General features: G+C 47.5%; 3 protein-coding genes across 4 annotated transcripts; all 3 read right to left on the bottom strand.

Annotated features, from left to right (window-relative positions):
* Positions 1–18,521: 18,521 nt before the first annotated feature.
* On the bottom strand, positions 18,522–39,536 carry LOC119971704. The gene is made up of 4 exons (XM_038807613.1): positions 38,643–39,536; positions 35,938–36,030; positions 30,456–30,548; positions 18,522–21,488 (listed from the first exon to the last, which is right to left on the bottom strand). The coding sequence occupies exons 1-4, from the start codon at positions 39,058–39,060 to the stop codon at positions 21,196–21,198; spliced, it is 897 nt and encodes a 298-aa protein (XP_038663541.1). The 5' UTR covers positions 39,061–39,536; the 3' UTR covers positions 18,522–21,195.
* A 16,323-nt stretch (positions 39,537–55,859) lies between these two features.
* Positions 55,860–213,109, bottom strand: LOC119971703. Of its 2 annotated transcripts, XM_038807611.1 has the most exons (24): positions 213,047–213,109; positions 200,004–200,083; positions 199,138–199,236; positions 176,887–176,978; positions 171,814–171,927; positions 171,016–171,070; positions 166,555–166,719; positions 140,828–140,890; positions 139,550–139,617; positions 139,361–139,454; positions 128,409–128,552; positions 119,113–119,228; positions 118,125–118,291; positions 114,591–114,687; positions 111,243–111,366; positions 92,675–92,867; positions 91,033–91,148; positions 90,601–90,680; positions 85,158–85,234; positions 67,175–67,325; positions 66,322–66,391; positions 64,521–64,683; positions 57,848–58,005; positions 55,860–56,314 (listed from the first exon to the last, which is right to left on the bottom strand). In XM_038807611.1, the coding sequence occupies exons 1-24, from the start codon at positions 213,060–213,062 to the stop codon at positions 56,138–56,140; spliced, it is 2,679 nt and encodes an 892-aa protein (XP_038663539.1). In that variant the 5' UTR covers positions 213,063–213,109; the 3' UTR covers positions 55,860–56,137. The 2 variants fall into 2 exon arrangements, with proteins under 2 accessions (XP_038663539.1, XP_038663540.1); XM_038807612.1 differs by lacking the exon at positions 166,555–166,719.
* Positions 213,110–217,820: 4,711 nt separating this feature from the next.
* On the bottom strand, positions 217,821–286,460 carry LOC119971702 (fascin-like). Its single transcript, XM_038807610.1, has 6 exons — positions 285,898–286,460; positions 272,444–272,725; positions 254,887–255,005; positions 238,617–238,773; positions 225,022–225,195; positions 217,821–218,116 (listed from the first exon to the last, which is right to left on the bottom strand). Exons 1-6 carry the CDS (start codon positions 286,421–286,423, stop codon positions 217,911–217,913), a joined length of 1,464 nt encoding a protein of 487 aa, XP_038663538.1. The 5' UTR covers positions 286,424–286,460; the 3' UTR covers positions 217,821–217,910.
* Positions 286,461–288,358: the final 1,898 nt, after the last annotated feature.

Raw genomic sequence — 288,358 nt, 5'->3', positions numbered from 1 at the left:
ACTGTGGATGTAGGTGGGGAAACCAAACAAGGTGAAGATGCTGTGTAGGGCCTTCATGACAGTGGCAGAAGTCATGTCCGGGCATGGAATGGCGAAAGGGAAACGGGAGTACTCATCAATGATGTTGAGGAAGTACACGTTGCGGTCCGTGGAGGGGAGGGGACCGTTGAAATTGATGCTGAGGTGTTCAAAGGGGCGGGAGCCTTCACCAGATGCGCTCTGTCTGGCCGGTAGAAGTGCGGTTTGCACTCCACGCAGACCTAGCAGTCCCTGGTCATGGTCCTGACCTCCTCGATGGAGTAAGGCAGGTAGCGGGCCTTGATGAAGTGGAAGAACCGGGTGACCCCCGGGTGACAGAGATCGTTGTGGAGAGCCCAATGTCAGTCTACTTGTGCGCTGGCACAAGTACCATGGTACAGGGCATCTGGGGGCTCATTGAACTTCCCAGGACGATACAAGATCTCGTAGTTATAGGTGGAGAGTTCGATCCTCCACCTCAAGATCATGTCGTTCTTGATCTTGCCCCGCTGTGTGTTACTAAACATGAAGGCAACCGACCGTTGGTCAGTGCGGAGAGTGAATCGCCTGCCGGCCAGGTAATGCCTCCAATGTTGCACAGCTTCCACAATGGCTTGGGCTTCCTTTTCGACAGAGGAGTGCTGAATTACGGAGGCATGGAGGGTACAGGAGAAGAAAGCCACGGGTCTGCCCGCCTGGTTGAGGGTGGCGGTCAGAGGGTGCATCGCTCTCCACCTGAAATGGGAGGGACTCTTTGACTGTGTGCATCGTGGGTTTGGCAATGTCCGCCTTGATGTGGTTGAAGGCCCTGCGGGCCTCAGCCGTCAGGGGGAAAGTGGTGGACATAATGAGTGGGCGGGCCTTGTTTGCATAATTAGGGACCCACTGGGCGTAATATGAGAAGAATCCCCGGTATCGCTTCAGAGCCTTGGGATAGTGAGGGAGGGGACATTCCAGGAGTCGGGGTTGGGCCCTAGGACTCCATTTTCCACAAGGTAGCCATGGATGGCTCAGCGGATTGTGCGAAAAACACATTTCTCCTTGTTATAGGAAAGGTTAAGGAGTTTAGCGGTGTGGAGGAATTTCTGGAGATTCGCGTCATGGTCCTGCTGGTCGTGGCCGCAGATGGTGACGTTATCCAGATACGGGAACATGGCCCGCAGCCCATACTGGTCAACCATTCGGTCCATCTCTTGCTGGAAGACCGAGACCCCATTGGTGACGCCGAAGGGAACCCTAACAAAATGGTCGAGGCGGCCATCTACCTCGAAGGCAGTGTATTGGCGGTCCTCCAGGCGGATGGGGAGCTGGTGATAAGCGGATTTCAAGTCGACGGTGGAGAAGACTCGATACTGCGCAATCTGGTTGACTATGTCAGATATGCGGGGAAGGGGGTACGCATCGAGCTGCATGCACCGGTTGATTGTCTGGATGTAGTCGATGACCATCCGGTGCTTCACCCAGTTTTAGCTACCACCACTTGAGCTCTCCAGGGGCTGTTACTGGCCTCAATGACCCCCTCCCGCAGAAGTCGTTGGACCTCCGACCTGATAAAGGTCCTGTCCTGGGCACTGTACTGTCTGCTCCTCGTGGCAACGGGCTTACAGTCCGAGGTGAGGTTTGCGAAGAGTGAGGGTGGATCGACCTTAAGGGTCGTGAGGCCACAGACGGTGATGTGGGGCAGGAGTCCGCTGAACTTTAGGGTGAGGCTCTGGAGATGACACTGGAAATCGAGACCCAGTAACAAGGCAACGTAGAGATGGGGGAGGACGTAGTGTCTGAAGTTACTGTACTCTACACCCTGTACCGAGAGGGTCGTGACGCAGTACCCCCGGATCTGTATGGAACGGGATCCGGAGATCAGGGAGATTTTCTGGGTCACTGGGAGAACCGGGATGGAGCAGCGCCTTACCGTAGCTGGGTGGATGAAACTCTCCGTGCTCCCGGAATCGAAGAGGCAGGTCGTCTCGTGCCCGTTGATCCGTACGGTCGTTGTAGTGGTTGCGAGGCCGAGACTGGTCGAGGGTGATAGAGGCGAGCTGCGGAAGGTGATGGGAGGGCTGGTCGGCGGTGGCGGAGGTATCAGCGGCCAGCGTACGGCCAGGTGAGCAGGGGTCCTGGGGTGAGTTCCAAGATGGCCCCGAAGGTGACAGCGCCCACAGGGCGCACATGGCGGGCGACATCCAAGATGGCGGCGCCCATGCGGCGCACGTGGTGGGCGGCGACGAAGATGGCGGTGCCCCTGGATCGCACATGGGGGGTATTGCGGTAGCGATGCTGGGCCGAGAAATGGCAGCGACCGATCGAGCCTGGCAAACAGTGACGAAATGGCCCTTCTTGCCACACCCGTTACAGGTCGCGCTCTGTGCTGGGCAGCATTGTCTGGGGTGCTTGTTCTGGCCAGAAAAGTAGCAATTGGGGCCTCCGGAGTTAGCTGGCTGCCGCGCGGCATAGGCATGCGGTGCACTCAGGTCGGATGATGGCAGGGCCCATGACTCCCACGAGGGTGCCGCACGGTCGGAAGTGTAGGACTCCAGGTTGCGGGAGGCCACTTCTAAGAAGTTCGCGAGCTGTACCGTTTCTGTGAGGCCGAGTGTACCCCCTTCTACTAAGCGCTGGCGGATGTAGTGGGACTTAATGCCCGTGACATAGGCATCCCTTATCAGCAGCTCCATGTGTTGGACTGCCGACACCGCCTGGCTACCACAGTTTCTGGCAAGTAGCCGCAAGGCACGCAGGAAATCGTCCTGAGACTCCCCGGGGAGTTGCCGTCTTGTGGCCAGGAGGTGCCTGGTGAACACCTGATTTACAGTCCTGATATACTGTCCTTTGAGTAGGTCTATCGCCTCCGTGTAGGTGGGAGTGTCCCGAATGAGGAGGGAGACTTGTGGGTTTACTCGTGCGAAGAGTAGTTGGAGCTTCTGTGGGTCTGAGATGACTTCAGTGGATGCTCCGAGATATCCTTCAAAGCAGGCTAGCCAGTGCTCGAAAGTCGCTGTGGCGTCAGCTGCGGGGGGTTTAGCTCTAGGCGATCCGGCTTGAGTAAGATGTTCATCTTCAAACTTCTAGCCCCTACGGCCACCTCTCTCGTCATCTAAGGGGCTGCCTTAGCACAGCTGGTTTGTAATGCAGAACAATGCTAGCAGCGCGGGTTCAATTCCTCCCCAAACAGGTGCCGGAATGTGGCGACTAGGGGCTTTTCACAGTAACTTAATTGAAACCTACTTGTGACAATAAGTGATTATTATTATTGTTATTATTATTCTCCCCATCTCACTTCCATTCAACAGCATTACTTGCAAGCGGGCAGCCCCTGCCAAAAGGCCTCTCCCACTGACCCCCCTACGCACTCTCTGCGCAGCGAAGGAGGCTCCCTGCTGACCTTACACTCACCCATCCAAAGAAAGACTCATCTTGAATCACAGGTCATTTTCCCCAAGAACAAACAAATAAGGAAAAAAACACACAGCCCCAGGCAACAGGAGTGGGATGGGAACAGCCATCTTTGTAAACTTTTCACCCCTGCTACACTTTGTCAACCCAACAGTAATTAAACAAGAAAAAAATCCCTCCATATCGGAGGGAAAGAAAACCTCCCACTCCCTACTCCCACTCTACCCATATTCCCAATTATTTCAAAGTGCCAGCACCTCAGTCTCCCAGAATTGTTCAATTCAGTTCTCCACCAGTTTTAGATCCTTGATAAAGTCACCGGTCACTTCTGGGCTCAAAATAGTATTGCCAGCCGTCGTAAGTCACCCATAGTTTCGCCGGATAGAGCACTCCAAACCTGATCTGTCATCGATACAGCACCGACTTGGCCCTGTTGAACCCAGCACGCCATTTTGGCAGCTCGGTTCCAATGTCCTGATATATTCGAACCTTGTTCCCCTCCCATTCACAGTTCCACTTCTCCCTGGCCCACTGCAAAATCTTCACTTTCTCCACAAACTTATGAAGTCTCACGATCACCACCCTCAGCGGCTTCCCCGCTCATGGCTTCTGCCTCAGAGACCTGTGTGCTCTGTCTACTTCAGGGGTCTTAACCAGCACCCCCTCCACCACCAGCCCCACCAGCATCCCCAAAATGTACCTCGTGGCTCTTGCACCTTCCATTCCTTCAAGCAGGCCCACTATCCGCAGATTATGCCTTCTCAAACTATTTTCCTGCTCCTTCACCTTTCCTTTGAACGTCTTGCAAAGTCTCCTAAGAGCCCCACCTCCGCCTCCAATTAATTGCTGTGATCCGACATCGCCCTCTCAATCTCTCGGATCTGCGACCCCTGCGCCTCCAAACATTTCTCCATCGAGCCCTTCAGGGGTGCCACAGCCTTCGAAGGCCTTCAAGCGATCCTCTTGCATCTCCTTCCTCTGCTGGCGGAACTCTTCCTTGATGAAGGCCATCAACTGTTCCATCTGTGGCTTTGCTATCACACGAGCCTTTCCCCCTCAGCCATCCTTCCATTGGCTGCTCCATCACAGGTCCCTCCCAACTCCTTGGCCAGGTCTTTCACCTTCTGCCGGGTTTGGTAACCAGCGGAAATACCACTCCTGGGAGGAACTACTCCCACCTTCAACTACACCTTTCTGTTGAAGTTGCACCCAATTTTGGGTAAAAAGAGCTCTTTTCTATGGCTTCAAGCAGGAGCTGCCCTGTGTGCGACCACTCACACCATGGCCGCCACCGGAAGTTCCAAAACAAACAGAAACTTAAGCAGGAGAATCCGGTTAAGAAGGTTGTGCAGTGCTGGTCCGAGGCAACAGACGAGCTCCTTTTTAAAAATGAATTTAGAATACACAATTTTTTTTTCCAATTAAGGGGCAATTTAGCGTGGCCAATCCACCTAAGCTGCACATCTTTGGGTTGTGGGGTGAAACCCACGCAAACACGGGTAGAAGGTGCAAACTCCACACGGACAGTGACCCGGGGCCGAGATCTAATCCGGGTCCTCAGCGAAAGTAGGCAGCAGCACTAACCACTGCTCCACCGTGCCGCCCTAAGAGAAGAGCTCCTACGTGGGCAGCACTGTGGCACAGTGGTTTAGCCCTGCAGCCTCACAGCGCTGAGTTCCCAGGTTCGATCCTGGCTCTGGGTCACTGTCCGTGTGAAGTTTGCACATTCTACCTGTGTTTGCTTGGGTTTCGCTCCCACAACCCAAAAATGTGCAGGCGAGGTGGAGGGCCATGCTAAATTGCCCCTTAATTGGAAAAAATGAATTGGGTACTCTAAAAAATTTTTTAAAAGAGCTCCTATGTGACTGCTTGGAGTCAGTGGATTAGTCCATATTCAAGAGCTCAGCGGCCAACCTTAACAAGTATGCCACCATCGTCACAGTCTTTATCAGCAAGTGTGTAGAAGACTGCGTGCCAAAGAAGGTTTTATGTGCGTTCCCCAACCGGACAGCATGGCTTAATCGGAAGATTGACTCACTACTGAAGGCGAGGTCTGAGGTGTTCAAGATAGGCAACCCTGACCTATACAAAAATCCAGCTATGACCTCCGCAAAGTCATCAGGGATGCAGTATCAGACCAAGAAAAAGTCACAGATTAACATCATGGACTTTCATCGGTTGTGGCAAGGCTTAAACATAACGGGCTACAAAGCAAAGCCGAGTAGAATCTCTGGCAGCAGTGTACCTCTCCCCGATTAACTCAATGCATTCTGGGCAGCACGGTGGCACAGTGGTTAGCATTGCAGCCTACGGCGCTGAGGACCCGGGTTCGAATCCCGGCCCTGGGTCACTGTCCGTGAGGAGTTTGCACATTCTCCCCGTGTCTGCGTGGGTTTCACCCCCACAACCCAAAAGATGTGCAGAGTAGATGGATTGGCCGCGCTAAATTGCCCTTTAATTGGAAAAAATAATTGGGTACTCTAAATTTTAAAAAAACTCAATGCATTCTATGGTCAGTTCGAGCAGGAAACCATCAAACTGTTGTCAATTGCCCCAGCAGCGGTGACACACCCATACCTATTGTCACAGCTTCCGAAGTCAGATCAGCCTTCTTGAAAGTGAACCCTCGGAAAGCAACGTGTCCTGACGGGGTCCCTAGTCGTGCACTCACCCCTGTCTGCATCATCGGTGCCTAGGTGGAGATGGTTGACAGCTTCAAATTCCTAGGTGTGCACATCTCCAACAATCTCTCCTGGTCCACCCATGTTAACACTACGACCAAGAAAGCACAACAGCGCCTATACTTTCTCAGGAAACTAAGAAAATTTGGCACATTGACTCTTACCAACCTTTACAGATGCACCATAGAAAGCAGCCTATCTGGCTGCATCACAGCCTGGTATGGCAACTGTTTGGCCCAAGACCATAAGAAACGACAGAGTCATGAACACAGCCCAGTCTATCACGAGAACCCGCCTTCTATCCATTGACTCTGTCTACACATCCCGCTGCGTTGGGAAAGTGGGCAGCATAATCAAAGACCCCTCCAACCCAGCTTATTCACTCTTCCAACTTTTTCCATCAGGCAGGAGATACAAAACAGATTCAAAAACAGCTACTTTCCCGCTGTTACCAGACTCCTAAATGGCCCTCTTAAGGGCTGATCTGATTTCTTCACACATCTTCTCGACTGAGTAATACTGCACTCCTGTATGCTTCACCTGATGCCTATGTCTATGTATTTACATTGTGTATTTATGTAGACCCTATGTTTTTTTCATGTATGGAATGATCTGTCTGGACTGTACGCAGAACAATACATTTCACTGTACCTCAGTACACGTGATAATAAATAAATCCAATCCAATCCAATCCAAATGTTTGCCAATTCACTGAACCCAGCTATTGTCCTTTCCAGACTCCTATAATAATCTTTATTATTATTGTCACAAGTAGACTTACATTAACACTACAATGAAGTTACTGTGAAAATCCCCTCGTCGTCACATTCTGGTGCCTGTTCTGGTACACAGAGGGAGAATTCAGAATATCCAATTCACCTAATAAGCATGTCTTTCAGGACTTGTGAGAGGAAACCGGAGCACCTGCAGGAAACCCACACAGACATGAGGAGAACGTGCAGACTCCTTATGTCCTCTTTACAACTTACTTTCCTACCTATCTTTGTGTCATCAGCAAATGTTCAGCAACAATACGTTCATCCAAGACACTGATAAAAATTGTTAATAGTTGAGACCCCAGCACTGATCACTGTGACACTCCCATTTGTCATATCATTCCAATCTGAAGCGCAGATCAACCAGGTCTCGCGCCTTTTCCTGATTTACTTTGTGATTACTTTGACTTTGATTACGTTTAATGTTGGGGATGGGGTATTGTGGCTCAGTAGGTATGCCCTGTCTCTGAGTCAGAAGCTTTGTGTTCAAGCCCGACTCCAGTACTTGTTGATGACAGAAGGACCACTCACGATTGTCTTGATATTCACTAAAATAAAAGCAAAATACTCTGGATTCTGGAGATGTGAAATAAAAACAGAAAGTGCTGGATAAATTCAGCATGTCCGGCAGCATCTGTGGAGACAGAAACTAAGTGAATATTTTGAGTCGAATATGACTAATTTTCAGCGCTGGGGCAAGCTCAGAGGGTGATAGGTTAGAGTAGGTGAGGGGAGCAGAGAAATTAAGGTGGCTGATGTCACACTGACAATTCTCAATGAAAAAATCAAGAACAGATAAGAGGCCAGAGGGAGAGGTGCAGGTAGAGAGAGAATAATGGGGGGGGGGGGGGGGGGGTGTGTGTGTGTGTGTGAAAGGGTCCACAGGATGGGGGGGGGGGGGTTATTCAAAGAAGTGAGCACGGATGCAAAGTGGATGGAAGAGCAGAACATCATGCTGAGCTTGAAACTCACCGAGGTGGGGATGTAAAGGTCTTTCTTTAAGCACAGACAGTGGCGGACTGGCCAGGGTGTCAGCTTGCCCGATGGCAAGTGGGCCTCTGATGAAGTGGGCCCCCTATATCAAATAAAAATGAAATAAAGAAACAAACACAGACAACTGATTTAGTAATAAAAAGCAATAAGAAAAAAAAGAGAACAGGACACAAATAAGCAGTGCATGAAAAGGAACGAAGCAGGGGAGGTAGTGGAAGGATGTGGAATAGGGGGGCCCGGGTCAGGCATAATTAAGGAAATTCCATGTTTTCAGCAAGAGTGTGTGAATTTAAAGATAAAGTTACAATTCGTGATTTGAGATGGTCGGCAACTTCAAAGGATATCAAGCAATAGTCTTGGTTCAGCCGGTACATCGGTCCGGGGCCCGGAGAGCCAAGAAGGGGCCCGTGAATCTCTGAAGGGCCCTTAAAAATTATAATTAATTAGATAAATAAATCTCCAACTTCTTTCCTGAGATTTGTATTCTAACTTAATAAAATATAATTGTTTTTAAAAAGAGCAATACCAAATAAAAATGCAATAAAGAAACAAACAAATAATCACTCAGTGTATGAAGGAACGAAGCAGTGTTAAACGGATGTGAAAAGGAGTGGGGGCTGGTTCACCCGGGTCGGACATAGTTGGAAATCCACATTTTCAGTAAGAGTGTGTGAATTTAAAGATAAAGTTACAGTTCGTGATTTGAGATGGTCGGCAACTTGAAAGGATATCAAGCAGTACATAGGGTCGTGAGGTCACCAAAAAGGAGAAGCGGTACCTTTGACCGTGAATCATGAGGTCAAAGATATTGAAGTGATGAGCCATGATCGGTAAACTCAAAGGGTTGTGACTTGTAACACTACACTGGTATGAAACTGGACATGTTAACTTTGGTCGTGGGACCATTCTTAATGTCTTACTATAGTCGGACCAAACTTCTAAGTTTCAACAGTTGTCTCAGTTGCTTGCTGGTGTGAACACTGGACAGTGGATTGTCTCCTCTTCTGAAGCTGCATAGGCCACAGTAGTATTGACTAATGAACATAGCCTGTTGAAGTGTAAGTAAGTTATTTTATATTTTTTATCAAGTAGGGGTTTATCTGGCATTCCTTCAAGTTATTCTTGCAATCATCAATATTCATTTTTCCCAATGTGGGCTATTTTTAATTAAGTTTTTATTTCAGGAATATTACCCGTACCAGCATGGAAAAGAAAAAGCAAAAATCTGGGTCACTAAAACGCAAAGAACAAAAAGAAGCAGAAAGGAAGGAATCAGCCAAGCGATGCAGGCCTATTACAGAGTTTATAATACCACGAGCACAATCCACATCAATATCCAGTTCTGCAACAAATAATCAAGAAGCAAGAAACAATGCTCATGGTGATGATGCAATGACATGCGAGTTACAAGAACAGAGAAGAGCTACTTTGAATGTAGAGACAAATACAAGTGCATCCATTACTAATCAACCCAGGACCAATATTTCTTCTGGCTTCCTTGTTCCAGTATCTGTACTGCCTGTAGTTGCAACATCTGAACACATAGCTTCAACTAGTGACAGGGAATCAGATATTCCTTCAAGCATAAATGACTTGGTTTCTGAAGCACACCCTGTAAATGAACCTACGCAAGAAAATGAAAGATCAATTACTGGAATCTTCCAATATCCATCACGAGCAAAGCTAAAACAGTTTTTTGCTGAACATCCACTTCAGCCACTTGATGATCTGCCATTTGATGCTCATTTGTATGAGAGGAAAATTATGAATGACTCAGTCCCAAGAAAATGGCTAACATATAACAAAGAAAATAGATGCTTATATTGTTCATACTGCTTAGCCTTTGAGTTTCCCAACACTTGTAATCCATCACCCTTTGTACGTGGCTTTAGTGACTACAGGCGTATTAGCCAGAGCTTGACTTTACATGAATCGACAACAACACATGTCAGAAATGCTCAGCAATATATCAGTGTGGTTAATGATGGCAACTTAGATTAAATTTTTGCAGCATCACTAATTAAAAGGAAAGAAGAAGTATTGAAGCAGAGAAGTATTGTCATGGGGATTATAGACATCATAAAGATGTTAGGCAAGCAAGCACTTCCTTTTCGAGGTCACAGAAATGAATCGGCCTACACTCTAGATAATGAGGTTCTGAATCATGGCAATTTTTTAGCTACAGTGCAGTTGATGGCAAAATATGACCCCATTATGGCAGCTCACGTTTCTGCAGTGCAAAACAAGTCTAAACAAAGAATCAAACGATTAGAGCAACAAGGACAGTCTCAAAGTAAAGGCCGTGGTGGACTTGTTACATACCTGAGTAAAACAACTATAAACATGTTAATCAAAATTATGAAGAATATGATACAAGAAAGAATTAGTCATGAAGTTTCTCAAGCAAAATATTATTCCATTCAGGTTCATTCAACACAAGATAATTCATCCATCGATCAGTTTAGCATTATTATTTGGTATGTGCTTAAAAGTATTATCTGTGAGCGACTACTTTCAGTTGTGCCAAGTAATGATGGTACAGGACAGGGACTTTTTGATCTATTGATTGAAACATTACAGCATCTTAAAATTGACCCCCAAAAATGTTTGTCTGATAGCACAGATGGTGCTGCAAGCTACCATGTCCAGTATAATGGTTTACAAAGTAAAATTGCTGATGTGGTTGATCAACATGTTCATATATGGTGCTATGCCCATGTCTTGAATCTGGTGATAACTGAAACAACAAAATGTTGTGTGCCTGCAGTTTCTTTTTTCAATTTGCTCCAGAATATAGCAACTTTTGTGAAAGCATCATACAAGAGAATGGCTGTATGGATAGAAGTTGTTGGAAAACATCTAGGACAAGAAAAAATGAAACGATTAAAGCTAATTGGTGAGACCAGATGGTCAGGAAAATCCAATGCAGCAACAACTATATTTGGACATTTTGATGATGCCGCTGCCAGTACTTTCGTAAATCCATTGACGTGCTTATCAATGATACAAGATTCAGAAAAATTTGATGCAAAAACAAAACATGAAGCAAATGTTTTACTTCAAAGTCTTCTAAAGTTTGAAACCATATTGACAGCATTTACTTACTTGTATATATTTGAAACTACAACCCCGTTATCAAGTTATCTACAGACAAGTGGTTTAGATATGTTTACTGCATGGAGTTTGGTAGATTCAGCTACAACAAAGTCGAAGGAACAGACAAGAACATTTGACAATGTTTACAGCAAGGCTTTGGAATTTGTAAATAAATGTAATGACAGGATTTCACAGATGAATTGGATGAAAATCAAACATTGGAAATTGATGCGTTGGAAACAGCATTGCCAGTTAAGAGGCAGAGGAAGAAGAAAAGAATGGCAGATGAGCTTATTGATGATGAAAGAAATTCCTCAGATTCTCTAGCTGATTTTTGAGTAAATGTGTTTAACCTAATAATGGATTGCATTGTCCAGTCACTAGACTCACGCTTTGTACAACACAAACAGTTGTATAAAGATTTGTCCTGCTTGGACCCAGCAAAGTTTAAAACTATTGCAGAGAAGGGCCTTGAAGATGAAGCATTGGAAGGTATTATTAAGCTGTTTCCACAAATCAGCAAAGATCAAGTAATATTGGAATTGTTTTCTTTTGCTTCAAACTTTGATGTATTAAAGCTATTGCTTAATGATGGTGAGAATATGGATTCCAGATGCAACAATTGTAAAATTTGCAGGACTTGCCCATCGTGTGTACTAAAAATTCTGGCATCCAACAGACTTCATGACAAGGCATATGATAACCTTTATGAACTTTATAAAGTCATCTGCACACTATCAGTTACTCAAGTCCATTGTGAGAGGACATTTTCAAAGCTAAAGATCATAAAGACAAGGTTAAGAAATTCGCTGTCTGAGGAGAATTTGGAATCATACATGTTGCTATCCATTGAAAAGGAATTGTTAGATGAATTGGATGCAGAAGCAATTATTGGCAGATTTGCACAATCATCTAGCATAAATGGTTAGCATAAATGCTTCACAGCTCCAGGGTCCCAGGTTCGATTCCCGGCTGGGTCACTGTCTGCACGTCCTCCCCGTGTGTGCGTGGGTTTCCTCCGGGTGCTCCGGTTTCCTCCCACACTCCAAAGATGTGCGGGTTAGGTGGATTGGCCATGCTAAATTACCCGTAGTGTCCTTAAAAAGTAAGGTTAAGGGGGGGGGGGGGTTGTTGGGTTACGAGTATAGGGTGGATATGTGGGTTTGAGTAGGGTGATCATTGCTCGGCACAACATCGAGGGCCGAAGGGCCTGTTCTGTGCTGTACTGTTCTATGTTCTATGTTCTAGCGAACACAAACAATTGCTCTTACTATAGTGGACTGCATGCAATGCTCTACTGTGCTTATGAACTATGTGTAAATTGTGCAGTAAACTATTTAAAAATATCAACCAATTACTTTAAAAAAGATTTTAAATAAAAAATTAAATTATAATATTCTGTATTTACATTTGGTATCTATTGCCAGTAATATGTACAGTACATGTACACTGTAATTACTAAGAAATACACATTTTTTCCACAAAAATTTTAATTGTACCCTTTTTTCCATATGTATTTTTTGAAAATTTTATTTATTTGTTATGAAAATTAAATGATAGCATTGTAGTTGTGGGTGGTCCCCCTTTGTCTCCTGGCAACCAATATTTTTAGACCCAGTCCGCCACTGAGCACAGATAGTTCAGTGTCAGGGAGGGGAAGTCAGAGGATATAATGAATACACATTAAGAGGTGGGGTTGGAAGAAGGGATAGGGTCAGAGGGAAGGGAAGGGGAGGAAGGATCTGGAGGGGTGTCAGTACCCATATGTTATTGGAGCTTGTGTTCCTTAACACCTGAAAGGAAGAGAGAGTTTTTCGTTAAGGAGTCGGATGAGGCAAAGAGTCATATTTGACATGAAATGTTAACTGTGTTTCTCTCCACCGATTCTGCCAGACCTGCTCAATTTTTCTGGCACTTTTAGTTAAGTTGATATTCAGCTTGCTACTCCTTCCAACGTACAGTCAGTAAGAGTGGGAACGATTCTTGGTCAGCCATCCTTGTTGCAGATGGTACTTGTAAAGCCATAACTATTTGTTTCTCTCTTCTCAAGACCATGACCTATGGCCAAGAATAGAAAAATGCTTGAGTGATGTGGCAGAATGTTGAAAAAAGGGTTTGAAGTTAAAACTCACCACTATTCTTAGAATTCCCCCTATACCAAAAAAGGGTCGATATTCTAAATGGTGAACAGGGATTCTCACTCCCTGACTCCGATGCAGGCTTCGGTGGGTGCTATTCAGGTCAAACTATATTTTCAAGTTATCCCCCGGTATAACCCATACCTTCACCGAAGAATTTTACCTACTTACCCCTTAGTAGCATCGATGTCCTGGGCCCTGCATTGCTAAGTAAGTAAAGTAGACTTTAGGAAAAAACCACTTTTTCAGGTTAAGTAAGTTATTTTATTATTATTTTTTTTTTTTAAGCTGCAAACACTTTCTTTACAGAAAGGTAAAAAGATCTTGCTTCTGGATCCTTCCTGTTGGTTGAAGGGACCTTCAGGCCCACCTTGACAATCAATCTTCTTTAAATTCTGGTCTTCTTGAGATGTATTCGCTGGTGAACTCGGTTGCTGTGTTCTATCCTTCCCACGTATCGAGCTGTGAGAGCTGGCTCTGGCTCTGCTGGCTGTCCCTTTTCTTCGGGTTTATATTCTCTTTCGAAGAGTTATTAAGTTTTAACGACTTTATTGTAAATCAGCTTGTTTCACTTTGATAGTTAAAAAGTATCTTTGATGTAAACATTTTAATACAACTAATTATTCATTTTGGGCATATCATCTCCTCTCAGATCTGATAAAAAAATGCTTTGGTTTCAATAGGTGTTACTTTTATTTCTGTGATTTCGAATCGTTTAATTTTCCAATTGTCCCCAGCTCATAACTTTGCCTTTGATTTTGACTTTAAATTATTTCTCTCGTAGACAGGTCGTCTCCAATTTTCTTTAAATTGACTTGATGTTCGTAGAATTTTACACTTAGAATTGACACCAAATTCGACTGAGCATCATCCATCCTTTCCAGCTGTTTACTAAGAGAGTTTATTTCAAGAAGAGAAATACAGCACAGAACAGGCCCTTCGGCCCACGATGTTGTGCCAAACTTTTGTCCTAGGTTAATCATAGAATTTTGGACAATTTTTCACGGCAAATCCACCCAACCTGCACATCTTTGGACTGTGGGAGGAAACCGGAGTACCCGGAGGAAACCCACGCACACACGTGGAGGATGTGCAGACTCCACACAGACAGTGACCCAAGTCGAAATCGAACTTGGGACCCTCGAGCTGTGAAGCAATTGTGCTATCCACAATGCTACCGTGCTGCCCTTAAGATGTTAACCGACACTCCATTATTCTACCCTAATCCATGTACCTATCCAATAGCCGCTTGAAGGTCCCTAACGTTTCCGACTCAACTACTTCCACAGGCAGTGCATTCCATGCCCCCACTACTCTCTGGGTAAAGAACCTACCTCTGACATCCCCTCTATATCTTCCACCATTTATCTTAAATTTATGTCCCCTTGTAATGGTGTGTTCCACCCGGGGAAAAAGTCTCTGACTGTCTACTCTATCTATTCCCCTAATCATCTTATAAACCTCTATCAAGTCGCCCCTCATACTTCTCCGTTCTAATGAGAAAAGGCCTAGCACCCTCAACCTTTCCTCGTATGACCTACTCTCCATTCCAGGCAACATCCTGGTAAATCTCCTTTGCACCTTTTCCAAAGCTTCCACATCCTTCCTAAAATGAGGCGACCAGAACTGCACACAGTACTCCAAATGTGGCCTGACCAAGGTTTTGTACAGCTGCATCATCACCTCACGGCTCTTAAATTCAATCCCTCTGCTAATGAACGCTAGCACACCATAGGCCTTCTTCACAGCTCTATCGACTTGAGTGGCAACTTTCAAAGATCTATGAACATAGACCCCAAGATCTCTCTGCTCCTCCACATTGCCAAGAACCCTACCGTTAACCCTGTATTCTGCATTCATATTTGTCCTTCCAAAATGGACAACCTCACACTTGTCAGGGTTAAACTCCATCTGCCACTTCTCAGCCCAGCTCTGCATTCTATCTATGTCTCTTTGAAGCCGACAACAGCCCTCCTCACTATCCACAACTCCACCAATCTTCGTATCATCTTCAAATTTACTGACCCACCCTTCAACTCCCTCATCCAAGTCGTTAATGAAAATCACAAACAGCAGAGGACCCAGAACTGATCCCTGCGGTACGCCACTGATAACTGGGCTCCAGGCTGAATATTTGCCATCCACCACCACTCTCTGTCTTCTATCGGTTAGCCAGTTTGTTATCCAATTGGCCAAATTTCCCACTATCCCATGCCTCCTTACTTTCTGCACAAGCCTACAATGGGGAACCTTATCAAATGCCTTACTAAAATCCATGTACACTACATCCACGGCTTTACCTTCATCCACATGCTTGGTCACCTCCTCAAAGAAGTCAATAAGACTTGTAAGGCAAGACCTACCCCTCACAAATCCGTGCTGACTATCCCTAATCAAGCACTGCCTTTCCAGATGCTCAGAAATCCTATCCCTCAGTACACTTTCCATTACTTTGCCTACCACCGAAGTAAGACTAACTGGCCTGTAATTCCCAGGGTTATCCCTATTCCCTTTTTTGAACAGGGGCACGACATTCGCCATCTCCAATCCTCTGGTACCACCCCTGTTGACAGCGAGGACGAAAAGATCATTGCCAACGGCTCTGCAATTTCATTTCTTGCTTCCCATAGAATCCTTAGATATATCCCGTCAGGCCCGGGGGACTTGTCTATCCTCAAGTTTTTCAAAACGCGCAACACATCTTCCTTCCTGACAAGTATCTCCTCGAGCTTATCAGTCTGTTTCACACTGTCCTCTCCAACAATATGGCCCCCCTCGTTTGTAAATACTGAAGAAAAATACTTGTTCAAGACCTCTCCTATCTCTTCAGACTCAATACACAATCTCCCGCTACTGTCCTTGATCGGACCTACCCTCGCTCTAGTCATTCTCATATTTCTCACATATGTGTAAAAGGCCTTGGGGTTTTCCTTGATCCTACCTGCCAAAGATTTTTTATGCCCTCTCTTAGCTCTCCTAATCCCTTTCTTCAGTTCCCTCCTGGCTATCTTGTATCCCTCCAGCGCCCTGTCTGAACCTTGTTTCTTCAGTCTTACATAAGTCTCCTTCTTCCTCTTAACAAGACATTCAACCTCTCTTGTCAACCATGGTTCCCTCACTCAACCATCTCTTCCATGCCTGTTAGGGACATACATATCGAAGACACGCAGTACCTGTTCCTTGAGCAAGTTCCACATTTCACTTGTGTCCTTCCCTGACAGCCTATGTTCCCAACTTCTGCACTTCAATTCTTGTCTGATAGCATTGTATTTACCCTTCCCCCAATTATAAACCTTGCCCTGTTGCACGCACCTATCCCTCTCCATAACTAAAGTGCAAGTCACAGAATTGTGGTCACTACCTCCAAAATGCTCCCCCACTAACAAATCTATCACCTGCCCTGGTTCATTACCAAGTACTAAATCCAATATAGCCTCCCCTCTGGTCGGACAATCTACATACTGTGTTATAAAAGCTTCCTGGACACACTGCACAAACACTACCCCATCCAAACTATTTGACCTAAAGAGTTTCCACTCAATGTTTGGGAAGTTGAAGTCACCCATGACTACTACCCTGTGACTTCTGCACCTTTCCAAAATCTGTTCCTCCACATCTCTGCTGCTATTGGGGGGCCTACAGAAAACTCCCAAGGTGACTGCTGCTTTCCTATTTCTGACTTCAACCCATATTACCTCAGTAGGCAGATCCCCCTCGAGCTGCCTTTCTGCAGCTGTTATACTATCTCTAATTAACAATGCCAACCCCCCCCCCCCCTCTTTTACCATCCTCCCTAATCTTGTTGAAACATCTATAACCAGGGACCTCCAACAACCATTTCTGCCCCTCTTCTATCCAAGTTTCCGTGATGGCCACCACATCGTAGTCCCAAGTACCGATCCATGCCTTAAGTTCACCCACCTTATTCCTGATGCTTCTTGCATTAAAGTATACACACTTCAACCCATCTCCTTGCCTGCAAGTACTCTCCTTTGTCAGTGTTACCTTCCCCACTGCATCACAACATGCTTTGGCGTCCTGAATATTGGCTTCCTTTGCTGGACTACAGATCCGGTTCCCATTCCATTTAAGGTGTGAAACTTTGCTTTTAGCTGTATGCTAAAATTTAACTTGGTTATGACTTGAAAGACCTGCCTGCTTTAAACATTCATCACTTAATTCAATTGAAACTCTCATCCATGCTTTTCCAAATGCTTCCTGAGATAGTTACTTTCAATGAAGGTGTGAGCCATTTGTTTTAGCTTACCACATGAAACCTATGTGTTTGCCAAACCTGCTTGTGAGAAAGAATCTGCATTTTATAATCCTGCTCTTTGCAGCTGCTATTAACCTTTTGTGGGATCTTTCCCTGTATCCTCTCAGACCAGATATTGCCAGACTTCCATGTTTCAAATGACACATTTTTCTGTATTTTCAATTACAGTTTATTATATTAGAAAAGCCATTTTTAATTGACATATAAGGGTGTCACCTGGAAAACAAATTTACAAATGACTGCTCATAAGTAAACACAACAAATGTAATGATTGAAACATAAAATCTAATTAAAAAATTTTAAAAACGTACCTAAATCACAATGTTGTTATTTCTTTTTTTATATAAATTTAAAGTACCCAATTCATTTTTCCAATTAAGGGGCAATTTTTAGCGTGGCCAATCTACCTACACATGTGAGCAGAACGCACAGGGCAGTTAATCAAAAAGATTCTTTAACGAGTTAGTTTGTTTGATAAAGAATTTTTAAAAATCTCTGCACATCTTTGGGTTGTGGGGGCGAAACCCACGCAAACACAGGGAGAATGTGCAAACTCCACACGGACAGTGATCCAGAGCCGGGTTTGAACCTGGGACCTCGGTACCGTGAGGCTGCAGTGCTAACTCACTGTGCTGCCCCCTTGTTATTTCTATCTACCAGATACTCTATTCTTTGCAGCATCCACCAGACAGGGAAGGTCCCAAATATACTGGTGGAAACCGCATGCTTCTTCTCCACTGCCACCCAGATACAGACATTATTTTATAACATCTAAGAATCAGTTTTTGGTAGAGATTGTTCTCACTCCTCCTCACCCATAGGAGAACATGGATCTGTTCTCCAGCTGAATGAAACAATGTCCAGAGACACAGTCAAAATTGTGCAGCATACTATTGGAACACCCAAGAAATGTCACATATCCTGGATGATGGACAGTACAACAAAATATCAAAGTGTTAGTAGTCTTAAAAGTTCAGGGCCGGGATTCTCCAATAATGGGGCTATGTCCCCACGCCCTCCAGAAAACGGGCGCGAGTCACTCCGGCCCAGTTTATTATTAATGACCATTTTATTAATGGTTCACTTATGATTTAACTGGATTAAAATAAATCTAGCATACAAGACTGGTTGAAGATTAAGGAATCATGCATAAATTTAAAAATATCTTTAACAACTTGCTCAAAGACCATTCTACTAACCAACCGTAAAAGAACTCCGTGTTTTTATTTTCCTTTATTAAAACATTCGCTGTCTCTGAATCTCTGCTCAAATTTCCAGAGCTACTGAACTACGAAAGCAGAGATTGGAATAGCAATTTGACGGACGGAGCCATGTTATGAGTACTGGTGCATCAAACAAATGTGTATGGGTTAATCAAGGAGGCTTGGCAAAGTGTCTGGCACCCTCTGGCTCAGGGAATGTTGTATTCAACCCCAGTAGGATTTGTGTGCATAATCTATGCAAACAACCCGATACTGCATTATTTATTGAAAGTTCTGTCTTTTGCATGAGCTGCAAGTACAAGAACCTGCCTGTGTGTCCAGTGGTTCAGATAAGCAGGGAATTCTTCTTGGTGTTCTGGCCAATATTGTTCTCTCATCTAATACTTCCAAAAATAGAATAATCCAATTCATTTTACTGCTATTAGTGGGATGCAGAGTGCTGCAGTAGTTTTCTACATTTTCCTAAATCACTCTACTTCATGCACAATGAGCCGCTTTGATTCAATAAATGCAAGGATTAATATTATAACTTAAATATATTTAAGTAAATCAGTGCTGTGTAAACAAGGGAAGTGACTATGTCATAAAGTAAATTGACTGAAGAAATCTATCAGCCAGCAATCATGTGAATCTGCTTACAGGTAACAAACATTTGATTAATTTTTCAGTGAAACGCAAGACTGTTGCTTTTGCTGTTTTCATTACTTGAGTCACAGGAAAAAAGAGTGATACAAGCATTCTGACGAAGAAAACTCACTGACACAGCATCAAATGACAGATATAATTTTACAAGGCTGGATCCTGTATTGCATTGTTAGGATAGTTACTGTATCATAGCGTGCCATTATACAAGATTTCAGTACAGTGTCCTGTAATTTTCATGTTTTTTCATCAGACTTTGGAAGTTGTTTCCTCCTAATATAAGGGAACATGTTCAAGCTTTATCCGAAAATACAAGTGAAAGAGAGCTTCGCCCACTCATGACACTTTTCATCCATTACCAGTGTTTGGAGACATGGTCAAATGATGCTATTATAATACAGTGAACAATTTTATTTGATCCATTAAAAAAAATCTTGAACACTTTTTTTTCCTCATTCAGCTTTCCTCCCTCCATTGACTCTTGTAGGAGGATGGTTCTGTGGTGTCAGTATTGTACTTCATACAACAGACTATACTAACCCGCATGGGCAGGTGATTCAACTCGAGAACCATCAAAGTTAAACTCGATCCTGTTCTCTCCGAACACATATATACTATCCAGTGATCTCTGGTAAGCAAATGAAAGGGTCTGGGATGATTGTTTTCTCCTAACCCAGTGACAGTGAGGCTAACTGTCCCCTAACTGCCACAGGTGAATTAGGTGTACTCAGTACACAGCAGCAAATCAAAACTGGGACACTCACAATCCGCATCTTTTCTGAAGAGTACCGCAGAGGAGTTCTGAAGAGGACTGCAGTGGCCGTCCTGGTGGAGGCTGGGGATCAGTCTCCAGGGTGGGGCCTCCAAGACGGCCAGGCGAGCGGAGACTTGATCGGGGGCCACCGATCGGCGGGCGTGCATGATCTGGGGGGGGCCTACCTTCTTCCACGCCGGCCCGCTGTGTGGCTCCGCCATGTTGTGTGGCACCGGCACGGAAGCGGCCGCCGCGCGCACGGACGGACCCACGGCCAGCAGTGGAGGGCCGTGTACGGCAGCTGGAACAGTGCGGAGCACTCTGGCACCGTGCTGGCCCCCCTGTGGGCCACGGAATCGCCGAGCCAAGAGGCCCGTTGATGCCGGCGTGAAACACTCCGGTGTTTACTCCGGCGTCAACACTTAGCCGGATTTTTGGAGAAACCTGGCCAAGAACTTTGTAAAGAATAACGGGAAATAGTGGGAGTGTATAAACAGTCAATCAGCATCTAAGAAGACAAGCATTCCAAGTGAGACTTTTCATCACGGGAGCAGATCCTGAGAAAAATGTACCCAAAATGTATCCCAAACCTTGCTCTTTCAGATGCTGTCAACCTAACTATCCATTGTTTGTTTCCTCAATAAATATCCCCTCCTCTCTGGATTTGCTGGGATACAGTTCCACGGTGCTTGGAGCTTCTGGTACTGAGAAAAGTGGTTCACCTGTGAGGCTAAGCAACAAATGGCAACAAGCTTTTCAAATCTAAGGGGAGGGACATTACATTCAAGCCCAATCTTGTCCTTGTCCAACACATACACGCACACACAGCTAGGCAGCATCATGATATGGAGAGAGAACTATGGCTGATTTCTGGTTGCTAGTCAAGCCTGGAAAGGTCAATTATAACACCCCTACACTGAAATCAGCTAACACAGCACTGCTTATGAATGAAACTTGGGATCTATGAGGTTTGTTTTAGGCAGCAGGTAGTGCAACTGAATCACTGGGGAGCTTTTCTTTCAATTAACCCATTCACCATCCTTCCACTTTCTCTTCCTGTTTAAACTTGGATCCTGAAGAAGCTGGCAATGCGGGTGGGGGTAAATCTGGGAAACAGCAATTTAACTGCTCCTGGCTAACATAGCATGTCACAATAGAGCACCATTAACAGCAAGTAATTTACACAATTAAAAAGATCCTAACTATTAATTGTTTGAGGGAGGAGGTGTAAACATGTGGGTGTTCTGGCTGTGCAGTGATCTCAGGTAATCTGGTGTCTGAGGTGTTTGAATCATTGAGGATCTGGAATGATCGAGCAACAACTGGATAATCCGCAGCTCATGCTCACGCTCCTCTCTCCGCCTCTCTTCCTCCCATTTGTAGAACCTTTCTTCAGCTTTCCTCTGATAGTCCATGAAGGTGTTGATAATGGTGTCAATGTGTCTCTGAAACACGGTTCCTTTCTTCAACTTCATCCTTTTCTTTGGCACCGAGCATTCTAGATGTTTTCAAAAGAGGATAGTTAAGTGAGATATGATTAAATGATTTGGGATTACAAAAAAAAGACGATTACATAGTGCCTTTCAAAATCAAGGGCATTTCAAAGTGCTTTACAGCCAATTGAATGTACTCGAAGCCTAGTCAGTTATAATGTAGGGGTTGCATGGTGATGCAGTGGTTACAGTGTTGCCTGATGGCGCTGAGGACCCAGGTTCGATCCCGGCCCCGGGTCACTGTCCGGGTGGAGTTTGCACATTCTCCCAGTGTCTGCATGGGTCTCACCCCCACAGCCCAAAGATGTGCAGAGTAGGTGGATTGGCCACACTGAATTGCACCTTAATTGGAAAAAAATAATTGGGTACTCTAAATTTACAACAAAAAAAATGTAGAATGTGAGACAGCCAATTTGCACACAGGAAACTTCCATAAGCAATATGATTATTACCAGATAATCTGTTTTTGTAAAGTTGGTTGCAGATTAAAATTGGCCAGAACAGTGGGGCCCCTGCTCATCTTCAGATAGTGTCATGGGATATGTTAAGTTCACCTGTGAGGTAAGCTGGTATTTCTGTTTAACTTGTCACCCAAAATACTCCCTCAGGTCTGTACTGGACTATCAGCCCAGGACCTGTGCTCAGATCTCTGGAGTGAGTCGTGAACCCAGAAAATGGTTGACTGACAGGCAAGAGTGCTTTCACAGAACTACAGGCAACACTTGATGTACCAGTGCAAGCCTATGTTTTGCCCAGTGCTCTTGTTAGTTACTCTCTTCTGTTATTTTTTAAACAGCTTTTACTCCTGTATAAAAGAAAATTGGGAGAGTGGCAGAAGGGGAGTTGCTCCTGCAAGGGAACAGCATGGAAACTAAGGACCAAATGGCCTTCTTCAGTGCTAGAACTATTCTAAAATTCTATATGCGCCATTTCCTTGTAGTAAAATAAGGTATCAGCTATTCACCAAAGCAGCTATTCTTTTTTTAAAAAATATTTTTATTCTCCTTTTTCACATTTTCTCCCGAATTTACACCCACCAACAATAAACAATAATCAGCAACAGATATGTCAATCCGCATATCAATAACAACGATCCCATCCTCCCACCAAACCCCAAACATCAGCCCGCATGTTTACATAAACAAATGACAAAAAGGAATCAGGGATTACCCATAGTCATTCTTAATATACACAGCCCCCCTCCCCCCAACCCTCCCACCCACCCCCCAACTAATGTTCGATGTTATCCAGTTCTTGAAAGTGCACAATAAATAATGCCCATGACTTGTAGAACCCCTCTGAGCTTCCCCTCAGTTCAAACTTAACCTTCTCAAATGTCAAGAATTCCAACAGGTCCCCCCGCCATGCAAGGGCACAGGGTGTAGAGGCTGCTCTCCATCCCAGCAGGATCCGCCTTCAGGCGATCACGAGGCGAAGGCAACGATATCTGCCTCCGCACCTGTTTCCAACGCTGGCTGGTTCGACACCCCGAATATGGCCTCCCGGAGACCCAGGTCCAGTTTCACATGCACCACCTTGGAAATTACCCTAAAAACCTCCTTCCAGTAATCCTCTAGCTTTGGACAGGACCAAAACATATGAACGTGATTAGCCCCCACCCCGCAACGCTCACACACATCTTCTACTCCTTCAAAGAATCGGCTCATCCTCGCCCTCGTGAGGTGTGCTCTATATACCACCTTCAGCTGTATCAGCCCCCGCACAAGATGGAGGCATTCACTCTCCAGAGCACCTCACACCAGCCCCCCTCCTCTATAACCTCTCCCAACTCTTGCTCCCACTTTGCTTTGATCCCTTCCAGTGGTGCCTTATCCTCGTCTAAAATAGCTCCATACACCGCTGACACTACCAGCTTCTCCAGCCCCCTTGTCATCAGCACCTCCTCCAGCAATGTGGAGGCCGGTTCCTCGGGGAAGCTCTGTATCTCCTTGCTGGCAAAATCTCGAACCTGCACGTATCTAAACATTTCTCCCTGCTCCAGCCCACACTACGCTTCCAGCTCGTTCAATCCTGCAGCTATTCTTAATGTGAGCCTTAACAGTTACTGTCAACAGGTTATTAAATTAGTACCAACAGTTAACATTTTCTTTATCCTTTCACAGGATGTGAACATTACTGGCTAGGCCAGCATTATTACCCATGCCTAATTGTCCATGAAAAGGTAGAGGTGAGCAGCCTTCTTGAACTGCTGAAGTTCACAGTACTGCTTGGAAGGAAGTTCCAGGATTTTGACCCAGCGACAATGAAGGAAGGGGAACAAAGCTCCAAGTCAGGGTTGTGTTGCTTGGAAGGCAATTTGCAGTCTTCCCATGTATCTGCTGCCCTTGTCCTTCTAGGTGGCAGGGGTCACAGGTTTGGAAGGGGCTGATGAAGGAGCCTTGATGAGTTTCTGCATTGCATCTTGTACATAGTACACACTGCTGCCACTGTGCAACAGTAGGGAAGAGAGTGAATATTGAATGTGGTGGGTGGGATGCCAATCAAGGAGATTGCTTTGTTCTGGATGATATTGAGCTTCTTGAGTGTTGTTGGAGCTGCACTCATCCAGGCAAGTAGAGAATATTCCATCACACTCCTGACTTTTGCTTTCTAGATACTGTACAGGCTTTGGGGAGTCAGGAGGTGATATACTCAGCACAGTCTCTGGCCCGCTTTTGTAGCCACAGTATTTAAATGGCAGGTCTAGTCCAGTTTCTGGTCAATGGTAACCCCCAGGATACTGATAGTGGTGGATTCAGCCATGGTAATGCCATTGAATATCAAAGGGATATGGTTAGAATGTCCTTCGTTGGGACTTCCGGTTGCGGCTATGACCAGCTAAGTCGCACGTTTGGCTGCTCCTGCTACAAAGGTGTTTTCGGGCCGATTGGAGGGCCCCAACGGCGCTGTAAGGACAAATCCCGGTGGGGGAAGGCTCCCTGAAGAGAACCAGACCAACTTTATGGTCGGTACCCGGAGTGGGGTGGTAAAGAAAGCAACAGCAGCTCCCAAAAAAAAGCGGGGGAAGAAGACCAAAATGGCGGCCGGTGGCGCACCCGAGGAATGGAGGAAATGGGCGGAGGAGCAGCAGGCCGCTCTCCTGCGCTTCTTTACGGAGCTGAAAATGGAGCTCTTGGAGTCAATGAATGCGACGACCACCAGGCTGATGGGAGCCCAGGCGACCCAAGAGGCGTCGATTCGGGAGCTGCAACAGGAGATGACTGTGAGGGAGGAGGAGGCCACGGTCCTCGTGGGAAAGGTAGAGGTGCACGAGGCACTCCACCTGAAATGGCAGAGCCGTTTTGAGGAGCTGGATACCCGAATGAGGCGGAAGAACCTGAGGATCTTGGGCCTGGCAGAAGGCCTGGAGGGGTCAGACCTCCCGGGATATGTAGCAGAAATGCTGAGCTCCCTGATGGGGGCAGGGGCCGTCCCTTCGCCCCTGGAGCTGGAAGAGGCCTACAGGGTCATGGCTAGGAGGCCAAGAGCAAATGAGCCCCCGAGGGCGGTGCTGGTGCGGTTCCAGCGACTCAGCGAACGTGAGAGAGTGCTGGAGTGGGCCAAGAGGGAAAGGAGCAGCAAGTGGGAGAATTCGACGGTGAGGGTCTACCAGGACTGGAGTGCGGAGGTGGCAAAGCGGCGGGCCCGGTACAACCGGACGAAGGCGGTGCTACATGCAAAACGGATCAGGTTCGGAATGCTGCAGCCAGCGCGCTTGTGGGTCACCTACAGGAACCAACACCACTATTTTGAGTCCCCAGAGGAGGCGTGGGCCTTTGTACAGGAAGAGAAACTGGACTCGAATTAGACCCAGGGGATACTTGGCGGCCGTAGCCGCTCGGGTACTTTCAGCTGAATTCTTTGTTTGGATTTTGAACTCTTGCTGTGGTTTTTCTTCTGATGTTTTTTCCCCCTTTGCCAACTTCCCTTAGTTATTGTTATTGTGGTTATTCATGGTTATTTATGGTTATTTATGCTGTTTGGTAGAGGGCGACTGTTAAGTACATTGTTATTTGTTATTTATCTGTTATTTATAATGTTAAGTTGGGGAGGTGGGACGGGGGGGAGAGCAGATCGGGGATATGGGCTCCTAGGGGGGGTTCTTTTACAGGCATGGACGGGGACGGGGGTGGAACTGAAGATGGTGGGGTGGGGTGTGGCAGGGCGAAAGCGCGGGCTTTCCTCTGTTTTCCCCGGGCGGGGGGCAGAGGAGGGGGGAGGGGAGGGGTGCGGGGCGTGGCTAGCAATGGCGACCTTTCCCGCGCTGGAGCGGGGCCAGGGAGGAGTGGCAAGGGGGGGGAGGCCCCCCCCCCGAGCCGGGGGGAGTCGGAGTGTGGCAGGAGCAGCCGGGTCAGCGTGAACCAGCTGACTTACGGGAGTACGATGGAGGGTACATCGCGGCTAGGAGGGGTCCTAGCCTGGGGGGGGGGGAGGGGGGTTAGGGAGGGACACCGGGTTGCTGCTGAAAAGACCAGAAACGGGAAGTGGAGGACTGGAGAGGTGGGGGGAGGGGGACATCGTCATGGGGAGCGGGTCAGAAGGGGAGGGTCGACCCGGGGCGAGCAGGGAACAGGACATGGCTAATCGGCAGGGGAAGGGGGCGGGTCGTCCCGCGACCCGGCTGATCACTTGGAACGTGAGGGGGTTGAATGGGCCGGTCAAGAGATCAAGGGTATTCTCACACCTGAAGGGACTGAAGGCTGATGTAGCAATGTTACAGGAGACCCATTTGAAGGTAGTGGACCAGGTTCGCCTGAGAAGGGGGTGGGTGGGACAGGTGTTCCACTCTGGATTGGACGCAAAGAACCGGGGGGTGGCGATTCTGGTGGGAAAGAGGGTGTCGTTCGTGGCGGAGGAGGTGGTGGCGGATAAGGAGGGTAGGTATGTGATGGTGAAGGGTAAGCTGCAGGGGGAGAAAGTGGTGATGGTCAACGTATATGCCCCGAACTGGGATGACGCGGGTTTTATGAGGCGCCTATTGGGCCTCATTCCGGGACTGGAGGCAGGGGGCTTGATCATGGGGGGGGACTTTAACACAGTGCTGGACCCCGGGCTAGACAGATCGAGCTCCAGGACCAATAGGAGGCCGGCAGCGGCAGAAGTGCTGAGGGGGTACATGGAGCAGATGGGAGGAGTAGACCCATGGAGGTTTGGTAGGCCGAGGGCGAGGGAGTATTCCTTTTTCTCCCACGTCCATAGAGTGTACTCCAGAATCGATTTCTTCGTGTTGAGCAGGGGGCTGATCCCGAGGGTACGGGAAGCTGAGTACTCGGCCATTGCGATCTCTGATCATGCACCGCATTGGGTGGATGTGGAAATGGGGGAGGCGCGGGACCAGCGCCCGCTGTGGCGGCTGGATGTGGGGCTGTTAGCGGACGACGAGGTGTGTAAAAGGGTCCGGAAGAGCATTGAGAGCTATCTGGACTTGAATGACACGGGTGAGGTGCAGGTGGGGATGGTCTGGGAGGCCCTGAAGGCAGTGATCAGGGGAGAGCTGATCTCCATAAGGGCGCACAGAGAAAGAAAGGAGAGGCAGGAGAGGGAGAGGCTGGTGGGGGAGCTATTGGAAGTGGATAGGAGATATGCGGAGGCACCAGGGGAGGGGCTGCTGGGAGAACGGCGCAGCCTGCAGGTCAAGTTCGACCTGCTGACCACCAGGAAGGCAGAGACGCAGTGGAGAAGGGCACAGGGCGCGGTCTATGAGTATGGGGAAAAGGCGAGCAGGATGCTGGCACACCAGCTTCGCAAACGAGATGCGGCTAGGGAGATTGGGGGAGTGAAGGAGAGGGGCGGGAAGGTAGTGCAGAAGGGGCAAGAAGTGAACGGGGTCTTCAGGGATTTTTACAAGGAGTTGTATCGGTCTGAGCCGCCGACGAGGAGAGGGGGAATGGAGGACTTCCTAAACAAATTGAGGTTCCCAAGGGTCCAGGAGGGGCTGGTAGAAGGGCTGGGGGCGCCAATAGGGCTAGAGGAGCTAGTCAAGGGAATAGGTCAGATGCAAGCGGGGAAGGCGCCGGGGCCAGATGGGTTCCCGGTGGAATTCTATAAGAAAAATGTGGACTTGGTGGGACCGGTACTGGTACGAGCCTTTAATGAGGCGCGAGAGGGGGGGGTTCTGCCCCCGACAATGTCGCAGGCTCTGATCTCCCTGATATTGAAGCGGGATAAAGACCCCGTGCAGTGCGGGTCCTACAGGCCTATCTCGCTTCTGAACGTGGATGCCAAGTTGCTGGCAAAGATCCTGGCAGCTAGAATAGAGGATTGTGTGCCAGGGGTAATCCATGAGGACCAGACGGGGTTCGTGAAGGGGCGGCAGCTCAACACGAACGTGCGGAGACTGCTGAATGTAATTATGATGCCGGCAGTGGAGGGGGAGGCTGAGATAGTGGTAGCGCTGGACGCGGAGAAGGCATTCGATAGGGTGGAGTGGGAGTACCTGTGGGAGACGTTGGAACGGTTTGGGTTTGGGGAAGGGTTTATTAAGTGGGTGAAGTTGCTCTACTCGGCCCCGACGGCGAGTGTAGTGACAAACGGGAGGAGGTCGGAGTATTTCGGGCTCCACCGAGGGACCAGGCAGGGATGTCCCCTATCCCCCCTACTTTTCGCACTGGCGATTGAACCGTTGGCGATGGCACTGAGGGGTTCAGGGGGGTGGAGAGGACTGACTAGGGGAGGGGAGGAACATCGAGTATCGCTGTATGCGGATGATCTACTGCTGTACGTGGCAGACCCAGAAGGGGGAATGCCGGAGATAATGGAACTATTAGCAGAGTTTGGGGACTTTTCGGGGTACAAACTAAATTTGGGCAAAAGCGAGGTTTTTGTGATATACCCGGGGGACCAGGGAGAGGGTATTGGGAGACTCCCCTTCAAGCGAGCAGGAAAGAGCTTTAGGTACTTAGGGGTGCAGGTGGCAAGGAACTGGGGGACCCTCCACAAGTTGAACTTTTCCAGGCTGGTGGAACAGATGGAGGAGGAATTTAAGAGGTGGGACATGGTACCGTTGTCGCTGGCGGGGAGGGTGCAGTCAATCAAAATGACGGTCCTCCCAAGGTTCTTGTTTTTATTTCAGTGCTTGCCCATCTTCCTCCCTAGGGCCTTCTTCAAAAAGGTGACGAGTAGCATCATGAGCTACGTGTGGGCGCATGGCACCCCAAGGGTGAGGAGGGTCTTTTTGGAGCGGAGTAGGGACAGTGGAGGGCTGGCACTGCCCAATCTCTCGGGGTACTACTGGGCGGCAAATGTGTCAATGGTGCGCAAGTGGATGATGGAAGGGGAGGGGGCAGCTTGGAAACGAATGGAGAGGGCGTCCTGTGGCAACACAAGCCTGGGGGCCCTAGTAACGGCACCATGGCCGCTCCCCCCCACGAGGTACACCACGAGCCCAGTGGTGGCGGCCACCCTCAAGATATGGGGGCAGTGGAGGCGACATAGGGGGGAAATGGGAGGTCTGTTGGCGGCGCCAATAAGAGGGAACCATAGATTCATCCCGGGGAACATCGACGGGGGATTTCAGAGCTGGTACAGGGTGGGCATACGGCAGCTGAAGGACCTGTTTATCGAGGGGAGGTTTGCGAGCCTGGGAGGGCTGGAGGAGAAGTTTGAGCTCCCCCCGGGAAACATGTTCAGATATTTACAAGTGAAGGCATTTGCTAGGCGGCAGGTGGAGGGGTTTCCCCTGCTCCCCAGTAAGGGGGCGAGTGATAGGGTGCTCTCGGGGGTCTGGGTCGGAGGGGGGAAGATATCAGACATCTACAAGATAATGCAGGAGGCGGAAGCAGCATCAGGGGAGGAGCTGAAAGCCAAGTGGGAAGGGGAGCTGGGAGAGCAGATAGAAGACGGGACGTGGGCGGATGCACTGGAGAAGGTCAACTCTTCCTCCTCGTGTGCGAGACTGAGCCTCATTCAATTTAAGGTGCTGCATAGAGCTCACATGACGGGGACAAGGATGAGCCGGTTCTTTGGGGGTGAGGACAGGTGTGTCAGATGTCTGGGAAGCCCAGCGAACCATGTGCATATGTTCTGGGCATGTCCGGTGCTGGAAGGGTTCTGGAGGGGGGTGGCAAGGACGGTGTCGAAGGTGGTGGGGTCCAGGGTCAAACCAGGATGGGGGCTTGCGATCTTTGGGGTCGGGGTAGAACCGGGGGTACAGGAGGCTAGGGAGGCCGGAATACTGGCCTTTGCGTCCCTAGTGGCTCGACGAAGGATATTAATTCAATGGAAGGACGCGAGGCCTCCAAGCGTTGAAACTTGGATTAACGATATGGCTAGCTATATTCAGCTAGAAAGGATCAAATTTGCCCTGAGAGGGTCGGTACAGGATTCGCCAGGCGGTGGCAACCTTTCCTTGACTTTTTAGATCAGAGATAGACGTTCGGGGTCGTGGCAGCAGCAACCCGGGGGGGGGGGGGGAGGGGGGGGGAGGGAGGGAGGGGGAGGGAGGGGGGGAGGGAGGGGGGGAGGGGAGGGGGGGGGAGGGAGGGGGGGAGGGGAGGGGGGGGGAGGGAGGGGGGGAGGGAGGGGGGGAGGGAGGGGGGGAGGGGAGGGGGGGGGAGGGAGGGGGGGGGAGGGGAGGGGGGGGCAGCAAGGGTCGTGGGGGGACATGCACGACTGTAACGCGGGCAAGTCTGCTCGCTGCTCATGTCTGAAACTGTAGGCTGCCTTGTTTGTTAAGGTTGCCTGGGGGGGGGGGGGGGGGGGGGGAGGACTGGTGCGTGCGAGAGGGCGGGCGAGGGAGGGACATTTGCCTAGAGGGATTGTGTTGTAAATAATTTAAAAATTAGTAGGGGTAAATGTTTGTATGGAAAAACTCTTTCAATAAAAATTATTTAAAAAAAAAAGAATGTCCTTCGTTGGGGATGGTCATTGCCTGGCATTTGTATGGCATAAATGTAATGGATTTGTAAACAATAATTATTTAATTATCTAGCTCATACTTAACATAATTATGGCATCTTTGCTCAGATACACACCATGTTCATCTTCAGTCCTTTTTCTGCTTGTTGCAGCAGGGGCCTCCGAGGCTGTGCTAATCATCTCCTCTTCTACTGGGCCTTCTGTTTCTGCTACATTAGGAATCAAGAAAATAAGTAAATAACAACAATAATTTGTATCAGTCCCATTTGAACGCAACGGACTCAACCAAATGTTTCCCATTCGGCCTCAATAACGTTCAGATGAACCAGTTTCATTATAAATCACACCATACAATGAGTTCCATTAGATGTCAACACATTCAACAACACTTCACCTAAAAGTGCCTCATGGGAAATTACAAACGGTTCTTAACCCTTTATCGAATTTGTGTTACACCACATCCTGAGCCTCTGGTACAAATGGCAATTTCTAATCTGCTCCCAATAAGGATTACATTTCATATTCTGAGCCTCAATTTCATGTTCCAAGCCCAAAATAAGACAATAAGAAATAGGTGCTAGAGTAGGCCATTCGGCCCCTTGAGCCTGCTCCATCATCTAATTAGAAAATGGCTGATCAGATTGTGATGTCAACTCCTGCCTGCCCCCATAACCTCGACTCCCATGTAGTTCAAAAATCTATCAAATTTGGTCTTGACTATATCAATGACCCAACCATCTTGACTTGGAAATATATCACTGTTCCTTCACTGTCGCTGGGTCAATATCTGGAACTCTCTGCCTAACAGCACTGAGCATACTTACACCACAGGGAACTGCTTGAAGCAGTTCAAGAAGGCAGCTCACCACCACATTCTCAAGGGAATGAAGGTTGATGGATAAATATTGGGCTAGACAGAGATGCCCACATGCTGGGGTGATTTTTCCAAAAAGAAACAAAGTCCCCTAGCGAGCATGTATAGCCGCCTGTTTCCCGGCACTCAGTGCCGAGAAACACATGACTATTCAACGTGATTCGCTTTGACTAAGGGGTCTGAACAGGGAACGTGCGGCTGAGGCCCCATATTGCCCCGTTTTGTACAGTGGGGAGCTCCACTCGCCGGAACTCCCCATTGTAGTGAGAGATCCTGATATCTGAGGCCCCAAAACAATTTCCAACCTCCTCCTCCCCCACCCACCCCAGCCAGAACGCAATATGGGAGGGCCCAATTGCGCCCCCAAATCTCCCCAACACCCACGCCAAGCAACCCGGCCCGTTCGCATGCATAAAATGGCAGCTTGACACCTTTTCAGTTTCCATGCTAGCTGGCACTGCCACCTGGGTCCCATAGCAGTGCCAGAGTGGCACCCATGTGGCAGTGCCAGGGTGCCAGAATGGTGCTGACAGTGCCAGGGCACCACCCTGCCCAAAGGGCATGCAGCGGGGGACCTCAGATCCCCTTGGGGAACCCCACAAGTGCCGTTCCGTCTGGTCCCCATTTGTGGAGATCTGTACGAACTGGGGAGAAGGCAGGAGAATGGGGATGAGAAAATATCAGCCATGATTGAATGGTGGAGCACACTCGGTGGGCCAAGTGGCCTAATTCTGCTCCTATGTCTTATGGCCTTATGATGTTCGCCAAGGCCTCTGAGGCAAAGGGATTGAGTCCCAAAGACTCAGGTACCTTAGGAATCTGCACATAAGAGTGAGACTAACTGTCTCTGTCTAATATGTAGATTTGCTATAAAATAATCCCATCCACATTGCAACATCTCACGAGATTATGTTGAATCCCATGAGGCACAGCAAGCCGGGTAGATCCTGGGAGCGGGGTCTCCGACTATGAACTGCCATGCTGCGTGCGCTGAGCTGCTTTTCCGGCACAGTGTGGCCATTCGATCGCACCCCCTGTGAATGAATATAGAAATTTTGAAATCACTCTCAACACCTTGAGCTCTGATTTTATGTGACACCTTATCAAATGCCTTTTGGAAATCCGAATACATTACATCCACTGGTTCTCCTCTATTAAACCTGCTTGCTCCATCCTCACATAACTCCAATAAATCTGTCAAATATAATTTCTCTTTCACAAAACCATGTTGATTTTGCCTGATTGTATTATGGTTTTTTTAATGTCCTGCTCTTACCTCCTTAATAAGGGATTCTAGCAATTTCCCAATAACAAATGCCAACTGGCATACCTTTCCCTGCTTTCTGTCTCCCTCCTTTCTTTTTTAGAGATGTTAGATTTTTAGTTTTCAAATCCCCTGGGCGTTTTCCAAAATTTAGGAAACTTGTGGGAGATTACAACAATGCATTCACTATCTCTACAGCCACTTCCTCCAAGACCCTAGAATGTAGGCCACCAGATCCAGGGGCTGGTCAGCCTTTAGTCCCATTAGCTTTCCCTTAGCTTTTCTTATGGTCATGATTGCTTTGAGTTCCTCCCTCCCTTTTACCTTTTGATTTTCCACTATTCTTGGAAAACCCTTTGTGTCTTCTATTGTGAAGACAGATACAAAGGGGGTGATTTTTCAATTGCCCCTATCCAGAGACCGGAAATTCCCGCCAGCAGTCATTGACTTTCAAATAGTCTGTCAGATTTTTCACCCCGCCGGTTACCATTTCCACGGTGGGCCTGGTCGGATAATTTACCACAAAATACTTGTTCAAAGTCTGTGCCATTTCCTTGTTTCCCATGATTAATTCCCCAGTCTCAATCTCTCAGGCATCAATGCTCACTTAGCCATTATTTTTATTTTTGTATATTTGTCAAAGGTTTTACTGTCTGTTTTTCTGTTCTTGCTAGTTTTCCCTCATACTCTAATTTCTGACCCTTTTTTTTTAAGTCATCCTATGTTGGTTTCTAAAATTTTCCCAACCTTCTGGCTTACCACAAATCTGTGCAACATTACAAGCCTTTTCTTTCAATCTGACACCATCCATAACTTCCTTAGCTCATGGATGGTGCATTGCATCCTTCTCATAGATATTAAATAATATTAAGTCTTTTCTCTTTTGGATTTCAATTTCATATTTTGCTTGCATGTTCAACCTTATTTTATATGGCAAAAATCAATTTATATATCTAACAAACGTAAACATTTTGGGACTGTAATGAATGTAAAGTTTCTCTGAGCCTTTTGATAGGCCCAATAAAGCAATAAACAATTAAATTAAATTAGTTTAGAATCCATGTCCTTGGCTCATTACTCTTTCAGAACTGAAGTGCTGGCTAATTGGCAAATTCTGAGGAGAAAGATTGGCCTGGGGAAGACAAGAGGGCTGGCTGGAACAGCTGAACAGCAAGAACAACATTATGAGTTGTCTTTTTTTTAAATTTCAAGTTCCCAATTCATTTTTTTTCCAATTAAGGGGTAATTTAGCGTGGCCAATCCACCTACTCTGCACATCTTTGGGTCGTGGGGGTGAGACCCACGCAGACACGGGGAGAATGTGCAAACTCCACACGGACAGTGACCCAAGGCCAAGATTGAACCCGCATCTTCGGCGCCATAAAACAGCAGTGCTAACCACAGTGCCACCGAGCCACCTCACCATTATGGATTGTCAACGAGTGGAGAAAATGCATAAATAATACTTAAAAGAGGTAAGATAGTCTTAGGCCCTTCCATCGCCAGGTCACAGTCTAGTGCTTGTGATATTATTCATACCGTGCTTTGTCGGAACAATCACAATCCAACTAGAAATGAAGGAGCCATGAAGATCAGATCAATAATTATCTCTCTAAGCCAGCCCTCTCACAAACTGTGAGCAATGCTATTACAGATCTAGTATGCAGATACAATTGGTGATCGTCAAGACTATCACAAGCAAAAAGCAATCAAGCACAGGCCAAAGATGTGCAGGTTAGGTGTATTAGCCATGCTAAATTGCCCCTTGATGGGATTACGGGGATGGGATGGGGATTTGGGCCTAGGTTGGGTGCTCTTTCAAAGGGTAGGTGCAGAGTCAATGGGCTAAATAGCTTCCTTCTGCACCGTAGGGATTCAATGAAAAACACTCCTGTTAGAAAGTGCTTGCGATTTGTCAGTGGGAATTGGTTTTGGCTCGGCTATTGGGTCTCCATTGGGCAACCACCCCACCAGAATGCTTTCTCTCAGTTCCCAAATCATTCGAGGTCATTTTCATGAGGTAACAGTGGCGGAGCCACTCCAGCATAAGTCAGCATCTTAAGAAGACACCAAAAGAAAAATGGAAAGAAGGATTTATCTGCAGTGGAGACACTAAGACTAGTGAAGATAACAAGCGACACTTGTCTATGCTTTGACCATTTCCTCAACAAAGATGTGAAAACAGGGAATCAAGAACTAAATTTAATGAATCCCATCATTCTTCCTTTTTCACTCACCCACCTATCACACAGATGCAGAAACCCATTGCCAGATTTGAGTCTCCAAAACTATCAATAAATTTTCACAAGTAGAGATTCTGCTTTCCTGATATGGTATGCACACCCTATCCCTATTGGGGCACTAACCCTTGTGATTTGTGTGTGGGAAACAATCACAGTTCAGGAACAAGTTTACAACAGCCAAAGCAAAGGGACCTCTAAGGACTTGTCATGGTTACAAGAGTTTAACCACCTAAAACCATGCAGCTCTCCAGAACATAGGAAGCTTTCCACTTCCGTTCAGCTAGGCTCACTACCCAATGAAGCATTGGCCTGCAATTGAATGGAAAAACCCTAGCCACGAGGGGCTGGTTTAGCACAGGGCTAAATAGCTGGCTTTTAATGCAGACCGTTGCAGGCCAGCAGCGTGGGTTCAATTCCCATTCCAGCCTCCCCGAACAGGCGCCGGAATGTGGCGACGAGGGGCTGTTTTTACAGTAACTTCATTTGAAGCCTACTTGTGACAATAAGCGATTTTCATTTCATTTCAATTCTGTCCCTCTACATTCCAGCAATTAGAAAGGTTGGCTGGTATTGCTTCTCGGCCTTCTGGCTAAGATTAAGCGTGAGGTCAGGTGTAATGCCTTGATCTGGTATGTCTCTCTTGTGGGGACCATGAATTGTATTCAATTTGAATTGAATTGTTTTTTGGAGCAGGAAATGAAATGAAATGAAAAATGAAAATTGCTTATTGTCACGAGTAGGCTTCAATAAAGTTACTGTGAAAAGCCCCTAGTCGCCACATTTCAGCACCTGTCCGGGGAGGCTGGGAATTGAACCGTGCTGCTGGCCTGCTTGGTCTGCTTTAAAAGCCAGCGATTTAGCCTGGTGAGCTAAACCAGGACCTGGATTAGAGGTTTGCCCCTGTCCGCTCTGAGCTTTAGCTTTGTAACTCTGATAAAGGAATACAAAAAAAGAAAAGGTTGGCTGGTCAATCAGCAATTAATCCCAAGAGAATTGCTGACCTTTCTAGCTGATGTATCAGATTATGCATTCTGTCACAGGGAAGAGTAAATTTCAATTTTCCATTGTTGATTCCAATTTTCAATTGTATGAAAACAATCACAGAAATCCTACTTATTGCTGTTCTCTCTGCTCACAATATTACTTGCATTAACCACTAGTTTAGGTACATGTTGCTATATATTCCTTGCCTTTCTATCATTATTGTTTATGCATACCTGTAACACTGTCTGCTCCAGACTGTGGTTCAGGAGGAATTTCATCTTCTTCCTTATCTCTGCTGGTGGCAACAGCTGGTTGGACATAGCATGCTGTGGGAGTCAAGATTTACAATGTGTCAGTGTTCAGCCAGTTTTAACGGCAAGATGTATCCTCCTCATCATTATAAACAAGGGTATAGAGATCAGTAGTTTGAGCATGGAGCATACATATTATACTGTTCTCATGAAGATTCATAACGTGAAACCTGCTTTTTTCCTAGTTTTCCCCCACATCTCTCTCCAAGTTATTTATTGGGGCTCTACTTCACAGGAACGTAGTAAGCTTTAAGTCAAGCAGAAGTGAGGAACTCGGGGGCAGCACGGTGGTGCAGTGGTTAGCACTGCTTCCTCACGACGCCGAGGCCTCAGGTTCAATCCGGGCCCTGGGTCACTGCCCGTGTGGAGTTTGCACATTCTCCCCGTGTTTGCATGTGTTTCGCCCTCACAACCCAAAGATATGCAGGGTAGGTGGATTGGCCACACTAAATTGCCCCTTAATTGGAAAAATTGAATTGGGCACTCTAAATTTAAAAAAAAGTGAGGAACTCAAAAGTTGCAAAATAGTACACTTGCTAGAAAGATTTAGATTTTGAGCAGAATAACTCAGACTTTATGGTACCTGAGAGATCGGAGAGATTTGGTTTTATTGGTTGGCTGGTGGCCAATGATTTGGCCAAAGACATATTCTGTCTGGCAACAGACAGTGATTGGGTTCAGCCAGATGGGGGTTTTCAGGGGACCCAGAAAGAAGAGAGAAGGTCCTGGATGCTGAGAAGAAGAAACTGAGTTGCGCTCTCGCTCTCTCTCCAAAAACGCTTCTTGCCTGCCTGTTATGAATCTGTAGAGAAGTCTTGAGATCCTGATGAATCTACAATGAAAACTATTATAGACTGAAAGCCAAGACCTGATCCGACTGAAGGCCTAGACTAAAGGATTCCAACTGTAGATGTACATCTGAAACTTTAATCCTTTCAGTGTTCGTATTTTATTTTTACACGTTTGCATGTTCTCCCTGTGTCTGTATGGGTTTCCTCTGGGTGCTCCAGTTTCCTCCCACAGTCCAAAGATATAAAAGTTAGGTGGATTGGCCATGTTAAATTGCACTTTAGTGTCCAACGGTTAGGTGGAGTTACGGGGATAGAGCAGGGAAGTTGACCTGGGTAGAGTACTCTTTCAGAGGATCAGTGCAGAATTAATGTGCAGGAATGGCCTCCTTCTGCACTGTAGGGATGCTATGAAGCCAGGATGGTGCATGATATGAAACATAGGAGGCTGAGGGGAGACCTGATTGAAGTGCATTAAATTATAAGATGTCTGGATGCCAAGGTCCTACTCCTTTGGCCGAGGAGTCCAAAACCAGGAAGCATGGATTTAGGGTATGAGGTGGAGATCTAGGGTGGATGCAAGGGGAATTTCTTTTCACCCAAGGATAGTGCGGATTTGGAAATCACTGCCTAGCATTGAGGCAGAAACTTTAATAACAGTTAAGTAGTGCTTGGATATACACTTGGAGTAGTTACAGACCAAGAGCTCGGAACAGGGATTAGGCTGAATATCTACTTGTTGGAATAGCCTCCTTAATGTTGTAGATTTCTAGGATTATATATTCCCCAAACACTATACAGCAATGCATAAATTTAAATAATATATTTCCAAGTAGATCAGTAGCAGTCACTGGATTACAAAGTCATTATATGAGATTTTTTGTGCGATGTAACTAAGGGCACTTTTTTTTAATGCAGTAATTTTCATCATTCTTAATGAGTGTCAAGAGGCACAATTATAATCAAAGGAATAGAAGGCGCATGCAGATCAAAAACTAACCAACAGACATTTATTTGGCTGGAGGGAGATAAAGGCTGATTAGTTTACACCTGGGACTTCTAAAACCTGATGTGAATGTTAAAGATGATGACGACTGCTGGAGTCGGTGCTGTGAATGTTAAAGGAAACCAAAAACATGGGGTGCTCATGGCATGGAGCTGTACTGTTGGGGAGCATGGGGACGCCAGAGCTTCAGCAGTCCTCAATTTTCTGTTCATTTAAACTAACAACTTGGATTATGCGGCGACTTTCACACAGTAAAATTCCCCGGCTCAGTAAATGGGAAACCAGGTAATGGCCTGCAATTGCTTCCTGTAAACACCATTCCTCAACGGGAACACGTGATCAGAAAACCAACTCATCCATTCTGGAAGCTGTGCTCTGGATGTTAAAGAGTTGATGAGTTTATGGATAAGTGCAATGAATATTAAAGGACACGATCCTGTATCTGAAATATTAAACATATAAACTATAACGTTATTTCAACGATTATGGTAATTTCTTTATTATGACAATCTTCCATTTATTTTAATATCATAAATTCAAAGCTCCGCAGTTTTGTTGACAGCTTTGTTATCTGGTATTTAAGCTGTTGCAGTGTGTACTGATTGTGGAGTGGTGTATTTCAAAGAGAAAGAGAGCAGCAAAAGCTTCGACATCTAAAGCGAACCCACAGAAAAACATATTCAATATTTTGAGTTCTCGGACATTACGCTCTGTACATTTTATAAATCATTTGATTTTCATTCCGCTCACGTTGAAGAAGTGTTATTTCTCATTTATCAAAGCACTCCGTTATTTCTGATTTCCTTGTGGCAGACACTGAATTAAAGGTTTACCTGTGACGTTTTGCGAGGCTGGAGAGGCCTGTGGTGGGCCATTTTCCAATTTCTCTTCCTCTTCTTGTTTGATCGCCACACTGAGGTCTGTTCCGTCCGGACCTCCTTTGGCCTGCAGAGGTCGGCAGCCCAGCACCGCGTCTATTTCATTGTAGAAGCGCATAGATTTGCACCTCCTGCCGGATTTCCTCTGGTTAACCATGGTCCTGTACTCGTACTTCAGGTTCTTCACTTTAGCTCGACATTGCTTCCAGTCCCGGTTGACCCCAAAGGCGTTAAGGCTGTTGGAGATCCTCACGAATACATCCTTGTTCCTCACCGCCCCGGCCAGCTGATTCTGGATGGACTTATCTTTCCAGATGGACAACAGGCCTTTGATCTCCTCGTCCGCCCAATTTTTACTTGCCCTCCTTGCCATTGTTGAGGCTGCCGGTGATCATCTGCTTCGCTCACGATTTTCCAGGAAATGTGGATCACTGGAGAAGGACGTGAGGCGCAGAGAGAGGCAGCTTGCAGATGGTGGCGGGTGAAGGGAGGATGATTGGCGCTTGGAGCTCAGGCTCGTCTCCACCCACAAAAGGCACCTCGGAGAATGCGTCAGTGTGTAACTCGACACTGCAGCGTAAAGGCGATTAGCGGCGCATCCGCTCAGCACAAAACACTTGCCGGAGCAAGAGGCTGCAAGCTGAAATCTCAAGAACCGTCTGTTTAATGAGAAGAATGAGACTGGGCCTCTGCAGCCAGTGTAAGAACGCTAAATGCCAGTCCAGGGGCCTGTGTAGAAGCCTCATCCACAATGACATTTTCAAAAAAAATACTCTAGGCTAGACATCTTTAAATCGAAACAGAAACACACCACGATAATTTTTCTGTTAGGCTTAGTTCAGACTAAACCGATTTATGGCAGCTGGTTGATGAATTACATGAGACAGGAATTGCCCCCACTGGAAAATGAAAGTGACATTCCATTAGCAGGCTGTCCATAACATAAATTGCAAACACTAAATATGTGGCGTGCTTATTTTTTATGTGAGCCCCTCCTAGTTTTCTCTTCACCCACCCCAATGGGGTGGAACTCTGTTGGTATTCATATCAATGCAGTGCCGCAACTATTCCTGGCACAGAGGTGTTATTTACTCACACATTTTTACAACATTTGACTGGCTTACGGTGGCACAGTGGTTATCACTGCTGCCTCACAGCTCCAGGGACCCGGGTTCAATTCCGGCCTCGGGTGACTGTGGAGTTTGCACTTTCTCCCCGTGTCTGCGTGGGTTTCCTCCGGATGCTCTGGTTTCTTCCCACAATCCAAAGATGTTAGGTAGATTGGCCATACCAAATTGCCCCTTAGTGTCCGTCGGGCTGTGGGGATAGGGTGGAGGCATGGGCTTGGATAGGGTGCTCTTTCCACAGGCCGGTGCAGATTCGGGATGGGCTGAATGGCCTCCTTCTGTACTGTAAATTCTATGAATCTATTGCCTAATAGACTGTCTCATAACTTCCCTTCCCAGTATTTAGGAACTGTACAACCAACTGCACAACTAACTCCTTCTAGTCCTCAATCACCTTTCCTATCTTATCACAGAAACTCTAATCTGCCAACAACCCCACAACCATCCTCCACCTCTGGACTGCCCCCTTCTCCAGTACCATATCCATCCAATGCAGACCGTGGCCCAAGATCACAATTGCCGAACACTCTGCCCTCTTAACTCCAGCCAACAGCACCTTCCCCACCATGAAAAAAAATCAATCCTAGAGAATACCTTGTGCAACAGGGGAAAAATTGAATACTCCCAGTCCCTCAAATGTAAAAATCTCCACGGGTTAACCCCCCCATTCCCTCATGAGCCTAGCCAATCCCATCTCCCGTCCATCCTCCCGACGGGGTCAGCGAGTGTGGCTGGGACCTGTCCACCCTTGGCTCCAACACTGTGTTCCAATCCCCCAAAATGAACGCATCCGTATCCAGATTCAGAATGGCAGCCAATGTTCTCTTCACAAACAATGCATCATTCAGTTTGGGGTATGTACGTTTACCAACTCCACCAACCTCCCCTCCAGTGCACCCATTATGATCACGTACCTGCCCCCCTGATCCGTGCCACCAGCCTCTCCATCTAGAACCTCACCCGCTTACCCATCAAGATTGCCACCCTTCACGCCCTACTACCAAACCTTGAATGAAACACTTGGCTCACCCAATCCTTCCTAAGCCTCATCTGGTCTTTCACCCCCTGATGGGTCTCTTGCAACATCACCATATCGGCCTTTAAACTCTTCAAATGAGCAAAAACTTTTGCTCTCATTACCGGTTCCTCTAACCCCTTCATGTTCACATCACCATTCTGATCATGGGTCTCTCATTTCCCGCCCCTCCCGCCCCTCCTATCCGCCACCAGCATTACCCCAGGTCCGGCCCGACCCCCTCTTTGTCCGTTGTCCTCCTCTCAGAATCCCCCCATCCACTTCCTCTTGCAAACAGCCAAAATTCCTCAGTAGCTTCTTTATCTCATCCATAGTGGATACTGGGTCTGTAATATAAAGAAGATCATCTGCATACAAGGGCACCCTGTGCTCCCTCCCTCCCCGATTTATCCCTTTCCACTAACTGGAAGACCTTAATGATACAGCCAGCGGTTCAATTGCTAAAACAAATAGAAGCGGACACAATGAACATTCCTGCCTTGTACCCCGATTTAGCGGAAAATAGCCACAGTTCAAGGCATTTGTGCGAGCACTAGCAGTGGGAGCCCTATACAGTAAACAAAACCAAGAAGTGAACTTTTGCCCAAAACCAAATCTCCCAAGAACCTCAATGAGATACCCCACTCTATCCTATCAAACACTTTTTCAGCATCCATGGAAACAATCGCCTCTGATCCAGGCACAGGAGAGGGGGAAAAGGACAATGTTTAATAACCAACATATATTGGCTGACAATTGCCGACCCTTGACGAAGCCTGTCTGATCTTCCGAATTCACCTCTGGGAGGCAGGGCTCCAACCGCAGCGCCAGCACTTGTGCGAGTAATCTAGCATCTGCATTCAAAAGCAAAAAAGGTCGAAATGACCCACATTCTGTAGGATCCTTGTCCTTCTTTAGGATCAGGGAAATAAAGGCCTGCACAAGTGTAATGGGCAACGAATCCAGTACATAGAGTCATTAAACATATCTAAGATTTGACGGATCAATTGTCCTGCAAACTTCTTATAAAACTCAATGGAGAATCCACCATGGCCGGGAACTTCACCCGTCTGCATTAACCAAATGCATTTCATAATTTCTTGGGGCCCAACGGGGATTCCAACTCCTCCTGCCTCTCTCTCTCTCTCTCTCTCTCTCTCTCCCCCCCCCCCCCCCCCCCCCCCCCCAAACATAAAAAGTCAAGATGTAAGTATACCTGGTGGACATGGGAGAAAAAAGAAAAGTATTTATCCCTCGGGTGCAAAATAACACCACGGATCTGCCCACCAACCCCCCCCCCCCCCCCCCCCCCCCCCGCCACCCCCTGCAATCTGCTCCATGAAAGCCAATAACCCCCCCCATTGCCACTCCTGATGGAGTCAGAGATTTAGGCCTGGATCGATCTATCCTGGGATCCAGAGCACATTTAAGTTACCCCTCCAAGATTTGCTGATGCCAGTCCAAATCAGGAATGAAGGCTAGCAGTATGTTAATAAAACCAATGTCATCCCAATTTGGAGTATAAACATTAACCAGGATCACCGAGGTACCTGCCAAGGATCCACTAATAATCACCTGTCTACAATTAGGGTGCACCAAGATTTTGGCAAATGAAAATTGAACCCTTTTTTTAAACTAAAACTGTCGGGCCCTGGATCCTACCATCAAAACCTGAATGAGAAATTTGACCCACCCACCCCTTCCGCAACTGTGTCTGGTCTCTGACCCGCAAATGATTCTCCTGCAAAAAGCACCACATCAGCTCAGCAAATACCCTCGACCTTTTTACTGAACCATTCAACCCCCTTACATTCCAGGTAACAAAACAAATTGGGGGCCTCCACCACAACCTTGATCCTGAGTCAGCCATTTCCAAGAGGGGTTATCCACAATTATTCAGAGAGTACAGGCAGCAGGCCCACCCAAGATGGCCCACCAGCAAGACAGAACAAATACAAATCTGTAGTCACTGTCAGCAAACTATCCCTGCCCCATACCTTCTTCCCTCCCACTTTCCCGCCCTCAAAACATTCCACATCCAAACATATATACAAAGAACAGTAAAGCAAACAAAACCCACTAAAGCCTGCTTCCACAAACTCTAACCCCAAACAAAGCAAAAACACAAAGCTCATTATCTAAAACAAAATGAGTATAATGAGCTGCAGTCATCCCCATCGCTCCGATTCCATTAGCTTACTCTTCAGCTAGTAGGGTGGCTCCTGCTCAGAGTGAAGAAAAATGCTAACCGAAAGAAAGACAAAATATTAAAAAACCCTTAAAACATGGTTCTACCAACAGATAATTATATGTTTCTCATAACTGTTATAGCACACAGAGTAAAACCCACCATAAAATTAAACACCCAACTCCAACTCAACTTTTAAACACTCAACCCACACAAGAACAAGGAAATGCAAACATGAACAAGGAACCCCAACAACTCCCCATATCCACATGCCCACCTGCAAATCCAAAACCTCACAAATCTCAATCAACCCACAACGGCCCATGCTTTTTTACAAAAGAATCCGCCTCCTGACAGATCAAAAAAAATAGTCTTTCCCCTCAAAAGTCACTCTGAGCCCTGTCGGGGACATCACCCCAAATCAGACTCCACTTGTATACAGGGTGGCTTTGGCCTTGTTAAATGCTGCCCGCTTCTTTGCCAGCTCTGCACCAACATCTTGATATAGCATGATGGCATGGCCTTCCCATTTATAATCACGATGATTCTCAGGATCGGTTCTTTTTCTGGAAGCAGCGGAACTTCACAATAAATGCTCATGGTGGTTCTTTGGAATGGGACATCTGTTGGAGTGTCCGGTGGGCTCAATCCAGCTCGGGAGGCGACATGAATCCATCATCCCTCACCATCTTCCCAAACATCTTCAAAAACTATTCTGTGGGAGTTGGCCCTTCCACTCCCTCTGGCAACCCGACAACTCGAATATTCCGCCTCCTGGAAAGTTTCTCCATATATTTCACTTTGGCCTTCAGTGCTTTATTCACACCCGCCATCAGAGACATCTCCACCTCCAGAGAGGCAATCTGGTCGCCATGCCTCGGGAGTCACCTCCATGTCTTGTATCGCAGCGCCATGCACCTTTACTGTCTGGCACCAATGCCAACCGAATGAGGGGCTCTTTTATCGACTTGCGGATGTCCCCTGATACAACCTGCCATTGCTTCTCAAATTCTGCCTGTAAGCATCTCGGCCGTTAGTAGAGTGGCTGAAGTAACAGAAGGTGTCTCCGCCATTTTCCCCAGTGAAAAGCCCTCAGAAGCCTCTGATGCTGTCGCCAAAGTTCTGCTTTCAACGTTCTTTGCCCTGGTCCTTCTGGGCATTTCCCTTATATGGGCACCTTATTCCATCGATCAAGTGGGTTTTTACACTAAAATACCCCCTGAAACTCAGCGAAAAGAGCTAAAAGTACAGTGCCCTAGCAGGAGCCAACTAAGTGTTCATTCTCCCCTACATATGGCCACTGCAAGTCCCCTATCATCTGCAAACCTAGCAACAATTCCTTCCGTTGCTTCCAGTTGCAGCATGTAGGTGGAGGTCACATGTTTGCTGGCTCCTGCCAGAGCAATCCTTTTTGCCCCTTTTAGCCAAGTTTTTGGTGAAGATTTTTCCATGAGGAGAGGTGGAAAGGTTTGGGGTATTTATAGAATGTCAAAAACTGGAAAGAAGAATCCAGGGAAGAAGGCAGTGAGCGAATGTCCACTGCCAAGCATGGCGGGGGGTGCAGCAGGGGGAACAATAGCGGGAGAGAGCCCGTTGGGTGGGGCCACACTCATCACGGTGGAGAAGATGGTGGAGGTGATGACTGGAGAGTTCAAATGGCTGTTTTTGAAACATTTTGAAAAGTATCAGATGGTTTAAGGGGTGAGACCATGTCCCAGTGAGAGAGGAGTTGATGAGAACTTCAACAGGAGCAGGAGGAGAAAATGAAAGGGATTGAGGAGGCCAATATGCTAGTGAGGTTGATGGGGGAGGGGTAGGATCCCTCCCAGTATGAATTGGACTTGGCCCACCAGTCACTCCGGCTGAAACCGAGGACGAATGAACCACCTAGTGCAGAGATTGTCTGTTTCCATCAAGTGAAGGAGAAAGTGCTGAGGTGGGAGAAGCAGAAGTGTGAGGTGGAGTGGGAAGGCAAGGGTATACGCATATGCAAGGGAATTGACGGTGGAGCTGGCAAGAAGGCGAAGCTTTTGGGCAAGTCAAGGCAGCTCTGTACAAGCGCAACGTGTGGTTTGGAGTGGACTACCCAGCGAAGCTGCGGGTTACGCACAACAGCCGAGACTATTACTTTGAGACGACAGCGAAGGCAGAGGCATTTGTGAAGGCAGAAGGCCTGGGGCTGAACTATATTAGACTTTTGACGGTGTTTGACTGAATTTTTCTTTGTTTCTCTTTTGTTGGGTTCTTTTTCTTGTCTGGGTGTTCTGGATAACTGTTTTTTTAATGTAAAGGGGGTTTGGATCGGGGTGGTTTGAAACTTAGGGTTGTTGGGGATACTGGTGTGCTTGACTGGATGTAGGTTATGGGGAGTTTGATGGGGAGAGGGGAACATTGGGGTGGTGTGGTTTCATTTTCAATGTGGGGATGGGGGCTCTGGCAGGCACTGCCGCACGAGCAAATGTATTGTTGGCTAGTGAATGGGAGCGAGGGAGGGGGAGAGGCTACTGCCGTTAACCTGTATGGGCAGGTTTCAATGAACCTGGGACGTTTGAATGGTGGGGGGATAGGGACGATATTGGGTGAGGTGTTTTCAAGTGAAGTGGTAGAGGAGTTGCCGGGAAAAGGGGGGGGGTGGCGACAGTGACTAGGGCAGGAGCTTTTCTGGCATTTAAAGGGCATGAAAGCGGGCGTGGTGCTGTTATAGGAGACCCATCTGAGTTTAAAGGACCAGATGAGGCTGAGTAAGGGTTGGGTGAGTCAGGTGGTCTATTTGGGCTTTAGACAGTAGGGCGCGGGGGTGGCGATACTGGTGGGTAAACAGGTAAGGTTACAGGCGGAGAAGGTGGTGGTAGACCAGGGGGACAGGTATGTGATAGTAACGGGTGCATTGGAGGGGAGGTTAGTGGTGTTAGTCAGCGTGTATGCCCTGAACTGGGACAATGCTGGGTTTTTAGAAGATTTTAGTAGCCATACCTGGCCACACCAGTTGATACTGGGAGTGGGGATTGGAATATAGTGCTGGACCTGAAGATGGATTGGTCTTGGTCGTGCTTGCTGTTCCCTTTGGGGGGACAAAGGTGTTATCCGGGCTTATGAAGGAGATGAGAGGGGCGGACAGTGGAGGTATTTGCAACCACAGGATTGGGAGTATTCGTTCTTCTCACCGGTACATAAGGTGAACTCGAGGATCGACTTTTTTGTTATAGGGAAGGAGCTGCTGGCTGGGGTAAAGAAGGCAGAGTATTCGGCAATCGTGATATCGGATCATGCGCTGCACTGGGTGGATGTGGTCTTGGAGCAGGGTCCAGTCCAGAGGCCAGTGTGAAGGCTGGATGTGGGCTTGGGCAGACCTGAATTTTTGCATAAAGATGGGGATAGTGATGGAGGAATATGTGGAGTTCAACCAAAATGGGGAGGTCTCGTCATGAGTGGTTTGGGAGGCATTGAAGGCGTAATGAAGAGGGAGTTCATCACGTTCAAGGAGGTGGATAGGGAGGTGCAGGACGAGCAGCAACGGCTGATGGAGGAGATTTTGGAGGTGGATCAAAGATATGCGGACGATCCGGAGGTATTGGCGAAGAGGAAGGAATTGCAGGCAAAGTTTGACCTCCTGTCTACAGGGAGGGCGGTTCAGCAGTTGAGGTGAGCATGGGAGGTTGTGTATGAGTATGGTGAGAAGGCCAGTCGATTGATGGCGGGCCAGCTCTGTTGGCAGGCACTGGTGAGGGGGAAGCGTGTGGATTAGGGATGGAATGGGAGGGGTGGCGGTGCCTCCGGAGCAGGTGAATAGGGTGTTTGAGGACTTTAACCAGGGTTTATATAAGTTGGAGCTGCTGGAGAATGAGCCAGAGATGAGGGAGTTTCTGGTGTGACTGGAGTGGGCAGAGATGGGAGGGGAGAAGAGGGCCAGGTTAGAAGAGACATTAGGAGGGGAGGAATGGAAGGCAATGAATAGGGAAGATGCAGTCAGGTGAGACACCGGGGCCGGATGGGTTCCCAGTGGAGTTCTGTAAGAAGTTTAAGGACATGTTGGCGCCAGTGATGGTGGAAATATTTGAGGATTCGATGGTAAAGGAGACAATGAGGCAGGTATTCATTTCCTTGTTACTGAAAATGGAGACGGATCCAGTAGAATGTCAGTCATAGAGGCCCATTTTTCTACTGAATGTGGTTGCCAAGAAAATGGCGAAGGTGTTGGCGGTGAGGCTGGAGGATTGTCTCCCAAAGGTGGTGGGGGAGGATCAGATGGGTTTGTTAAGGGCAGGCAGTTATCATCAAACGTATGGCAGCTGGGGGCAGCATGGTGGCGCAGTGGTTAGCGCTGCTGCCTCACGGCAGCAAGGTCCCAGGTTCGATCTCCTCACTGTCCGTGTGGAGTTTACATATTCTCCCGTGTCTGCCTGGGTTTCACCCCACCACAGCCCAAAGATGTGCAGGGTAGGTGGATTGACCAGACTAAATTGCTTCTTAATTTGAAAAAATGAATTGGGTACTCTAAATTTAAAAGAAAACGTGCAGAGCTGCTGAATGTGATGCTTTCTCTGGCAGGGGGCAGGGAGTTACAGGTGGTGATGGCATTAGATGTGGAGAATGCATTTGACAGAATGGAGTTTATTTTTGCGGTACTGGAGAAGTTTGGGATTGGGTCTAAGTTTGTGGCTTGTTATAAAATTGTTATACATGGATCCGATAACTTGAATGAGTAGTCAGAGTACTTTCCACTAATCTAGGGAACAAGGGAGGGGTGTCCTATGCCCCCACTCTTGTTCGCGCGTTGAGCTGAGGGGATTGGGCTTATGGAGAGGGATAGTGAGGGGGGTTGGAGCACAGGATGTCTCTGTATGCAAATAATTTGCTGTTGTACATTTCGGCCCCGGTTCATCAGTGAGGGACATAATGGGGTTTCTAGGGACATTTGGGGCGTTTCTGTGGTATAAATTGAACTTAGGGAAGAGTAAGTATTTTGTTGTGTCGTGTTCAGGTAGAGGGGCAGGAGCTGGAGGGTTGCAATTTAGGGTAGCAACAACTCACTTTAGGTACTTGGAGGTGCAGGTAGTGTGGGATTGGGCTCAACTCCGTAAGCTAAATTTGACAAGCCTAGTGGCGAAGGTGAAGGAGAATTTGGGAAGGTGGGATAGTCTCCCTTTGTCATTGGCTGTCCAGGCGCAGGCAGTCAAAACAAATATTTTGCTGCGGTTTCTGTTTTGTTCCAGTGTCTAGCGGTCTTCTTGCCTAAGGCATTTTTCTAAGCGGTGGATAGGTTGGTCTCGTCGTTGGAAGGTTGCGAGGACAAGGAAGGCGGTGCTCCTAAGAGGGCGGCAATCGGGGGGGGGGGGGGTTGGCTCTTCTAAATTTGTTGCACTATTACTACTGGGCGGTGAATACGGAGAAGGTGCAGGGCTGGAGTAAGGAGACAGAGACTTTGTGGGTGTGGATGGAGGCAAGGTCCTGTAAGGGGTCGGGGCTGCGGGCGCTAGCAATGGCGCTGCTGCCGCTCATCCTGGGTAGTATTCCGGGTATCCGGTTGTGGTAGCCACACTGAAAATTTGGGGATAATTTCAACAGCACTTCGGGTTGAGGGCAGGGTCAAGGGTGATGCCAATAAGAGGGAATCATGGGTTTGAGCTGCGGGGGCAGATGTATTAGCTTTTGCCTTATTGATTGCTTGTAGGCAGGTTTTGTTGGGGTGTACCTATTCAGTTCCTCTGACATATGTTTGTTCCCCATTTTCCAGTGGTCCAATATCCATTCTTACCTTTCATATTAAACAAAAAAAACCTCTTGTAATCTTTTATATTACTAGCTAGCTTACATTCATATTTCACCTTCTCCCGCTTATTGCTTTTTTAGTGCCCTCTGCTTGTTTTTAAAGTATTCACAATCCTCTGGTTTCCCACTAATCCTCACCACATTGTATGCTTTTTCTTTTCTGCTGTCCTAGACATTCCTTGTCAGCCATACTTGCCTAGTCCTCCCCTTAGTATGCTTCTTCCTCCTTGGGATGAATTTCTGTTGTGCCTCCCAAATAACCTCCCAAAATCCCTGCCATTGCTGTTCCACTGTCTTTCCTTCCAATCAACACAGCCCTCCAAGATGTCTGTGCTCCTCTAATTCTTTTTTTTATAAACATTTTATTGAGGTATTTTTGGTATAGTAACAAAACAAAATAAACAATATACATGAAACCATAAACATAGTGCAAAAGCCATTTACCTCTCGTACAGGTCCCACCCTCATTGACCCCCTACTCTAATCTAAACTACTACCCCCCCCCCCCCCCACCGTCTGCTGACAATTAATTTCCCACAAAGAAGTCGACGAACGGTTGCCACCTCCAGGTGAACCCTAACAATGAACCTCTCAAGGCGAACTTGATTTTCTCCAAACAGAAAAAACTAGCCATGTCCGATAGCCAGGTCTCCGACTTCAGGGGCTTTGAGTCCCTCTATGCTAATAGTATCTGTCTCTGGGCTACCAAAGGCCAGAACGTCTGCCTCTTTCTCCTCCTGGATTCCCGGGTCTTCTGACATCCCGAAAATCACCACCTCTGGACTCAGCGCCACCCTTGTTTTTAACACCGTGGACATGACGTCCACAAACCCCTGCCAAAATCTCCTAAGCTTTGGACATGTACAAAACATGTGGACATGGTTCGCCGGCCCTCCCGCACATTTTGCGCACCTGTCCTCCACCCCAATCTGCTCATCCAGGCCACTGTCATGTGAGCCCGGTGAACAACCTTAAATTGTGCCAGGATGTGTTGCAGATGTGTTGACTCTACTCAACGCGTCTGCCCATAGACCATCCTCTATCTCACCTCCTAGCTCCTCCTTAAACTTGCGCTTCAGCTCTTCAGTCTGCGTCTCCTCCGACCCCATAAGCTCCTTATAAATATCTGAGACGTTCCCTTCTCCTACCCACCCTCTGGAAACTACCCTGTCCTGAATCCCCCTTAGCGGGAAGGTTGACACCTGTTTACGTAGGAAGTCCCGCACCTGCAGATACCTAAATTCGTTTCCCCTCGCCAAATCAAACTTCTCCTCCAATGCCCTCATACTCTGAAAGCTCCACTCTATAAACATATCCCCCATCCTCTCAATCCCCGCTCTCCACCATAACCGGAACTCCCCGTCCATGCTCCCCGGGGCAACCGGTGATTATCACAGATTGGGGCCCAGAACGATGCTCCTACTACTCCCACATGCCATCTCTACTGGCCCCAAACTCTCAGGGCCGCTACCACCACTGGACTGGTGGAGTATCGTGCTGGTGGGAACGGCAGAGGTGCAGTTACCAACGCCCCCAAACTGGTGCCCTTACATGAAGCCGCCTTCATCCACACCCAAGCCGACCCGTCCCCCACCCACCACTGATCATGGCTATATTAGTCGCCCAGTAATAGTTGCTACTATTTGGCAGCGCCAGCCCACCCTCTGCCCGACTCCACTCAAGCATTACCTTCCTTACTCGCGGGGTCTTGCCCGCCCAGACGAAGCCCGTGATCACTTTGTTGACCCGCTTAAAAAAGGACCACGGAATAAAGATGGGGAGACACTGAAATACAAATAGGAATTTCGGGAGGACCGTCATCTTCACCGTTTGCACTTTCCCAGCCAGAGACAACAGAAGCGCATCTCATCTCCGAAAATCGTCCTTCATTTGGTCCACCAGCCGGGCCAGATTCAATTTATGCAGCCGATCCCATTCCCACGCCACCTGGATGCCTAGGTACCTAAAGCTTCCCTCTACTAACTTAAACGGCAGGTCTCCCAGTCACCTGTCTTGTTCCCTCGCCTGGACAACAAACATCTCACTCTTTCCCATATTAAGCTTGTACCCCGAAAACCGACCAAATTCCCCTCGAGTCCTCATGTTTCTTCCATCCCCTCTATTGGATCCGAAACGTACAGAAGCAGGTCATCCGCAAAGAGCGAAACCCTGTGCTCCACCCCCCGGCCCAGTCCTCTTCAGCCCCTCGAGGTTCTCAGAGCAATTGCCAACGGCCTGACACAGTAACCTGACCCAGTCAATAAAGCCCAGCCCGAATCCGAACCGTCCCAGTATCTCCCATTGATAATCCCATTCTACCCAATCAAAAGCCTTTTCTGCATCCATTGCGATCACTACCTCCACCTCCCTACCTACCTTACATTGGCCACCAACTGCCTGCGCTTAACAAACCCCGTCTGGTCCTCCCCAATAACATCCGGAACACAATCCTCGATCCTGGAGGTTAAGATTTTGGCCAGCAACTTGGCATCTACATTCAACAGGGAGATCGGCCTGTAGGACCCACACAGCTCCGGGTTCTTGTCCCGCTTAAGAATCAGCGAAATTGTTGCCTGTGACATCGTCGTGGGCAGCACCCCTCTTTCCCTTGCCTCATTGAACATCCTCAACAACACCAGCTCCAATATCCCCGATAACGTTTTATAAAACTCCACTGGGTACCCGTCCGGACCCGGGGCCTTACCCGCCTGCATGGCTTCAAGCCCTCCACTATCTCTTCCAGCCCAATTGGGACCCCCAGTCCTTCTACCCACTCCCCGTCCCCCTTTGGGAAATTCAGTCCCTCCAAGAAGTGCCTCATCCCCTCCGGCCCCATAGGGGGTTCTGACTTGTACATCCGTAAACGCATTATTCACCCCTACTAAATCACCAGCCAGGTTCCCATCTCCGTCCTTTACTTTCCCTATCTCCCTAGCTGCCTCCCTCTTCCTAAGCTGCTGTGCAAGCATTCTGCTGGCCTTCTCTCCATGTTCATAGATCGCCCCCCTCGCCTTTCTCAGCTGCTCCACCGCCCTCCCTGTGGTCAGCAAGCTAAACTCCGCCTGTAACCTCCGCCATTCCCTTAAAAGCCCTGCCCGCTCCTCTAATTCTGACCTCCTGTATTACCCTGGTTTTAATTGCTCCACCAAGAGTTGCTTTGCTTTCAGCTGTCTGGGCCCTGAGCTCTGAAATGTAATCACTAAACCTCTCTTTCCTCAAATAGTTCTTAATATCTACCTCTTTAATTGAGCTTAAATCAAGAATAAGTCATCCGTCCTACGTCTCCTTAATGTGGCTGTGTAATATTTTACTTTATAATGATCTGATGAAGTTCCTTGGTGCATTTATCATGTTAAACAGATGTTATAAGAGGAAGAGGACGGGAATGCATCCCCTCTCTACACACAAGCCGCCCAAATGCAGGATTCTGAAAGGGCAAAAGGATAGTACAAGGCCCAGCAGATTGCTCATAGTATACTTATTCATCCTTTGGTCTTAATTCTGCTAGATGCCCTATCTGACACTGGAACAAGCATTAAACAGAAGACCTACACCAGTGCTGTAAGTCAATGGCTGCTGAGGGCATTTTTTAAACCACCTTTTGTTGTGCTTCTATAGGTATGGCAGAAAAAGTGGTAATCTCAGGATTGTTCAAGCCAGAAACATAGGGCGAGATTCTCCCAAAACGGGCCCGCTGCCCGCGATCGGGCCCGCTGCCCGCGATCGGTGCCCACCGATCGCGGGCCCATGGCACGGCCGTGCCAATCAGTGCCATGGTTATTAATAGCGAGTTTGTGACGCTGTTTTTACGAACGGCAAGACCAGGTGTGTTTGCCGTTCGTAAAAACGGCGGAAAGGGCTGGGACTTCGGCCCATCTAACAGCTGTGAATCGCTGCCGGCCGTAAAAAAAACGGCGGCAGCGATTCGGGTCGGGACTTCGGCGGGGAGGGGGGAGAATAGCGGGAGGGCGGCAAAAATGTCGGGAAGGCCCTCCCGCTATTCTCCCACCCGTCGTGGGGGGCGGAGAATTTCGCCCATAGAAATAGCAGGACCACCTGGGTTTGATTATTGGGATGGTTATATGAAACAGGACCTCATAATCTGGGGACACAGGAATCAGCTGTTGACTACTTATCGCAAAGTAGCATGAATAACTGCTGATCCAGTGGAGCTTTATTGAGCCAATTAATATACTGTAGATCAAATGTTCTGTACTCAACATTAATCAATAAGGCTAAAGACATCGACAAACTCTACCTTTCTGCTACCAAACTGAATTAACAGATAAAAGTTATTAGATTAAATGAATGCATTCCTGGTCTGACCCATATCACCTTCCCCCCCCGCCCCCCCAACCAATGTAATGGTATATATCATAATCTGATCTCCATACTGATATGTAACTGCAAAATGCATTCACCTGATGGTTTGCTCCATGTGGTGGTGTACTGTGGCATTTAGACTAATTTGACTACTGAATTAACTGACCATGTTGATATGAAAATGAAAATCACTTATTGTCACGAGTAGGCTTCAATGAAGTTACTGTGAAAAGCCCCTTATATGTGCTACAAATGGCCGTTGTACACTTAGGTATGCCAGAAATCCATGTTTTGTTCTGCTCAGGGCCGCTCTCTACTGACAGATGCTAGAAAGTATTTTTGAAAACTTTTTAGTGATTTTTGTCCACAATGTTCTTCATGGCTGAATGACCTGCTGACATTCTCTTGACAAAAATATTTAGAATGGCTGGGTGGAAAAATGATGTCCTGGAAACCATCATTCACATTTGAAATCTTGATGAGCTGAAGGAGCAAAATACTGAACAAGACACAAAAAAAAAGAACACTATTACTCTGAAAAATCAATGGAAAACTGTCCAAAGGTAATCAAAGAAAATTCTTCTGCCATACCTCTGATAGAAATAACATTTATAATATTCTGAACTGTCACAGTTCTCAATCATTAAATAACATTTTATTTTCATCTGACAAGTGCTAATGACCTTAGTATATCTGCAACTGGTAGAAAGCAACATAGAAATGAGGATTAAAATGGAAGCAGAAATGGAGTATAAATTAATAGTCACAAGAACAGATAGGCTCATTACAAACATATCATTTTGATAATCACAAGATAAGGACATGATGGAAATACTAAATGAATAGTCATACCCAATAGAGAACAATGATGCAATGCTCGAGGTACACAGAAGACTAGACATCAGTTAAAGGGAGAAGCCTAAATCTTAATTCAAAGTGGAGAAATTGAAATGGATAAAATAATGTGATTGAAGCTAGATGGTTTCCACCCGAGGGTATTAAAGTTGAAAACACAGAGATGGGAAGATAATAAGGCAAGTCAATTATGGGCAAGCGAGTTTAACATCAGTAGCGGCACGATAGCACAGTGGTTAGCACTGTTGCTTCACAGCACCAGGGATCAGGGTTTCATTCCCGCTTGGGTCACTGTCTGTGCAGAGTCTACACATTCTCCCAGTGTCTGCGTGGATTTCCTCTGGGTGCTCCGGTTTCCTCCCATAAGTCCTGAAGGACGTGTTTGTTAGGTGAACTGAACATCCTGAATTCTCCCTCCGTGTTCCCGAACAGGCGCTGTAGTGTGGCAACTAGGGGATTTTCACAGTAACTTCATTGCAGTGTCAGTGTAAGCCTACTTGTGACACTAATAAAGATTATTATTAGTTTGAAGATACCTGGAAATTTATCAGTCAACATAGGGGAGCATGCACGCACAAACCTAGGAAAGTTAAACTGACTAGGGTGAGTTGGTATGATTTGTGAAAGGTAGGTTATATCTAACCAACAGAGTCAATCGATTTTGAGAAGGCATTTGGTAAGATTCTGCAGAAGAGACTGACAGCAAGAATTAAGGCATCTGAAATTAGAGTTGGCCTTGTGGCAAAGGCAGGGAAGTCAATTGGAAGAAAGCAGAGTTTTAAAAAATAAATTTAGAGTACCCAATTCATTTCCAATTAAGGGGCAATTTAGCGTGGGCAATCCACCTACCCTGCACATATTTGGGTTGTGGGGGTGAAAACCATGCAAACAAGGGGAGAATGTGCAAACTGTACACGGACAGCGATCCAGGGCCAGGATCGAACCTGGGACCTCGGCGATGCGAGACAGCAGTGCTAACCACTGCACCACCCTACTGCTCGAAAGCAGACATAGTTGAGACAAAAAGGATCGATCAATTGGTTAGCACTGTAAAGTGCTTAAGAATTGGTGCTGTGGCTTTTCACAGAATCATTGGGAATAGACCAATTTTTGGGATTACTTTAATAAAGAAGGGTACATAATGAATTGTAAAGGGACCTGAAAATTGCAAAGAATTTAGATAAATAAATGATAAAGTTGGCAGATTTAATTTAATGTAATCAAATATGAGCTAGTACACTTCAGGCAAAGCAATGGCATGTAAGGGTATATGTGATTGATTAGAAGTAAGACATCTAGGCCAAAAACAAAATCTGGAAATCTCTGGTCAGGCAGTATGTACAGAGGGAATAATAATTAGCATTAAAGTTTGGTGAATCTTAATTATCGATGAGAAGCCATCAATCTTGGGCATTAAAACTATCTCTCTTGGTTGACAGGTGACCTGCTGAGCATTTTCTGTTTTTGTTTTAGATTTCCCGCACCCAGAGCATTTTGTTTTTGTTAAAGGTGCCAGGCACATAAGACACTAAAAATGAATTCATAAATGCAATGGGCAATCAAAAATGTTAATGGTTGCCAGGTTTCATCACTAGGTTCAGAACACTAAAGTAATTCTTACTTTATTACCCTGGATAGTGAGAAAACAAACCAGCCATTGTTACCTCTCAGGATTGATTCATCAACCACGGCGCTGAGGACCCGGGTTCGAATCCCGGCCCTGGGTCACTGTCCGTGTGGAGTTTGCACATTCTCCCCATGTCTGTGTGGGTTTCATCCCCACAACCCAAAGATGTGCTGGTTAGGTGGATTGGCCATGATAAAATTGCCCCTTAATTGGAAATAAAATAATTAGGTACTCTAAATTTATTTTAAAAAAGGATTGAGTCATCAAATAACATTAATAACCTTTATTAGTGTCACAAGTAGGTGTATATGTCTGACCGCAAGGTAAAAAAACAGGATGAGGTTTGACTGTAATGTTTTCCACAGGCAAACAGCCTGCTGTCACTCACTATTTAGGCTTCCACATTAATAATAACCAATTGTATAAGGTGTCAGATAATTATAGGTATGCATGGACTCTGTATCCCAGCAAGAGTCAGCATCTTTGAGCAAGAGGCAAAAGATGGGGTTGAATGAAGGTCTTCATAGCTTCAGAATCTTGGTTCAATCAATATTTCTCCTCTGGCCTGCCCTCACTACCTGTCCATGTCAGATTTATGGTGCATGGATCAGGTATCAGTTCATTGACCATTGTTTCATCCTCTCTGGAGGTGGGGTTACCCTCAACAGCTGGAGTAATTGGCAAGGTGACTCTTGGGTTCAGGAGATTCAGAACAGACACCCTCTGAATAGCATAGTTAAGGTTAGTAGACTGAAAAGAATGAATTAGGGGTAAGAATGAATTTAAATTTTATTCAGCATCCTTTCAATACATCAAACTTTTCATAACCCATTACTTGGAGGTAGCATTGTTGCTATTTGGCAAAAAAACAAAGTCACTTTTGCACAAAGTCCCATAAACATCAAATTAATATTTTTATTGGAGTTGGTGGAGTTAGAATGTTGGCCAGGATGGCAGAAGATTTCTGATAATATGATGAAAACTTTTACATCCATTTGAACTACCAGAAAACAAAAATGTGGGGTGCAATTCCCCCCCCCCCCCCCCCCCCCCCCACGCCGGGTGGAAGAATCGCTGGGGCGCCGGGCGAGTCCTGCCATGCCGCCCCGGCCACCGCAGGCAATTCTCCCACCCCCCCACCAAACCGGCGCGGCGAGATTTACGGCAGGCCGCTTGGAGAATCGCCGCTTGCCGTTTGTAACGGGCGAGTGGCGATTTTCCGGCCCGGATGGGCCAAGCAGCCTGCCCAACACGACAGGTTCCCGCCGGCGTCGTCCACACCTGGTCAGTGCCGGCGGGAACAGCGCGGGAACGCTGGGGGGGGGGGGATCCAGCACTAGGGGGCGCTCAAAAGGGGTCTGGCCCGCGATCGGTGCCCACCGATCGGCGGGCCTCTCTGAAGGAGGCACTCCTTTCCTCCGCCGCCCCGCAAGATCAATCCGAGATTTCTTGCGGGGAGGATGGCAACCGCGCATGCGCGGGTTGCCGCCGGCCAACCTGAGCATGCGCGGGTGATGTCATTTACGCGGCGCCGCTTTCATGCGGCGCCAAGGCCCAGCGCGCGTAATTGACGCGGTGCCGCTCCTAGTCCCCCGGGGGTGGGAGAATAAGGGGCGAGGAGCGGCCTCCGACGCCGGAATGAAACACTCCGGTTTGCACTCCGGCGTCGGGACTTAGTCTCCCGATGGGAGAATCTCGCCCGTGGTTTTTGTTTAACCGAATCATCCGAAAAGACAACACCTCTAATAATGTAGTACACTAAGTACGATAGGTAAAAGTCAGCCTTGATTGTTTCGGAGTGATGTTTGAAATTACAACTTTCTGAATGATTGCTGTCAACTAAACCAAGATGCAGCCTGTGACAATTTTACACTTCAGATAATGAAGAGATTGGCATGCTTCTCATGCTATGTCGGAAGTTAATACATTTTGTTTTCATCTCAGATGCTCAGCCTGAAGTCAGTGGTGTTAAAAATTATGGAAAATGTAAAAGAATCTGCTGATTCAGTGTCACCCATTTTACATGACAGCACAAAATGTAGCCCCATTAACCTGTCGTCGAAACTGAAATTCCTGATATCTGGGATTATCTTCATTATTACGCTCTGTCCCTCTCAAGGACAATAATATTGTGTGACCAGCACTGCACACTATAACCCTGACCAGTAACGTGACCTTCAACAGCAACAATTCAACCTTTTTAGATGTTTCACTCTATCATTTTAACACTAATCAGCAACGTTCTGTGAAGGATACAGTGCTGCTGCCCAGAGGCGGGAGGCTGATGACTGATGGTGCCTGTGTTAGACGGAAGAAGCCTGTTGATCCTGATGGATGAAAGTACAGACGAGCCTTTGGAGTAAATACCTGTCCCATCCTCATTGGCATGAACAGTGCTGGGAAACATATTTCATCTACCAGAGTCAGAGAAAGATATGAATAAATTAAAATTTGCATTTTAATGGTCTTTTTAAGGTAATTTCCCTCCTCTTCTGAAATCAGCCTGTTAGAATGAGATGCCCTTTTAATAAGTTTTTACTCATCCTGGCTGAGGTAGAATGTTGGCCAGGACAGCAGAAGAGTTGAAGTAATAACCTTTAACTCAGCAGATGATCTTAGAAATATTATAACTTTTACGAGTGTAGGCGGGTGGCACAGCGGCACTGCTGCCTCACAGCGTCAGGGACCCAGGTTCGATTCTGATCTTGGGTGGACTATCTGTGTGGAGTTTGCACGTTTGCTCCATGTTCGCATGGGTTTCCTCCTGGTGCTCCAGTTTCTACCCACAGTCCAAAGATGTGCAGGTTAGGTGGATTGGCGATGCTAAATTGCCCCTTGGTGTCCAAGGATGTGCAGGCTAGGTTACAGGCAGGTCGGATGGGGGAGTGGACCTGGATAGAGTGCTCTTTCAGAAGGTCAGTGCAGACCCGACAGGCCTCCTTCTGCACTCTAGGGATTCTATGGTAAAAGATATGATGGAACATTTACATCCATTTGAATCAGCAATTGACTCTTAACTACCCTCTGAAATGACCTGGTTCATGGAGAATTAGGGATGGGTAACAAATACTAGCCATGTAGCAATGACCACATCCCAAAGAATGTTTGGGCAGCACGGTAGCACAAGTGGATAGCACTGTGGCTTCACAGTCCCAGGTTTGATTCCCCGCTGGGTCACTGTCTATGCAGAGTCTGCACGTTCTCCCCGTGTCTTTGTGGGTTTCCTCCGAGTGCTCTGGTTACCTCCCACAGTCCAAAGACGTGCAAGGTAGGTGGATTGGCCATGATAAATTCCCCTTAGTGACCAAAAAAAAAGGTTAGGAGGGGTTATTGGGTTACGGGGATAGGGTGGAAGCGAGGGCTTAAGTGGGTCGGTGCAGACTCGATGGGCCGAATGGCCTCCTTCTGCATTGTATGTTCTATGTTCTATAATTAAAGAAAAATCCTCCTGAAATTATACTAAAATATATTGCACCTTTATTTTCACTCCCATTCAGATGCAACTCTGACTTTAAGTTGTCTCAGCTCTGGCCCTATGCGGTTGTGGTAGTCTGTGTAGAGGTATTACGGTACCTAGTAATGCTGGGACACCGTTGGTAGATAATGTATGCTTTCCATTGGTCGAGCCTGTATGGTAGCTCCGCCCTGCAAGGCGGGGGATAAGAGCCTGTGCCGCCCCAGCAGCTTCCTTTCTGTACCTGAGCTGCTGGGGGAAACATCTAGCTTATTAAAGCCTTCAGTTGGACTACAACCTCGCTTTAGTAGTCATTGATCGTGCATCAATTTAATAAGCTAGATTTAAAGATTGGAGCGCCGAATCAAGCCGGAGTGTCTGCAACTCAGCCCCCACGCAGTAAACTCGGCGGCGACTTTCAAGCAGTGGCTGGAGTGCTTCAACGCTACCTCGGAACAGCAGAAAACTCACCCACAAGAGAACAGAAACTGCAGATCCTGCACTCAAGGGTGAGCCCAGAAGTCTACACCCTCATCGAGGACGCGGATGACTTCGATACTGCGATGAAGTTGCTGAAAGGACATTACATTCGCCCTGTAAATCAGGTCTACACCCGGCATCTACTGGCGACAAGGCAACAAATTCCTGGTGAGTCACTGGAAGAATTCTACCGTGCGCTCCTAGAGTTGGGGAGAAACTGCAGCTGCTCACAAGTTTCAGCAAACGACCATACTGAACTGTTGATTCGAGAGGCTTTCGTTGCGGGTATGCTGTCCTCTCAAATCCGCCAGCATTTGCTGGAGAAAGAAACTCTAGGCCTCAAGGAGGCACGGGCCCTTGCCGGCTCCCTGGATATGGCCTCCCGAAACGCCCGGGCCTACGCCCCCGACCGCATGGCAGCCCCCTGGGCAGCGTGGAATCCTTCTGCAGCCGACTCCGACACGATGCCCCACATTCCCCCCACAAGACAGCCCGGCAACCCCGGGGGGCCCCGCTGCTATTTTTGGGGGCAAGCCAAACACCCCGACAGCGCTGCCCAGCCCGTTCGTCCACCTGTAAAGGGTGCGGCAAAAAGGGCCACTTTGTGGCGGTATGCCAGGCCCGGGCGGTCGCTGCGGTCTCCGGAAGCGAATGCGGACCGTCACTACAACCCTCTCCACGGGCCCCGTGCGGTGCGGACAGCGACCGCCGCCATCTTCCTCCTCCAGGGCCACGTGTGGCCTCCGGGTGCCGCCATCTTGTTCCGCTGACGCCGCGTGTGATGGATGGGCGCCGCCATTTTGTGCACCCACAGCCACGTGCGACCAGTGGGCGCTGCCATCTTGGATGGACCCCCAGGACCTCGGTGCAGATGACCATACACTGCCCGACGAGAACACCCAGCTGCAGCCACGATTAGCCTCGGTGACCCTGGACCAATCTCGGCCTCGAACAGTCTCAACTGCTACTACAATGGTGCTAATCAAAGGACACGAGACGTCCTACTTAATCGACTCTGGGAGCACGGAGAGCTTCATACACCCCGACACGGTAAGGCGCTGTTCTCTCCCCGTCCATCCTGTTAATCAAAAAATCTCCCTGGCCTCCGGTTCCCACTCAGTAGAGATAAAGGGGTTCTGTGTAGCAAACCTCACGGTCCAGGGAAGGGAGTTCAAAAATTACCGGCTCTACGTCCTTCCCCACCTCTGCGCGGCCACACTCCTAGGGTTAGACTTCCAGTGCAACCTCCAAAGTCTAATTTTCAAATTCGGTGGCCCTATACCCCCTCTCACTGTCTGCAGCCTCGCGACCCTCAAGGTCGATCCGCCTTCCCTGTTTGCGAACCTCACCCCAGATTGCAAACCCGTCGCCACCAGGAGCAGACGGTACAGTGTCCAGGACCGGATCTTTATTAGGTCAGAGGTCCAACGGCTACTGAGGGAAGGAGTCATTGAAGCTAGCAACAGTCCCTGGAGAGCTCAAGTAGTGGTGGTAAAGACCGGGGAGAAGCATAGGATGGTCATTGACTACAGTCAGACCATCAACAGGTTTACGCAGCTGGACGCGTACCCTCTCCCCCCCATATCCAACCTAGTAAACAGGATCGCGCAATACAAGGTCTTCTCCACGGTGGACCTTAAGTCCGCCTATCACCAGCTCCCCATCCACACAAGTGACCGCACGTACACTGCCTTCGAGGCAGATGGGCGGTTCTACCACTTTTTAAGGGTTCCCTTCGGTGTCACTAACGGGGTCTCGGTCTTCCAGCGAGAGATGGACCGAATGGTTGACCAATATGGTTTCCGGGCAATATTCCCGTATCTCGATAATGTCACCATCTGCGGCCACGACCAGCAGGACCACAACACCAACCTCCGAAAATTCCTCCGGGCCGCGAAAATCCTTAACCTTGCGTATAACAAGGATAAATGCGTGTTTAGTACCGACCGCCTAGCCACCCTCGGCTACGTAGTGCGAAATGGAGTTATAGTCCCCGACCCTGAATGCATGCGCACCCTTATAGAGTTCCCCCTCCCTCACTGCTCCAAGGCCCTGAAGCGCTGCCTAGGTTTTTTTTCTTACTATGCCCAGTGGGTCCCCAACTCTGCAGACAAGGCCCGTCCTCTGATCCAATCCACAGTTTTTCCCCTGTCGACAGAGGCCCGCCAGGCCTCCAGCCGCACCAAAGCAGACATTGCAAAGGCCACGATGCACGCCATCGACGAGTCCCTCCCCTTCCAGATCGAGAGCGACGCGTCTGACGTAGTTTTGCGGCCACCCTCAACCAAGCGGGCAGACCCGTGGCTTTCTTCTCACGTACCCTCCATGCTTCCGAAATCCGCCACTCCTCAGTCGAAAAGGAGGCCCATAGTAGAAGCTGTACGACATTGGAGGCATTACCTGGCCGGCAGGAGATTCACTCTCCTCACTGACCAACGGTCGGTCGCCTTCATGTTCGATAATGCACAACGGGGCAAGATTAAAAAACGATAAGATCTTGCAGTGGAGGATCAAACGCTCCACCTATAACTACGAGATCTTGTATCATCCCTTGGAAGCTAAACCAGCCTCCTGATGCCCTGTCCCACGGCACATGTGCCAACGCACAAGTGGACCACCTCCGAGCCCTCCATGAGGACCTCTGCCACCCAGGGGTCACTCGCTTCTTCCATTTTGTCAAGACCCGCAACCTGCCCTACTCCATTGAGGAGGTCAGGACAGCCACCAGGAATTGCCAAATATGCGCGGAGTGCAATCCGCACTTCTACCGGCCAGAGAAAGCGCACCTGATAAAGGCTTCCCATCCGTTTGAACGCCTCAGCATCGACTTCAAAGGTCCCCTCCCCTCCACCGTCCACAACACGTACTTCCTGAACGTGATTGACGAATGCTCCCGATTCCCGTTCGCCAACCCCTGCCCCGACATGACCGCAACCACTGTCATCAAAGCCCTCCTTGGCATCTTTACACTGTTCGGGTTCCCCGCTCACATACATGGCGATAGGGGGTCCTCCTTTATGAGCGACGAACTGCGTCAATTCCTGCTCAGCAAGACCAGTTACAACCCCCGGGGTAACGGGAGATTTACGGTACCTGAGAACCATGCTGCCATTGGTGCAGAAGACTTGCTGCCCATTGGCTCAGGCAAGTCATGTGCCTCTCTGCCAATTGGCTGAGGCTAGTCATGTGACTAGCTGCCGATTGGCTGAGAGGTTGGTAGCTCCGCCTACGAGGCGGGGTATAAGAACCCGTACCGGCTGGCAGTCGGCCTTTCTCTGTACGTCTACTGCCGGGCACACATCTAGTATATTCAAGCCTGTTGTTTGGAACTACTCCAATTGATGGTGCATTACTGGTAGAGAGGGAGAACGGAACGGTCTGAAAGACCATCCTACTGGCCCTACGGTCCAGAAATCTCCCAGCCTCCCGCTGGCAGGAAGTCCTCCCGGATGCCCTCCACTCCATCCGGTCACTGCTCTGCACCACGACCAACCAAACACCTCACGAACGTCTCCTGTCCTCCACTGGGACCTCGCTCACGACCTGGCTGGCAGCCCCCGGACCCATCCTGCTCCAAAAACACGTGCGGGTGCATAAGTCGGACCCGTTGGTCAAGAGGGTCCATCTTCTCCACGCTAACCCCTAGTACCCCGACGTGGCGTACCCCGACGGCCGACAAGACACGGTCTCCCTACAAGACCTGACGCCCGCGGGATCCCCGCGCACACCCCCGCCACCAGTCCCACCCCCCATCCCACCGGTGCACCTTCCCAGGAGAATTAGTTCTTCTGCCGGCCCCGTCTAGGGCCCCCCCGCCCACCGACGCACCCCGCAGACGATCCCTTCCCAGGTCAATCAGCTTCCCCAGCAGCGCCATCTAGGGGTGTTGAAGCTGCCACAGAGATGGAAACCACGCTCCCGGAGTCACAGATGCCCGAACCTCCACTGACGTCACCACCAAAGCTTCGAAGATCACAGAGGATGACCAGGGCCCCCGATCAACTGATTGCTTCATTTTAACGTGTACATAGTTAATTGTAAAATTGTAAATAGTTACGATAATAAGGCAAAACGCTGTACGGAGGTATTACAGTACCTCCATAACCATAACTTCTACCACGTTACCATGTTGTAATACCAAGCCACCACCCCCGCCGGACTCTTTTTTTAACAGGGGGTGAATGTGGTAGTCTGTGTAGAGGTATTACGGTACCTAGTAATGCTGGAACACCATTGGTAGATAATGTATGCTTTCCATTGGTCGAGCCTGTATGGTAGCTCCGCCCTACAAGGCAGGGTATAAGAGCCCGTGCCGCCCCAGCTGCTTCCTTTCTGTACCTGAGCTGCTGGGGGAAACATCTAGCTTATTAAAGCCTTCAGTTGGACTACAACCTCGCTTTAGTAGTCATTGATCGTGCATCAGCGGTAAAATATCTTATTCCTGAGGTTAAGGACAGAGCCTGCAAGGGAGTTCCTCCTCCTTCCCATTATCACCTCTCTTGGCTTCTATCCCCTCCATCTGCAGTGGGTAATTGAATGCCATTGTACTTTGGGTGGAAGTTCCTGATCTCTTAAGAATTTCAAATCACAGTTACTCCTTTAAGAGGTGGGTGCGGTGCAGGGAAAGAGGGAGGCAAAAGCCAGCACTGACATCAAGAGATGGAAAGACGAGCAGTGCTGAGGAAGAGAGTTATGGGTAGTATTGATTTTCTTCGACAAATGTACACACTTCCTGAAAACACTGACACAGTCCCTGTAAAAGATGGATATTTCACATGAATGTTAATATCAGGATTTTAAGTGAGGGCTCCAGCTGAGATTAAGATTTTTAATGTTGAAATAGCCAAGCCATTTGTGTTTGAAATTGACCCAGTGTCTATGTACCGCAGTATTAATTGCCTTCAGGACAGATGGGAAGAACGTCGACAGTAAAATAATAATCAAAAGCTTGACTGTAATTCAACTTGTGTGAAGTGTTTTAGCCACATCACAAACCTTTACTTCTGTTGCCATTTTTGATGTTTGAATGCAGATGAAGTCTCTTCTGGACTGAAAGTTGTTTCTCAATCTTCCGACGAGCCTCAGACTGAAGATTTTCAATTGCACTCTGTTTGCTTCTCCACATGTTCTCCTCCAGCACTTTCATTCTCTCCCAAACCTAAAATACAACATCACACTCCTCACTGAAGTGCAGAGGGCTTTACCTTATATTTTCACTGTGGAATCTTGGGTCTGAAAGCGGTCCAGAATGATGGGGTGGAGTTTGCTTCTATGTACTGCCTGTAAGAGGCCTGGTGATGTGAACTTGTACAATTTAAAACTAAAATAATGGGAATATGCCTTATCCAGCTTTAATTTGAGAATCTGATTCAGAGGGTTCACAAACATGGGAAATGCAAACATGTTGCAGGAAGTTGGGTCAGAATAGAGGGAGCTTTAGAACAAAATTTAATTAGAAAATGTTTTTGGTTGTATTTCTTTCTCTCTTGACTGACTCCTGCTCAGAGCAGCCCTGCTACCATTCTCCACCTCCTTTACTCTAACAATGCACTGGAGAATGGTCAACCTACCAGCTTTTCACCCCTTTCAAACAGAATTATCAAATTATGGAGGTCATCACAGATGAGAAAGTACCCCGATTTAATAGTGGCGCAATTCTGAGACAAAGGAACAAAAAAAATCCCTGCTTTAATCTCTGTGCTGTTAGGGATGTATGAAATAAGTGCCAGAGTAGAGTGTTCAGCCCTTCTGTCATTCAACTGGATCATAGCTGATCTTCTACCTCAATGCCATTTTCCCAGCAGCTTCTATATGCCTTGCTTCTCTCAAAGATTGAAAATCTGTCAATCTCAGCCTTAAATACACTATGAATTATGAATTGATAAAACTAACGATAAAAATAGTGATTCTGCCAGGGAATAAAGTTTTCCCTTCCTCCTACATCCCAAAGATTTTAAAACCCCATTTGAGCACTGACTTTTGGATATATTTTGACATTTCATCTATTGTTTTCAACATTGGTGGCATCCTAAACTGTAGGCCTTGACAAATTCAAACTATAAAGGAAACTTCACAGCAATATAGTCTGCTACACCCAAGACAATTATTTTACTTAACCAATTGAAAGTAAAATTATATTGGCAGCCTGGTTAGGGACAGCACGAGTGGATAGCGCTGTGGCTTCACAACGCCAGGGTCCCAGGCTCGATTCCCCGCTGGGTCACTGTCTATGTGGAGTCTGCACGTTCTCCCAGTGTCTGCGTGGGTTTCCTCCGGTTTCCTCCCACAGTCCAAAGACGTGCAGGTTAGGTGGATTGGCCATGATAAATTCCCCTTAGTGATCAAAAAGGATAGGAGGGGTTACTGGGTTACGGGAATGGGGTGGAAGTGAGGGCTTAAGTGGGTCGGTGGAGACTCGATGGGAGGAATGGCCTTCTTCTGCACTATATATGTTCTATGGTGGCGCCGCGGTTAGCACTGCTGCCTCATGGCGCTGAGGACCCAGGTTCAGTCCCGGCTCTGGGTCACTGTCCATGTGGAGTTTGCACATTCTCCCCATGTTTGCATGGGTTTTGCCCCCACAAACCAAAGATGTGCAGGGTAGGTGAATTAGCCATGCTAAATCGCCCCTTTAATTGGAAAAATTAATTGGGTACTCTAAGTTTATTTTTAAAAAGTAAAATTATAGTTGTTGATCTACATCTACAACTGATATAAGAAAGAAGACCACCTTGTGTTAAAATCTAAAATCAAAATGGTAAATGGTTCAAACTAACTTTATTTACCCCCCACTTACATCCTGTGGAAGTTTCCTCTTCAACAGCAGGCTCGTACTCACACTCATCTTCTGTTGTTTTTTAGCAGCACTGTGGGAAAATGAGACAGACAAACACAGCGTGGGTGGAACAACCAGAGCCAAATCGTTCCCCAATCATTGCAATGGGATGGATCAGTCAGCCATGAGAATGTGACTTCAATGGATCTCCAGACAGATTAGCAAGACAAATTTACAGATGAGACATCAGGGTTGTACAATCCTTGTTAACTTGGTTGATAAATATGCAACCCAATATATTATTGCATTCTGAAGTCAGTGACTCTGTGCTGAATTGGCTCTTAGTTGGAGTAACAGTTGGAGGCACTAAAATTATCCACCGTATTCCTCGGCCAGGAGGGATTAAATCAGCCAGGGTTCCCATTCCAGATCAAATATCTACCAATGTCATCCATCTGCAGGATATGGGGCCTCCCCAAGTGCAAACCCAGTGTGTCCCAAGCTTCCCTCACTCTCACCAGGTTATGCCTCTTCACAGTGGGAGCAGTAATGGGCAGCATCTCTGGGCAGCTACTACTTCATGCCATACCTAGAGGTGAGAACCTTCCTCCCCAAAATGTTCTCTTTAAATCTCTTCCCCAACCCCTCTAAAAATTTCAATCTCATTCTGGTTCAGCTACGTGACCAAATTACCATTTTCTATGTGTCAGCCTAGTCTTCGTAGCACTGAAAACCCAGGTACTACAGAACTGTATTTTGAAGTCCAAATTTACCACCTTTTAAAGAATTTAAAATAAACTTTATTCTCACTTTAATAATCTGATTCCTATCTCTTTATTTCTCACAATTAAGTGGTTTAGGCAGCCTTCCTCACCTTTTCTGTGGTGGTTTTGGGCTGGTTTGTGAAGACCTGATGTCTCGAGCTGAGAGATTAAATGTCCTTCCTTCCTTCATCTGTGTTTCACAATTCTTGGTTTCAGCTGCTGATTGTGCATTCTCTGATCTCAGCACCCTCTCTGGCACATCTGTTTAAAAATACAAACTCTGATTTCTTTACATTACCATTTCAGTCTTGGAAAAATAAACTTAAAATAAAATTAATCAGAATTAGTAAAAGCACATGCTTCAAAGGTACTGTAATACCTGAGTCTTTTAACCTAAATGATGAACTCTGTCAGGTCAGGATAGAGCAGGAAAGTCGGTGAGGTCCATTTCAAAGAACAAATTAAATTACATCTCAAGACAGGAACAGATGTCAAAGGCACTTCAATGATTGTTAACTCATGCATCCGGAAAAGAAAGAACTATTGCAACATCCAACTGTACCTTGACCAAAAGATTTTCATTTCCAGCCATTTCACACGTTGATCATACTTTGTGCAAAGAAATTCTATCAGATATTATTCCAAAAATCTACCTATTGACTGTTTGAATTTAAGCTTCATCTTGTTTTGTTATGGTCTTGATGTAGCATAAGCTGCTTCCTTGATGTGCACTCTGACAAAGGAAGGTTCAGACTTGGAGATAGCTTTAACACATTTAGTAAACTGTTAACGATTCTCCTACTTGGATTCGACTCTCCTGTTAATCCTGCTATAGCTACTCAGACTGATTAACCAGTCTGCTACAATCCACGTGGTGGGTATGATGTATTCCAAATAAACCCTGTCTACTCACTAAGTGTCTCCACTGGAAAGAGGAAGATCATGTGTGCTGTGTCCTTTTATATGGGTTGGTGTAATGCCCTCCTGTGGTAGTGTCACCTGTGTGTGTGTCATGAATGCCCATTGGTCGTGTCCTATCTTACTGGCCTATTGGTTGAATGTCTGTGTGTCATTTCTCTGGTGCTCCCTCTAGTGTTTATCTAGTCTACGTGTATTTACATTAACCCCTTGTGTATTTACAGTGATGCATTTCACCACATCCCCCCTTTTTTGTGTTCCATATTTTCTGTACAGTGTTAAAGAAAATTGAACAAAAATAGGTAGATAAGTGATGCTATGTACAAGTTGTGATAACAGTGATCATTAAACAATAAGTCCAAATCATATGCATGAGTCCAAAATTCATTCATTATTATGGTCGAGTGTCTTTCTTGTTTGGTTGGTGAGGTGGTGATGTTGAGGTGGCATTGCTTTGTAAACGCCGTCAGTGTCCCTGTGCGTAAGGAACCAAGAAGTGGTCAAATCACTTTGTTGTCTGATTTGGAGTCTTTTTTTCTTCCGATGCTTGTGGTAGCGATGTATGCAATCTGTGTCGTCCTGCCATGGTATGTCATTGTACTGAGCTGAGCAGTAGCAGTGTCCCCATTTGCAGAGTTGTACCATGTCGTACCAGTCGTCGTTCCATTGGTGTTGTTTTTGTCGCGCTTGTCGTCGACGTTGTTGCCTCTGGTATGCTTCTCGTTATTGACTTTGATGTTGTTATTGTGTTGGTTGGTTTTGCTGTCGTGTTTGCTGCGCTCAAGGACCACACTCTGTGGATAATAAGAGTCCTTCACACAGTTACTCGTGTCAGCGTGCTTTGTGGCATCTTCTGTTTCCTTGAGCGTGCCGTCGCTGAGTTTGCGGTGCTCCCCGTCTGGAGTCATGTCCAACTTACTGGAATCAGCTTTGGCTTGTCCATTCTCCCCGTCTGGAGTCTGGTCTGTTTCACCTGAGTCAGTTTTGGCTTGTCGATGCTCCCGGTCTGGAGACATTTCAGGTTCACCTGAATCAGCTTTGGTTTCTTAATGCTCCATGTGCGGAGTCATTTCAGGTTCACTTGAATCTTCTGAGGTTTCTTGATGCTCCACGTCTGGAGTCAAAACATTCAGGAATGCATTTGCTTGTGGAGAGGCTCGAGCGGACGAGGATTGAATGAACGTGGTGTCACCGGAGTCACCAGTAGTCTCACTGTGATTGACGAGTGCCTCTGTACAGTCTAGCTGAGGTCTGTAACGTTACGCATCAGGTATGGGAAGTGGGATGCCGTCGTCACTTGTCGAACATACAGTGGGTAGAGCCTCAGTGTCTTCTTGTCGTTCACTTGAGCTGGGTAGACTGTCACAGTCTTCTTGCTGTGCACTTGAGCGTGGCAGACCGTCATAGTCTTCTTGCTGTGCACTTGAGCGTGGCAGACCGTCATAGTCTTCTTGCTGTGCACTTGAGCGTGGCAGACCGTCATAGTCTTCTTGCTGTGCACTTGAGCGTGGCAGACCTGCATCGTCTGCTGCTGGTTGCTTAGAGGAGGTTGCTAGACCCTCATGGTCTTGCTCATGCAAGGACTGTGCTCTGGAGTCTTGCGTTCCTTCCATCGTGGAGTCTGTCCACGAGCTCGCTGTGGAGGCTTGTGTCACTCCCTCTGTGGAGTCTTGCAGTGTTCCCTGTGTGCAATTGTGCATTGGTCTCACTGTGGAGTTTTTCATCGCTTTCTGTGTGGAGGCTGGGACCCTTCATGATGCGTGGACCATTCTCTGTGTGGCAGCACGCCACTCTCTGTGGGCTTGTACTTCTCTCTGTCTCTTGGCGTCAGGCCGCAGCATAATCCTGCACTCACGAGTCGGGATGTCATATGTGCTGGGCTGAATATTCCCCAATCCGAAGAACTCGTCGTCGGGGACTTCAATGTACAACACTTCTAGCTGCGGTTCGGATTTGGTACTGGGGTAGCCACCTCCCGAGATGAAATCATCGTCGGAGTCTTCAAGGACCATATCATCACGTTTTGTGTCGGAACTGCCATTGGGCTCGCGATGTCCAAAGAAGAATTCAAGGTCTGAGTCATAGTCTTCAAGGTCTGTATCATCTCTTTGGGCGGTGCTAACTGCTTGTTGCAGGGTTCTGCGGAGATTACCTTCAGCTACTGGTCGAATTTCAGGCATTGTGCTGTCGTTCCAGGTGAAAGAATCTGGTTTTGAGGCTTTAAATTTTTTTTGTGTGTTTTGGGACATTTCCCCTTTAAGTGGGCGTGATCCGGGGCCTCTGACGTCATGAAGCGTGTGACATAGATCGAAGGAAGCGATTGCGCATGCGCAGATTGCTGTTCCTTTACTTGGTGCCTTTTTCGCAATTGGGAATGCGTGGCTTCTCGCGCATGCGCAAACGGACCTTCCCGTTCTGTGCGCTCTTCGCGCAACTGCGCATGTGCTGCTCCTTTTTCAAGATGGCTGCAAATCAAAACTGCCGTTTGTTGCTGCAAACCTACCTCGTGGTGAGTTTTGGCACCTCTTTTACCTTTTCTTCTTGTATCTTCCTCGCAGAATTCTTGGAATTTGTCCAGGACTGCCCGGAAGCCGCTCTTGTTTTGCCCCTTTGAGTATTTGAAGGTCTGGAAGATTTCAGCTGCTCTTGGACCCGCGATGGTGAGTAGCAGCTTTATTTTCTCTGCATCCGCCATGCCACCTAGGTCGGACGCTACCAGGTAGATCTTGAATCTCTGCCTGAACGCACGCCAGTTTTCACTGAGATTGCCTTGGTACCTGAGCTGCTGTGGAAACGGAATCTCGAACATCATCTTGCCTGGCTGCTGTTGCTGGTTGTCACTGTTTGCTGAGTTGTAACTATATGGATTTAAACAGTTCACTCACTGGTGCCATGTTTTGTTATGCTCTTGATGTAGCATAAGCTGTTTCCTTGATGTGCACTCTGACAAAGGAAGGTTCAGACTTGGAGATAGCTTTAACACATTTATTAAACTGTTAACGATTCTCCTACTTGGATTTGGCTCTCCTGTTAACCCTGCTATAGCTACTCAGACTGACGAACCAGTCTGCTACAATCCACGTGGTGGGTGTGATGTGTACCAAATCAACCCTGTCTACTCACTAAGTGTCACCACTGGAAAGAGGAAGATCATGTGTGCTGTGTCCTTTTATATGGGTTGATGTAATGCCCTCCTGTGGTAGTGTCACCTCTGTGTGTGTCGTGAATGCCCAATGGTCGTGTCATATCTTACTGGCCTATTGGTTGAATGTCTGTGTGTCATGTCTCTGGTGCTCCCTCTAGTGTTTATCTAGTGTACGTGTATTTACATTAACCTCTTGTATATTTACAGTGATGCATATCACCACACATGTCATTGGAATGATATGCATTCATGTATTGCTGATGTTTCAAGTGTTCTGTATTATTTAATATCGCAAAGTACAGTCGCCACTTGGACCAAAGAATCCTTATTTTTCCTGTCTTATCCCATATTCTTTGATTTCTAGAATCAGGGGTGTGAGCGTGCTCTGCTCCATCTCCAGGTTTTGAATTTTTACTTTTTACCTTAAGCAATGGAAACTGGACATAATACTCAGGTGCAGTCTAACTCAAAAACACTCGGTATAAGCATTTCAAAAATTGGCATGTTTATTCAACAATACTGTTCAGCATTCTGCACTTTGATATGGTTTGTTGTTCATTGCAAATCTCCAAACAAGTTTTAACTTCATTTTTAGTTGGTCTTATGGTGGAGGTTGGTGGGGCAAAGTCGCACACGAGGTGGCTCCCACCAGGATACTTAATTTTTAGCCCTTTTCTTCCAATTTCTGGGGATATTTTGCGTAAAATCCCATCTGATCAATGGTATAAGGTGCCTATATAAAGGAAATGCCCATTAGGACCAGGGCAAAGAAAACTGCAGATAGAAATTCGTCGAAGGGAGGGGCTTCTGGTGGTGGCATATTGGAGGAGGTCATGCACAATGTAGCTCCCACCAGGGGACTTTTTTATTTTGGCTTTTTTTGTCCAGTTCCTGGGATTTTTGATGGACAAACTCTTCCCATAAGAAAGGAGAGGGGTCCAAATGTGGAAGCATGTCAAAAGGCTACAACTAAGAAGTCTGTGGGTGGAAATTCTTCAATTGAATCGGAGGCTTTGCATCGAGCCTCCGCAGGGAAGGTGGCGGCAGAGGCTCCAGAGGTTGTGGCCGCCCCGATCACGGCAGATGAATTTAAAAAACATTTTAAAAGGCAATGGAGAGTGATGTTTGATACTCTCTGAAAATCAATTAAGGAGGCACTAGGTCCTGTTCATGAAATGTTGGAGAGAATTTTGGAAGCTGTGAAGGAGCATGGCGAGACGTTGAATGGGATGGAGGCTTTGTCGAGGTAAAGCGACCAAATTGCCTTGCTGGAGGCTGAGATCTCGGTGGCGGCGCAGAAGAATAAGAATCTGAGGGCAAAGTCGAGGAGACAAAACCTCAGGGTCATGGGGTTGGTGGAAGGTGTACTTTTCACATATGTTCAGTAAGATGGTGGGGGAGGGCATCCCCTCCAGAGTTGGACAGGGCCCATCGAACACTCTGGCAGAAGCCTCTGACAAATGATCCACCACGAGCGGTTTTAGTCAGATTTTGCAGCTTCCAGGAGAAGGAGCTGGTCCTGAAGTGGGCCAAGGAGAATTGTAATCTGAGTTGGGAAGGAAGTCACATTAGAATATGCCAGAGTGTTGGTGTGGCTCTAGCGAAGAAGCGGGTAGCCTTTAACAAGGCCAAGGCGACTTTGTACAAGAGTGGAGTGAAGTTTAGAGTTTTGTACTCTGAGAGGCTGCATGTTACCTTCAGGTCAAGGGACCATTACTTTGATACTTCAGAGGAGGCTGAAGCTTTTGTTACAGAGAATGGACCGGGATTGAGTTAAACGGGCTCCAGGTGGACTTACATAGAACATAGAACAGTACAGCACAGAACAGGCCCTTCGGCCCTCGATGTTGTGCCGAGCAATGATCACCCTACTTAAACCCACGTAACCCGTAACCCAACAATCCCCCCATTAACCTTACACTACGGGCAATTTAGCCTGGCCAATCCACCTAACCCGCACATCTTTGGACTGTGGGAGGAAACCGGAGCACCCGGAGGAAACCCACGCACACACTGGGAGGACGTGCAGACTCCACACAGACAGTGACCCAGCCGGGAATCGAACCTGGGACCCTGGAGCTGTGAAGCATTGATGCTAACCACCATGCTACCGTGAAGCCCCTATTGCGGTTGTTTATGGGAAGAGTTTTTGGGGTATTTTGTATATATTTGTTATTATTTCTTTGTTTTGGGGTTGGGATCGGAGTGTTTTACCTAAGTTGTGTGGTGGGTGAGGGAAAGCTAACTGTTTTGTGGGTATCGTTTAAGGCAGTATTTCTCTTCTCTTTGGAAATATATGGCTCCCGGTGGGATCTTGCTCTTGGTCGGGGTGTTAAATTTTGTTGTATTCTTGTAGCCGGTATGGGTTGTGATGTTTTATCTCTTTTTTCAGCCCTGGGTAGTGGCTACCTCATGAGCAATAACTTTTTATCTAACGAACAGAAGCGAGTTGGGGGGGGGGGGGGGGGGGGGGGGGTGCTGCAGCCTGTTGAACCTGTTTTTTATGGTTCAATTAGCCTAACATTTTTGTTTGGTTTGTTCGGAGGGAGTGTTGTTCTTTGGAATGTCATCAACATGGATGTTTGGGTGGGGCTTGGTTGAGGAGGAGGAGAAGGGGCAGGGAGAGGGTTAGCATTTCTGACAGTCATCATGTGGTTTTCTTTGTTTCATTTTTTGGGCTGGTTTGTTTGCCATCTTGGGTGGGCCTTGGGCCTACATCCTTTGGGCAGATACCGGGGTTGAGGGGGAGGTGGGAGGCCCCCGATTTGGTTGGTCACCTGGAACACAAGAGGATTAGAGGGCTCAGTAAAAAGGTTGAGAGACTTCTCTCACCTGAAGGATTTGAAGGCTAATGTGGTGTTTTTGCAGGAGACTCATCTGCGGGTGAGGTACCAGACCAAATTGTGGAAGGGGTGGGTGAGCTAGGTCTTTCACTCGGGCTTCGATATTAGGGCTCGCAGGGCGGCACTTTTAATCAACAAACGGATTAATTTTTAGACCAACAAAGTGGTGGTGGGCCCATGCGGTAAATACGTGATGGTTACAGGGTCTTTGGCAGGTATGTTGGTGATATTAGTAAGTGTACATGCCCTGAACTGGGACAATGCAGCATGTATTAGGAAGCTGATGCCTTCCATTCTGGAATTGGATACACACCAACTGATTTTTGGAGGTGATTTAAATTGGATACTAGATCTGAAGCTGGACCGTGCTAGGCTGAAATCGTTGACGCTCTTGGGGGTAGCAAAGACGTTGTTAGTGTTTATGGAGCAGGTGGGGGCAGATCCATGGAGGTTTATGCACCTGGAGGGTATAAACCTCCATTCTTCTCCCCAGTACAGAAGATGTATTCAATGATCAACTTTTTTCTGGTGGGTAGCTCTCTTCTCCCTTGTGTGTGGAAGGCAGAATACTAGCACATTGTCACCTTGGACCATGCCTCACATCTGGAGGGCTGGAATGGGGGGAGCGGTATGGTTGGAGCCAAAGGATCAGACAGGCTGGCGCTTGTCAGCCATTGTTCAGAGGCTGTTGAATGTTGTTCTCTCCCCATCCGAGGAGCCCGATTGTATCTTTCGATGTCGAGAAGGCATTTGACAGGGTGGAGCAGAGATACCTTTTTGAAGTTCTGGAGACGTTCGGTCTCGGGCCAAAATTGATTTAATGGGTAAGGCTGTTGTATGGGGTCCCTTGGCTAGTATTCGTACTAATTCCTTGAGGTTCTTCCATTTGAATAGGGGGACTGGACAGAGGTGTCCGATGTCTCCCCTCCTATTTGCATTAGTGATTGAGCCCTTACCCATAAGCTTGAGGGCTTTGGGTAAGCGAAGGAGATAAAAAAATAATAATAAAATATCGCTTATTGTCACGAGTAGGCTTCAATGAAGTTACTGTGAAAAGCCCCTAGTCGCCACATTCCGGCGCCTGTCCGGGGAGGCTGGTACGGGGAGGTGTGGAGCAGGGTGTCCCTATATGTCGACCATCTGCTGCTTCATGTTACGGACCTGGTCCCCACTGTGGGTGATATAATGGAGCTATTGAGGAGCTTTGGTTCATTTTCGGGTTGCAAGTTGAAACTGGAAAAGAGCGAATGCTTTCCGGTTAACCCCCACCACCGAGGGAGGGGAGCCATCTCAGGGATGTTGCCTTTTTGCTTGGCCAGGTCTAGCTTCAAGTATCTGGGAGTCTGGGTGACCCATGATTTCGTCCGGCTTCAGAAATAGAACTTTGCAAGTCTGGTGGACAAGGTTAAAAAAAAAACTAGAACCAGAGGACACCATCTCAGATTAAAGGGATGATCCTTTAAAACAGAGATGAGGAGGAATTTCTTTAGCCAGAGGGTGGTGAATCTGTGGAACTCTTTGCTGCAGAAGGCTGTGGAGGCCAAATCACTGAGTGTCTTTGACAGGGATAGATAGATTCTTGATTAATAAGGGGATCAGGGGTTATGGGGAGAAGGCAGGAGAATGGGAATGAGAAAATATCAGCCATGATTGAATGGCGGAGCAGATTCGATGGGCCAAATGGCCTAATTCTGCTCCTATGTCTTATGATCTTATGGTCTAAGTCCGATCTGCAAAAATGGGACAACTTTCCCATGTCCCTGGCAGGCAAAGTCCATTCTATTTGTTTTTGTTTCAATGTCTTCCTATCTTCCTCACTAAATCTTTGTTTGCGAAGGTTAATAGACTGTTCTCATCCTTTATATGGGCGGGTCAGATTCCGAGAGTCCATAGGGTAGTTCTCCAAAGGGATAGACAGTCGGGGGGGCCAAGTATTGCCGAATTTGCTTTATTATTGGACGGCTAATGCGGAGAAGGTGCTGGGGTGCGCAGTGACCCAGGTTCCGTATGGGAGCAGATCGAGGCTAGATCGTGTCGGGGATCTAGTCTGGGTGTGTTGATGACGGCCTTGTTTCCGTTTTCTCCTGCTAGGTGCTCCTTGAACCCGGTGGTCGTGTCTCCTTTAAGGATGTAGAGATGATTCAGACAGCATTTTAAGCTTGGATCTGTGTTGGGATGGCCACTATCTATGCCAGTCATTTATTTGAGCCGTTGAGATTGGACGCCACGTTTGGGGTGTGGGAAGGGGCTTGAGAGATTTGGGGATTTGTTTGTGGAGGGACAGTTTACCAGGTTGGAGGAATTGTCAGCAAAGTTGGGCTTGTGGTGTCGATCTCATTCAGTTACCTCCAGATAAGGAATTTTGTATAGGTGGCCTTCCCAACATTTCCCGAGGCACCGTGGACGTCTCTGTTGGAAAGGATCTTTTCGCTGGTGGGGCAGGAGGATAGCATGATTGGTATTTATGAGCGAATTCTGTCTGAGGATTCGGACTTGGCGAATGGGGTGAAGACAAAATGGGAGAAGTAACTGGGACCTAGTGGATGATGAGGTGTGGAGTGAGGCTCTTCACAGGGGGAACTCCATATCTTCATGGGCGCTACTTGGTTTAATTCACCTGAGGAAGGAGCTGTGCTCCAAAAACTAGTGATTCGAAACAAACCTGTTGGACTTTAATCTGGTGTTTTAAGATGCATGGCGTTAAGAATAAAGTAGTAGCATGGATAGAGGATTGGTTAATTAATAGAAAGCAAACAGTGCGGATTAATGGGTGGTTCTCTGGTTGGCAATCAGTAGCTAGTGGTGTCCCTCAGGGATCAGTGTTGGGCTCACAATTGTTCACAATTTACACAGATGATTTGGAGTTGGGGACCAAGGGCAATGTTTCCAAGTTTACAGACGACACTAATATGAATGGTAAAGCGAAAAGTGCAGAGGGATTTGGATCAGTTAAGTGAATGGGCTAGGGTCTGGCAGATGGAATACAATGTTGACAAATGTGAGGTTATCCATTTTGGTAGGAATAACAGCAAAAGGGATTATTTAAATGATAAAATATTAAAACATGCTGCCATGCAGAGGGACCTGGGTGTCCTAGTGCATGAGTCGCAAAAAAGTTGGTTTACAAGTGCAACAGGTGATTAAGAAGGCAACTGAAATTTTGTCCTTCATTGCTAGAGGGATGGAGTTTAAGACTAGGGAGGTTATGCTGCAACTGTGTAAGGAGTTAATGAGGCCCTACCTGGAGTATTGTGTTGAGTTTTGGTCTCCTTATCCGAGAAAGGACGTACTGGGGCTGGAGGGTGTGCAGAAGAGATTCACTAGGTTAATCCCAGAGTTGAGGGGGCTAGGTTGCGAGGAGAGGTTGAGTAGACAGGGACTGTACTCATTGGAATTTAGAAGGATGTGGGGGGATCTTCTGGAAGCATATAAAATTATGAAGGGAATAGATAGGATAGATGTGGGCAGGTTGTTTCCACTGGCAGGTGAAAGTAGAACGAGGGGGCATAGCCTCAAAATAAGGGGAAGTAGATTTCGGACTGAGTTTAGGAGGAACCTCTTTACCCAAAGGGTTGTGAATCTATGGAATTCCCTGCCCAGTGAAGCAGTTGAGGCTCCTTCATTAAATGTTTTTAAGATAATGATAGATAGTTTTTTAAAGAGTAAAGGAATAAAGGGTTATGGTGTTCAGGCGGGAAAGTGGAGCTAAGTCCACAAAAGATCAGCCATGATCTCATTGAATGGAGGAGCAGGCTTGAAGGGCCAGATGGCCTACTCCTGCTCCTAGTTCTTATGTTCTTCCTGTGCCCACCCCAGTCCAACGCTGGCATCTCCAAGTTATGGTTTAATCCAGTTTAAGGTGGTGCACATGGAGAACCTGACCAAAACTAGGATGTGTGTTTTTTTTCTGGAGGTAGAAGACGGGTGCGAACAGTGTTCTCGGAAGCTGGCCAATCAAACACATATACTCTCTGGTAAGTATGGCCTTTTTGATACTGATGAGGGGGATGGTCCATCAGGTGACAGCAGTAGCCAGAGCGGTGGCACCATGACTGGCCCTACTGTACAGAGGAGGGGGGCAAAGCATAATAGAGCAAAACTAATTGGGGATTCGATAGTCAGGGGCACAGAGAGGCGCTTCTGTGGTTGTGAAAGAGACTCCAAGATGGTGTGTTGCCTCCCTGGTACCAGGGTCATGGATGTCTCTGAGTGGGTACAGCGCATCTTGAAATGGGAGGACAAAACAGACAGATGTCATTGTCCACATTGGTACAAATGACATTGGCAGGAAGAGCAGCAAGGTCCTTCAAAGACATTAGAGAGAGTTAGGTAGCAAGTTAAAAAGCAGGACCTCTAGGGTAGTAATTAGAAGGATTCCTCCCTGTGCCATGTGCTAGTGAGGCTAGGAACAGGGAGATATTACAGTTGAATACGTGGCTAAAGAGCTGGTGTAGGAGGGAGGACTTCAGATATGGGAATCATTGGGTTGTCTTCCAGGGAAGGTGGCACCTGTACAAGGAGGACAGGTTGCACCTAACCTGGAGGGCCACCAATATCCTGGCTGGGAGGTTTGCTAATGTGTTTCAAGAGGGTTTAAACTAGTATAGCAAGGGGGTGTGGAATTGGAGCAGCAGGCTAGCAAGTGTAGAGACTGGATGAGCTTGAGACTAAGACAAATATAGCAAAGAAGGAGAGTAGGCAGAGGGACGTCGCTGGTCTCAGTGGGTCTGGAGGTCTGGAGTCCATTTGCTTCAACCCAAGAAGTTTAACAGGTAAGAGGAATGAAAGTAGAGCTTGGATTAATATGGAGATGCCGGCATTGGACTGGGGTGAGCACAGTAAGAAGTCTTACAACACCAGGTTAAAGTCCAACAGGTTTGTTTCAAACACGAGCTACGGACCACAGCTCCGAAAGCTCGTGTTTGAAACAAACCTGTTGAACTTTAACCTGGTGTTGTAAGACTTCTTACTTGGATTAATATGGGGAATTATGATATTGGTGCTATTAGAGAGACTTGGTTAAAGGAGGGTCAGGAATTGCAGTTTAACGTTCCGGGATATTGATGTTTCAGATGAGACAGAGGGGATAGCAGAAAGGGTGAGGAAGTTGCATTACTGGTCAAGAACATATCACACTGACAGAGAAATTTCGGCTAGCTGGGGGGAACGAGCTACGGTACCTGCAGCTCAAAAACTTCCTACGAAAGGAGACAAGGACGTACCCACAACCGCCACGACAGACACTACTGGAAGACCTACTGGACGCAAGTATCCTAGAGAAAGGGAACTGTAGCGACATGTATGACCGACTGGTAGAAAGGGATGACACCGTACTGGACGCAACAAGAATGAAATGGGAGGACGACCTGGGGATTGAGATAGGGTGGGGACTCTGGAGCGAAGCACTGCATAGGGTCAACTCCACCTCCACGTGCGCAAGGCTCAGCCTGACGCAACTAAAAGTGGTACATAGAGCCCACATAACAAGAAACCGTATGAGTACGTTCTTCCCGGAGGTGGAGGACAGATGTGAACGGTGCCAAAGAGGCCCGGCCAACCACGCCCACATGTTTTGGTCTTGCCCCAGACTTGTGGAGTACTGGACAGCCTTCTTTGAGGCTATGTCCAAAGTGGTGGGGGTGAGGGTGGATAGTGGCAGTCTTCGGGGTCTCAGACCAGCCAGATCTATTCCTGGGGAGGAGGGCGGACGCCCTTGCCTTTGCCTCCCTGATCGCCCGCCGTAGAATTCTGTTTGGCTGGCGGTCAGCAGCACCGCCCAGAGCTGCAGACTGGCTGTCTGACCTATCGGAATCTCTCCAAATGGAGAAAATCAAATTCGCCATCCGAGGGTCAGACGACGGCTTCCACAGAACGTGGGAGCCATTAATGCAATTGTTCCGGGAACTGTTTGTGGCCAACGTACAAGAGGAAGAATAGTCGGGTGGCCAAGAATCAGGGGAAAATGGATGGGAATCGGGGGAAGGTAGCCGGGGGGGGGGGGGGGGGGGGGGGAGGGCTACGGGTTCGTTATGGGGGTTTGATGGCTAGCTAAGGCCCAAAACCAAACTATACATAAATGCCTATAAACATGTGCCTCGGCCATATTGGGGAATGTAAAATATGTATGCCGGCTAAAGGGGGCGGCCACAGTTGTTATTATGAAGATGCTTACCTGTAAATATACATGTTAATTTTTGCGTGTTTTTTTTTTCTCTCTAATAATTTGTAATTTGTTGGATATAAAATATGAAAACTCAATAAAAAACATTTTATAAAAAAAAGAACATATCACAGCTGTGATGAGGGAGGATGCCTTGGACGGATCCTGCAGTGAGGCATTATGGGTAGAACTCACAAATGGTGTAATGAACTCCAATTGGCTTTATTGGTTGGCCAATTGGAGTATGAGTTCCCTCAATGATAGCTCATTGAGGGGGCCCATATAATCACCTATGTAGGCTTTGTGAGCCGTCTTAAGTTGACTGGACTGCTAGCAGCACTGTTTGTAGCTGCTCCTTTAATATCGTTATTGTAAATAAATATTGGTGTGGTGACGGAACTCCTGCCTCCCGTGGATTACTACAAATGGGAAAGGTGCAATCACAATGTTGGGGTTGTACTAGTATTAATGTAAGCCTACTTGTGACAATAAAGATTAATGTTATTATTATTATTACTATAGGCTTCCCAACAGCCAGCAGGATACAGAGGAACAGATATGTAGTGAGATCTATGCAGACACTAAGGCAATGGATGAACGAACACCGCGCAATCGCCAGGTAGAAGTGTTCCCTTCCAGTTGGGGAACACTTCAGCAGTCAAGAATATTCAGCCTCCGATCTTAGTGTAAACATTCTCCAAGGCGGCCTTCAATACACAGATAATGCAGAATCGCCGAGCAGAAACTGGATGCCAAATTTTGCAAGCATGAGGATGGCCTCAACTGGGATTTAGCGTTCATGTCACATGACATGTAACCCTCACCATACTGCCCAGGTTTACAGAATCCTACTAACTGCCCTGGCTTGAGACAATTCACATCTCAATTACTTGTGATTATCCCTCACTCATTTAGAGTACCCAATTATTTTTTCCAATTAAGGGCAATTTAGCATGGCCAATCCACCTATCCTGCACATCTCTGAGTTGTGGAGGTAAAACCCATGCAAACACAGGAAGAACGTGCAAACTCCACATGAACAGTGACCCAGGGCTGGGATTCGAACCCGGGTCTTCAGAACCATTGGCAGAAATGCGATGGACTCCATCCTTGAGGTGAACCATCAGTACTCGCTTGACCCCACCGTTGCTTGCGAGCAGGAAAAAGCTGCAGACACAATTTGCATCACCATCGGCAGGTAAGGTTGTGAGCCAGTTGCGGTGCTCGAACAGGGGTATTCTACGAAGACAAGAAGGCCAGTCACTTTTTCGCTAATCAGCTAAAGTGGGAGGAGGCTTCCCAGGATGATTATACATAAGGGACTCGGGTGGCAGTTTGGTTTTCAACCTGTCTGAAGTCAGTGCAGTTTTTGAAACATTCTATAAGTTTCTTTATTGATCAGAGCCCCGACAGGATAATTAGGTCAAGAATGAGTTTTTAGGTGGGTTTTCCTTCCCATAGGTGGCAAGAGAAAGGCGGGAAGGAGTTGGAATCCCCATTGGCCCCTGAGGAGATTTTAAAATGTATTAGGTTAATGCAGACCAGTAAAGTTCCCGGCTCTGATGGATTCTCCATTGAGTTCAACAAAAGTTTGTAAGTCAGTTGATCCCATTAATATTGGATATATTTAATTTAATGAATCCTTGTCTAGGGGTTGGTTGCCCGTTACACTTGCGCAGGCTTCTATTTCTCTGATCCTGAAAAAGGACAAGGATCCTATGGAATGTGGGACATTTTGACCCTTTTGCTTTTGAATGCGGACACAAAATTACTTGCGACGGTGTTGGTGCTGTGGTTGGAGCCTTGACTCCCCGAGGTGATTGCGAAAGACCAGGCAAGCTTCATTATGGGTCGGCAATTGTTGGCCAACATATGTTGGTTGTTAAATATTATCCTTTCCCCCTCTCCTGTGCCCAAACCAGAGGTGATTGTGTCCATGAACGCTGAGAAAGCATTTGATAGGGTGAAGTGTGGATATCGCTTTGAGGTCCTTGGGAGATTTGGTTTTGGGAAAAAGTTCATACCTTGGATTCAGTTACTGTATTGGGCTCTCTCTGCTGATGTCTGCATTAATGCTTTTGAGCTCAGGCTATCATCCGTTGAATAGGGGTTCGAGGCAGGATGCCCACTGTTACCGCTTCTATTTGCTTTAGCAATTGAACCACTGGCCATAACATTGTACTAAAATATGCAAACCATATGTGATACACTGGCAAATCTTTCTGTAACATTTTCCACAAAATGTTGCACAATTTCAAGAATTTTGTGTGCAAGCGTAAGATACTTACTTAAATGCAATGCTGAATGCCTGAAAAATTGAAGATTTCCTACTTAATTTTATTTTAAAAATTTCTCAAAATTTCTCCCACGTCCTTCAGTGAATGTACTCATTCAGATTGGTACAATTTGGTGGCTGCCAACAGCCCTCTCCAATATCACCTATTCTTCATATGAGTGTCAACAGTTCATTTCACTTTGGGAGATTCACAGCCAAGCCGGAGTTGTTCTTCCCCAATCCGCACATGCGTATTTTCAGAAGGGATCACTGAATCTGGCCAATTTGTCTTCTCCCTAACCCAGCAACTCTAGCATCTTATTGTCTCTTTGGTTGAGACCAACTAACTTCATCCAAACCAAGAATTAGCCATTGGCTTATGTCATTATAGCAACACAGTTTAACTCCAGGTAATGATAAAATGCTTGTGAATCTTCATCGTCTTGCATCCAGGTGAAACACAAGCTTCCTCTCTGGGTCATGGAGAATTAGGCTGAAGATATGACAACAAATGCGGGGATGTTCACAGTAACTTCATTGCACTGTTAATGTAAGCCTACTTGTGGCACTAATAAAGATTTTTTTTTAATGTTCAGAATAAAATGGGCACAGAAATCACCAATAAAGGACGCCTGAGGAAAACCCACAGTTAAATTGGTATGTGCAAAGGCAAAGTTACAGTGCTGTAGAGACATAACTGAAATTAGATTGCTCAACTATTGCATTAAGCAATGAACTGGCATCCACATTGAGGAAGGATGAATGGTGAAAGAACAATGGGGGAGGATGAATAGTGAAAAAAGTAATATGATCTTTTCATGTCACAGCACAGGATGTTCTTTTGGGTTCAGCTCCATCACTGGCTCCCATAAGCTGAGCTTGTGTCGCCTATGATCTAAAGTACTTGTTTCCTTCACAATATCTGTAAGTAGTAATATGATTTAGGGATCATAACAGAGAACTAAATTCATTACAGTGGCTTCAAGAATGCTGTCACGTATATTTTCCTCTCCAAATTGCAGACTGGACAAACTCTTACTGAATCAAGACATAGGCTTTGAACCGATACTGGCTTTATTTATTTAAGATGCATGAATGAATAGTAAGTAATTTTGATATAATGCAATAGGCATTTCCTTATTCCCCACAGTATTTGTTTGTCTTGGGTTCAGGGTCTAGATAGGATTTCTTTAGTGTTTACCTGTTACCCTAAAAATGCTGCCATGAACCATTATTTGTAAAAAAAACATTTTTGTTTATTTCTGGGTTGATATATATCTTGGTACTCTACATGAGGTTCTACTTCAACTTCCCACCATATTTCAGTCTCTTAGTCATGTGACTTTGCACTACAGTTACATCAGTATCAGATGTTAACCCTTTTAAAAAATAAATTTAGAATACCCAATTCATTTATTCCAATTAAGGAGCAATTTAGCGTGGCCAATCCACCTACCCTGCACATCTTTTGGGTTGTGGGGGTGAAACCCATGCAAACTCAGGGAGAATGTGCAAACTCCACACAGACGGTGAAGCAGAGCTGGGATCGAACCTGGGACCTCAGTGCCATGAGGCCATTGTGCTAACCACTGCACCACCGTACTGCCCTAGATGTTAACCCTTTTAATGCGCAAGTATATAGACGAAAAACACAACATGATTTTTCTCAAAAGAAGGGCCTTCAAAAATAAAATTGCAAGAAACACACAATGTGGTTGACTATTAATTGTCTTCTGAAATGGCCTAGCAAGCCACTCATGCATGCAAAACCTTGAAGACAAAGTATAATATCACTTCTGACAATCTGGCTGAGCTGCTAATCCTCTGATTGGGCTGGAAGCTCTTGGAGTGGGCTGGCGTCCTTACCAGGAAGGCAGCCCTAGTGGCAGTCACTTAATAGGATACTATAGGCAAAATGAAGCCATTTGCCAAAGCATGGTCACCCCCATATCCTGCTCCCACTTTCAGCCGTGGTGCCACTAAATAATCCTGGCTGGACTGTTGATTTAACATCCCAGCCAAATTACAGTGCCTCTTAAATTAGACCCCTCCCTCAATATTTCACCAGGGTCAGTTCAAATTATGAATATAGGCCATGGTTTAGGGTTCAAACACACTGACGGTGCAATAGTAACAGCCACTGAAACAAACTGTCAGATTAAGAAGAATCACCTAACTGAGACAACAATCACTTGGGAAGTATGACAGAATCAGAAAGGTGTAAATTAAGGGCCTCATGATGCTATGAGTCTTAAGTCTAAATATTTTCAAGTAAACTGAAGAATCTTGAAAGCGACCCCAACTGAGTCCCGCTAATTCATCCAGGTTAGGTATAGAACCTAGGATTGTTTTTGGAAAATATTTTTATTGGCTTTTTCTCTTATTTATAAACAGTTGTGTGTATACATTACCTTTTTCTTGCCCACACAAATTTACTTTATTAAAACCTAGGATCTTTGTAGCCTTTATGACTCCATCTCATATTGGACAGAAAATTACCAAACTTGGCCTTTGGGGAACTCAACTTCTGGTTGTTTTAGAAAGTAGGTATTATTGCCTCAAATTCAGATATTGTGATATTACAAAACGCAGTAAAGGTCAGAAGGTCATCCAAAGAGAGCACAAGTGTCAATCATTGATGCGCAACAATATTAATGTATTAATTCATGGTTCTAAAATGAAAGCTCTCTAACATTAAAATGCACCCACACATATGCATATACATAAGCATACCTTTATATACCCGACTTACCTGAGATAGAGGTCTGATAGAGGAGACTGTCTGCTGCAGATGATCTGAGGGACTCTAGAAGGTTCCACATCTCCTTCCTGAAATTTCAAAGTAGCAATGAGATTCTGAGTTCACCCGAATTTTGTTCCGTTTGGATACTTCACATTTGTGTTGACCTTTAAAGCATACGCTACTATTCCCTTTGTGTTCTATATCCACCACCTTGTTGGATCGCTAAATCATGAGTTAGCACAGCATGTATGAGTGTATTTCATATAAAATATCATCTTTCTTTGTTTTATTACACTTCTGGTAGTATGTTATGTTATACTACTGAATGTAATATATATTACTCAATACTGTTGTTGATGACGTTTTCTGAACCTTGATGAGAAAGACACAAATTTGTTCAGTAATAACAAAAGATTTATTGAGTAACTAAAACAATAATTTTGTGAGTTCTTTACTTTAATATTAATTCTAGCAATAAGGTTAACAAGATCTAAATACAGTAATTGTGTTTATCTACACTAACACTCTGAGCTAATCTACACTCCTGCTCTCTCGTCACAGTACACCCAAAAGAGAGAGAGGAGCAGAATGAGCTTGCTTTTAGACCACTGTTAGTACTGCCCTCTAGTGATTATCTGATTCCACTGATTACACATTAACCCCTTATGTACATGCACATACAGAGATCACTACATCCCCCTTTTTTTGTGTTACATATTTTCTGTATGTTGTAAAGAAAATTGAACAAACATAATTAATGCAGTTTGCAAATGCATTGCATAAAATCAATGAGTTAATCAGTCCATGATCACAAATTTAGTCTCTTAGGTTTCTTTCTTTCTTCTGCTTTCTTGTGTTTAAGTACCAACAAGTCATCATGAGGTATTCAAATGGTTGGATCACTTTTGTTGTCTGACCTGGCCTTTTTCTTGTGCGTGTGGTATCGATTCTGTATGTCATCTGCCTTGAAAACTGTGTTGCTTCTTTGTCTTGGAGCAAATATGAAGTCGTGAAATTCGTTGGCATGACATTTGTTTTGTGTGACCAATGTCCATGTTATGTTTCTATTCTTGTCATTGTTTTGGACTGTGCAGAGTTGTACTATGTTGTACAGGTTGTTTTTTCGTTGTAGTTGTTGTTGTTTTTGTTGTTGCTTTTGTTGTGCTCCATGACTGTTCCTTGTGGATAATTTGAGTCATTCTCAAAGTTATTGATATCAGTGTCCTTTGTGGTATCTGATGTTTCATTGAGCTTTGTGATTTGAGGTTTGTGTGAATGATCTGATGTTTCATCGATTTTAGTGACATCAGTCATTTCTGGTTGATTTGTTTCATCTTTGATCTCTTGGTGCTCCTCTTCTGGAATCAACATCTTCAGGATTTCAGTTTCTTGTAGGTTGTCAAGAGTAGATGAGGTTTTAATTGACGCGGTCTCACTGGACTCATGTGTAGTATTACTTTGATTGCCAAGATCTTTTGTACAGACAAGCTGAGATGAAAATGAAATGAAATGAAAATGAAAAATTAAAAGTTGCTGTCATCCAATGTATCAATGATCTGCCATTCCATCGTGGTATTGGATTCATCTACCATGAGTAGAGTCGTATTGAGCTTTTCAACCGTGTTGCTGATGCTGTGATTATCATATCCGAATAAATCAGCCATGTCTGAGTAGTATTCTTCAATAAACAAATCGTCTTCTTTGGATTTGTTATTGTGCTCTTCACTTTTAATTAACAAATCACCTTCTTCTGTTTTTGGTTTGTTAATGAGCTCTTCATTTTTAATAAACAAATCATCTTCTTTAGTTTTGGATTTGTTAATGTGCTCTTCATGTTGGATGCTGCAAACTGCTTGTTCCAGGGAGCTGCAAAAGATATTTTCAACTGCTGGTTGAAATCCAGGCATTGTTCTTCCTTTTGAGGTAACGAATTTGGGTTTTGTAGCTTTAAAACTTTTATTTTTAATTTTCGGGCAGTTTCCCTTTAAGTGGGCGTGGTCTGAGTCTTCTGACATCATGATACTTGTGACATCATGCGCAATCATTGATTGCACATGCGCAAATCGATCTTCATCCAGAGTGCGCGCTTTTTTCACCTGTGCATGTGCAGCTTCTTTCGCATGCGAAGAATGGAATTTTTCCGGTTTGCGTCTTTTCTGGACGTGCGCATGTGCTTACTGCTCTCACTCAAGATGGACGCCGTTCAAAACATGCATCTTCTTCACTTTCAACACTGCCTCTACCTCATGGTGAGTTTTCACGCCGTTCTTTCTTTGGATAAATTCAAGGTGATTCCCTTAAACTTTCATCACATAGTCCATCAACTAATTGATCTCTGATCACTGAATCTCGTAAATCAGAAAAATTGCAGGCTTGTGCTTGTAACTTGACGTCTGTAACAAAATTAGTGATTGGCTCGCCGCTTCTCTGGAACCTATTATGAAATTTTAACCTTTCCGTGATCTCATTAGTCCGCATTTTGCAGTGTTCTTCAAATTTTGCGCTTCTCACTTTAAATTTATTTTTGTCATCACCTTTCAAGTAATTAAAGGAGATATAGATCCCTATAGATGACCTGCCAGGGACAGCAGCAGTGCTATTCTTCTTGCTTCAGAGGCTATGTTTAAATCATTATCTTCCATATATATTTGGAACTGCTGTTTAAACATTCTCCAGTTACCACATAAGTTACCGGTAGTTTTCAGCTGCCATGGAGCTCGAATGTGGTCTATCGAATCAATTGGTCGTCGAGGATCCGAATGCAGCGAAGTCTTCCACAGTCGAGCAGTTGGTACTTTATTTTCTTTCTTTTTTTCTAATCAAATCTAACTAGTACTGTTTTTTAAAGCCAATTACCCTGATACCATGTTTTATTAAACTTCTGGTCGTATGTTGTGTTATACGACTGAATGTAATATATACTCAATGCTGTTGTTGAGGTTTTCTGAATCGTCCAGTAATAACAAAAGATTTATTGAGTAACATAGAACATAGAACATAGAATAGTACAGCACAGAACATTCCTAAAGCTTAAAGAATAATTTTGTGAGTTCTTTACTTTAATATTAATACTCGCAATAAGGTTAGCAAGATCTAAATACAGTAACTATGTTTATCTACACTAAGACTCTGAACTGATCTACACTCCTGCTCTCTCGTCACAGTACACCCAAAGAGAGGAGCAGAATGAGCTTCATTTTATACCCCTGGTAGTAACTGACCTCTAATGATCATCTGATTCTACTGATTACACCCTTATGTACATGCACATACAGAGGTCACTACATTCTGAACAGTAATAACTTGCTATGATAGAAAAACATCTTGAGGCTTTTCGTAGAAACATCATTTGACAGAAAATGGACACCTAATCCATTAAGCAGATGTTGGTGGGGTTATTCAAATATTTGGTTAGGCCTGCTTTTGAGGAGAGCTTTATACAGGTATAGTGTGCAAAAGCCAGAAACCTCTGGACCGAGGCCAGATCTCGCCAGATTTTGGGTCAGGTGGTTTGGGTCAAGCCAGATTGTGATGGGGTCAAGGATTGCTTGGAACACAGTAATAGACTGCGTGCAAAGTCAATAACTAGTCAGGCTCCACACCACGCTGGTGAAGCACCTTGCCTAATTGCCCAGGTAAGTTTTATTATTTTTTTCAATTAAAATTGATGCACGGTACATTATCAGGGCTGGTTTAGGTCAATGGGCTAGACAGCTTGCTTGTAATGTAGAACAAGGCCAGCAGCGCGCGTTCAATTCCCGTACCGGCTGAGGATTTTGAATTCTCCCTCGGTGTACCTGGACAGAAGCCGGAATGTGGCGACTCTGGGCTTTTCACAGTAACTTCATTGAAGCCTACTTGTGACAATAAAAAAGTTCATTATTATTATTATTATGCAATTGTCCAGTTTTCGGTCAACCCCAGTTTTTAAGACAGCTGGTTTTGACACACCGCACTGTGGTATTAATCATAATCCTCACATGCATTGATATACCATCACCTATCAAAAGCTTTTACTTCCTGGATGCTTGTGGAGGAGATGAGGAATCTGACCGTTAGTTAAATTTGTCTAAATCCATAGAAATTTGGTAGGAATTTGGGTATGGAGCTGACCTCTGAGTAGTCTATCCTTGGGATTCCAGTAAAGAAGGAGGATTCCAATCAGATATCCTAGCTTTCAACGTCTATTTTAGAGTGGGAACTCCTTACAGCAACTAAAGGAAATGCTCCTTTCAAGTGTTATGGGCCAGGGTTTAGAGAACCCCAAAGTGTATCATGGAGTTCACCTGACCCACAACTTTTAATAGATTGTGGTATGGGGAGCACACAGCCCACTCTACAGGTGTGATACTGCAGAAATGGAGAAGTATTTTTTAAAGCAAAACAATGTTTATTCTATGGACTCAAGTTAACCATTTTAAAACATAGTGAACATCTTAGCAACCATTAATTCAAATACAACCCCCAAAGAATACAACACTAAGTAATGCTTAATAACTTCCCAAACAACATCCAGAAGAGAAAAGAAACACCTTTTAACAGAAGCACATTAGGTTTACATTCACTACTGAGATCATTTATAATTCTGAATTCACCAAATGATCAAGAGATAGTCTTTTCATGGTAGAGAGATCAACAGTACACCTGCTCTGTCTGGCTTCAGCTCCAACACTGAAAACAAAACTAAAACACACCCTGCAGCCAACAGCCTAAAACAAAATTAAAAAGCTGACAGACAGCTTATCTCCACCCACACTCTGACATCACTGATAAACATCCATTTTTTAAAGGTACATTTCTTAAACACCCATTTCTTAAAGGTACTCTCACATGACACAAGTACATATTCAAAATGTCATCATGCATGGAACAATTTACATCAAGGTCATGCATAACTGGGATCAGTTTGTAATATGGAACTTCAATCTATAACAAAGCTTGATCAGTCTGGGATATGGGACCATTTGGCAAATTCTGAGCTGGTTCTCAAAGCGCTAAAATAACAAGAATGAGGAAGAGTATAACTCTCAAAATATACTGGAACCCTTGTCTCCTCATTTGACATTTTCATTCGCCCACAGAAGCATTGGAAAGGGAATTAGACTGTTATCTGAAAAGGAAGAATGTGTGGGGAGAATATAGCATGGGGGTGGGGGGAAGACAACGGGTACAGACAAGATGGGCTTAAGTTTATGCCACTTGCGCTAAGTATTAGGACTTTGTGTTTGTATTAATGTCTTTGTGATTGAGGAGACATTATTCCAACTCATTTTACTGGAACTCCCTCCCTAACAGCACAGTGGATGTAAAATGATTTTAAATTATGCTATTTAATCTATTTTTTTTAGTTCTAGCACGCATAGCTAAATGCTAAGATGACAAACCTAGCATTAAACATCTTGGCTGATGTGAGATTTATGATCCTCTATTGTAGTTAGCCATAATTACTCACTCATGCAGTTCCTGTAGCTGGGCGAGCTGGAGATTGTGCCCTTCTATCAATAGCTGCACTTCTTCCTCAGAAACAAAACCCTGAAAAAAAGGTTGGAAAATATAATAGATTAACTTCATAGCGCTGAGTGTTAGTCTAAAATATTGGTTCAATTCTAACCCTAACTGATGAGTTAATGAGACGGAGTTTGACTCTGAAGAGTCTTTATGGTACTAGCATAATGTATGTACACGATAATAAAAGAAAATATTCTCCCCACATATTCAACTGTGGAGTGTATCAAAGTCAAAGCCAGTCCAGTTCTCATCGAACATTTGTACATAAGCTTTGTCACCCAAAACCACTAGTTAGTGATCAGCATTAGGAATCGCTAAGTTACTTGTATGTCATTTTAAAATGTTCTCTTTCTGTTCAACTATGTATTACACTTACTGATTTTTCTATAGGAGAGGATGCCCAGGACATTGCAGAAGTGCAGCATTCTCTTAGCTCAGGTCTCTTGAGGCAATTCTCAAGCTCATTCCGGCTTGTTTCCTTAAGGTCTATCCCTGCGGAAGAATCATGCACAAAGGATTACAGAAGAAGTCAGTGTTGTAATACAGTATTGTCACAAGCCTGAAATGTCTCAAGATGATTTTCTATCATGGGAGATATATGGATACATGGCTGATATTAGGATCTTGCCATGTGAGGTTCATTTATCATAGGTTCCATGCATTTTAATGCTATTTAAATTTTAAAATGAAGAAGCCGAGGGCAAGGGTAGTTGTTATTACTTCTTTTCTTTCACTTGGAGGCATGAATTTCTTGTTGGTGTTAGTTCCATGGATGCTGGCTACTACATTGCCATCAAAATAACCGAGTGAGTGTCAACACACTGTTCAACTGCAAAGGGCATCACAGCTGAGCCAGATCCTGTCCTCATCCAATGCGTAATGCACTTTTAACCCAGAGGCACTGGAAAGTACTTAGGGGCTGAGACATTGGTTGAATTCTACCTAGACCCTGAGGGAGCCAAGGCTGAATTACTATTGCCTCAAACAAGATCAACAAATGCAACGGAAACCAGGGATCAAAGCTGGAATAATGGCTCAGTAATATACCAAGCAGCGCATATACCAAAAAAAACTCTAGGAAGCCTCTATTTACCTCTGAACATCCCAAATAATTTGACTGTCAAATGCTTCTGAAATACTGTTGCACTGTAAACTGTAGACAAATGACTCAGTCAATTTGAACACAGCTACTTCCCACAACAGCAATGGGATAAATGACAAGATAATTTATTTTAGTGGTTTTATCCGAGTGATAAATACTGGTCAAGATGCTTGGAGAATTTTCTTGCGCTTTTTCAGAGTGTCAAAGGATCTATTAATTCCACCAGAGAGGGCAGAAAAGACCTCAGATTGATGAATCATCTGAAAGACAGCACCTCCAATAGTGCAGTGTTTCCTCAGTACCATATTAAGTGTCCACCTGGATCATGTTTTTTGGGGCTTGAACCTACAATCTTCTGATTCACAGGCCAGAGCCATATGCCAAGGTTGACACCTTTGGCCTCAATGTAATCTTAAAATACACAATTGGTAGGAGGTGGACTGAGAGGGAAGCCCCTTTGACAGTACTGTTGTGCGAGCCGGGAAATCTTTACTTTTCTGCCTCATTTAAATAACCCGACACTGACTTTCACCTGCAGGAGGCAGGATGAAAAATCAGCAGCTACTGAACACCAAGAGGAATCAAAGGATATGGTCCGTAGAACTATAAACTCTCTTGGGGCAGAGATGCTGGAGGTTTTCTTCTAGGATCAAGAGAATCTTCTTCTCACCCTGTTCCTGAACGATTTGTACATTTTCAAATGAAATAGTATCAGTGTCCAAATTATAAAATCAGATTTAGACATTTGTGGACTCCATTTGCTTGCAACAGTCAGTCTTAATGCTAAGAGTTTAAATGGCAGTGAGAGGTTAGTATTCAGTTGCCATTTTATCATACCACCTGCACTGTTTGCCGCTGGGTAAAAATTGGGGTTCTTTTTATTATATTTTAAATTATTTTTCACAACTAGTTTTACCTGTAGCATCCAAGACAAGTTCCCGTAGACTCCAAGCCTCAGTGGACTGGTCCTTCCACATTAATTCCTCCATCTCCTCCAAGTGGAGGTTGATGCATAGGGCCGCCACAGCTTTAGCTGGTGAGCGTGAAGATTTTGGGGTAAAAAGTTGAATTTCTACATTACTCACATGTTTCTGTTCCATCCGTAGATCCTGAGAAGAAGTTAATGTAAGGGAATCAGCCTCTCTACCACGGTACAATTGCATTCCAATTAATTTATTTACTCCATTTAAGTTCTGCTCATTAAGTTGAGGAGTGTCACTGCTGCACAGCAAAACATTGTTCCATTTTCTTCCCTGAGGCACCAACACCATCATAAAGCTTTATTTACATTTTCCCATGTTGTTGTTCTTAGGTCAAGGACAGCACAGATTAAATGCAGAATAAAGCTTTCTTTTCACTAATCGTTCACAATTTAGTACCGTCACAAAAAATCCCTTAATAAAGTAAAGTCACCATAGTCCCAGATGACCATAGACTGCTTTTCCCTTTGAGGGGAGAGCTGACTAGTGGTGATTTAACCTGAGGGTCACCACACCTCAAGTGAGGGACAAGATTGAGAAGGTGGGTTTTTTTGAAAAATATTTTATTTTATTATATTGGAGGCATTTTCAAATATGTACGTAACAAAGAAGAAAAACAAAAACCAACCACGGCAACAGCAAACAGCCAAAATATCCTTACAACCCCCCAAAAATCTTCAGTCTACTCCACCTGCTGCCACCCCTGTGCCCGCCCCCTTTTTAAAAAATTTGTAATCCAGAACCCCAGCCCATCAGAAAATGACCCCCAGCCCCACCCTTCAGATACCTGAACCCATTCCCCTTCTGCAACTGGTATGTCCCCTCTAGCTCCCCCAAGTCTGCAAAAATTCCCTCCAACAAACAAATCCCTAAAATATTCCATTCCCACCTGCCCCCACCCCCAGAACCTTGCATCCAACCCCGCCGGCGCCAACCTATGATTGTTGCAAATCAGCACCCAAAGAGACCATGCCTTCCATTCTAAATTGCTGCTGGCATTGGTTCCACACTCACAATGCCGATATCACCACCGGGCTAGTGGAGTATCTAGCCGGCGAGAATGGAAGAGTGCCAGCAATAGTGCCCTCAAACTGGTCCCTTTACACAAGGCCATCTCCATTCGCCCCACACCAACTGCTCCTCCACCGTCCACTTCCGAACCATTACAATGTTTTCTGTCCAATAATAGATTGGCAAGTTCAGCAACACTAACTCTACTCCCTGTTGATCCCTCTCCAAGAACATCCTCCTAGCCCGCGGAGCCTTAACTGCCTACACGAATCTCAAAATCATCCCATTAACCTTTCTAAAAAGCAATTTGGGCACATAGACCAGGAGATTCTGAAATACAAACAAAAGCCCCAGCAACAACGTCACCTTCATCGTCTGGACCTGAACAGCCAACGACAATGGCAGCACATCCCACCTCTTAAGGCCCGCCTTCATTCCCTCCACCCACCGTGCCAAATTCAACTTATGCAGCTGGGCCCAACTCCGCGCCACTTGTATCCCAAGATACCGAAAACTCTCCCCCACCAGCCAAAGAGGCAGCTTCCCCAGACTCCTTCCCTGTCCCCGGGCATTAATTGGGAATATCTCACTTTTCTCCATGTTGTGCTTACATCCCGAAAAGACGTTAAACTCCCCAAAAATCCCCATGATCCTGTTGAAGCTCCAGACCGGGTCTGAAATACACAGCAGAAAATCATCAGTGTACAAAGAAACGTGGTGCTCCACCCCCGCCCCCCTCCCGGGGGCCGCTCCGGAAGGTGACCTAAAGGAGAAAGATCGGGAGGATCTGAATAACAAACAGGAACCTTGGCAGCACATTCATCTTTATCACCTATACCCTCCCTGCCAACATCAAGCATAAAGTGTCCCAACTCTTAAGGTCCCCCTTAACCACCTTCACTAACACTGTCGAATTCCACCTGTGAATCGTGGCCCACTCATGCGTCACCTGAATCCCCAAATACCTAAAACTCTCTCCAACTGGTAATGCCCCCAAATCGAAATTGGCCCTCCCACCGCCGCATTCACTGGAAACAATTTGCTCTTCCCTACATTCAGCTTATACCCGGAAAAGGCCCAACCTCTCCTCCAGGAGGCCCATGATTCTGTCCATACTTTCCAGGGGGTCCGATACAAACAACAGGTCGTCTGTGTACAACGACACCTGATGGTCCCCCCCCCCCCCCCCCCCCAATCCCTCGCCACTCAGCGGACCCCCGAAGGGCTATCGGCAAGGGTTCAATCGCCAACGCAAGTAACAATGGTGACAGCGGGCACTCCTGCCTCGTTCTCTTCTGCAACCCAAACCACGATGAACTCATCTTGTTCATACGCACGCTTGCCACCGGGGATGACTACTAAAGACGCACCCATGGTACAAACTTTGGCCCAGACCCAAACCTACCCAGAATTTCAAACTGGTACTTCCATTCTACCCGGCCAACGGCCTTCTCCGCATCCATTGATACAATATTCTCAGGTGCCCGCCCCCCCCGACGGAGTCATAACTAAAAGTCTCCCGATGTTGTTGGAGTGCTGCCTATCTTTCACAAAACCTTTGATCGATCCTCAGAGACCACCTCGGGCATGCACCCCTCCATCCGACTCACCAACATCTTCGCCAGTACTTTCACGTCTATATTTAACAAAGTGATGGGCCTGTACAACCCACGTTCCAGTGGATTCTTCCCCTTCTTTGGAATCAATGAAATTGATGCCTGTGACAGCATCGCTGGCAACACCCCCCTCTCCACCGCCTCACTGAACATCCCCAACAGTTGGGGAGCCAACTTTGTCGCAAACCGCTCATAAAACTCTGCCGGAAAGCCGTCCAGCCCCTTGGCCCTCCAACAGCATTCCCCTACTATCTATCATCTCCCTCAGCCCCAGGGGCTCCTCCAATGCCTGCCTTTTTCCCTCCTCCAGCTCTCGGATCTCTAACCGGTCCAGGAATCGTCCCATATCCCCCGCCTCCAGACGCAGCTCAGCCTTATACAATTTCTTGTAGTATCCGCTAAGCGTCTCATTTATTTTTCTGGCTCCAACACCACTTCCCCATTCTCCGCCCGCACCCTTAAAATTTCCCAAGGCGCTGTCTGCTGCCGCAATTGGTGGGCCAGCATCTCCATATTCATACAGCACCCCACCGCCACCCCCCCCCCCCCCCCCACTTACCTCGCAGTTGTCCCACTGCCTTGTCCTTCGTCAACCTGTCGAATTGCACCTGCAACCTCTTCCTCTCTGGAACTCCTTTGTGGGGGCCTCTGATTATCTCCTATCCATCTCAACCACGTCGTCCAACAGCCTCCTATGCTCCTCCCTACTCCTCCTATCCCTGTGAACCTTAAACAAAATAATCTCACCTCAGAACACTGCCTTCAAAGCTTCCAAAATCATAGCTACCGACACCTCCCCATTCTGATTAAGCTCTGCATAGTTCCCAATCGCTAGTCACACCTTTTCTCTAAATACCGTATCCACAAAAAGTCCCGAATACAACCTCCACCCTGGCCTCTGCACCTGCCCTGATCTAAGCCTAACATCCAGCCAATGTAGCACATGGTCTGATATCACAATTCCCAAATACTCTGCCCCCACCATCCCGGTCAGCACCACCCAACTCATCACGGAAAAATCGATTCCAGAATATACCTTATACATGTGCAAGAAGAAGGAGCACTCCCTCCCCCCGGGTTCCAAACTTCCACGGATCCACCATCCCCATCCACTCCATAAACCCTCCCAGCTCCGTCACCATCCTCAACCTTCCTTTTTTAAAAATAATTTTTATTGGAATTTTTTACAGAAAATATAAAACATAATGACAAACAATGAAATGCAACAAAATAACCCATAACTGTAACACCCCCCAGACCGTATCAACGCATGTATCACATCCCCCCACGCCCCCCAACCCCAATGGACAACAAAAGAACATAAAAATAAATTTAAATTAAATAAACAAACATAGTCATCGTTCCCCTCCCCATTTCCCTCCCCCTCCCCTTTTCCCTCCCTCCCCCTCCCCTTTTCCCTTCCCCCTCCCCTTTTCCCTTCCCCTCCCCTTTTCCCTCCCCTTTTCCCTTCTCCCTTTTCCCTTCTCCTTTTCCCTTCCCCCTTCCCCTCCCTCCCCCCCGGGTTGCTGCTGCTACTGTCCCCGTACCCTATCGTTGAGCCAGAAAGTCGAGGAAAGGTTGCCACCGCCTAAAGAACCCTTGTACCGACCCTCTCAGGGCGAATTTGACCTTCTCTCGCTTAATGAAACCCGCCATGTCATTGATCCAGGTCTCCACGCTTGGGGGCCTCGCATCCTTCCATTGTAGCAAGATCCTTCGCCGGGCTACAAGGGACGCAAAGGCCAGCACACCGGCCTCTTTCGCCTCCTGCACTCCCGGCTCCACCCCAACCCCAAAAATCGCGAGTCCCCATCCTGGCTTGACCCTGGATCCCACCACCCTCGACACCGTCCTCGCCACCCCCTTCCAGAACTCCTCCAGTGCCGGGCATGCCCAGAACATATGGGCATGGTTCGCTGGACTCCCAGAGCACCTGACACACCTGTCTTCACCCCCAAAGAATCTACTCATCCTCGTCCCAGTCATGTGGGCCCGGTGCAGCACCTTGAATTGGATGAGGCTAAGCCGCGCACACGAGGAGGAAGAATTAACCCTCTCCAGAGCATCAGCCCATGTCCCGTCTTCGATCTGTTCCCCCAGTTCCCCCTCCCACTTAGCTTTCAGCTCCTCTACTGACGCCTCCTCCGCCTCCTGCATAACCTTGTAGATATCAGATATCTTCCCCTCTCCGACCCAGACCCCCGAAAGCACCCTGTCACTCACCCCCCTCGCGGGAAGCGAAGGGAATCCCTCCACCTGCTGTCTAGCAAATGCCTTTACCTGCAGATACCTGAACATGTTTCCCGGGGGGAGCCAAATTTCTCCTCCAACTCCCCCAGGCTCGCAAACTTCCCATCAATAAACAGGTCACTCAGCTGTCTGATGCCCGCTCTGTGCCAACCCTGAAATCCCCCATCAATGTTCCCCGGGACGAACCTATGGTTCCCCCTTAACGGAGCCTCCATCGAGCCCCCCACTTCTCCCCTATGTCACCTCCACTGCCCCCAAATCTTGAGGGTAGCCGCCACCACCGGACTCGTGGTATACCTCGTAGGAGGGAGCGGCCACGGCGCCGTTACCAGGGCCCCCAGGCTTGTATCTCCACAGGACGCCCTCTCCATTCGTTTCCATGCTGCCCCCTCTCCCTCCATTACCCACTTGCGCACCATCGACACATTGGCCGCCCAATAATACCCCGAGAGATTGGGTAACGCCAGCCCCCCCCCCCCCCCATATCTACCCCGCTCCAGGAAGACCCTCTTCACCCTCGGGGTCCCATGCGCCCAAACAAAGCTCATGATGCTGCTAATCACCCTTCTAAAAAAGGCCCTAGGGATAAAGATGGGCAAACACTGAAAAAGGAACAAGAACCTCGGGAGAACCATCATTTTGACGGACTGCACTCTACCCGCCAACGATAGCGGCACCGTGTCCCACCTTTTAAATTCCTCCTCCATCTGCTCCACCAGCCTGGTAAAATTAAGCTTATGGAGAGTCCCCCAACTCCTGGCCACCTGCACCCCCAGGTATCTGAAACTCTTCACTGCCCTCTCAAACGGGAGTCTCCCAATTCCCTCCTCCTGATCACCCGGGTGTACTACAAATACCTCGCTCTTGCCTAAATTTAACTTATAGCCCGAGAAGCCCCCAAATTCCGCTAACAGCTCCATCACCCCCGGCATTCCCCCTTCTGGATCCGCCACATACAACAGCAGGTCGTCCGCATACAGCGATACCCGATGTTCCTCCCCACCCCGCACCAGACTCCTCCATCTCCGACTCCCTCAACGCCATAGCCAAAGGTTCAATTGCCAGTGCAAAGAGCAAGGGGGGCAGGGGGCACCCCTGCCTGGTCCCACGGTAGAGCCTAAAGTACTCCGATCTCCTTCCATTTGTAACTACACTTGCCATCGGAGCCGCGTAGAGCAGCCTCACCCATTTGATGAATCGCTCCCCGAATCCGAACCGCTCCAGCACCTCCCACAGGTACCCCCACTCAACTCTATCAAACGCTTTCTCCGCATCCAGCGCCACCACTATCTCTGCCTCTCCCTCCACTGCCAGCATCATAATAACATTTAGCAGTCTCCCCACATTCGTGTTGAGCTGCCGTCCCTTGACAAATCCTGTCTGATCCTCGTGTATCACCCCTGGCACACAGTCCTCTATCCTGGTGGCCAGGATCTTCGCCAGCAACTTAGCGTCAACATTGAGGAGCGAGATAGGCCTGTATGATCCACACTGCAAGGGGTCCTTATCCCGCTTCAGGATCAGAGAGATCAGTGCCCGCGATATCATCGGGGGCAAAGCCCCCCCCCCCCTCCCATGCCTCATTTAAGGCTCGCACCAACAGGGGGCCCACCAGATCCGCATACTTTTTATAAAATTCCACCGGGAACCCGTCCGGCCCCGGTGCCTTACCTGACTGCATTTGTCCAATCCCCCTGACTAGCTCCTCCAACTCTATCGGCGCCCCCAGCCCCTCTACCAGCTCCTCTTGAACCCTTGGGAAACATAGCCTGTTCATGAAGCTCTCGATCCCCCCTCTCCCCATCGGAGGTTCCGACCGGTACAGTTTCTCGTAGAAGTCCCTAAAGACTCCATTTACTGCTGTCCCCTTCTGCACTACATTCCCACCCCTATCCGTCACTCCACCAATTTCCCTAGCCGCATCTCGCCTGCGGAGCTGATGCGCCAACATCCTGCACGCCTTCTCCCCATACTCATATACTGCGCCCTGCACCCTCCTCCACTGTGTCTCCGCCATTCTGGTGGTCAACAAGTCAAATTTGGCCTGCAAACTACACTGTTCCCCCAGCAACCCCTCCTCCGATGCTTCCCCGTATCTCCTGTCCACATCCAGGAGCTCCCCCACCAGTCTCTCCCTCTCCTTCCTCTCCCTCCTTTCCCTATGGGCCCGGATGGAGATCAGCTCCCCCCGGATCACTGCTTTCAGAGCCTCCCAGACCATCCCAACCCGGACCTCCTCCGTGTCGTTGGTATCAAGATACCCCTCAATACTTCCCCGGATCCTCCTACACACCTCATCAGCCAGCAGCCCCACATCCAGGCGCCAGAGCGGGCGCTGGTCCCGCGCCTCCCCCATCTCCAGATCAACCCAGTGCGGAGCATGGTCTGAAATCGCTATGGCCGAATACTCGGCATCCTACACCTTCGGGATCAATCCCCTGCTCAGGACGAAAAAGTCTATTCGGGAATAGACCCTATGGACATGGGAGAAAAAGGAATACTCCCGTGCTCTCGGCCTCCCAAACCTCCAGGGATTCACCCCTCCCCTCTGGTCCATAAACCCCCTCAGCACTTTGGCCACCGCCGGTCTCCTACCCGTCCTTGAACTGGACCGGTCCAGTGGGGGATCCAGCACTGTGTTAAAGTCTCCCCCCATGATCAGGCCCCCTGCTGGAAACCAGAGGAAAGCCCGCGCTTTCACACTGCCACACCCCACCCTTCTGACGCAGCTCCCCAAAATCCAGTTTCACCCCAACCCCCAGCCCCGTACAGAAGAGAACATATAAAACACATACCCCCAACGTTCCCCACATACCCCACACCCATACCCAACAGACAAACCCACCCGGAAACAGAGCAAAAAGAAAACCAGCATAAAAAAAACACGTGTCAAAATTGAAGAACAGCAACAGCGAAAACAGCAACGGCCATAGTGTGTCCCCAGACCCTAGTTCGAGTCCAGCTTCTCCGCCTGTACGCCTGTACAAAGGCCCACGCCTCCTCCGGGGACTCGAAGTAGTGGTGCCGGTCCTTATATTTCACCCACAGACGCGCAGGCTGCAGCATTCCAAATCTGACCTGCTTGGCATGCAGCACCGCCTTCGTCCGGTTGAACCCGGCCCGCCGCTTTGCCACCTCCGCACTCCAGTCCTGGTAGATTCGCACTACCGAATTCTCCCACTTGCTGCTCCTCTCTTTCTTGGCCCAGCGCAGCACATACTCCCGGTCACTAAGTCGATGGAACCGCATCAGCACCGCCCGCGGGGGTTCATTTGCCTTAGGCCTCCTGGCCAGCACTCTGTGAGCTCCCTCAAGCTCCAGGGGCAAATGGAAGGACCCCGCTCCCATCAACGAGCTCAACATCGTGGTCACGTACGACGGGAGATCCGACCCCTCCAGCCCCTCCGCCAGGCCCAGGATCCTCAAATTCTTTCGCCTCGTGCGAACGTCCAGCTCCTCCAAGCGGTCTTGCCACTTTTTGTGAAGTGCTTCATGCAACTCCACTTTCCTCACGAGGACCACGGATTCCTCCTCCCGCTCATCGGCCTGCTGCTGCAACTCCCGAATGGACACCTCCTGGGACGCCTGGGTCCCAAGCAGCTTGTTGGTAGTCGCATTCAGGGAGTCCAGCAACTCAGCCTTCAGCTCCGCAAAACAGCGCAGAAGAGAGGCTTGCTCTCCTGCGCCCACTTCCACCAGTCCTCGGGTGTTCCGCCGGCCGCCATTTTGTCCTTCTTCCCCCGCTTTTCTTGGGGAGCTGCTGCAGCTTTTTCCTTTGCCCCACTCCGGGTGAGCACCATAAATTATGGGGAATGCTCCTCTAGACACCTTCCCCCACCGGGATTCGTCGAGACAGCGCCGTTTGGGGCCCTCAAATCGGCCCAAAAGTCCTTAAGTAGCGGGAGCTGCCGAACGTGCGGCTTAGCTCCACATAGCCGCAACCGGAAGTCCCATCCTCAACCTTCCTATTGACTTGGGGATCGACCTGTCTACCTTCAGCTCCATCACACAGCTGAAATCCCTGCCCATAATCCGCTGGTGCGTATCCAAGTCCGGAATCGGCCCCAGTAACCCCTTTACAAACCCTGCATTGTCCCATTTAGGCACACATACATTAACTAACCAGCATCCCTTCCAGCACCCCATTCACTGTCACATACTTTCTCCCATGTCTCGCATCTCCCTGGCCCCCACGAACCCCGTTCTCTTGTTCAACAAAATGGCCACACTCCTTGACTTTGAATCTAATCCCAAGTAAAATACTTGCCCCACCCATCTCTTCCTCAGCCTAGCCTGATTTCTATCACCCAGAAATCATCTCCGCTCTGAACCCCCTCAGGTGTGCAAGAATCTGGGATCTCTTGACCGGTCCATTTAGTCCCTGGAAGTTCCACGTCACAACTCTTACCGGAGGCTTATGCCTCCATTCCCCTCTAACGTCCGCTATCATCCCACATCAGTTCTGCCTCGCCGACTCTTAACCGGGTGTATCCAAGTTGGCCCCCTCTCCGCCATGCGATGCCCAATCTGCAAACTACCATGTCACAATTCCCCTCCCCTCCCACCAACCTGGCCATCCCTCACAACCTCCTCCCCCACCTCACCTCCATTGCTAGCATGGAAACTCTCACCCAAAGGCCCCCTTCGCACACTCTCCCATCCCTTTCCCCACCAATCCCTCTTTAGTTTGCGCAACCAGTCCCTAATCCCCCTGAATAACGACAATACTTTCGACACCACACATTGGACCCCTTGCATGCAAAATAATACCAAAATTCACAAACAATCTCTTTCTAAAAACAAAACAAAAGGTGGGAGCGATCACCCCTTACAAACTTACAGCTTCTAAAAATTCCCCCTTCGGCAACACAAAACAGCTGTAACACCCAACCTTTGTGGACTTAACCCCTCCATCCAACATTGTACGTCAGTTCTCCCCCAACTTACAGTCCCTTATAAAGTCATTCACCTCCCCAAATTAAGAGGATTGAATTTTGTTTATTTTATTACTGATTGATTGCTTATATGTTTGTTATGTATCTTCCTTATCTGAATAAAAATATTTTTAGAAAGTTACATGGAATGTTAGGGGGTGAAATGGTCCAGTAAAATGCTCCAGGGTGCTCGCACATCTCAAGAGCCTCAACACAGAAGTTGCATTCCTTCAAGAAAAACATCTTCATATTAAAGATCACATCAGATTACACAAAGCGTAGGTTGGCCAGGATTTTCACACTAGCTTTAACAGCAAGGCTAGGGAAATGGAGATTTTGATAAACAAGAAACAATAGAGTCCAATTTGCCCTCTCAAATGTAATCTCAGATCCTGATGGATGGTACACAATAGTTAGCGCCACGCTTCCTCAAACCCCTGTGAGTCTTGGTGAATGTCTATCCCCAACCGGGATGACACAAAATTAATTATTTTATTTCTTTTTTTCTTTTTTAAATATAAATTCAGAGAACCCAATCATTTTTTTTCAAATTAAGGGGCATTTTAGCATGGCAAATCCACCTACCCTGTACATCTTTTGGGTTGTGGGTGCTGAGACCTACGCAAACACGGGGAGAATGTGAAACTCCACACGGAGAGTGACCTAGGGCCAAGATCGAACCTGGGACCTCGGTGCAGTGAGGCAGCAGTGCTAATCACTGCACCACCGTGCTGCCTATTATTTTATTTCTATCCTCCCTTCCCAACCCATCATCTGATCTTTGGTGGGGGCTTGAACTGTGTCTTGGTCCCCAGTTAGATCGCTCAAATCCAAAGCCCCTTGCCTTTTCTTGCATTTCCAAAGCTCTCTCCTCCATGACTCAAGACAGATGCATGGACCTTTGGCGTTTCCTACATCCGGACACAAAAGGCTGTTCCTACTTTTCTCATGTCCACCACGCTTATTCACGTATCAACTATATTTTTCTTAGACAAAGCTCTTCTCCCCGCGGTATGAAATGAAATGAAAATCGCTTATTGCCACAAGTAGGCTTCAAATGAAGTTACTGTGAAAAGCCACTAGTCGCCACATTCCGGCACCTGTTCGGGGAGGCTGGTACGGGAATTGAACTGTGCTGCAAGTCATAGTCATATCAGACCAAGCGCCACATTCCCTGAACTTGGTTCTTACACTTAAGGCTAATGGTCTACCTCCATGGAAGTTTGATACAGCCTATTATCCGACAAGAAATTTTGCAAGCTATGTCCACCAACATGGATGATTTTATTAAAATAAATAAATCTGATTCCACCACCCCTTCAATATTGCAGAAGACCCTTAAGGCAGTCCTTCGCGGTAACATAGAGCGGGATTCTCCCAAAAGGCAACAAAATCCCCTCGCAAGCGCTTTTAGGCCCATGTATCCTGGCACTCGCAATGCCGAATTTCATTTCATTTCATATGGTGATATCATGGTTGTGTTGTAATTCACTGACTGACCACTAGGAGTCTCATTAGTATATAAGTGAATGTTAGAGTCAGGTGACCTCAGACTGACAGGACAGCAGGGAAGAGAGGGGTTGGTTGTGCTTAAAAATACTTATTCATCTGTTGTTTTCCCACTTTTTAAAATATGAATTTAGAGTACCCAATTATTTTTTTTACAATTAAGGGACAATTTAGCGTGGCCAATCCTCCTAACCTGCACATTACATAGATTACATAGAATTTACAGTGCAGAAGGGGGCCATTCGGCCCATCGAGTCTGCACCGGCTCCTGGAAAGAGCACCCTACCCAAGATTAACACCTCCACCCTATCCCCATAACCCAGTAACCCCACCCAACACTAAGGGCAATTTTGGACACTAAGGATAATTTATCATGGCCAATCCACCTAACCTGCACATCTTTGGACTGTGGGAGGAAACCGGAGCACCCGGAGGAAACCCACGCACACACGGGGAGAACATGCAGACTCCGCACAGAGAGTGACCCAAGCCGGAATCGAACCTGGGACCCTGGAGCTGTGAAGCGATTGTGCTACCGTGCTGCCCCCTAACCCATCTTTGGGTTGTGGGGGTGAAACCCTTGTAGACACGGGGAGAATGTGCAAACTCCACACAGACAGTGACCCAGGGCCGGATTCAAACCTGTGTCCTCAGCGCCGACCCTGGATCCTCAGCGTGTTTTCCCACAGTTAATGTTAATAAATAGTTTATAGCTTTAGCTACAAGTGTTCTTGTAATCTAAATAAGGCCATCCGATGAGAACATGCTGTTTAAATAGGCTTTGGCACCAATGTCTAACTTCAATTGGACCACTGTACTGCTCACTTCAAGTGGTAGCAGCTATTTGTCCTCATCAACCGCATTTATTTTAAGTGGGGTGTCAGTTTGCATTTGTTTTAGTGCTGGAAATGTTTTTGATGTCTCCAAAATATTCTTCTTCTCTATTATTACTCCAACAAGCAAACAGAAATGTGGCGCGACGGGGCGGAGAATCCAGCCCAGGTTCTTGCTTTCTGCCTCTTGCTGACTGATCTGGGGTTGAGCTTAGAGTAGCAATTCTGAGCAAAGTGATTAAAATAAATGCAGTTGATGAGGACAAATGGCTGCTACCACTTGAAGGGAGTAGTACAGTGTCCAATTCAAGTTAGACACTGGCGCCAAAGCCTATTTTATCAGCATGACTGATTTTAAAAATCTAAAAATTAGCCGATTAGAAGAAATCACAAAATATCTTAGAGATTATAATGGTTCAAGCATTAAATGTTATGGTACACCCCAAAGATGTGCACGTAAGGTGGATTGGCCATGCTAAATTGCCCCTTAATTGGAAAAAATTATTGAGTACTCCAATATTAAAAAAATTAAAAACTTAGATTTAAAAAAAATTAAATGTTAGGTGATCAGTCCTGTGAAGAATTAGGTCTAGTGCAGTTGGTATATAGCATCCACAAAGGATTGGATTAACACTCCAACAATTCTGAGAACATTATCAGCAAATTCAGCGATGTGTTCACTGATTTTAGTGCACTACCATTCGCCAATGAGATATCATTTAAAGAGATGCATTATCTAATGCACCGGTACAAATTATTAGTAGTGAAATTGCTGAAGACATAGATCTGCATGTCAATCTCATTTCTACCATACCACCCATATCAGATACGAAACCACAAGTTATCAAGAAGGTAGAAGAAACTACCAATGGGGTAAATTCCATGGTATGTGTGAAACAAAAAAAAATGGTAATGCTCGTATAGGCATGGAACCCAAAGATTGTAACGAAAAAAGTGTCCATATTGGAAAACAATCATTACAGATCCCTACCTCGCGAAATCACATTACAAAGCATTACCATTGCCTCATGGTAGATCGCCAGCAGAGTTACTCATGAATAGACGGTTGCATACCACACTTCCATACTTGGCAAAGAAGGAAGAGAATGCAGTGGTACTGCAAGAAATGCAAAACATTAAAGCAAACCAAAAGCAGTTTTACCAGTAGTGATGACATTGTGAGAACAGAAGTTCGGGCAATTGATCGAGAAAAGCCATTGCACTTGAAGAAGTACAGACAGAGGATGGGTTGATTTTAATAAGAAATCGTGCATTCTTGAAAACCAGTGAAGACTTTCACAACAATGTGACGGATGATGAATCTACGTCAGAAACAAAGTCAGCTGTAGTGACAGATAGTTCAGCAATTCCTGAGCATGAGAATGTCATGGGAAACACCCAGAGGAAATCCATGCAGACACGGGAGAACGTGCAGACTCCACACAGGCAGTGACCCAAGCTGGGAATCAAACCTGGGACACATGAGCTAAAGCAACATTGCTCACCACTGTGGTACCGCGCCACCCGGGTAGTTTTGGCCCTGGTCAAAAATTTATCTCATGGATCCACCTTCTTTACACCTCCCCTACTGCAAATGTGCACACTAACTCTTCGCATTCGGAGTACTTTCCCCTTTCCAGACCACAGCAGATATGTGCCCTGTCCCCATTGCTCTTCTCTATAGCAAGAGAACCCCCATCAATAGCCTTGAAATCATCCATGCTGCTGAAGGGTTTCCTCCAAGCTGGTGCGGAACATTGTGTATCCTTGTATACTGATAACCTCCTTTTATACATTACAAACTCTGTTGTCTGCGTCGATGACATAATGAACATTCTCAGCACCTTCGGCTCTTTTTCCAGCTAGAAACTGAACATTAACAAAAGCGAGTGTTTTCCAGTTAATTCCAGTGACAAACATATCCCCCCATATTTACATATATGTGGTGCCAGCTTTCGCTACCTAGGCGTCAACATGGCTGATTCGCTCCCGACACTTCATAGAATAAATTAATCGAGCCTGTTCGCCAAACTTAAGGCAGATTTTCACCACTGGAATTGTTTACTTTTCTCCTTAGCTTGGAGGATACATTCCATAAAAATGAAATTCTACTCAGTTTTTTGTTTCTTTTTCAATGTCTCCCCATCTTCCTACCATAACCACTTTTTGCCTTGATTAAAAAGCTAATATCCTTGTTCATCTGGGTGGGCAGATTCCCTAGAGCCGGCAGAGTGATACTTCAGAGGGGAGATAAGTTGTTGGTTTGGCTCTTCCTATTTTACTGTATTATTATTGGGTGGCCGAAGTCAAATACACCATCGGGGGATCGGTTGAGGGGTTCTACCCGAGGTGGCAGTCATTCATTGCTTATTTTAAGGAATTAGCTACCGTCAGTTGCAAAGGGTTTTGGGGGTTTGGGTTTTATTTTTTGTTTCTTTCATGGATAAGGTGCATTTGGTCGGTTGTGTTTGTATTACGTTGTTCTGTGTTACATACCATAGCCATAGAATTTACAATGCAGAAGGAGGCCATTCGGCCCATTGAGTCTGCACCAGCCTTGGAAAGAGCACCCTACCCAAGCCCACACCATCACTCTATCCCTGTAACCCAGTAACCCCACCCAACCCAATCTTTTTTTTTGAACACAAAGGGCAATTTAGCATAGCCAATCCACCTAATCTGCACATCTTTGGACTGTGGGAGGAAACCGGAGTGCCCGGAGGAAACCCACGCAGACACGGGAGAACGTGCAGACTCCGCACAGACAGTGACCCAAGCAAGGAATCAAACCTGGGACCCTGGAGCTGTACATAGAACATAGAACAGTACATAGAACAGTACAGCACAGAACAGGCCCTTCGGCCCTCAATGTTGTGCCTAGCCATGATCACCCTACTCAAACCCACGTATCCACCCCCTTAACCTTGCTTTTATTAGGACACTACGGGCAATTTAGCATGGCCAATCTACCTAACCCGCACATCTTTGGACTGTGGGAGGAAACCGGAGCACCCGGAGGAAACCCACGCACACAGGGGGAGGACGTGCAGACTCCACACAGACAGTGACCCAGCCGGGAATCGAACCTGGGACCCTGGAGCTGTGAAGCATTTATGCTAACCACGATGCTACCCTGCTGCCCCCAGATATGAGTCAAACTCATGCATCTCATTCTCTCCAGCCCACTTGTGCTAACCACTATGCGACCATGCTGCCCATCTGCTGTTTGTGATGATGGCTTTGTTATAGAATTCATTGTAAATGGAAAATCATTAATAAAAATATTTTAAAAAATTATTGGTGGCCAATGTCCAAAAAATCCAAACATGGTGTCACGACCCAAGTCCAAAATGGTGCCTTATGGAGGCACATACCTGCTGTTCATCCTCTCTTCCTGCCTTCATCTGTGCCCCACTGACCTTTTTCCTTTCGAAATTCATGTCAAACCCTGTCATGATATCCATACTAAGAATATGGAAACAACTTTGTCAACATTTTACGCTTTCTGCTCCTTCTCTACTGGGCCCTATTTGCAATAACCACTTGTTTTTGCCCTCCGTACTTGACTGGGCATTTGCTTTGTGGAGGGGAAAGGGACTCGCGTGTTTTTCTGACCTGTTTGTAGTTGGGAACTTTGTCAGTTTCAGCGAGTCCAGGGACAAATTTAATTTACCTACATCTAGTCAAGTCAGAGAATTGGTCTGCTCGCACTTTCTATCCTTCCCTCAACACCTCCAAGTACATTGGAGAGGATTTTATCTGTGCCTCAAACTAGGATTAGTTCTATCTCAAGGTTGTATGATCTCATGATATCCTCCAGGTGCTTCCCTCTCCAAATGTCATGTGTGTTCCCTGGGTACCTCGCAAAAACATGCTGGATCTGCTTCCCGTGATCACAAATGAGCTGGATGTCCAGAGAATGAAATCATTTTCTATAAATGAATTTTATGCTGCTGCCGCAGAGCTCTCAAGGCCACATGTACAGTTGATGGTGCTTGCAAGAAACCGGAGATTGGGGCGAATCCTACAGCTCTGGCAGCCAGGCTTGCTTCATCCATGCGAATTGCAGGTAATGGTGAGCTTTACTGAAAGGGGGGTCTGTGACCTCCCTTTTGCATTTGAGTGTCACCGATTGCGAGATTCCACACAGATCCCCAGTGGGGATCCCCAGAGAGCCCTGGAAGGATCCACAGGCAAAGTTTGTGCGCAGGTAACCTGCAGAGCAATGGGCATTGGATGTCCTCCAAGTCCGTGCGGTGTGAACTCCTCCCACAGAATGTGGCAAGTGTGAACTATCACATCCCTAGACAAGTGAACCATCTTTCACTCATCTCCACTTATGAGCTCTATCCTCTGTAGACCCTTGGTTGTGCCAAATATCTTTGTGGATTTGGTACCTCCTTGGCAGAATCTGAGACTTCCTGGCTTTGCTGGCTCAGACCAGGGAAGACCATTGCCCTGAGGATCATGCAAACTGGCGACAGGCTCTTCATCTCCTCATTGTAACCAGAGCTTTCAATAAGGCAGCATTGCCTCCAGCCTGCAATCTCCAGTCCTCATTGTCTCTGTGAACGGATAGAATTGAGCAATCGATGGTAATTCCCCTTCAATGATCTCAGTCCACATACAAGGCAGGAATCCAGTCTCTAGCCCTTGACCTGCACTCAGTCTGCACACTGCATAACAAGGTCACCACTTGCATCATCCTGGAGGATAACAGATGACTGAGCATCCTCCTTAGACTTGGCTGCATATTCGCATCAAGGGTCTTAATTAGGGTCAAAAGACTGATGTCCTGTAACTATAGGGCTGGTTTAGCTAATTGGGCTAGACAGCTGGTTTGCGATACAGAACAAGGCCAGCAACATGGGTTCAATTCCCGTACCAGTTTACCCAAAAAGGCGCTGGCATGTGGCGACTAGGGGTTTTTCACAGTAACTTCATACTTGTGACAATAAAAGATTATTATTATTATTTGTGGTAATTGTCCTCCAAAGGTCTTGACAATAACTATTGATACCCATCATTGCACTTATGTCACGACTGCAAGCATGGTATCTTGAATGCCATGACAAGTACACTGGAAACATTGAGGCTTGTAGGGTCCATGCAGCTTTTGCGCAGCAGCCATGACCCTTGATTTTGTTTTGACCCTATATCCATTCTAATACGTCTCTGTAAGAATCAGATGCCACTTAAGGTCATTTGCACTGCAGCACCTAAACTTAATGATTTGTGCCTGAATGCACACTATTTATGTGTCCCTGCCTCCCCCCACTGTCTCTGCCCCCTACATTTCCCCTGTCCAGTCTTGACTCTATTCCCCACTCTGTCGGCACAGCTTGTGCAACAGGCACTTGATATTTTGCAGCTAGTCTTAAAGGAAGGCAAAAGCAGTGTTTACTGGCCTCTAAGTTGTGGATGAAGCAGAAACTCACCTGATGCGTGCCACTTATATACAGTCGCAAAACAGAACGTTCCAATTATTTGCTAGCAAGTCACTTAATTTGGAAGGGTGAATAATGCTGGCAAGTTACCCTTTTATTGAGCACCCATGAGATGCAAATGAATGCAAATGTATTTCCCGACATTGATCGGCAATAAACTTGATCTGCTCTTTGACCTGTGGCCGTGCCTTTCAAACTTTTTTTCTCGGGGACCCATTTTTACCAACCAACCAACCTTCGGGACCCATGCCGGCCGACTTTTGTGACCCACGCTGGCCGACATTCACGACCCACCATTTTCTCTTACCTTGAATGCCTGCTTGGTCTTCATTTATTTGTTTGCTGCTGACAAAATGGAGGATTCGCAATCACGCCAGTGCTCGGGGTGTGTGACTTGGTCTCTGCCTCGCTTCAGGCAGGAAGATTGCATTGAATTTAGAAAAAAAACATCTTCTCCTGGGTCCGCGCTGACGTCAGGAGGAGGCGGTGCTTCTCGCTTGGTTCTGAGCATGCGCACCGAAGAGCGGGCACGCATGCGCAGTGCGCCCGCATTTTTTTATCTGGTCGCGGCTGTCATTTTCAAAGTCGCTCACAGCCGACATTGTTAAAGCTGGCTGCTGCGGCTGTTGCGCGCAAATTCACGCAATTGGGAACGCCGTGATGACTGCTCCGCGACCCTTCCGACACCTCCACGACCCTCACTTTGAAAATGCCTGATCTATGGTATGCCCTTGGCCAAAGGTTCACAAGAAAAATGATTTGAGTGATTCGAAACAAACCTGTTGGACTTTAACCTGGTGTTGTAAGACTTCTTACTGTGCTCACCCCAGTCCAATGCCAGCATCTCCTTATCAAGAAAAATTATATTAAAAAAGACAGAAAAACAGCAGTGTGACATTGCTACCTGTGGCAATCTGAACTCCCCTTCTGCAATCACTCCTTGCTGATTGCGGTAAAGCATTACTTCCAGCAGAGAGGAATCCTCCTTTCCTCCTGACACCAGCAATTCAAACTTTGCTCCTTGAGTACTGAGATACAAATACAAATCATAAACAATGTCACCAGTCAGAAAATAGCGGTTTATATCCCTGAAATCTCATTGCTGCCAGGCAGCATATTTTCCTTTATGATTTTCCGTTTTGTTTTCTTTTTAAAAAAAATGTTTTTATTGCTTTTCAAATTTTATGTTACACATTTCAGTTCTAAGGTTAAGTTATCCAGGTTGCAAAATCGTGCACAACAAAGCAAAAACAACCAAGGAAAAATTAAAATGACAAAAGAGATAAACTAAAGAGTGAAAAAGAAAGCAGAAACAAAGACCACTGTTTAATATTTACACGCACTTGTCTCCCCTTCCTTTGTGGCGATGGTCCCCATTTGGCCGACTGCCTCAGCTGTATTCGCCCATGTTGGTGGAGCATGTATTAACCGGTGTGCTTTTTTATGTTGTTCACTCGGGTTTTCCACTTGCCCTCAGGCCCGTCCCCTGCGGCTCTGTTCCTTATACATCGCAGTCTTTTTTGTGAGCTTTTCCCTACCCACCACCTTCCCTTCCCCCCCTTTCCTTTATGTTCTGTGGCTCGTCTGTGCCTTCCCCCCTCTCCCCCTCACGCTACTGGTTGCTGGCTACAAACAGGTCAGGAGCAAATTGGTAAACAGCATCCACGTCCTGCGAAGCCCTCTTCTGACCCTCGGGTGGCAAATTTTATCTTCTTCAATTGGAGTAACTCCGACAGATCAGGCTGCTAGTCTGCAGCTCTGGGTGGTCCAGCTGATCGTCAGCCAAGCAGGATTCATCGATGGGCGATTAGGGAGGCAAAGGCTAGAGGGCCGGCCCCCTCTTCCCATAGAGTTCTGGCTGCTCTGAGACACTGAAGACTGCCACTTTTGGGTATGGTACCACCCTCTCCCCCACAACCTTGGACACTGCCTCAAAGAAGGTTGTCCAGAACCCTATAAGTCTGGGGAATGCAAGGTTGGTGCAGTGGTTAGCAATGCTGTCTAAGGCGCTGAGGCCCCGGGTTCGATCCCGGCCCCGGGTCACTGTCCGTGTGGAGTTTGCACATTCTCCCCGTGTCTGCGTGGGTTTAACCCCCACTGCCCAAATATGTGCAGGTTAGGTGGATTGGCCACGCTAAATTGCCCCTTAATTGGAAAAAAAAACAATTGGATACTCTAAATGTAAAAAAAAACCTGGGGAATGCCCAGAACATGTGGGTGTGGTAGGCCAGGCCACCGTTCACATTTGTCCTCCACCTCCTGGAAGAACCTACCTTTGGCTGCAACATTTGTTTTCCTAGGATGGGCATACACCAAGCAAAGGAAGCTTTTCTAAAAAAAAGGGAATAATAGGAAACTCCTGCTAAAACTTTACAAGGCACTCATTAGACCACACCTAGAATACTGTGAACAGTTTTGGTCCCTTATCTAAGGAAAGATATATTGGCATTGGAGGCAGTCCAGAGAAGGCTCAGAAGGTTGATCCTGAGTATGAAGGGATTTTCTCATGAGGAAAGATTGAGCAGGTTGAGCTTATACTCATTAGAGTTTAGAAGAATGAACCTTATTGAGACATACAAGATTCTCAGTAGGCTTGAAAGAGTAGATGCTGAAAGGATGTTTCCTCTAGTGGGAGAGTGTAGGACCAGAGAGCATAATCAAAGAGTAAGGGATCACCCATTTAAGACAGATGAGGAGGAATTTCTTCTCTCAGAGGAATCTGTGGAATTCTTTACTGCAGAGAGCTGCAGAAGCTGGTTCGTTAAGTATATTCAGGACTGAGATAGACAGATTTTTAATCCGGAAGGGAATCAAGTGTTATGGGATAATGTGGGAAGTGGAGTTGAGGATTATCATATCAGATAAGTAAGTGAATGACAGAGCAGACTCGGTGGACCTAGTGGCCTACTTCTGCTCCTACATCTTATGGTCTTAATTGAGAAATCAAAGTGAGAGGCCACAAAGCAAGATGTCATAAAGTTTGAAGACAAGAGGTAAAGTAGAATAAATTAAGTGACACCTAGCTTGAGTTTTAAAAGCTGGTAAAGGATCAGAAGACAAAGTGGTAACATGTTCTATAGAGTTACAGTAAAAGCAGACACTTTTGATCTTTGTTTCTAATATTGGTGTTGTATTATATTACTACTCCTGGTAGCATGTTATATTACGTTGTTTAATGCCTTATTACTCATTTGCTTTCTGCCAAGATGGTCATACACTCGATGTTTATTAACACTCTAAGTCTTCAAATAAAGCAAATACTGTTTATTGAGTAACGATAACAATTTAACTATGAGTTTGTTCTCTTCAACAACTAAACTATAGATTAAATTAACAAGATTAACTATGTATTAACTATGATTAACGACACCTGCACACTAAGCTATCTCTCTCTAACTCTGGTCACTAGTCACTCCAAACACGAAGAGGTGGGATCTCTCTCCGAGTTTATCTTTTATATCCATATCTGGTGCTGCCATCTAGTGGTTATCTAACACTTATGGATATTCGCCCTTTTCATACATTCAGATATACAGATCACTACAATTGGAAGATCAAATAACTGTTACAGTGGTCTCACCCGATTGATGAGTTGTGCCACACTGAACCAGAAGATGTCCCTCTTGTAATGGGGCTCAATCTTTGATCATTTGCTGATTTCTTGGTATGCTTGAGAATGAAATGCCGGGAATGGATTTTCAGAGACTGTCTGAATGCATGGCAAGACCAAGTCATTGAAATATCCCTGTGACTTTGGTGAATACTGTCAACTAAGCAATGTTGCTGTGTATTAAAATCCATACTGGCTGCAATGGATATAAAATTATAATTGGAGCTGCACCCAAAAACCAAAGATGAACACTCTACCCCAGCTGAGATCGGGATTGGACTTAGCAGTGATACCAACCATTGATAAATAGCCGGTCAACATGAACTGTCCGGACTCATAATTTAAAAAAAAACATTTGCGTGAGATACTGAAATGAAATGAAAATCGCTTATTGTAACGAGTAGGCTTCAAATGAAGTTACTGTGAAAAGCCCCTACTCGCCACATTCCAGCGCCTGTTCGGGGAGGCTGTTACGGGGATCGAACCGTGCTGCTGACTTGCGTTGGTCAGCTTTCAAAGCCAGCGATTTAGCCCTGTGCTAAACAGATACTGCAGGGAATCCATCATTTGGAACTGTGTCCAAGCATGAGTCAGTTTAGAGGAACAGCAGAGAAAATGGTGTGGGTAAAAGGCATCACTTACCCAGTCAACACAGACTCCATAGCTGACTTTGCAAAATCACTCTTGGCTACTTCTGATGTTTTTAATATTCCAGATGTAGACCCAGTGACAGGCAAGTCTGTTAACATAAAAAAAACAAATGTACTTAGCATTAAATGATTGTCATAAACCCAATCATTCAGAGTGTAGCACTGGGCTCAAAGCATGTAATATTCTGGGAATATTATTTTCTCCATTTTTATTTTATTTGTGTTATTTCCACAGTTTCTTTCATATTACATGTGAGATTAGTAGTTCATTGGGGATTCATAGCCAAGGGTACAGACATGCAGGCCTGCTACCATCAATGTGAGACCAGTATGCTATGTTGCCTCTCAGTGTGCCACGGTAAGGAATATTACTGAGAGGGTTCAGAACATTCTGCAAGGGAAAGGCACAAAGCGGGAAGTTGTGGTCTATGTCAGAACCAATGAGATAGGGAAGATATGGGTTGACATCCTGCAGCCAAGAGTTTAAGGAGTTAGGGAGGAAGTTAGAAAGCAGGTCCTTGAAGGTGACATTCTGTGTCCTACCCTCCAGCTAAGAGTTGGAGAATATCAGAATATTTACAGCACAGGAGGACATTTAGACCATTGTGTCCATGTCAGCACTCTGCATGAGCAACTCAGCGAATCACACTCCTTTTCCCGTAGCCCTCCAAATTTTCTTTCTTCAGATGCTTATCCAGTTCCCTGTTCAAAGCCATGATTGAATCTGCCTCCACCACACTGTCAGGCAAACATTGCAAATCCTAACCAGTTAATGCATAAAACAAAATCCTCATGTCACCATTGCTTCTTTTGTCAAACACCTGAAATTAGTGTTCTCTGATTCTCTACCTTCTGCCAATTCGAATGGTTTCTCCTTATCTACTCAGTTTCGACCCCTCTTGATTTTAAACACCTCCATTAAATCTCCTCTCAACCTTCGCTCAGGATAACAATCCAGCTTATCCAATCTAGCTATATAACTGAAGTCTCTTATCTCTAGAATCATTCTTGTAAAATTATTTCTGCATCTCCGAAACCTTCAAATTGTTCCTAAAGCAATAGGAGGATATAACAGCTGAGTGCACAGTGATAAACATGGTGCAAGTGAAAAGGACTTCACATTCCTGAATCATTGGGACCAGTTCTGTGGCAGAGGAGGAACTTCTTCAAGATGGATGGATTCCATGAACGGAGCTGAGACCAATAAGCTTGCTGTGGGACAGCATTTAAACTAATTTAGCAGGGAGTTGGGCACCAAGATCTATTAAAAAGTAGAAGCAAGGCACACAGAGAACTAGGAGAGACAGAGATAGAATTTTACAGAAGTAAGTGTGACCACAGAAAATATATAAAAATATCCAAGTTAGTTCTGGAGTGCACATGTAGAAACATAATTTGATGAGCTGCAGGCACAAATAGCCATGTGGCAATAAAGAGAAGCTGCACAAAATGGCTGCTTAACGTAAATTCTTGTAAACCAAGCACCAGAGTAGACAGAGGGGTCCACAGTGACAGTTGAGGTACTGGAGATATTAGTGGTGCAGGTGGGCAGGAGCGGAGATGCCAAGATACTATGGGAGGTCAGAACACTCTCGAATGGCTACCCTCAAATGTGTGGCAGCAAGTAGCCAAGAGGGTCAACTCCAGAATTTCGACCAAAGAACATTGTAACAAAAGTACCATAGGTCTGTTGACCTCATGCGGATTTTCAACATCAGTTAATCACTTGACATCTACTACCCACTATCCCAGCAGCCTCATCACTCATCCTGCAGAACCCACTGGCATTCAGGACTTATGTCTAACATCCAAATACCCCACCTTGCTCTCACAGACCCACTAACGCTGCCAGCCTCACACCCAGCTCTCATGGCATTTACTTACCTCCAGTCATTCAGCCATGACAGGCATATGACTCAGTCACAGTGCTACACAAGCTCTGACATTCTGCCCTCTCTCTTGCAGGATAAGGTGGCACACAATCAAAGGAAAGAGCAGAGCTAGTGGAGGACTCCTTGGATGTACAATGGAGATGATTCCCTGCATCATGGTTCTGGCTGTGACAAGGTCCGCAGCATTAATGTTGCTGAAAAAATTAGGATGATGACATGTTCCTGCCTTACTTCCTTTCTCAGCTCCCAGCACACACTCATCCTGCTGTTTGACATAATGAACAAGCTGCAGCTGTGTATCCCATGCTTCCCGCCCCAACCCTCTTCCATCACACCAATCTTCCCCTTCTGAGTTTCACCTTTCAGACATCCAAGAACTGTCACCTGTTCAACTATATGAGCCCCAAGAGGGGGAAGGAGAGCTACAAGAGAGCACTGATGAAGAGGCCTTGTCATTTGATCCAGCACTTGCAGACACCAACTCAGAAGCTGACACTGCACTTACCCTGGAGTATAATAGAGTTGAAATAACCACATTGTGTTAGCCTGTCAGATAGCCTCCCGTTACTGTCCAGGAACATGCAGGAGTTCAGCTCCAACTTGACAGAGGGAATGACATAGAGCCTGCTCTCTGTGCAGTCTTTGATCCATCTAATAATAATTGTTATTAGTGTCACAAGTAGGCTTACAATAACACTGCGATCAAGTTACTGTGAAAATCCATTAGTCCCAACACTCTGGCGCCTGTTCGGGTACAGAGAGAGAATTCAGAATGTCCAATTCACCGAACAAGCACGTCTTTCGGGACTTGTGGGAGGAAACCGGAGCACCTGGAGAAAACCCACGCAGACATGGGGAGAACGTGCAGACTCCGCACAGACAGTGATCCAAGCCAGGACTTGATCCTGGGACCTTGGTGCTGTAAAGCAACAGTGCTAACCACTGTGCTACCGTGCCGTCTCCTTATTACTCTGCAGACCTAGAGGCACTTGAAACCACTGCCCCTACATCTCTTTCCATCTTTGGGTGTACAGGGCCTACGTTGCTCACACGTTAGATCCTGGACATTGCATTAGCCAATCGGTTGTGTAACATCAGGATGTATTTGGGTCACAGAGGGGGACTCCTGACGTATATCCTCTGTTTTATATCTTCTAAATACATATGAAAAAGCTTGTCAATACGTTACCATGACCTCAAAATAACACCTTTTGAATTGGGAGTCACTACATTACATTTGGTAGAATGTCAGTGTCTATCGATTGGTTCTAACAGCTTTCAGTGCTGCCCTCCCAACTGATCTGAAAGATTGAAAATGAGAACTTCCAATCCCAATGAACAAACACTGATCTTTCCTTTAAAGCACTGACCAAGCCAACGCAGGGACAAAATGCTGGCTCAGGTTAAAAAGCATATATATTTTTGGCATGTCTGCTCTTAGCTTGTGTAGCTCAGCATTACACAGAATATATTTACCCACTAAATCATGAGAACCACTTGGGTATCTATAGCATTAAGACAGTGATCACAGCTCTGGGTGGCAAACACTCTCATTACAATGGTTGAGGAGAAGTTCAATTATTTCCCTGAAAATGTTTCTTTATATATCATGACATAAATCATATTAATCTTACCTTGGTTATCTGCACTTATTTTGATCTGTTTCTGTGCTTTTTTGTTCTGCTTAGTCTCTGGGTCCTTGATAAGCTGTATCTGGTGACCTTCCTGTTGATAGGTAAGTAGGCAGGACAGACCGTCCTCAAAGTGACCATAAAATTTAGTCACTGTCACACAGAGAAATCTGATCAAAAGAAACATTCGCTCATTAGAAATTAGGCAAAAGGAAATTAAGGTCTTCTCCACTGGTCAATTATAAATCCATTATGAGTAGAACCATTTACAACTCTTTAGAATGGTGCACATGTCCATTAAAATTGAGATTCATAGAACCTCTACAGTACAGAAGGATGCCTTTTGGCCCATCGAGTCTGCACCGACCCTTGGAAAGAGTAACAGCCCAATCTTATCCCTATAACCCAGTAACCCCACCGAACCTTTTTGGACACTAAAGGAGCAATTTAGCATGGCCAATCCACCCACATCTTTGGACCGAGGTAGGAAACCGGAGCACCTGGAGGAAACCCACGCAGACACAGGGAGAAAGTACAAACTCCACACAGTCGCCCGAGGCTGGAATTAAACCCGGGTCCCTGGCACTGTGAGGCAGCAGTGCTAACCACTGTGCCACCGTGCTGCCCTGATATCTTTAGAATGGAATGTGAATCTTTGAAGGGCAAAAGGTTAATTTTAAGACCTCACTTCTACTACAGTCTCGTTCATATGGAACATGGATCAAGGTAGATCGATTCACGCACTCCGTCACTGTCCGTGTGGAGTTTGCACATTCTCCCCGTGTCTGCATAGGTCTCACCCAAAGATGTGCAGGATAGGTGGATTGGCCACACTAAATTGTCCCTTAATTGGAAAAAAATAATTGAGTACTCTAAATGTATTTATTTTTTAAATTTAGCTGGATAAAAGTTTAAAAAATGCATGTGGAAGTTCCACGATTACTAACAGGTTAATCGCTCTTTCTGTACAGACACTAAAGGAGCATTTTACCTTTGGTAGAGAAGGTCACCCGTCCAGGTTCCCTGCTCCTCTGTCTGTCCTTCAGTCTGTGCTTCTCCATCAGTGGTGTCCTTCTTTAAAAGGGCACCCTCGCCCTTCAATGGAAACTGCAGAGAAAGGCGAACAAGAGTAAGGCTGGTAAAAGGAAATACAGAGATGAACGAGAATGTTAATGTCAGGGTGAGCACAGAAATACATCTTTAGTCCAACAACTTCAGTTCTGCTTTACTGTTGGGATAAGTGCATGAATGATATGAAGTTATTTTGATTTGATTAAACTATATTGATTTAACCATAGGTGACCACTGTGATGGAAGGAGTGCTGCATTCTACCTCAAACAGTACAATTTCTACATAACATTTTAGTTTTGGTGACATGACTTGAAAAGACAGAAATATATGTAATTTAAAGGTTGACTGCATTAAATAATACAAGTTGCTGTATTATTTTACAAAGACAGATCGTCAGAATTCCTGGACCTGGGGTGGCAAAATACTCTAAATAGGAGGCTATATTTTGTCACAGGACCCAATTCTGATAGATCTCTGGTGCTTTTTATTGATCAATGAAAATTGTTGCATCCACTCCTTCTGTCCTGACATCAATAAAGAGATGGGTTTGGTGGGATAACATTCCTGACCAGAATTCTGCCAGTCCTGCATACGTATTGCCTGCATGATACGAGCAGTTTCTGTCATCGGAATGTCACTTTAAGAAATGTTTGTCTGCTCAAGTGGCTGCAGTGATGTCAGAGTGTGGGTGGAGCTGAGCTCTGGCTTTGCTTTTTAGTCACTTTGAGGAAAAGCTTGGGTGTGTTTGTGTTTTTTGGTTTCGTTTTAGTGTTGGAGCTGAAGCCAGCCAAAGAAGATGTAATTTTGATCTCTCTGCCATCTAAAGACTATCTCTAGATCATTTGGTGAATTCAGAGTGATAACTGCTCTCAGTAGAGAATTTAAACCTGATGTGCTGCTATAAAAAGGATTTTTGTCTTATGGCTGTTGAAAGGAAAGTTTAAGGATTACTTAGAGTGTTGTATTCTTTGTGGGGTGTATTTGAATTGATGGTTGCTAAGATGTTCACTGTATGTTTTAAAAATGTTAACTGAGGATATAGAATAAACATTGTTTTTCTTTAAAAATTACTTTAACATTTCTGCTGCACCACACATGTAGATTGTGCCGTGTGTTCCCCATACCACAATCTAGTAAAACTCGTGGGTCAGGTGAACTCCATGATACACTTCGGGGTTCTCTAAACCCTTGCTCCCTACACTCTGTAAATGTAGAGTGATGTTGACAAGCCAAGTGATTGTGACAAGCCAATCCTCTTGTCTCTCAATGTCCATTCATGCACTTCCCAGTTCAGGTTGTTGACAAGGGGTGAAATCCCCCCAACACCCCCCCCCCCCCCCCCCACCACCCTCCACCCTCATCTTCACCCCACACCACCCTCACCCCACTCCCCACTGGCCCGTGCTTTAATCATGCATCTTGTCTTATGTCTAGCAGGACCTACTGGTGATGGGGCAGGCCCTTCTGGTGTCCCCAACACCCAGCCAGTGACACAACCTGAGTCGCCCCTGAGTCACCCCATGTGCCGACCAGCGATGAGAACAGCGACATGGATGGGAGCCATGTTACGCCTGTGAACCAAGACACTCCAGAGCTCGAGACCGGGGATGACACTGATTTCCCGTCACAGCTATCTCCAACACCCTCTACCATCCCAGAGACACTCACCTAGGTTGGGTACTTTTAGTGAAGAGGCTCTTGGAACACCCTCTGGTGCTCACTACACAGCTGCTTCGGTACATCATGTGGAGATAGGAACTCTTGAGGGGGCGGACGGTCAGAGGGCAGGCTGACCCAAGGAACTAGCTGCCATCCAGATGGGTCTCGGGCTTCTGGATCAGACAGTCCCATCAATTGTGGAGATGCAGTCGGAGAGCCAGGGTCTACATGAGGGATTGTCAGCAACCATCCAGAACCTTCAGGTGCAGTTCGAGGAGTCCAACCGCGTGCAGGAGCAGGAGGTGGTGCCAAAAATGCATGGCACCCAGGCCAATACCGCCATTGGGGGCGAGGGCTTTGGCTCTGGATCAGCATGTCCAAAGCCTGGGCACTCTGTCTAGGCATTGGCTGAGGACCAGGACCGTCTGCCCTCTCACAGGCAGCCATGTGCCAGAGCCACTTGGACGTTGCAGCAGCGCTTCTGAGCGTGGCCCAGTCACAGCAGGCCATGGCTGAGAATGTCAACGGCATTGCCCAGGCACTGGCCAACGTGGTGGAGACACAGAGGGAGGTGTTTCAGTCCCAGTGGGGGATGGCACAGTCACTGGCTGATGTGGCACAGTCCCAGAAGGTGGTGGCACGGTCACAGCTTGATGTGGCGCAGTCCCAGACAGATATCGGCCACTCCCTGTGCTCCATGGCTGTGAGCATGCAAACCCTGGTCGAGACCAGAGCAGGCATCCAGGACTGGCAGCATCAGGGGATAGCTTCGCTCGCACCCTTGTCCCATGGAGTAACACGGGGCCATTGGGCACCCCGAGGGAGGAGGTGGTGACAGGGCCCGTACCGGTGACCTCCGCGCCAGTGACTCCCGCAGGGGAGATGCCAGAACACCACAGCACCTTGGACTCTGCCCCCCCCCTCCCCCCCGTGGCGTCACCAGCCACGACTGCAGTGGATAACACCCGTCGCCCAGGCGCCAACCCACCAGCCAGGGGGGCATCTCGAAGAGGCCAGGAATCGTAGAGTGTGCCAGGGTGAAGGCATCGTGCACACTGCCCGGGTATCAGGTGCAGATGTGCATGATGCGCAGCTAATGATATCACAACTGCACGTTCATCGAATGGAACCCCTTTCGTTTTGTGTCATCTGCAGGTGCTCATCGAGCAATATGCATCCCATCAATAACCCCCTGAACCCGGGGCATGTTGGCGACGGTGGCGCACCCTGCTGTCCGGGCATCCTGGTGGGCCTGGTTCACATTGAAATGGATGTATTCTGCTGACTGGGCGTACAGGGCCTCCGTGATGGCGCGGATGCACGGTGCACCGAGCTCTGTGAGATCCCGGACAGGTCTCCCCTCGGTGCCTGGAAGGACCCCATGGTGTAAAAGTTCAGGGCGACCATCATTTTGATGGCCACCCGGAGCGGGTGACCTCCCCCTCCCGCTGTGGTGCCAGGTGCGCTATGATCTAGCAGAAATGTAGCACTGCAGTTCCGGTGGCGGCTATGAAGGATTAAGTCGCACATTTGGTGGCTCCCGCTCGGGTTGGACTTTTGGACCTTTTCCCCCGTTTTTCTACTGGACTTGATTTGAAAAATCAATGACAGAGGCAATTGTGCACTGGATTCCCACATCGGTGCATGGAGAGGAGGACTAGAAGTGCTCGCAAAGGCAGAAACAGAAGAACAGAGAAGGCTTGGGCTGAAGCTGTGCGGGAGACAGCATGGCGGACGACCGCAGCTCTGGCTTGTCAACCCAGCGGTCAATGGAGCAGCTGATGCAAGTTATCCAGGAGGGCTTCGCCAAGCAGAAGCAGGACTGCTTGGACTCGATGAAAGAGGCAATTGCGTGGCTGGAGCTTAGATTGGATGCCCAAGATCGGGCGATCCAGAAAATAGAGAAGGCGCTGGCTGACCAGGAGGAACATCAAACTGCGGTGGAGTTGGAGGTGGGGACGCTGAGAGACCAGCAGAATAGGCTCCTGGAGAAGGTGGAGGACCTAGAGAATAGGTTCCGCCGGCAGAACTTGAGGATCGTTGGGCTCCCGGAGGGGTCCAAAGGAGCGGACGCTGGGACATACATAGCGGGCATGCTTGAGAAGCTGCTGGGGCATTCTCCCGACACTTGGAGGTTGACAGGGCTCTCAGAGCGCTCGCGAGGAAGCCGCGAATGGGAGACCCCCCCCCTCCGAGGAAGCCGCGAATGGGAGACCCCCCCGAGGACAATGGTGGTGAGATTCCACAGGTATGTTGATAAGGAGCATATTTTATAGTGGGCCAAGCAGACACGGAGCTGTAAATGGAACAACAGTATCCTGCGGATCTATCAGGACCTGAGTGCGGAGGTGGCCAGGAGAAGAGTGGGATTTAATCAGATAAGGTCGACCCTTTTAAAGAAATGTTTGGGCTGTTGTATCTGGCCTGTTTCTGGGTCACATACGAGGAGCAACATTTTTATTTCGAGTCGCCTGAGGAAGCGCTGGACTTCGTTAAAAGAAAAGGACTGGTGGCAGACTGAGAACTTCGAACTTTGCTGCAACGTGCATGTTTAAAAAAGTTTCTCGTTTTTCGTTTTGCAGACGTTATTTGTAATTTTTTTTGTGAAATACAGCACAGAACAGGCCCTTCGGCCCACGATGTTGTGCCGAACTTTTTGCCTCAGGTTAACCATAGATTATCATACAATTTTGGACACTAAGGGCAATTTATCATGGCAAATCCACCCAACCAGCACATCTTTGGACTGTGGGAGGAAACCAGAGCACCCGGAGGAAACCCACGCACACACGGGAAGGATGTGCAGACTCCACACAGACAGTGACCCAAGCCGGAATCGAATCTGGGACCCTGGAGCTGTGAAGCAATTGTGCTATTGATTTGGGGCCAGTTGCAGTGCTGAGTGAGTTAAAGTTTACATTTGCACTGTTGGAGGATGGAGGTGTGTTTGCCTAGATACTGGATCTTTTGCTTGATCATTTCTTTGGCTCGCTGGGGTTTTTTTTCTCTGTCGGGCAATTGTATTGAGATTGTTTTTCATTTGAATATGTATGTATGAGTGGAGTTGGGGGGGGGGGGGAAACAATAGGTGGGAGAATGTCTGGTGCCAGGGGAGAGGGCCACCAAGCTAGCTGGGCGGGCTAGCTCACGGAAGCATAGTGGGGGGTGAGCAGATGTTAGGATTATCAAAGGGGTTGATTTACATTGTGCTGTTGCTAGGGGGATGGGTAGAAATGTTCTGCTGACGAGGGAGGGACTTTTGCTGAGGGACAGAGAGGAGGTCGGGGCGGAGGCTGCCTGGAGGCGGGCCGGTGGAGGCATGGGGCGCGGGCTGGAGGCTGGCCCAAGAGAGTGGATGATTGATCGGCAAAGGGGGGAGCGATGAGCCCCCAACTAGACTGATCACCTGGAATGTATGAGGGCTAAATGGGCAGGTCAAGAGGGCACGTGTGTTCGCACATTTGAGAGGACTGAAGGCGGACGTGGTAATGCTGCAGGAGACACACCTCAGAGTAGCTGACCAGATTAGATAAAGGAAATGTTGGGCCAAACAGGTTTTTCACTCGGGACTGGACTCTAAGACTTAGAGGAGTCACGATCCTGAACAACAAATGAATGGTGTTTGAGGTGGGAAGAATAGTTTTGGATGTGGGAGGCCAGTGCATTATGGTCAGTGGGAAATTGGTGGGGTGCAGGTGTACTAGTAAATGTGTATGCGTCAAATTGGGACGATGTGGAGTTTATAAGGAGGATGCGAGGGAGTATACCGGACTTGGATTCGCATAAACTGGTCATGGAAGGGGACTTGCAACACAGTTATTGACCCTGGTTTAGACCGGTCAAGCTCAAAAACGGGCAGGGTGCCAGCAATGGCAAAGGAACTAAAAGGGTTCATTGAGCAAATGGAGGGGTGTGGTCCCATTGAGATTTGGGCAGCCGAGGGTTAAGGAGTTCTCCTCCTACTCGCACGTTCATAAAGTGTATTCACGGATTAATTTCTTTAATCTGAGCAGGGCTCTACTGACGGGGGTGGTGGATACGGGGTACTCGGCGATCACAATCTCAGACCATGCCCCACTTTGGGTTGAACCACAGGTTAGTCAAGACGGTAACCAGCGCCCACACTGGAGGTTAGACGTGGGGCTTTTAGAAGATGAGGAGGTTGCGGGCGGTTGAGGAAATGTATTCAGAATATCTGGAGGTCAATGACATGGTGGAAATTTCGGCAGCGGTGGTCTGGGAGGCATTGAAGGCGGTGGTCAGAGGGGAGCTGATCTCGATACGAGCCCACAGGGAGAAGGTTGACAGGGCAGAGACGGACCGACTGGTAAAGGAGATACTACAGGTCGACAGGAGGTATGTGGAGACCCTAGAGGCAGGACTTTTAAGGGAACGGCGGAGGCTACAGGTGGAATTCAGCTTGTTAACCACAGGGAGGGCGGTAGAGCAGCTGAGAAAGGCGAGGGGGGCGATTTATGAGCATGGGGAGAAGGCCAGCAGAATGCTTGCACAGCAGCTTAGGGAGATAGGGAAAATAAAGGATGGAGACAGGAACCTGGTTGGACACTCAGCAGGGGTGAATAAGGCATTTAAGGAGTTTTATAGTAGGTTGTATGGGTCGGAACCCCCACCGGGGCCAGAGGGGATGAGGCACTTCCTAGGGGGATTGAATTTCCCAAAGATGGGGGGGGAGCTGGTAGAAGGGCTGGGGGCCCCGATCAGGATAGAAGAGATAGCGGAGGGGTTGAAGGCCATGCAGTCGGGTAAAGCCCCGGGGCCGGACGGGTACCCAGTGGAGTTCTGTAAAAAGTTCTCTGGGATATTGGGGCCGCTGTGGATGAGGACATTCAATGAGGCAAGAGAGAAAGGGGTGTTTCCCCTGACGATGTCACAGGCCACGATTTTGCTGATCCTGAAGCGGGATAAGGACCTGGTGCTGTGTGGGTCCTACAGGCCGATATCCCTATTGAATGTGGACACCAAACTGCTGGCCAAAATATTGTCCTCTAGGATTGAGGATTGTGTTCTCGGCGTTATTGGGGAGGACCAGACGGGGTTTGTTAAGGGTAGACAGTTGGTGGCCAATGTAAGAAGGCTGTTAAACGTGGTCATGATTACCCCGGAAGGTAGGGAGGTGGAGGTAGTGGGCACAATGGACGCAGAGAAGGCCTTTGATCGAGTAGAATGGGAATATCTGTGGGAGGTACTGGGATGGTTCGGATTTGGGCGGGGCTTTATTGACTGGGTCAGGTTGCTGTATCAGGCTTCTGTGGCGAGCATACGGACGAATAGGACAACATCGGACTATTTTAGGCTGCATCAGGGGACGAGACAGGGATGCCCCCTCTCCACACTGTTGTTCGATTTGCCATAGAGCCATTGGCAATTTCACTGAGAGCTTCAAGGGGCTGGAAGGGGCTGGTCCGGGAGCGGGTGGAACACAGTGTCGCTTTATGCAGACGACCAGCTTCTGTATATATTGGACCCAGCAGAGGGGATGGAAGAAATCATGAGGACTCTGCGGGAATTTGGCCGTTTTTCGGGGTATAAACAAAATACGGGGAAAAGTGAGATGGTTGCGGTCCCGGCGAGGTGACAGGAGAGGCGACTGGGGGAACTGGCATTTAGAGTGGTAGGGGGAAGCTTTCGGTATCTAGGCATCCAAGTGGCGTGGGAATGGGAAAGGCTGCACAAACTAAATCTGGTCTGACTAGTGGACCAAATGAAGGACGATTTCCGAAGGTGGACGCGCTCCCGTTGTCACTCGCTGGGAGGGTACAGACGGTGAAGATGATGGTCCTCCCGAGATTCCTGTTTGTGTTTCAGTGTCTCCCCATCTTTATTCCACGGCCTTTTTTAAACAGGTCAACAAAGTGATTACTGGCTTTGTATGGGCGGGCAAGACCCCGCGAGTAAAAAAGGGGATGCTTGAGCGGAGCCGGGGAGAAGGCGGGCTGGGGCTGTCAAACTTCAATAACTACTATTGGGCGGCGAATATAGCCATGATCAGGAAGTGGGTAGTGGGGGGGGCGCTCGGCATGGGAGCGTATGGAGGCAGCTTTGTGTAAAGGCACCAGCTCGGGGGCATTGATAACGGCGCCTCTGCCGTTCCCGCCGGCACGGTACTCCACCAGCCCTGTGGTGGTGGCAGCCCTGAGAGTCTGGGGGCAATGGAGGAAACATGTGGGAGCGGAGGGAGCATCGGTCTGATCTCCAATTTGTAATAATCACCGATTTGCCCCGGGAAGTATGGACAGGGGGTTTCGGAGATGGCAGAGAGCAGGGATTGAGAGGATGGGGGATATGTTATAGACGGGAGCTTTCCTAGCTTGAGGGAGCTGGAGGAAAAATTTGGATTGGCAAGGGGAAACAAATTTAGGTACCTGCAGGTGCGGGACTTCCTATGTGTTCAGGTCTCAACCTTCCCGCTCCTACCACCAAGGGGATACAGGATAGGGTAGTTTCCAGAGTGTGGGTGGGTGAAGGTAAAGTCTCTGACATCTATAAGGAACTCATGGGGTCAGAGGAGATGCAGACTGAGGAGCTGAAGCGCAAGTGGGAGGAGGAATTGGGAGGAGAGATAGAGGATGGTCTCTGGGCAGACGTGTTGAATAGAGTCAACACGTCCACAACATGTGCCAGCCTTAGCCTGATACAGTTTAAGGTCGTTCACCGGGCTCACATGACAGTGGCCCGGATGAGCTTCTATACGTCCGGGGTCCGTATCCCTCTGTTCTCATCCTATTCATGTACTTGTCAAGACGCCCCTTAAACGTCACTACCTGCTTCCACCACCTTCTCCGGCAGCAAATTCCAGGCACCCACTATCCTCTGTGTAAAAAAACTTGCCTCGTACATCTCCTCTAAACCTTGCCTCTCTCACCTTAAACCTATGCCCCCTAGTAATTGACCCCTCTACCCTGGGAAAAAGCCTCCAATTGTCCATTTTTAACAGAAGGAGAATTCAGAATATCCAAATTACCTAACAACACGTCTTTCGGGGCTCGTGCGATGAAAGCCAGGGCAGCACCCGGAGGAAACCGATGCAGATATGGGAAGAACGTGTAGACTCCGCATAGTGACCCAAGCCGGGAATCGAACCTGGGACCTTGGCGCTGTGAAGCCACAGTGATAACCACTATGTACATTAAAGGTGCATTAAAGGTGCCTCTGTCTCAAAGTTACATTAAAAGGTCCCCATGGAGATCGGTGAAGGTACTGCTTTTCGAATGGGACATTAAGCCAAGGTTTTATTGTCCCGAAGGTATACAACTCAAAGAGTAGAGAATTCTACAGTGCTCTGGTCAATATTAATCCCTCAACCAACTTTAATAAAACAGATTAACTGGTTGTTTTTCTTATTGTCGGAACTTGCAAATTGGCTGCTCTGTATTCTTACAACTGAGATTTTCCTTCAAAAGCATTTCATCAGCTGTGAAACATTTTAAACATCATGAAGTTGTGAAAGAAGCTATATTAATGTAAGTTTTTAAAAAACATTTTGCTCAATATACGAAGAGACTACAACCGCTTTACGGTCTGAAAATTTTACTTACTTTGTCCATTGGGACCTCAGCTTCCTCCAAATCACTGTCATCCTTCTCCTCTTCCTCATCTTCATTTCTTTCCTCTGGTTCAGTGTCTTGATCCTCTGGTTCAGTGTCTTGATTCTCACTGCTAATCAGGCTCTGTCGAGATTCCTACAGAGGGAGAAATGTCAATCTGCATATTCATTATACATAACAAACTCTGCAGTATATTCGATGCATAGAGGATGCTTTTTTCTGGATGTCTGTGACAGAAAAGATGACTGGATGCTTTACAAATACTGAAATCATGGTGCCAGCTTGCCGAGTCAACTGAAAATGTTATCTCTTGCTGGTCTTTAAACTTTATTCCACACTTTAATTATAATGTTCATTTAATAGTTTTTCTTCAATTTTCATTACTCCTCTTATATTGTAGAACCAATTACCATTGTTATTTCATCAAACTACAATGTCTGATGCACAAACCAGGATGATGAGCGCTGGCAGTGCTTGACTGTGAAAGGAATGTCACAGCCAAACCTGATACCTAGGGGATGATGGCACAGTAGTAATCTATTTAGACTTGTGATCCAGAGGCCCTGACTAGTGCTCTGAGACCAGATGTTCAAAACCCACTCTGGCAACTGGTGGAATTTAAATTCAATTAAATAATAAAAAATCTGGAGTTAAAACTTAGTCCAGTAATGGTGACCATACCACAAATCTTTTGATCAGCGTCGGAACCTCGCATTCCGAGTGGAGGCAACATAAGTGATTAAAGAGACAGTTCTGTAGTAACTGAGGAGTTCGAATTTGTCAATCCAATGTGGAGATATGCACATAGGCATACTATGTATAACTGTAACGAGTTGTACCGATGTATATATTTGTATATAACAAGTGTACATTGCCATTGATCAATGCATATCGTGACAGTCATGACCGGTGGAACAGAACACCCATACAGACAATTATATATACACCGGGGGACGGACGAGACTGGGGCACTTAGTAGTAGGATGGACAACAGGACAGTCACATCTCTCCTTAGCTTCACAAACATAGACATAATTGTTTGTACATAGAATTGTATGGTTACCATCTTGCGTGTCACGAATAAATACTTCTAACAATCACATCCTCATACTCTATGTGTGCCTTCATGATCAGGGAGCCACAGAACACAACATCCAACATTCAACTATTCAATACTATTGTAACTACTCAAGTAAATAAGTCAGAGCTGAACAAAGTCTCTGGTTCTAATTCAAAGTTGGAGACTCTTTTGGAGGGCCCCAGGAAACAGGGAAATTGACTATTGGAAGTTCAAACTTCCTGGACAATTGCCACAGAGGGAATGCAAAGGGGCTACCATAGGGTCCCATTGTGCATCTTGGGGAGTACGTCCAGTCTCCAGCAATCCCAAAACCGGAAAATCTTGGCCCATGAAAATGGTCATAAAAGCCCACCTAGTTCACTGGTATCCTTCAGCTAAGGCAGTCCTGCTGTTCTTATCTGGTCTGGCTTACCTATGACTCCAGACCCAAAGCAATATGGTTGATTCTTAATTGCCTTCTGAATTAGCAAGCCATTCAGCTGTACCAAACTGCTACAAAAAAGTTGTTAAATAATAAAATCAGATAGATCACCTAGCATTAATCAAGGTACCGGAAACAACAATGGCAACCCCCCCCCCCCCCCCCCCCCCTCCTCCTCCCGCTGATGTTTTAATAGCTCTTGAAAAGGTTGATGAACATCTTCCAACTCACGAAGAACCCCTCATCCGTAACTCCAATGGCTAACTTAATTACCTCCAAATGAAGAAACTCAGCAAGGTCCCGCAGCCATGACCCGGACTTGGGAGGATCGGAGGAACGCCATTTCTCCTTCGAGTTAATAGGGAAGCGAAAGCCACGACAACAGCCTCGTTTCCCACCAAGACACCCGGATCCTCAGACACTCCAAAAATAGCTACCCATGGAGAAGGCGTGACTACCATTTCCACCACTTGAGACAATACATCCGTAACACCCTCCCAGAACCCCACCAATTTTGGACAAAACCAGAATATTGTTTATCGAAAAATACTACTCAGACATAGCTGAGTTATTCGGAAATGCTAATCATACCATCAGCAACACGGTTGCAGAGCTCAACACGACTCTACTCATGGTCGATGAATCCAACACCATGATGCAATGGCAGATCTTCAATACATTGGATGACGGCAACCTGTCAAATACCCAAGAAGAACACAACGCCACACAGAAAGTACTGACCGACTCCGTTGAGAGAGCACAGATCGACTCCACAGAGAGAACACTGCACAACTCCACATACAGAGCGATGAAAAACTCCAGAGAGAGAGCGCCGCAAGCCTGCACAGAGAGTTTGTTGACAGACTCCAAAATGGAAGCAATTAAAGACTCCATAGTGAACGCCATGCATGAAGAAGACCATGAAGATCTACCCAACATATCTGAGCAACCAGAAGCAGACTATGAAAGTCTACCCAGCTCACATAATCAACAAGAAGACAATGCAAGTCTACTCACTGTATGTGAAAACAGTGACAATGTGATCACAATCAACATACAGAATGTGCAGGATCACAGCGAGACTGACAGATCTCAGCTCGTCTGTACAGAAGCACTCAACAATCAGAGTATGGCTACTCATGAGTCCAGAGAAACTACGTCAACTGAAACCTCATCCACTCTAAACTACCCACAAGAACATGAAATCTTGAAGATTTTGACTCCAGAAGAGGGGCACCAAGAAACCAAAGATGATTCAAATGAACCGGAAATGACTCCAGAAGAGGAGCACCAAAGGAAGCGAAGAAGAGGAATCAAATCCACCACAAATGACGATGTCACCAAGACCAATACAACATCAAATCATTCTCACAATCGCTCAATGAAACATCAGATACCACAAAGGACACTGACACCAATAACTTTGAGAATTACTCAAATTATCCACACAGAACAGTCATTGAGCGCAACAAGAACAACAAAAACCACAAGGAGCACAACAAGAACAACAACAAAAACAACAAGAAGCACAACAAGAACAACAACAAAAACAAGAACAGCAACAAAAACAACAAGCATAACAAAGACAACAACAAGCGCGACAAAAACAAAAAAAAGAACGAAAACAACCACAGACAGGAACAACAAAAACAACAACAATGAAACAACGACCTTTACAACATGGTACTACTCTGCACACAAAGGACAATGCCACAGCACACTCCAAAACAACGACAAGAGTACAAACATACCATGGCATGACAACGAATCTCACAAATTCTCATTTGCTCCAGAACAAACAAGCACACCAGCTTTCAAGGCAGTTGACACCCCAAAACGATACCACAAGCACAGAAAAAAGTCTGTGTCAGTCAACATCAGTGGTTCAACCATTCGAACACCTCGTGATAACTTGCTGGTTACTTAAAACACAAGAACACTGACGACATTCATGAAGAAGTTACAATATCAATATCACCACGTCAACAACAACAAAAAATTCAACCAAACAAATTCATAAAGTTTGGACTCATAATTTTTTAAATTAAGATTGGATGCATAAATATTAATTGGCTTTGTATAACAACCAATATCATCACCACTTGTACAGATATACATATCAGAATTAATCTCGCTGTTTTGTACAATTTTCTTTAACACTGTACAGAATATATGTAAAAGAAAACAGGGGGATGTAGTGATGTGCCTATCGGGTCAATGTAAATGCAATACAACTAAGCACTCATAGAGGGAGCACGGGAGATGTATAAATACAGACAGACAGGAAGTCAGAGGGCACTCTTCACAGGAACGGCAGCTGGTGAGCAGGGCACAGACAGGCAGCTCAGATGTAACATAGTATAAGCGCTGGAGAAAACAACCTATACAAATAAAACATCTACTTCAACTGTAAGACTACGAGCTTTATTCAGACACAAGGAATAACACGGACAAATCTATGGTTACCACTAATTGGGGTCTTTCTGTACATGCCCTCCAGGCCAAAATGTAACCGACATTGGTTCCACACCCGCAGAGTGGAAACTATCATAGGATTTAATAGGTACCTACTTGCCGAAAATGGAAGAGGAGCCGAGGCCAATGCCCTTAAGGAGGTCTCTCTACACGTGGCCTCCTCCACCCTACACCATACCGACCCTTCATCCAACATCCATCTTCGGACCATGACAATATTAGTAATTTTGAAAATTGGAGAGGGCCAGACCATCACACCCTGTCTACTCCTCTCCAGACAAACTCTTTTAATACGGGGAACCCTCCCCTCCCACACAAAGCCCAGAACACGCCTATTGATCTTTCTGAAAAAAGATTTGGGCACAAAGATTGGTAGATTCTGGAATGCAAAAAGGAACCTTGACAGCATCACCATCGTTATTGTCTGGACTCTCCTGGACAAAGATAACGGCAATCTGTCCAATCTTTTAAACTCCTCTTTCATCCCCTCTATTAAGCTTGCCAGATTTAGCTTGTGAAGCTGGGCCCAATCCTGTGCCACCTGAATCCCCAAATAGCAAAAGCTCTTTCTAACGAGGCAAAGTGGGAGAGCACTCAAACACCACTGCTGTCTTGCGGAGCCAAACAGAAACATCTCACTCTTTACCGTATTACGTTTGCATCCGGAAAAGGAGTTAAACTCAGTCAAAATCCCCAGAATCTCATCAAATAACGTTATAGGATTGGAAACGTACACAATTGGAGATCACCCGCATACAAAGAGAGCCGAACTCCACTTCTCCCTGCTCAATACCCCTCCACTCTCCAGACCCCAAAGAGCCATTGCCCTTGGCTCGATCGCAAGGGCAAATAGCAGAGGAGAGAGTGGGCACCCCTGTCTCGTCCTGTGCTGCAAAGTGAAATATTCAGAGTTAACCCATTTAGTGGGGATGTTTGCTTACGGGGCTTTGTACAACAGCTTAAACCAGTCCACGAATCCCTGCCCGAACCCAAGTCAGTCCAAAATATCAAATAGCTACGCCCATTCCACTCGATCAAATGCCTTCTCAGCATCCATTGATACCACAATCTCTGCCTCACTTCCTCCTACGGGCATCATAATTACGTCCAGGAATCTCCATATATTGGTCGCTAACAATCGGCCTTTTACAAACTCGGTTTGGTCCTCTCCAACCACATCCAGTACATATCCCTCAAGACAGGTAGCCAAGATCTTAGCCAGAAGCTTTGCATCTACATTTAAGAGTAAAATAGCTGATACGATCCACATTGCTCAGGATCTTTGTCCTTTTTTTGATTGAAGAAAATGGAAGCCTGAGATAATGTAGGGGGGAGCGAGACCCTCTCCAGCACTTCATTGTACATCCGTACTATTAATGGACCCAGCAACGTATCAAAACATTTATAAAATTTGGCTGGGAATCAGGCTGGGCTCGGGGCCTCCCCTGACTGCATCAAACTAACACATCCCAGCCCCTCCTGCAGACCCACCGGGGCCCCCAACCCCTGCACCCTCACCTGACCCACCCTCAGAAACTCCAACCCATCCAAGAATCTTCATCTCAGCTCGTCCACTGGCAGCGGTTCTGATTGATATAGCCTCTGATAGAAGGACTCAAAAATTGTATCAATCCCTGCTGGGTCCAGAACCACATCGTCCCCTTCGCTCCCAAGCCTACCCATTTCCCTAGCAGCCGTTTGCTTCCTCAGTTGGTGGGCGAGCATCCCACCAGACTTCTCCCTATTTTCGTACATGAACCACCTAGCTCTGCGCAGTTGTCTCACCACCTTATCAGAGATGACCAAATTAAACTCCATCTGGAGCCTCTGGTGCTCCTTCAACAGTGCCTCGTTATGTAATTCCAGGTAACTGCGATTGACTGCTAAGATCGCTTCCACCAATCTTGTTTGCTCCTCACTCCACCTTTAGTCAGTGCGCCCGGATCGAAATGAGTTCTCCCCTAACCACAGCCTTCAGTGCCTCCCACAGGACCCGGGAGGAGACCTCGCCAGTGTTGCTTTGATCCATATAATGACAAATGGTGCCTTCCAACCTTTCACATATTCCCTTGTCCGCAAGAAGATCAATCTCCACTGGGGTTTGTAAGGGGTTGTTTTTTCTGCCCGCAGGTCACCCAGTGAGGGGCGTGGTCAGATGCCAAAATCGCTGAGTACTCTGTTCCCACAACTCTAGGAATCAACATCTTATCTAAAACAAAATAATCTATTCAAGAATAACACTTGTGAACGTGTGAAAAGAAAGAAAGAAAACTCCCTTGCCCTAGGCCTCCCAAAGCGCCACGATCCACGTCGCCCATAAGTTGCATGAATCTCAAACAGCACCCCAGCCATCGTCAACATCGTCCCGGATATAGGGCATGATCAATCCGCCTCCGTTTCCAGGTTATTGGAGTCCCCCCTAGGGTGCGTCTGTGCGTATCTAGGTCCGGGATCAGGGACAGAATCCGCCTCACAAAATCCACATCGTCGCAATTTGGGGTGTTTATATTGCACAGTACCACCGGGGAGCCCTCCAACCTACCACACACCAACACAAATCTACCGCACGAGGCCTGCGACTTCCCTGAAACTGCCATAACACCCAAACCTCATCCCAAAAAAAAGAACCCAAATAAATAAATAACCCCCATCCCACTCTCCACATCCTCCCAACTCCCGAACACCAGACCTACCTCATTAAAACAAAAAAACAGGCAGGAGAGGATGATAGATAGAGGAACATATAAACGGTATAAGAATGCACAGCAATCAAACTAACAACACAATCCACAGCGACACAGAACGACAACACTTTAACGTATTTAAAATTTCCAGTCCCTTGGTCCCGAAGAAACTTATCCGCCTCCTCCGGGGTGTCCAAAACGCATTCCTGTTGACAGAAGGTGATCCACAGATGGGCCGGATACAGCATTCCAAATCTCACACCTTCCTGGTGGAGGACCGCCTTAACTTTGTTGAATTCGGCGCGAAGTTTAGCCAGTTCCGTACGCCAATCGGGGTATATTCTGATTATGCTCCCCCCCTCACGAGCTCTTCATGTCTGGCCCATTTTAGGATTTTTTCCTTGTCCAGGAAATGATGCAATTTCACCACAGCCACCCCTGGCTGCTCGCTTGCCTTTGACTTTCTTCTCAGCGCTTTGTATGCGCGGTCAATCTCAGGGGGATGGGGGCTGACTAAACACTTTCTTGCCTCCCAGCTTCTACAGCACCTGTGTCACATACTCCGAGGGTTGTGAGCCCTCCAACTCTTCCAGGAGTCCCACCTTCCGGAAATCCTGCCACCGCTCACGATTCCCCAGCTCATCTACTCTATCTCGTACCTTTTTGAAGCTGCCAGCAATCAAGGAAAGCTCTTCCTCTATTGAGGCCAGCCAGTCCTCGTGGTCGGTGACAGACTCTTCCATTTTTTCAGCAAGACACCTTGAGGCTCTAGACACTGCTCAACCCTATCCACTGCTGCCTTAATTGGGACAACTGTCCCGCAGACTGATATAGTCATACATACAGAATATGGCCCTTACAACATCTGTCAAGTCAATGGCCCTTACAAAATCTTCAGGAAGTTTGACAGTTGTCCCAATTTTAGCACAAGCCCCCAGACGTTAGGAGGACTTCGCTGGGTCAACAGGCCTGAGTTTGCCATTGTCATTTCCAGTTTTTTTTTACAGTAATCAATTCATGGTCATCATCAGATTTTCAATTCAAGATTTTCATTGATTGAATTCAAATTCTGCCATGTGACAACTGGAAGGCTTTAGGAACATTGGATTCGAAGTGTTGGGCAATGTAAGGGTTAAAAGCCTGGGGTTAGAGTGTATTTGACTGCAATGAAAATGCTTTATTTTTTAAAGTCCAACAGGTTTGTTTCAAACACGAGCTTTCGGAGCACGGCTCCTTCTTCAGGCATTCACCTGAAGAAGGAGCCGTGCTCCGAAAGCTCGTGTTTGAAACAAACCTGTTGGACTTTAACCTGGTGTTGTAAGACTTCTTACTGTGCTCACCCCAGTCCAACGCCGGCATCTCCACATCATGATTATTTTTTAAAGAAATCTGTTTTGCAGGACTTGGCTGTTTTTAGCAGCCAGATTGTGAAATTGACAAAGAATGTGTTTTTCAGTCTAGGCTAATGGCCTGTGGCTTGACTGGAAAAGTTGCTGGAGAGTTCATGCGCTTTGCAGCCTGCAGAGATAATTTGTTTTAAGCTCCGAGAGATGAGGCCATTGCTGGGTGGAGCCAAAGAAGGCAGAGAGCCATTTTGAGAAGCTGTGGAGAGAGGAAGATTTTTGGAGAAAGTTGTGGAGAGGGACAGTCGGTGGAGAAACTTTGGAGAGAGGAGTTGAATTCTGATCTGTCTGATGCAGAGTCCACAATTCTCCCATGGTAAGGTGGATTGTGAGCTGTATGTTTATTTTATTGTTGTTGAATGGGAAATTGAGTTGTAGTGTTATTTGTTTTATTTTTCAAATTAAGGGGCAATTTAGCGTAGTCAATTGACCTACTCTGCACATCTTTTGTGTTGTGGGGGTGAGACCCATGCAGACACGGGAAAAATGTGCAAACTCCAAATGGACAGTGACCTGGGGCCGGTCCTTTGCGGCATGAGGCAACAGCTAAGAAATTGAGTAATAGTGTTAAGGAGTCATTGTAAACCGTTCTTTTGGGGTGTGAAGTTAAAAAGTTAATATTGTAGTCATAATAAAGTTTTTTTCTAAAAATACCAGAGCCCTAGTTCTTCATGTAATCACTCTTGGAGCGAATCATTCTTTCCGCACGGTCTTACAAATAAAATAAAATATTGGTGTTTCAGTCCAGTATCCTAGCCGTTGCTGGCGTCTGGTCTGGGATTGTAATAACCACCTGCCATGGTGGGATTCAAACTCAGGTCCCCAGAACATTATCCTGTGTCTCTGGAATGCTAGTTCCAGTGATATTACCACTATGCCACCACTTCCTCCCCGAATGCCACAAACTGTCCTGACTTGGAACTAGAATAGAATGGAACTTTATTGTCCATGCAAAAGTGGAAATTTGTCTTTGGCTTCACCTCCAATAAATCATATAATCATTTCGTCATTAGTTAAGACCAGTGAATATTTCATGTACACCTATATTCATATATTTGTGCATATATAACATACATGCATACCGCACAAATATAATACATTGCACTCTGTCAAGAAAGCACTTAACTGTAGTTAAAATAAATAAAAACAGCAAGTTAAATTTACATTATGTTCTTCAGTAGGCTTATGGCACTGGGAACAAAATACATCTTGAACAGCAATAGGCATTCTACAGCGCTGGCCCAAAGGGAGCCTTTCAAATTGAGGGATCACCGATGATGCCTGAGCTTTCTTCTCAACGACGTTCTTAAATAAATTATCGAGCAGTGTCTGCTGTCAACCAATGATTATACCTGCCGTGTTGGCAATTCTGGCCAGTTTACTTTTGCAGTGCACACTCAGGTTACCATACCATACCAACAAATTTCACGTTGAAATTTAAAATACCCTCTACCAGACTTTTCTCTAAAGCATCTTGGCTCACTCCAAGCACTTTCAATTTTATAATTACAAACTGTATTGCTATTCTTTCACTGTCGCTGGGTCAATAAACTGGAGCTACCTTCCTATCAGCACCGTGGGTGTATCTAGAATAGATAGATTGCTGTGGTTCAAGGAATCAGCTCACTATCACCTTTTCAAGGGTAATTAGGGATGGTCATCAAATGCTGGTCTTGTCAGTGGTGCTCAAATTCGATGAAAGAATTTTAAAAACTCATCCAACAACTGCATACACTTTTTCAGCAGATTAGGTAAGCTGATTGCCATCAGCTATGAACATCTTGGCTAATTATCTCCTTTATAAGCCAATAGCCAAGAAATAATTCAGGTCAATTTTAGTTCCCCAGTTGCTGTCCTGGCTGGGATTGAATAACTCAAGACTGACCCGAAATTGAGTCTAGTTTCCTTTTTGTCAATGTGGTGCAGTACATTAATAGACACTGAATCCACACATTTATCTGTATTCGCATACAATCTTCAATGGAACCATCCCTTTTATGAATATAGTAAAAGATACTGCAGGGAAATAGTAAAAGAAATACAAGTAGGTTTAACAAAGTAGTATAAAAGCATTTAAAGGTTAATCCTTGTAAATTAATAATATTTACATCAAATATAGATCAGCCTCTACAATTTCAGAAATGTTGGGTGGGCAGGGAGGGAAATCCTTATTAGGTCAAGTTTATGGACCCTTTAAAAGCTCTGGGCTATGGGGATATTAAGCTTGGTCCAACTACCAACTTTGGACTGATAGAACTTTGGCCTGACCATGCCCAGTTTTGCATCCCCTCTTTTCACCTTCCAACAGTTCAACCTGCAAGAATCTTGGAAAAGCACCTGCCACCAAAAGAAAAGGGCTCAAACCAAAGTATTTAGAGATGCAACTGAATATAAGGAAGAGAAAAAAGGGAGAGAGGAAACTCGAAGGGATAGAATTCTGAAGAGTTGCATAAGAACCATCCCTTTGGAACACATCCCAGAACCTTCAACGATCTTGTCACTGATCAGTTCTGCCAGGCACAACACAAGGGAACTTAGAAAATTAAGTGGGCTGGTGATGAGACCATGTGTGTATCAAGTTTCATCACATTTCCAGGGGTCACTGAGACATCAGGGACCCTGAGCGATTTTCTCTTCCCTAAACCAGGGGCACTGAAACCAATATGACTCTTATTACCACTTTGCCTGAAATCAACCAACAGCCTTGTTTGTCTGGCCTAGTTGCATGACTATGTATTTTAATTAACATTTTGTTAATTTCAATTTGAGGTGTACTTCACCAAGTTCGGAATCTGATGCAGCCTCCCATTAGGTGGTAGTAATAAACACAATGATAATTAGCTCAGTTTTATCAGATTTTTAAAAATAATCCCACTTACTGCTTCTTTAGATACTACATGCAGCTCTGAATCAATCTGTTCATCTCGTGTCTCAGACTGAGCTGGACTCCCTGTGAACCGCTGTGATTCTAGGCTGTAACATCAACAAGAAAACATCTCAAATTCCATGTCACAATAGTACTGTAGCCTGTAACAACAGCGTGTGATAGTCAGATTGCTTTTGCCTACACTAATGTGTCTTTCCTCTTCAGATATTCTACTCGAAACTTCCACCGTCGTCCATGAGTCTTTGTAGTCTGCAGACAGAAAGGAGATGGATTGCTACAGGATCAAAAGGAAAGGCTTGTTCAGTCCTGTACAGTGCATGTCACTCCATATTTATTGGCTGTACAATGCATAATGTCACTACACATTTATTAGTCTGTACTACCAGACTGTACAGTTCATGTCCAGTTTAGTTTATTAATAATAATCTTTATTGTCACAAGTAGGCTTACATTACATGAAATTACTAATCATTTGTGCAAGAAGGGAACTAATAAATGTGGTTTAATTACAATGATTTATTAGGTCAGACAATAATTATAGTCTATTAATGGATCTCAGAGAGTTTTTTTGAACTTATACAGTGTTTTAGAAAGGTTAAGGAAAATTCCACACTCATGGTAAAGACATCATCGAGCAACATGTTGATGTTGGCAAAGAAATCAAACACCTGCAGGACCCAGATCAGCAACTTGTTTTTCAGTAACTAGTTTTTTTTTGGTGAGCTCTGCAACTCCGACGACCTAAAGTAGCAGACACAGCTGGCAGTGCAAGGCCAAGTCAGATAGCAACAAGGGAAGAGATTAGAGAAGAGCCATAGAGGGATTTGAAAAAATAACATAAATTTAGAGTACCTAATTATTATTTTTTTCCAATTAAGGGGCAATTTAGCGTGGCCAATCGACCTAGCGTGCACATCTTTTGTGCTGAGGGGCGAGACCTATGCAAACATGGTGAGAATGTGCAAACTCCGCACGGACAGTGATCTGGGGTCGGGATCGAACTCGGGTCCCCAACGCCGTGAGGCAGGCGCATAGAGGGAGAAGGATGAAAAATACTTACTCTGCCTTATGACCACCTGCAACTTGTTTAATGTAAAAGGCTGAACCATATTTAAATGTAAATAATGCCTTGCCTACGTGACCTACAATGTATAAGTATAAATCCCTTGATTTCTCAACCGGACAGTCTGCTTCAGAGGCCTTTCTCTGAAGTTGTGCTCGCCCAACACATTGGCTCATAAATGATTGTTCGGTACCTGACTCCAGAGATTATTTTGTGTAACAATCTTCTCCACTACACTTGCACCATGAAGCAATGTGAACCAAACTGTCTCAGATGCTGGATGACTTGATGTAATGGATTCCACTTTAGGAACACCTAAATTTCTCCTGGACCTGGATTATTGCTCAGGCCTTTCACTGTCTTGAGTATACTCCACAAAATTACAAAATCACATACCATCAGCTTTCCAAACAACTTCTCCCAGTTCAAGATTTGCCGTTCCCGAGCAATCCATCTGGCCTAAAAAAAGAGAAAATTAAGCGGTTATCAAAAAGTACTTGAGGAACAGGATAATAATTGCTGTGTCAGGGTGACTGGCTCCTCAGAAAGATGATTATTTTGTTTTCTGATGGAAAATGGGCACAAGGATAATACAGGGCAATAGAACCATTCAAGAGGCACACAGGGTTCATGATATTCTAAATGGGAAACACATTTCTGCTCACAGCATCAGTATCTAATTCACAATAGCTGTTGTCAAATTACTATTCTTTCATCTCTTTGTCCTGGGCTCAAATGCTGATAATGAAAAAGGAATGACGATCTCTTTCTGTCTCTAATAAAGAAACTGGACTGTTCCATGAATTCCAGCAGTAACTTTCCACCTCATATCTTGAAATCAGCCCAACACTGGGCCCAACTAGCAAACTATTTTGAAAAAGTCCCTAACTTTCCTTTAGGGCCTTATATTCAATTTGGTATGGCTCACGTTCACCCACGGTGAGGCTCATCTGTGGGTAATGTAGATGTATCGTGCTCCAACTGAGCTGCTGAAGTGGACCTCTGGCACATATTACCCCTACCTCTGTCCTTGCAACAATGTGGCCTTGTGTGACAATTGGAAGATTTTAGGAAAATTGGATTATAAATGTAGTGGACAGCTTAAGGGCTAAAAGCCTGGGGTTAGTGTGGTTTGACTGGGGAAGTCCCTGGAAAGTTAATGATTTTCAGCCTGCAGAGATATTGTTTTTTTCACCTTGAGAAGATGAAGACAGTGCTGGGTGGAGCTCAGGAAGACACACAGCCTATATATGGGGAGCTGTTGAAGAGAGAGAATGGAGGGGGTTAGGTGTAAGTGGAAAGAGGAGCTGGGTGGGGCGATGGGGGTTGGCGTATGGAGTGAGGCTTTGCGGAGGGTTAATGCGACCTTGTTGTGCGTAAGGCTAAGTCTCGTCCAGTTCACACAGGGCCCACATGACGGGGTCCAGGACGAGTTGGTTCTTTCCAGGGTGGAGATGGGTGTGGGTGGTGTGCGTGGAGGCCGGCGAACCATATTCATACATTTTGGGCATATCCGAGGTCGGGGGGTGTTTTGCACAGGATGTTCAGATATAATGTTGAAGATTTTGGGGTAACAGTAACTCAGAGTCCAGAGGTGGCAATATTTGGAGTGTCAGAGGATCTGGGAGCGCAGGTGGGGAGAGAGGCCAATTCCTATTCCTCCCTGATAGCCTGGAGAGGATTTTGTTGAGTTGGCGGGACTCAGAACAGCCGCGTGCAGGGATTTGGGTGAGCAATTTGGCAGAGTTCCTGCACTTTGAGAAAATTCAAGTTCCCAATAGAGGTGTAGAGAAGCTGTTCATCGAATACTTTAAGGAGTCATCAGCAGTGGGTGTAGGGGGGGGGGGGTACATTTACATTTGAGTTTGGGCTGGAGTGTCTGGCTTAACAGTTAAAAGGGCGGCCAAGCGCCGTGGTGGCTGCGAGCAGAGTTGGGGAAGGAGGGGGAGGGATATTTCTGAGGGGGGGTTGTAAGGATATTCTGGCTGTTTGCTGTTACTGCAGGTGGTTTTTGATTTTCTTCTTTGTTATGCATGTCTTTGAAAATGCCTCCAATAAAAGGTTTTTCAAATAAAGATATACAGCCATTTTGAAAGTATTAGAAGTTTAATATTTTGGGAGAGCTGAAAGGAAGTAAGCTTTGCTCTGGCAACACTTGTTTGTCCAGAAGAGGGGAGATGTCTTTCCCAGTAAGATAGTTTAAAAAGTGATATTTAAAAGCAGAACAGTTGCCTCTGAAGACAAAGAAAAGACTGAAACAACCCATTTGAAGCTACCATTTGAAGATATTCAGCCAGAGTCTGAAAGCCAGAACCTGTTTTGTAATGCACATACCACTTTAGGCCTTACTTGTTTAAGCTGGATTGAGAGCTGTATGTTTATTTTCTTGTTGTTTAAAGGGAAATTGGTTAAGGTTAAACCTGTTGTTCATTTCTACCCAACCGTGCATTCCTGTTGTCTTCCCATTCACATTCTACACTGGCGATGACGGTGAAATGGAGCTGCCACAGCCACCACGTGTTATTCTGCCAATCCACTTTGTCCAGGCCCAGAGGCCTCCACTCCGAACAGTGAGATGCCGCACATCGGGAAACTGGAACAGTTCGATGCTGGTACCGATGACTGCATAGACTGAGTGCAATTTTTTTTGGGTCGAACGCAATCGTTGGGGATGAACAAAAGACTGTTTTTCTGCTGACTGCAGTTGGGGGACCCACCCATGTGTTCATCAAGAGCCTCACCCACCCAGGAGTTCCGATGTGGCACGTAGGTGGAAGTCGCAGGTTGGGTAGCTCTTGCTCGAGGCTCTGGTTTTTGGAGTTTGATGCCCGATTTCAGGAGCAGTCTTTGAGCAAGCTGGTGCAGGAAAGCATCAGAAAGATGAGGAACGTCTTAAGACCCAGAGAGGAGGACGAGTGAAAGCTCGCCGTTGAGTGAACGGGTCAGCCCAACAGCAGGAAAAAATGACGCAGGCTGGATTGCTGGGTGGGGCCACGTCCCTCACAGTGGAAACTCTAACTGAGGTGGTGGCTGGAGAATTCGATAGGCAGTTCACTAAGAACATGGAGGTGCTGTGAAAGGAGATGATGCTGCGTTGATGGCATAGGTGGAGGAGGCGATTACCCCGGTGATGGCGGGAGTGTCGAAGACATCGGCCAAGGTGCGGGAGAAAGCAGAGAAGTTGAAGGGGGTGGAGGAAGCATTCTTACAGCACAGTGACCAGTTCACCTCGATGGGTTAGAAGCTGTGGAGGGTGGTGGAGGCCAACAAAGCACTCAGAGCCAAAGTGGAGGATGCAGAGAACAGTAGAGGCGGCAAAAAGTACGAATTGTGGGCTTGCCTGAGGTGGTGGAGGTCCGAGGCTGACTAAGTACTTCGCAAAGATGTTGGCAGAGTTGTTGGGGAAGGGGGAAGAATCCTTCCAATATGAGCTGGACAGGGTTCATCGGTTACTCAGGCCCAAGCCGAAAGCAAACAAGTCAAGAAAAACAGTTAAAATTTGCTTTCATAAGTTTCTTGTCAAGGAGAACATCCTGAGTTGGGTGAAGGTGAAGGTGGAGGTGAAGTGGGAAGGAGTTGGTATTCAAACATACCAGGGATTATAATAATAATAATAATACAGTGGAGCTGGCGAGAAGGCGGGCGGCTTTCGGGCGGGTAAAGGCAGCACTCTACAGTAACATTGAGAGATTTGGCGTGGTCTATCCGGCGAAGCTGAGGGTGACCTGCAACCCGAGAGATTTCTACTTCGAGATGGTGGAGGCGGCGAAGGTGTTCATGAAGGCTAAAGGACTGGAACTGAAATGAGGGATGGGATTGGGACTTGGACTGAGGGGGCGGGGGCTATGCTTAGCCTTTATTTCTCATTTCGGGTTATTTGTTTTATCTTTGTGGGGGGGAAACAGTTGGGTTTTTGGGTTGGTTGAATGGGAAAGGGTAGTTTACCTTTGTTATAGCCGATAGTTAGCTACAATTATATTGGGCGTTGGGGCTATGGTGGTTTTCAAGGTCGGGGTTTTTGCACTGACTTTGTTTTTTTGCTGTTGTTTATAGGCACCTCCCATGAGAGAGGAGACTGGGAGAAGGTGAGCCTGGGCAGAGGTCTCATACTAGAATGCAAAGGATGGCTAATGAATGGGAGTGTAGTGGGGGGAGGAGCTGCGGTCATCAGAACCTGGTCGAACACGTTTCGATGGGCCTGGGAGGTATGAAGGGTGGGGATGGGGATCGATACAGGGAGAGGTGTTTTCAAGAGGAAGTGGATGGGGGTGGGTTGGCATATTGATGGTACAAATGTCAGGCTCGAAGGGCAGGGCCCGGGGCTCTGATGATGAGATAGGAGGGGCAGCAGAGAGGGAGGGGGGCCACACACACACACACACACACACACACACACACTCAGAACAGTAACATGGAACGCGAGGGTGTTAGGTGGAGCTGTGAAGAGATTGAGGGTTTTTACACATTTGAAGAGCTTAAAGGCCGACGTGGTGATGTTGCAGGAGACCCATCTGAGGGTGAAGGATCAGGGGCTGGATTCTCCGCCCTGTCACGCCACTTGTCTGCCTCGACCCGCCGGCAGGATTCTCCGTTACGCCGGCCGATCAATACGGTTTCCCATTGTGGGGCAGCCCCAAGTCTTTTGGGAAACCCACGGGTGCCGGCAAAACGGAGAATCCCGCCGACGGAGAATCACACCCTAGGTGAGGCTTAGGAAGGGTTGGGTGAGTCAGGGTTTCCATTCCGAGTTCAACAGCAGGGCTCGGGAGTGGGGTTAAGTGGGAAAGATTTCAGATGGAGAAGGTGGTGGCGGACCAGGGGGGCATGTATATGATAGTGATGGGGGGGGGGGTAGAGGGGAGGTTGGTGGCTTGGCAAACGTATATGGCCCCAACTGGGATGATGCGGGGGGGGGGGGGGGGGGGGAGATTGGAACATTTTGAAGGTAGATAGATCTCAGCTGCATTCACTGACCCAGTTGGAGGGCGGTAGAGGTCGAAGGCGCTGGCTGGGCTCATGAAAGAGATAGGAGGAGTGGACCTGTGGAGGTTCTTACACCCGAGGGATGGGGAGAATTCATTTTTCTCCGTGGTACACAAAGTGTACACAGGGATAGATTTTTTCATGATGGGAAAGGTGCTATTGGCTGGGGTTAGGAGGCCAGAGTATTCAACAATAGTGATTTCAGATCATGCTCCACTTTGGTTGGACATGGTTTGAGAAGGGGATGGCCCAGAGAGCAGGGCGGAGAATGGATGTGGAGTTGCTAGCGAACCGGAGTTTTTGTGATAAGATTGGGAAAGTAATGGAGTTTAATGGCACGGGGAAGACGTTTCGCAGTTGGTGGTTTGGGAGGCTCTGAAGGCAGTTATGAGGGGAACGTGATCTCGTTCAAAGCTAAGGTGGGCAAGGAAGAGAGAGAGAGGAGCGGCAGAAATTATAGAGGAAATTCTGGAGGTGGGTGGGAGGTATGCGTGGGACCCGGATCCGCCTTCTTGGCCAAGAGGAAGGCGATGCAGGTGAGACTCGACCAGTTGTCCACAGGGAAACAGGTGCGCGAGTTGAGAAGTGTGTTCATATGTTTTGGTCCTGCCTGAAGCTGGAATGGTTTTGGAGGACCGTTTTTGCACAATTCCGGGGGTCCTGCACATGGATGTGGAGACTGGTCCCCTTGAACCCATATTTGGGGTGTTGGACCTGCCTACATTGCAGGCGGGAGCGGGGGCAGATGTTTAAGCCTTTGCCTCGTAGATCACTTGTAAGCAGGTCCTGTTGGGGTGGAGGTCAGTGTCTTCACCCTGTGTCTCGGCGTCGAGAAGGTGAGGGGGGGGGAAGGGGGGGGGGGGCAAAGGAGAGGTTCTACAACTCTCGGGGTTTGTTAATTTGCACTTCCGGGAGTTGGCTACCATTGACTGTTAAGGGGGGGTGGGATTTTTTTATTTTTTTACATTGTTGGGGTTGTTTTTATTTCTCATTTATATGGTGAAAATTATGAAAATATGGCGAATAAAAATATTCTTTAAAAAAGAGCCTCACCCACCCGGACAGGCCGGACTCCCAAGTCTTTCGCCACATTGGTGGCCCTGGTCAAGGCACATCTTAACCCCCAACTCCATTGATGGTTCGCCGGTTCCGTTTTCACACGGCCTTGCATGCCCAAGGAGAATCAAATGGCGAATTTGTAATGTGCTGAAAGAGGTCCGCCCTCTCATCTGAGTTCAGGGCTGCACCGTCCTAATCCTTGCGGGACCTTTTCATCTGTGGACTCCGAGGCTCCGATACCCAAAGAAAACTCCTTAACCGCCCAGCAGGAGGTGGATATCCCCATTTCCTGGGACAGCGTGGAGTGTGGGACCCAGGAATTGCATGGCTTGTCAGTCCTGAGCCTCGGTCACAGAAGCAACCACTGACCGACTGCTCCCAGATCTAAACAACGCGAGCTTCCACGAAGCGGGGCTGACCACAGGACCCAAAGACATCGCTATGGCGCACCCAAGATGATTCCCCCCAAAATAGAACCCCAAGATAGCGGCCGCAGGCCGGAAGCCGCAAACAGCGGCGGGACGCCGGACAAGCTTGTGAGGGTTCCGTTCCCCACCAAACCCTCAGGCGATATCGTTCCTCCTAGAGGCCAAGCATACTAGTTGAAGACCAGGAGGAGTACGAGCAGTTGCACTCCGTTACAGCCCCAAGGCCGCACCCATCAGGATTGCATTAAAGGTGAATGGCTACCCCATTGAAATGGAACTCGATACCGGAGTGGCAGTCGGGTGATCAGACACTGGACCTTCGCCATGATGAAGTCTTGTTTCCAGACTTTAGACCTTCGGGACACAGATGCCCGATTGGCGATGTACACTGGAGAGTCTTTGGCCACTGAGGTGCCTTTAGTGAACCAACCACTGATCAAGGCATATGAAATGAAATGAAAATCGCTTATTGTCACGAGTAGGCTTCAAATGAAGTTACTGTGAAAAGCCCCTAGTCGCCACATTCCGGCGCCTGTTCGGAGAGGCTGTTACGGGAATCGAACCGTGCTGCTGGCCTGCTTGGTCTGCTTTCAAAGCCAACGATTTAGCCCTGTGCTAAACAGTCCCTTCTATGGGGACTAATCGACATGTTTGCCTTTGGTGGTAGTCCGCGGAGGAGGACCCAGCTCACTGGGCTACGACTGGCTGCGCCACTTCAAATTGGATTGGCAACGCATCTGCCACATGTACCCCCTCTGCCCAGAAAGCGTGCTGGCCTCGGGACGATGAAAGGCGCAGTGGCCAAAATCAGTGTGGATGCGGGTGCACAATTCCATTGTTTCCGCATCTGCCAGTGTCGTACACGCTGCAGCTCAAAGTTGATGCAGAACTGGATTGGTTGGACCACTTGGGCATCATCCTCCCTGTCCATTTCGTCAATTGGGCTGCGCCAGTGGTCCAGGTGCTAAACATGACGGGTCCATGTGTCTATGGGGACTACAAGATGACGGTGACTTGGTTTCTTGCCTTGACTGTTACCTAGTCCCGCATATCGAGGACCTGTACACCAATTTCAGTGGGGGTACAATGTTAACGAAGCTTGATATGAGCCACGCATACTTAGAGCCGTTCCTGGGTCCTGACTCTCAGAGGTACGTTGCAGTCAACACCTACAGAGGACTGGGTGAATACACCGACTGCCTTTTGGGGTTTCATTGGCCCGTGCGATTTTCCAATGCGTGATGGTAAACATCCTATGGGGCCTACCCAGGGTGGCAGAAGACCTGGACGACGTACTCATCACTGGGGCCTCGGAAAAGAACATCTGGAGTACCTGGCCAAAGGTCCCCGGTGCTTTGAACAGGCTGGCGTCAGCTGCCACAGGGAGAAGTGAGTTTTTAATGCCCCTGAAGTCACCTACTTAGGCTACCGGGTTGACAGGAAGGGGCCTCACCCGGTGGAAGACAAGATGCGGCCATCCAGCAGGCTCCCATCCCTCAAGGCCCAACTTAACTCTGTCCCTTTTTTAGGACTTATCAACTACTATGGGAAATTCATTCCCAACTTCACTACGCTACTTCGCCCATTCCACCAATTATTTAAAAAAGGACACCAGTGGGAATGGAACTCCCCACACCAGAAGGCGTTTCAAGAGGTCAAGCGGCAATTGTCCTCCAAGAAGTGCGACCACACTTAGACCCTGCTCGGAGACTGTGGACTGGTCCATATTCAAGGCCGCAGCTAACCTGGACGAGTACGCAACCACCGTCACAGGCTTCATCAGTAAGTGTGTCGAGGATTGTGTACCAAAGACGACAATACGGGTGTTCCCCAATCGGAAACCCTGGCTCAACCAAAGGGTTCACTCCCTGCTGAAGTTCCGGACTGAGGCGTTCAAGTCTGACGACCCTGACCTATATAAGAAATCCAGGTACGACGTACGGAAAGTCATCAGGGATGCAAAAAGACAATACTGCATCAAACTACAGTCCCAGGCCAACGACATTAACCCACGACAACTATGGTAGAGCCTACACAAGATCACAGGCTATAAAGCAAGGCCAGGCAGAAAATCTGGGACTGCAGCATCTCTACCCGATGATCTGAACAAATTCTATGCCCACTTTGAGCAGTCAGCCAATGTATCAAAGCCACCCACCCCAACAGCCCTGGACACACCCATACCCACTATTACAGCCTAAGAGGTAAGAGCTGCCTTAGTGAATCCGTGGAAAGTGATGGGCTCCGACGGAGTCCCTGGGTGAGCACTCAGAGCCTACGCAGACAAGCTGGCGTGTGTATTCAGATATCTTCACCACCTCACTCCTCCACTCTGAGGTCCCCACCTCCTTCAAGAAGACCACCATAATACCAGTGCCAAAGAAGAAGGTAGCCTGCCTCAACAACTACCGACCAGTGGCCCTGATGTCCGTTATCATGAAATGTTTCGAGCGGCTAGTCATGAGATGGATCAATGCCAGCCTCCCAGACGGTCTTGATCCACTGCAGTTTGCCTATCACCGCAACCAGTCCACAGCTGATGCTATCTCCCTGGCTCTAAATCAACACTCGAACACCTCGAAAACAAGGACACCTATGCAAGACTGCTGTTCACAGACTACAGCTCCGCCTTCAACACCATTATCCCAACAAGACTAATAACCAAACTCCGCAATCTTGAACTTCACTCCTCCCTGTGCAGCTGGATCCTCGACTTCCTCACCAACAGACTGCAATCTGGCAGGATAGGCAACAGCACCTCCTCCACAATAGTCCTCAACAGCGGGGCCCCGCAAGGATGTGTTCTCAGTCTTCTACTGTACTCCCTATACACACATGACTGTGTGGGCAAGATTTAACTCCAACTCAATCTATAAGTTTGCGGTTGATACGACCGTAGTGGGCCATATTTCAAACAACGACGAATCAGACTATAGGAGGGAGAAAAATCACTTGGTTGCATAGTGTACCGAAAACAACCTCTCTCTAAATGTTGGAAAGACCAAGGAACTGATAATCGACTTCAGGAAGCGTAGCACACCCGTCTGCATCAATGGCTCCAAAGTGAGATGGTCGATAGCTTCAAGTTCCTGGGGGTCACCATCACCAACAGTTTGTCCTGGTCCACTCATGTTGATGCAACAGTCAAGAATGCCCAACATCGTCTCTACTTCCTACGGAAGCTAAAGAAATTTGGCATGTCTGCATCGACTCTCACAAACCTCTACAGATGTGGGAGAGAGAGCATCCTATCTCGCTGTGTCACAGCCTGGTATGGCAACTGCTCGGTCGAAGATCTCAAGAAACTTCAGAGTGTGGTGAACTCAGCCCAACGCATTACACAAGCTTGCCACCCCCACATTGATTCTGTATACACCTCTCGCTGCCTCAGGAAGTCAGGCAGCATTATCAGAGACCCCTCCTACCCAGTCATTGTCTTCTTCTAGACCCTTCCATCAGGCAGAAGGTACAGAAGTCTGAAGATTCGCACATCCAGACATAGGAACAGCTTCTTCCCCACAGCTACAAGACTCCTTAACGACTCCCCCTCGGACTGATCTGTTCCCTGTAAGAACACTATTCACAACGCCCTATGCTGCTCTTGCTCATGTATTTGCTTCGTTTGGCCCCTTGTTCCGTACTGTAACCAATCACTGTTTGTTGATGTACCATTTGTCAGTGTTCTCTGTTGATTATATTCTTTTTGTCTACTATGTACATACTGTGTACGTTCGCTCGGCCGCAGAAAAATACTTTTCACTACTCCCGTACATGTGACAAGAAATCAAATGAAATCAAATCAAATCAATCCAGATAAACCACGTCTCCTGACATGCGACACTTCCCCTTACGGTGTAGAAGCAGTTCTTGCACAACAGATGCCCAACTGGGCAGCACGGTAGCATTGTGGATAGCACAATGGCTTCACAGCTCCAGGGTCCCAGGTTCGATTCTGGCTTGGGTCACTGTCTGTGCGGAGTCTGCACATCCTCCCCGTGTGTGCGTGGGTTTCCTCCGGGTGCTCCGGTTTCCTCCCACAGTCCAAAGATGTGCAGATTAGGTGTATTGGCCATGATAAATTGCCCTTAGTGTCCAAAATTGCCCTTAATGTTGGGTGGGGTTACTGGGTTATTGGGATAGGGTGGAGGTGTTGAACTTGGGTAGGGTGCTCTTTCCAAGAGCCGGTGCAGACTCGATGGGCCGAATGGCCTCCTTCTGCACTGTAAATTCTATGATCTATGATCTGGTCAGAGCGACCAATAGCTTTCACGTCACGTACACTAGCCGATGCCAAGTGGAACTATGTCCAAATCAAGGAGAGCATGGCAATCTTATTTGGTGGGAGGAAGTTCCACCAGTATATCTACGGCCAAGCATTTACTGTCTCTGCCGACCAGAAACCTTTACTTGGGCTATTCAAAGAGGATCGAGTGATTTCCCCCGATTGCGTCCACCAGGGTGCAGCGATAGGTGTTACTCTTAACAGTGTACGAATAGGGGTTCCAGTGGCGGCTATGAAGGAGTAGGTCGCATACTTGGTGGCTCCCGCTCGGGTTGGACCTTTTCCCTGATTTTTTGTTGGATATTATTTGCTAAATTGATGGTGGAGGCAATTGTGAAGTGGATTCCTACATCAGTGCATGAAGAAGCGGACCAGAAGTGCTCGCAAAGGATGAAATAGGCGAACAAAGAAGGCTTGGGCTGAAGCTGCAGCGGGAGAAAGCATGGCGGCCGACCGGCTTCCTGTCTTGACCACCCAGCGGTCCATGGAGCAGCTGATGCAGTTCATTCAGGAGGGCTTCGCCAAGCATAAACAGGAATGCTTGGACCCAATTAAGGAATCAATTGCGCGGCTTAAACTTAGACTGGGGTCAAGACTGGGCGATCCAGAAAGTGGAAAAGGCACTGGCTGAGCAGGAGGAACATCAAACAGCTGTGGAGTTAGAGGTGGGGATGCTGAGAGACCAGCAGAAAAGGCTCCTGGAGAAGATGGAGGACCTAGAGAATTGGTCCACCGGCAGAACCGGAGAATCCTTGGGCTCCCGGAGGGGTCCGAAGGAACGGACGCAGGAGCGTACATAGTGGGCATGTTCGAGATGTTACTGGGGGATGGGATGTTCTCCAAACCCTTGGAGGTGGACAGGGCTCACACTCGTGTGGGGGGCCGCTTGCGGGGGACAACCCCGCCCCCCCCCCCCCGCCCGAGGGCAATGGTGGTGAGATTGCCCAGGTACTTGGACAAGGAGCGTATTTTACGGTGGGCCAGGCAGACACGGAGTTGTAAATGGGAGAATAGTATCCTGCGGATCTATCAGGATCTGAGTGCGGAGGTGGCAAGGAGAAGAGTGGGGCTCAACCAGATAAAGTCGACTCTTTTCAAGAAAAATTTGAAGTTTGGACTGCTGTATCCGGCCCGTGTTTGGGTCACGTTTGAGGAGCAACATTTATATTTTGAGTAGCCCAAGGAAGCGATGGACTTCGCTAGAAGGAAAGGGCTGGTGGCGGACTGAGGTCTTTGAACTTTGCTGCAGTGCTCATGTTAAAAAAAGTTTCTTGTTTTTCGGACGTTATTTGTAATGCCTTCTGTATTGATGTGGGGCTTGTTACAGAGCTGTGTGAGTTAAAGTTTACATTTGCACTGATGGGGGATGAAGGTGTGAATGTTAGATGGTTGATCTTCTGTTTGATCTTTTCTTTGTTTTTCGTGAGTTTATTTTCGGGCAATTGTGTTGGGTTCATTTTTCTTTTGCATATGTGTGTCCGAGCGGGGGGAACAATAGGTGGGAGAATGTCTGGCGCCATGGGCCGGGAGGCGTGGGGGGTCACCAAGCTAGTTGAGTGGGCTAGCTATTGGAAGCGCAGTGGGGGGTGAGCAGGTGTTATGCTTGTTGAAGGGGTTGGTTTACATAGTGCTGTTACTGGGGGGGGGGGGATGTTCTGCTGTGGGGGAGGGACTTTTGCAGTGGACAGAAAGGAGGTCGGGGGCGGAGGCTGCCGGAGGCGGGCCAACGGATGTGTGGGGCGCGAGCTGGTGACTGGCCCAAGAAAGGTGATGGCTGATCGGGGAAAGGGGGGGGGCATAAGCCCCCCAATCAAGCTGATCACCTGAAACTTAAGAGGGCTAGATGGGCCGGTTAAGAGGGCACACGTGTTCGCGCATTTGAGGGGACTGAAGGCGGACGTGGTAACGTTACAGGAGACACACCTTAGAGCAGGGGTGGGAAAACTACGACCCGCGGGCCGCATGCGGCCCGCCAAAGGTATTTCTGCGGCCCACCAAGTCATTTTAAAAAAATAATAATTTTTTTTAAAATGTTTTTTTTTAAGGTTAATGGGGGGGAGGCTGTTGGGTTACTTACTGGTATAGGGTGGATACATTGACTTGAGTAGGGTGATCATTGCTCGGCACAACGTCGAGGGCCGAAGGGCCTGTTCTGTGCTGTACTGTTCTATGTTCTATATGAGGCGCCCAGAATCATAACCGGGTGAAGTAATTATTTTACTTAATATACTATGCGGCCCTTTGTGAATTGTGAATTTCTGAATGTGGCCCTTGCACGGAAAAGTTTGCCCACCCCTGCCTTAGAGTAATGGATAAGATTAGATTAAAGAAGGGATGGGTCGGACAGGTTTTTCACTCGGGGCTGGACTCTAAGACTAGAGGGGTCGTGATCCTAATTAACAAGCGAGTGTCATTCGAGGCGGGAAGAATAGTTGCGGATGTGGGAGGCCGGTACATTATGGTCAGTGGGAAGCTGGAGGGGCTGCCGGTGGTACTAGTGAATGTGTACGCGCCGAATTGGGATGCTGTAGAGCTTATAAAGAGGATGTTGGGGAAGATCCCGGACCTGGATTCACATAAGTTGGTCATGGGGGCGGACTTTAATACAGTCATCGACCCTTGGCTAGACCGGTTGAGCTCAAGGACAGGCAGGGTGCCAGCAATGGCAAAGGAGCTAAAGGGGTTTATGGATCAAATGGGGAGGGGGAGTGGACCCATGGAGATTTGGGCAGCCGAGAGTGAAGGAGTTCTCCTTCTACTCACATGTGCATAAAGTGTGCTCCTGGATTGACTTTTTTATTTTGAACAGGGCTCTACTGACGGGTGTAGTGGACACGGGGTATTTGGCGATCACAATCTCGGATCATGCCCCGCACTGGTTGACCTACAGGTTAGCAAGGAGAGTAGCCAGCGCCCGCACTGGAGGCTGGACGTGGGACTTCTAGCTGATGAGGTGGTGTATGGACAGCTGAGGAAATGTATTCAGAACTTCGTGGAAGTTAACGACACAAGTGAAGTTTCGGCTGCGGTGGTCTGGGAGGCGGTGGTCTGGGAGGCATTGAAGGCAGTGGTTAGAGGGGTGCTGATCCCGATACAGGCCCACAGGGAGATGGCAGACAGAGCAGACGGACCGACTGATAAAGGAGATACTGCAGGTCGACAGGAGATATGCGGAGATCTCAGAGGCAGGGCTTCTAAGGGAGCGACGGAGGCTGTAGGTGGAGTTTGGCTTGTTAACTACAGGGAATGTGGTGGAGCAGCTGAGGAAGGCGAGGGGGTCGATTTATGAATATGGAGAGAAGGCCAGCAGAACGCTCGCGCAGAAGCTTAGAAAGAGGGAGGCAGGCAGGGAGATATGGAAAGGAAAGGACGGGAACCTGGTTGGAAATTCAGCAGGGGTTAATAAGGCGTTCAAAGAGTTTTACAGCAGGTTGTATGAGTCGGAACCCCCAGCTGGGCTGGAGGGGACGAGGCACTTTTTAGCAGGGCTGAGGTACCCGAAGGTGGACGGGGAGTTGGTAGAGGGGCTGGGGATCCCAATCGGGCTGGAGGAAATAGCAGAGGGCCTGAAGACCATGCAGTCGGGTAAAGCCCCAGGGCCGGCCGGGTACCCAGTGGAGTTCTATAAAAAGTTTTCTGGGATATTGGGGTCGCTGTTGATGAGGACATTCAATGAGGCAAGGGAGCGTGGGGTGCTTACCCCGACGATGTCACAGGCCACTATCTCATTGATCCTGAAGCGGGACATGGGCCCGGAGCTATGCGGGTCTTTTTTCCCCATAGAATTTACAGTGCAGAAGGAGGCCATTCGGCCCATCGAGTCTGCACTGGCTCTTGGAAAGAGCACCCTACCCAAGCCCATACCTCCACCCTATCCCCATAACCCAGTAACCCCACCTAACACTAAGGGCAATTTGGACCCTAAGGGAAATTTATCACGGCCAATCCACCTAACCTGCACATCTTTGTGCTGTGGGAGGAAACCGGAGCACCCAGAGGAAACCCACGCACACACGGGGAGAACGTGCAGACTCCACACAGACAGTGATGAACCTGGGACCCTGGAGCTGTGAAGCATTTGTGCTATCCACAATGCTACCGTGCTGCCCTAATAGGGTCCTATAGGGAGATATTCCTACTAAATGTAGACGCCAAACTGTTGGCCAAAATCTTGCCTCTAGGACTGAGACTGCGTTCCGGACGTGATTGGGGAGGACCAGACGGGATTCGTTAAGGGTAGGCAGTTGGCAGATATAGTAAGAAGTTTGCTAAATGTGATCATGATGCCCCCAGAAGGTAGGGACGTAGAGGTAGTGGTCGCAATGGACGCAGCGAAGGCATTTGATCGGGTGGAATAGGAATATCTGTGGGAGGTACTGGGGCAGTTTGGATTTGGAAGGGGCTTTATCAACTGGGTCTGGCTGCTGTATCAGGCTCCTGTTACGAGCATACGGATGAACAGGTCAACATCGGACTATTTCAGGCTGCACCGGGGGACGAGACAGGGATGCCCCCTCTCCCCACTGCTGTTTGCATTGGCCATAGAGCCGCTGGCAATTGCGCTGAGAGCCTCAAGGGGCTAGAAGGGGCTGGTCTGGGAGGAATGGAATGCAGAGTCTCGCTATACGCAGACAACCTGTTCCTATGTTTCGGACCCACTAGAAGGGATGGAAGAAATTATGAGGATTCTGGGGGAATTTGGCCAGTTTTAGGGTTATAAACCGAATATGGGGAAAAGTGAGATGTTTGCAATCCAGACAAGGGGGCAGGAGAGGCGATTGGGGGAGCTGCTGTTTTGGGTGGAAGGGGGAAACTTTCGGTACCTCGGCATTCAGATGGCACAGGAATGGGAACGGTTGCACAAACTAAATTTAGCCCTAGTAGTAGACAAATGAAGGACGATTTCTGAAGGTAGGACTCGCTCCCTTTGTCACTAGCTGGGAGGGTGCAGACATTGAAAATGATGGTCCTCCCGAGATTCCTGTTTGTGTTTCAGTGTCTCCCCATCCTTATTCCGCGGTCCTTCTTTAAACAAGTCAATAAGGTGATCATTGGCTTTGTAAGGCCAGGTTAGACCCCGCGAGTTAAAGGGGATGTTGGGGGGGGGGGGGGGGGGGGCGGGGGGGGGGGGGGGGGGGGGGGAGGGCAGGCCGGCGCTGCCGAACTTTAGTAATTATTATTGGGAGGCGAATATAGCCATGATCAGGATGTAGGTGGAGGGGGGAGGATCGGTGTGGGAGCGAGTGGAGACGGTATCGTGCAAAGGCACTAGTTTGGGGGCATTGGTAATGGCACTTCTGCAGTTCCCGCGTGGTGGCGGCCCTGAGAGTCTGGGGGCAATGGAGGAGACATGTGGGAGTGGAGGGAGCATCGGTCTGGTCTCCAATCTGCAATAATCACTGGTTTGCCCCGGGAAGGCTGGATGGAGGGTTACGGAGATGGCAGAGGGCATTGATCGAGAGGATGGGAGATATGTTTATAGAGGGGAGCTTTTCTAGCCTGAGGGAGCTGGATAAGAAATTTGGCTTGACGAGAGGAAATGAGTTTAGGTACCTGCAGGCGCAGGACTTCCTACGCAGGCAGGTCTCAACCTTCCCGTTCCTACCACCAAGGGGGATACAGGACAGGGTAGTTTCCAGAGTGTGAGTGGGAGAAGGGAAGGTTTCTGACATTTACAAGGAACTCATGGGGTCAGAGGAGAAGCAGACCGAGGAGTTGAAACACAAACTGGAAGAGGGGTTAGGAGGAGAGATAAAGGATGGTCGCTGGGCGGACGCGTTGAATAGAGTCAACGCGTCCACATCATGTGCCAGGCTCAGCCTGATACAGTTTAAGGTCGTTCAATGGGCTCACATGACAGTGGCTCGAATGAGCAGGTTCTTTGGGGTAGAAGATAGGTGGGCAAGATGTGCACGAGGGCCAGCGAACCATGTCCATATGTTCTGGATATGCCCGAAGCTTAGGGGATTCTGGCAGGGGTTTGCGGATGACATGTCCAGTGTGTTGAAAACAAGGGTGGCATCGAGTCCAGAGGTGGCGATTTCCGGAGTGTCGGAAGACCCGGGAATCCAGGAGGAGAAAGAGGCAGACGTTCTGGCCTTTGCTTTCCTGGGTGCCAGGAAACGGATACTATTAGCCTGGAGGGACTCAAAGCCCCCAAAGTCAGAGACCTGGCTAACTGACATGGCTAGCTTTCTGTCTGGAGAAAATGAAGTTCGCCTTGAGAGTGTCAATGTTAGGAGGTGGCAGCCGCTCGTCAACTTATTTGGGGAAAATTAACCGTCAGCGGAAGGGAGGAGGGGTCGGGGTTTTGTTTTGTTCAGAGTATGGGGTTAGCAAAGGTGGGACCTGTAAGGGAGGAAGGCGGCTTTTAAACTATGTTTATATTTTCATGTACATTGTTTATTCTGTTGTTGTTATAAAACCATAAATACCTCAGTAAAATGTTTACATAAAAAAAGTGTACGAATACACACCACCCGGGCAGATCCCACACACCGCTGCATTGAGCCACCTGTCTCTCTCCACAAGACTGCCGGTTCCCGCCTCGACAGAAGAAGTAGTAGCGGCCCTCCACTTCATCGATTCCTTGCCGGTCACAGCACCTCGCATAACAGAGTAGACTTGGATGCACCTACAGAAATCTAGGGTCCGATACATGGTCCAGTATGGGGGCCAAGACAGAACTTTGCCCAACTATCTGCAGGCTTATGCGACAAAGCTCCTGGAGCTGAGCATAGAGGACGGCGTCTTATTGTGAGGGACACAGATTGATGGTCCCGGAACACGATCATGCGCTCTTGTTGCAAGATCTCTACAGTGGACACCTCTGGGTATCCAAGATGAAGATGCTGGCCCACAGCAATGTCTGGTGGCCCAGGATAGACTTGGACATAGAGAAGGTGGCCCAGCGCTGTGGCCCGTGCCAGGAGAACCAACCAGAAAGCCGCACCGGCTGCGCCAATGCAACCTTGGCTGGGAAAACCTTTGTCCCGTGCCCACCTAGACTTCACCAGTCCATCCCAGGGGTTAACATTCCTCATCATGGTAGATGCCCACTCGAAGTGACTCGAGGTCCACAAGATACATACTGTGACCACAAAGACAACCATGGATAGGCTGCGTCACACATTCAGCATTCATGGAATACCCAAAGTGTTGGTGTCGGATAACAGCGCTGTGGTAAACCACTGTTACACCTGGATTAGGTGATGTAAGGTAGGACCTGTACTACAGGTTCGCCGGTAGCCCCTGCCTGCTGGCTCCACCCAGTGTCCTCCATTCAGCAGCCATTTCGCCAGCTGGTGTGGGAAGCCACACATCTTACTGCAATTAAGCCACAGTTGTATCCAACCTTAGTCTTTGTACAATTGATCGTGCATCAATTTATTGCAGTAAGATTTTCTAAAAGATGGACCTCTGAATCAAACCAGATCGCCTGCAGCTGGATCCGCAATCAAGCGACGCCAAAAAGGACTTTAATCACTGGCTAGCTTGCTTCGAGGCCTATATCAACTCAGCGACCACAACGGAGGCTCAGAAGATACAGATCTTGTACTCAAGGTTGAGCTTCAGCGTGTTTCCGCTGATCCAGGACGCCCCAAACTACGCAGACGCCATGGCGTCCTCAAAGAAAACTACGCACAGAAAACGAACACACTCTTTGCCAGGCACGTACTCACCACTCTCTCTCAACTCCCTGGTGAGTCCATAGAAGACTTCTGGCGGGCCCTAATCCCACTCGTCCGTTGCTGTGACTGACAGGCCGTTACGGCCACCGAACATTACAACCTTCTTATGCGCGATGCGTTTGTAACGGGGATTGGGTCGGACTTCATACGCCAAAGACTGCTAGAAGGGGCCACGCTCAACCTAGTTGAGACTAAAAAGCTAGCACTCTCCATGACAGTCCCTCACGTAATGCTCAGGCCTACCCCTCCGGCCGCGCGGCCCACCCCTCCTATCCCTCGTGAACCCCACAGACGGCCGCCCCAGCCAGGGCTTTACCCAGCCAGTACGCCTGCGCCACACGCCCACCCGCGCATTCCCGGGGTCCCCGATGTTACTGGCACCCCCGCCAGTGCTGCCCGGCCCGCGCTGCCATTTGCAAGGCTTGTGGCAAAAAGGGGCACTTCGCCGCGGTGTGCCAGGCCCGCGCAGTCGCCACTATCGCCCCCCCCCCCCCCCCGGCCGACCCACAATGGGTGCCACCATTTTGTCCCCGCAGGACTTTTAGGCGCCGCCATCTTGTCTTCCCCACGAGGCATGGACGCCGACAGCATTCTATGACCTGGGCCCCCTACGCTCTCCATCTTCTGACGCCAGAGACGACCGACCGCAGTTCGCCTCAGTGACAATTGACCAGTCTCGTCCGCACAACCTGGCCACCGCTTCGACCAGTGTGAGAATCAATCGTCACGTGACCTCTTGCCTGCTGGACTCCGGGAGCACCGAAAGCTTCATCCACCCGGATATGGTAAGGCGTTGCTCCCTCGCGGTCCACCCCGCCAATCAAAGAATCTCCCTGGCCTCCGGATCCCATTCCGTTGCGATCCAGGGGTTCTGCACGGTCACTCTCACGGTCCAGGGCGTAGAATTCAGCCGCTTCCGCCTCTACGTCCTTCCTTATCTCAGTGCTGCACTACTAGGCCTGCACTCCCAGTGCAATCTCCAGAGCCTTACCCTCAAATTCAGCGGGCCCCTACCACCCCTCACTGTGTGCGGCCTCGCGACCCTAAAGGTCGACCCACCCTCCCTCTTTGCCAATCTAACTCCGATTGCAAACCCGTTGCCACCAGGAGCAGACGGTACAGCACCCAGGACAAGACCTTCATCAGGTCCGAGGTCCAGCGGTTGCTTTGGGAAGGCATAATCGAGGCCAGCAACAGCCCCTGGAGAGCCCAAGTGGTAGTCGTTAAAACTGGGGAGAAACACAGAATGGTCGTGGACTACAGCCAGACCATCAATCGGTACACGCAGCTCGACGCGTACCCCCTCCCACGCATATCTGATATGGTCAATCAGATTGCGCAGTACCGGGTCTTCTGAACGATAAACCTCAAATCCGCCTACCACCAGCTTCCCATTCGTAAATCGGACCGTCCATACACTGCCTTCGAAGCAGACAGTCGTCTCTATCACTTCCTCAGGGTTCCCTTTGGATCACTAATGGGGTCTCGGTCTTCCAAAGGGAGATGGACCGAATGGTCGACCGGTACGGTTTGCGGGCCACCTTCCTGTACCTAGACAACGTCACCATCTGCGGCCACGATCAGCAGGACCACGACACCAACCTTGCCAAATTCCTCCACACCGCCACTCTCCTCAACCTGACCTACAACAAGGAGAAGTGCATGTTCAGCACAACCCGCTTAGCCATCCTTGGCTATGTGGTCCAGAACGGAGTTCTAGGGCCCGATCCCGACCGCATGCGCCCCCTCATGGAGCTTCCCCTCCACCGCTGCCCCAAGGCCCTCAAATGCTGCCTGGGGTTCTTTTCCTACAACACCCAGTGGGTCCCAAACTATGCAGACAAGGCCCGCCCACTCATTCAGTCCATCCATTTTCCCCTCTTGGCCGAGGCACAACAGGCCTTCGCCCGTATCAGAGCTGATATAGCCAAGGCCGGGATGCACGCAGTAGACCAGACACTGCCCTTCGAAGTAGAAAGCGACGCATCAGACATCGCACTTGCCGCCACCCTCAATCAGGCAGGCAGACCCATGGCATTCTTTTCCCGCACCCTTCATGCCTCAGAAATTCGGCACTCGTCCGGCGAAAAAGAGGCCCAAGCTATCAGTGAAGCTGTGCGGCATTGGAGGCATTACCTGGCCGGCAGGAGATTCACTCTCCTCACTGACCAACAGTCGGTAGCATTCATGTTTAACAACACGCAGCAGGGCAAGATCAAGAACGATAAAATCTTGTGGTGGAGAATCGAGCTCTCCACCTATAATTACGAGATTTTGTATCAGCCCGGTAAGCTCAACGAGCCCCCCGATGCCCTATCCCGAGGTACATGTGCCAGCGCACAAGTAGACCGACTCCGGGCCCTACATGACAGTCTTGTTCACCCGGGGGTCACACGATTGTACCATCTTGTCAAGACTCGCAATCTGCCCTACTCCGTCGAGGAAGTAAGGACAGTCACAGGGACTGCCAGGTCTGTGCGGAGTTCAAGCCGCACTTTTACCGGCCGGACCGTGCGTGCCTGGTGAAGGCCTCCCGCCCCTTTAAACGCCTCAGCGTGGATTTCAAAGGGCCCCTCCCCTCCACCGACCGAAACACGTATATTCTCAGTGTGGTCGACGAGTACTCCAGATTCCCCTTCGCCATCCCATGTCCCGATATGACGTCTGCCACCGTCATCAAAGCCCTAAACACAATCTTCGCACTGTTCGGTTTCCCCGCCTACATCCACAGTGACAGGGGATCCTCATTCATGAGCGATGTGCTGCGTCAGTTCCTGCTCAGCGGGGGTATCGCCTCCAGCAGGCCAACCAGCTATAATCCCCAGGGAAACGGGCAGGTAGAGAGGGAGAATGGGACGGTATGGAGGGCCGTCCAACAGGCCCTACGGTCCAGGAACCTCCTAGCCTCTCGCTGGCAGGAGGTCCTCCCTGATGCACTACACTCCATCCGGTCACTACTGTGCACCGCTACGAATAACACACCCCATGGACGTCTTTTTGCCTTCCCCAGGAAGTCCACATCCGGGGTGTTGCTTCCGACTTGGCTCGCAACTCCAGGACCGGTCCTGCTCCGTAGGCACGTCCGACTCCACAAGGCGGACCTGTTGGTGGATAGGGTGCACTTGCTCCATGCCAACCCCCAGTATGTCTATGTGGCGTACCCCGACGGCCGCCAAGGTACTGTCTCCCTCAGAGACCTGGCACCAGCAGGTTCCACCCATACACACTTCTGCGGCCCGGCGCCATCCTCCCCTCCCCCGGCGCTCCCAACATTAACCCCACCAGGACCATCCCTCCTTCCCCCGCCCACGGCAGAGGATGAAGAGGATTTTGGCACACTCCCGGAGTCATCCAACATCAGGCCAGCATCGACATCGCCGCCACCGCTACGTCGCTCCCAGCGGAACGTCAAGGCACCAGACCGGCTGAATCTCTAACTGGCACCGGACTTTCAAAGGACATTTTTTTTCCCCTGATAAAACACTGTACATGAATTCACTACTGTATATAGTTCTCCACCACCCCCGCCGGACTCATTTTTGACAGGGGGTGAATGTGGTAAATCACTGTTACACCTGTATTAGGTGATGTAATGTAGGACCTGTACTACAGGTTCGCCGGTAGCCCCTGCCTGCTGGCTCCGCCCAGTAGGAGTATAAATATACATGTCCTCTACTCAGCAGCCATTTCGCCAGCTGCTGTGGGAGGTCACACATCTTACTGCAATAAAGCCACAGTTGTATCCAACCTTAGACTTTGTACAATTGATCGTGCATCAAGCGCCACATTTACCAGCAAGGAATTAGTCATTCATGGCCTCGAACAGATTTCAGCATGTACAGACCTCCCAGTATCACCCAGCCTCAAATGGTTTGGCTGAGTGGGCAGGCCAAACCTTCAAAAGGGCAATGAAGAAACTGACTACAGTGTCATGGGGGACATGACTGGCCCGTTTCCTCTTCGGTTACCGGAAGACCCCCTCATGCTACCACAGGTGTGGCACCAGCAGAATTGCTAATGGGATGTCAGTTCCAGATCCGCTTCAGCCTAGTCATCCCAGAAATAGGCGCTCGGAACCACCAGAGGCAGGACTGCGAGACGGACACAGGGTGAAACTCTCAATGGCGCAATTTCAAACTGGGGGTTGTTGAATACGTGTGCAATTTCAGCACTGGCGCCACATGGGTCCCATGGGGTTTAATAAAGTATAAATGCTGAGAGGGATTTTCTGTCATTCTAAAAGTTAAACTACATTTCTGTAGTTTAGAGAGTAGGTTGCCCACAGAATAGTGTTTAGACAAATGTTGCCTTTAGCTATTCACAGTAAAAGTCTTAAAACTTGAAACCTTCTCGTGTGATTCTTCCAGTCAGCCACTGGAAATCTGAATATTTTTCTCAAAGTTAACAGCCTCCACTTGGATCATTTAATGACCAGGAAGCCAACGGTATAAATAACAAGGGATTTATTCAATTTAATGTAAAGTCTGTCCACGGCGGTAACTATTTACTATCCCTGTCGGGACAACCAACATACCGGTCCCTGCTTGGGACAGCTTTTATTTTATTTCATAAATTTAGAGAACCCAATTATTTTTTTACAATTAAGGGGCAATTCAGTGTGGCCAATCCACCTAACTTTCACATTTTTGGGTTGTGGGGGTGAAACCTACGGAGACACGGGGAGAATGTGCAAACTCCACACAGACAGTTACCTAGGGCCGGGATTGGACCCGGGTCCTCAGCACCATAGACAGCAGTGCTAACCACTGGGCCACCATGCTGCCCTTGGGCCGACTTTCATGTTCGATCTTACAAGCCCCAGCTAATGTGGAAGCTCGTTTTCCACAAACCCCACAGGGAGATCAATTACAGTTTATTTGTGGCCTTGTGGGGATTATTACAGATCAGAACACGTTTCCAAGATAAATCAGTAAAACGGGGAATAGCAGGAAACTGACAGAGCTCCTGAGAAATTTTGGCCTCAGTGATATTGAGCTCTGTTCATAAAGGGTCTGTACTACAATTGACAAAAGAATCAATGGCAACATGAGGAAAAACATTTTTACATAATGTAAGATTATTAGGTCACAAACAAGAATACAAATCGTTAAAAGCTAACTTTATTTAAAAACCTAACATCTAACCTTGTAGATTAGTTACATTTAACTTTGTAGGATATTATAGTGAGAAGTAGAGCACAGTATAAAAGATAGAGGCCAAGGAAGAGGGGTTTTGGGAGTCTATGTTAAGTTACAAAGAACTCACTCACAGCATAAGGACAAGACCTTGAATACTGTGTGAATAAACTGCTCATGTTAGAATGGAATGTAGATGTTTTTCTCTACCAGATAATGAAACGTGGCATGTAAAAGCTTTGAGATACAAAGGACATTATTTATTTAAATATGTAAGCTTAGCAACAGTTATGTAAATTATTCCTGGTTGATCAACAAAAGTATCTTCACATGAATGGATAAAGATGATTGGCTTGAGGAAGGGGTTAACTGGATAACAGCCAGAATAAAGGCAGTTTGCCTTCACCGCGGCAGAGAAAAAGACCACCTGAGGCAATAAGAGAATTAGACAAAAGACAAGGGAGTGAGAGAGAGAGGGCGCGAGAGAGACAGAGAAAGGGGAAGTGAGAAGGGAAGAGAGAGAGAGCAAGTAAGAGAGAGAGTGAGAAAGGGGAAATGAGAGAGAGGGGAAGAAAGAGCGAGAGAAAGGGGAAGTGAGAGGGGAAGAAAGAGGGAAAGGGGGAGAGCGAATAAGGTTATTTCGGGCTTTGTGTGGGTAGGTAAAACCCCGTGATTGAAGAAAGTGTTGCTGGAGCGCAGTCGGGGTGAGGGTGGGTTGGCACCGCCGAATTTCTGCAACTGCTACTGGGCGGCTAATATAGCCTGATTAGGAAGCGGGTTGCCAGCCCGATACTCCACAAGTCCGGAGGTAGTGGCGGCTCTGAGAATCTGGGGGCAGTGGAAGAGAGATAAGAGAGTGGAGGGAGCATCAGTTTCGACCTCGAATTTTGATAATCATTGGTTTGTACTGGGTAGGCTGGATGGTGGATTCCGGAGATGGCAAAGGGCAGAAATTAGAAGGATGGGGGATCTACTTATAAGCAGAAGCTTCCCCAGCTTGAAAACCGTGGAGGAAAAATTTGAATTGCCAGCATGGAATGGGTTTAGATATTTGCCGGTGCGAGACTTCTCGAGAAAGTAGGTTCCGGCCTTTCCGCCGCTACCGACACGGGGGATACAGGATAGAGTCATCTCCAGTACCTGGGTGGGAGGGGGGAAGGTATCAAATATTTACTAGGAGCTTTCAGAGGCGAGGAAATTCCACTGGAGGAGCTTAAGGGCAAATGGGAGGATGAGCTAAGAGGAGAGATAGAGGCGGGTCTGTGGGCGGATGCCCTAAGCAGGGTTAATACATCCTCATCATGTGCCAGGCTTAGCCTGATACAATTTAAGGTAGTCCACCGGGCACACATGACAGTGGCTCGGATGAGTAAGGTTTTAGGGGTAGAGGACAGGTGTGCGAAGTGCACGGGAAGCCCAGCAAATCATGTCCACATGTTTTGGGCATGCCCGAAGCTTAGAGGGTTTTGGCAGGGTTTTGCTAAGGCAATGTCCACGGTCCACGGGTGGTGCCGAGTCCGGAGGTAGCGATCTTTGGAGTGTCAGAAGAGCCGAGTGTTCAGGGGGCGAAAGAGGCCGACGTCTTGGCCTTTGCCTCCCTGGTAGCCCGGAGACTGATCTTATTAATGTGGAGGGACTCGAAGCCCCGAGAGAGAGAGAGAGACAGAGAGACAGAGAGAAGGCGAGGAGGGAGGGACAGAGAGAGAGAGAGAGAGAGAGAGAGAGAGAGAGAGAGAGAGGCAAAGAGACACAAAGACCAAAACTGTGTGAGACCAGTTTGTGCACATGTCATCCAGATCTTACATGGGTATATTCTGCATGAAAATATTAATCACTGCCATAGTAATAAAAGCAAATTACTGCATATGCTGGAATCTGAAACAAAACAGAAAATACTGGACAATCTCAGCAGGTCTGACAGCATCTGTGGGGAGAAAAGGGAGCTAAAGTTTGAGTCTGGATGGCTCTTTGTCAAATCTCACACCTGCCAAGTTTGTTGACATGATTCATCTGAGAATCAATAAACTTGTTCTGACTGTCTCAAGTAAGTTGATTCACTCCAAAGTTTTTCTAACTTGTCTGTTCCTGCCTTAAAGGAGCGCAAAGACCCCAAAATCTTACAGTAGTGAAAGATTAGAATCACGAGTGCACTGTTCAAGGGTGTGGTGGAGGGAGATTCATCATGGCTTTCAAAAGAGGATTGGATTATAATCTTAAACGGGCTATGGTGAAAAGGTGAGGAAAAGAGACAGGAACTGGAAGCACTGGCAGCATGTTCATTTTTATTGTCTGCACTCTTCCCACCAGGCAGAGTGGGAGCGAGTCCCATCTCCGTAGGTTCCTCTTCACCTCCTCCACCAGGCTGGACAGGTTCCACTTATGGAGCTGTGCGCAGTCATGGTATATCTGGGTCCCCAGGTATCTGAACTTGTTTTGGGCCAGTTTAAATGCACACCCCGGTTCATCGGGAATATTACACTCTTGCTCAGGTTTAATTTGTATCCCGAGGGGGCTCTGAACTCGCTCTGGAATTCCGTTAACTTACCCAACTGGTGAGGGGGTTTGAGACGTACAGGAGCAGGTCATCTGTAGAGTGAGAGACACCCTGTGCTCTCTGTCTCCTCTCTGAATGCCGATCTTCATCCCCAAATCCTTCTTCGCCGGGGAGGATAAACATGGCCTTCATCTGGACTGGAAAGAATCCTAGGATCTGTAAAACCATCGTACAAAGGGGGTGGTGTATTGGGGGCTTAGCTCTGCAGAATTGCCCGTTCTACCACTGGGCAGCGAACACAAAGAAGGTGCATGGTTGTTGGGAGAGCCGGAGGCAGAATGGGTGGAGAAGGAGGGGGCCTCCTGTATTGGGATGTCCCTTTAGGCACTGGCCACCACCCTATTCGCATTCCCCCCCAGCCAAGTACTCGAGAAACCTGGTGGTCATAGCCACTTTAAGACTTGGAACCAGCTCATACGCCACTTCAAACTCAGTAGTGTGTCTGCTGCGGCCCATCTGCAGAAACCATAGATTTGTCCTGGAGAAAATAGAAGCCACCTACAAAATGTGGAGAAAGGATGAAGCTGGACCAACAGTAAGGGGCCTGTAGGTGGATAGTAATATGGCAACCCTGGGAGAACTAGCAGAGAAGCTTCAGCTCCAGAAAGGGAATGAACTCCAAACCTGCAGCTATGGGACTTCCTACGCAAGGAGACTACAGCGTTTCCCCAGACACCCGGACACACCGGGTGTCTGGTGAAGAGGTAAAGGCCCCACTGGACAAAACACGAGAAAGAACTCGGCATAGAGATAGGGGGAGGACTCTGGATTGAAGCATTGCACAGGGTAAACTCCACCTCCTCATGAGCAGGGCTGAGCCTCACACAGTTAAAGGTGGGGCACAGGGTGCACCTGACCAGAACACATGAGTGGGTGCTTCCCGGAGGTGGAGGATAAGTGCAAGCGGTATCAGGGGGGTCCGGCCAACCACACCCACACATTCTGACCCTGCCCAAAACCCACCACATTCAAGAAGACCTCCTTCTTCTTGGCCATATCCTAAGTGATGGGGGTAAAAATGGAGCCATGCCCTTTAGTGCAGTCTTTGGGGTGTCAGAGCATCCAGGACTCTTGATGGGGAGAGGGGCCTGTTCTTGAAAATACAGAAAAATGTGTCATTTGAAACATGGAAGTCTGGCAATATCTGGTCTGAGAGAAACATGAGAGGATACAGGGAAAAATTCCACAAAAGGTTAATAGCAACTGCAAAGAGCAGGATTATAAAATGCAGATTCTTTCTCACAAGCAGGCTTAGCAAACACACAGGATTCATGTAATAAGCTAAAACAATGGCTCACACCTTCATTGAATGTAACTATCTTAGGAAGTATTTGGAAAAGCATGGATGAGAATTTCAATTGAATTAAGTGACAAATGTTTAAAACAGGCAGGTCTTTCAAGTCATAACCAAGTGAAATTTTAGCATACAGTTAAAAGTAAAGGTTTCACACCTTCATTGAAATTAAGTCTCTTAGTAAACAGCTGGAAAGGATGGATGATGCTCAGTCGAATTTGGTGTCAATTCTAAGTGTGAAATTCGACTAACATCAAGTCAATTAAAAGAAAATTGGAGACGACCTGTCTATGAGAGACATAATTTAAAGTCAAAATCAAAGGCAAAGTTATGAACTGGGGACAATTGGAAAATTTAATTATTCAAATGTCAGAAATTAAAAATAACACCTATTGAAACCAAAGCATCTTTGAATATCACAAAGGAACTTTGAACATCACAAAGGACAATGTAATCAGATCTGAGGGGTGAGGCCATGCCAAAATGAATACTTAGTTGTATTAGAATGTTTACATCAAAGATACTTTTTGACAATCAAAGTGAAATAAGTTAATTTACAATAAGGCTCTAAAAACTTAATAATTGTTAGAAAGAGAATATAAACCCAGGGAACAGAAGCAAAAGTAGCAACAGGAGGGGAGGAGAACTCAGAGAGAGGAGAGAAGCATATTTCAGCTCTCACAGCTCGGTCATGGGAAACACAAGACAAGCAGCCGAGCTTAAACAGGAAGACTAGAATTTAAACAGGAGTCAGAGTCAGCTGAGAGATAGCTAGCAGAGCCAGCTCTTATAGCTCAGTACATGGATCAACAAGACACAGTAGCAGAGTTAACCAGCGAATACATCCCAAGAAGACCAGACTTTAAGATTGATTGTCAAGGTGGGCCTGAAGGTCCCTTCAACCAACCAGCAGGATCCAGAAGCAAGATCTTTTTACCTTTCTGTAAAGAAAGTGTTTGCAGCTTTTAAAAGAAAAAATATAATAATAAAATAACAACCTGAAAAAGTGTTTTTTTCCTAAAGTCTACTTTACTTACTTAGCAATGCAGGACCCAGGACATCAATGCTACTAAGTGGTAAGTAGATAAAATCTTCAGTGAAGGTATGGGTTATACCGGGGAATAACTTGAAAATATAGTTTGACCTGAATAGCCCCCACCAAAGCCTGCATTGGAGTCAGGGAGTGAGAATCCCTGTTCACCATTTAGAATGTCGGCCCTTTTTGGTATCGGGGGAATTCTAAGAATAGTGGCGAGTTTTCAAAAACATGCCGAAGCCCTTGCCTTCGCCTTCCTGATTGTCCAGCGGAGACTCCTGCTTGGATGGAGGTCAGCAGTGCCATCCACGGCCTCATACTGGCTATCCAACCTAACAGAGTTCCTAAAACTAGAAAATACGCCAGCGGGCAGCGCGGTGGCACAGTGGGTTAGCACTGCGGCCTCACGGCGCCAAGGTCCCAGGTTCGTTCCCGGCTCTGGGTCACTGTCCATGTGGAGTTTGCACATTCTCCCCGTGTTTGCGTGTGTTTCGCCCCCACAACCCAAAAACGTGCAGGCTAGGTGGATTGGCCACACTAAATTGCCCCTTAATTGGAAAAAATGAATTGGGTACTCTAAACTTACAAAAACAAAGAAAATGCACCAGAGGATGTTGCCCACAAACGGCAACACTGCCATACCACCATGCGATTCCCATCTCCTGTTTTGCTTCCCCCTGGGGTACAGTACTCAGTGGGTATCTGCCACCTCAGGTTACTAAGTGCCACCTCTGAATATATGTTTAACGTGCTGGTTACAATGATGTAAATAAGCCACTTTTCCTTTTTTTTGGTATGTTTTTAAGTAAGTCTAAATCTAGATCCCATTTTGGGTAAGTAGAGTAAAATGGTATAATGTATTTATAACTTTTGTAATGATTGATGCAACTGTGTAATTGAATTATATGTTTCACAGATTTGCCTGTCATAAACAAAAAACTTCAATAAATACTTCTTTAAAAAACTACCAAAAGATGCTAAATACAACCTGGGAGTAATCGGCAAATTAATGGGTTTGGTCATTAGGAATAAACTTGAGAATTTATATTCATCTATCTGGTAAATAGCAGTTTTGGGAAGGATAAACTAAAAATGAGAGCAAAATACTGCAGATGCTGGAAACCTGAAATGAAAACAGAAAATGCTGGAAAAACTCAGCAGGTCTGGCAGCATCTGTGGAGAGAGAAACAGAGTTCATGTTTTAAGTTTGATACAGATATCTGAGATCCCCATTTTCAGCACAGGGCAAACAGTGAACCTCCGCTCTTCAGGTTTGTAGGGCTTAATAACACACAGTTTTGTGATGAAAACCATTTTTTTGCTAGCTGTAGTCTACACTGACTGGAGTTTCAAAGCATGTTTCTTTTGAGCCAGTCCCCAGCTGAAACAGAAACTAAGTTCCTGGTTTCTGAGCAGGGGTTTCTTAATTGAATTTCCTGTGACTGTGACATCAGTCTTCTGAGAAATAAGCCTGTGGTTTTTGTTGTAGGGAAACGGAAGCTGGTTGGGGGGGAAAAAACAGCTCAGCGATTGAATTTCATAACAGACACATATACTCTTGGATCTTCCATGTTTTTCACTGCTAGTGATCAGAACAAAAAGCCAGGTGAATAGCCCAGACTCGTTGAGAAGCAGGGTGATTTTTACCACAGCTGACCATATTGTGTACCAGATATGGTATTGAGTGGTCAGACGAAGGTGACTCGAGGAAGCTACACCATCAGGACTGTGGTAAACTGAGTGAAGGATGTTCGACACAGTGCACCTTTTTGTTGATAACCAGAATTCAGATGGAATATAGCTTGATGATCAAATTCTGTGTCGGGGAAGGAGCTAACTCTACTTGAGGAAGCCAGAATTGTGAAAGATGTTGTGGATTGCTCTGGTATCATACCCGCTGGGGAAACAGCCAGTAAATCGGAGACTTATCAGCTATTTAAGGTGTATTTTGTCATTCCTTGTTACAAATCTTGGCCGTTGGTTTCTTCCATCTTGGTCCTTTTGAAAGATGGTTTCTTTCACATTATTGGTCACCACATGATTGTAATAGTTTTGATTGGCTAACCAGCATTGTCTCGCAAACGTGCTCTCAACTCAAAAGAATTTTATGGAGGCAACTTACATGACCATCAAGTAGCTGTAGTCGCTTCACTGCTATACCCAGCTGATGCTTTTTCCTGAAAATGTAAAACAGAAAGCTTTTAGTATGTAGCAACTACTTGCACCACCAGGAGCAGACCTGAATCATAGAATTTACAATGCAGAAATAGGCCATTCAGCCCATCGAGTCTGCACCGGCCCTTGAAAGAGCACCCTACCTAAGCCCACGCTCCACCCTATCTCCATAACCCAGTAACCCCACATAACCCTTTTTTGGACGTTAAGGGAAATTTTGCATGGCCAATCCACCTAACCTGCATATCTTTGGACTGTGGGAGGAAACCGGAGCGCCCGGACGAAACCCACGCAGACACAAGGAGAAAGTGATGCAAACGCCACACAGTCACCGAGACCAGAATTGAACCCGGGTCCCTGGAGCTGTGAGGTAGCAGTGCTAACCACCGTGCCACTGTGTCACCCCAGTATTATCTTTTGGACCTCATTTTAGAGTGCCATGGTGCTATTCAGCTGACGGTTTGAAGTGGGCAGTGGCCCTATCTGTGCAACTTCAGGCAGATGGGATTCCTGTTCTGCTCTGCCTTTGAGCTGGCAGTTCAAGGCTTGCAACTTTGTCTTTAAGACATCTTTAAATCACATGGTTGAGAGTGGTGGACAAACTGTCCTGTATATCTGAAACATGTTACAGTCCTGCATTTACTCTCTTTCAGTGTGACTTGCACAGTGCCATACAGTTGTGATATCTTTATCCACCAGTCCAAACAGGCACATTTTTCATTATGCCGATAACAGGCATCCATACCTTTCACGATCTGCATATAACAACTCCAGATTTTCTTTCTTCTGTTCCCATGGAGCAGCATAGAAACGTACAAGGCGGATCAACTCGGTGGTCGGAATGTACAAGTCAGAAACACTTGAGTCATCAGAAAACAAAAGGGCGAATATTAATGGGGAAAATTAAAACAGGAAGTGAACAAACTCCTGCTGCCTCATGAAATAATTCCTCCTTCCCGAAAACAACAAAGGATAGGAACAGTAAAAGATCTAAAAAGTGAAATCTTGCCTATTGGTTTCTTCCATTGTGTTCATTTGGGAAGCTTGCTTCTTTAACGTTATTGGTCTCCACGGAGATTGTAACAGTCGTGATTGACTAACTAGCATTTTCTGGCTAACTCGCCTCTATAATGAACTTTATGGGAAAATTTACATGGCCATCAAGTAGTTGCAGTCTCCTCACTGCCACACACAGCTGATTTTAGTTGAATGACCCAAGTGAAGGGTCAAGACACAGTGAAGGGATCTTTGGTAAAGTTGAAAAGAGTAAGATTAAAAAGGAGGTGATGTGAAGCTTGAGTTATAAAAGCCTGTTGATTGTATGAAAAAGAAAAGATTGAAGAAAATAATTCCATTGTTTTGAAATCCTGGTAGAGAATGAGGTAAATTTTCACTCTTATGAACAGGTGGAAAAATGGCGGTAGCAGTCTCACCCATTTTACATCGTTGTCAATAGGAATTAAAACCAAATACTGTAAAGGAAATCTAGGTAGTATATAAAAGGCGGCTAGCCCCATCTATCAATTAAAATACACCCTAATTAGTTAGTGTGATTACTCTGTTTTCAACACATCAAGGGAACATGGACAGTAATAAAATAGTTATCTGCATCCCACTGCACACAGCCAATCCCTATAGGTCCAGCACATTTATTGGACCCACTTTCCTTTAAAAGCCCGCTGGTAAATATCAGGCAGAGAACTCAAGCGTGCTGCACATTATCTGGTCTGAGCCTCTCTGTAAATCCAGGTTCAGGTCATTTACATAGGTCTGACATTTTATTGGCAGAGTCCTTCACCTGGACAGAGGCTTGGATCAGCATAGGGGTGGAAAGTCAACTGTGTTCTGCAACAGCAGCAGTCATTACCACTGACTTTCTGCCTCCAATGTTAATTATGTTGGTCCAGTTTGTGCTCCAAACGTTTTGCAGGATCCACCTCAGATCTTCCAATTAAGCTCTTGATCATCCCTAAGGTATAAATTCTGATAAGGAGAGATACAAGGCAAAAGGCACAATCACACTACTCCATCCTTAGTAGAAGTATGGAAGAGATTCAGTGTCATGGGTCACTAATATTTTTCTTCTACTTTACATCTGGAAAATAAATGTACCACAAGCACAAATGTACCCCCCAGCACAAAACTGAAGAAATTTGATTCCCCTATCTTCAATGGAAGAATCTAGTACTGAGGGGAGGTATCCGCTAGTTGTTAAATAAAGAGGAAACAAATTACAAAAAAGTTATACCATTAAAAACTAGAGTCAGTTCAATAGATGTCAGATGCATCAAGTACCTTACCCAAATGAAATGAAAAATGAAATGAAATGAAAAATGAAATCGCTTATTGTCACGAGTAGGCTTCAATGAAGTTACTGTGAAAAGCCCCTAGTCGCCACATTCCGGCGCCTGTCCGGGGAGGCTGGTACGGGAATCGAACCGTGCTGCTGGCCTGCTTGGTCTGCTTTAAAAGCCAGCGATTTAGCCTTGTGAACTAAACCAGCCCCTATATGGCCATTCTTTATCTGCGAGGACAGTAAAGGACAATTTTAATGGATGTCAACCTATTTAAAGAAAATAATACTCGCACTCTGATTCTGAAAGTAGAGTTGCAGTCTTGTTTGTTTGTTCTATGCAGAAATGGTGAAATTTTGAGTCAGGCATCATCTCAGGTGTCTAATGCTGCCACCTAAAATTGGTATGTGCCAATTCAATATATGCAAATGAAGTTTAAACTGGTTTATATACTCAAATACAACTTTCAACAACTTTAGTATGCTACCCATCAGTCTACAATACACCCAAAAATCACAGGTAGGTGGGGTTATGTACAATGGTGTTAAAGGAATCCTGGGTATTAAACTTTCCAAAATATCATCTGGCTTAACCTACACTGGAATTTTAACCAGGGGCTTCTTGGAAACTTTAGTTTGGATTTTTGACTGCAATGATTGGGATGTGATTGTGGCTGGAAGCAAAGGATGAGCAGGAGCACCAGATAACAGCCTAGAGACTTGCAGCTGTAGAGAAGAGGCAGAAGGCGGGGGTTTGCATGAGGCCTTGTCCCACTGAGATATATGGGCAAAAAGTTTCATCCCTGCTGTCAATCACAAACATGGATACCACTGGAAGCCGATCCTCTCAATGGAAATATACCTCAAAATGGCACATGTAAAACAACAGCCGTTTCAGGCAGGCAAAGTGGATCGATAGCCCATTTATTTCACATCCATTTTGGACTCTACTTGAGAGAGTTATTTCAATGTAAGAATGTAGGAGATGTTATAGTCAAGCCTGACCTATCCTCATATACAAATGCACCTTCCTTTAGGATGCTCTGCTTAGTGATGAGGAGCAGGAATACTTGCCAACTTTTAGCCTTCCTAGCTTAGATGTGATCAAGTTAATTATAGAGCATCCTAAATTTCCCTAGCTGGGATCAGCTATTTCAGTACAGATCAGGTATTGAACATGAACTAAGCTTCAAACTTTCCCGCTACAAAAAGCTCAGCACCATGCCAGACAGTGTACTTTTATACACTGAATCTTTAGGGGAGCTCAACACATGGGTTGTAAAGATGTTGAACATTAAAATGGATGGTGATGCACTGGAACAAGTGTGTCTATTTATTTATTTTTAATATTTAAAATAAATAAATTTAGAGTTCCCAATTCATTTTTTCCAATTAAGGGGCAATTTAGTGTGGCCAATCCACCTACCCTGCACATCTTTGGGTTGTGGGGGCGAAACTCGCGCAAATACGGGGAGAATGTGCAAACTCCACACGGACAGTGACCCAGAGCCGGGAACGAACCTGGGACCTCGGCGCCATTAGGCAGCAATTCTAACCACTGGCCACCGTGCTGCCCAAGTGTGTCTATTTAGAACAACAATTTAGAACAGCGTTCTTCAAAGTCGGGGGCGCGACTCGCGGGGATTTGCGCATTCGGGAGCGCCGCGGACAATAGATCCGCGACCCTCCTGACACCCGCCTGCAACCCACCCGAATTGCGCACGATGATCAGCGTGCATGCGCATTCCGCAAACATGTTAAAAAAATTCGGTCACATTGCGCATGCGCGCACGATGATCGGTGCGCATGCGCAAATCGGGCATGCATGCGCAGTGCGGCCACTTTTTTTTTAAACGGTTGCAGCTTTTTGTTTTACAAGTTCTGTAGTGGTTTTTATTCATTTATTTTATTAATTTAATTTTTATTTTTTTCCATTTAATTTATTCATTTTTTTCATTTATTTTACTCATTTTATTTTATTTTTTTACAAGTTCCAGCGGGGGTTTATTTGCTAAAATTTTACAGGAAAAAAATTCAGAACTTTGGACAGACGGAGACTCCATACTTTCCAACATGGGAAGGCTTTACCTTCATCCAACAGGTTCCATTGGAGGAGCGTGTACGAGGGCCAAAGGGACCCAAAACCATTTCCTCCATTTTGGTCAGCAGCAAACAAGGTAAGAGAAAATAGTGGGTCGCGAAGGTCGGACGGTGTGGGTCGCGAAGGTCGGCCAGCGTGGGTCGCGAAGGTCGGCCGGTTGGTAAAAATGGATCCCCAGAAAAAAAGTTTGAAGAACACTGATTTAGAACACTGCCGAAATCAGAAAGATGGAGATAGCAGAAGTAATTTTGTGAAAATGATGGATGTGTTAATAACAAGAAAACTCAAGCTTGTGACAAGAAAAAAATTAATAATATGCTACATTCCTCCCACTTTCATGTATGCCTCAGAAACCTGAACAAAAAATAAAGATAGAGAGCTTGCAATATGGATGCTAAGACATATGCTAAAAATTCCATATACAAACCATAAAGGAGGTAATGCTGCGATAATGTCACTGGACTAGTAATCCAGAGGCCCAGGCTAATGTTCTGGGTACTGGGTTCAAATCCCACCATGGCAGCTGGTGAAATTTAAGTTCAATTAATAAAAAACCTGGGATTGAAAGTTAGTCTCAGTAATGGTGACCATGAAGCGATCAGTGATTGTCATAAAAACCCATCTGGTTACACTTATGTCCTTTAGAGAAGGAAATCTGTCATAGAGTCACTACAGAGCAGAAAGAGGCCATTTGGCCCATGAAGTCTGCACCAATACTTCGAAAGACCACCTTACCTAGGCCCTGTAACCCCATCCTAAGGGACAATTTAGCATGGCCAATCCACCTAACCTGCACATATTTGGACTGTGGGAGGACACTGGAGTACTCGGAGGAAACCCACGCAGACACGGGGAGAACTTGCAAATTCCACAGAGACAATCACCTGAGGTTGGAATCAAACTCGGGTCCCTGGCGCTGTGATGCAGCAGTGCTTACCACAATGCCACCGTGCCACTCCATTCCGTCATCCTTACCTGATCTGGCCTACACGTGATTCCAGATGCACAACAACTTGGTTGACCCTGAATTGTCCTCAGAAATAGCTTAGCAAGCCTGTCTAGCAAGCCTGTTCAAGGGCAATTAGGGATAGGCAATAAAAGCTAGCTTTACTAGTGACATCCACATCCCACAAAATAATGAAAAGAAATTATCAGAAGAACCAAAAGAACTCTAGAATATGACATCCAGGAAAGAAAATGTCTGTATTTCTAATGTATGACCAGAGCGAAAAAGTAAGAGGAAAGCTACAGAGATCTCTTCTGGAGGGAAAAGTGGAGGGCAGTAGAAAGAAGAGTTGGCCTAGACATAGTTGGATGAAGGCTGTTTGCAGATGAACTTCAGGGGATGTGCGAGGATGGAGCAAGACACACATGTGTGGCATACTTTGAACTTGACCTCAACATAGTGTGGATATTTGCAATACCTGCGGAAAAGCCGTCCTGTGGTAATGACCAAATGGGCTAAGAGGTTGGTGGGAAGGGCATGGTTCATCAGTTGATCTTTAAAATCCAGAAGCTGTTGGAAAATTAAAGAGAGAAAAAGTAATGAATAACAATAAATAAAACAGCGCCAGGGACGCAGGTTTAATTCTGGCCTCGGATGACTGTCTATGTGTGGAGTTTGCACTTTCTCGCCGTGTCTGCGTGGGTTTCCTCGGGGTGCTCTGGTTTCCTCCCATAGTCCAAAGATGTGCAGGTTGGGTGGATTGGTCATGCTAAATTTCCCCCAGTGTCCAAATGTTAGATGGGGTTATGGGGTTACAGGGATAGGATGGGGGAGTGGGCCTAGTCAGAGGGTTTGTGTGGAGTTGATGGGCTGAATGGTCTCTTTCTACACTGTGGGGATTCTATGAACTGACACTGATTTATGCTCCATAATGGTGCGGGGTGGAAGGGTCTGGCCCATTTAAGTAGAGTTCAAAACATATCATTGAAATTTAAGCCCCAATTTTCTGACACCGGTGGCATTGACAGATCTGCGTCAGTTGTTAGCCTCACTGAATTTTGAAAGGCTGGCCTTGTGTATGGAAAACAGACACAAATGTCCTGGCTAGTAGGATGTTTGGGTGGGAAATTCAGCAAGGCTGTTGTTACTAAAGGCTGCTGTTTTCTATTAAATAGGAGTATTTTAGGTAGCACGGTGGTGCAGTGGTTAGCACTGCTGCCTCAAAGCGCTGAGGAGCCGGGTTTGATCCCGGCCCCACGTGTCTGTCCGTTTGGTGTTTGCACAATCTCCCAGTGTTTGTGTGGATCACACCCCACAATCCAAAGATGTGCAGTGTTGGTGTGGACTGACCAGGCTAAATTCGCCCTTAATTGGAAAAAAAAATAATTTGGCCCTCTTAAATTTATTTTAAAAAAGGAGCATTTTTCTAGTTTGCCTGAACTAAATCTTTTCTGGCAAGAATACTGGAGATGAGGATGAAAACACTTCCTTTTGATGATTGAGACTTTGACATCAAGCTGCAAAAAGGGTGGATGGCTTTATTTCATGGAGATGGCCACCCTGCAGTCAATGCAGTGGTTAAACGTCTTAAATGGGAGATAGTGGATTCAGGGAATGGAGTCTCCCAAAGAGGAGGAAAATATCAGGTGGTATGTGAAAGTAGCTGTATTCATATATATGTGCACACATAATTCACAAGGAACAAACCAGAATTTGGGAGCTGCAGAACCTTCACTCAGGTAGGATTCGAAGGATGGAGGTAACCGAGTCAGATAGCCAACTAACAGACAAACCTATTTCATGCTAAACAATAAATGAACTGTATTCATTACAAACATTAGCGGCTATTTTCCTGTGCCTGTTCCTAGGAGCAATCACCTCAGTGAAGCAAATATTGGAAAATTGATAAGCACACATCTTTAAAGGAGATGCCCAATTTTCCAATATTCATTGTGCCCAGGGATCAGCTAGGTACAGGTAAAAATCATCTCTATTATTTTACAGTTGTTACAATTTTTACTGTTTTCTTTGAAAAGTGTAAACAACAAAGATTTTTTTTTAAAAAACTGTTGCCAATTAAGGGGCAATTTAGCATGGCCAATCCACCTACCCTGCACATCTTTGGGTTGTGGGGGTGAGACCCACGCAGACATGAGGAGAATGTGCAAACTCCACACGGACAGTGTCCAAGAGCTGGGATCGAACCTGGGCCCTCGGCGCTGTGTGGCAGCACTACCGTGCCACCCGTAAACAACTAAGATGCTTCTCCTAAACATCTCCTGCTCAACATAACGTTTTTTTGTTCAATATTATTTTTATTCAATTTTTTTCCATTTTATACATAATACAAAATTCAAAACAAAACAGAACAAAAACAATAATAGATACTTTTAACCCCAAAAACATTATCTAACCCATCATAAAACTTCAACATGTCCCCCCCCTCAGCAACTAACGGTGTCGAGCTCCTGGAAATACACAATAAACAGCTGCTATCTCTGGTAATACACCTCAGTTGCTCCACTCACAATGTACTTGTCTTTCTCAAAGTAAAGGAACTCGATCAGATCTCCTAGCCACACTGAGGCACTGGGCGGAGAAGCAGACTTCCACTCCAGCAATACTCACTTCCGAGCAATCAGCGAGGCGAAGGCCAGGACATCGGCTCCGGTGCCCGAATGCAGTGAGTCGGACACCCCAAATATGGCCACGAAAGGACAGGACTTCAGTTCAATTTTCAGAATCGTCGACATGGTGCTAAAGGAGCCCAAAAACCCGCATGCTTAGGGCAAGGCCGGAACATGGGCACATGTTTGGCCAGACTCCCTGAATAGTGTTGCACTTATCTTATGGGCAGTAAAGTAGCATAGTGGTTAGCACAATTGCTTCACAGCTCCAGGGTCCCAGGTTCGATTCCCGGCTTGAGTCACTGTCTGTGTGGAGTCCGCACATTTTTCCCGTGTGTGCGTGGGTTTCCTCCGGGTGCTCCGGTTTCCTCCCACAATCCAAAGATGTGCAAGTTAGGTGGATCGGCCATGCTAAATTGCCCTTAGAGTCCAAAATTGCCCTTAGAGTTGGGTGGGGTTACTGGGTTATGGGGATAGGGTGGAGGTGTGGGCTTGGGTAGAGTGCTCTTTCCAAGAGCCGGTGCAGACTTGATGGGCCAAGTGGCCTCCTTCTGCACTGTAAATTCTATGATTCAATGATTCTTCCACCCCTGTAAAAAATGACTCATTCTGGATCTAGTTAGGTGTGCCCTATAAACTCCTGGGAGTTGGATTAAACCAAGCCATGGAGTCCGCAGGGCCTCGCTCCACACCTCGTCATCTAAAATGGGCCCGATTTCCTCCTCCCATCTGGCCTTCTCCCCCTCCACCGACACTGAATCCTCCAACATAATCTGTCCATAAATACCAGGAGGTGCCCCCTTCCTCCGACACTATGAGTGAAAGAACCCTCTTCATTAGAAAGGTTGGTAGCACCATGGTGAATGTCAGGATTATCAGTTTCTCAAAGTTGCGAACTTGTAAATATCTGAATATGTCAGGTTGAGAGAGACCACAATTCTCCGACAGTTCCACTAAACTGGCAAACCATCCCTCCAGGAACAGATCACAAATTCTTTCCAAACCCTTCCCAACATGCTTCCCGAAAGTTGCATCCAATCTCGCAGATTTGAACAGATGATTCGCACAAATCAGAGCCAGCTTCGATACTGACCCCAATTTAAAATGCTGTTGAAATTGTCTCCATATCTTCAAAGTGGAAACAACCACTGGAACTGCAGAATACTTTGCCGGTGAGAACGGGAGCAAGGCCGTCGCAAATGCCTTCAGACCAGACTCTCTTCATGACTTCGATTCCATCTGCACGAACATAGCTCCGGGCTCACTACACCAACCCAACACCGACTCAGCATTCGCTGCCCAGTAATAAAATATCAGCTTCGGCAACGCCAGGCACCCTGACTATCTATCCCTTTGAAGGACTGTCCTTCGAATCCTCGTGGTCTTGCCCGCCCATATAAAGGACATAATCAACTTTTTGACTCCCCACAAAACGGATTTAATCAACTTTTCGACTCCCCACCAAACGGATTTAGGGAGAAAGATTGGCAAACACTGGAACAAAAACAAAATCTTGGCAAAATGTTCATCTAGACCAGGGGTGGGCAAACTACGGCCCGCGGGCCGCATGCGGCCCACCAAAGGTCTTTATGCGGCCCACCAAGTCATTTAAAAAAAAAAAAAAAATTTCTTTTAAAGAATTTTTTTTTTTTACGGTTAATGGGGGGGGTGGGGGGGGCTACATAGAACAGTACAGCACAGAACAGGCCCTTCGGCCCTCGATGTTGTGCCGAGCAATGATCACCCCACTTAAACCCACACACCCCTAACCCAACAATCCCCCCATTAACCTTTACACTACGGGCAATTTAGCATGGCCAATCCACCTAACCCGCACATCTTTGGACTGTGGGAGGAAACCGGAGCACCCGGAGGAAACCCACGCACACACGGGGAGGACGTGCAGACTCCACACAGACAGTGACCCAGCCGGGAATCGAACCTGGGACCCTGGAGCTGTGAAGCATTGATGCTAACCACCATGCTACCGTGAGGCCCCATGAAAGGTGCAGAAGTCACATGGGCGACTTCAACTTCCCAAACATTGAGTGGAAACTCTTTACATAGAACAGTACAGTACAGGCCCTTCGGCCCTCAATGTTGTGCCGAACAATGATCACCCTACTTTAAACCCATATACCCGTAACCCAACAATCCCCCCATTAACCTTACACTACGGGCAATTTAGCATGGCCAATCCACCTAACCCGCACATCTTTGGACTGTGGGAGGAAACCGGAGCACCCGGAGGAAACCCACGCACACACAGGGAGGACGTGCAGACTCCACACAGACAGTGACCCAGCCGGGAATCGAACCTGGGACCCTGAAGCTGTGAGGCATTGATGCTAACCACCATGCTACCGTGAGGCCCCTGTTGGGTTACTTACTGGTATAGGGTGGATACGTTGACTTGAGTAGGGTGATCATTGCTCGGCACAACATCGAGGGCCGAAGGGCCTGTTCTGTGTTGTACTGTTCTATGTTCTATATGAGGCGCCCAGAATCATAACCGGGTGAAGTAATTATTTTACTTAATATACTATGCGGCCCTTTAAAATTGTGAATTTCTGAATGTGGCCCTTGCACGGAAAAGTTTGCCCGGCCCTGATCTAGACTGACTCTGAACCGTGCCTGTCAAGGACAGGGGAAGATTATCCCACCTTTGCAGATCGATCCTGACCCTGCCTACCAAGCTCATATAGTTCAGTTTACAGAGACGGGCCCAATCCCAGGCTACTTGAACCCTCAGATTCCTAAAACCGGAGGCATCCATATGAAAAGTAGCACCCCGGAGGAGGCGTCAGTAGAGGAGCTGAAAGCTAAGTGGGAGGGGGAACTGGGGGAACAGATCGAAGACGGGACATGGGCTGATGCCCTGGAGAGGGTTAATTCTTCCTCCTCGTGTGCGCGGCTTAGCCTCATCCAATTCAAGGTGCTGCACCGGGCCCACATGACTGGGACAAGGATGAGTAGGTTCTTTGGGGGTGAAGACAGGTGTGTCAGGTGCTCGGGGAGTCCAGCGAACCATGCCCATATGTTCTGGGCATGCCCGGCGCTGGAAGAGTTCTGGAAGGGGGTGGCGAGGACAGTGTCGAGGGTGGTGGGATCCAGGGTTAAGCCAGGATGGGGACTCGCGATTTTTGGGGTTGGGGTGGAGCCGGGTGTGCAGGAGGTGAAAGAGGCCGGTGTGCTGGCCTTTGCGTCCCTAGTTGCCCGGCGAAGGATCTTGCTACAATGGAAGGATGCGAGGCCCCCAAGCGTGGAGACCTGGATCAATGACATGGCGGGTTTTATTAAGCTAGAGAAGGTCAAATTCACCCTGAGAGGGTCGGTACAAGGGTTCTTTAGGCGGTGGCAACCTTTTCTCGACTTTCTGGCTCAACGATAGGGTACGGGGACAGTAGCAGCAGCAACCCGGGGGGGGGGGGGGGGGGGGGGGGGGGGGGGGGGTGGGGGGGGGCGGACGATGACTATGTTTATTTATTTTATTTAAATTTATTTTGAAGTCCTTTTGTTGTTCATTGGGGTTGGGGGGGTGGGGGATGGGATACATGCGTCGATTCGGTCTGGGGGTGGTACGGTTATTATGGGTTATTTTGTTGCATTTCATTGTTTGTCGTTATGTTTTATATTTTCTGTAAAAAATTCCAATAAAAATTATATTTAAAAAAAAAGAAAAGTAGCACCCCTAGATTAATTCCCCTCTTCGGGGATTAGCTGGAAAGTACTCCGTCTTTCCAAGTTTAGCTTGTACCCTGAAAAAGAGCCAAAGTGCCTGAGCAGCTCCGTTATATTGCCCATGGTGGGGATCGGATCTGTCATATAAAATAAGAGATCATCAGCATATAGGGGCATCCTATGCTCCACCCCTACTTTTGCTATCCCCCTCAACTTCCCTGAAGCCCTCCAGGCGATGGCCAGAGGCTCTATTGCTAGTACAAATAAGAGGGGGGACATAGGGCACCCCTGCCTCATTCCCCTATTTAATTGGAAATACCCCAAACTCCATTGGTGTGGACACTAGCTGTTGAGGCCTTATACAACAGTTGTATCCAAGACACAAACTTCTCAAGACTGCAAAAAGATACCCCCATTGTACTCTAGTGAATGCCTTCTCGGCATCTAATCAGGTTACCTCTGGATTCGACCCCTCAGACAGGGTAGCACATTTAGCAATCACCACACATTAGACGCCTTTAACAAAACCTATCTGATCTTTGGTCTACGTCCAGATATCATCTACCAACTTTTGACGTTCCTCCCTTGCCTCTCTATCCATATGCGTTTTGCGCGAAATTATCTCTCCTATCTCTCCTCTAATCACGGCCTCCCACAGAACTGAGGGTGAGACCGACCCATTCCCATTAAACCCCACATACTTGTCTATTTCCCTCGATATCCGTCACAGAACCCAAAGTCTGTCAATAACCCCACATACACCTCCATGTTGGACACTGAACCAGACCTATTTCTAATACAAAATCTCGCAGATGTGGAGCATGGTCTGAGATGACTATTGCAGAGTATTCAGCTTTCCTCACACCAGGCAGAAGAGAATTTTCTCATCTAAAAAAAAATCATCCTTCAAATGTACCTTATGTACTGGGAAGAAAAAAAAAAGAGAATTCCTTACCCCCAAGAATACATAAACCGCCAAGGATCCACCCCACCCTATCTCCTCCATAAATGGCAACAGCACCGTTGCTACTTCCGAAGGGGCCAACGACTTCGGCTTAGGCTAGTCTAGTTTCCGATTCAAGACACAATTCAAGTCTCCCCACAATATCAACTGATGTGTACCCAAGTCTGGTATTGCGGTCAACAATCTCCTCATGAATGTTACATTGTCCCAGTACGGCCGTACTCATTCACCAACACCACTAACTTACCTTCTAGTGTCCCAGTGACGATAACGTATCTACATCCCTGGTCTGCCACGACCCTTCCTGCCAGAACCCAGGCCCTTTCATTAATTAAGATTGGCAACCCAACCCAACGAGTTGTGCATGACTCTCAATCTTGCCACGTACTACTCTGCTCTTGTACAACACCAAAGAACAAAGAACATTACAGCACAGGAACAGGCCCTTCGGCCCTCCCAGCCTGCGCCGATCCAGATCCTTTATCTAAACCGGTCGCCCATTTTTCAAGGATCTACTTCCCTCTGTTCCCTGCCCGTTCATATATCTGTCTGGATGCATCTTAAATGATGCTATCGTGCCCGCCTCTACCACCTCCGCTGGCAAAGCGTTCCAGGCACCCACCACCCTCTGCGTAAAAACTTTCCACGCACATACATAAGTAGCACGGGAGCATTGTGGATAGCACAATCGCTTCACAGCTCCAGGGTCCCAGGTTCGATTCCGGCTTGGGTCACTGTCTGTGCAGAGTCTGCACATCCTCCCCGTGTGTGCGTGGGTTTCCTCCAGGTGCTCCGGTTTCCTCCCACAGTCCAAAGATGTGCAAGTTAGGTGGATTGGACATGATAAATTGCCCTTAGTGTCCAAAATTGCCTTTAGTGTTGGGTGGGGTTACTGGGTTATGGGGATAGGGTGGAGGTGTTAACCTTGGGTAGGGTGCTCTTTCCAGGAGCCGGTGCAGACTCGATGGGTCAAATGGCCTCCTGCACTGTAAATTCTATGATCTCCCTTAAACTTTCCCTCTCTCTCCTTGAAATCGTGACCCCTTGTAATTGACACCCCCACTCTTGGAAAAAGTTTGTTGCTATCCACCCTGTCCATACCTCTCATAATTTTGGAGACCTCAATCAGGTCCCCCTTCAACCTCCGTCTTTCCAATGAAAACAATCCCAATCTCCTCAACCTTTCTTCATAGCTAGCACCCTCCATACCGGGCAACATCCTCTGCACCCTCTCTAAAGCATCCACATCCTTCTGGTAATGTGGCGACCAGAACTGCACGCAGTATTCCAAATGTGGCCTATCCAAAGTCCGATACAACTATAACATGACCTGCCGACTCTTGTACTCAATACCCCGTCCGATGAAGGCAAGCATGCTGTATGCCTTCTTGACCACTCTATCGACCTGCGTTGCCACCTTCAGGATACAATGGACCTGAACTCCCAGATCTCTCTGTACATCAATTTTCCCCAGGATACTTCTGAGAATGTGTAGCAAGGGTTAATAGCTAGAACAAGCCAGAATTAATGGGACACATTAGTGGAAAATTACAAATACGGGATTTGTTATTGAATTCGTGAGCCGACTCATGACTGTAAGCCGAATAGCCTTGAGAAACAAGGAAGATGGCTGGATGACGGAATATGAAATGTGGGAGCCGCTGCTACTGTGGCTAAACACCTGCTGTTTATGCTAAAACTACTATATACTCATGTGCCAATAGATAACTTCAGAGTCTGTCAAATCATGTATCGAAATTATGGCAATAACAAGTTCATCATGTATTGGATCTATGGCAAAAACAAGTTATGCTTTGTAATGGGGGCAAGCTCAAGTGAATGTAAGGGACAGCCCCCTAATAATACATATAAAGAAAGGTTGTTTTGAGCAATATTTTGGCACTCTCTGAGGTGGTTCTTTGGAATACCTAGAGGGCTGCCCCGATCGCAATAAAGAATATTCTGAAGTACGAACGTGTTCGAGAGTACTTTCTTCCGGACTGAGAGACAAGTGAATTAGAGACGCATTCACATTTTGGTGGCAGCGGTGGGATTTCAAAGAGTCTCCGCTGGGACTGGCGGCATAAGCGACTGATCGAGTTTGGGAGCGAAGGAGGAATTGGGCCACCACTGTGAGTAAAACTTTTGCCACTTTGGTATTCCCCTCCGCTGTACCGTCCGCGATTCAGCCCCGCTGTCAGTGCTCAGGGACGTTCCTACGAAATCCAGGTCAGTCCGGCGAACCCGTTTAAGGGAGGGAGTGTGACCCCTACAGTTATAGTCACTAGGCATAGTCAGGGACTAGTGCTTTAAGGGAGGGTGTGTAGCCCCTAGAGTTATAGCTACAGAAGAGGTTTCGGCATCATCATGATCCTTGCCTTTGTCTAAAAGTGCCCCCGCGATAAGAGGCTTTAGAAGGGTGCGTGATCAACCCTAAGGTAATAATATAACAAGGACGTTATAACCTTGTAGTTAGATAGGCTTGCAGGCACGGATGAGCCTGCCTGAATTGGGCAACGGAGCAGGATAACTCAGTTTAAATTCATGATTGAATAAAGTGGTCCAGGACCATTTCGCCAAATAAACAACAATCGCAAGGATCATTAACTGCCAATAGTGTTAGAGATGGGTAATACGTGATAGTGGAAGCGCGCTTCAAACCTTGTGTGAACAATATCCGGAATATTCCAAGCAACTGAGACAATTGTCAGGAGAATTGCATAAAAATTTAGAAGAAAAATGGCCACTGGGGGGAAAACTAATGCATTAAAATTGGGTATAAAATTGACAGAGAAAGGAATAGTTAAAACAGCTAAAACAGGTCTTAAAAAAAAAGGAATGCGCATATGGGAAAAGAACCAAGTCATTAGGCTATCCGCCTTGAATCTGTATATTAATCCAGGTGAGTTTAAGCTTAAGTGGGATAAGGTGCTGTCAGGGATAAGGTGTTGTCAGGGACTGCGGAGTTCCCAAATCTTATCTCCCAGAATTCTGACATAATAAACTGCTTTGTTACTGATACTCAGGACTTCGTGTGAATATTTTCACCCCTAACATTTAGTGTAAGTCTGGAAGGTTTTGCTGAGCTGGACGCCGCTCGAGCCGGTGGACAAGGCGAGTAGTCAAACCTTTGACCGCCAAAAATTAGAGTCACTCGGCAAGGTGGACAGACGGTGAGGTAACATCCAATAAATCTGGTATCAAGGCCAAATTAGTAAAAAAGTTAGTTTAAAATTTTTGGGGGGTTTTTGAAGAGCAAAATACTCTAAAAAAAAACAATGATCAAAGATGGGTGTGATTTCTGTGGAACAGAGAGAAATGGTGAGCGACACAGAAGTAAAGATAAGACAAATAAAGTTAGAAGCACAAATGACATAAATTAAACCTTCACACCATTTGGAAGACAGGCTGGTTTAAAGGAATTGAGCTCTAACTCCTTTAAGCATAACAATAAAGTGGGTAAAGATACGGCAGTACAGATAACGGCAAACTAGCAAAAGACCTCACAAAACTGCCAACAATTACGGCTAATGGTTGTCCCGGAATGTCTCAAGGAGAAGAAAAAAAAATCAAATTAAATGAAGTCCAAAAGATCAGAAAGGGGCTAAAACACTCAATTTGTTTTGTTCAGGAATATCTGAGGATGACTAATCCTCCCCTCCCAAAACAAAAAATGGGGAGGAAAATCAATACAAGATTACGGTTAGAAACTTAAGAATGAATACATGTCGAGAATAACTTCAGATCGTTTCAAGCCGTCCAGATAAATTCGGCAGTAATTCAACTCATTTGAAATAAAAGAAAAATAAACATCCAGTAATGTCTCTTTCCAAAAACCGGTTAAATAACAAACATTGAAATTGGAAAGAAAGGATGGATAATGTCTGAGGTCACATAGCGGATGGAGATGGCATCATGCCAAGTTCTCCACCACTTTCGATTCTGTACAAAAATTTAACCATTTCAGCAAGCAGGTCATCTGCACAAAGACATATACGTCTCTAAGAATAGCTAATGCCTCTAAAATTAATCAGTGGAAATTGACTTAAATGGAATGACACAGATAAAGGTTTCGAAGGAGAATGAAACATTTTGTTCAGTATTTTAATTGAGCTCCATTTTAGAGAGAGTGAGAGGGTTAGAGAGAGAGAGAGCCAAAGACAAAGAGAGGGACTGATAGAGACAACGAAAGTTGAGAGAGCGAAAGAGAGCGAGTCAGGGAGAGACAGAGACGGGGAGGGGTAGTTAGATAAAGAGAAAGAGCGACAAGAGTTCCAGAGACAGACAGAGTTACGTAGAGAGATAGACAGAGAGAGAGAGAGAGGGAGTTTTAGGCATCTATAGAGAGGGAGTTTTAGGCATCTAAACTTTGTTCTGAACTATTCACTGTCTCTGTATTCAGACTTTGACTTCAGACCTTGACTTTTAAAAGTTTTGTTACGAGCTGTGATTATTTGAAAGCTTCAAATTGTCTACGCATTGCCTTTAAAGATTATAGTTTGAGTACAGTTAACAATTCTTTTTTTTCAAAGGCTACCATTGGCATTTCCAGGGTAATTTTGATACACAGGGAATTTTAATCAGGGTGCAAAATCACGTATGTAAGAATAAGAAAATATTAGTTTTATGGTGTTCAGTGGAGGTTAGGATAGTTGAAATACATATGACAAATATGATCAAGCCGGTGTTTCATTAGTTCAGGGTTAAAACTTCCCTGACACAAATAATCATCAGTAGGGTGAAACTAACCTGTCTCACAACGCAGATGTTTTAATTATGAGATTGCAGAATTAAGTATAAACAACAGATGGGTAGATGAAATATGTCCATGACCATGTTCGTCTGGGAAAGTACCACGCAAAATTGGTTCACTCAGAGTTTCAATAACATATTGTGTTTGCTGAAAGACTTGATAACGGGAATTTGGCAGCACTCCAACTTTTACTCCCAGTCCATTTGAGTGAAAAATATAAAAAAACGTTGAGAGATGCGAATGGCATCATTCCAATTTATCCACCCACTATACGCCCCTTTTTGTCTCTGCAAGAAAATTAACCCCTCAACAAGCTTTTGTGTGTAATCCAGAAGATGTCTTGACACTCCCATGCTGGTTTGCTTGTGAGCTCTGGCCTTGTAATTCTGATAAAGTAATGAACAGTCTACACACCTGAAGATGCATTTTAATTGGAACTTACAAATCTTAAGTTTTGAATTTTCACCCTCTTAACGACCCAGACCTGACCATGTTCACAGATGGGAGTGCTTCCATCGGTGAAAGGGGGGAGCAGTTATCAGGATATTCTATAGTCAACTAGGGTGGGGAGACAGTAGAATCAGCAGCATTTGAAACTCCATTCTCGGCCCAGCAAGCAGAATTGTTCGTACTAATACGCGTATGTGCACTAGGAGCAGGCAAAAAAGTAAATATTTATACAGACTCCAGATATGCCTTTGGAGTCATACATGATTTTGGACAATTATGGAAGAACAGAGGATTCTTAACATCCGCTGGCACCCCAATTTCCCATCAGCAGCTAGTAACCCAGTTACTCCAAGCTCTTATGCTCCCAGAAAAGGTAGCAGTGATAAAGTGTTCTGCCCATACGAAAGGAAAAACTCCAGTAGATGAAGGAAATAGGCAGGCAGACCACCAAGCAAAAGAAGCCTCCCATTCAAAGGAAATGGTGGTGCCTAAAATGATGAGCCAGACTAAAAGCTCAAAAGACAAGTCCCCCTCTGAAAAACCTATGCCGACCATTACTGACGTAATCCAGCTACAGGAGGACGCTCCTGCTAGCGATAAAAAGTTATGGGAAGAATTAGGATGTACATGTGATAAAGAAAATAAGCTGTGGGTCACCCCAGCAGGTCAGACATGTATGCCCGATGCTTTGGCAGCCTGGGTGGCCGAATGTGTACACTTTGCAACTCACTGTGGTGCTCGCGCTACAGGTGATATATTGTTAAAAACCTGGTGGCATCCCAGACTGCAGGAGATAGCCCAACGAATTAGCAATCGCTGCTTGATATGTCAGCAGTATAACCCTGGGAAGGCTGTCCCCTGCGAGCAGGGGAAAACACCATTACCCAAGGGTCCCTTTGAGACCCTGCAACTGGACTACATTGAGTTGGAAAGATGCCAGTGTTATAAGCATGTATTAGTGATTGTTGATGTGTTTAGTAAATGGATAGAGGCCTATCCAACTGTAGATAATAAGGCTTCAACTGTAGTAAAAGTTCTTATGCGTGAAATTGTACCAAGATTTGGAATTCCCTATCGTTTAAGCTCTGATAATGGACCTCACTTTGTGGGACAGATTAATAAAAAATTCTGCACTCAACTGGGAATTAAACAGCAGTTACACTGCGCCTACAGACCCCAGGCAGCTGGGATAGTGGAAAGAGCTAACCAGACTCTGAAAACCAAACTTGCTAAGCTACAAGCAGAGACCGGAGCCACTTGGCTCAAACTATTACCTATTGCACTCTTGCAAATAAGAGCCACCCCAGCAGGAAAGACTCGATTGAGCCCCGCTGAAATCTTGTACGGAAGACCCCTTTGCACCCCCTGGGACTGTCATACATCCCGAAACATTCAGTTCCACCACATGACTACAGAAATGGCTAATTATATAATAGCCTTCACTAAAGTCTTAAAGAGTCTCCACTTGCGAGTACGTGCCACGCAAGAGGAAGTGCCACCCTTAGCTAGCTCCGATATTGTGCAACCAGGAGATCACGTGATGATCCGCAATTGGACACGGAAGGGGTTGGAACTGCGTTGGGAGGGACCATTTCAAGTTCTCCTAACCACCCCCACGGCAGTCAAAGTTGAAGGACGCAATGCGTGGATTCACACCCACCAAAGTAAGCTAGTGAAGTTTTCGTGATTATTAACTCTCGTTTTAAGTTTTAGGTACATACGACCTTACTCGGACTAGGAGCAGGACCCCACGATGAAGCTGCTCTTTTTACTAGTGATCCTCGCCAGCGCCATCCAGTTTACATTCACTAGCGATGTAGACCCGGCGGACGAATTCTGCACCTTTGGCGTGAGGACACCTTTAGCTGTGCCAACAGCACCACAGATGAGACCTTGTGGACGGCGACCCCGGTAGATACCTGCACCGCCATCATTCATCAAGACGAGCAGAAGCCTCGGTTCCTGACTACCCGCGGATCCCTGACCTGCGATCGCTATGCTTGCCGGTGGGACTACCGGTGTACGAGGAAAGGCAAGCCACGAGTTCCTGAATGTAAGACTATTCATACTCACCCGCCTACCAGGAGGAAGCGGGAAATGCACCATGTGACTGCTAACTCGTTTTTGTTCATGACCTACGGGATAAAGAGACTCCGGGGATGGCTGTGGTGTAGTTCCTGGACCACCTATCTGTTTCATGGATTTATTATCTTTATCGTTATTTTCATTTTGCTATGTATCATTGCAACCTGTGTTAAATGCTTTTGTAATCGTTTAGGCGCCTCTGTGATGCCACAGATGCTGCTGCGGCTTTCCCAGTTAGACAAGCAGGACTTAGTAGATGCCGGAAATGTGTATGAGGACATTGGACCAAAGGATGATTTCCCGGAGGAATTCCTCAGACTCTCAAGGATAAGTCCCTGAGGGCTGTGTGATCATGGAATGATCAAAGGGGGGAATGAGAATGTGAAGCAAGGGTTAATAGCTAGAACAAGCCAGAATTAATGGGACACATTAGTGGAAAATTACAAATATGGGAGTTGTTATTGAACTCGTGAGCCGACTCATGACTGTAAGCCGAATAGCCTTGAGAAACAAGGAAGATGGCTGGATGACGGAATATGAAATGTGGGTGCCGCTGCTACTGTGGCTAAACACCTGCTATTTATGCTAAAACTACTATATACTCATGTGCCAATAGATAACCTCAAAGTCTGTAAAATCATGTATCGAAATTATGGCAATAACAAGTTAATCATGTATTGGATCTATGGCAAAAACAAGTTATGCTTTGTAATGGGGCAAGCTCAAGTGAATGTAAGGGACAGCCCCCTAATAATACATATAAAGAAAGGATGTTTTGAGTAATACTTTGGCACTCTCCGAGGTGGTTCTTTGGAATACCTAGAGGGCTGCCCCGATCGCAATAAAGAATATTCTGAAGTACGAACGTGTTCGAGAGTACTTTCTTCCGGACTGAGAGACAAGTGAATTAGAGACGCATTCACACTTCCATTGACCGTATAGTCCGCTCTTGAATTAGATCTTACAAAATGCATCACCTCGCATTTGCCTGGATTGAACTCCATCTGCCATTCCTCTTCCCAACTCTCCAATCTATCTATATTTTGCTGTATTCTCTGACAGTCCCCCTCACTATCTGCAACTCCACCAATCTTAGTATCATCTGCAAACTTGCTCATCAGACCACCTATACCTTCCTCCAGATCATTTATGTATATCACAAACAACAGTGGTCCGAGCACGGATCCCTGTGGAACACCACTAGTCACCTTTCTCCGTTTTGAGACACACCCTTCCACCACTACTCTCTGTCTCCTGTTGCCCAGCCAGTTCTTTATCCATCTAGCTAGTGCACCCTGAACCCCATGCGACTTCACTTTTTCCATCAACCTGCCATGGGAAACTTTATCAAACACAAACTTCACTTTATTAAAGGCTGTATGCTTCCTTGCAAGCTCTGTCCCGATCTCTTGATAATTCTGAATGCTGCTGTCCCCCCCCCCATCAACTTTGCAAACATCTGGACGAGGTACTGGGTCAGCCTTGGGCCCTCCGCCCTCTCCGACAACCCGGCGATCCTGAGGTTATGCCTTCTCGACCTGTTCTCCAGGTCCTCGACCTTCGCCCTGAGGCCCTTATTCGTCTCCTCCACAAGCAGCATCTCAGCTTCCAGCTCAGCTATTTGGCTGCTGTGTCGCGACAAGGTCTTCTCCACCCCCTTCAGCTGCTCTCCACTTCCCACATCGCCTCCGCAGTCCTTCCCAATCTCTCTCTTATTGTGCCCAGCACATCCTCCACAGACATTTTGAGGATGTCCGGCATCTCCCTTCCTTGCCTCCCAAAGTGCTTACCGAATTATCTCTCAAACAAGATTGCCATTGTAACGAATCTACTGTGACAGACGTGAACCCACCTTACGAGCTCACCTCCGCCATCTTTGCTCCCAATGAGCTTCACAACTTCTCCGTCTCCGCTGAAGGGCTACCACTTGCACCCTTCTTTTCAACATTCTTTTTCACGGCTTTCAACACCTTCTCATAAAATACTGTTCGATGGGTTGGGTCTGTCAACCAATTTCCCCCGTGAACTCGGCTAAAAAGGACCAAAAAACATGGACTCTGGCAGGAACTACCTTATGTGCGTCCTTCTTCTACATGCTTCTCTCAGAGATCCAACCCATGTCTTCACATCAATCAAAAACAGTACCTTAAAATGTAAATCATTTAATTTGTTTGTAATTAAATGGAAAGGCTTAATTCATAGGGTTACAGCAGAGGAGGAGGCCATTCAGCTCAGCTTTCTACAAGAGTAACTCAACTAATTCCACTCCCCAGCCTTTCCCCATAGCCCTGCAAATATTATTTCTTCAGATAATTATCAATTCTTTTTTGAAAGCCAGGATTGAATTTGCCTCCACCACACTCTCAGGTAGTGCATTCTAGATTCTAACAACTCACTGCGTATTAAAGCTTTTCCTCAGCCCCCTTTGGTTGTTTTGCCACTCACCTTAAAATTTGTACCTTCTGGTTCTCGAGCCTTCCGTCAATGAGAACAGTTTCTCCCTCTCCACTCTGTCCAGACCATTATGATTTTGAACACCACCTTTTATCAAATCTTCCCTCAATCTTCCCTTCATTAAGGAGAACAGCCCCAGCTTTTCCAATCTATCCATGTAATTGAAGTCCCCCATCCCTGATGCCATTCTCGTAATTATTTTCTACATACTCTCGAATGCCTTCAACTGTTTCTTAAATTGTGGTGTCCGGAATGGGACACAATACTCCAGTTGAAGCGACACCAGTGTTTTTTATTACCATAACCTCTTTGCTTTTGTACTCTATTTATAATGTCCAATATCAGGACGGCATGGTGATGCAATGGTTAGCACTCCTGCCTCATGCCGCCGAGGACCCGTATTCAATCCAGTCCGCGGGTCGCTATTCCTGTGGAGTTTGCACATTCTCCCTGTGTCTGCATGGGTCTCACCCCGACAACCCAAAGATGTGCAGCTAGGTGGATCAGGGCCTTGCCCTGATGTGCAAAATTTAGTCACATTGCAATGTAAATCCCTTATAGTTTTCAGAAAATAGATAGCCATCACTGGAATTAAACCTGTGTGAGTACTGTGGCCAACAATTAAGTACCAAATAAATTGTGGTAGTCACCACTGTTTGGGTAATACGTATATGAGAGGTAATACTGTAAGGCTCCTGTACTACAGGTACGGGGATAGATCCCTGCCTGCTGGCTCCGCCCAGTAGGTGGAGTATAAATGTGTGTGCTCACTGAGCTGCAGCCATTTCGGCGGCAGCTGCAAGAGGCAACACATTTCTGCTTAATAAAGCCTCGATTACTCTCTACTCTCGTCTCATCGTAATTGATAGTGCATCAATTTATTAAGCAGAGATTTTACAGCGATGGACCTACACATCAAGCCAGATCGCCTGCAGCTGCACCCTCAAGCAGACAATGCCACGTCGGCCTTCGACCACTGGCTAGCTTGCTTTGAAGACTACATTGGAGCAGCGACAGAACAACCCTCAGAAGCGCAGAAACTCCAGATCCTGTACACACGGTTGAGCGCCGATATTTTTCCTCTTATCCAGGATGCGCCCAACTACACTGAGGCCATGGCGCTTCTGAAAGAGAACTACATCCGGCCGATCAACAAACTCTATGCTAGGCACCTCCTGTCCTTGCGGCAACAACTCCCCGGTGAGTCATTGGACGAATTGGCCTTGGCGAGGAACTGCGATTACCAGGCGGTTTCGGCCGTTGAACATACTGAACTCCTAATCAGGGATGCTTTCGTTACGGGCATAGGGTCATCGTACATCCGCCAGCGCCTTTTAGAAGGGGGCACGCTCGAACTCGCGGCGACCAAGAAACTCGCGACCTCACTAACAGTAGCCTCCCGTAATGCATGCCCCCGACCGCACAGCACCCCGCCTCATGGACATCGTGGGCCCCACCAGCGGCCACCCCCAGCCAACCCCAAGCCTGCGCTGCGCGGCAGCCAGCAAACCCCTGCGGGCAGACAAAGCGCCCCCGGTAGCGCTGCCCGGCGCGGAGTGCGATCTGCAAGACCTGCAGGAAGAAGGGGCATTTTGCTGCGGTGTGCCAGGCCCGGTCGATCGCAGCTGTATCCAGGCCCATTGTTCCTGCACCCCCCACGTGCGACCTGTGGGCATCATTTTCATCCTCGCAGCCCACGTGCGGCCCGTGGGTGCCACCATCTTCCTCGCAGCAAAACACGTGAGGCCCGTGGGCGCCGCCATCTTCCCCTCATCAGACCTTGTGCGGCCCGTGGGTGCCACCATCTTTAACGCCGCCATCTTCGCCGCCATTTTGGACGGCGCCTCAGGACCCCTGCTCGTCAGGCACATCATCTGGCCGCTCATCGCCCGCAACCGCCACCGACCAGCCCGGGGCCCACCAACACCAGCCGCAGCTCACCTCCATCACGCTCGACCAGTCCTGGCCACACAACCTCGCAACCGCGACAACGACGGTGAAAGTCGATGGCCACAAGACATCTTGCCTTCTCGACTCCGGGAGCACGGAGAGCTTCATCCACCCCGCTACGGTATGGCGCTGCTCTCTCGTGGTACACCCCGTTACCCAAAGAATCTCCCTGGCCTCCGGATCCCACTGGAGATCCGGGAGTACTGCATCGCCACCCTCACCGTCCAAGGCACAGAGTTCAGCAGCTTCCGCCTCTACGTCCTCCCCAACCTCTGCGCTGCCCTGTTACTCGGCCTGGACTCCCAGTGCAACCTCCAAAGTCTAACACTAAAATTTGGCGGACCCCTACCACCCCTCACCTTATGCTGCCTCATGACACTTAAGAACGACCCACCCTCCCTGTTTCCAAATCTCACCCCGGATTGCAAGCCCGTCGCCACCAGAGGCAGACGGTGCCCAGGACAGGACCTTCATCAGGTCAGAGGTCCAGCGGCTATTGCGGAAAGACATCATTGAGGCCAGCAACAGCCCCTGGAGAGCCCAAATGGTAGTTGTAAAGACTGGGGAGAAACACAGGATGGTCATTGACTACAGTCAGACCATCAATTGGTGCACGCAGCTCGACGTGTAACCCCTCCAACGCATATCTGATATGGTCAATCAGATTGCACAGTACCGGGTCTTCTCGACAGTGGACCTGAAATCTGCCTACCACCAGCTCCCCATCCGAAAGGCGGACCGCCAATACACTGTGTTCGAAGCAGACGGCCGCCTTTACCACTTCCTTAGAGTTCCCTTCGGCATCACCAATGGGGTCTCAGTCTTCCAACGGGAGATCGACCGAATGGTTGACCGGTACGGACTGCGGGCCACCTTCCCGTACCTCGATAACGTCACCATCTGCAGCCACGACCAGCAGGACCACGACGCTAACCTTTTCAAATTTCTCCACACCGCCAAACTCCCGAACCTCACGGATAACAAGGAGAAGTGCGTGTTCAGCACCAACCACTTAGCCATCCTTGGCTATGTGGTGCAAGATGGAGTCTAAGGCCCGACCCCGATCGCATGCGCCCCCTCATGGAACTCCCCCTCCCCCACTGCCCCAAGACCCTCAAACGATGCCTGGAGTTCTTCTCATACTACGCCCAGTGGGTCCCTAACTGTGCGGACAAGGCCCGCCCACTCATCCACTCCACAGTTTTCCCCCTGACGGCTGAGGCCCGCCAGGCCTTCAACCGTATCAAGGCCGACATCGCCAAGGCCGCGATGCACGTGGTCGACGAGAACCTCCCCTTTCAAGTCGAGAGCGATGCATCAGATGTCGCTCTGGCCACCACCCTCAACCAGGCAGGCAGACCTGTGGCATTCTTCTCCCGCGCCCTCCATGCCTCTGAAATTCGGCACTCCTCTGTCGAAAAGGAGGCCCATGCCATCGTTGAAGCTGTGCGGCATTGGAGGCATTACCTGGCAGGCAGGAGATTCACTCTCCTCACTGACCAACGGTCGGTTGCCTTCATGTTCAATAATACAGTGGGGCAAGATCAAAAATGGTAAAATCTTGAGGTGGAAGATCGAGCTCTCCACCTACAATTACAAGATTTTGTATCGCCCCGGTAAGCTCAACGAGCCCCCCGATGCCCAATCCCGAGGTACATGTGCCAGCGCACAAGTGGACCGACTCTGGGCCCTACTCAATGGTCTTTGTCACCCAGGGGTCACCCGGTTCTTTCACTTCATAAAGGCTCGCAAACTACCCTACTCCATTGCGGAAGTCAGGGCGGTCACCAAAGACTGCCAGGTCTGCGCGGAGTGCAAACCGCACTTCTACCGGCCAGACCGAGCGCACCTTGGTGAAGGCCTCCCGTCCCTTTGAACGCCTCAGCATGGATTTCAAAGGGCCCCTCCCCTCCTCCGACCGAAACACGTACTTCCTGAACGTGGTCGATGAATACTCCAGATTCCCCTTCGCCATCCCATGCCACGATATGACGTCTGCCAGGGTCATCAAAGCCCTCAATAGTATCTTCTGTTCGGTTTCCCCGCTTACGTCCACAGTGACCGGGGATCCGCCTTTATGAGTGATGAGCTGCATCAGTTCCTGCTCAGCAAGGGCATTGCCTCGAGCAGGACAACCAGCTACAACACCCGGGGAAACGGGAAGGTGGGCAGGACGAATGAGACCCCCCCCCATGAACGTCTCCTTGCCTTCCCTAGGAAGTCCACCTCCGGGGTTTCGCTCTCAACGTGTCTGGCAGCTCCAGGACCCGTTCTCCTCCGCAAGCACGTGCGGCTCCACAAGGCGGACCCGTTGGTCGAAAGGGTACAGCTGCTATATGCGAACCCGCAGTACCCCTACGTGGCGTACCCCGACGGCCGCCAAGACACAGTCTCCTTCAGAGACCTGGCACCAGCTGGTTCCCCCCTCCCCTCCAATTGCCCCGGCGCCACCCACCCTCCCCCCAGCGCACCTCACCACAGCCCCCGCTCCAGGACAATCTGTCCTCCCATTGGTTCTACCCGAGGATGAGGATGAGGACTACACGCTCCCGGAGTCACCGGCGACCAAGCCGGCGCCTGCATCACCACCGGGATTGCGGCGCTCACAACGGAGGATTAAGGCACCCGACCGTCTAAATTTGTGAACTTTCACCAAACTGTACTCTTTAAAAATGCTCACATACCATGTCAATAGTTTTTTTAAATGCTCAGATACCATGTAAATAGTTTTCCACCACCCCCATTGGACTCTTTTATAACAGGGGGTGAATGTGGTAGTCACCACTGTTTGCATAATACGGATATGAGAGGTAATACGATAAGGCTCCTGTACTACAGGTACGGGAGTAGATCCCTGCCTGCTGGCTCCGCCCAGTAGGTGGAGTATAAATGTGTGTGCTCACCGAGCTGCAGCCATTTCGGCAGCAGCTGCAGGAGGCTACACATCTCTGCGTAACAAAGCCTCGATTACTCTCTAATCGCGTCTCGTCGTAATTGATAGTGCATCATAAATCATCGAACAGAAACCACAAAAGCTTAATTTTTGTTATAATAGGCGCATATTCTCTTGCTGCGGTATGGTTCTGCTGATGGTGAATTCCAGTATGTACAATTAGGTCGATATGGGGTTTAAATTTTCCTTTATTATGCAGAAGAAATTTCTTTTTTTCTTTTGTGTCAACAAAGTACAGGGTTTCATCCATCTCTCCAGACACAACAGACACAATGGCCAATCTTCACATATGACCCCAGGATGATTGTAAGTAGGCTATTCAACAAACGCAGAGAATCGCTGGATCTAATTCAACTTATACAAATGGAATTTTAAAAATAAATTTAAAGTACCCAATTCTTTTTTTCCAATCAAGGGGCAATTTACCAAGGCCAATCCACCCACCCTGCACATCTTTGGGTTGTGGGGGTGAGACCCACGCAGACACGGTGAGGATGTGCAAACTCCCCAAGGAGAGTGACAGGGGCCGGGATCGAACCCGGGTCCTCGACGCCATGAGGCAGCAATGCTAACCACTGAGCAACCGTGTTACCCACAGATAGACATTTTGCAGAGGCCTCACTGGATAACACTCACAGTAGCCGAGGAGCTAAACTGCCAAAAATCAGCCATCTACTTACCTCAGCAAGTGAGGAGAATGGGAGAAAACATATGCAACAACAATCACAGCTCTGTATAAGGCGCTGAAATTAAAAGGTAAATTTCAGAGATACACTTTGTGAAGAAACGGAATTGTACAACTTTTGGGGTACCTCGGTGATGCTGCTCTGCAGTAGTGCCAGTGATGATAGGACAGTGTCACACAGAGTCTCAAACAGCGTGTAATCCTTTGCCTCAACCATCCTTACATCCTTCCAATAAAACAGAAAAAAGGTTTTAACACCATCACTGCCTCATTCAAACTGAGGACTCCCATTTAGGTAGTCTCTCATGTTCAGAATCCATTTCTATTGAAGCAATCTCACCTTCAGAATTTACTTTGAACAGAAAGCCTCTTTTAAGGACATCAACTTCCTTTTTATTGGAATATTGGCTCCCAATCTGCATCCATTTGTCTCAATCTCAGGCATCACAGAATAGACACCTTCTATAGTTACATGCAACTCACAGGTAACTCTTACTCTTCTCTTTTCTCCTGCTGAAGACATTCCCGTCCTTTAGTGGCCCAATTTGGGGGTTTACTGGAATCAGGTCAATCACTACACCAAATTATGGGCAGAAAGAGGAAAAACCAGGGAAACAATCTGGTAGGTATTGGGGTAGGAAGAAAATGGACAGTACAGGGATGCTAATAACTTTCGTGCAGGATATGAGGCTAATAAAAACATTTAAAATTTGGTGAAAAGTATTCAACACTGCAAGGTAAAACTATGATCTTTGAAAACTGGTACTGTACCAGAAAAATCCTAACTCTTAAGGAGCAGGTGTTAAAACATAGATTATAATCAAAGGATCAAGAACATGAGAAATTCAACTTTATGCATTGGTATTATCAGGAAAATTTAATGGCATGTTAGTGAGGCAGCTATAACCTATATAAGCTATAACCCTGGCCTGCTCTGATGAAAAAATGGTGAAAACGGACATGCAGTCAGACACAGACTGGGTTGCATTGTACCTCTTCTGCAGGTTTTTCTGTCTCTTTGTTTTCCTCCTCTTTCCCATTCCTGGACAGCAAGTCTTCAGAATCAATATTATCTGCAGCATCAGAAGGAAAATAATCACCACAAACACCCAGAATACAGTCACACCATTCCTAAAGCATTCAAAGTAATAAAAGCAAAATATTGTGGATACTGGAAATCTGAAATAAAAACAGAAAATGTTGGAAAAATTCAGCAGGTCTGGCAGCATCGGTGGAGAGAGAAACAGTTGATGTTTTGAGTCCGCATGTCTTCTTAAGAACTGAAGAGTGGTAGAAATGTGATAGAAATCCCGAAACAAGGTCTCCCCCCCCCGCCCCTGCCCCCCGCACTGTGGCTGGCAAGGCCCTCAACCATCTGACTCATTTGGGGCAGCAGGGTAGCATGGTGGTTAGCATAAATGCTTCACAGCTCCAGGGTCCCAGGTTCGATTCCCGGCTGGGTCACTGTCTGTGTGGAGTCTGCACGTCCTCCCCCTGTGTGCGTGGGTTTCCTCCGGGTCCTCCGGTTTCCTCCCACAGTCCAAAGATGTGCGGGTTAGGTGGATTGGCCATGCTAAATTGCCCGTAGTGTCCTAATAAAAAGTAAGGTTAAGGGGGGGGTTGTTGGGTTACGGGTATAGGGTGGATACGTGGGTTTGAGTAGGGTGATCATGGCTCGGCACAACATTGAGGGCCGAAGGGCCTGTTCTGTGCTGTACTGTTCTATGTTCTATCTCCCCCATTCTGCCTTCCGCTCGCTCATAGAACCACCCTCATTTTTCACCCCACCAGCCTTTACATTCAAAGAATCACACTCTGTCATTTCCGCCAACTCCAGCATGATGAGACCACTAAACACATCTTCCCCTCACCTCCCTTGCTAGCATTCAAGAGACTATTCCCTCCATGGCACCCTGGTCCACTCATGCAGCACCCCCAGCTCCTCATCCCCTTCCCACAGTACATTTTGTTGCAATTGCAGAAGGTATAACACCTGCCCTTTTACCTCCTCTGTCCTCACTGTCCAAGACCCCAAACATTCCTTTCAAGTGAAGCAGCAAATTCCCTTACACTTCTTTCAATTTAGTCTACTGTTTTTGCTGCTCACAATGTGGTCTACATAGGGAATACTAAACATAGACTGTGTGACCGCTTTGGAGAATACCTTCACTCAGCACGCAAGCATGACCCCAACCGTCCCATTGCTTGCTATTTCAATTCATCTTGCTCTCATGTCGATATAGAGTCACAGAATTTACAGTGCAGAAGGAGGCCATTCGGCCCATCGAGTATGCACAGCCCTTAGAAAGAGCACCCTACTTAAGCCCATGCCTCCACCCTATCCCCACTAAGGGGCAATTTAGCATGGCCAATCCACCTAACCTACACATCTTTGGATTGGGGGAGGAAACTGGAGCACCCGGAGAAAGCCCATGCAGACACAGGATGAAGTACAAACTCCACACAGTCGCCCGACGCCAGAATTGAACCATGGTCCCTGGAGTGCTAACCACTGTGCCACCGTGCCGGTCTGTCCTTGCCCAGTGAAGCCCAGATGCAAATCTTCCAATTAGGGACTTTAGTCTTCTGGAGTTCACGTCAAGTTTAATGGCTTCAGACCATGAATTCTCTCTTCCATTTTAATCATTAAAAAAAAAATCCCAACCCCCTCCCCCCTTAGGGCTAGGCTGTAACTTGTTCTTATGATTTGCTTTCAGAGAGCACATACCCTTGTTCTGCGATTAACACATTCTGCTATCTGACCTTCATGCCACTATTAACACCGGTCTTTAACAGCACCATCACCACTTCCTTTGTCCTGCCAATGGCATCTTTGTCAAATCACCCCTGAGCTCCCACCTATTCCTGACCTTCAATTTTGATCCGTTTCTTCATCAGTATAAAATCCACTGCATTTCTACCCCTCTTCAGTTCTGTAGACTCAAAACATTAATTCTGTTCCTGCCTCTACAGATGCTGCCAGACCTGCTGAGTTTTATCCAAAACCATCCATGTTGTTTTATTTCATCCCAGGAGGACAAATGTGATGCAACTTGTAAATACTGAACAGAACTGCTAATTCCAGAGTACTATGCAATTGAGGCAACCATTACAATTAAGCCTGATGCTGTACACAATAGCTACAGATTTGCACTTTTCAGGAAGAAGTAACTGGATAGCTATCCATAGACAGGAGGGGAGCAGATGGGGAATGGAAGCTATTTTTTTCAAAAACACAAGAATTCCTTGGATAACCAACTCAAAAGTCAGACGATCTGACCTAATACCAAACAAACATTAATATCCAGGATTGGGATCACCAGCGCCGCCCAGTCAGCAAAACACACAGGCAGAATGATGCTCAGACCTCCAATAGGTCTGACTCACCTGGGGCGTGTTCCGGCACGTTAAATTGATACCACTGGACTATGACGGATGGTGGTGTGCTAAAGTGCTGACCAAAGAGCAGGTCAAAGGTGCGGATGTTCAGCGTAAACTCTGGATAATCCCATAAGTATGGGCCCAGCAAATGGTCAGCATGATCACTGTATGGGCAGCACGGTAGCATTGTGGATAGCACAATCGCTTCACAGCTCCAGGGTCCCAGGTTCGATTCCGGCTTGGGTCACTGTCTGTGTGGAGTCTGCACATCCTTCCCGTGTGTGCGTGGGTTTCCTCCGGGTGCTCCAGTTTCCTCCCACAGTCACAAAGATGTGCAGGTTAGGTGGATTGGCCATGATAAATTGCCCTTAGTGTCCAAAATTGCCTTTAGTGTTGGGTGGGGTTACTGGGTTATGGGGATAGGGTGGAGGTGTTGACCTTGGGTAGGGTGCTCTTTCCAAGAGCCGGTGCAGACTCGATGGGCCGAATGGCCTCCTTCTGCACTGTAAATTCTATGATAATTCAATGAAAAATGGCGCTTGTCCTCCTCGACATTTCTCGCATGGAAATGGTCAGCAAGTTCACCATATGGCAGTTGTCCTCGCATGGAAAGACAAATTCATGCGCTCCGCAAATAAGGCCTAATCCTTGAACCTGGCGTCAAAGGCGTCCAGTCGGCTGAACAACGGCATGGTAAAGAAACACAGGGTCTGACTTGCAACACGAATGCTAGGAGACGGCTGAGCCACAAGGCCTCAATGTGGATAGTCTTTATTTCATAAATTTAGAGCACCCAATTCATTTTTTCCAATTAAGGGGCAATTTAGCGTGTCCAATCCACCTACCCTGCACATCTGTGTGTTGTGGGGGCGAAACCCGCGCAAATACGGGGAGAATGTGCAAACCCCACATGGACAGTGACCCAGAGCTGGGATCGAACCTGGGACCTTGTCGCCGTGAGCCTGCAGTGCTAACCACTGCACCACTGTGCTGCCCTATCTAAATGGGGCTAGTTAACCACGTTTACTCCTCACTGCCAGTTTTGTGCTTACAAGAAGGGTAGTCCTCACCGAGTTGAGCTAAAGAAGAAAGGTTTATATCTGGATACGCAGCTCTCCGCTATACCCAACTGTGTGAGTACTGCCCGGTCCCTTATCAGTTGGCTCTATATTGGAATTTTTTGAAAAATATCAACAAAACAATAATAATAACAATAATAGTAATAAACACCCCCCCGACACCGGTAACAACGCATATAACAAACCCCCCCCCCCCCCCAACCCCAATAAACAACAAAATAAATTAATAAGCAAATTAACTTAAACACTATCCCCCTAAAAAAAACCCTCCCTTTCCCCCCCCCCCCCCCCGGGTTGCTGCTGCTGCTGACCTAGTACCATATCGTTGAGCCAGAAAGTCGAGGAAAGGCTGCCACCTCCTAAAGAACCTTTGTACCGACCCCCTCAGGGCGAACTTGACCCTCTCCAGCTGAATGAATCCCGCCATGTCGTCATTAATCCAGGTCTCCACGCTCGGAGGTCTCGCATCTTTCCACTGCAGCAAGATCCTCCGCCGGGCTACTAGGGACGCAAAGGCCAAGACGTCGGCCTCTTTCGCCTCCTGCACTCCCGGCTCCACCCCAACCCCAAATATCGCGAGTCCCCACGCTGGTTTGACCCTGGATCCCACCACCCTCGACACCGTCCTCGCCACCACCTTCCAGAACTCCTCCAGTGAAGGGCATGCCCAAAACATGTGGGCATGGTTCGCTGGACTCCCCGAACACCTGACGCACCTGTCTTCTCCCCCAAAGAACCTACTCATCCTAGATCCGGACATGTGGGCCCGGTGCAGCACCTTGAACTGGATGAGACTAAGCCTCGCACATGAAGAGGAGGAGTTCACCCTCTCCAGGGCGTCCGCCCATGTCCCCTCCTTAATCTGCTCCCCCAGTTCCACCTCCCACTTAGCCTTCAACTCCTCTACCTACGCCTCCCACACGTCTTGCATTACCTGGTAGATGTCAGACACCTTCCCATCCCCGACCCACACCCCCGAAAGCACCCTATGTCTTACCCCCCGCGGGGGCAGCAAAGGGAACCCCTCCACCTGTCGCCTAGCAAACGCCTTGACCTGAAGGTACCTGAACATATTCCCCGGGGGGGGAGCTCAAACTTCTCCTCCAGTTCACCAAGGCTCGCGAACCTCCCGTCAATAAACAGGTCTCCCAACTTCCTAATGCCCGCCCTGTGCCACCCCAGGAACCCGCCATCCATGTTCCCTGGGCCAAACCGGTGGTTCCCCCGCAGCGGGGCCTCCACCGAGCCCCCCACTTCCCCCCTGTGTCGCCTCCACTGCCCCCAAATTTTGAGGGTAGCCGCCACCACCGGGCTCGTAGTGTACCTCGTTGGAGGGAGCGGCAGCGGCGCCGTTACCAGTGCCTTCAGGCTCGTGCCTCCACAGGACGCCATCTCCATCCGTTTCCATGCTGCCCCCTCCCCATCCATTACCCATTTGCGTACCATCGAGACGTTAGCCGCCCAATAGTACCCAGAGAGGTTGGGCAGTGCCAGCCCCCCTCTATCCCTGCCCCGCTCCAAAAAGACCCTCCTTACCCTCGGAGTCCCGTGCACCCAAACAAATCCCAAAATGCTGCTATTCACCCTCCTAAAAAAGGCCCTCGGAACAAAAATGGGGAGGCACTGAAACAAAAGCAAAAACCTCGGGAGCACCGTCATTTTAACGGACTGTACTCTACCCGCCAACAACAACGGCAGCATGTCCCACCTTTTAAATTCCTCTTCCATCTGCTCCACCAACCTAGTAAAATTGAGCTTGTGCAGAGTCCCCCAGCTCCTAGTCACCTGAACCCCCAGGTACCTAAAACTCCTCACTGCCCTCTTTAGCGGGAGCCTACCAATCCCCTCCTCCTGATCTCCCGGGTGTACGACAAACAGCTCACTCTTGCCCAGGTTCAATTTATATCCCGAGAAACTCTCGAACTCAGCAAGAATCTCCATCACCTCCGGCATTCCCCCCACCGGGTCTGCCACATACAAGAGCAAGTCGTCCGCATACAGCAACACTCGGTACTCCTCCCCACCTCGCACCAAACCCCTCCACCTCCTCGACTCCCTAAGAGCCATGGCAAGAGGCTCAATTGCCAGCGCAAAAAGCAAGGGGGACAGGGGGCACCCCTGCCTCGTCCCACAGTGGAGCCTGAAGTACTCGGACCACCTCCCATTTGTCGCTACACTCGCCAACGGGGCCTCGTACAGCAACCTCACCCATTTAATAAACCCCACCCCAAACCTGAACATCTCCAGCACCTCCCACAAGTACCCCCACTCAACCCTGTCAAAGGCCTTCTCCGCATCCAATGCCACCACAATCTGCGCCTCTCCATCTGCTGCCGGCATCATTATCACATTTAGCAGCCTTCGCATGTTAGTGTGCAACTGCCTCCCCTTCACAAAACCCGTCTGATCTTCATGTACCACCCCCAGCACCCAGTCCTCTATTCTAGTGGCCAAGATCTTCGCCAGCAACTTGGCGTCTACATTCAGCAGTGAAACCGGCCTGCATGATCTGCACTGCAAGGGGTCCTTATCACGCTTCAGGATCAGGGAGATTAGCGCCCGAGACATCGTCGGGGGCAGAACACCCCCCTCCCATGCCTCGTTGAAGGTCCTAACTAACAGGGGGCCCAGCAGGTCCGCATATTTCTTATAGAATTCAACCGGGAACCCATCCGGTCCCGGCGCCTTCCCCGACTGCATGTGGCCAATCCCACTGACCAGCTCCTCCAACTCGATCGGCGCCCCCAGTCCCTCCACCTGCTCCTCCTGCACCCTTGGAAATCGGAGCCTGTCCAAAAAACTCTCCATTCCCCCTCCCACCGCCGGTGGCTCCGACCGGTACAGTTCCCTATAGAAGTCCCTAAAGACCTCATTGACCTCTGCCCCCTGCCGCACCACCTTCCCATCTCTATCCTTCACTCCACCAATCTCCCTAGCCGCGTCCCACTTACGAAGCTGGTGCGCCAGCATCCTGCTCGCCTTCTCTCCATACTCATAGACCGCTCCCTGCGCCTTCCTCCACTGTGTCTCCGCCTTTCTGGTGGTAAATAAATCAAACTTGGCCTGCAAGCTACGCCGCTCCCCCAGCAATCCCTCCTCCGGGGCCTCCGCGTACCTCCACCGCTCCTCAACAGCTCCTCCACCAGTCTCTCCCTCTCCCTCCTCTCCCTATGGGCTCGGATGGAGATCAGCTCCCCCCTAATCACTGCCTTCAGAGCCTCCCACACCATCCCCACCTGGACCTCCCCAGTATCATTGACCTCGAGGTACCTCTCGATACATCCCCGAACCCTCCTACACACCTCCTCATCAGCCAACAACCTCACATCCAGACGCCAAAGCGGGCGCTGGTCCCGCACCTCCCCCATCTCCAGATCCACCCAATGCGGAGCATGGTCCGAAATCGCAATAGCCGAATACTCGGCCTCCTCCACCCTCGGGACCAGTCCCCTACTCTAAACAAAGAAATCAATGCGGGAATACACCCTGTGCACATGGGAGAAAAAAAAAGTACTCCCGAGCCCTCGGCCTCCCGAACCTCCAGGGATCCACTCCTCCCATCTGGTCCATAAACCCCCTCAACACCTTGGCCGCCGCCGGCCTCCTGCCTGTCCTTGAACAAGAACGATCCAGTAGGGGATCCAGCACCGTATTGAAGTCCCCCCCCCCCCCCATGATCAAGCCCCCCACCTCCATGCCAGGAATGCGGCCCAACATACGCCTCATGAAACCAGCATCATCCCAATTTGGGGGGTACATATTAACCAACACCACGCTCTCCCCCTGCAGCTTACCGCTCACCATCACATATCTGGCGCCACTATCAGCCACAACCTCAGACGCCTCAAACGCCACCCTCTTCCCCACCAGGATCGCCACCCCCCCGGTTCTTCTAGTCGAGCCCTGAGTGGAAAACCTGCCCCACCCACCCCTTCCTCAGACGGACCTGGTCCACCACCTTCAGGTGGGTCTCCTGGAGCATGGCCACGTCCGCCTTCAGCCCCTTCAGATGTGAAAACACCCGGGCCCGCTTAACCGGCCCATTCAACCCCCTCACGTTCCACGTAATCAGTCGGATCCTGCCCCCTCCCCCGTCGACTAGCCATAGCCCATCGACTGCTCGCCCCTGGCCAGCACCCATTCGGCCCGTTTCCCACGGCGATAGAACCTCACCCCGACCCGCACCAACTCCTCCCTGGCCAATCCAGCAGCAACCCGGTATCCCCCCCCCCCCCCCCCCCCCCCCCCCCCCCAGGCTAGGACCCCTCCTAGCCGCGACTCTCCCTCCACTGTACTCCCGTGAGCCAGCTGACTTCTGCTGACCCCGGCAGCTCCCGCTCTAACTCCGACCCCTCCCGATATGAGATCCCCCCTCCTCGCCTGCATCAGCTGCTTGGCACCGCTTCAGCGCGGGAAACCCGGTCTAATAACCACGCCCCTCGCCACCAGCTCCACCCCCTCGTCCCGCAGCGCGGGAAACCAGAGAAAAGCCCGCGCTTTCACATTGCCCCACCCCACCAACGCAGCTCCCAAACCGCAGTCCCAACCCAACCACCAACTCCGTACAAACAAAGACACAGACCAACCACAAACCCCAGTACCCACCTTAGAACACGAAACCATAACCCACATCGTCCGAAAGCGAGAGAAAAAACAGAAACAAACAGAATAACCCGCTACAGCATAGACAATTATACAGAAATAGAAAAACTCCCACAGCCCCCAATCTCTAATTCGAGTCCAGCTTTTCAGCCTGCACAAAGGCCCACGCTTCCTCTGGGGACTCAAAGTACTGATGCCGGTCCTTGTAGGTGACCCATAGGCGCGCAGGCGGCAACATGCCGAACTTCACCTGCTTTCCATGGAGCACCGCCTTCGTCCGGTTAAACCCGGCTCTCCGCTTGGCCACCTCCGCACTCCAGTCCTGGTAGATATGCACTACCGAATTCTCCCACTTACTACTCCTCACCTTCTTGGCCCTTCGGAGAACACACTCCCGGTCACTGAACCGATGGAACCGCACCAGCACCGCCCGCAGGGGTTCATTCGCCTTAGGCCGCCTGGCCAGTACTCTGTGGGCCCCCTCCAGCTCCAGGGGCAGATGGAAGGATCCTGCCCCCACCAGCGAGTTCAACATCACGGCCACATAGGCCGGCAGGTCCGACCCCTCCAGCCCCTCTTCGAGGCCCAGGATCCGCAGGTTCTTCCTCCGTGACCGAAGCTCCATCTCCTCGAACCGATCTTGCCACTTTTTATGAAGCGCCTCGTGTATCTCCACCTTCCCCACGAGGGCCGAAACCTCCTCCTCGCGCTCAGAGGCCTGCTGCTGCAACTCAAGTATCGCTGCACCCTGGGTTGTCTGGGTCTCCAGCAGCTTACTCGTCGTCACCTTCAGGGATTCCAACAACTCCCCTTTCAGCTCCGTGAAATAGCGCAGAAGGGCCGCCTGCTGCTCCTCAGCCCACTGCCTCCACTCCTCAGGGGCTCCACCGGCCACCATTTTGTCCACCTTCCCTCGCTTTTCCAGGGGAGCTGCTGCCGTTTTTCTCCTCGCCCCACTTCGGGTCCGCACCATAAATCCCGGGGGGTTTTGCTCCAGACCCCTTTATCCACCTGGAATCGTCGAATCAGCGCCATTTGGGGCCCTTAAAAGAGCCCACAAGTCCTCTTAAAGCGGGAGCTGCCGAATGTGCGGCTTAGCTCCGCATAGCCGCAACCGGCACATTCATTGATTTATATTAGGACAGGGTCATTATACTACGTCAAACACAATGGAACAGACTTTCTTCTATTTGCACCAGGGTGCAGCACAAAGAAAATGTGGACATGAGGATTGCACACCCACAACAAGTATGTGTATTGTCCTATCGAGTATAGGACCTGGCAAGTCATGCTCTAGTTGTATATAACCTTGGTATGGCTGCACTTGGAGTATTGCGCACAATTCTGGTCACCACTCTGCCAGAATGATGTGGAGGCATTGGAGAGGGTGCAGAGGAGGGTTACCAAGATGTTGCCTGCTCTGGAGGGTGTTAGTCATGCGGAGCAGCTGAATGGACTTGGATTGTTTTCATTAGAACGACGGAGGTTGAGAGGTGACCTGATAGAGGTCTACAAGAGTGCAGAAGAGATTTACGAAGATGCTACCAGGACTTGATAGTCTGAGTTATAAGGAGAGGCTGGATGGGCTGAGACTTTTTTCCCTGGAGAATAGGAGGGAAGGATCCTGCCCCCACCAGCGAGTTCAACATCACGGCCACATAGGCCGGCAGGTCCGACCCCTCCAGCCCCTCTTAGGGGTTTAGGAGGCTTAGGGGTGATCTTATATAGGTCTATAAAATAATGAGGAGCATAGATAAGGTAGATAGTCGACATCTTTTCCCAAAGGCAGAGGAGTCTAGAACTAGAGGGCATAGGTTTAAGGTGAGAGGGGAGAGATGCAAAAGAGACCAGAGGAGAAATTGTTTCACACAGTGGGTGGTGAATATCTGGAACGGGTTGCCAGAGACAGTGGTAGAGGCGGGTACAATTTTTTCCTTTAAAAAGTTAGACAGTTACATGGACAGAGTGGGAATAGAGGGAGATGGGCCAAATGCGGGCAAGTGGGATTAGCTTAGTGATAGAAACTGGGTGGCATGGACAAGCCCGGCAGAAGGGCCTGTTTCCATGCTGTAAACATCTATGACTCTAAGATTATGAGGGGCATGGACAGAGTGGATGGGCAGGCACTCTTTTCCAAGGTGGAGGGATCAGTCACCAGGGGGCATAGGTTTAAGGTCCTTGGGGTAAAGTTTCAAGGAGATGTGTGAGGCAGGCTTTTTTACACAGAGGGTGGTCGGTGCCTAGAACACTCTCTGCCAGGGGAGGTTGTGGAAGAAGATACATTAATGGCGTTTGAATGGCATCTTGACAAATACATGGATAGGCTGGGTCTGGAGGGATACGGCACAAGGAAGTGCTGAGGATTTTGGCCACCATTGGTATCATGACCGGTACAGGCTTGGAGGGCCGTAGGGCCTGTTCCTGTGCTGTATTGTTCTTTGTTCTATCCGGTTTGCCCAGATTTCTTCCAAATGATGCGCCTAGGCTCATTTACACAATTTATTCTAATCTATGCCCAAACACAAGTCGGGGAAAATTCACCCAATTCTGCTGCATTATTTTTAGACTATGTCAATTTAAACCTAATAAGTTTAACTGGTATTAGGCAAGCACTGAAGAGGTCCATTCAAAGATTAAAACTCAACATCTAGCTTGGTTTACAATTCAATGTGTGGGTGGAGCTGGGCCGTCTGTCTGCTTTTCACTTTTGTTTTGAGATGGCAGCTGCAGTGTGTTTTTGGTTTAGTTTTCAAAGCTGGAGAGCTGCATTCAAACCAGAAGCTGTATATCTCTCTGCAATCTAAAGACTGTCTCCCAATCACTTGATGATTTCAAAGTAATAACTGTTTCAGTAGAGAATTTAAACCTGCTGTCTTTATTTGAAAAGGGTTTAACTTATGCATGTGGTTTGGGAAGTTATTAAGGGCTATCCATAGAATACTGTATCTTTGGGGGGGGGGGGGGGTTGTCAGGGTTGGTCGTTGATAAACTGTTTACTGTGTGTTTATAAAATGTTAACTGGATTCATAACATAAACATTGTTTTTGTTTAGAAATACTTTTAGTTCTCTGTTGCATCACACTTGTAAAGTAGGCCCTTGTGCTCCCCATAACCAAAATCTATTAAAAGGTGTGGGTCAGGTGAACTCCATGATATACTTTGGTGTTCTTCAAACCCTGGCCCATAATACCGCTGCCCTACATCTCTTTTTGGCACCCAGATCTCATCTGCCTGGAGCTTCTCACATTTATCAATCTGACTTATTTCCCACAACTGAATGAAGAGGCTCAAACCAACTAAAAGATTACAACTTTCAAAATGCACCATATATTGTGGAGTGAATTCCTGCAAATTCAGACAAAGGAACCTTCCTTCTGAATCCAACGAAAACTGCCATATTTGAGGAAGGGCATTTTATATATCAGGATTTTTCAAAGATTGGCAGTAAACCTGTCATTCACACAATGTGTCAGGGCTTGTTGATTGTTTGTTCCATCCTGGGTGCGATGTTCAGTAATTGAAAATGACTGACGTCTAAAATCCAAGGAGGTAAATTTGGCTGAGCAAATGGAAGCTGAGTGTTGTAGCCATCTGGGATGGCCACTTACGAAGGAAACATGGACACTTGCAAAGACTCAAGAGAAATATGGCCAATACAGGATTCAGGCAAACTCAGAGCCTAAATGTATATTTGCTAACAGAGAACTAGACAGTATCGAAACCCCTAGCCGATTTGCACTCTAATGGCCCATTTCCCCAGGACAAAGGACTGGTACTCATGTATCAGATACAATTCCAGACACATCGGCGCCACTCCCTTCACCCAGGAAGCCCAAACAGCCAAGGTCAATGACCGCTCAGGACACGCCCAGTCATCAAGGCACCCGCCCCTTTATTGGCTCAAATCGAAGGCAGTAATCGAAGCCTGCCGAAGCACGAAATCCCAAGGGATAAAGAGAGACACTGCCATGCGTTCGATCTCTTTTGGCCCTGGCACACCGGCACTCTTTGGCCCGGCCAACTGCAGCACCACGACCCGAACCAAGTTCAAGACCAACGATCGCTACCAGACGGATGAGCACAGCAGAACCAAAGTTACTTCTCCAGACGCAGCTGTCCAGATCCGAACAAAGGCAGTGTTCCTCCGCCAAAGCCTGGTGCCTGAAGTTAAGTACAGGTTGTTGTAGTGTTAGGTATAATTTAGCTTGTAGTGTTTATGTTGCATGTGTGAGTTAATCCTGTGTGTAAATAAACTATTATTGAACTTGAACTAACTGACTGGTTGTTGGGTCTTTGATCAATATCCGGTTGAACTTTGTGGTGGTATCATTTGATACCTGCCGATTCTGAAAAGCAATATCATTATTAATTGGCACCATTATTGGTGATGCTGGTAGGATGGTACCCCATTCATTAAAAGGGCAACATTATTGACGTTTCCGGTGCGAATTGGCAACAGTGTGGATTTGTTTTTTCCTATAAAACACACACAACAAATGAAGCTTGAACAATTTGAACTCTCTGAGGTACCTTTGACAGAAAAATGATACAATTAACAAGGAGTTGTTTATTGACATAACTACAGCATGTAACCAACGCAAAACGGTCACTTAGGGAAAAGGTAAGACAACTGACACTCATGAAACCGACACCCCGTTCAGAGGAGAGAAAATAGTGGCTGGAGCGGAGTGAAGCAATAACACATTTTCAAATACTAGTCCTATTGAAACAGTCACGGCAGAAAGCAGTTATATTCTGGCAGGATATACCCATCCCTCCCCTAACTAAACTTTCCTGTTTCTCCTCACCTTTCCTTTAACACTTCCCTTTTAATAACATTTCAGGAATAAAGTTGGAGAATAGACCCTTTCCTCGACTAGCCTCAGTTGCACCATAACGGTGAACTCTGGCGATAGTCAGCAGCCTTCTCTAATCTTCTTGAACCTCTTCCCTCAGCAGCAGTGCTATCCTTACCTGGGGAACTCTCCATGTTCAGCCTGACGACTTTGCTGCGTTATGGGCGCTGGTTGCCCAGCGACCGTGATTCGAGGTGCGTGGTCTTCCCAGCCTGCAGGTGGCGCACTAGCGCGGTACGCGCGTGTGGACTCCCTGGTTGCCCAGCGACCGATGATTGGAGGCCTGTGGTCTTCCAGACCTGCAGGTGGCGCACTAGTGATGGCGGAGCTATTGAGCCAACCTGAAGATTACTCCTATAGGCTTCCTTATGGGTAAACAACCTTCTTTAAAAACATGACCCAGGCAGGATAAGCTTATTCAGACAATAGCATACCAATTGAGTGTTTTTAAACCTTTCACACAATTATGATTATTCCTCAAGTTGTTAGTTTTGTTTTAAAATTCTAAAATGGTGATACATCTTCTACAGCATTTGATATTGGTCTTGACCATCCCTATGCTTCCCCAAAGTGAAGGTGATTGGTTTGTGATTTTAAGAAAATGTCATCTTACATCCATGGGGAATGCACCAAAAGTACTAACCTATACTCTTCCATTTGCAGTTATTGATAGATCTACTCTGTATTTCTAGAATTTTCCCTTTTTTGAGTTTATCTAGATTTGTATTGTTTTCTTTCACCATTACTCTTTCTGGTTCTGTTTATTCAATACATCTACTTTATGCTATCTCTTCAGGTGAGTCCAGTTGTTCACTGCAGCCTTTTTTTAAATTAAAAAAAATTCCAATTAAGGGGCAATTTTGCGTGGCCAATCCACCTACCCTGCACATCTTCGGGTTGTGGGGGTGAGACCCACACAGACATGGGGAGAATGTGCAAACTCCACGGACAGTGACCCGGGACTGGGATCAAACCCAGGTCCTCGGTGCCGTGATGATGCAATGCTAACCAGTGCACCACCATGCCGCCCTTTCACCGCAGCCCTACTATTTGCAAGGTCTGTCCCTTTACTGCCCCCAGTGACGATCTGTCCCTTTCCCCCAGAGAGCAGAAAGAGGATTGTTGTGGAAGGAAAATAGTAGAGATAAAGAGAAGAAAGGGAGGTAAGGGCTGGATTGGAAGTGGGGAGGAGAATCAGGAAAGTGAAAGCATACTGATTGCAGTCATTAATAGTTGGCTACACGTATTGGGAGAAAGTCTGAGTTTACTGCTACCTGACTACACAGTAATCATTTGTAAGATATCCCATAGTGTATACACAATGGAAAGCACTAAGGAACAGAAGTAAGCAAAAGACTGCAGCTATTTCTGGAAGTTCAGGATCAATTACATAACTAAATCCAGGTGAGCTGAGAAGAAAGCATTTTTTGAAATTGAATTTCTGTTAATAGGTCTCCTACATTGGACATGGTCATGCACCCGAGGCACAGTATTTTACAGTTCAGCTTCTTAATCCTTTGCTACTGTCATTGGGGAATAGGGGTGACAATGTTTTCTTGTGCACATAGCAAAAATGTCATGGCTATATAAATGATAGAAACTTATAAAAGGAGATATTTAGTCCATCTTTTCTGTACCAGCTGAAAGTTATTCAACCGTATTCCAATTTCCAATTCTGACAGGTTATACCATTTCAATTTCATATCCAAGGAGTTTTTAAATGTAATGAGTGAGGGTTTCTACCTCTACCATCCTTTCTGGCAGTGAGTTTCAGGTCCCCCCACCAACCTTAAATATTCTCAACTTCCCTCTAATTCTTCTCCAAAATTACTTATGTCTCCTGATAATAATACATTGTTTCTATGCACTCTATCTAGGCCTCTCACAATTTTGCATATCTCAATTAAATATCCCCCAGCCTCCTCTATACCAAAGAAAATAACCCCAGCCTATCCCATCTTTCTTCATACATAAAACTTTCCACTCCCAAAACATCTTTCCTCTGTACCTTCTCTGATGCAATCACGTCCTTCCATTAATATGATGACTGGATCTGTGTGCAGTAATTTAGCTATGGCTTAACTAGTCTTTTATATAGTTTTAGCATAGCCCTTTGCTCTTATATTCTATATTCCTACTAATTAAGTATTCCATATTCCTTATATTATGACTGTATTTTCCCTCTAGTTCCGTAAGCTGCTTGATTACAGCTGAGACCACTTGAAAACAAAGTTGGACACAACAAACTGAGAGTTGTACAGATACCCTTTTTATCATATATGCAGCCAAATAAATAGGACTGAATATCTCTTGTCTGCCAATTCCCATTGATTCATGAAGTTAAACAGTAACTCGTAACATGCAGATTTAGAGTAACTCTTAGGTGTTTTAAGCACAGAACACAACTGATATTTGTTGAGCTGGTGATGCATGCTTTTATTTAACTGGATAGGTACTACATGTAGCACAATGTTATGGCCCTGAACTGGCTTTTCCAGTTGTATTTTTAAAATTCTATTTTATTAATCATCTATACAACTTGTATCCCTTTGAGAAAAACTAATTTCTCTCATTGCTTATTGTCACCCAGACATCATCACAAGACATTTCCTCATTTTTATTTTTTCGAGACAGTAATCACCAAGAGAGCATTGTATGTTGTAGCCCATTTGCCATTGTTTTCAACAATTATTTTTCATTTGTCAAAGCCTTTTGCATGTATCATTGGGCACTCATGTAAAAGAAAAATTATGAAGCCAATTGTTGGTGCCATGATTGGGATTAGCTGTATTACAAAGAGGGTAAAATATGGGACCTTAGTGATCTTTATGGCTCAACTACTGACTGTATAAGCTTTGTTGTGAAGTCGTCTGTGTGCCTCTGAACAAGAACATGGGGGGGCGATTCTCCGAGCCCCGTGCGGGGCCGGAGAATCGCCGCGGCCCGACGCTGGCGCGCAATTCTCCGAGGTGCAGAGAATCGGTGCCATTTGCGCCAGCGCGTTTGGCGCGGCACTGGCCGCGGGCCGCTGGAATCGGCGGGGCTGCCGATTCTCTGGCTCGGTTTGGCCGAGCGGCCACGCTGACATGACAGAGTCCCGCCGGCGCCGTTCACCCCTGGTTTCTGCTGGCGGGAACTCTGCGGGAACGGTCGGGGGGGGCGATCTGTGGGGGCGCGGGGGGGGGGACTCCTTGACTGGGGGGGCCTCCGATGGGACCTGGCCCGCGATCGGAACCCATCGATCGGCGGGCGGGTCTCTTCCCCCCCCCCCCTCCCCTCCAGGCCTACTCTCTGCCATGTCCGGCCCCTGAACACAGACTCCATCTTGAGTTGGGGCTGACGCGCTAAAGAAGTCCCCCACGCATGCGCAGGATTGAGCTGGCCCAACTGCGCATGAGAGGGTTGGCGCGGTGCGGGTTGGAGCGGCGTGAACCGCTCCAGCGCCTTAAGGCCAGAAGTGTGCATAACCGGCCCGGTTCGCACCATCGTGAAACACGATGGCGTTCACGACGGCGCAAACTCTTGGGCCCAATATTGGAGTACTACCCCCGTGGACTTTGCAAAACTATGTCCATGGTTATCTAACTCCCTCTCTGATCAGGTTATCAGTACAACAACTCAAGGTTTGTCCTTTCTGTTGATTCTCTTCTTGCTTCACAGCAATGACTTTCTCCACTCTCACAGCTCTAACTACTATTTTGACAATTATTTTACTCATTTGCTTTGGATTTATATCTTGAATGTACAGAATCTACATTCTTTAAACAGTACAGTGGTGGAATCACTAAATCTTGATCAGTTCTCCGAAGGCAAGGTTTCTTCACAACTTTTGAAATTCCACTCCATTCCTTCCATCTCTTTAACAGATTCAACAATATGTGGTAAACCACTGTTGTACACTGTTGTAGCTTATTTGACTAATGTTAATGCATTTTGTACAGAAGATATTAATCTTTCATTTTGTTTCTCAATTTGAATATTGTCTCACTAAGCAACTGCAAATCAGTTGCTACCCATCAAAATGCCCATCAAATATTAGATTAAATGGCTATTGCAAACTAAATCATAGAATCCCTACAGTACAGAAGGAGGCCATTCGGCCCATTGAATCAGCACTGACCCTACGAAGGAGCACCCCACCCAGGCCCCCGCCATATCCCTGTAACCCCACCTCATCTTTTTTTTGGACTCTTTTTTTTTAAAATTTAGATTACCCAATTATTTTTTCCAATTAAGGGGCAATTTAGCGTGGCCAATCCACCTACTCTGCACATTTTTGGGTTGTGGGGGCGAAACCCACGCAGACACGGGGAGAATGTGCAAACTCCACACGGACAGTGACCCAGAGCCGGGATCGAACCTGGGACCTCAGCGCCGTGAGGCGGTTATGCTAACCACTAGGCCACCGTGCTGCCCGTTTTTTTTGGACTCTAAGGGGCAATTTATCTTAGCCAATCCACCTAATCTGCACATCTTTGGACTGTGGGAATAAACTGGAGCACCCGGAGGAAACCCACGCAGACACTGGGAGAATGAGCAAACTCCACACAGTCACCAAGCTCGGAGTTGAACCCGGGTCTCTGGCGCTGTGCTAACCATTATGCCACCAGAAATGTTATCAATAGGGCAGCATGGTGGCAGTGGTTAGCACTGCTGCCTCACAGCACCGAGGACCCTGGTTCGATCACGGCCCCGAGTCACTGTCTGTGTGGAGTTTGTACATTCTCCCTGTGTCTGCGTGGGTCTCACCCCCACAACCCAAAAAGATGTGCACGGTAGGTGAATTGGCCATCCTAAATTGCCCCTTAATTGGAAAAAAAAATTGGGTACTCTAAATTTATAAAATAAAAGAATTGTTATCAATAAAGAGAGGAAGAGGTTTAAAGTATAATATATATAAAATTTATTCTGGCTATTCATATAGACTTATTCGGGGATTTAATGTGTTGGTTTTGATTCAAGATCAGATCTTGTAAAGTTGATCAATAAAGAAACATTGTGGCAGTCTTGGCATCTTCCCCTGTTGCTTTGAAGTCTCCGCTTTGTTGTGTGATCATGTATTTTCCATTTGGTGCCTTGAGGATAAGAACATTGGAACCAACCAGCTGGATAATGAAGTTGATTGGCTGGTCTCCGGTACCGCTCATGAAGCCGTCTTTGTCCATCTCCCAGTACTTGTCTGTGGACACTGAACCAGAACATAAAAAGGCAAACAGAGGTTAACCAGAATTTAGATAAGGGAGGAGTTTTAATTTGAGCGTTTGAAAAGAAATGGGACTGGTGCAAAACAGGAACACAGAATTAAAAGGAAAGAGGTAAACTAGGAATTATCAAATAACCCTGAATAAAGGAAGTGCTATCATTGGTGTCTCTTGGCACCTCTTGTTTGAGTATTTCAGGCAGTTTTACCTGCCTGAGGATTGCAGTACCTAACATCTCACTCTGATACTATTCCCAGTTTTAATAGAGGGAGGTGGTTATGAATTCAGATAGCCCAACCTTAACTGCAGTCTCATGTCTTGATGTACTTTCCAGCAACAATAAACAAGATAGAACAATTGTAAATCCTAGAGAGGAAGAGAAATATACATCAAGGAACAGAAAGAAAAGAGACACAGAAGAGAGGGAAAAAGGAGAAGAGATGAATACTATGATGAAAACGATATGTTTTGGGCCATGGTATATATTCTTACTTTCTTTACAGTTTTTCTGAAATGAAGATAATTTCTCTTTGAAATAACTTGGGAATGGAACATTTCATTAAACCAGTATGTTCATCGCTGGGGCCAAATCAGCTCTGATGAAACTATGTTGTGAGTATGTTAATTGTCTTATTGGTACTTTGTTTACCTGCTTGTAGTATCCTTAAAATAGTCAATGAAGATAAATGAGAAAAGGTTTCAGCCATTTTAAGTATTTCATCACTCACTGAAAAAAACCAAGTCATACAATTTAAATTGCTTGCACACAGGAAGTATGGGCCATGGACTCCAGCCATCCTCTGTTTTAAATTGTGAAGATGTTTGTCAGCAATTGTGAAAGATATATAAAAGTGAAATACTGTGGGTACTGGAAATCTGAGATAAAATCAGAAAATACTGGAAATGCTCAACCGGTTTTACAACATCTGTGGAGAGAGAAACAGATATGAAATAATTTTTTTTTAAATTTAGAGTACCCAATTATTTCTTTTGTTACAATTAAGGGGCAATTTAGCATGGCCAATCCACCTAACCTGCACATCTTTGGGTTGTGGGATGAAACCCAAGCAGACATGGGGAGAATGTGAAAATTCCTAATGGACAGTGATCCAGGGCCGGGATTCGAATCCGGGTCCTCAGCGCCGTAGTCCCAGTGTTAACCACTGCACCACATGCTGCCCTAGATATGAAATAAATATATCTGATTCTCTTTGTTCTTGGTTGAACTTCAAAGTGGATGGGAATATATTTTGAACAAGCTGACTGGAGTTATTCCTGTGTTCCTGCATTGAAGGCGATGTGGGTGTTCCATATAGATACTCCATGGAGATTAAATTGAACCCCATCTAAAATTTAATGTTAGATGCTGGTACAGATTTATTATGAAGAGATTTTGCCAAGTATCGCACATTGTTCATTTATATCTGCGTAAATGTAAGTCGTACAATTAATTGTAATTTGACACATTGATTTAATTTTACTCTTTACCCCATCCTTTTAATAAAGCTGATTCCTAGTTTATAGGCTAAATTGCACCATCTGATAGTTTATCCTTCCAATAACCAAAAAGGTTTATCTTTCCACTAACCAAAAAAATGCTCACATCAAATCCAGAAAGGCTCACACCAAATCCACAAAGTTATTACAAGAGTTTCAGTTGGGTTCCAGAGAAAATGAGAACAGCAAATAGTGGAGGTAATTTTCAATTTAATTGCCCAGCCAGTAAAACATAGCAGAACCCAACCGATTCTAATCAAGGAGTAGTCAATCCTCTCCAGTTAGTGACTTTGAAAATAACTTCCATTGTGTGCATAAGGTTGTAATCTGTTTGGTAACAAGTAAGATCTCATTAATGAAAGTGATCTTTGTCTTGAACATGAGAAATATCTGCAGGTATTTCTGGTAGAAGCCTAAACATTTACCAAATATTTTAGTGCTATTTTCCTCACCACTGCAGCCTAGTTGAAAGGTATAGTTTGGCTGTTTAACCAAACTTATGTTTCAGGATTGAAAAAGTACACAGTTGATGAATGGAAATTTCAAACAAGGTTTAAACAAGGTGGGGCGAAACCCACGCAAACATGGGGGGCGCGATTCTCCGCACTCCCGACGGTGCGGAGAATAGCGTGGCTCGTAAAATTTTACGGCCACGCTGTTCCGACGCCCTCCCGCTATTCTCCCCCCCCCCCCACGCCCGACTCCCGATACGAATCGCTGCCGCCGTTTTTTTACGGCCGGCAGCGATTCTCAGCTTATGGATGGGCCGAGTTCCCAGCCCTTTACGGCTGTTTTTACGAACGGCAAACACACCTGGTCTGGCCGATCGTAAAAACGGCCGTAAATTGTCGATTTTTAAAACCATGGCACCGATTGGCACGGCAGTACCACGGCCGTGCCAAAGGTGCCATGGGCCCGCGATCGGTGCCCACCGATCGCGGGCAGCGGGCCCGATGCCCGCGCACTCTTTGTCCTTCCGCCGCCCCGCAGTATCCATTCGCGGGGCGGCTGAGGGGCATCCCGGCCCGCGCATGCGCGGGTTTCGCGCAAATGCGCGATGACGTCATCCGCGCATGCGCGGGTTGGAGTCTTCCAATCCGCGCATGCGCGGGTTGGAGTCTTCCAATCCGCGCATGCGCGGCTGACGTCATATGACACGTCAGCCGGCGCTAACTCTGGAAAGCGGGCTTAACGAAATTCGTTAAGCCCGCGTTGCCGGAGTTTACGGCGTCGGGATGCTAGCCCCGACCGGGGACCAGAATCGGTTCCCGGTCGGGAAGGGGGGGGGGGCTGGCGTCAAACCCGCCCAGATTTGACGCCAGCCTTACGATTTCTCCCCATATGGGAGAATCGCGCCCGGGGAGAGTGTGCAAACTCCACATGGACAGTGACCCAAAGCCGGGATCGACCCTGGAACCTTGGTGCCATGAGGCAGCAGAGCTAACCACTGTGCCACCATGCTGCCCATGACGAACTGAATAGTTACTTTGCATCAGTCTTCACGGTGGAAGACACCAGTGGGATGTCAGAGCTCCAGGAGAATCGGGGCAGAGGTGAGTGCAGTGGCCATCACAAAGGAGAAGGTTTGGGGTAAACTGAAAGGTCTGTAGGTGGATAAATCACCTGGACCGGATGGACTACACCCCAGGGTTCTAAAAGAGATAGCTGAGGAGATTGTTGAGGCATTGGTGGTGATCTTTCAGGAATCATTAGAGGTAGGAAGGGACCCAGAGGACTGGAAAGTGACGAATGTTTAAGAAGGGAGGGAGGCAGATGACTGGAAATTGTAGGCCGGTTAGCCTGACTTCGGTCATTGGTAAGATTTTAGAGTCCGTTATTAAAGATGAGATCGCAGAGTACTTGTAAGTGCATGATACTATCAGACTGAGTCAGCACGGCTTTGTCAAAGGGAGGTCATGCCTGAAAAATCTGTTAGAGTTCTTTGAGGATGTAACGAGGAAGTTAGACAAAGGAGAATCAGTGGACTTGATTTATTTAGATTTCCAGAAGGCATTTGACAAGGTGTCGCAAAGGAGATTGTTAAATAAGTTGAAAGCCCATGGTGTTAAGGGTAAGATCCTGGCATGGATAGAGGATTGGGTGACTGACAGAAGGCAGAGAGTGGGGATAAAGGGGTCTTTTTCAGGATGGCAGCCGGTGACTAGTGGTGTGCCTCAGGGGTCTGTGCTGGGACCACAACTTTTCACAATATACATTAATGATCTGGAAGAAGAAACTGAAGGCACTGTTGCTAAGTTTACAGATGATACAAATATCTGTAGAGGGACAGGTAGTATTAAGGAAGCAAGGAGGCTGCAGAAGGACTTGGACAAGCTAGGAGAGTGGGCAATGAAGTGGCAAATGAAATATAATGTGGAAAAGTGTGAGGTTATGCACTTTGGAAGGAGGAATCCTCCATTCCTCCTTCCAAAGTGCATAACCTCACACTTTTCCATTTTCTAAATGGGGAAAGGCTTAGGAAATCAGAAGCACAAAGGGACTTGGGAGGCCTTGTTCATGATTCTCTTGAGGTTAACTTGCAGGTTCAGTCGGCAGTTAGGAAGGCAAATGCAATGTTAGCATTCATGTCAAGAGAGCTAGAATACAAGACGACGGATGTACTTCTGAGGCTGTATATGGCTCTGGTCAGACCCCATTTGGAGTATTGTAAGCAGTTTTGAGCTCCATATCTAAGGAAAGATGTGCTGGCCTTGGAAAGGGTCCAGAGGAGGTTCACGAGAATGATCCCTGGAATGAACAGCTTGTTGTATGAGGAACGGTTGAGGACTCTGGGTCTGTACTTGTTGGAGATTCGAAGGATGAGGGGGGGATCTTATTGAAACTTACAGGATATTGCAAGTCCTGGATAGAGTGCACATGGAGAGGATGTTTCCACTTGTAGGAAAAGCCAGAAGCAGAGGACACAATCTCAGACTAAAGGGACAATCCTTTAAAACAGAGATGAGGAGGAATTTCTTCAGCCTGAGGCAGGTGAATCTGTGGAACCCTTTGTCGCAGAAGGCTGTGGAAGTCAAATCACTGAGTGTCTTCAAGACAGAGATAGCTAGATGCTTGATTAATAAGGGGACCGGGGTTATGGGGAGACGGCAGGAGAATGGGGATGAGAAAAATATCAGCCCTGATTGAATGGCGGAGCAGGCTCGATGGGCCAAGTGGCCTAATTCTGCTTCTATATCTTATGGTCTAACAACCACATAAGGCTCTTGTCCACTGATATTTGTTCTTTGTTCTCCTCTCCTCAATCTTCTTTGCTTTTTATTTCCTCGAGGCAGTGTCCCAGGATGAATGCTGGTTCATAATTGCTGGCGGCCCTCCAGTACCTCTCATGAGTAACTATTCTTCATGTCTGTCCCTGGACAGTGAACTTTCATATATAGGAGGACATTGTAGGCATATCTGACTGACCTGTCCTCAAAGTTGACATAAATTCAATGCACCAAGGACTTCTGGATAGTGATAAATAACAGAAAAAATTGATGATTTTCTTTCCCTCCTTTGCCTGAAGTAAGAACACTTTAATGTCCCAAACACTGCCTTGACTCAGGATAGACTAGATAAGCGAACATGGCTTGGGTCCGCAAGAGCAGCAGGCGTGGGTCCCAAAGGTCGGCCAGTTGGTAAAAGTGGATCCCGGGGGAAAAAAAAAGTTTGAAAAACACCGCCTTACATTGTTAACGTTACTGGAGCAGAACTTGATGATTGATCACGTGGGTGGAGTTGAACGCAGAGTGCTGGATTCTCCGTTTCAGCGGCTAAGTGTCAGCTGAAATGGAGAATTCCCGGGTGTTTTACGATGCCAAAATCGGGGCTGAAACCTCACCGAATCTGGGACCGGTGAGGGGCTAGCAACGCCGCCAGGAAAAACTCCCAGCTCCCACTCCAAAAGTGGCCGGAGGAGGTCCAGGACCATGGCCGTGCATGCGCACAGCGACGACCTCCAGCGGTTGTGCCGTACAACATGGCGCCGGCTGTGCGCGGACCCGACCTGCCAAATATGGCCCTACAGGTCACCCCTGTCCACCACCCACCCGTCCCCCCAGCCCTCGCGGAAACCCAATCGACCAGTAGCACGGTTCCCGGCCGACTGTAGCAGCGCTGGGCACAGTCCGCGGCCACCACGCTAGGTTCCCGACAGCTCAGACTCGTGTCAACCGTGCAGTCGGGAACCCAGCCCATCGGGGGAAGAGCATCAGGGGAGGGTCTTCCGATGACACGCCAGTGGTATTCCAACGGCGTGTGACGCACAACGTGATATCGCCATTTTGGACAGGCGGAGACTCGAATATCAGCATCAAACCGGCGCCACCCCACAATTGGGCATCAGAAGAGATTCTCTGCCTGATCGCCGATTACGATATCGATGTCTGGCAATGGAGAATCCTGCCCCAGATCTCTGCTTCACCAGAAGTTCAAAAGCCTCAAACAGGGAAGATGTAGGTGACCAAGCAACACCATTATTACCTCCCTTTATGAAATGTGGGATTTGTGAAAAAGTCAGTAAACTATGTGTCATTTAAAAATAAGTCAATTCACTATCATGAATCTTTTCAAAAGGTTTCACTAATAGGAAGGGACTTAGAGACTTGATAAAAGGACCGCTCTTCTTTTTTTATAAATTTAGAGTACCCAATTCATTTTTTCCAATTAAGGGGCAATTTAGCATGGCCAATCCACCTACCCTGCACATCTTTGGGTTGTGGGGGTCAAACCCACGCAAACACGGGGAGAATGTGCAAACTCCACACGGACAGTGACCCAGAGCCAAGATTAACCTGGGACCTCGGCGTCGTGAGGCAGCTGTGCTAACCACTGCACCACCGTCCTGCCCCTATAACAGGACCACTCTTAAAGAGAGAATCTAGCAATCAAGACTTGTCTTGAAAATCACATGAACTAATAATCAACTTTTCTTTGATGCTGAATCTTCTTTCACACATTTTGTATTGTCTCATCAATGGATTCATCATTTCATATACAAACCATGAAGGGAGGTGGAAAACTGCTGATGCACTGGGTAGGCACAGGATTGGGTTTGGTTAGAATGGTTATAGACCATTTGGCCTGTTTTGTCCATGCTCGCTCTCTGCAGATGGACTTCACCTAATCACAAACAGCTGAATTGACTCCTGACATTAATAACTAGGCCAACATATGATGAATGGTTAGTTGGGAGAAGTACTGGAATTTGACTCTCAAAATCATATTTCTACAAGAATCACTTCAAGAGTGAAGAGGAGAAAAGCTGGAAGAATCTTAATTGTCTCTGGTTTACAAAACAGCTCTAATTAAATCCAGGATAAAATTATTTGCCTTCCTGAGAGATAATTAGGACCCTTTAAAAAGGAAGATCGCACTATATTGATGGTAAACTTACCGAGTTTGAACTGGTAGTAGCCTTCTTCATCTGAAGTCATCCTACTTACTTCATACATGGGTCTATTGCCATCTAATCTTTGTGTTCCAGAACCAAATGCAACAAAGCCAAAATCACTTTGCAGTATTAGGAGGGACCGATTGGTGAGTTTTAGAATGAATTCTTGAGAATTATCTGTGAAATAACAGAACATGATTTAATTACCAAAACTCCACAGCTTAAATCTTCCTCACGAGTCTCTTTATTCAGCTATTTTCAGCCAAACAATTCTTAGTAGGGAGGTCCTTGACTCAGAACATAGCGGACTACCATATATATTTTCTGAAGTATTTGGATATTTACCCTTTTATCGCTTGTATTTCTATTTTTCTTCTGCTTAACAGCCAAACAATCATGTTTCCTGAGCACAGGCCACTTGCAGGCTTCCAACACCTTGCTTCTCTTAAGTCTACTATTAATTTTCCTTCCTCTTCTTCCATCCCACCTCACACATCGAAAACTCTTTGACCCTAGCCCAATTGTTGCAGTAAAGATTGGAGTGCAGTTCTATTGACATAGTCAACTTCTTCGCCAACACCTGATGATGTTGATCAAGTCATGCAAAAACTTTCTCAAGCCATCATGTTAGCACCAAGATTGACGAAGGTAGTCCCGTTGATGTTGCATATGTGAACTTTCAAAAGGAATTTGATAAAGTCAGCATAATCAATTTATTCTCAAAATTGAAGCAAAATACGCATGAACTATATGGATACAAAATTTGCTAAGAGAGACAGAATGCAGAGATTCAAGGTAAACGGTTGCTTTCCAGACTGGGGTGGTGTTTTCCAAGAGTTAGCGATGGTGCCGCTGCTATTTTTTGATGTATATTAATGACGAGGCATCATTTAAAAGTTTGCAGATTATATGAAATGTAGTAAACAATAAGGAGGGCAATTAAATACTTCAAGAGGACATAGCAAAAGGCTCAAATGAACAGACACATAACATGAAATTTAACACAATGTGATGTGAAGTGATTTTGACAAGTAACATAGGAACAGGAGTAGGCCATTCTGCCCCTCCAGCCTGTCCCACCATTCAATGAAATCATGGCTAATTTGTGTCCTAACTCCAGATACCTGCCTTTGGCCCATATCCCTTATTCCCTTTGCTTAACAAAAGTCTATAAATCTCAGATTTAAAATTAACTGTTCTAGCTTCAACTGCTGCCTGTGGGAGAGACATCCAAACCTCTACCACCCTTTGCGCGAAGAATTGGGTGACACGGTAGCACTGCTGCTTCACAGTGCCAGGGTCCCAGGTTCGATATACGGCTTGGGTCACTGTCTGTGCAGAGTCTGCACGTTCTCCCTAGAGACTGCATGGGTTTCTTCCGGGTACTCCGGTTTCCTCCCACAAGTCCCGAAAAACGTGCTGTTAGGTAATTTGGACATTCTGAATTCTCCCTCCGTGCACCCGAACAGGCGCCAGACTGTGGCGACTCAGGGCTTTTCACAGTAACTTCATTGCAGTGTTAATGAGAGCCTACTTGTGACAATAAAGATTATTTAAAAAATGCTTCCTAACATCTCTCCTGAACGGTCTGGCCCTAATATTTAGACAATGCCCCCTATTTTTAGAATCTCCAACCAGTGGAAATAGTTTATCTTTATCTACCCTGTCTTTTCTTATTAATATCGTGAAAACTTTGATCAGATCGTCCCTTAACCTCCGAAATTCAAGCGAAAATAGGCCTACTTTGTATAATCCGTCCGCGTAACTTAACCCCTGTAATCCAAGTATTATTTTTGTAAATTTACATTGCACTTCCACCCAAGGCCAAAATATCCTTCCAAGGTGTGGTGCCCTGAACTGCTCACAGTACTCCAAGTGGGGTCTAACCAGGATTTTGTATAGCTGCAGCATAACGCCGCCACTTGTTTGTGGCATTTTGAACATCAATGCACCAGGGGGTGGCATGGTGGCACTCTGGTTAGCACTGTTGCCACATGGCGCTGAGGACCTGGGTTCGATCCCAGCATTGGGTCATTGTCCGTGTGAAGTTTGCACATTCTCCCCGTTTCTGTGTGGGTCTCACCCCTACAACCTAAAAATTTGTGCAGGTTAGGTGAATTGGCCACAATAAATTGTCCCTTAATTGGAGAAAAAGAATTGGATACTCTAAATTAAAAATAAATAAATAAAGATCTATGCATCCGAACCCCATGTCTCTTTGCACATCTTAACTGTCCTTAACCTCTTCCCATTTAGAAAGTACCCTCTATCCTTGTTTGGTCCAAAATGGATATCCTTCCACTTGCTTACATTGAATTCCATGTGCCACAATTTTGCCCATTCATCTAGTCTGTCAATATCTCCTTGCAATTTAGGGCAGCACAGTGGTTAGCATTGCTGCCTCACGGCACTGAGGTCCCAGATTCGATCCCATCTCTGGGTCACTGTCCGTGTGGAGTTTGCACATTTTCCCCGTGTCTGTGTGGGTTTTGCCCCCCACAACCCAAAGATGTGCAGGCTAGGTGGATTTTCCATGTTAAATTGCCCCTTAATAGGAAAAAATGAATTGGGTACTTTAAATTTTTTTAAAACTCCTTGCAATTTTATGCTATCATCTAGACTGTCTACAATACTGCCTATCTTTGTATCATCAGCAAATTTGGATATATGACTTTCTAGAATGAAGTAGAATGAGAAGAGGCAAATAAATGAAATGGTACAATTTTAAAGGATGTACAGAAAGACGTGCTGTTAGGTAATTTGGACATTCTGAATTCTCCCCGTGTACCCGAACAGACGCTGGAGTACGGCAACTGGGGCCTTTTCACAGTAACTTAATTGCAAAAAAAAAATAAAGGTTTTTTTTTAAATGGAGGCCGGAGGAGGTAAGTACACAAGGCTTTGAAAATGCTATGACTTTCTAAAAAGGCTGTTTAAAAACATGGGATCACTGGCTGTATAAAAAGAGGCTGAGAGTACAAAAGCAAGAAGTTAGAATAAGCATTTATGAAACGTTGGTTTGGCCCCAGTTGGAGTATTGTGTACAATTCGGGACATCACATTTTAGCTAGGATCTCTAAGTCTTAGAGCAGATGCAAGTTACTCTAATTACACCTGGAAGGGAGGGAGATATCTTTTGCACTATGTAACTGTAAGGGAGGGAGACGGCTTTTGCACTATGTTTATAGATTCATGTACATTGTTTATTTTGTTGTTGTAATCCCAAAAATACCTCAATAAAATGTTTATTAAAAAAAAAGTTACTACAATTAAACCAGGTATGAAAGACTGCAGTTACGTGGGGTGGAATTTTCCCATGTTTTTTCAAAGTGTTGGTCCCAGCAAAAAAAAAGGGAGCACCGGGGGAAAACTCACTGTATATTCAGCCTCATTAACAAATTATTCCCCCCCCCACTTAATTAACACTGCGCTCTTGGCAGCTTGCCTCTGATTCGCTCGCCCTGGGAAAACTGCTTTTATTTATTTAATAAATTTAGAGTACCCAATTCTATTTTTCCAATTAAGGGGCACTTTTTCTGCCTCCATAGTTCAGGCAGTGTCCTATTGGGCCCTCCCCGCCACCCTCCTTTCCCTTCCCTCCCCATCACACCCCATTCCTTTCCATTCTTTGGCACAAAGGCGAGGGTATCTGTCTCTCCAGCGCACAGTTTATTGCTTGTGCCGTTTATTTTTTTGTACAACTGTGTTGTGAACTGTTTTGATAATCAGAGTATCCTATCATCCCTCCCCGTACGTTGGTACGGGGGGGGTACCCTGCTTCTCCAACACAAAATTAGTGTTTGTACCATTTGGCCTTGTATATATTTTGTACTGTTTTAATAAAAATATATGGCTAAACCACCTACTCTGCACATCATTTTGGGTTGTGGGGGTGAGATCCACGCAGACACGGGGAGAATGTGCAAACTCCACATGGACAGTGACTCGGGGAAAACTGCTTTTAAACACCTCTCCAGTACTTGTTCCAAGTTCAGTTGAGGGGATGGCTGCCAGGAAGACAGCGCCACGTTTCACATAGTGAGCCCTCACCAAATGTCTGGATGGTGTCGAGCAGAGGCGTGACATCCTGTTCCCTCAATTGGCCAGATGTACCCCACCTCCTAGGGTTCGCCCCAGTAGATAATCCACGCCTCACATCCCTGCTCCCACTCACCTCCCATGCATGCCAGACCTCATCGCCATCTGACCTGGCAGAGCTCCCGTCTACACTCTTTCCTCTCTCTGTCTCATTGCAGGACAGACTCAAGCTTAGCTGGCATGAACGGGCACAGCCTGCCGGAGTCATGTCCAAGCTGAGAACCCTAACGCCCTTTGATGAGTGAGCCTTTGAGCTGATGGTGAGGAGCAGCACTGTACCTGTGCAGAGGGTGAGGTTGGGGCACAAGACAAAAGTGAGAACCCTCAACACATACAGCCGCCATGTTGCAAGCCAAAACTTCTCCCATATGTCTGCCCCGGACTGGAACAAATGTCCTAAGTGGATTGTTTGGTAGCGCTGCTGGGGAGGTTTTAAACTAATATGCCAAGGGGAGGGGAACCTATGTAAGGAGTCAGAGAAAGGGGGAGCAAGGAAAAAAACAAAAGATAGAAAAGGGAATAAGAAAAGTGATAGACAACGAAACCAAGTGCAAAATTCAAAAAGGGCAAAAGAGAAAAATATTGGTAGCAAGTCAAACAATGTGAAATAGACAAACTTAAAGAGTCTGTGCCTTAATGCATGGAGCATTTGCAATAAAGTGGATGAACTAATCGCACAGATAGATATAGATGGGCACAATATAATTGGGATTATGGAGACATGGCTGCAGGGTGACCAGGGATGGGAACTGAATGACCCAGGGTATTCCGTATTTAGGAAGGACAGGCATAAAAGGTGGTGGCGTGGCACTGCTGGTTAAAGTGGAAATTAACGCAATAGTGAGAAAGGATATTAGCTCTGACAATGTGGAGTCTGTTTGGGTAGAGTTAAGAAATACCATGGGGCAAAAAACGTTAGTGGGTGTCATATATAGACCCCCAAACTGCAATGCTGATGTTGGGAGTGGCATTAAACAAGAAATTAGAGATGCATGTAAAAAGGGAATATCGGTGATCATGGGTAATTTTAATCTGCACATAGATTGGGCAAATCAAATTAGCCACAATGTCGTAGAGTAGGAATTCCTGGAGTGTATACGGGACAGTTTTCTTGACCAATATGTGGAGGAACCAACTAGAGAGCAGGCCACCTTAGACTGGGTACTATATAATGAGAAGGGAATCATTGCCAATCTGGCTGTGCGAGACCCCTTGAGGATGAGCGACCATAACATGAAATAATTTTTTATCAAGCTGGAGAGTGAAGTAATTGATTCGGAGATTAGGGCGCTGAATCTTAATAAAAGAAACTATGAAGATAAGAGGTGTGAGTTGGCCTTGATAGATTGGGGAGAGTTATTTAAAGGGATGACAGTGGATAGGCAATGGCAAACATTCAAGGAATGCATAGGGGAACTGTAGCAACTGTTCATTCCTGTCTGCCGCAAACACAAAATGGTAAGAGGGCCAATCCATGGTTTACAAAGGAAATTAAAAATAGAATCCGATCCAAGGTCAGACCCCATTTGGAGTATTGTGATCAGTTTTGGGCCCCGTATCTAAGGAAGGATGTGCTGGCCTTGGAAAGGGTCCAGAGGTGGTTCACAAGAATGATCCCTGGAATGAAGAGCTTGTCATATGAGGAACGGTTGAGGACTCTGGGTCTGTACTCGGAGTTTCGAAGGATGAGGGGGATCTTATTGAAACTTACAGGATGCTGCGTGGCCTGGATAGAGTGGACTTGGAGAGAATGTTTCCACTTGCAGGAAAAACTAGAAGCAGAGGACACAATCTCAGACTAAAGGGACGACCCTTTAAAACAGAGATGAGGAGGAATTTCTTCAGCTAGAGGGTGGTGAATCTATGGAACTCTTTACCACAGAAGGCTGTGGAGGTCAAATCACTGAGTGTCTTTAAAACAGAGATAGATAATTTTTTGATCAAAAGGGGATCAGGGGTTATGGGGAGAAGGCAGGAGAATGGGGATGAGAAACATATCAGCCATGATTGAATGGCAGAGCAGACTCGATGGGCCGAGTAGCCTAATTCTGCTCCTATGTCTTGTGGTCTAAGGAAGAAGCATACAGATTGGCCAAGAAAAATTATAAGTCTTAGGATTGGGAGCAGTTTAGAATAGGTATTAAGGTATTAAGAAAGGGAAAATACAGTACGAAAGTAAGCTTGCAGGGAACATAAAGACTGACACTAGGTTTCTATATAAATGTGAAGAGAAAGAGATTGGTAAAGCCAAATGTAGACCCCTACAGACAGAAACAGGGGAAGGTATAATAAGGAACAATGAAATGGCTGAGCAATTGAATACATACTTTGGTTCTGTCTTCACAAAAGAGGACACAAATCAGATACCAGAAATGTTGGAGAATGAAAGGTTTAGTGAGAGGGAAGAACTGAGGGAGATCAATATTCGTAGAGAAATGGTGCAGGGAAAATAAATGGGATTGAAGGTGGGTAAATCCCCAGGGCCTGATAATCTGCATCCCAGAGTGTTAAAGGAGGTGGCTCTAGAAATAGTGGATGCATTGGTGGTCATCTTCTGGGATTCTATAGACTCTGGAACAGTCCCTGAAGATTGGAGAGTAGCTAATGTCACTCTAATATTCAAGAAGGGAGGTAGGGAGAAAACAGGGAACTTAGATCAGTAAGCCTAAAATCGGTAGTAGGGAAAATTCTTGAATTCATTATCAAGGACTTTATGGTGGAACATTTAGAAAGCAGTGGCAGGATCAGTCAGAATCAGCATAGATTTATAAAGGGGAAATCATGCTTGACAAATCTGTTGAAATTCTTTGAAGATGTAACTAGTCCAATTGACAAGAAGGAGCCAGTCAATGTGGTTTACTTGGACTTTCAGAAGGCGTTTGACAAAGTCCCGCATAAGAGATTATTGTGCAAAATTTAAGCGCATGGGATTGGGGGAATGTATTGAGGTGGATAGAAAACTGGTTGGCAGAGAGGAAACACAGAGTAGGAATTATTGTGAGGTTATTCACTTTGGAAGCAAAAACAGGAAGGCAGATTACTACCTGAACAGTTGTAAATTGGGAGAGGGGATTGTGCAGCGGAACCTGGGTGTCCTTGTGCACCATTCGCTGAAGGTAAGGTAAAGAAAGCTAATGGTATGTTGGCCTTCATTGCGAGAGTTTTCAAGTACAGGAGCAGGGATGTGTTATTGTAATTATACAGGGCCTTGCTGAGGCTATACCTAGAATATCGTGTGCAGTTTTGGTCTCCTTTTCTGAGGAAGGATGTTCTTGCTCTCGCAGGAGTGCAGCGAAGGTTTACCAGACTGATTCCAGGAATGGCAGGACTGTCATATGAAGAGAGATTGACTAGGTTGGGATTCTTCTTGCTGGAGTTCAGAAGAATGAGGGGGATCTCATAGAGACTTATAAAATTCTAACAGGACTAGACAGGGTAGATGCAGGGAAGATGTTTCCGAAGGTGGGTGTGTCCAGAACCAGGGGTCACTGTCTGAGGATTCAGGGCAAACCATTTTGGAGATGAGGAGGCATTTCTTCACCCAAAGAGTGGTGAGTTTGTGGAATTCATTGCCACATGAGGTAGTTGATGCTAAAACATTAAATATATTCAAGAGGTGGCTAGATATAGCACTTGGGGCGAATGGGATCAAAGGTTATGGGAAGAAAGCAGGATTAGGCTATTAAGTTGGATGATCAACCATGATCGTGGTAAATGGCGGAGAAGGCTCGAAAGGCCAAAAGAGCCTCCTCCTGCTCCTATATCCTATGTTTCTATCTATCTATGTATGTGTGAATGCCATATCATTTCCCTTGCATGTCAATCTGACGACCCTTGCAGATCACCCTCGCGTCCTCTGGAGACCACAGACCTGAGCAGCTGTGAGGGAGACATCTCGGAAACAAGCATCGAGGAGGCATCACGGATGTCACCTGCATCCTCCACCTGCCAGATACTCGTACCTCGGTGGAATTAACTCGTAAACAAGCTTCATGATTACTGCAAGCACCTCACAGCTAAAGATCCACAGCGGGTGGAGGAAGGAATATCCCAGGGAACTGGCACTTGGAGGGAAGCCGGAACTAAGGACTCTGCTGAGCTCCAGGCTGATGAGGTGCCCCTGGGTCTGGTCATCACTGAGCTACTGGAGCTGCAAAGGTATGGTTGTGAGCATCGGGAAGGGATAATTGCAAGGTTGACTGGAGGAGTCCCACAGTGTTCTGTCCAAGGAGATGTTGCCTTCACTCCTACGGAACAAGGCCAACATTGCGAGTGTGTCACCCATAGTGGAGACCATAGTGCAGGAGGTCCAGTCCATGGCGGGGAAGGTCAGCTGCATGGTTCAGCTCATGACCTCCATGGCTTAGGGCATGAGCTCAATGGTGCAGGGCGTCAACTTCATGGTGCAGGTACTAGTGAGAATTCTCAAGTGGCGATGCCAGAGGACAGCTCATTCCAGCTGCCCCTCTATTCAATGGAGGAATGTAGGGGCCCCTGGACACCTGAAGGGAAGAGACTAGGCAGGACCGTAACCTGGGGTCTTCCACACAGAAGACCCCTGGGAATGTCCAACTCATCGGACACCCTCCTCCCTTTGAGCTACAGATCTCCAGCCCACATACTGAGAGGGCAGTTCTGCAACATCCGTGCAGCCTGAAAGTAGGCCGAGAACTCAAAGCCTAGACCCCCTAGGGGACATCCGCCATAGTCATCTCAGGCAACATGGCGCTGAAGTCAGCAAACAACCTCACTGCAGATCATAGATCATAGAATTTACAGTGCAGAAGGAGGCCATTCGGCCCATCGAGTCTGCACCGGCTCCTGGAAAGAGCACCCTACCCAAGGTTAACACCTCCACCCTATCCCCATAACCCAGTAACCCCACCCAACACTGAGGGCAATTTTGAACACTAAGGGCAATTTATCATGTCCAATCCACTTAACTTGCACATCTTTGGACGGTGGGAGGAAACCAGAGCACCCGGAGGAAACCCACGCACACACGGGGAGGATGTGCAGACTCCGCACAGACAGTGACCCAAGCTGGAATCGAACCTGGGACCCTGGAGCTGTGAAGCGATTGTGCTATCCACAATGCTACCGTGCTGCCCAAAGTATCTTGGGGATACTGCTCGACTGGTCAGGAAAAGTAAGAAACAATAGCTACCTGGTGGGCACGATGAACCTAATGTGCAGGGTAGGTGGATTGGCCACACTAAATTGCCCCTTAATTGGAAAAAATTAATTGGGTACTCTAAATTGATAAAAAATAAAATAAAAAAATATTTGTTTTTATTTTTTTAAATCACTGTTCACCCATACAGATCCTCAACGATGTCATGTCTTGGTGTCGTGCTCTGCAAACCTCTGCACAAACTGCTACTTCATCCCTGTGCAATGTGAGAATAGCAGCTCTGTATCTCTCCCACCTCCCACACTGACGACGCAGTAAAACCACGCCTCTGCTGACCCGGATCTCCCAGCCCCCATCTTCCCCCCCCCCCCCCTCCCCCCCCCAATCCCTGGAAGATTCAGCCCCCACCCCTGCCCCCCAACATCAACGCTCAGCCTCTCATATCTCCCACTATTAGTTATGAGGAGGCCAAGGGGTAAAAATGAATAGAGTCTATCTACCTAGTCAGTAGGTGGAGACAAACACCAGGATCCCTGACCTCGGATGAGGTAGTAGCAGCTGAGATGTGTCATTCAGATTCTCAGTGTTCAAATATAAGCCCGTTCATTGGCAGGTTGCATTCAGCTCTCTGTCAGGCGGGAGTCAGACATTTCGCAGAGACAAGAGGAACTTCACTCTGTCCTCTCTACAAGTCTTCATCATTCTCCTGCAGCATCGGGACAATCAGTCGGCTCACAAATGTAGCCAATAGCACAATGACGTCCCAAAGGCACCACAATGGTGAGCGGATATCAGACCCCATGGTAGGAGAAGTCCTCACACTCTAGTCTTGATTGTCAACATACCAAAGATTTCTGAGGGCGTCCCTAGCCCTGTGCCCCATGCGGGCCCTGGCAGTCACCCGAGATCTTTCTCCACCTCTGCGAGTTGCCCCTCGCTACCCTTGAGGAAGAAATTCAGTGCTCCTCCATCACCTCCTGGTCCAGCTGCTCACCCACTGCAGTGCCAGGTCGTACAGAGCGCAGCAGACCACTATGATGCGGGACAACCTCTGAGGGTTGTATTGGAGGGCTCCACTCGATTGATCCAAGCATCAGAACCACATCTTGAGCAGCCCAATCACCTGCTCGACTAGCACACGTGTTGACACGTGAGCCTCATTGGAGCTAGTCTCCTCGGGGTGTTGTGGCATCATCAGCCACCTATTGAATGGGTACACTTTGTCCCTGAGGAACCATCCCTTCAGCTGCTTCGCTCCCTCAAAAACAGCTGGGATCTGCAAGCAATCCAAGATGTAACTATCATTGATGTTTCCCGGGAAACGGGCACACACCTGCATGATATGAAACGCATGGTCACAGATGATCTGGACATTGAGGCAGTGATATCTCTTGGGGCTCAGAAATGGCACCCCATGCTTCCATGGGGAGCGCAGTCATGTGGGTGCAATCGATGATAACCTGTACCTGGGGCATGCCTGTTTTGCAGGTGAAGCCCATGGTCCTGGCATCCTTGCTATCCTGGTCCAAGTTGATCTACATGTGGGCCTTCGCAAATAGCACTTCTGTGACCTCCCTTATGCACTTGTGCGCTGCTGACTGGGAGTTGCCGTACAGGTCACCAATGTAACCCTGAAACAAGCCACTGGCATAGATGTTCAGAGCAGCAGTGACTTTCAGGGCCATGGGCAATGGGAGACTTACCAGTTCATGTGGTGCCAAATCTTGCATCACCTGGCACAGGTGGTCCACCATCCTCTGGGATAGGCATAGTCCTCACTGGCACTGGGCCTCTGACATCTGGAGATAGGAATTTCTGCGGCGGAGTACCCATGGCCGATAGTGTCCCCACCGAGGCTCCACGATCAGTGGCACTGTTCATTCTGACGGCACATTCTGATGTCGCTGCTGCTAGATCTCAATCAAAAGAATTGCCAGCCCAACTGGCTCCATGATGCTCACGAATCAAAAACGGAAAGGAAGGGATCATCAAAGTGAGTGATGTAGAGTCCTACCAATGCCCTGACCCACAGCCCTCTCAGAATCTGGGACGTCCACCCATGCTCATGTGAGCGCCTTTCCAATGAGTCTCACTCCCTCTCCTGTCACAGAACAGAACAGAAGGGCAGATAGATGGGTCGGACGACCCCCTCGATCACCTGCTGCCTGGACATGTTGGCAAGTTTGGCCAGGAACAATTGCATTGCAATGCTGATGAAATTGGCACAATTGACTCATCAGGGAAGAGTTAGGAAGCTGATTAGGCAACTGGTTTCCCCTTGTGTAAGGCGAGGCACACGTGATGCATGTGAAGACTGTAATTTGCAGTCAACTTCATCCTCATAAGGTATCTCCATTGCTCCAGATCTCACGGACTGCAGATTAAACGAGCCTTCTAACTTGAACAGCCAGTCACCTATGCACTAATACCTGTCAGCCTGGCCTCCATAACCAGTGGCCTTGAACTTCCAGATATCTCTCACTCTCTGGCTTCAAATTGCAGCCTGAGTGTGGGGTTCATTCTAAAGGCACTTGTCCTCCCCCCTTGTGAACGTTGTCAGCACTCATCAGGCTGGAAACCACCCCTTGTCAGAGTCCCCCACTGCCCATGCAGCCTGGCATCTCATGGGACCCCATCTCCAGTCCTGCGTTGCATTTCTCTGGGATCCCATGTCCTTTCTGGTACCCCCTCTGCAATTGACACACTTGAAGACGACAGCGACCTGAGCGCTCACCACCAGTATCCTCTTTGGAGGTGAGGGCGCCGAGTTCTCATTTTTATATAGCTGTAGTAAATTACATCATGCTGGCGCCTGATCAATATTTAGTGAGGAGGGGGATGTCCCGGTGGTAGGGCTCGCTAATAAGATCCTGATGTATTTAAACAAGGTTTCCGACCTTCTATGACAGGATTCTTGTTATGCCACCAGCAAGGGGCTGAGAAAATCAGAAAAACTGATCTCGTCGACAAGAACATCGGGGGTGGGGGAGGGAGGGAGGGGGGGGGGGGGGATTTCCAGCCCGCGTCAGCCATCAGCGAGAATGCAAAATGGGGGGGGGGGGGGGGGGGGGGGGGGGGATTTGTTAAAGCGGTTGCATATATTTTCCTGCCGTATCCTCCCGATTTTCTGGCCAGGACCAATACTTATAAAAAATATGGGAAAATCTCGCCCACGTTTCCCAATTTTTGCCGCCTCTTGCATCCATGTCGTCGTTCTCGCTAACGCAGGCTGAACATTACCCACATGTAGTGGCTGAAGAAATGGTTGTTTTTCTTAGAGCAGAGTTGATTGAGGGGAGATTGAAGAAAAGTATTCAAAATAATAAAGGGCCCTGCTACATCTCTGCAGATGTTGCCTGATCTTCTGCACATTTCCAACATTTTATGTTTTTATTTCTGGTTTCCAGCAACCACAGTATTTTGCTTGTTCTTGATTTCAGATTGCTCCTTGGTCTCACTCTGTAACCTTTGGCAGTCTTATTCTTCAGCATGCACCCTGCATTTCTGACTTTTGTCTACGAATACCCTCCTCTCACTTACTGCACTGTCAGTGCCATGCTCTCAAACTTTCTAAACCCACACCTTGCTACGTCTCCTAACCTTCAAAATCTCATGTGCAACCACACCATTCATAACTTCTCTCTCATCTACAGTCATGTGTCTTCCTATCAGTTGTAAAATATCCAACGGGAGACACTATATAAGATTATAATGTTTTCAAATTGGAATCAGCGTTCTTTGTTGCTGAGTGTTATGTGAACAATCACCAGCCTTCACCAGAGGACACTGAAATCCTCATGTACTGGATTTCACAGTTAATGCTGCTGGGTTTATTTTAAACAGGTACTTGAAAGATTTTTGAAACTCGTGCTGTCAGTTTCCCCATGATTAAAGCTCCAAATTATTCATTTAGTGCTGGTCATATTTACCCAGCTGCTATCACCCCACTTCGAATAGCCAGCACAGTATATCACAAACTGGGAATCAAATCAAACTATTTTTTTTCAATAAACTTAGAGCATCCAATTGTTTCTTTTGCAATTAAGGGGTAATTTAGCGTGGCCAATTAATCTACCCCTGCACACCTTTTGGGTTTTTCGGGGTGAGGCCCACACAGGCATGGGGAGAATGTGCAAACTCCCAAGGGACAGTGACCCGGGGCTGGGATCGAACCCGGGCCCTCAGTGCTGTAGGCAGCAGTGCTAACCACTGCGCCACCATGCTGCCCAGAATCAAATCAATCTAAATTGCTGATGTGTATGGCTTTATATTATTTGAAGCGGCATCTTTTTCCATCTGACCAACAGATATTAACTCACAGGAGAAGGGAATATGAGTGATGAATGAAGAGTAAATTGTAGCTCACCAGCTGTATAGTATCCCACCACGAGCTGACCAGTCGACTTTGAGGTGAGGAGTTTTCCATCTCCTGTTTTTATAACCACTCTAGGCCCATTGTACACAATATTAAACCAACATTCATCAGTCAGAATTGGGCTCGCCACAATTATATTTTGAGGGCCCTTGAAGGTAAAAAAAGAAATAGAAATTTACATTAAATGTAAGGGTGCAATTGAACATTCTCACTCAATTTTTAGGAAACATTTTAACAGCCACTCCCCTGAACGTACTGACTCATTCCTGGGGTGTAATTTCGTGGGCATTGACAAATCTTTCAATGCCACTCTTAAGTGCCCATTTTCTGTCTGAGTCCACACAGAGTATTGGCAGTATTCTTTGACATTATTAGGCAAGTTTAATGTTGTCCTTACCTGATGTCCATGCATGAAAAATTCCAGCAGAAATCACTGGTTGGCTACGGTTACTGACGCATTCTCACGATCTCTAACAGCCCAGTCACCTAATATTGCTGTTGGCATCTCTACTGAATGTATCACTGGTTTAGTAATTATTCTTGACTGCCACCCAAGGAACCATCATGGGCCACCCATAATTCCTTGTTTTTAAAAAGTTTTTGGTGTGGAACAAGATCATTATTGAGTTCTCACAGATATTTGCTGCTTCTACAATTACGAAAAGAGCAACAATAAACTCTTAAAGGAAAACACACAAAACTTATTGAAGTTACTACTCTGGAGATGTTCTTAGGAAAAACACCCAGGTTTGTCGATGCATCAGCCGAAGTGCATATCGTAGGGTGATAAAGCATAGAAGGAGGTATAATGCTTGTCCATTCTTTAAAAGAGCTGTCTAATTAGTTCCATTCTTCTGTCCTTCTACCAATAGTGGCTTTTCACAGAAACTTCATTGCAGTGTTAAAGTAAGCCTACTTGTGACAATAAAGATTATTATTATTAATAATAGCCCTGCAAATGTTTCCTATTCAAGTATTTATCCAATTTCCTTTTGAAAGTTAATGTTGGGTCTCTTCCACCAACCTTTCAGGCAACACATTTATCAAAACTCAGTGCGTAAAACATTTCTTCACTTGCTTCTGATTCTTTTGCCAATTACCTTAGATTTGTATTGTCTAGTTACAGCCTTTCTCATTTGAAAGTGTTTCTCCTTATTTTCTCTATCAATACTGTTTCTGATTTTAAACAGCTGAATTAAATTTCCCTTTATCCTTCTTTGCTCCAACGAGAAAAGATTTTTATTTGACTGAAGTCCCAAATCTCTGATATAATTCTCGTAAATTTCTTCAGTGCCCTCTATAAAGCCTTGTTGTTCTTCCTAAAGAATTGTATGCAACACTCCATCTGGGGCCAATTTTATCCAATTATCCAATTTTATCCGATCCAATATCTCTACTAGCTGCTCTTTAACTGTGTCATTCACTTCAAAACGGTCATGCTCGGATCCAACGGCACTTGTAGTCTTGAGGTGGCACAGGTGTGTGGTGGACTCCCATCTGACCGTACCCCTGTTTGGACAGAATTTCACATTAGCCCCAAGTCCCAAACCCCCCCCCCCAAACCTCTGGATCTGGAGCCTCACAGCCTGAGTCGCCTGCAGAAATTCCCTCCATGCCCTTTTGCACGGACTGTATGGGATGCTGCTGCATACTCTTAATTTCCTTCCCGTTGCTTTTTACACCTTGGCAGGTCTTGTTACCATACGACGGCAGAGGTCCCTCTATGGAGGAATCTTCCCTCTTAACATCGAGGACCTGGGGTGGTGGGTGTTACATGGTGGGTGTACCATACAACCGCAGGATGCATCGATTTGCGCACTCCCAATATACCGGCCCTTTTTGCGGCCTTGTGGAGTCTGTGGACCATGTTTATAAAAGTTGCCATAGACTGCAATCCCACTTAAGTTATTTAAAAAACCTTTTGTTGCAGTTTTGTTTCCACTTCAGCCCCACTCCCCTGATCTGTGGCTACCCGGTGTGGAGAGAGGTGAGGAAGAAGGAGGACCTCCACGTGAACCTCCTTCTGGGCCTGGCCAAGCTTGCAATCAACAGGTCCAGGCAGCGGATGATTGAGGGGCTTGTCTGACCCGACTGTCTGCCCTCTATCGCGGCTATATTTGCGGCCAGATGTCCCTGGAGAGGGAGCAGGCAGTGTCCACTGATGCCCTTGAGACCTTCCATGCCCTTTGTGCACCACAGGGGCTGGGGTGCCTTGTTGACCCCGTTAATCACATTTTAGTTTAATGTTTTAATTATCATTTGTGATTCGCTTTTTGTTTAAGGCAGTTTCCCTCATCCAATAAGAGAGTGGAGCAGAGTGCTTCTGCAGAAGGTGGAAGTGGAATGTACGTTAAGGCATGAGCTGAATCACACTACTGAGTACTTGTTCAGCAGTATTCTGTGTGCCATGAGCGATTGTAACAGGAGAAGGATGTTATCAGTCCTAAGCTTGGGGAAAGCATATGGATTTATCCGCCTCACTCAATCCTGAATGTGTCGAATGTGGCCTCTTTGGACTTCAATTTGAGGAACCCTCCTCCCAGGCAGGCAAGTGACATATTAAGATTTTAGAAGTCTGAGGAACACATTCAACGGTGTTCAAATGCCTAGCTGGATATTCCAGAATTTATATGATTGAATAAAACTTACACCAGGTTTTATCAATCAAATTTCTTACATGTCCACCCTGAGAGTAAATATGACAAGTATGCCCTGCAGTGGGATGGTCATACGTGTTAAGAGTTAAGTAGCTGTAAGTGCTTTGCATGGGACAGCAATCAATGCACAACAGGTTGTGATTATTTAAAGGCAAATTGTGGCGAACTAACTTCACCATTGATGCACTATCAATTACGACGAGACAAAAGTAGAATGTAATCGAGGCTTTATTACACAAAGATGTGTTGCCTCCTACAGCAGCTGATGAAATGGCTGCTGTACGGAGAGCACACACATTTATACTCTGCCTAATGGGCAGGCAGGGATCTACCCCCGTACCTGTAGTACAGGGGCCTTACTGCAATACCAATATGTACAATATAATACAACAGTGGTGAATACCACAATCAAATGATTTGATGAAGTAATAAGGGGTTGATAAAGATAGCACAGTGGATATTGGGCGGGATTCTCCATTCCTGAAACTGAGTATTAATGCCGGAGCAGGATTTGTGGACTTCCGTGTCAGCAAAACTGGCACTGCATCTGGACCCATTCAGCGAGGGGCTAGCACCAGCAGTGCAGTTGGAGCAGTCCAACCGCGTGAAGGAGGTGGTCCCGACCATGCATGCCACCCAGGCCCACACGACACGGGTGCCGTCCGCGATGGAGGTATTTGTGGGGGGAGGGGGGGGGGGGGGGGGCGATGGTTTCAGCTATGGATCAGCATGTCTAAGTCATGGGGCATTCTGTGCAGGCACTGGCCAAGGCGCAGGACAGGGTCTCCGCCACACAGGCAGTCATGTGCAAGAGCCCCTTGAAATTGCAGCGGCGCTTCTGAGCGTGGCCCAGATATAGTGGGCCATGGCTGCGAACTTTGGCAGCATTGACCAGGTGCTGGCCGATGTGAAGCAGACACAGAGGGAGGTGGCCCAGTCCCAGAGGGAGATGGCGCAGTCACTGGCTGATGTGACACAGACCTAGAAGGTGGTAGCACAATCAATGGGTGATGTGGCGTAGTCCCAGACGGAGGTGGTCTATTCTCTGTGCTCCATGGACGCGAGCAGACAGACCCTGGGCGAGTCCAGAGCGGTCCTCCAGGACTGGCAGCAGCATGTGGCAGGAGAGCCTCAGGGGATAGCTCTGCTCGCACTCCTGACCCGTGGAGATAGCACGGGGGCCACAAGGCACTCCGAGGGGAGAAGAGGAGGTGATGGGGCCCGACGGTGACTCCCGCAGGGGAGGTGCCCGAACACTGTAGCACCTCGGACCGACCCCCCGTCCCCCCGTCCCTGGGGCATCTGGTGGGAAGCAGGCAGAACAGGATGGCACCATGCCACCTGGGACACCCGAGCAGCAGCCGGGCCTTCCAGGCCCGTTCGATCCAGAAGACTACTGGGACTAGGAGGGAATCGCCTCCACTCCTGATGTACCATCTGAGGATCCACCAAGATCTCGTGTTGAGGCCTGTAAGGCCATAAATTTAGACACCAGTTAAGATTGCATTGGCACAAGGCACAGTTTAGTTATAGGGGCTGGGGAACTTATCTGAAATATTTGTGAACATTAAACACCTGTTAACAATGTTACAACTTCAGAACCTGCCTCGGTGCACTGCCAGATGGGTGTGAGGGTTGGGCTTGTCTGGGCTGGCCAGAGAGGGGGATGGGGAGGTAATGGGCAGACGTGGGTGGCCTGGGCTCCCGGTTGCCCCCCCCATCCGTCCCCACCTCCATCACCCCAGGGATCCGATGGGACGTGTGATGGAATGGCCAGCTAACATGCAGGGATCACCAAAGTGGATGTTGAGAAGCGCTACCATGGACAGGAGTAAGGCACCAGAGCTCAACGCAGAGCAGGTTGTCATCCCATGGACCAGACCTGGTATTACTGCCAATCCAGGATCCGCAAGCTGTGGTGTGTGGCAGGTATGTATCACGGAGGGGCTTGCAGGTGCGGGGTCGTCGGGGGGAGAATGCGGTGTCCGTGTCGCTGGCCTGTTTCCCACGCCCCTTTGTCGGTGAATCTGGAGCTGGTTAGAGCATCTTGTGTGGGTTGGCCCTGGCGCGCACGTCGTGCAGCCTCCCGTGCCTGCCTGGGTCCCATGTCCTGCCAATCCTTCCCAACCCCCGCATTCTCCTCATTGGAGGAGGCCTGGCGTTCATCCTCCTCCAGCAAGTCGCTCCTCTGCTGCGCAATGTTGTGGAGGACGCAGCAGGCCCCAACGATGCAGGCGAGCCTCTCAACATCATACTGGAGAGCCCCTGCAGAGGGGCCCAGGCACCTGAACCGCATCTTCAGGATGCACTGCTCGATCACGCCACTGGTAGAGGGATGGGCATCGTCGTAACGGGTCTCGCTGTTTGTCTATGGCCTCCGGATAGGTGTCATCATCCACGACCGCAGTGGATCACACTTGTTGCCCAGGATCCAACCCCCCCCCCCTCCCGTCGAATGGTGGGGGGGTCACCTTGATCATGTCAGGAATCATCAACTGTGTCAGGACACAGGCATCATGCACACTTCCCGGGTATTGGGTGCAGACGTGTATGATGCGGATCTGATGGTCACATAACAGCTGCACGTTCACCGAGTGGAACCCCTTTTGATTTGTGTGGAGCGGCCTGTCATCTGCAGTTGCTCGTAGGGGACAAGCATCCCGGCAATCAGCCCCTGTACTCGGGGCACCCTGTCGATGAAGCCGAATCCCGCTGCCCGGACATCCTGGTGGACTCGGTCCATATTGAAATTAATGTACTGTGCTAACTGAGCATATAGGGCCTCTGTGTCAGCGCAAATGCGCCTGTGCAATCGAGATCTGTGGGGTCCCAGATAGGCCCTCACTCGGCACCTGGGAGGACCCCGTGGTGTAAAGGTTCAGGGCGACCATCGCCTCGTCGACCACTGGGGGCATGTGTCCTCTCCCATTCCCCTGCGGTGCCACGTGCACCATGAGCTGGCAGATATGTCACACTGTCTCCCTGCTCACTGGAGTCTTCGACGGCAAGCCCGGTCTGGCAGGTTCTCGAATGACATGCACTGCCAATGCACACAAGGCCTCATGCGTCGCCTTCTTTGCACATCCTCCTCCTCGGCCTGTTGGGAAGCCGGCTCTCCATCCTGGACAGCTGACTCCTGTTCCTCTGGGGAAGACTCCGCTGCTGCATGCTCTGCTGCAGCAGCTTCCTCCTCTTTGAGCAGCTCCAGCTCGTTCAGCCGCAGGGCGCCCCCAGGGCTGCGGTGGCTAGGGAGAAGGCCACCATTGCTGGCTGAATTCCAATGTGCATTGTCTGCAGGAGGTGGAAGGCCAACATGTTAACATGGTGCGTATCCCCGTGCCCAGTCAGGTCCACCGAACTACATGGGGGCCCTGCATGCTCTGTCCCCACATGTCCCCCTCCCATCCGCGCACTCCTGGCCCTGGCGATGCCCAGCACCATGGGGTCTGTGGCCCTGGTGCCCATCACTGCTGCCAGCGGTAATGTTGGCTGGTGCTGCCCTTGCCAGCAGTACACTCTGCGACCTCTGCCCGGCACCGCCATAAGGGCTACTCTGGGCATTGCCCTTGACAACCTGCCGGCAGGTGGCGGACGGTTGGGTAGTGGAGGGTATGGCAGAGGGCGGTGTGTGGGGATGGATGGGTTGGGGGACCCATATGGCCGGTGTCACTCTGCAGTACCAGGGGCCAAGGTGGGCGGTCAGTGGGGTGCACAGCAAGATGGCTGCCTTGCAGGCCACGGCAATGGCGGTCCATGCCTGGGCACTGCCCCAGTCTGGTGGGCGGTCACCCCAGCCACTCAGCCCGTTCCGCCGTTCCCCCACCCCAACCCCCCCGGCCCTGACAGGGCCACCTCCCCCAACCCAGGCAGCCGGCCAGTGTACGGCCCGGCAGCCCATGGACGTGCCTCTCCGTGTCCTACCACCTCGCTCTCCCTCATCAGCCACAGTGCTGGTTTTTAAAAGCATAAGTAAAACTCGCCATCGGGAATTCAGCCCATCGGAGGCGGAGAATCACAGAGTCCCCAGTGAATACCGGGTTGGTCCCGCTAATGATATGCAAAGGAGTTTACTGTCCAGACAATCCGGAACCCATTGACAACTCCGCTGTCAAGGGGATGGAGAATTGCGATTTGGTGTCAAAACGGCGCCTGCCACAATTTCTGCTTTGGGACCAATTCTCCGTCCAATCGCATTTCCCGATTCTGGCGTCGGCCGACGGAGAATCTTGCCCTTGTATATGTAGACTTTCAAAAAATACCACATAACATACCTATTTGAAAAAGAGAAGCTCGTGTTATTGAAGGGATAGCTTGGGTCTGAAATTGACTGAGGCAGAGAGTAACTGTGACTGGATGTTCACTGACTGGGGCAGAACGGTGGCACAGTGGTTAGCACTGTTGCTTCACAGCACCAGGGACCCGGGTTCGATTTCCGGCTTGGGTCACTGTCTGTGTGGAGTCTGCACGTTCTCCCCATGGGTTTCCTCTGGGTGCTCCGGAAGATGTGCAGGTTAGGTGGATTGACCATGATAAAGTGCCCAAAGGGTTAGATGGGGTGACTGGGTTACGGAGATAAGGTGGAGGCATGGGCTTAAGTAGGATGCTCTTTCCAAGGGCCGATGCAGACTTGATGGGCCGAATGGCCTCTTTCTGCACTGTAAATTCTATGATTCAGGTCTGCTCCTGGTGGTGCAAGTAGTTGCAACATACTAAAAGCTTTCTGTTTTATATTTTCAGGAAAAATTCTATGACTGGAGTAAAGTTTGCAACGGATCTTTTAGAAATCAGTATTAGGACCATTGCTTTTCTTATTACATACAAGTAACCTAGACTTGGGTAGAGGGAGCATAATTTTTAAGTTTATGAATTTTATATTTGGTGAAGTGATGAAGCACTTGAATAAGCATTGTTCCCATAAGAAGAATTAAATGTTTGAGCGCTGTGTGTTCCGGATGCGTACTGTTGGTGTAAATCATCTGCTGAGACAGTGAACTTTGGACTAAGAGTGACTCTTAACAGATGTATCCGCCAATGACAATGGGTCAAGTGAGGACCATGCTCCACGGACTGCAGGAGCTGTTATTCTAAGCTGTCAAGACAGCTGCGAGAGGACGGGGTGGCCTCTAAATCCACATCTCGGACTGGCAACTCATGACATTATGACTGGCGACTCATAACCTTATGTACTCACGTACACAACATATTGATTGGGCGAATGTAACATACTGTGTAAAGAATTGATAACTATATATGGAATTAACTGCGATACTAAGAGAATTGATTGGCTATATGTAAATGACAATACAAACTAATTCTGCTTTTGAAAGTGTATATTAAGCCAGTTTAGCGAGAAAGTGTACCAGCAAGACCGAGGGGTCTAGGACTTTCTCCCAGAGCTCTGCAACAATAAATTTCTTCTTTTGCTCACGTTAAGGTCTACTTGTGAATATTTTCACGCAACAGTACCCAGAGACCTGACGAATCATTTGACAGTTTTGTCATGGACTTGAGGCTGAAGGCTCAACCATGCCACTTCAGTCACCTGAAATCTCAATTAATCCACAACCAAATTGTCTTTGGTTTGCTTGATGGGGGCAACATTACTGCAGGAGGAAAATTTGGTGCTGGAAAAGGCAGTGAAGATTTGCCAGGTTAACAAGATAGCTGCACAAAGAATAGACGGACTCTGCACCAAACAGTTTGGCGCCAATATGGAAGAAGAAGCGAGTGCCATTAGTGCTGTGGCGCACATCATGAAGAATCGTGGTCTCAGTGTGGGCAGCCATTTTAAGCAGCCAACAGGAGCCGCCGCCGCCATCTTATGCCAAAAGTGTGGCACTCGACATGCCCCGCAGTAATATCCGGCCTTTAGAAAATTTTGTTCCAGATGTTGGGCACTTTGCAAATGAATGTTTTGCGCGTTCCACCATGGACCATGCACAAGCGGTACATGCAGTAAATGAGATAAACACGGAATAGGGTGGATACATTGGCTTGAGTAGGGTGATCATTGCTCGGCACAACATCGAGGGCCGAAGGGCCTGTTCTGTGCTGTACTGATCTATGTTCTATGTTTATGTCCGGACTCAAATCAAAGGTAATGCTGGATGATGCTTTCTTTCATTTTGACTTTGACCCTAAAGCGACAGCGATCCTCATGAGTCGACATAATTTTCAAAAGCTAAACGTGCAGCGGGATTTTGCTGATCGGCCAGGGCTGAAGAAGCAGAACAAGAACTCTGGAGACCTTCGATATTTGCGAACTAGTGTTTTCAGTGCAGGCATGAAGCACACAATACCCTTTCACATTGTAGACATGGATGTGGACTCAGTACATGAGATAAAATCATGTGAATCCCTGAATTTAGTCAAGCGGCTAAATATCCTAGAAGGTGGCTGGTCACCTGAGCACAGTGAATGACTGCAAGGCATTACTGTGTTCACGGTGTATGAGGATTTAGAAGAAATCCTAGTGGAGGACAACAAACCAGACAAGGGTACGGAACTGCCGGTGAGCATTCGCAATTCTGGCTAACAGTCTTGTAGAACGTGAACCCGCAGGCTCAATGGCATGATATGAGAACATGATGAACCCGTTTTAAAGCATCTGTGAGATGTGAGTGTTAAATGGACAGAGAATGGAAAGCCGTGGAGCTTCAGTCTGGAGTTTACATTCGGGCCCAAGGAGTATTTCACAAATGAGGTGATCACTGAAGTGTATCAGCTGACTGGACTCACAGCTGCTGAAATCGTTCTTTGCTGAACCACAAATCATCGGCTGCACAATCGACTGGAGGGAGGGCAAGACAGTAAGAACAATTCGAATGAAACCAAAGTACAGGGGTCAGAGCACTCCAAGAACAGCAACAAGAACTATATCAAATGAATCGTTCTTCAACGTCTTCAGTCCCACTGAAGTTCCACAGGGTGGAATTTTAAGCCAAACTTTGGCGGCCAAACAAAAGACTGAGTTTGAACTTGGAGCTCCATTTCATAAACAATAATTACGTATGCAAAGTTATATTTTTCAGGCTAAAAGATTGATGATGATGCTGAATCTGAGGCTAATTACTACGAATATCTGCTTGAAGTTATCGACGATGATGCAGAAAGTGACGAGATGGAAGGTGAGACAGATGACAAACACTATGAGCTGCTTGCAAATCACTTCCCCAGCAGTACAGATGAGGCTCCAGCGGCACGGCTCTGGTGGTCTTCAAGCAAAATCGAAGTGTCACGGAGAACGCCCAGACCGCTCTGGACTCTGTGGAGAGCAGGAGTTTGGAGATGGCATATATAGAAATTGAAGCTGCTGATACAACCGCAGATCAGCTATTGATTGAACCAGAGACGCAAGAAGTCGTCCCAATCTTGAAAAAAACTGATCTTGGAGGTATATGGCGCCTAGGGGCTTTTCACAGTAACTTCATTGAAGCCTACTCGTGACAATAAGCGATTTTCATTTCATTTCATTTCATTTCATTTTATTTTCATATGGTGACCTGTTACAAGTCCTTGAAATGGCTCCGGTAATTTACTTCCAAGCAGTCAATGACATCAATGACGAATGGGAGCACATACATGAAGATGCTGAAAACAGTGACATGGAGATTACAATAGGAGGCAACTCTGACACCTGTGCAACTGTTATACTATCTCTAATTAACAATGCCACCCCCCCACCTCTTTTACCAAGAGACACACCAAAATAAATCACTGTGCCCTGAAAGTTATGAGAAAAAAGAGAAGACTGGGAAAATATTCTCGTCCCTGCAACGTAAACAGTCGCAAGTAGCAAGCAACATCATGCAAAAAAGTGGAAGAGAAAGTGACTGAAAGTGATGGCAGTCTTGGATATAGGCCCTTCAAAGGCACAGGGCAAAGCACAAGAGAAGCAAGTTGCCGGCAAGTCAACCAGTCTACGACGAGGTGGGCAACAATTCGAAAGAATGAGAGCCGTACAAAGGAAATGGCCACTTGTCAGGCACAGCATGCCTGTGGACACTTTAGTACAACTCATTCACTTTACTAGCTACAGAAATGAATGAATAAAGTTGAATGTTCAATGTTACCTGCAAAAAAAAAAAAATCATCTGAATGTTTTGTTAGGAAGGGGGATGTGGTGATATGCCTTTAGACTGTATCATAGATGCAACCTCAACCAGCAGGTAGTGGTGCAGACACGTCATTCGGTCTCTATACCAAGGTCATGTGATCTGTGACTCCGGTATAATGGGAGACACATCCAGCCATCTTCCGAAGAAGATTGAGAGGATAATAAGACATACATATGAATGGTCAGTGCTAGGTGCAAGTTCCAGAGGAGTGGGCAGGTCAAAGGCTAGGAATCCTACAGCGGGTAACTCGCCTCCTGACCCCCCCAAAGCCTGCCCACCATTTATAAGGCACAAATCAGGAGTGTAATGGAATACTCTCCACTTGCCTGAGCGAGTGCAATTCCAACAACTCAAGAAGCTGGACACCATCCAGGACAAAGCAGTCCGCTTGATTGCTCCTCCTTCCACAAATATTCAAACCCTCCACAACCAACGAACAGTGACAGCTGTGTTTACCATCTACAAGATGCACTGCAGTAACTCACCAATGTTCCTGAGACAGTACCTCCCATCCAAACCCACGACAAATACCATCTAGAAGGACATGAGCAGCAGATTCCTGGGAACCCCACCACCTGGAGGTTCCCCTCCAAGTACTCACCATCCTGTCTTGGAAATATAGCACCTTTCCTTCACTGTTGCTGGGGCAAAATCCTGGAACTCCCTCTCTAACAGCACAGTGGGTGTACCTATACCTCGAGGACTGCAGCGGTTCAAGAAGGCAACTCACCACCACCATGGTAGCACACTGGTTAGCACTGTTGCTTCACAGCAGCAGGGACCCAGATTCGATTCCCGGCTTGGGTCACTGTCTGTGCGGAGACTGCACATTCTCTCATGTATGCGTGGGTTACCTTCGGGTGCTCCGGATTCCTCCCACAGTCCAAAGATGTGCAGGTTAGGTGGATTGGTCACGCTAAATTGCCCTGTGGTGTCCAAACATTAGGTGGGGTTGCTGGATTACGGCGATCGGGTGAAGGTGTGGACTTAGGTAGGGTGCTCTTTCCAAGAGCCGGTGCAGACTCGATGGGCCGAATGGTCTCCTTCTGCACTGTAAAATCCATGATCCATGGTCTGAAGGGCAACTAGGACTGGACAACAAGTGCTGGCCTAACCAGCGACACCCACATCCCATAAATTAATTTTTAAAAATGCTGTCAGACCTGCTGAGATTGTCCAGCACTTTCTGTTTCTGTTTCAGATTCTAGCATCCACGGTATTTTAGAACATAGAACATAGAGCGATACAGTGCAGTACAAGCCCTTCGGCCCACGATGTTGCACCGACATGGGAAGTCAAAAACTAACGCCCATCTAACCTACACTATGCCATTATCATCCATATGCTTATCCAATTAACTTTTAAATGCCCTCAATGTTGGCGAGTTCACTACTGTTGCAGGTAGGGCATTCCACGGCCTCACAACTCTGCGTAAAAAACCTACCTCTGACGTCTGTCCTATATCTATTACCCCTCAATTTAAGGCTATGTCCCCTCGTGCTAGCCACCTCCATCCGCGGGAGAAGGCTCTCACTGTCCACCCTATCTAACCCTCTGATCATTTTGTATGCCTCTATTAAGTCACCTCTTAACCTTCTTCTCTCTAACGAAAACAACCTCAAGTCCATCAGCCTTTCCTCATAAGATTTTCCCTCCATACCAGGCAACATCCTGGTAAATCTCCTCTGCACCCGTTCCAAAGCTTCCACGTCCTTCCTATAATGAGGCGACCAGAACTGTATGCAATACTCCAAATGTGGCCGTACCAGAGTTTTGTACAGCTGCAACATGACCTCATGGCTCCGGAACTCAATCCCTCTACCAATAAAGGCCAACACACCATAGGCCTTCTTCACAACCCTATCAACCTGGGTGGCAACTTTCAGGGATCTATGTACATGGACACCGAGGTCCCTCTGCTCATCCACACTGCCAAGAATTGTACCATTAGCCAAATATTCCGCATTCCTGTTATTCTTTCCAAAGTGAATCACCTCACACTTCTCTACATTAAGCTCCATTTGCCGCCTCTCAGCCCAGCTCTGCAGCTTATCTATGTCCCTCTGTAACCTACAACATCCTTCCACGCTGTCTACAACTCCACCGACTTTAATGTCGTCTGCAAATTTACTCACCCAACCTTCTGTGCCCTCCTCTAGGTCATTTATAAAAATGACAAACAGCAACGGCCCCAGAACAGATCCTTGTGGTACGCCACTCGTAACTGAACTCCATTCTGAACATTTGCCATCAACCACCACCCTCTGTCTTCTTTCAACTAGCCAATTTCTGATCCACATCTCTAAATCACCCTCAATCCCCAACCTCCGTATTTTCTGCAATAGCCGACCGTGGGGGACCTTATCAAACGCTTTACTGAAATCCATATACACCACATCAACTGCTCTACCCTCGTCTACCTGTTCAGTCACCTTCTCAAAGAACTCGATAAGGTTTGTGAGGCATGACCTACCCTTCACAAAACCATGCTGACTATCCCTAATCATATTATTCCTATCTAGATGATTATAAATCGTATCTCTTATAATCCTCTCCAAGACTTTACCCACAACAGACGTGAGGCTCACCGGCCTATAGTTACCGGGGTTATCTCTACTCCCCTTCTTGAACAAAGGGACCACATTTGCTATCCTCCAGTCCTCTGGCACTATTCCTGTAGCCAATGATGACATAAAAATCAAAGCCAAAGGCTCAGCAATCTCTTCCCTGGCTTCCCAGAGAATCCTAGGATAAATCCCATCAGGCCCCGGGGACTTATCTATTTTTACCTTGTCCAGAATTGCCAACACTTCTTCCCTACGCACCTCAATGCCATCTATTCTAATATTGCTTTTATCTTTTTGTCCTTTGCAGTTATTGCTCCATAAATTAATCATGAATGACTTTTGGGGGCGGCATGGTGGCGCAGTGGTTAGCACTGCTGCCTCACGGCACTGAGGATCCGGGTTTGATCCCGCCCCCGGGTCAAAGTCCGTGTGGAGTTTGCACATTCTTCCCGTGACTGCGTTGGTTTCACCCCCACAACCCAAAAGATGTGCTGGGTAGGTGAATTGGCCACGCTAAATTGGATACTTTAAATTTAGTTTTTAAAAAGAATAATTTTTGGCCTGTCCACTATTTTGTGCTTCTAAAGGAGACTTACCTTTAAATTGCCACTGCAATATTTTTAAATACTGTGGCAGTTCAAGATGTGCCCTACTTTGCAAGCTTCCAGCAGTAGATATTGAACTCCTATTGGACTCGTATTATAACAGTGCAAAAGTAATTAATTGGCTGCAAAGTGCTTTGTAGTGTTCGAAAGAGAAAATACTGGAAAATCTCAGCAGGTCTGGCAGCATCTGTAGGGAGAGAAAAGAGCTAAATTTTCGAGTCCGATGACTCTTTATCAAAGCTTTGTCGTGTTCTGAGGATCTTCCTTCATCTCAAGTGGGCCGCAAGATTGAAATTGGGCTTGTTGACTAACCATGACCCTGCGAATAAGATTGAATACACACCAAATATTTCATAACTAGTTAATCGTTTATATATTAATAAAGTTACATCAACTTCAAGTGGTAAAAACAAAAATAAATATTTATGCTTTGGAAGCAGAGGGAGCGCACGGCTCTCACAGGCACTGTTGTGTGCAATCAGCATGCACATCACTTCACGTGCCCAATTAGCCGGGGCCTCCGATGGCCTTGGAACCCCCAAGGTGCCGTTACGCCTGGTCCACATTTGTTTTACGTGTGTATCACTTCGGATGAAAAAAACTATGCAGAAGGAAATCAGCGGAATGTAGCAACCCACGTATGGACAACAGTCAACAGAAGGTCTCATTGGCCACACTCAGAACCCAGATGAGCTACATGTATAGGTTTCCCAAGACTGGCTTAGGGCCTCGCCGACTGAAGGCACAACAACAAATAATGGAGCAAAGAAAATTATGGCTGTGTAAAATGCTTGAATTAGAGGAGCACTGCGATCTGAAAGGGCCTCGAGGCTAATGGAGATTACAGATAAAGGGAGGATTAGGCCATTGAGAGTTGTAAAATAATGGGCATGATCGAGTGACTTCTTCATGCCCGACTATGTGACACGATGAGGCCTCTCGCAAGATTTGTGACGCTTCAAAAGCCTTGCGAGATCTAATGAGATCTTGCAGGATATCACGATTCTGGATCTTGTCCTCGTTGGGCGAGATCCATATTTACATATTTAAATGAGCAGTAATGCTCACTTAAATAGTGCCCGTGCCTGAGAGACCTCGCCATGGCGCTGTTTAGCACTGGTCCACACAAATGTGGACCAGGCGTAACGGCACCTTGGGGGTTCCAAGGCCATCGGAGGCCCTGGCTAATTGGGCTTTGAGACTCCTGCTGCTACCTTGGTACTGCCAGCCTGGCACCTTGGTACTGCCAACCTGGCACTGCAAGGGTGCCCAAGTAGCATTACGAGAATGGCAGGGGCACTGCCAGTGTGCTAGGCTGGCGGTGCCAGGTTGCCCATGTCAGAGATCGGGCCCAAGAGTGCCCTGCCCTTATGAGGTGGGGTGAGGGGGGTGCTCGAAGACCACCTAACAGGTAAGTTTGGGGAGGGGGGGGAGGGTCCAGATGACGTAGTGCCAAATCTGAGAGAGGTTGAGAGATCTAAGCGACATTTTAAAATGGCGCCCCGATCTCTTCATGCACTGACGAGCTGAGCTCATCAGCGCAGCCACGGCAGAACATTCCTCACTGAGGCCAAACAAGAGTCCCGTTTGATAACGAGGTCTTTCTCGATGCTGCAGGTGCCAAAAAACACCCGGCTAAATGCACCCAAAATGGGACTCTTTATTTCCCCCCCCCCACCGTTAAATCACACCCAAAGATAAGAATTTTAGAATTATAGCATGGCTGAACTGTGACCCAATACCGGTCAGCAATAATGGATGAATGGGACTTGGTGCAAGTTAGGACATGTTAGGACATACATTGTCCAACTTAGTAATTCCTCTTAGCCAGCACCCTTGGATACTTGTTGACTCTACACTGATATCAGTTCAGCTGTCTTACACTGTGATGCACAATCAATGGACAAGAAACTTAGATAAAGTCTGAACGATAGGCTTTAATACACAATAGGTGTACCCGGCAGCACACGTACAGAAGAATGGCAGACTGCCGGGGAACACGGGCTCTTATACCCCGCCTCGTAGGCAGAGCTACCTTGGCTGAGAGGCACATGACATACATGGGCCAATGGGCAGCGAGTCCTCTGCATCAATAGCAGCTCACACTTCCAGGTACCATAATACCCCTAGTCATACTACCACACACTGCTGGGCTAATACATAGATATCTTTACAAACCTTGATAGTTCCATTATTTTATCACAATAATAACACTCACTTGTGTTACGTTTCTGTAAACTTCATAACCACTCGACTACATAACATCAAGCTTCCTGAGTCAATCAGTTGAAAAGATCTCGATGTTAATTACTCACCACTGCAAGGTAGTCCTTTGAAATACCACGGAAGCAAGCTTTCCGAGTGGTGTTATTCATGATAATCTGAAAGATCTCAGCATCTGTCACTTGTGACTGATGTACACAGACATCTGCACCTAACAAAAGAATACAGCAATACTCCACTGAAAATTAACATGTTGTGATATGTATCTGATTTTTAAATTATTAAATTTGTCACTTTCTCACTACTTTTCTCTGCTGTTTTCCTCAAGTCATTAACTCATTCCTGGAATATGGTTCAATGCAGCTTGTTGTTTGTGTGCGAGCTTTGACAATAGTCAAAAGGTTATTTGACTGGGGTCTTCAAAACCAAACCCTATTCAAACTTCGAATACGTTACACTTCTGCCAGGGGTCCCTCTATAATGATCAGCAAGAGTGTTGAGATTCAATTACAGTACTCCTGCTGCTGCTCTGTTTGAGATAAGTTGATTTCATGTAGACCTAGGATGAAACCAGGGATTTTCTTGGTGCTGGGGCTCAGCTGTTCAGTGTATAAATTTAACCAGTACTTGGACACAGGTCAGAATGGCTTTGTCGTCACTGGATCTAGAGATTTCCTTTCTAACAACATTGTAGAAGCGCCATCAGCGTAAGTAGTTTAAGAATAAAGTCCACTTTCTCAGGTGTTTAAAGTTATAAAAGGGATTTGGGAAATTGAATGTAAGTGATCTTTTCAACCATGTATAAAATTTAAATACAAGGGGTCATATTTACAAATTCAAGACAACGAAAGAAAATAAGAAATACGGAATTGTTATTCAGAATTGATGGTAAAGGTTTGGGGCATAAATTGCTGGACAGGTGGAACAAGACTCCTTAGTGAAGTTCAAGGAGTAAGAAGACAGGTTCTTCTGAACAGATGGGATTGAGGTTTGTTTGAAATGAACCATGGCGGTACTTTGTAGAGGTGGGCTAGATGGGCCAAAGATCTTCTCATCCCTGAAATTGTTACAATGGGCTAAAATTGTACTTGGGGGATGTGGCGGGGGGGGGGGGGGGGGGGGGGGGGGGGGGGGGGGGGTGGGGAGGCGGGTGTAGAGGAGTGGAAGCGTTAGATTGAGGTCAGGAACCTAGGGGTGAGAGTGTTGGATTGAGGTCAGGAATCTGGAAGAATGGTTTCCCTCAGGCCCCGATAAATTTAGTAGAGATCAAGGGCTGGATTCTCCGATCGGCAACGCTGAATTCGCGTTTGGCGATTGGCCTGAGAATCCCCATTTATGCCGGAATCGGGGGCGGTGCCACTTTTGTGATGCTCCGCCCCCTCAAAAACGGTGTACTCGGTGAATATGCCGCATGCCATTGGGATGGCGTCAGGACATCACCTGTGCTCACACCGTTTGAGCACCTCACGAGTGGCTGCGGACTGAGTCCAGCACCGCCACAGTCAGGGGGGGGGGAGCCCCTGGCAGGGGGGGCATGGCGAGGACTGGTGGGGGTGGGGGGGTCTGGGGTGGCGGGGTGGGTTACAGGGGGATACTATCTGGCAGGCCAGGTCTATGCGCGGCCAGCGCCCTGTCATACGGTGCGAGGCACGGCCGCCGCCATGCGCATGCGGGGCCTTGGCCCCGGCCATTCTGCGGCCGTATCCGCAGGTATTGGTGCACGGCTACGCGCCCCCACACCGGTTGGAGGACTGGTGCGGGGGCAGCACCGACTTTCTGGTCGTAAGACGAAACGGACCCTGCGGACATAGCTGCAAGATCGGAGAATCCAGCCCAGCATGTCTTTAGGGGTTTGGGTACAGACGTTGGGAGAGTTGTGGAAATTGGAGGCCTGAGTCATCGGAGGCTTCGAGGAAGGGGTGGAAGATTGGAGGCTTGAGGGATGAAATGTTGGATGTCGAGTAGGGAGTTGGGATGGGGGAAAGGGGTTTGGAGGTCGGGGTAGTGATGAGAGATCAATGACTGAGTGTGGTTGGGGGTGGGGGGGGGAGAGATCCGTGTCTGGCAGGATCACAGGCCAGGGTGGAGGGAGGCATGGGATACCACAGGTCTAATGGAGGAGATTGGAATTGTCCAAGTGGAATTGTCCAAGGTAAGGGGGTAGGTGGGGGGAGGGAGTGCTAAGGCAGGTCAGTGAAAAGGCACTTATTTCCTTGATCAAGAAATTTTCACCTTTTGTTAGTTACCAGTTTCTCAGAAGAAAAAAAATCAAATTTTAAATTGTCGATCATTAGAGGATGACAGCCTCATTATAATATTTAAATTACCAAACCTCGGGCCAAGTTGGTTGCCCGTTCCCCTCCCACTTCTGTTTAAACTGGGAGAGGCCAGGTTGATGTTGGGATTCAGATTTTTTTAATACTTCAACCTTCCACCTGACCCAAAACCTTCCATTTTTTGGCATTCAAATTTCCCTATTTTTCTCATGGTTATGTAGTCAGAGGAGGAATCCAGAGTTATATCCCTCAAACAAAGTCTGAACTGATGTATTTGCAGGAACAGTTGCTCTGCTATTAGCTATTGCTAGTTTAGGACGCAATCTTGGCTACATGGAAGTATGTGACTAGCGATGGACAATGAGGGTAGTCTTGCCAGTATCAACATCATCCTTGGAGCAAATATATTCCAAAAAATACCTCGGCATAGATTTTTGTCAAGTGTTTTACTTTTGTTTGGTTTTGGAATAAAACAACTTATGGGATTTTCACAGTAACTTGATGGCAGTGTTAATGTAAGCCTACTTGTGACACTAATAAAGATTGTTATTGACTATGAAGCAGGTTGGTCAATTGAATCAGTGTTAAATGTATTGCATTGTTGTAATGGCAGGCTTTGTTTGTGGGAGAAATGGAAGAGTGAAGGGAGAGAAGACCTGAGAGAAGAAGGAAAACTAGGAGCGAGAAAGTAGAATGCAGAGAGGATGAAAATTAGGAGAAAGAGAAGAGAAATAAGAAATAATAGAAAAACAAAGCAGAAAATGGGGGGAAAAGCCAGTTTTGTGTCATGTTTTGAGATCTTTTTTTCAATTTTCCATGCTTATATTTGGAAAACAAGATTACATTAAACATTACTTTAAAGCATAGTTCACTTGTGCAAGTTAAAATAGGGGGTCATTTTTGAGCCCGGCGAGATCCGATTTCTGATTTTCTAGGCCTCTCGCCGGTGGCATGATGAGAAATCCATTGTGGAAGGCTGGGAACTTTTAATAAATTAAATTATAAATATCATGAACGAGCCTTCCCTCCAGGACCACCCCTCACTGATTATTCATCGTTTCTGTCACACCGCCGCCATTTACAACTGCTTTATTAAAATGAGAACCTGCTGACGTCGCCTCCAAAGGAGAGACCAGAGGTGAGCGCTCAGGCCACCATCACCCTCCAGGATGCCAGTTGCAGAGGGGGCACCAGAAAGGATGTGGAGAGACCAAGGTAAGTGCAATCCAGGGCCAGGGGAAGGTTAAGTCTTGGCAGCTCTAGGGTTGGAGTCACTCGCAGGCCTTAATGGGGCTTCATGTCTGTGAGTCTTTAGGTGAAAAGGCATCTGGCTTGGTGAAATGCAGGCAGCACTTTCCGTGTTCTCCTTGATGGGCTTGTGGGGATATAACAGCGGAGGGATTGCCCTTTCAGAATGGCAACTGGAAGGTGGGTGGGAGCTGGTGAACCCACAGGGTCTGCACTGGGGTTAACTGAGGCCCATGATGGGTCCGGTGAGAGGTCTGCATGCATGAGCAGAGTGGGGGACTCTAAGAAAGGTTTTTTCTGGAACACAAATAAGAACCTCAGGAGAACTGCCATCTTTACCCACTGCACCCGTCCCACCAACGACAGTGGGAGCACATCCCACCTAGTAAAATCCCCCTTCATTTGCTCCACCAACCGAGCCAAATTCAGCTTGTATAGCTGCTCCCCTTCCCCTGCCACCTGAATGGCCAAATACCAGGGCTGGGATTCTCTGCCGGCGTGATTCTCCGTTATGCCGGCGCCCGGGGGTTTCCCGAAGGCGTGGGGCTGCCCCACAATGGGAAACCCCATTGACCGGTCGGCATAACGGAGAATCCAACTGGCGGGTTGAGACAGAAATGTGGCGCAGCGGGGCACAGAATCTAGCCCAGAGTCTAAGGAGAGCTAGTATGTGACATGCAAATGCTGGAGAAATGGAATCAATCAGAAGAGATTTGATTAATCTATAAAAGTTTTCCTCTTTGCCATCAATATGGAGAATCCCGCCGGCCGGTTGGGGCAGAAGTGTGGCGTGGCGGGGCAGAGAATCCCGCCCCTGAAGCTCGCCCCCACTACTCTAAACGACAACTCCCCAAACTTCCTCTTCTGCCCCCTCTCTTGAATCGGGAAAACCTCACTCAATTTGTACCCCGAGAACCGGCAAAATTCCTCCAATATGCTCATAATCCCCCTAATACATTCCAAAGGGTTTGATATATAGAGCAATAGATCGTCAGCATACAGAAAAACTCTATTCTCCAACACCCCCGCACTATTCCTCGCCAATCCCTTGACGCCCTCAGTGCCATCGCCAGTGGCTCTTTCGTCAAGGCAAAGAGCAATGGGGAGGGTGGGCATCCCTGTCTTGTCCCATGGTGCAACCTGAAATACTCCAAACTCACCCGTTTCATCCGCACACTCATTGCTGGCTCCTGGTATAGCAGCCGGACCTAATCAACAAACCCATGCCCAAACCCAAACCGCCCCAACACCTCCCACAAATAATTCCACTCCACCGATTGAAGGCCTTCTCTGCGTCTATGGCAATCACCACCTCCATATTTCGTCCCTCTGGGGGCATCATTACAAGGTTTAACAAACGTCTAATATGGTCGACAGATGCCTCCCCTTTACAAACCCTGTCTGATCTTCCCCTATCACCGCCGGCACGCACTCCTCAATCCGTGAGGCCAAGATCTTGGCCAGCAACTTAGCGTCCATAGTTAGCAATGAAATTGGCCGGTAGGACCCACACTGCTCACCCCCCCTCCTTCTTCAAAATTAAGGAAATAGAGAGCTGTGATAATGTTTGGGGGCGGGGTGGGGGGGGAGGCCTTCTCCCTCGCCTCATTGAATGCCCTTTCCAGCAGGGGCCCCAGGTTCCCCGAAAACTTTTTATAAAATTTTATTACAAACATGTATCAAAACAGGTTACAACACATAAACACCCCGGGAAACATACTTCCCAGCAATCAACTATGCACTCTGTACAAATTCTCTCCCCCCAAATACTCCTCCCCGCCCCCCCAGCGACAAACAGCTCCTCAAACACAGTCACAAACATCCCCCATCTTTTCTCAACCCCTCTGCAGAGCCCCATAACTCATATTTTATCTTCTCCAACCGCAGAAAGTCGTACAGGTCACCCAATCAACCGCTACCCCAGTGGCGATGCCGACTGCCACTCCAGTAAAATTTGCCGCCGTGCAGTCAGAGAGGTAGCACAAGGTAGCACAGCATGGTAGCACAAGCGGATAGCACTGTGGCTTCACAGCACCAGGGTCCCAGGTTCGATTCCCCACTGGGTCACTGTCTGTGCGGAGTCTGCATGTTCTCCCCGTGTCTGCGTGGGTTTCCTCCGGGTGCTCCGGTTTCCTCCCACAGTCCAAAGACGTGCGGGTTAGGTGGATTGGCCATGCTAAATTGCCCTTAGTGACCAATAAGGTAAGGAGGGGTTATTGGGTTACGGGGATAGGGTGGAAGTGAGGGCTTAAGTGGGTCGGTGCAGACTCGATGGGCCGAATGGCCTCCTTTTGCACTGTAGTTTCTATGTTCTAAGGTAAAGGCCATGGCATCGGACTTCCTCCTCTCCATGAGCTCTGGTTTCTCTGAAACCCCAAATATCGCCACCAAAGTGTCCAGCACCACCTCCTCCTCCACTGTCCTGGCTAAACAGTGAACCCACTCATTCTCGCCCGAGTCATATGCACCCTGTCCACCTACCTGAAACTGTATCAGGCTCATCCTTGCACAGGAGGAGGTCCCATTTACCCTACACAGTGCCTGACTCCATACTCCCCAATTGATCTGCCCTCCCAACTCCCCTTCCCATTTTGCCTTGATCTTCACCACCCTCTCGCCTCCATGCCTCCCCCTCCCCCCCTCCACCTCTTGTATATCCCCAATTCTTTCCTCCCCATCCACATCCGGAAGCAGCAGTCGCTCCAGCAGGGTGTATCCCGGGAACCTAGGGAACCCCCACCAGACCTTCTGAGCAAAACCCCTAACCTGCAGATACCTGAACTCACTCTACCCTCTCCCATAGCTCCCCTAGACTTGGGAACCCTTCCTCCAAATACAGATCCCTCAACATGGCCCACTTCCCTCCACCTCCTGTATACACTATCCATCTCTCCCCCCCCCCCCCCCCCCCCCCCCCCCCCCCCCCCCCCCCCCCCCCCCCCCCAATGATTCTCGCACAGTGGCGTTAATACCAACATTCCTTCCACCTGAAAATGCCTCCTCAACCGATTCCATCACTTCACCGTGAACTGCACCACCGGGCTGCTTGAATACCTACTCGGAGTCATTGGTAACGCTGCCGTCACCATAGTCCTCAAACTTGACCCCTCACAAGATTCCTCCTTCACTCTAGGCCACTGTATCCCTTCTCCTTCCCACCATCGCCGCAACTTATCCACATTGGCTGCCCAATAATAATGAAGCAGGTTTCGCAACGCCAAGCCCCCCCTGCTGCTTCTTCCCCTGTAGCAGGGTCCTCCCGACCCTTGGCACCTTCACCGCCCATACAAAGTCCAAATGATTGTCTCCACTTTCCGAAAAAGATGTTTGGTTTAAAGATTGGCAGAGCCTGTAAAATAAACCAGAACCTCACAGAATATTCTTTTTTCCCACTTGGACCCTCCCCGCCAATTTCAACTGCACTGTATCCCACCACTTATGATCCTCCCTGGCTTCCTCCAACAGCTTTGTTAAGTTCCACTTATGGAGCCCCGTCCATTCCCTCGCTACCTGCATCCCCAAATACCAAAACCTATCCCTCGCTACTGTAAATGGCATCCCCCTAAATTAGCCCGCTGTCCCAGCTCATTCACCGGGAAAACCTTGCTTTTCCCTATATTCAGTTTATACCCCGAGAACCCTCCAGCAGACCCATAATTCTTCCCATACTCTAGCGGGTCCGAAACATACAGCAAGAGGTCATCGGCATAGAGCGACATCTGATGCTCCTTCTGTCCTCTCATAATCCCGTGCCACTCCGCCGACCCCCTGAGAGCCAACGCCAACGGCTCTATGGCCAGCACAAACAATAACAGTGATAACAATAACGGACACCCCTGCCTCTTACCCCGTGTTAGCCAAAGCTCCATGAGCTCATATTATTCGTCCTCACACTCGCCTTTGGTGCCACATACAGCAACCTTAACCATGCCACAAATCTCGGGCCAAACCCAAACCCTCCCAAAACCTCGAACAAGTACAACTCCACCCAATCAAATACCTTCTCCGCGTCCGTGGACACCATCACCTCCGGTACCAGAGCCATCTTATAGTACTCGCGAGCTGCCAGCCCTTCACAAAGCCTGTTTGATCTTCCTTTCAATTCCCTCGCCACCGCTGATACCTTCCCCGACCTCAGGCTCGACCGTTCCAATTTAGGCTCAATAACTGTATTACAATTCCAGCCCCCCCCCCGCCCCCCATTATCAGCTGATATGAGTCCAGTTCTGGGATCTTCCCCAGCACCCGCCTCACAAACTCAACGGGCGGGATTCTCCCGTACCCGGCGGGGCGGGGGGGGGGGGGGGGGGGGGGGGTCCTGGTGGGACGGAGTGGCGTGAACCACTCCGCCGACGGGCCGCCCCAAACGTGCGGAATCCTCCGCACCTTTAAGGGCTAGGCCTGCCCCGGAGTGGTTGGCGCCCCGCCGGCTGGCGTGGGGCGCTAAAGGCCTTCCACGCCAGCCGGGGCCAAAGGGACTCCGCCGGCCGGCGCTGGCCCGCGCATGCGCGGGAGCATGATGTCATCCCCGCGCATTCACGGGGGGGTTCACCTACGCGTCGGAAATCGCGGAGGCTGACATGGCCGCGCGTAGGGAAAGAGTACCCCCACGGCACAGGCCCGCCCGTGGATCGTTGGCCCCAATTGCGGGCCAGGCCACCAGGGGGGCGCACCCCGCGGCCAGATCGTCCCGCGTCCCCCCCCCCCCCCAGGACCCCGGAGCCCGCTCATGCCACCAGGTCCCGCCGGTAAGGGACCTAGTCCAATTTACACCGGTGGGACCAGGATAAACTCAGCGGGACTTCGGCCCATCGTGGGCCGGAGAATCGCCGGGGGTGGCCCGCTGACTGGCGTGGCGCGATTCCCGTCCCCGCCGAATCTCCGGGTGCCGGAGAATTCGGCGGCTGGCGGCGGCGGGATTCACACCCAACATGTCCCAATTTGGGGCATAAACATTCAACAAAACCAACGGCATCCCCACCAATTTCCCACTCACTTTTACAAACCTTCCCCCGGATTCTGCCACTATGTTCCCACCTCAAACGCTACCCGCTTATTTATCCAGGACCACCACCCCCCGCCTCTAAGCGAGAATAAAAGACCTGACCTACCCACCCTTTCCTTAACCTGGTCTGATCCCCGATCTTCAGGCCCACCAGGCCTGCCCTCAGATGTCCACGTCATCAACCTCCCTCATATTGTACTTCAAAAGCCCCTCCCCTGTCAGCAACACCCCCCCCAACCCCTCCATACAAAGCAACAATCCCAACCCCCATTAACACATTAACCTGCTCACCCCCACTGCGCTCCTGTGAAATAGCCCGCCCCGCTAGCCTGGCAGCCCCTGCCCATGGCACCTAACATCCTACTCCCCATTGACTTCTCCCCGCCCTCCCCGCTCACACACTCCCTTGGTGCAAACAGCAATAACAACAAACAAAGAAAGAAAAGAATAAGAGGAACAAAGGGAAATAACCCCCGGAGAAAACAGAACCCAATGAACTCACCCAACACGACGCTCTCCCATCCTATCAAGATTGGCCTGACAGAAGCAACAAACAAAGACCCCAAGGAAGATGCCCATCCCCCCTCCCCCACTCAAGGTGGCAACCAAGTTGCAACAATAACAGCCCAATAAGAAAAAACAACCCCCCAAAGAAAAACACACCTCAAACTCCGAACTCCCCAGCAAGGGGGCAGGGAGAACCAACCTCCCCAAACACCTCCTCCAAAGTCACTGTCCTTCTTCTCCTGCCAGTCCATTGTCTCTCGCAAACTGCATCGCTTCCTCCGGTGCACCAAAATAATATTCACGACCATTGTAGGTCACCCAGAGGCGGGCCGGGAACAGCATCCGCTTCTTAAAGAGGGCAGCCGTCACTCGATTCAAGCCCGATCTCACCTCAAGATCCTTTCTTTATCAAGGAACTGGTGTGTGGTGAATGTGATTCACACCAGAGTGGATGGTAAGGGAGGTGGTGTTGCTCTGTTATTTAAGGATGACATCCGGGCAATAGTAAGGGATGACATCGGTGCTATGGAGGATAAGGTTGAATCCATTTGGGTGGAAATCAGGAATAGTAAGGCGAAAAAGTCACTGATAGGAGTAGTCTATCGGCCACCAAATAGTAACGATATGGTGGGGCAGGCAATAAACAAAGAAATAACTGATGCATGTAGAAATGGTACAGCAGTTATCATGGGGGATTTTAATCTACATGTCGATTGGTTTAACCAGGTCGGTCAAGGCAACCGTGAGGAGGAGTTTATAGAATGTATCCGCGATAGTTTCCTAGAACAGTATGTAATGGAACCTACGAGGGAACAAGCGGTCCTAGATCTTGTCCTGTGTAATGAGACAGGATTGATTCATGATCTCATAGTTAGGGATCCTCTCGGAAGGAGCGATCACAATATGGTGGAATTTAAAATACAGATGGAGGGTGAGAAAGTAAAATCAAATACTAGTGTTTTGTGTTTAAACAAAGGAGATTACAAGGGGATGAGAGAAGAACTAGCTAAGGTAGACTGGGAGCTAAGACTTTATGGTGGAACAGTTGAGGAACAGTGGAGAACCTTCCAAGCGATTTTTCACAGTGCTCAGCAAAGGTTTATACCAACAAAAAGGAAGGACGGAAGAAAGAGGGAAAATCGACCGTGGATATCTAAGGAAATAAGGGAGAGTATCAAATTGAAGGAAAAAGCATATAAAGTGGCAAAGAGTGCTGGGAGATTAGAGGACTGGGAAATCTTTAGGGGGCAACAGAAAGCTACTAAAAAAGCTATAAAGAAGAGTAAGATAGAGTATGAGAGTAAACTTGCTCAGAATATAAAAACAGACAGTAAAAGTTTTTACAAATATATAAGACAAAAAAGAGTGGCTAAGGTAAATATTGGTCCTTTAGAGGATGAGAAGGGAGTTTTAATAATGGGAAATGAGGAAATGGCTGAGGAACTGAACAGGTTTTTTGGGTCGGTCTTCACAGTGGAAGACACAAATAACATGCCAGCGACTGATAGAAATGAGGCTATGACAGGTGAGGACCTTGAGAGGATTGTTATCACTAAGGAGGGAGTGATGGGCAAGCTAATGGGGCTAAAGGTAGACAAGTCTCCTGGCCCTGATGGAATGCATCCCAGAGTGCTAAAAGAGATGGCTAGGGAAATTGCAGATGCACTAGTGATAATTTACCGAAATTCACTAGACTCTGGGGTGGTCCCGGTGGATTGGAAATTAGCAAACGTGACGCCACTGTTTAAAAAAGGAGGTAGGCAGAAAGCAGGAAATTATAGGCCAGTGAGCTTAACTTCGGTAATAGGGAAGATGCTGGAATCTATCATCAAGGAAGAAATTGCGAGGCATCTGGATAGAAATTGTCCCATTGGGCAGACGCAGCATGGGTTCGTTAAAGGCAGGTCATGCCTAACTAATTTAGTGGAATTTGTTGAGGACATTACCAGTGCAGTAGATAACGGGGAGCCGATGGATGTGGTATATCTGGATTTCCAGAAAGCCTTTGACAAGGTGCCACACAAAAGGTTGCTGCATAAGATAAAGATGCATGGCATTAAGGGTAAAGTAGTAGCATGGATAGAGGATTGGTTAATTAATAGAAAGCAAAGAGTTGGGATAAATGGGTGTTTCTCTGGTTGGCAATCAGTAGCTAGTGGTGTCCCTCAGGGATCCGTGTTGGGCCCACAATTGTTCACAATTTACATTGATGATTTGGAGTTGGGGACCAAGGGCAATGTGTCCAAGTTTGCAGATGACACTAAGATGAGTGGTAAAGCGAAAAGTGCAGAGGATACTGGAAGTCTGCAGAGGGATTGGGATAGGTTAAGTGAATGGGCTCGGGTCTGGCAGATGGAATACAATGTTGACAAATGTGAGGTTATCCATTTTGGTAGGAATAACAGCAAACGGGATTTTTATTTAAACGATAAAATATTAAAGCATGCCGCTGTTCAGAGAGACTTGGGTGTGCTAGTGCATGAGTCACAGAAGGTTGGTTTACAAGTGCAACAGGTGATTAAGAAGGCAAATGGAATTTTGTCCTTCATTGCTAGAGGGATGGAGTTTAAGACTAGGGAGGTTATGTTGCAATTGTATAAGGTGTTAGTGCGGCCACACCTGGAGTATTGTGTTCAGTTTTGGTCTCCTTACTTGAGAAAGGACGTACTGGCACTGGAGGGTGTGCAGAGGAGATTCACTAGGTTAATCCCAGAGCTGAAGGGGTTGGATTATGAGGAGAGGTTGAGTAGACTGGGACTGTACTCGTTGGAATTTAGAAGGATGAGGGGGGATCTTATAGAAACATTTAAAATTATGAAGGGAATAGATAGGATAGATGCGAGGCAGGTTGTTTCCACTGGCGGGTGACAGCAGAACTAGGGGGCATAGCCTCAAAATAAGGGGAAGTAGATTTAGGACTGAGTTTAGGAGGAACTTCTTCACCCAAAGGGTTGAGAATCTATGGAATTCCTTGCCCAGTGAAGCAGTTGAGGCTCCTTCATTACATGTTTTTAAGGTAAAGATAGATAGTTTTTTGAAGAATAAAGGGATTAAGGGTTATGGTGTTTGGGCCGGAAAGTGGAGCTGAGTCCACAAAAGATCAGCCATGATCTAATTGAATGGCGGAGCAGGCTCGAGGGGCCAGATGGCCTACTCCTGCTCCTAGTTCTTATGTTCTTATGTTCTTATAACCTGTATATACATGTGTCTATTGTAAGTGCAGTTGCACTACCTGACCTCCAGGGAGAGTAGCTCTGGAAATGCTTGAGAGTTGTACGGGACTTCTCCCTTGGCTCCGCCCAGGACTCCTCCCCCCGGGAGCTGCTGTATAAAGATCAGTGCCACAGGGTCAGCCGGCCAGTTCACCGAACGTTCAACGGCTAACAGGCTGACTCTGTTGTAAGTATATTAAAACCGCTATTCTAATCCTACAAGCACGTGTCCGTAGAATTGTTGGTTCCAACATGGTGCAAACAAACCACCATCGCCCTCGGTGGCTTGTTAGCCTCTGGCTTCCTCATCAGCGCCCTGTGCGCCCGATCCACTTCTAGGGGCCATTCAAAGGCCCCCTCAGCAACATCTGCAGCATTTTGGCTACATTAGAGCCAGCATCCGTTCCCTCAATGCCCCCTGGCAACCCCACAATCCTCAGATTCTGACTCCGGGAGCAGTTCTCGAGATCTTCCCCCTTCTCCTGAAGCCGCTTCTGGGTATCCTGTATTACTCCCATTTCGGTCGCCAATGCAGTAAGCTGCTCCTCATGCTCCCCCACTGTCTCCTCCACCTTCTGGATCGCCTGGCTTTGAGCCTCCAGCCTTGGATCCACAAGGTCGATCCCCACCTTAAGCAGGTCCATCGTCTTCACCAGGTCCTCCAGAGACCCCTTTCTCTGCTGGCTCAATGTCTCATTCAAGAAGTCCACAAGTTGCTCCATCGACCATTAAGATGGTAGGGCTGACCCCTTGCTCTCAACACTGTGTCAGTCCTCGGCATCCTCATCACTAGAGATGACTGGCAAAAACGATAGGCATGAGCTTTGATGTTGTGGGGTGGGGGGATTACTTTCCATGGATGGGAGCTGGGCGGTGGCTGGGGGCTGGGTTGGGGGTGCATGCCAGCAGCGCCGCATCTTTACTGTGTTGTCACTGTGAGAGGTGGGAGAGACGTGGTGCTGAGTGTGCATAAGAGTTTGCGGAGCATGGCATCATGAAATGACAGCATGGAGGATCTGTATGGTTGAACAAAGTGAAATTTAATTGAAGTGCTATATTACAAAGGTGACATATCTCTACTAGTGCCTAGGTTCACCTGTGCCCACTAGGTGCCTAAAGTTTCATACTCTTCCTAACCCTCCTGCTACATCTAGGTGTTTCCCCAGGATCCACAACTGAGGTTGAGGTGGCCTGGTGTCTTCTATGTCCTGTTGCCTGAGATGACCTTGGTGGGTGTTCCCTGGGGGACCTGTAACTTGAGGGTCCAGGCCTACTTTCGCTTGCATGGGTGTTGTTGTGCTATCCTCCTCGGTGTCTGGGGCTGGAGGTTTATCACTCACAGGGAGGGGGTGTCAGAAGGGCTGGACACCCAGAGTCTCCTGATGCTCCTCTTCCCTTGGGGCTCCTGGGCTCCTCCATGGGAAAGAGGGGCAGCTGGAGTGAGATCCAGAAGCCCCTCCGTCCTCTGGCACTGACATTCGTGGATTCCCACCAGTACCTACACCATGCAGTTGAAGCTGCACCACCGATCTCATGCCCTCAGCCATACAGGTCTTGAGCTGAACCATGGAGCAGACATTCCCTGCCATGGAGTGCACATCCTGGCCTTGTTGCGTTGGTCTGATGGCACCATCTCCTCGGACAGAAGGCGATGGGACTCCTCCAGTCGGCCTTGCAGTCCAAAGAAGGATGCTGTCATCCCTTCCTGATGGTTCCGACTCTGCCTTTGCAGTTCCAGTAGCCCTGGATTGACCGACCCCAGGGGCACATGATTGGCCTGAGGCTCAGCAGAGTCCAGAGCTCCAGCATCCCTCCGAGTGCTGGATTCCTGGGGCGTTCCTGCCTCTACCTGCTGTAGATTTTCAGCTGTGAGATGCTCACCAGTAAATGACCCAAAAGCCTGCCTACTAGTTAATCCCACCAAGGTATGAATATCTGCACTAGTGGAGGGTATGGGTGACAGCTGTGATGTCTCCTCGAAGCTTGTCTCTGAATTGTCTCCCTTGGAGTTCATCGGGTATGTGGTGTCCAGATGGAGCGGATGGTCTGGGCGGGTCGACCGATTGATCTGCAAGGAAAGCGAGATGGCATTAGTGCATCACGGCGGATAAATGAAGGGAGAAAGGTAACTCACGTGAGGCTTGCCCAATGCCTGCATGTCTTGATGATTCTCACTTCTGTCTGCTGCACCCACTTCACCCTCTGCGCAGGTGAGGTCCTGCTCCTTGCCTGCCAGCTAAAGGACTCTCACCTGTGGCTCACCACAGGGGTGCAGTTTTTAGTTCAGGTATCTCTCCAGCAGGTTGTGCCCGGCCATGCCGGTTGGTGCTCGATTTGTCCTGCAATGAGATAGATGGGGAGAATGTAGGCAGAACTCCTGCCAGGCCAAATGGTGATGAAGTCTGGCATGCGTGGGATGTGAGTGGGAGCGGGATGTGAGGAGCAGGTTATCTGCAGGGGTGACATGAGGGGCGGGATTCTGCCATAATCGGCGGGGCGGGCAACTCCGGCGGGAAGGAGTGGTGTGAACCACTCCGACGTCGGGCCGCCCCAAAGGTGCGGAATCCTCCACATCTTCAGAGGCTAGGCTGGCCCCGGAGTGGTTTGTGCCGCGCCAACCGGCGCCGAAGGGCCTCTGCTGGCCGGCGCGAGTTGGCGCATGTGCGGGAGCGCCAGTGTGTGCTGGCGTCAGCCCAATGCATGCGAAGAGGGCTTCATTTCCCCACCGGCAATGGTGGACCGCTACGGAATAGAGTGCCCCCATGGCACAGGCCCACCCGCGGATCGGTGGGCCCCGATCGCGGGCCAGGCCACCCTGGGGGCACCTCCCGGGGCCAGATCCTCCCGCGCCCCCCCGAGAACCCCGGAGGCAGCCCGCGCCGCCAGGTCCTGCCGGTAAGGACCTACTCTAAATTACGCTGGCGGGACCGGCAGACAACGGGTGGGCACTCAGCCGATCACGGGCTGGAGAATTGCCGGAGGTGCCGCTGCTAGCGGCCGCCGACCAGTCGGAGAATCCCGGCCCAGGAGTGGGAGGGGGGAATGTTGAGAGTTGGGGAGGGCGTCATGAGAAGTGTTGGGAATCCGTGAGGTGGCTGGATGAGAGGTCACCATGGAGGTGTGAAGAGTGTGTGAAGGGGTATAGCAGTGTAAATTAGGGCAGTGTTTTTCAAACTTTTTTGCCCGGGACCCATTTTTACCAACCGGCTGATATTCGTGACCCACACTGGCCGACCTTCTCGACCCACCATTTTCACTTACCTTAAATGCGAGAGGTGAGCCTGGGTTTATATTCCATAGTCTAAAGTAGCGAAGAATGAGAAATGGCCTCATTGAAACAGGCATTATTCTCTCAGGACTCTACAGAGCAGATGCAGAATGTAATAGTTTTCCTCAGATGGCTGGTTTACAGCCTGGGGATGTAGTCTGCAAATTACAATGCGACGATTTTTAACATAGATGAGAAGGAATTACTTAACTCAAAGTAGTGTGAACCTTTTTAATCTCTAAAATTCACTATCAAAGAGAGTTCTGCAGGTTCAGCCATTGAGCATATTCAAGACAGATGCAGGAAGACTGAATTGAATTTTTAAAAAAATCTTCTCCTGGGTCAGCCTGCTGACACCAGGAGATGGTGTTTCTCTCTGGGTTCCGAGCATGCGCAGCACGCCCGCATTTTTAAAGCCGGTCGCAGCGAATGCCGCAATGGATGGCTCCATGATCCTCCCGACACCCGCTCGTGACCCACTCGTGGGCCGTGACCCCTACTTTGAAAATGCCGACATTAGGAGGCAGACTTACCCTGGCTTCACGATGAAGGTCATTTGTCTCATTCCAGCACAGTTGCCCCGTTCTCTTGTGCTGTGAGCTGTCATGGCTACAGTCACCCAGACGGGAGTGGTGAGCTTGGTTGTTGGATGTCTGCGGGAATGGGGGTAGAGGTTGTCACGTCTCTGCTCCACACCATTGAAGGGATCTGTGAGGTTTCCCTCTGAAATCTTGGTGCTGTCTTCCTGAAAGCTGTCTCAACTGGACAAGTGCAGGGGAGTGCTGGGAAGGTGTTTAAAAGGAGCGCCTAGTGATTGCAGGGATCAAGAATTCCCCGGGTAAGTGAATCAGAGGCAAGCCACCACGAGCACGGCGTGAATCACATGGGGGAAAAAAATTTGCACAAGAGGTTGAATAATCAGTGAGTTTTTCCCTCTTTGGCAGCGGCGGGATTCTCTCCGGTTTTCTCACTGGAACCGACACTTCGAAAAAATACGGTAAGATTCTGCCAAGGGTTCGAGGCAATAGATTATTAAGATGATAATAAGCTAGTCTTGATTTTGTGTTCGCAGACTGTAAGTAAACTTATTTGTTAACCTGCCATGACAATCAAAACCCATCCCATCACTTGAAATGGAAAGCCCATGATCCCTTTTTGTGACCGTGAATAGCAGGATAGAGACATGGGCTCAGGCAAACAGTGGAGTTTTTGGAAATAGGAAAGTTGCAAAGGCAGTCAAGTTTGTTAAAGAGATGTGAAGTATTTTATTAAGGTAGAGATTGGAAAATCTGAATGATAGTAGCATGGAGTTTCCTTTATTTTTAATCATTACTTACGTTTAAATTGTATGGATTGAATTGAATGATCTGAATAAAACAATTGCTTTGTACGTTCACCTTAAAATGAAGTAAAGCAATTTAAATTATTTGTGCCTGGCATTGTCTCACCAAGTGTTTGCTAGGTTAGCTTTTAAAGTTGTATGTGTATGAAAGATGTCAGGTCAAAGGGTGTATTAGCATTACATCCTTAAGAATTGGGTACTCTAAATTTATTTTAAAAAAGGATTACATGCTTGGATTACTCTGTAATATAAATGGATGTAAGACAATGTGAGTTAATTCCCACTCACTGCTTATGGAGGGAAAGGCACCACTGCATCTAACCAGGTACCTAGGATAGACTCAAATTTGTTATAATAAGTGAAGGTTTTGAAAAGTTCAGATCAGGTAGGAAAGGACTTCCGAAGTACCTCAAACAAGAAGCATTCTCTGCAGATAAAGCGGCGGTGATAGTAAATGAGGCTCAATCTGCTCTGCTATTAATAATTGCTGATTTAGGACATCATTTTGGCTACAAGAAGTATAATTGTTCATATCAGAAATACTTTAAACCCTTGAAAAGGCAGAATGGTTGGATTTGTTGCAACAATGTCTACACCTGAAAAATTAACTTGCACAAATGTTAACTAATCTGCTGAATGTGTCTAGCATTTTTGTTTATTTTCTATTGTGTTTGTATATTAGTATATAGGATGTTAAGCTTATACTTTGTGGTGAAACCAAAATTGTTAATATTCTGACAACAAGTTTATAAAAGCTGTTCTAATGTCATTTGATGCATTTTGCTTCTTACCTGGTTTAAGACTGACATATTTGCTGTTGAGTATTGATCTGATGGTGACTTGCCCAGGGCTTGGGTCAGGAGAGAAAAGTTCCTCCAAGCTGGGGCTGTCAGTTTTAATGGTTCTAATATAGCTGTCTCTTCCAGTTAGAAATCTTCCTTCATTGTCCTTTAAACAAATCATTCCACACCTTATCTCTGGGATGTACAAGGTCCTTGATGACTGACAGGGCTCAAGTTTCCCATTCCAGGCAATAAGATCTCCACTACTTGTCCTTAGGCTATATTTCTTCTCTTTGGGAACAAAATGAAATGAAACTTTTTATATCACATCATAATGTTATAAAAGATTTACAACTCTTTCTCAGATGGAAAGCTAAGAGATTTGATTAATCTGCTGTTGCCATTATCACAAAATTCTGTTATTATTGTCACTACAACCCTTCTCACAAAACCTACACTTGGCCACGTTTCTCTTGCAAACTACTCCCAATCTCCAATCTCCCTTTCCTCTCCAAAGTGCTTGAATCCGCCACCCAGGTCCGTGTCCTTCTTTCCTGGAACTCCATGTTTGAACCCCTTCAATGAAGCTTCCTGCCGTACCCAAGCACTGAAACAAGGCCCTTCAAAGTGGAATTGCCCTTATCTTCTTCCCAGTCATAGCCAGAGAATCATCTGCAATGGCTTCTGTTATGGGCCAGGGTTTAGAAAACTCAAAAGTATATCATGGAGTTCACCTGACCTAAAACTGTTTATAGATTTTGGTTATGAGAAGCACAAGGGCCTGACTTTCAGGTGTTATTCAACACAGGCCTTAAGCACTTTTAATCAAAAACAAGCTTTATTGTTCAAATTTAGTTAACATTTTTATAAACACACACAGTAAGCATTTTTATCAACTATCAACATAAATACTCCACACAGGGCAGCACGGTGGCACAGTGGGTTAACCCTGCTGCCTCACAGCGTTGAGGTCCCAGGTTCGATCCCGGCTCTGGGTCACTGTCCATGTGGAGTTTGCACATTCTCCCGTGTTTGCGTGGGTTTCGCCCCCACAACCCAAGGATGTGCAGGATAGGCGGATTGTCCATGCTAAATTGCCCCTTAATTGGAAAAAAATAATTGGGTACTCTACATTTAAAAATTTATTTTTTTAATAAATAAATACCTCACACAGCTACAGTAATCTATATATTACCCTTAATAAATTCCCCCCTTTAACTGTTCCAATTTAATAACAATATCCTATAAACCTGAAACCCCTTTTCAAAGGTGTGGCCCAGCACACAGCACTCAAGACCTGGTATGGATGCTCTTGTTTCCTTTCCTAAACAGCAGGTTTGAATTCCTTCCAGAAACCAATTATTTCTTTTAAGTTATCAAGTAATCTGGAAATAGCTTTTAAACTGAAGATAGAGAGACAGGCCAAGATACTTCTTTTTCTGAGTACACCAGCTAAATGTGAAAACAAAAATAAAAAAACTCAGAGCCACCAAAGCAGCCCAAAACCAAAGGGAAAGTAAAAACAGCTCGCAGAGCCACAGCCCAGCTCCACCCACACAATGACATTACTGAAGCCATGTTAACCTATCTACATGTTGCCCCATGGTATTAAAACATACCAGGGGGCATTTGTAAGAGCACCAAGGCCCTGTTGTTTGCAGTGGCCGCACCCATGGATTTTTCTTTCCCTTGGAACTCTTTGGTTCCTCTACCCTACTTCCCCTGTACTCTGGGTCGTGTCTCCCCTCCTCCCCTTTTCCTATCTCACCCCCCCCCTCCCTCTTTTCTCTTTTGCCTGTTTCAGTCCACACTCCCTTATTGGTTGCTGGTCACAAACAGGTCCTCAAACAAGTTGATGAATTGCTCCCATGTGTTGCTAAAGCCTACCCCCAATTCTCTGATGGCGAATTTTATCTTTTCCAATTTGAGGAATTCTGCTAAGTCAGACAGCCAGTCAGCGGCCTTGGGTGGTGCTGCTGGTCCCGCCAATCAGGAGTCTCTGGCGGGTGATCAGAGAGGCAAAGACGAGGGCATCTGCCCTTCTCCCTGTAAAGAGTTCTGGCTGTTCCGAAACCCTGAGGGCCACCAATAGTGGGTATGGCTCCACCCTCACCCCCATAACCTTGAACATGGCCTTGAAAAAGGCTGTCCACTACCCCACATGTCTGAGACAGGACCATAATATGTAGGTCAAATAGGCCGGGCCTCCCTGGCACTGTTCACATTTGTCTTTCACATCTGGGAAGAAGCCACTCATGCGTGTTCTGGTCAAGAGCGCCTTGTGCACTACATTTAGGCTCAGACCTGCATATGAGGAGGTGGAGTTCGTTCTATGCAGTGCTTCCACCCAGAGTCCTCCTCTTATCTCTATGTCCAGCTCCTCCCCTCCCACTTTTCCCGCGTCTCGTCAAACGGTCCATTACCTAGTCGAGCAGTCGTTCGTACATGTCAGTGCAGTTACCGTCCCCTAATTGTCCAGTGTTAGAAGTCTGCCCAGTAGGGTGTGTCCGTGTAGCTCTGGGGGTACGTTCCTTAGTTGCATGTACCGGAGCTCATTCCCTTTCAAGAGCAAGACCTTGTCCATCAGTTCCCCCAGGGTCGCTACATTGGCCTTCATCAGTACCCCTTCAACCTGTCTCCATCTTTTAAAGGAGTCGTCCATTGTTGCAAGTGTGAATTTATGTTTTTTGCAGATGGGGTCTATTGTGACATTGCACCCAGAATAAAATGGTGCCTGAGTTGTTTCTGAGTCCTCACCGTGGCTGGGGGAAATGATGTAGGGGTCATGGTCAGTGCTACTTTGGTGAAAAAGGCTTTGCGGATGAAAATCAGGAGGGACCTGAACAGGAACATATAGAACATACAGTGCAGAGGGGGGCCATTCGGCCCATTCGAGTCTGCACTGGCCCACATTAAGCCCTCACTTCCACCATATCCCCGTAACCCAATATGCCCTCCTAACCTTTTTGGCCACTAAGGACAATTTATCATGGCCAATCCACCTAACCTGCATATCTTTGGACTGTGGGAGGAAACCGGAGCACTCGGATGAAACCCACATAGACACGGGGAGAACGTGCAGACTCCTCACAGACAGTGATCCAGCAGGGAATTGAATCTGGGACCCTGGCGCTGTGAAGCCACAGTGCTAATCACTTGTGCTACCCAGTTGAATCTTGGCAACACGTTCAATTTGATAGTCTTCATTCTCCCCACCAGGGAGAGTGGGAGCGAGTCACACCTGCGAAGGTCTCTCTTTACCTCTTCCACCAGATTCAATAGGTTCCACTTATACATCTGTGTCCAGTCGTGGGCTATCTGGATCCCCTCGGAATTTGGTTTGAGCCAACTTGAACGTCAGCAGAACCTCGCCCGCCCCGTTCACGGGTAAGATTTTGTTCTTGCTCAGGTTGAATTTGTAACCGAAGAAGGTTCCAAACTCCCTTCAGCGATCCATTATTCCTCCCATGTTGGCTCGGGGATTTGAGACATCAAGGAGCAGGTAATCTGCATGGAGTGAGACTCTTGTCTCCTTGTCTCCCCTCTGGATGCTTCTCACCATCTGAGAGCGATATCCAGTGGCTCGATTGCCAGGGCAAAGAGCAGCAGGGGATAAAGGGCATCCCCCCCTTGTCCCTCTGTGCAGCCAGAAGTATTCAGAGCTGGTGGTGTTTGTCCATACACTCGTCATAGGAGTGCTGTACAGTAGCTTCACTCATGATGTGAACCCTTGCCCAAACCCAAACATTTCTAGTACCTGTACCTCTATTCAACACTGTTGAAGGCCTTTGCTGCATCTAGGGAGATGATCACTGGAGTCATAATCACGTTCAGCAGGCATCTGATGTTTGCCATTAGCTGTCTGCACTTGACAAAGCCTGTCTGATTTTCCTCGACTACCTTCAGCACGTAACTGTCCAGCCGCCTTACCAGGGTCTTCACCAGGGCTTTGGCATCAGTGTTAAGGAGTGAGATGTGTCTGTGTGTGTCTATATGACCTGTACTCTGTCGGGTCTTTGGCTTTTTTAGGGATCACCAATATAGAGGTCTGTGTCAGCGTGGGCAGCACGGTCCCTCTTGACAGCAAGTCATTGAACATCTCCTGTAGGTGCTGTCATAATATACATCCATGTATATAATGGAGTGCAGATAGGCAGTGATTGATACACAGGATGACCAGTAAGCACAAAGAACACAGCAGCCAATCACCAGACAGGACACGACTATTATAAAGCCAGAGGGCACCAGTTTTCCCGCCCTCTCGGGATCCAGCCTCTGAGACAGTCAGAGCTCGTGAGCATTAGCCAGTGCAAACACCGTGTGGTAGTCAGTTAGTCTGGTCAGGCTAGCCTCAGGTCTCCAGTCAAGTCAGCATAGTGTCAACCCACAGTTGAACATGTAAAATAGTTAGATGTTAAATAAAATCGTGTTGCATCTCATCAAGTGTTGGAAGTCTGTCTCTTGCTACACTGCATCAAACACAGTCCACATAGATCCAGCCTACCCAACACATCATGGTACCAGGTTTGGATACTGAGAATTGACGGACCTACCTTGAGTTAATCAGCGTTGACCAGCAATCAGCCATCCAGTGACATGGACAACGTCCGCCCTCCTCCGCAGCTCCGCATCGCCGGCAACCCCGGTGCAAATTGGAAGATCTTCAAACAGACGTTCCAACTCTATCTCAAAGCCACCGACCTTGAGGCCACACCGGATGCCAGGAAGATCGCACTTTTCCTCTCCACAGCCGGCAACCACGTCACACACATCTGCAACTCCTTTACGTTCGCTGAAGGCGAAGGCAAGACAAAATTTAAAACAGTCCTGCTGAAGTTCGATAGCCACTGCGACATTGAGGTGAATGAGAGCTTTGAACGGTACATTTTCCAGCAGAGGCTTCAGGGTAAGGATGAGCCTTTTCAATCCTTTTTGACCCATCTCTGCATCCTCGCGCAGTCATGTAACGATGACTCGTTTTCTGGGTCCACTCCGATTCCCTTCGCCAGCAGCTCCTGAAAGTCAAGCAGCTGATCCTCACCATCGCCATCGAAACATGCGTTCTCCACGAGCATGCTAACAACCGGTACTCCCACATCAGTGCGACAGAAACGGCAAAGCTAAACCCCCGCAAGGCAGAACGGGTGCAGACCATCACACAAATGCAGGGCCTGAGTCTTTGTGAGGGTGGCAATTTTGTGCGCTTTTCCCGAGCTCCAGCTTATGCGCGCCACGACTGAGGGGACGTCAAGACTGACGACCAGCCTGCGCAGGTGCGTACGTCATTCGACAGCACTGCGCATGCGCATTGGCGCACGGAACGTGCTGATGTTGGCGTCATGACGTGTCCAAATTGTGGCTCGCATCCGTTTCAAGCTGGACACCGGCGCGTCAGCGAACCTCATTTAGAAATCCGATCTCGACACCATCCGCGTCAGACCAAGCATTCTTCCACCGGCCTGCCAGCGCCTTGACTACAATGGCAATGCCATTGCTGCCAGCGGCTCATGCCAACTCGGAGTGTCCAATAAGTCAATGAAAGCGACACTGCGGTTTGAGATCGTAGGACCTGACAGAGCATCCCTGCTCGGTGCTCGGGCCTGCAAACTCCTGAACCCGGTTCAGCGAGTCCACACCATGTCATCCTCACAGGCGACGGCCTCACCTGATGAAAACTTCCAGGCTCAAATTGATGACATCACAGCGCAGTACCATAGCATGTTCGAAGGTATGGGCACACTCCCATACCGATACAAAATCCTGCTGAAACCAAACGTCACCCCTGTGGTTCACGCACCACGTCGGGTGCCGGCACCCCTCAAGGATCGCCTCAAGCAGCAGTTGCAAGACCTCCAGGACCAGGGCATCATATCAAAGGTCACGGAACCCACGGACTGGGTTAGCTCCATGGTTTGCGTCAAGAAGCCGTCAGGGGAGCTTCGAATCTTTATCGACCCCAAAGATTTAAAGCGCAACATCATGAGGGAACATTACCCGATACCAAAACGAGAAGAGTTAACCAGCGAGCTGGCTCATGCCAAATTCTTCACGAAGCTGGACGCCTCCAAGGGGTTCTGGCAAATACAGCTGGACACATCCAGTCGCAAGCTGTGCACATTCAATACCCCGTTCGGTTGCTACTGTTAGAACTGATCATCTCTGCCTCAGAGGTATTTCACCGCATAATGGAACAGATGATGGAGGGCATCGAGGGGGTGCGAGTGTACGTCGACAATGTCATAATCAGGTCCACAACTCCTCAAGAATTCATTGATCGCCTCAAGCGGGTATTCCACTGGATCTACGAGCATGGCCTCTGACTCAACAGGGCCAAATGCTCATTCGGTCAATCAGAAATTAAATTCCTTGCCGACCACTTCTCGCAGCAAGGTGTGCAGCCAGATGCTGACAAGGTTTCGGCGATCAACGAGGACAAGAAGGCGGTCCTCCGCTTTCTAGAGATGGTCAACTTCCTTGGGAAGTTCATTCCCAACATGGTGTCCCACACCACAGCCCTCCGCCATCTCGTCAGAAAGTCAACGGAATTCCAGTGGCTGCCCACTCATGAGAAAGAATGGCGTGAGCTGAGGGCAAATCTCACCAAAGCCCCGGTGTTGGTGTTTTTCGACCCCGCCAAGGAGACAAAAGTATCCACTGACGCGAGCCAGGACGGTATTGGGGCGGTGCTCCTCCAACAGGATGATTCCTCCTCCTGGGCCCCAGTTGCGTATGCCTCTAGAGCCATGACGCCCACTGAGCAACGGTACGCTCAGATTGAGAAGGAATGCCTGGGCCTACTAACAGGAATCGACAAGTTCCACGACTATGTATATGGCCTCCCTAAATTCATGGTTGAGACGGACCACAGGCCATTGGTCCACATCATCCAAAAAGACCTCAATGACATGACGCCACGGTTACAACGCATCCTTCTCAAGCTACGCCGCTACGATTTTGGTCTACACCCCAGGTAAAGAGCTCATTGTTGCAGATGCCCTTTCCGGGTCTATCACCACACCGTGTGAGCAGACTGACATTGTCTGTCAAATCGACGCGCAGGTGCAATTCTGTGCCTCCAACTTTCCGGCCTCTGATGAGAGGGTCATTCAAATTCGTGAGGAAACGGCCAGGGATCCTCTGCTCCAGTGGGTGATGCCGCACCTTACAAATGGCTGGCAGAAGGGACAGTGTCCCCAGTTTTACAATGTCAAGGACGATCTGACGGTGGTCGGCGGCATCCTCATGAAGCTTGACAGAATTGTGATCCCGCAGAGCATGCGAGTTATGGTGCTCAGCCAAATCCACGAGGGTCACCTGGGGGTCGAGAAATGTCGACGCAGAGCTCGGGAGGCAGTCTACTGGCCGGGCATCAGCCAGGACGTTGCCAACACGGTCCTCAATTGCCCTGCATGTCAAAAATTTCAGCCAGCTCAACCTAAAGAAACTCTGCAGCAACATGAGATAGTGACCTCCCCATGGTCCAAAGTCGGTGTCGACCTTTTCCACGCCAAGGGGCATGACTATGTCCTCCTGGTCGAATACTTTTCCAATTACCCCGAAGTGGTGAGACTGTCCGACCTCACGTCGGCGGTGATTAAGGCATGCAAAGAAACATTTGCCAGACATGGGATACCATCATGGTGATGAGTGACAACGGCCCCTGTTTTTACATCCAGGAGTGGTCTGATTTTGCCCGGCTATACAACTTTCGGCACGTCACATCGAGCCCCCACTACCACAGTCAAATGGGAAGGTCGAAAAAGAGGTCCACATCGTCAAAAGGTTACTATGTAAGGCTGCAGACTCAGGCTCCGATTTGAACCTGGCGCTGTTGGCATACAGAGCGACCCCACTGTCCACTGGGTTGTCTCTAGTGCAGCTTTTCATGAACCACACTCTGCGACAACGGTTCCAGCCATCCACGTTCCAGACCTTGACAACTTCCCGGTCATACAGAAGATGCAGCAGTCTCGGGGCCCAACATAAATCAGCATAAGACGCTCACGGTAGCATGGTGGTTAGCATCAATGCTTCACAGCTCCAGGGTCCCAGGTTCGATTCCCGGCTGGGTCACTGTCTGTGTGGAGTCTGCCCGTCCTCCCCGTGTGTGCGTGGGTTTCCTCCAGGTGCTCCGGTTTCCTCCCACAGTCCAAAGATGTGCGGGTTAGGTGGATTGGCCATGCTAAATTGCCCGTAGTGTAAGGTTAATGGGGGGATTGTTGGGTTACGGGTATACGGGTTACGTGGGTTTAAGTGGGGTGATCATTGTTCGGCACAACATCGAGGGCCGAAGGGCCTGTTCTGTGCTGTACTGTTCTATGTTCATGCCATGGATCTCCCCGAGCTGGTCCCAACTGATCGAGTTCGTGTACAGCTGCCTGACGGTGGCTGGTCCGCCATAGCGGTGGTGGTCAAGCAAGTGGCCCCAAGATCGTTCCTCGTTCGCATGGCTGATGGCTCTTTCCTACGACGCAACAGGTGGCCGCTGCGCAGACTTCCACGCCCGCCACGTCCACTGCAAACAGGCAGTGATTGACACACAGGATGACCAGTAAGCACACAGAACACAGTAGCCAATCACCAGACATGACATGACCACTATAAAGCCAGAGGGCACCAGTTTTCCCGCTCTCTCGGGATCCAGCCTCTGAGACAGTCAGAGCTCGTGAGCATTAGCTAGTGCAAACACCATGTGGTAGTCAGTTAGTCTGGTCAGGCTGGCCTCAGTTCTCCAGTCAAGTCAGCATAGTGTCAGCCCACAGTTGAACATGTAAAATAGTTAGATGTCAAATAAAATCGTGTTGCATCTCATCAAGTGTTGGAAGTCTGTCTCTCGCTACACTGCATCAAACGCAGTCCACATAGACCCAGCCTACCCAACACATCAGGTGCAGGCCAATGCTGCTGGGACGTTTTATAGACTTCCGCCGGGAATCCGTCTGGACCCGGTGCCTTTCCCGACTGCATGGAGTTGTTAAAAAAATTTAGAGTACCCAATTTATTTTTTCCAATTAAGGGACAATTTAGCGTGGCCAATCCACCTACCCTGCACATCTTTGGGTTGTGGGGGCGAAACCCACGCAAACACGGGGAGAATGTGCAAACTCCACATGAACAGTGACCCAGTATCAGGATCGAACCTGGGACCTCAGCGCCGTAAGGCAGCAATGCTAACCACTGCACCACCATCTTGCGCCTCATGGAGTTGATGCTGTCCATGACTTCTCCCAATTCTAGTGGTGCTCTCAGTCCCTGCCTCTTTTCCTTCCCTACAGCTAATTAGTCCAGCCTGTCGAGAAACCATTTCATCTTCGAGTCCCCCTCTGGGAGCTCGGAAGTGTACAGCTCCCGGTAGAAAGTCTCAAAGGCCTATTGATTTTGTCTGACACTGTGACAAGCTTACTTCTTGGCCTTCGCCTGTGCTATTTCAGCTGGTGAGCCAGAAGGTGGCTGGCCTTGTTGCCATGTTCTTAAAAGGTCCCCTGTGTCTGGCGGAGTTGGTGCACTGCTTTCTCAGTGGAGAGCAGGTCAAATTCCATTTGTAGCTTTTTCCTCTCTGCCCGTTACATACCCGTCGATGTTTGTTGTGACATTCTTTCGCAGACAACCTTTTCAGCGAGGAGGGCCGTTTCCAACCTCCATGGGGATAGTGGTGGGGGCTGAGCCCGGCCTGTCTCCACCCTCACATGGTGCATGGTCAGAGATTACTATTGCGGAGTATTCGCCCCTACCACCTCTGGAAGCACCAATTTACCCATTACAAAGAAGTCAATACGGGAACATATTTTGTGTACTTGGGAGAAGAAGGAGAACCCCCCCTCCAATCTGCTCCATAAAAGTGTTCAGTTCCTTTGCCATCACTGATTGTTTCTCTGATTTGGGGCTGGATTTGTCCTTTGTTGGGTCCTGTACACAGTTAAGTCTCCCACCATGATGAGTTGGTGGGAGTTTAGGTTGTAGGTTGGGGATCTCCATCATGTTTTTTTTTAATAAAGTCCACGTCGCCCCAGTTGGGACACAGGTGCTCCTTCCAGCACGCCACTAACTGTTACGTACCCCGGGTCTCTCACCGTGTTTGTCGCTGTGAAGGTTGTCCTTTTGCTATAAACAGTATGGCCACCCCCCTTGCCCTTGTACAAAGACACACTTGGTATGTCTGCCCTATCCAGTTCTTCCTTACCTTCAGTCGGTCCTTCTCCCTCAGGTGTGTCTCTTGAATGTCTCTTGAAGGAAGACTATGTCGACCCTCAGGTTTTTTAGATGGGTGAAGACTCTGGATCTTCTCACCGGGCCATTGAGTCCCCTGACATTCCAGCTGAATATTCTGATGGCGGGGTTTCTGCCCCCCCCCCCCCCCCCACCCACCTCCTGCGAGGTCAGCCATACTTACCATGAGGATGTGCCTCAGCACGTCAGGGTTTCCCGTTGTTTGTGGGCCACCCAAAATGGCCACCATTGTCTTCTTTGCTCCAGCCATCCCCACATGCCACCTGTTGTGACCAGCGTTCTGCCCTCTTCCCCGCCCCCTGCCTAATCCCTAACCCCACCCCCCAGTGCCCATTTGCACTTGCAGTCCCTTCTCTTTTCCTGTATCCCTATTGGGTCCCACCCTACCTAAACCCCCTTTTATCCCTCATTTTCCCCCCACCTCCCTGGTTCACTGTTTTGCACCCACCCCCACCTTTCTGCCAGGTCCTACTTTTCAGGAGCTGCACCACAACTCCCCCTATTTTACTCCCACACATTAGCATACTCCTTCCTGGCAGCAGCTCTATTCTCCCTCAGCCCGTCTTGTCCTCCCCCCCCCCGCTCCCTTTCCGTTTCAGTGTACCTCTGGCCTCTTTCCACCACGCCCCCCCCTCCCCCCCCCACCCCCAACAGATCATGGAGGCGTTTAGAACAAAAAGAAAGTCTCGTTTATGAGTTCTTGATTGTCCATTATTACTGTCTTCCCAGCCCATTTTTCACCTTGTTTTAAATAAAGCCACTTTGACCCCATTAAGCTCCACCCAGCTCTGCTCCAATGTGCTGGTAGACGTAGATTATGTGTCCTCGCCCAGTTCAGCACCCACTCTTTGTCCTGAAATTTTATATGGTTTCGCTATTATTGCCCGTGGTGGTTCTCCTCATTTGGGCATTTGCTAGAGCGACCTGTGAGCCCTGTCCACCTCTGGGGGTTCAACAAAGCCTTCCCCTTTGACCTACTTCCCATGGATCCTCACAACATACTCTGCCGGGTTTCTGCCCTCTGTGCCCTCAGGTAGCCTGAAAATCCTCAGGTTCGGTGGCGACACCTGATCGTCAACCTTCTCCTTGAGCACTGTCTGGGTTGTTATCAACGCTGCCACCCCGGCCTCGAGCAAGGCGTTTGCGCACTCTGTTCAGTGGCTGCGTTCTCCAGGTCTCGCACCGTCGCTTCCGGGGTCTCCAGTCTCTGCTCCATTCAACGCCTCTTTAATGGGGGCCAGAGAGGTTTCCATGGTCGACCTCATGGCCTCCTGTATAGAGTCCCTGGCCGGGATTCGCCGAGCTCACCACGCCGCTCCGGCATCGGGACATGATTCTCCGGCAACCGGAGAATCGACACCAATCGCGCCCGCGCGGTCGATGTGGCGCCAGTCGGGGGCCGCTGAAAGAGGCCTCCACGACAGTTCTCCGCGGTCAACTGGCCAAATTCCCACCGAATCTCGCCGGTGCGATTTCAACCTGGTACCACCCTGCGGGAGCTCAGACCCGCAGCCGCGGTGGCCGTCCTGGTGGGGGGCGGGGGGGTGGGGGGGGATCAGACTCCGGTGGGGCCTCCACGGCATCCAGGCCCACGATTGGGGGCAACCGCGGGTGCCCCTGATCTGGAGGAGGCCTATCTCTTTCCGCGCGGGCCCGCTGTCGGGCTCCGCCATGTTGCGTGGTGCTGGGCCAGAAACAGGCATGTGCCGGCGTGGAGATTGCCGTTGCGTGCATGCGCAGGCCCGCGCTGGCAGTGCAGGTTCGCATATCGGCGCCAGAGCAGCGCACAGCACTCCGGCGCCATGCTGGCCCCCTGAGGGCTGCTGAATTGCTGGGAAAGGAGGCCCATTGGCGCCGACGTGCACCACCCCGATGTTTACGCCAGCGTCAACACTTGGCCGGGATTCTGTTTTGTTACCTTTTGTATCTGGGTGAAAAGGGCCTAAATGAAAGTTCCTAAGAGAGAACCACCTTTCGTGCAACCTCTCAGCTCATGGCTGCCACCGGAAGTCCTGTTGACCTCAAAAATGGCAGCAGCTGGTGTTAAAAATGGCTTCAGTTCCTCTGGTCCAGGATTTCAGCTAAACTTAGCCTGGTGGAAAGCCCAGAGATGTCAATGTCAGGCAGATGTACCCCATCATTGAATGCCCTGCTAACATTCATGCTATAAACTTACAGATGAAGAAAAGTGAGATAATGGAGAACAGTTGATGTCTGTGGATGTGGAGAGAAACAACAGAATTCTGTGATACAGAGGGATCTTGGTGCCCTCTTACATGAGTCACAAAAGGTTAGCATGCAACTATAGCAAGTAATTAGGGGATGGAGTACAAAAGTAGGGATGTCTTGTTATAACTGTATAGATCATTGGCGATACCACACCTGGAGTACTATGTACAGCTTTGGTCTCCTTAGTTCAGAAAATATGTACTTGCATTGGAAGCTGTTCAGAAAGGATTCAATAGGTTAATTTCTGGGATGAAAGAGTTGTCTTCTGAGGAAAGATTGAGTAGGTCTGACATATACTCATTGGAATTCAGAAGGATAGAAGATGATCTTATTGCAACATCTGAGTCTGAGGGGACTTGACAGGAAAGATGCTGCAAAGCTGTTTCCCCTTATGGAGAAATCTAGACCCAGGGTGTCACAGTTTCAAATTTAGGGGTCTCCCATTTAAGGCAGAGATTAGGAGAAATTTCTTCTCTCAGAAGGTTGTTGAAATTTGTAATTCACCCCAGAGAGCAGTGCAGGTTGGATCATTGAACATATTTAAGGTTGAGTTGGACAGATCTTTGATCCAAAAGGTTATGAGGTGCAGGCAGGAAAGTGCAATTCAAGTCACAGTCAAATCAGCCATGATCTTATTGAATAGCGGAGCAGATTCAAAAGGCCAAATGGCTTACTCCTGCTATTTCTTATGTGGAACAGTGTCCTTGCAAAGAAGTTAGCATCTACAGGAGTTTAAAGGAGAAAATTAGAAGGAAAATATTAATGCTTAAACAGTACTGCCTGAAATTCTACCTTCTTGTCTCAAGCAGGTTGTATTGTTAGATATATCACTGGGGATGTACAGAGGGGATGACAGAGAGAACATTATTACCTCTGCTTCCTTATACATCTTCCTTCAATCAAAGCTGCAGTGGCAGAATGCTGGAGGAAATTGGGGCAAATTTACAATACAGGCAGGCTCTTAAGAAGGTATAAAAAAAGCTTTAAAAATTGATTGTTCCTTGTACCTTTGAAGTTAAACATGAGCGCCATAACACACTCTCGGCCCCAGGGCAACTCACTGTCACATTGTACGGCGTTCTCATTGGCATCATACCGCAGGTATTTCTTCTTGCCTTGGTTGAACATGCTGATATTGGGATGGATGGCTAAATGCAGTACCCATTTCTCGCTTTCTGAGATTGCCTGAGCAAAGCAAGTGATATTATCTTCTGCTCCTCCCAAGTACCGTTTTGTTTCTTCAGACTGGAAGGAGACCTTGCCGTCCAGATGAGTGATCATTACAAACTTATTATAAGGATTGGGAACCTCCCGATCGCAGGTGATTTTCCCATTATTATCTCCAGCTAAGTATCTCCTCAGAGAGCTCCTGATGTGGACCATGGGGGAATTCTCCTTCAAAAACTCGATGGTCCAGATCTGTTTAATCTTCAAGATGGTACTGGTAGCATTCACTCTGAAATTGAAGTTCTCTGCTGTCAAGTATTTTTGGGCTGAGTTGATCAGACCAACTGGAAGCACCCTGTAAACCATCTTCCCTTGTTGATATATTCAGCTGCAAGTGCTACCAGCACAGTTTGCACCTCTGTGACATCATTAGTGTACTCGAGCTGGGTAACTGTGACATTACGTATCTTTGTGACATCAGGGAAAATCACTGTGTACATAGTGAATGGGATGAAGACAGGATAAGGCTTGGGCAGTAGTACATGGCGAACCCACCACTCACTGAGAAAATATTTCCAATTTCCGTTTCTCAATTCCATAGATAAAGATTCTGCAAATAAGAAAATTGATTTTGTGTACACTAACCAATTCACGTTGTTTACCACACACTTGGGACAGTTTCGCCAAGAAAATTTAAATTAGTCTGATACTACCACATAGAGCAAAGGAAGGAGAAAAAAGCTCAACTTTCCCAAAAATGATCATATTTGGCCCCAATGTCCAAGAGAATCATGTGTTACATGAGGAATAAATAACATATGGATGGCTACCAGGTATCAAAAGTGGGTACAAAATGAAACAACAAAATAGCTGACTGGAGCAGTCTTCCTAGACCCAAGAAGATTGAGATTTGATTCTAGTTGAAAATTAATTTTAAAGTTTTGTTTTCCCCATTTTCTTCCCTTGTTCTGCTACCCACAAAAACAAAATTGCCAACCCTTCTCGGGCTTTTGCCACACTCTTCTAAAACTGAACACCAGAAGATACACAAGAATTGTCCAAGTTCCCCTTCTCTCCAATTTTCATTGTCACCTTGAAGGAAGTTACAACAGAGATCATAAACTTGAGTGAGTGAAGACCCAGGCGCTGGATTTTACGTCAGCAAATCAAGCGCACTGACCCCATGTGAACTTAAAAAAAGGGTGATGATATTGGGTCCCAAATTACGCAAGATGAGTGGACAGAGAAATTGGCAGGCCACCTGGCATTTTGAAATTACTAATTAACAGCTATTCAGATCCAATTATCTGTAATTTTTTTGCCTGCTGCATTTTTCGCGGGACATTCATGATAACATTTGGGACTGTTTTATAGCAGTTATGATGACATAGCACAAGAGTAGAACAAAAGGCCTACCGTCTGGAACATGGTTGAATGTAACCGCAGGTTCTGCTCGGGAATTTGGCAGCGTCTGTATGTTATTCAATTCATTTTAAAATATTTTTTCATCATTCAATAAAGAGCAGGAGGTCTTTAAACTTGTAGCCATAACCAACTTCCTATTCATGGTATTACTCCACTTGTGCATGACATCCCAGCTCATGGTGCCAGTTGGGTTCAGAGTTCCCCTTTGAAACTCTTAACTGGCCTCCTTTCCATTGGATAGCCACAAATTAGCCATCTGATGCTTTTTTGGAGAAGTAGGAGTTAATGTAAGCCTACATTAACACTGCAATGAAGTTACTGTGAAAAGCCCCTAATCGCCACATTCCCGCGCCTGTTCACGTACACGGAGGGAGAATTCAGAATGTCCAAATTACCCAACAGCACATCTTTCGGGATTTGTGGGAGGAAACCGGAGCACCTGGAGGAAACCAAGGCAGGGAGAACGTGCAGACTCCACACAGACAATGACCAAGTCTGGAATCAAACCTAGGACCCTGGAGCTTTGGAGCAACAGTGCTAACCACTCTGCTACCATGCAAGGAAGTGGATGAAGAATAATGAAAGGCAGAGGGTAAACTGTGGGGAGGGAAGCTGGACCCCAACAAAGCGGCATGAAAAGCTCACAAACAAGGGGTCAAAGGGATACCACATCGTTTACTGGAAGAGGATGCAAGAAGACTCCAGATGTGGTGATTAGAGGTCCTGGTGGGTGAAACATGGGTGCCTCGTAGGTGATGGGCTTAGAGGGAGTGTGGTTTAATTGAGGAACAAACTTCTTATTGCGGCTGCTGTACTTTTCCCTCTGAGTTTCTGACATCCTGCATGGTCTGGTGAAGATAGGTGGGATGAAGTGAT

Source organism: Scyliorhinus canicula, chromosome 9 (assembly GCF_902713615.1).
Source record: "Scyliorhinus canicula chromosome 9, sScyCan1.1, whole genome shotgun sequence".
In the NCBI taxonomy this organism is placed as follows: domain Eukaryota; kingdom Metazoa; phylum Chordata; class Chondrichthyes; order Carcharhiniformes; family Scyliorhinidae; genus Scyliorhinus; species Scyliorhinus canicula.
This window is presented reverse-complemented; position numbering and strand designations above follow the sequence as displayed.

Coding starts and splice junctions, on each gene's coding strand:
- LOC119971704 (XM_038807613.1), bottom strand. CDS start 39,060: ATGGCAAGGAGGGCAAGTAAAAATTGGGCGGACGAGGAGATCAAAGGC. Junction 36,031..38,642: donor AGCCTCGCAAAACGTCACAG/GTAAACCTTTAA, acceptor TGACTCCCACAG/CATGCTATGTCCAACCAGCT. Junction 30,549..35,937: donor TGGAGCAGACAGTGTTACAG/GTATGCATAAAC, acceptor TTCCTAATGTAG/CAGAAACAGAAGGCCCAGTA.
- LOC119971703 (XM_038807611.1), bottom strand. Junction 128,553..139,360: donor ATGTAGTATCTAAAGAAGCA/GTAAGTGGGATT, acceptor CTCCCTCTGTAG/GAATCTCGACAGAGCCTGAT. Junction 91,149..92,674: donor ACTTGTCTTGGATGCTACAG/GTAAAACTAGTT, acceptor ATTCTTCCGCAG/GGATAGACCTTAAGGAAACA.
- LOC119971702 (XM_038807610.1), bottom strand. CDS start 286,423: ATGGTTTACAGGGTGCTTCCAGTTGGTCTGATCAACTCAGCCCAAAAA. Junction 238,774..254,886: donor CAAAGGACTACCTTGCAGTG/GTGAGTAATTAA, acceptor TTTACCTTCAAG/GGCCCTCAAAATATAATTGT. Junction 225,196..238,616: donor GGTGGGATACTATACAGCTG/GTGAGCTACAAT, acceptor GTTATTTCACAG/ATAATTCTCAAGAATTCATT.